This window comes from Ascidia mentula, chromosome 3 (assembly GCF_947561715.1).
Source record: "Ascidia mentula chromosome 3, kaAscMent1.1, whole genome shotgun sequence".
NCBI classification, from domain to species: Eukaryota; Metazoa; Chordata; class Ascidiacea; order Phlebobranchia; family Ascidiidae; genus Ascidia; species Ascidia mentula.
The window spans coordinates 4,589,557-4,798,785 of NC_138568.1; the positions used below are offsets into that span (position 1 = coordinate 4,589,557).

The following is a 209,229-nucleotide window of genomic DNA, read 5'->3' on the forward strand; positions in this document are numbered from 1 at the left end:
CAGTGGAGAATTTCAGTCTTGCGAAGCTGACCAAGAATAATGTCCATCTCGTGCGAGAGTTGGCTTATCGGATTAATATCGTACGAGTATTGTGACGAGGAGAATTCAGAGTGACGTGCGTTGATGAATAAAAGTTGGGTAAAACAAATAAAAGCGATAAAAAATACATTACAATTCACTACAAATCTCAGTCTCTTTATCCACGAATTGTGTGTCATTTGTGTGTCTTCTTCATAGGTGGTGGGGGTGACTTGTGAACATTTTAATACTTAAATAAACGACTCTGCACCTCATTTTTATTTAACGGTTGTTGTTAATTATTATTTTTATATCAAAATTGTAATGCCAGTATAACATAATTTTTGAATAGCTTTTGTGCCTATTTTTCAAGTTTGTAGCCTACTTGATCACGCGTATGTTTTGATTACACTCTTGTACTTACAACAAAATAGCTTAAAATTAGCCCAAGCAATATTGAATAAAGGGTTGGACTGGGTTACACAACACAAAAATGTGGGTCCGTTACATATGCAGTTCCCATGATCGCTGTGTTGACTTTACATAGAAATACATATCGTGATACGGTGTGCGATCGACAGCCTGCCAGGTGATCTAAATTCAAACCAATCCAAATCAGTTTACTATTCTGCAAACACATGTCGGTAAGATTTTATTTCTTCCCTTTTTTGCAGTTACAAGGTGTCTGTTCACCAAATATTATGAAGATAACGCCATATGTGTTTAGTCCACAGTCTGGAGGCAACAGCCCATAGACTGCGATGAAATTATGTTGGTCATTGTAACTTTCGCAACACATTCCGCTACGATATTCTCTCTCTGAACCCATTCGCGAATCTTAAATAGCGCAAATATATTCGTTTTCGTTTACTTGCACCCAGTTAAAATACGCTATAATCGTCGTTGCATCTTTATAAGACAATCTGCATTTAAATATGTCTGGTATTTTTAGTACAGTTCTTAATATGAAGCAAAACGTTGGTTCCAGTACCGAGAGCAACATTTTTTCTCTTTAAATCATTCCCTAATTCCGTGACGATTCCCATCTCTTATGCGTTATAAAACAGAACTGAAAGCGTTTATTTCCAGGTTACAATCCAATATAATCATATTTGAAAAAGCCGCTGACGATTTTTAAACGAAATATATTTGTTGTTAAGTATATGAAAATTGACGTTGCCTTTATTGTGGTATTTTTAAAAGGTCAAAATTTTTCATCATAATTGTGTATTTAAAAAAATCCTTTCCTTAAAACGGAATAAATAAAAACAAAAACAACAATTTGACGTATTTCCTAGAAATAAGTTACATGTTTTAAAGTCATTGCAGCAAGGATTCCAGTTTGAAAGTTTTTTTTGAATATTCCAAAACAAGGCAAAAAAGTGGATTAATCCTTGTCACCAAAACTTAACATGGACCTTTAGTGTTTAAACTTCGTCAATTTTAGAAACATTTCTGTGTTATTTTACGTTTCCGTTGAAAACCGAATAAGAAAACTTTCCTTAAACGGAAAGATTATTAACCAGGAGGTATGCAGTTATATTAAAATAAAGCGAACACAATTTTGCTTGCGATGAATAATAAAAAAATTGCCTATTGAAAAAGTCCCTTCTTTAAAGTTCAGACACTTCCGCATCCTTAGTTACGTCTTCACTGTAGTAATGTGGCATGAAAGGCAGATATCTGAACATTCTGAGAGAAAAACAAAACAAGATAAGAGGTGTTGGCTATTTCGTGAGGTGCATTTTCAATTTATCGAATTTGTCAGTTGGTTTTTCTCAATAAAACCAAACATATAGATCTACTAATTTTCACTGTGTCCTGGACAATGTGTCTGCACTGCAACTTATCACAGAATTACGCGAATCAAATGCTTTATCAACTTGTAAGCCCACCCGCAGTGCTTCGGTGAGTAGGGAAGATTATAACATAAACCATTGTCGGGACTTCTACCCTCAGGATCGTTTACTTGATCCAACTTCAGACCTCGTTCTTCTTCAGTACCTGCAAAGCATTCCGGTACGTAAGCAACAGTCAAGCCCAAAAATGTCGTTGTCGAACCACATATAGATTAGCTTCAATATGCGTTGTTACCAGGGAGTTTGGTTGTCATACAAATTCAGTTCCGTTCGGGTTTTTGAAGTTTTTGTTATCCGGTTCTACACCGGTTCAGTTTGTTAAAAGTTAAACGCATTTAACACGACAAGACGAGAACTAAATAAAATACAAATCGGGTCAACTGTTTGCTTGTGCAATTTTGAACTGCATTGTGATGCTTGAGTTCGAAAAAACGGTATAGTTTCGATTTAAATTATCCGGTTCAATACCGGTTCGGGTTTTTGCGGATTTCACTTTACTGATTTGAGTTTATTTCGATTCACCAAATTAAACCGGTTCTAGTGTTCGGATTCAGATCCGGTTCGACTCCCTAGTGGTTACGGCGGTTTGAGCACGCATTCGGCGCGAAAGACTGGCTTGAACACAAAGGCATATTTGGAATAGCGCACCACCTGGAATCGTGTTGTCCAGCACCATTGCCAGAATCGCACCAACCAGCATTGGTGTTTGCAACAGAACAATGATAATCTGATCCAGCTGCTCCACTCCGGTCAGTATCACATTTGGATTGCTCTTGACCCAACCTGGTATCGCAAGCCCCATGAATAGGGTGAAGCCGATGATAAAAAGGTTCCTGAAAAGTAAGGGTCCAAAATGAGCTGCAAATGAGGCAGACACATCGTGAATAACCACTACTGCAAAACTCCAATGTATTTTTAGTACTTACATATGACCTGTTTTAAAACATTCAAGGACGTGCTTGAAATTTAGAGATATGGCATGATGCCCGTACAGTCAGTTGCTTAAATTCTGATCAAATGGGGCTTATGAAGGATATGCAACATCCTGTAAAATATTTCTAAAGTGATAGTTTTTATGCCTATTTTGCAAGCTTGTAGCCTACTTGATCACGTGTATGTTAGCATTACACCCTTGTACTAACATCAAAATAGCTTTAAAATAACCCCAGCTATATCAGATGTAGGGTTGGTCTGCGTTACGCACATGCAACAATCTTGGCTTGAGTTGTTTTTTGCAGGTACTTACCGAGGGGAATTGAGATCCACAAACTGTAAGTTACTGAGCCCCGAGGCAACTATCATCCCAAACATAACACAAAACATTCCGCCGGCGATGGGATCAGGCATGATGGCGAAGACGCTGCCAAACTTGCAAAACGCACCCAAAATAATGAAGAGTACACCGGTCACTTGAAGGACCTGTAAAAAACTTGATGAATTCAAGTTGATTCAACTTGGTATGTCAAGTTCTTACCCTTCTGCTTCCAACACGTGTAATGCCAATGACTCCAATATTTTGGCTAAGAGATGTGGTACCTGTTCCAGTACCAATAAGACCGTCCAGTACGCAGGCAAATCCCTCAACCAAAACACCTCTAAACAAACTTTTAGTTAATTCGGCAAAATATGCACTTGGAATAGTTGGGTTTATAGACTTCGTAGTCCACCAGGCATCCTGCCAATCATGCAATAGCACTGCGCAACCTGGGATAATTTGTTTCTCTTAACTTGTACAACATTCTGTTTTACTGCTTTTAGATTTGCGACGATGTGTTGCGTGGAATATTAAATTTCGGACATTATTATTTGTATGAGCAATAGAGCCAATAAAGTTTTCATAGTGAGCTGCAGACAGGGCCACGGTTTTAACCTAATGTGTCTGATCATTGTAGTTATGATATGACTTACAACGATCTGGTCAGCTGAATAGCGGCATGACTTCCAGTTTGCGTTGACAATACAGCCGCCATTGCCCATTGGATACCAAACTAAGTGTAACTTTTGCCGTAAGCAGGCAAAAGCTCAAACCAATTGTAATGGTAACTTAACTAACTTGTACAATTGCTGCGTACAAAATGCATGTGTTCTGGTGCTGATTGGGAAGAAAATTAGCATTGAACAATAATTTCGTGTGTATGCTGAACGTGCTTCACGTACAAAGAAGAAAAACTTACAATGGATAAAAGAGGAGGAAACCGGTAGAGTGACGTCACTTCGATGCAGGCGCAATTTAAATAAAGAGTAATAAGTTACGAACCTATTGATGGCGTGGGTTGGGGGCGTTGGTGCACCAGACAGTCTCGCGCATGCGTAGTAGTCGCCCACCGACTCTACCATCCCAGCTACTACCCCAGCTATCATACCCACAGCACCCGTAAGGGTAACTTTGGGCATACCCCATTGACCTGGGTAGGGGAAGCGAAACCTAGTAAGCATATTTTTTTGGTTAGCACAAATGGTGTTTGTAGTTATAACATACGGTATATGCTAAAGAACCACCTCACAGCTAGGTTGGCATTTGTGATCCTCATATAAGTCTGTGTTTGTGTAACATAGAAATCTGTGCAAAGTTAACCTTCAGGTGCTAATAAAAGCAACCACCTGTTTTGTTAGTCATACGTTTAAATACTACAATAGATTGTACTTGTACCGTCAACATTCGCACAGATTTCTATGTTTCACAGATCTCTTATATGAGGATCACAACTGCCGACCTACATGTATAAGCTGGTTCTTAAGCATATACCAAAAAATACAACCTAACCATGGCGAGTTGGCAACCACGTCGGTTCGTATATCAGTTCTTGCTCTGTAACTGGTGGCGGTTGGATCCGACGAGAAGGCACCGGTTGCGGTGAGAACTATACTTAACGTCCAAGCTATTACAAGCGATAGCATCACCTAAAAGGCAAAAACTTTTTGCAACATACATTACCGAGATGACTTTTTGAGATATATTCTTTGGTGTCGAATGATTTTCATTCCATTCGAAATACTCACAGGGAAGGCTTTAAATACCGGCACTGAAATTGTCTCCAGGTTTCGATTGGTGAGCGATAACTTTGGCAGCAAAACATTTATGTTTTTCAGATATTGGGAAAACAAAATCATCAAAACAATCGTTCTGAAAAGGTAAATGTTTATTTATGCATATTGATACAGGAAGCAAACCTAATGATGTTTTTTAGCGATCGGCAGACAGCGCCACTGTTTCGACCTGACAGGTCTCATCAATGCAGCTGGTGTGACTTACTTCGGTTTTGTCAGTTAAATAACCAAACATTGCTTTAACTTCATAAAAGTCTTTTAAAATCTGACGAAGATTTACAAACTTAACCAATTTAACATCCAAGTGTCAAGCTGTACTTACAAGGACGCTATGCCCCATTGAACTGAGGCGTATTCGTATGCCACAACGAAGAGGTGCAAGCCTAGTAGGGTTACTGTTGGCATAACTGTTAATGGTCCGATATATCGTAGAAACAAACCGATAGTTCCGCTTGCACCCAAAAACACTTGCAGAAGCGAAGCCACTGTTATTGCACCTTGTACCTGAAATTACAGTAATTGAAAGTTAACTAACATATTTGAATAATCCTACATTTTGAAGAAAAGTGTATTTTAGGAATCTGATGCGTTATGTTTATATGGGTTAAGTTATAAAACTACCGAAGCAAACAGCAAGCAATGAAGGTAGGTTTCATGCATAGTCACCTCTCTCATGCGACTCATCCAAACCTCATCGGCATTTTTTATTACTCCATCCGTGTCATTGTAGAGGACAATGCTGTTGTTGGCATTCTCCGAAACCAACGCTACGGGACATTGGTTATGGGGTAGAGCCAACAACGCCAAAGTGGGCACCAAGTAGTTTACGGACGATCCTTGTAGAATAGGTAGTCTAAAAGCAATTACAAAAAACACGGTCTTTTCCTCAGGTTTCAAGTTTAATTTGGTTAATGTTGTGCGTGGTCAACGCTATTCAGTATACAGTGAAACTGTCGGTGGCAAATAAACACGTGTGACTTGCGGTACTGAAATTTTGTCTAAATTCGAAAAACAACAAGCTTAGTGAAAAACGAGATATTGCTCTGTTAGCGAAGTGTGCAACTTCAAATAAACTCCCGACTGTTACGTTTCTTGAGAGCTTGTTCATGACAACAATACGTAAGTTACTTGGATAGACATGTTTTTTTTTCCAATTTTACTATTACCTAACTCCAATTGTGGTTTGGAGCACAGTAAAAATTCCGGCTGTGAAAAAAACAGTGCTTATAATCATAGCGGTCGTTATGCCTCCCGCTTCGTCCTGTGTAATGCACAAACGTGGCGACAAGATCAGAGTCAGTCCAATCATTCCACAAGCGGCAAGGTAATGCTGGACAATATAAAGAAACACGTTGTGTAACAGTGGACGTTATTTATCTTCTCATGTGAAAAACGACCATCGCGCTCGGGTCTGTACAGACACTATTTCAAATAAACAGATAATTTCTGTGCTAATGAAATTAGAGGCGTAAAATTAATCATCGTAACCAAAGTTGCAGGAAAAATAATGTTGTTACGTAAGTAGAACCTTTTTTTGTGAGACCAAAAACGTAGAAAAATGCATCAGTCGTAAGAACGCGCGATGGCCAAATCGTATTTTATGTCTGAAGTGTGCATAGCTCTCACAGCCAAACGAATGTTTTGATAGCACAGAGTCATCAAGCTTGCCGTTATCAGCTTGCGGAACTAAGACCTTCTGTGGGTCAAAATTTTAGTATTGGAGTAGGGTTTACCTGAAAGCCCAGCGCTATACACGTGAGCCATGGTGGATTTTCTTCAATCGAGTACAAAAGATTCTTGTCGTCCGACTTACCAATAACGGAACTAAGGTTTTCTTCATCGTCTTCAGTTTCTTTAAGTGAAAGCGTCTTACCACAACAAAAGATATAATGGTTTTTAATCAGATTTCGGTAGTTATAAATCTGAACGGATACGCATATACATCACAGCATAAACTACCATTATTTCGTCCAACCTCCTTAACTACAAAGCTTAATAAACCAATGTAAAATAGTCTCAACTGGCAAATAATTGACTGGTGTTGCTATACAGCAGCAGCAGATATTGCATCACAATGTTAAAATGTCGTATAACCCATGAACTTACCTCTTGACTGTCCAGCTTTATAACCTCTTCTACTTTCTCAACAACCATTGTTTTTGCAAACTGTTTTGACGCTATACCCTAAATCTATATGTCATAGATGCACGTTTTGTATAAACTACGACAATAGTCTAAATTTCCAGATCAGAAGGGAGGTTCGGTATTTATCGCGGTAGGTTACTGTATCAGGTAACGGTAAGATATTCCGATAAGGATCTGCGTTGGACAGGGCGCCCTAAGCGTTGTGGCACGCAGTCCGGTATGACACGCAGTCCAGTATTTCACGCAGTCCAACAATTTCTCCTCTATGCCTGTGTTGCTTGTCAAATACCAATTAAATCGGCTACATACGTTTTGTGTATGTTAACTCTGCGTCTCTTTACCGGAAGGATGAGGCTAATGCAGTTTCCTGCTTTGCGCTGCCAAACAAATGCCCCCATGCGTTCAATTGTTTATAAACTTGTCTGTGTGAGCATTAAATTCCGAAAAATTCGCCGCCCAATATCCTGTCCACTCAGCGTTTCTTCACTTTTCGTTATCAAACGTGTTTTCTTACCTACCTCTGTGACCTACCTAAAATCTGAGCTACGGCCCGCCACTGTGCCATGAAAACTCTGATATAATATGTCAACATCGGGTCTAACGTGAAGATATTTAACTCAAATGACAACAGTTAATACCCAGATGGATTGATGCCAAAATCTTAGCTAAGTTACCATTGGAAATATCAGGAACATCTCCAAAAGGTATTCTTTTTTTTCGGTCTCCTGTCAACTTAGGTCAAATGCTTGTACAAGTGTGACAGACAGAAGTTAACAGTCTCCATGGCACAAGGCAAGAATGAGAAATTTTCAGTGCAGTCAACTCGCAACGCCGCTATCGGTTTCCTCTCGCACCGAGCAAATATATTACAATAAAATCGCGTTATGTTAACCCACCAGGCGCAGAAGTTTTGTCCATAAACGTCTAAACATTATACAAACATTATACATTCTCAAAAATGTTGATTAATTTTGAAATTTCTTTCTAATGCGCGTTGGCGAACCAACCATTCTGTGCATACGGCCTGATGCCCATTAAGCTCCACACAGGAAAGGAATTGTTTTGCCGAGCATAAACCTGATACAGGTTTTTCGTTGAATCGTGTGGGGATATCCACCGTCTGCTATGGTATGAGAGGCAAGCACTTACCGACGCAATTACGATTTGCTCGCGCACGCAACAAATTGAAACCCTAACGATGTGTACTTTTGATGAGCTCTACAGTCGCAGTTGTCACATAACTGTCCAGACCACGGACATGCAAGTACTCTTTGGTGCAACCCACAAAAATATAATAGAGCTCAACAAGCGGTTTTAATGTCATTACTTCTGCTGGTTGCAAAATCGACGTTATATATTTGTGACGTAAGAACAAGAACATTTGCATGTGTAATCGACGACAAGGTTTTTTTTGTCTCCATGCAAAAACACGCTACATTTGGTCGTTTTATCAACAGGATTGTTGAATTCCGATAAATGCGTGTGTTATGTTTTTATGTTTGATACATTTTTTTGAGCGAATTTCATAGTGGTTACTTAAAATGTTTGTCTTGGAGATTTATAAAAATCGTGAGTTACTTTCCTAAATTTTCGTGTTTGTTTAACGTTTTGTAAATCTTGATTTGTTTTTATCAAAATTCAATAAAGCCTGGACGTGCTCGTGTTTTTTGCGATGTCTGGCATACTTTTATCTTCATGGAATAAGCATGTGGCATGTCATGTCTGCAAATGTAGTGTTGACGTACGTATTCTAAGGTTTTCTTCTTGGTGTGTGGGACGGACACATGACCGATGTTGCTAATTTACAGCCCAACCTATTACCTTTTAACATTCGCTCTCACGCACCAGCAGCGGAAAATTCTGTATAAAATTTATTTTGCCTTGGTAGCGCACATTAGCTTTAGCACGCCACCAGCGGAAAATTTTCAACAAATATATTTTGCCTTGGTGGCGCGCAAGAGCGAATATGTATTAGCTGCTATGTGCGTGAACAGTTGTTTAGTATTGTATTAAAAACGATGTGGTCGCGCCTTTGCAATTATTTTTAGCCTACGTTTGCAATCATTGTATTGACTTCTGTGTGCCTCGTATCATCTTTTTTGGTGTTCATGAAAGAATTGTGCGATTTTAAAGCCTTTACAAGTATAAACCACAATTTTGTAGTCGAGTACCAAGTTTTGAAATAATGTATCAAAAATATCGGGATTTTTATTTTACATCTGAATAAGACATTTGATTATTGTTACTACGTTCACTTTTCTGCACGTACTTCGATTTGTCACCAAGCATTCACCACAACAGAAAGACTTAATTCAAGTTCTGTGTATATTTAAAGCAGAATATCAGAATGTCGGAACGTTGCAATGGTAAAGGCAAAAATAGGCGTAGATATACCGAAATGTAGTTTGCATTCAATAACAGCTCCGTAACAAAATTATACATCAATGCCTGCCATTTCATAACGATTACGTTGGAGTTTTTATCGAAAAGGTATGCGTTGTATCTTCGATGGATCACACTCTGATCCGTCGAACAATTGTAATTTAGTAAACGTTTATCATGCGCATTGCAACCCAGCCAAATATCATCGGTATAATGCCACTGAAGGCAACCAGGGACGTAGCATCACTGGTTGAGTTAGGGGGAATGGGGGTTGGTAATAATGATGGTGGTGGCATCGACGACACTGCTGTTGGTGGAACCGACGAATTTGCTGGTGGTGAAACCGACGACATTGCTGGTTCGGTAGCCATTCCAGCAGTGTAATTCATCCGTAGACTGGCAAATGTGTTGTTGTTGCAATTGTCTGTGTTGCAACAGGCAGCATCACATGCACTGAAAAAAGTGGTACATGGAATTTTTGTAAACTGTATTTTCTGACTGCACAGTTCTTACCATACTGCATAAAGTGTGTATATAATACGCGATGATATTTTAGTTACAACAAAATATAAGCGTTTCCAGTTTACTTTTCTTGGCGGGTAATATGTTGTTTACAAAGATTGACTATCTGTTAAAGTCAGTTTCATTAATTTAAGCAGTATAACCTTATATTACGTATGACATTTTGTCAATTTTTCTGAATACATACGTGATAGCGCTGATAAAACTGGAAAAGGATGGCGACATTTGAGCTACAATAGTTTTGGTTTCCATGATGCAATTTGTTGTATTGGACATAATGACGAAGCAGTTGGCTTTAGGGAGGCAGGCCAGGCCCGAAGCTGATGCAGTCTGAGATCCTTGGCCAGCGCCAACTTTAAGGAAAAAAAAACAGGAAAAAATATATGATTGGAACAAATTAAAAAAGGTTGCTCCTGTCTCATCGTAGTGTAGGTTATAGTAACAACATAAAGGTCAACATTTTTAGCTAGAAATTCGTTGTTTGCGACAATCGTAATGGAACAGGTTAAACAATACTGCACGCGCCATGCATTATAATATAATCGGATTTGGTGTATGGATGACATTAAGTTTAAATGCACGCATACCTACCGTCTACTCTCACACATTGAGGGTCAACCATACTCATGGGGCATGTCGACATGTTATACACGGTTTCGGACTTTCCCCCAAGAGTTAAATTCATGTAACCGGTGTAGCAGCTAATCGCGTCAGTAGAATACACTAGCGCCATAGCGGGCAGTAGTACGGTGAGACAGAAAGGTTTCATTGTATATTTCGTAGTTGTTGTTACTAGTTTGAAACAAACCTGTTGACAAGAAAATCATAAACACTTATTTTAAACGTTATTGGTATCAAGCTGCATTCAAATAGTACCATTCGAACATTTTTTGCATTTAAAATGATTTATTTGACAGCAGAAAGCAGGTCAAAGGCTAAGCCTGGCCATTCAACTGCCTTGAACAAGATTTAAATTAAAAACCAACAAAAAGTGTTTCAAGAATTAAAATCGATACATAGAAATATTTAAGTTCCCGAACAATCGTTGCATATCAAAAGACTAAAGATCTATTATCAACGCTTATAACTGTTAAACTATCGCCAAATCTCCAGCGCCTCTCTCAACTCTATTCTTACGTTCGGGCGCATCCGCCGCTGTAAAGTTTTTCGGTATGCGTCAGATCGGCCCCTATTGGCTGTAATTTACTTCCTTGTAGCTATAATCGACTCTTTCGGCAGTTTCCTTGAATTGTTGTTTGAAACGCTTTGTTGCCGACCCAAACTTTGTACGTATAATCACTGCACCCAATTATATAAACTTTTCGCAATTTTTAAACTTTGTATATTAGCGAGACCTTTTAGGTCGAAACAGTGGCCATCTGTCTGCAGCAAATTCATATTATTGGCTCCACATTGCTTATCATATGATTATTGTGACACGGGGCCTGACGGCACTATTGGTTGAGCTTGCTTGGCCGTAGTGTTTCCACCTTGTTTGCTCCGTAAGGTTGCACCTAGTTTGGTGCCCAACGGATGACGGTGACTGTATAGTCACCACAAAGTGGAAGTCTTTGCTTGGCCGTTTGGTCTGCAAAGTTCGTCTTATAGTCACACCAGCTGCACTGATGAGACCTTTTAGGTCGAAACAGTGGCCATCTGTCTGCAGCTTATACACAAATTTGTATATTAGCGTTTTGCAAATTAAAGCCGTAACAAACAATAAAGTACTCCCTGCAAGAACAGCGTGATTGGCTGTCTTACAGGAACAATACACGAAACTTCAAATTTTTTGGACAATGATGAAAGACTTTCCTATATGAAACCGAAACCATAGCGCTTTTTCAAAAACAATCACGCAGCAACGCTAAATATGCTCGCCACAATTGTTACATTTACTAGTTCAGAGAATAGGATTTATCCCAGCGTCACTCGATAACTTGATACTAGTTTCTATAACGTTGAGGCAGTGTTGTTGTTGCAATTATCTTTGTTGCAACAGGAAGCATCACATGCACAAAAAAAGTGGTACATGAGATTTTCGTAAACTGTGTTTTCTAACTGCATAGTTCGTAACGTATTGCTTTCGCAGTCCTTGGAAAGTGTTCTTGCAAAACCTAACAGAAGCAAAAAATCGTTCCGGTTGTTTATATTTTGCGAGTTGCTTTTCCACGTTCTTTAACCTCCAGCATGTTTGGTCGTTCTCTTGGATTTTGTTGCCAGCATTTTTCCATAACATCTTGCATAAGCTGAATACTTTCCTTATCCCTAACATCCATCCTCTTCCCCAGGATTTGTTTAATTTTGTCAGTGTTGGGTCGAGATCCGAACTTAACTGCTTCAACAAACACTTCAGGTGGTGTTGTAAATGGATGCTGTCTAACCAGCATTGTGTAGAGCATCATGCCAAAACCAAACGCGTCTTGCTCCTTGCTCAAGGGATGACTTGGATCCTTGAGAACCTCTGGAGCTGTATAAGCTAATGTAAATTGATCTCGTTGTGGATTCTCAGTGAAAGATAGTGCATTGGTGTAGTTGCACAATTTGGCACCTCCGAAGTCTGAGAGCTTGCAATAGAAATCTTTGGAAATGAGAATGTTTCCAGTTTTTACGTCACAATGAACCAAGCGTTTGCGTTTGTTGAAGTTGTGGACAATGCTGAGGCCCCTTGCCACCTCTGTACACATTTGCAGAATAAGTAAGACAGGAAGTTCCACATCTGAGTTCAGCAAAAGTTTTTGAAGATTTCCGTAGTTGCAATATTCCATTACAATGGCCATGGCATCTTTCCACTTTGTATAGCCGTACACACGGACCACGTGATCGTTGTCGGAACTATATTTGAGGGCAAGCTCATTTTCAATCCTTCATAAAACGCAAATCACATTTTTATTATTATCTGTTTTCACTACATCACTTCCTACGTTGTATGACATAATCTGAAATATACTCACATGTCTCGGATGTATTTTCCCTTTTTCATAGAATAACATTTGAGAACAACTGGACCAAGGTTTTGGTGCAAAGCAAGTCTAACTACAGAAAAACCTCCCGAACCCAAATCTCCTTTCTTTCCAGGAATGCAGAGAAATTCCTTCGGGTCGTATTCGTGTAACTGAGATTAACAAATATACGTCACCAAATGGTTAACATAATCATCGTGGCCGTGCTTAAAGCGCCCAAGCTTTGCCGAAAGCAAATTCAAATGTATTACGGAAGATTTTAAGTTATTTTCATTGCTTACCTTTGACGAACTATTCATTATTTAATTTCGGAATTATCAACAATTTTTTTACAAAGTTCTGATGAAAGACAAACGGCAATGATAATTATGATGATAACAGCAAAACTGTTTTCCAAATAATACAACCTTTCAACCGGTAACTTCAACAATTTGCCCTTCCTGCGGGTGTCAATCAATCAGACCAACGTCATCAAAACTTCTGCAAAGCGTGTCTTGCGATATTTCCAAACTTACCGGATGTGACGTGTCTTCGTGATTAATGGAGAATTCCTGCGCTGGTTTTCGAAAGTCAGAACTCTCGTTAAGTGATTAACTTCTTGAAACCTTCCAAAAAATGAAACACGAAGAGCCGCAAAACTATTTCTTGTTTTCCTATATTGACTTTATACAGATACCAAACACTTAACAAATGATTATGTCGGCTGTTAAGCTATTCCTATTACACAAGGAAACATATATAGCATAGACCAATTTAAAACAAAGCAGTAGACCGTGAGATTTTTCAAAGTAAAAGTGAAACTTAATTCTACATTGCTCAAGCCAGTATTGTGATACAGTATGTATTTGCCCATTTGTACTTAAAATATCGACTAAAAACCGCCAAGATCTTAATTAACAAAAGCAGTTGCTTTGCTACTAAAGACCTAACCACGAATCAAGATCAAATTGATATATGGGTCGGGCACTTGACCAATGCTGCCAAACGCCCGCCCGCCTTCAGAAGTTGTTCGCATCAGAATTGGTTTTACTTTAGCTTCTGCACGCCACCAGCGGAAACTATTAAAAAACAATTAATTCGGCTTGGTGGCGCACAAGAGTAGATATGTATTAGCTGCTATGTGCGTGAACAGTCGTTCAGTATTGCATTACAAACGATGTGGTTGCGCATTTTTTATTATTTTTAGCAATGAAATGTCATATTATTTTTAATCTTTTATCGTATTGTATTTTTTCAATGAAATGTCGTGGAGAGGAGTTGTAAGCAATTACAGGTGTTTTTCTGTTGAACATCATTATGCCTCGAAAGAAAGAAAGTGTGCGTCATGAAAGAAAGTGTGCGATTTTAAAGCCTTTACAAGTATAAATCACAATTTTGTAGTCGAATATCATTTGTCCAAGTTTTGAATTAATGTAACATAAATATCGGGATTTTTTATTTTACATCTAAATAAGGCATTTGATTATTGTTACTACGTTCAGTTTTTTGCACTTACTTCGATTTGTCACCAAGCTTTCGCCACAACAGAAAGACTTAATTCAAGTTCTGTGTATTTTTGAAGCAGAATATAAGAATGTCGGAACGTTGCAATGGTAAAGGCAAAAGTAGGCGTAAACATACCGAAATTTAGTATTTATTTAACAACAACTCCGTAACAAAGTTTTACATCAAAGCCTGTCAATTCATAACGATTGCATTGTAATTTTTATCGAAAAGTATGCGTTTTATCTTCGATGGGTCACACTCTGATCCGTCGAACAAGTGTAATTTAGTAAAAGTTTATCATGCGCATTGCAACCCAGCCAAATATCATCGGTATAATGCCACTGAAGGCAACCAGGGACGTAGCATCACTGGTTGAGGTCGGTGGAACGGGTGTTGGTGATACTGATGGTGATGGCATCGACGACATTGCTGGTTGGGTAGCCATTCCAGCAGTGTAATTCATCCGTAGACTGGCAACTGTGTTGTTGTTGCAATTGTCTGTGTTGCAACAGGCAGCATCACACGCACTGAAAAAAGTGGTATATATGGCATTTTTGTAAACTGTATTTTCTGACTGCACAGTTCTTAACATACTGCATAAAGTCTATGCATAATACGCGATGATATTTTAATTACAACAAAATATAGGCGTTTCCAGTTAACTTTTCTTGACGGGTAGTATGTTGTTTACAAAGATTGACTATCAGTTAAAGTCAGTTTCATTGATTTAAGCAGTATAACCTTATATTACGTGTGACATTTTGTTCATTTTTCTGAATACATACGCGATAGCGCTGGTAAAACTGGGAAAGGATGGCAACATTTGAGCTACAAGAGTTTTGGTTTCCATGATGCAATTTGTTGTATTGGACATAAGGACGAAGCAGTTGTCTTTAGGGAGGCAACCCAGGCCCGAAGCTGATGCAGGCTGAGGTCCTAGGCCAATGCCCACTGTAAGGGGGAAAAAACAGGAAAAAATATATGATTGGAACAAATTAAAAAAGGTTGCTCCTGTCTTATTGCAGTGTAGGTTATAGTAACAACACAAAGGTCAAGATTTTTTAACAAAAACTCGTTGTTTGCGACAATCGTAATGGAACAGGTTAAACAATACTGCACGCGCCATGGATTATAATATAATCGGATTTGGTGTAATGATGACATTAAGTTTAATGCACGCATACCTACCGTCTACTCTCACACATTGAGGGTCAACCATACTCATGGGGCATGTCGACATGTTATACACTGTTGTGGATCGTCCCAGTAAACTGAAATGTCCCTACGAAAAATATTTTGCTGCCACTAAAATGTCATCGTGTACTATATATACACTTTATGCAGTATAACCTCTTATTACTTGATACATTTTGTTCATTTTTCTGAATACATACTTGATAGCGCTGGTATAAAGGGAAAGTAATGGCACGAGTTGAGGTATAATGGTTTTGGTTTCCTTGATGCAATTTACTGTACTGGACGTAATGACGGAGCAGTTGGCTTTATGGAGACAACCCAGGCCCAAAGCAGTTGCAGTCTGAGGACTTTGGCCGGCGCCCACTGTAAGGAAAAAGAGAAAAATGTGTGATTGAAACCTTTCAAAAAAAATGTTGCTACTGTCTTATCGTATTGTGGGTTATATAGTAAGAACAGTAAAAGGACAAGAATTTTAGCTGGCAAAAACGCAAGATCAGATGGAAGAAACCAAGAACAATTTTCAACAACTACGAAAGACGCTCTACTTATCATTGCTATTGTTGTTCACGGGATGAAGGGGTAGAATTGCCTACCAAGTGTCAATTCACTGGGGGAATCAGCTTTGCGTTTTTGTCATTTTGTGATTTATGTTTAGTGATTTATATTTTGTGAATTACGTTTCGATTTACGCATTTATGTTCAACGAATCCAAAAACATTCTCTTGTACCTGTCATTTCCTCGGTTTGAAATCACTGTATTTTCGAGGTCCACCGTGTGTCTTGTTTCGGCCACACGATGGGAGAGAGCCGTTTTTCCTCCTGTTTCGCTACGTCCCGCTTGTGTTCTTTTAGCCTAGTTTTTACCACACGAAAATTTTCTCCAATGTACGCGCCGCCAACCCCCGCTGGAAATGCTGTAAACCAAAACCCTCGTGTCGAGCTTATCATCCACGCGGTATTTCGGATGTGACAGGAAGAAATATAGAGTCGAGGCCGACTGTTCAGAAACCTGAACGTTGACGTCAACCAGCAGACGCTTTAACGTCACTGAAAGTCCAGAAACATGTAACAGAATACATACATCCGTGGGTTGGCTCTCATCACCACATCTCTGTAACGAGTCACGATTACGTCGGATAAAGAAGTGGGGATAACTGTTATCGAGAAGATCTTATGAACGAAACCCAACTCTTGTTGTTGCTCACCACCAGTGTGAGCAGCGACTCAGTCTGAGTAAGCAATGAGCGTACTACCGCAAATTAATCTGTAACCACGGCTTGCTGTCTGTTATCCTCCACACAGGAATATAAATGATCAGATCTCTAAATAAGTGCTTAAATTTTACAATATTGCACTGTTTCAGTAACTAAAACGAACGAAAACAAAAATTAAAAACACTGAGTGTACTGTGTCCTTAGTAAGGGGTCAGAAATGCTCAGATACAGTTACATAACTTTCTTGACCTGATGGGGTTCTTAACCAGTCGAAGATGTTGAAAGAAAGAAAAATGTTGGCAGCGATAGACAGTCAATAGCACGAAATACTTCTGTGTTGTTTGATTTGGTCGTGGCAGAGATCCACGCAACCTGGAGATCACCTAGAATGTTTCGCGCTTGCGCTTTTTTTGAAGTTTATTTTGCGGTTCAAGTTTATTGCATAAATATTTGGCAAGGAAAAGATTTCGAGAAGCTTAAATTGCTATGTACAAAAAGACGAGACATTATCAGGAGATTGAGGGGATTCAACAATACAAATATTAATATGTGCAATCGGTTTCCTCGGAAAATAATTTTAAATTGGCAAATAGGCCAGCTGCCTGAATATAACCTCACATATACAATTTGCTCTTTTAACGAAATAGCAATGAACGAAAAGAGTAATCAAAAGTTTCATTGCCAAAATAAAACTTACAATACTTTTCACACGACATTCCGGCAAAAATATCGCACAAGATCAACATATACACCATATGCACCACAAGACAAATATAACGTATAAAACTTTGCAGTGTATTTTGCAATGAACAACAACCTATCCCATTATGTCAGGGAATAGAAGAGGGCTAAACGTAACTGGCCTCTTTCTATATCATCATTAATTGTAGACTCACTGGTTCCGTCGTCTACATTTCTGTAACATTGAACAGCTTGTTTGTATTCTTTGCACGCTTCATCGTATTTCTTCTGATATTTAAGTGCAGCACCAAGATAGGTGTAAAAATGTCCGCAAAACCTGTATTTCGACTTCCTTTCTCCCAATGCGTTTTCCGCTATTTTGATCGATTTTCTGCACGAGTCTTCCAGCAATTCCCATTCACTCAAATGAACATAAACATTTTGTATGTAATGCCTGCACCAGCCAACTTGTTGTCCACGTATTTGATCGTCAACGTCTGGTAATTCCTGAAGAAGTTCTGTTAGGTTCTGCATGAGTGGAATGTTGTGACACAATAAACTTTCCCTATGAGCTGAGCTACTTTTGATCATTTCAAGGCTTACAGTGCAAATTCCACCACAGCATCGATTAATTCCATCCAAAGCGTATGTTTTGTTCACTTCTTTCTGGTACAAGACACCAGCCAAGTAATAGAACAAAGTTGCCAACACACGATTGTTCAGCGTTGACTGCTTTGCAGCGTAAACTTTCAGTTCATTAGCAGAAGCAAACTTATTACTTATGATCAGGTTCAACAGGTGAATGGCAACATCAAATGCTGATTTAAATTGTCCCTTAGTCAAAAGATCAGTGTACTCAACGATCTTGGAAAATGCCCCATCAACTATAAATAGCACACTTATTTAATTATTGTTAAAAACAACAAAATGCATATTTTCTCCTACCGTTTTGTTCAACGAAATCTTCCATGTCGCTGTCCTTTGAAAATGTTCCTGCAGAACCTAATAGAAGCAAATGTAAAGTTTTGTTAAACAGCAACCTTTTCAAAAACATTCTCCTACCTCTAGAATCAAGAGATTGAGATTTCATTTCTGATTGCCAGTTGGCCACAAATGTGTTGCTCTCGGGTGAAAACTTGTCCAATGGAATATTCTCCTTACTCGCAACAACATTGTCTGAGATATCAAGATATTGCATCACGTTTGCCAAGGCCGCTACTCGTTCCGGTTGTTTGTATTTTGCGAGTTGTTTTTCCAAAGATTCTTCTACCTCCAGCAAGTTTGGTCGTTTTCTTGGATCTTGCTTCCAGCAATTTTCCATAACATCTTGCATAAGCTGAATACTTTCCTTATCCCGAACATCCATTCTTTTCCCCAGGATTTGTTTAATTTTGTCAGTGTTGGGTCGAGATCCGGACTTAACTGCTGCTACGAATACTTCAGGTGGTGTTGTAAATGGACGACGTCTAACCAGCATAGTGTAGAGCATCATCCCAAAACCATAGGCGTCTTGCTCCTTGTTCAAGGGATGACTTGGATCTTTGAGAACCTCTGGAGCTGTATAAGCTAATGTAAACTGATCTCGTTTTGGATTCTCAGTGGAAGTTAGAGCATTGGTGTAGTTGCACAATTCGGCACCTCTGAAATTTGAGAGCTTGCAATGGAAATCTTTGGAAACGAGAATGTTTCCAGTTTTTACGTCACAATGAACCAAGCGTTTGAGTTTGTTAAAGTTGTGGACAATGCTGAGGCCCCTTGCCACCTCTTTACACATTTGCAGAATAAGTGAGACAGGGAGTTCCACATCTGAGTTCAGCAAGATGTCTTCAAGATTTCCGTAGTTGCAATATTCCGTTACAATGGCCATGGCATCTTTCCACTTTGTATAGCCGTACACACGGACCACGTGATCGTTGTTGGAACTATATTGGAGGGCAACTTCGTTTTCAACCCTTCACAAATCACAAATCACATTTTTATTACTATCTGTTTTACTACATCACTTCCTAAATTGTGCGACATGATCCGAAATATACTCACATATCTTGGATGGAATTTCCTTTTTTCATAGAATAACATTTGAGAACAACTGGGCCAAGGATTTGGTGCAAAGCAAGTCTAACTACAGCAAAACCTCCCGAACCCAAATCTCCTTTCTCTCCAGGAATGCAGAGAAATTCCTTCGGGTCGTATTCGTGTAACTAAGATTAACAAATATATGTCACCAAATAGTTAACATAATCATCATGCCTCTTGCGGCACTATATATTGCCGAGAGCAAATTCAAATGTATTACTGAAGATTTAGTTATTTGAATTGCTTACCTTTGACGAAGTATCCATTATTTAATTTCGAAATTATCAACAAATTTTTTACAAAGTTCTGATGAAAGACAAACGGCAATGATAATTATGATGATAACTGTTTTATAAATATTATAATATTCCAATCGGTAACATCATCGATTTGCGCTTCCACCGATTAAAAATGTGTTATCAGGATTAAAATATGTCTGGTGAGTGAACGTAAGATTATCTGTAGCAATTTTTGTAGTGATTTCAAAAGATCTTGTTGTAAAAATGACGCAAATTTTCTGTTTGAAGCTCTGTGCAGCGAAATAAATTAAATGACTGTCGCACTATGTTTGGAAACAATTGGCGCACTATGGTACAGCATACGTCGATAACAGTAACGTGGTGGTTGAGATTTTCAATAGCTTAACATTACATGAGTGCGTTGTTCTCGGTGTGTACACACGTATAACTGTGTAATTACCGATAAAGCTCAACGAAATCAGCGAAAAAGCTCTGTAACTGCCAAAAGTATTTAACGTTCGTAAATTATTGCGAACTTGTTTCTTTCTTGTGTCAAACAATGTCCAACAATTGCCCTCTGCTTTATCCTCCATGCGCAACACTGACAGATCACTGGAACAACATAAATCAACTGTGTTCAATTCTGTCCTGCATGCGATTGCAAATGTGCGTAATACCGCAATTCAACTTGGAGATTCACTGGCAATGTTTCGTGCGGAAACGTAACAATTTGCACCAGGGATCTGAACCGGCTCAGCAAGTATGGTCACGTACAAACACTGCAATCGCAACAGCCGCATGACAAACATATGACTTCTGCACCGACCCATTATGTCAACGGACACATTTTGTGTATTAACTCCTCTCTATTTCTTACAGTAAGTAACCTCTCTGTGAAGGTCGCCGTGGGTTGGTAGCTTGCTAACTGTGAGAAACAAAAAGGCCGCGTTAACAAGCATTCCCATATTCCACTTATGGAACATAATATACAACTGATGGTTTTCGCCAGTTGGTCCGCTGACAGCAAGAATAGCAATTACCCGTTCCTTGCCAAATTAATGGGATAGTATGTATTGTTCCGAAATCATATACGTGTACGGGACCTCAATTAAACAAACATACTAATTTTTATTGTACACATCTACATTTTAGAATTAAGACATATTTGGCTTCTCTTTGTGACAGACTTTCCACACAGGAACTTGGGGGCCTGATACCTTCCTAAACTACCGTTTTCATAGGTAACTATTTCTGGGTTATATAACGACAGGAAACCGGCCATGAATGAAAAAGATCTGCAACGCACAGGAAAATAATTTAGCTTCAACCTTACAGCGTATGGTTAACATACTCTTTGTAAATAAAACCTAGGTGGAAAACACAACCCCAATAAAAGTGGAAGCAATTAGAAAACAGCACAGAGGTTACCCAGGATTGCACAGTACAGGACAAGGACCACTGGAGTTCATGATAATTCTTTGCTTGATCAGGTGTTGGGCTGCATCCAGATGGAAAAAGTTCGAAACGGCGTAAACCTCCGACAATTTCTTTTTATTAATCTACCAGTAACCTTCTGTATACAACATGAAATAATAACATGGTTTAAGGATGCAATTGCTAAACGATCGATTTTGTTTAGAGGATGGGGTTGATTTCTGTAAGATGGCGAAAATGGAGGCAGACCCTTGACCAAGATTGGGAAGACCCTTTAGGATTGCGTGAAAAATCATCCCAATAATGCTACTGAAGAAAAGTTCATGACATTTGGACGTTTCTAGAAAATTCCGTGACAAGCGGCTCCTTCGTTTTCTTACAATCATCCCTGCGATTTGTATTTTTGGCGCCATTCGTGCCAACACATCAGCGACTATGATAAGAAATCCCGGTTAGCCGAGGCTCAAACCATACCGTGCGTCGTCTTGCTTTTTTTGGACAGGCGAACATTAAACCATGTGTGCGCCAGGCAAAAGCGTTCGTCTTATGTCAACCGCTCGTAGTTCAGTGAGTTGTAACGAACAACCCAAACATGGCCTGACCACCTACGGGTATCAATCAATCAGACCAACGTCATCAAAACTTCAGCAAAGCGAGTCTTGTGATATTTCGAAACTTACCGGATGTGACGTGTCTTCGTGATTAATGGACAATTCTTACGCTGGTTTTGGACGAAAGTCAGAACTCTCGTTAAGTGATTAACCATTTGAAACCTTCCAAAAAATGAAACAGGAAGAGCCGCAAAACTATTTCTTGTTTTCCTATGTTGACTTTATACAGATACCGAACACTTGAACAAATGATTATGTCTGCTGTTAAGCTATTCCTATTACACAAGGAAACATATATAGCATGGTAAAATTAAAACAAAGCAGTAGACCGTGTGATTTTTCAAAGTAAAAGTGAAACTTAATTCTACATTGCTCAAGCCAGTATTTGCCCATTTGTACTTAAAATGTCGACTAAAAACCGCCAAGATCTTAATTAACAAAAGAAGTTGCTTTGCTACTAAATACCTAACCACGAATCAAGATCAAATTGATATATGGGTCGGGCACTTGACCAATGCTGCCAAACGCCCGCCCGCCTTCAGAAGTTGTTCGCATCAGAATTGGTTTTACTTTAGCTTCTGCACGCCACCAGCGGAAATTATTTAAAAAATTAATTCGGCTTGGTGGCGCACAAGAGTAGATATGTATTAGCTGCTATGTGCGTGAACAGTCGTTCAGTATTGCATTACAAACGATGTGGTTGCGCATTTATTATTATTTTTAGCAATGAAATGTCATATTATTTTTAGTCTTTTATCGTATTGTATTTTTTCAATGAAATGTCGTGGAGAGGAGTTGTAAGCAATTACAGGTGTTTTTCTGTTGAACATCAGTATGCCTCGAAAGATCTTTTTTAGTGTTCATGAAAGAAAGTGTGCGATTTTAAAGCCTTTACAAGTATAAATCACAATTTTGTAGTCGAATATCATTTGTCCAAGTTTTGAATTAATGTAACATAAATATCGGGATTTTTTATTTTACATCTGAATAAGGCATTTGATTTTTGTTACTAAGTTCAGTTTTCTGCACGTACTTCGATTTGTCACCAAGCTTTCTCCACAACAGAAAGACTTAATTCAAGTTCTGTGTATTTTTGAAGCAGAATATAAGAATGTCGGAACGTTGCAATGGTAAAGGCAAAAATAGGCGTAGATATACCGAAATGTAGTTTGCTCCGTAACAAAATTTTACATCAATGCCTGCCATTTCATAACGATTACATTGGAGTTTAACGAAAAGGTATGCATTGTATCTTCGATGGGTCACACTCTGATCCGTCGAACAAGTTTAATTTAGTAAAAGTTTATCATGCGCATTGCAACCCAGCCAAATATCATCGGTATAATGCCACTGAAGGCAACCAGGGACGTAGCATCACTGGTTGAGTTAGGGGGAATGGGGGTTGGTAATAATGATGGTGGTGGCATCGACGACACTGCTGTTGGTGGAACCAACGAATTTGCTGGTGGTGGAACCGACGACATTGCTGGTTCGGTAGCCATTCCAGCAGTGTAATTCATCCGTAGACTGGCAAATGTGTTGTTGTTGCAATTGTCTGTGTTGCAACAGGCAGCATCACATGCACTGAAAAAAGTGGTACATGGAATTTTTGTAAACTGTATTTTCTGACTGCACAGTTCTTACCATACTGCATAAAGTGTGTATATAATACGCGATGATATTTTAGTTACAACAAAATATAAGCGTTTCCAGTTTACTTTTCTTGGCGGGTAATATGTTGTTTACAAAGATTGACTATCAGTTAAAGTCAGTTTCATTAATTTAAGCAGTATAACCTTATATTACGTATGACATTTTGTCAATTTTTCTGAATACATACGTGATAGCGCTGATAAAACTGGAAAAGGATGGCGACATTTGAGCTACAATAGTTTTGGTTTCCATGATGCAATTTGTTGTATTGGACATAATGACGAAGCAGTTGGCTTTAGGGAGGCAGGCCAGGCCCGAAGCTGATGCAGTCTGAGATCCTTGGCCAGCGCCAACTTTAAGGAAAAAAAAAACAGGAAAAAATATATGATTGGAACAAATTAAAAAAGGTTGCTCCTGTCTCATCGTAGTGTAGGTTATAGTAACAACATAAAGGTCAACATTTTTAGCTAGAAATTCGTTGTTTGCGACAATCGTAATGGAACAGGTTAAACAATACTGCACGCGCCATGCATTATAATATAATCGGATTTGGTGTATGGATGACATTAAGTTTAAATGCACGCATACCTACCGTCTACTCTCACACATTGAGGGTCAACCATACTCATGGGGCATGTCGACATGTTATACACGGTTTCGGACTTTCCCCCAACAGTTAAATTCATGTAACCGGTGTAGCAGCTAATCGCGTCAGTAGAATACACTAGCGCCATAGCGGGCAGTAGTACGGTGAGACAGAAAGGTTTCATTGTATATTTCGTAGTTGTTGTTACTAGTTTGAAACAAACCTGTTGACAAGAAAATCATAAACACTTATTTTAAACGTTATTGGTATCAAGCTGCATTCAAATAGTACCATTCGAACATTTTTTGCATTTAAAATGATTTATTTGACAGCAGAAAGCAGGTCAAAGGCTAAGCCTGGCCATTCAACTGCCTTGAACAAGATTTAAATTAAAAACCAACAAAAAGTGTTTCAAGAATTAAAATCGATACATAGAAATATTTAAGTTCCCGAACAATCGTTGCATATCAAAAGACTAAAGATCTATTATCAACGCTTATAACTGTTAAACTATCGCCAAATCTCCAGCGCCTCTCTCAACTCTATTCTTACGTTCGGGCGCATCCGCCGCTGTAAAGTTTTTCGGTATGCGTCAGATCGGCCCCTATTGGCTGTAAATTACTTCCTTGTAGCTATAATCGACTCTTTCGGCAGTTTCCTTGAATTGTTGTTTGAAACGCTTTGTTGCCGACCCAAACTTTGTACGTATAATCACTGCACCCAATTATATAAACTTTTCGCAATTTTTAAACTTTGTATATTAGCGAGACCTTTTAGGTCGAAACAGTGGCCATCTGTCTGCAGCAAATTCATATTATTGGCTCCACATTGCTTATCATATGATTATTGTGACACGGGGCCTGACGGCACTATTGGTTGAGCTTGCTTGGCCGTAGTGTTTCCACCTTGTTTGCTCCGTAAGGTTGCACCTAGTTTGGTGCCCAACGGATGACGGTGACTGTATAGTCACCACAAAGTGGAAGTCTTTGCTTGGCCGTTTGGTCTGCAAAGTTCGTCTTATAGTCACACCAGCTGCACTGATGAGACCTTTTAGGTCGAAACAGTGGCCATCTGTCTGCAGCTTATACACAAATTTGTATATTAGCGTTTTGCAAATTAAAGCCGTAACAAACAATAAAGTACTCCCTGCAAGAACAGCGTGATTGGCTGTCTTACAGGAACAATACACGAAACTTCAAATTTTTTGGACAATGATGAAAGACTTTCCTATATGAAACCGAAACCATAGCGCTTTTTCAAAAACAATCACGCAGCAACGCTAAATATGCTCGCCACAATTGTTACATTTACTAGTTCAGAGAATAGGATTTATCCCAGCGTCACTCGATAACTTGATACTAGTTTCTATAACGTTGAGGCAGTGTTGTTGTTGCAATTATCTTTGTTGCAACAGGAAGCATCACATGCACAAAAAAAGTGGTACATGAGATTTTCGTAAACTGTGTTTTCTAACTGCATAGTTCGTAACGTATTGCTTTCGTAGTCCTTGGAAAGTGTTCTTGCAAAACCTAACAGAAGCAAAAAATCGTTCCGGTTGTTTATATTTTGCGAGTTGCTTTTCCACGTTCTTTAACCTCCAGCATGTTTGGTCGTTCTCTTGGATTTTGTTGCCAGCATTTTTCCATAACATCTTGCATAAGCTGAATACATTCCTTATCCCTAACATCCATCCTCTTCCCCAGGATTTGTTTAATTTTGTCAGTGTTGGGTCGAGATCCGAACTTAACTGCTTCAACGAACACTTCAGGTGGTGTTGTAAATGGATGCTGTCTAACCAGCATTGTGTAGAGCATCATCCCAAAACCAAACGCGTCTTGCTCCTTGCTCAAGGGATGACTTGGATCCTTGAGAACCTCTGGAGCTGTATAAGCTAATGTAAATTGATCTCGTTGTGGATTCTCAGTGAAAGATAGTGCATTGGTGTAGTTGCACAATTTGGCACCTCCGAAGTCTGAGAGCTTGCAATAGAAATCTTTGGAAATGAGAATGTTTCCAGTTTTTACGTCACAATGAACCAAGCGTTTGCGTTTGTTGAAGTTGTGGACAATGCTGAGGCCCCTTGCCACCTCTGTACACTTTTGCAGAATAAGTAAGACAGGAAGTTCCACATCTGAGTTCAGCAAAAGTTTTTGAAGATTTCCGTAGTTGCAATATTCCATTACAATGGCCATGGCATCTTTCCACTTTGTATAGCCGTACACACGGACCACGTGATCGTTGTCGGAACTATATTTGAGGGCAAGCTCATTTTCAATCCTTCATAAAACGCAAATCACATTTTTATTACTACCTGTTTTCACTACATCACTTCCTACGTTGTATGACATAATCAGAAATATACTCACATGTCTCGGATGTATTTTCCCTTTTTCATAGAATAACATTTGAGAACAACTGGACCAAGGATTTGGTGCAAAGCAAGTCTAACTACAGCAAAACCTCCCGAACCCAAATCTCCTTTCTTTCCAGGAATGCAGAGAAATTCCTTCGGGTCGTATTCGTGTAACTAAGATTAACAAATATACGTCACCAAATGGTTAACATAATCATCGTGGCCGTGCTTAAAGCGCCCACGCTTTGCCGAAAGCAAATTCAAATGTATTACGGAAGATTTTAAGTTATTTTCATTGCTTACCTTTGACGAAGTATTCATTATTTAATAGTTCTGATGAAAGACAAACGGCAATGAAAATTATGATGAAAACAGCAAAACTGTTTTCCAAATAATACAACCTTTCAACCGGTAACTTCAACAATTTGCCCTTCCTGCGGGTGTCAATCAATCAGACCAACGTCATAAAAACTTCTGCAAAGCGAGTCTTGCGATATTTCCAAGCTTACCGGATGTGACGTGTCTTCGTGATTAATGGAGAATTCCTGCTCTGGTTTTGGACGAAAGTCAGAACTCTCGTTAAGTGATTAACTTCTTAAATCCTTCCAAAAAATGAAACACGAAGAGCCGCAAAACTATTTCTTGTTTTCCTATGTTGACTTTATACAGATACCGAACACTTAACAAATGATTATGTCGGCTGTTAAGCTATTCCTACATGACACAAGGAAACATATATAGCATAGACCAATTTAAAACAAAGCAGTAGAAAGTGAGATTTTTCAAAGTAAAAGTGAAACTTAATTCTACATTGCTCAAGCCAGTATTTGTCCATTTGTACTTAAAATATCGACTAAGAACCGCCAAGATCTTAATTAACAAAAGCAGTTGCTTTGCTACTAAAGACCTAACCACGAATCAAGATCAAATTGATATATGGGTCGGGCACTTGACCAATGCTGCCAAACGCCCGCCCGCCTTCAGAAGTTGTTCGCATCAGAATTAGTTTTACTTTAGCTTCTGCACGCCACCAGCGGAAACTATTAAAAAAAAATTAATTCGGCTTGGTGGCGCACAAGAGTGGATATGTATTAGCTGCTATGTACGTGAACAGTCGTTCAGTATTGCATTACAAACGATGTGGTTGCGCATTTTTTATTATTTTTAGCAATGAAATGTCAAATTATTTTTAGTCTTTTATCGTATTGTATTTTTTCAATGAAATGTCGTGGAGAGGAGTTGTAAGCAATTACAGGTGTTTTTCTGTTGAACATCAGTATGCCTCGAAAGATCTTTTTTAGTGTTCATGAAAGAAAGTGTGCGATTTTAAAGCCTTTACAAGTATAAATCACAATTTTGTAGTCGAATATCATTTGTCCAAGTTTTGAATTAATGTAACATAAATATCAGGATTTTTTATTTTACATCTAAATGAGGCATTTGATTTTTGTTACTACGTTCAGTTTTTTGCACTTACTTCGATTTGTCACCAAGCTTTCGCCACAACAGAAAGACTTAATTCAAGTTCTGTGTATTTTTGAAGCAGAATATAAGAATGTCGGAACGTTGCAATGGTAAAGGCAAAAGTAGGCGTAAACATACCGAAATTTAGTATTTATTTAACAACAGCTCCGTAACAAACTTTTACATCAAAGCCTGTCATTTCATAACGATTGCATTATATGTTTTATCGAAAAGGTATGCGTTATATCTTCGATGGGTCACACTCTGATCCGTCGAACAAGTGTAATTTAGTAAAAGTTTATCATGCGCATTGCAACGCAGCCAAATATCATCGGTATAATGCCACTGAAGGCAACCAGGGACGTAGCATCACTGGTTGAGGTCGGTGGAACGGGTGTTGGTGATACTGATGGTGGTGGCATCGACGACATTGCTGGTTGGGTAGCCATTCCAGCAGTGTAATTCATCCGTAGACTGGCAACTGTGTTGTTGTTGCAATTGTCTGTGTTGCAACAGGCAGCATCACACGCACTGAAAAAAGTGGTACATGGAATTTTTGTAAACCGTATTTTCTGACTGCACAGTTCTTACCATACTGCATAAAGTGTATATATAATACGCGATGATATTTTAGTTACAACAAAGTATAAGCGTTTCCAGTTTACTTTTCTTGACGGGTAATATGTTGTTTCCAAAGATTGACTATCAGTTAAAGTTGGCTTTATTGATTGAAGCAGTATAACCTTATATTACGTATGACATTTTGTTCATTTTTCTGAATACATACTTGATAGCGCTGGTAAGAGTGGAAAAGGATGGCACAAGTTGAGCTATAATGGTTTTGGTTTCCATGATGCAAGTTGCTACACTGGACATAATGACGGTGCAGTTGGCTTTAGGAAGGCAGGCCAGGCCAGAAGCTGTTGCAGTCTGAGGACCAAGGGCAGCGCCAACTGTAAGGGTAAAAAACAGGAAAATTATGCAATGAAAACCTATTAAAAAAGGTTGCTCCTGTCTTATCGTAGTGTAGGTTATAGTAACAACATAAAGGTCATGATTTTTTAGCAAAAACTCGTTGTTTGCGACAATCGTAATGGAACAGGTTAAGCAATGCTGCACGCGCCATGCATTATAATATAACCGGATTTGGTGTATGGATGACATTAAGTTTAATGCACGCATACCTACCGTTTATTCTTACACATTGAGGATCAACCATACTCATGGGGCATGTCGTCATGTTATACACTGTTGTGGATTGTTGCCCCAGAGCAGTTAAATTCATGTAACCGTTGTAGCAGCTAATCGCATCAGTAGAACACACTAGCGCCATGACGGGCAGTAGTACGGTAAGACAGAAAAGTTTCATTGTATATTTCGTAGTTGTTGTTACTAGTTTGACACAAACCTGTTGACAAGAAAATCATAAACACATATGTTAAACGTTGTTGGCATAAAGCTGCAACTCAAGTAGTACCATTCGAACATTTTTGTGCATTTAAAATGATTTATTTGACAGCAGAAAGCAGGTCAAAGGCTAAGCTTGACCATTCAACTGCCCTGAACAAGATTTAAATCAAAAACCAACAAAAAGTGTTTCAAGAATTAAAATCGATACATAGAAATATTCAAGTTCCCGAACAATCGTTGCATATCAAAAGACTAGAGATCTGTTATCAACGCTTATAACTGTTAAACTATCGCCAAATCTCCAGCGCCTCTCTCAACTCTATTCTTACGTTCGGTCGCATCCGCCGCAGTGAAGTTTTTCAGTATGCGTCAGATCAGCCCCTATTGGCTGTAATTTACTTCCTTGTAGCAAAGTTGTCGAATGTTTTTGCAGTTTCCTTAAACTCTTATTTTCTACCGAATATTTGGGCAGGGTTAACGGCCAGGAGTAATCAAATCTTGGTGCGCCAAGATACTGAATTTTACTCGAACTTATTAGTGAAATGCTCTGTTGCCAACCCAAACTTTGTACGTATAATTTCTGCACCCAATTATATTAACTTTTCGCAATTTGTGAACTTTGTATATTAACGTTTTGTAAATTTAAACCTTAACAAACGAAATAGTACTCCCTGTAAGTACAGTGTGATTGGCTGTCCCTTCAGTACGCCAACATCTTAAAATTTTGTGGACAATTAAAGACTTTCCTATATAAAACCAAACCCATCCCTTTTTCAAAAGTCACGCAGCAACGCTAAATATGCTCACCACAATTGTTATATCTACTAGTTCATATAATAGGATTTATCCCAACGTCACTCGATAACTTGATAATAGTTTCTATAACGTTGTGGCATTCTGGTAGATAATCATCCAAGAATTATTGCCGGCCACACTTTTTCTAGTCAATCACACTCAGCGCACATTTTGAAACTAAGAGAAAAGCCGGCACGAGTCATCGCATTACGCGGACTGCGCGGGACCTTCTGTGCAATGTGCCCACTCCCTCCTGTGTTGTGAGTCTAAACCCGCTGGCCCTCAACAAGCTTGGCAGGTGGGAAGGAAACGCCTTCAAGCATCATGCTGCATCCGATGTTGTGATGTACGGTAACCTCTGGCTGATGTAACGCCGAAATGAAAACAACTTCAAGCTTCTTACGTCTTATTTAGGAATTTACAAAACTCACTAATACATACGGCGGCATGTTCGCGATGTAATGTTTTCTTGTAGCATTGGTTCCTGTAGCGTTCTTCTAGCGAAAACGTATTATTTTGATCGACGTTATCGTAGCTGATAGTCAAATACATTCGTTAGAATATCGTCGGAACCGTCGATTACAATAAATATGTTTCTGAGAGAATACATTACAAAAATGTGAAGAAACACAAGCAAAATTTCTCTATATGCAACAATCGCTTGCAGGTCATGCTGGCGATATTTAACCTCTGTGGATTAATCATCAATCCATATCCAGAATAGGGAAGTTTGGTGCAAAAGATTTTGTATATTTAGGCAGAAGTGCCCTTATCAAGCACAACGTTCGTAAATCCACTTTACTTCCTAGAATAACAATAACTTCGTTGGCCAAATGACAAAAGCCCCAACAGCCGCCTTCGAGACGGCAAGTTCCTGTTTAGTGTAAGCGCTTACAGTCGTGACCCTTGTCATTGCATAGGAGGATGTAGCTCCTCGTTTCTGGCCTGTAAAGTGCGCTACGGTTTTCTTGAAACGAACGACACAACAAAACGCCGGCAGTTATTTTTGAACTTTTTGCTGTTTAAGAAAAATGCACGTATTTGACGGTCAAATACGCAACAAAACACTATTGTGTGTCTGTCCACTTATGATAGGAAATAAACGTGTAAAGGTTCCACAATTCTTGTCGGTTCGGAAATATATAACAAGGCGACGAAAACATAATGGCCGCCACAGAAGTTCATGAAAACGTTCAACATATTTTATTTGGTGTTTTACTCGGGTGAACAAAGAACCAAGATAATCCCCATTCCTGGGTCGGTGCATGTTTTTCGTAAATAGGCATTGATCCCAGGTAGCAAGCTTATCGCGAAAGACGGAACGAGAACAAGATACCGCAACAGCTTCTAGTTTAACGCTCAAGACGGAAGTAATGTGCATACAGTTGAACTGAGTCATGACGCTACGTCACTCCTCCACTGAGCGGCGCACAAGTTCCAGTGTTAAACTGAACAAATCCGGGCAAAAACAACATCGGTTAAGCGACCGACACATACACCAAGAAGAAAACCTGAGCGGGTTGCTTGACAAGAATACCCTGGGTTCGAATCCAAAGAAAAATATTGTATAGATAACAGTCACATTTATAGCAAGAATTTAATGTGAATTGGTTTATCGTAGTCCCTGCTGGTTTGTGGCGTTTTTACTCAAAAGTGAAAAGAGTCATTGGAAAGTAGCTCAACACAAACAAATAAAGCATAAATGACATCAGTATATGTTTGCTTGCGGAGGATTGTAGAGAAATCAATAAAATCGTAGGTCATGAACGTAATACTCGCTTACCGTCCAATCTCAGACATCGACTATCAGAACAGGAGGTGCTCTTAAAACTTTCTCGAGGGAGAAGAAAATTCACATCCAAATCTTTGTATCCGTCATAGCAATTGAGTGCCTCGGTATCGTACATTAAGCCAGCCAAGGCAATGATGACAACCAGCAGTTTATTAATAACACAGTTCATACTGATTTTGATGTGACGCTAACATGCAGTAAACCCTGTACAAACGGAAAGTTGTAACCAACACAAAGTCGCTTCCGCTTTTCAAATGTCCATGCATCGAGTTCCTAAAACAGCTAAACTTTTGATTCTCACATCCAACATAAAAAGCACATCAGGAAGATACAAAAACGTTTTATACGTTTCGCCCTTTGTCTTTACTGCTAATACGACCCCTTTACCGATTCCCAAAACAATGGTTGTGCTTTCTCAGTCTGCTGGATTTGGTCGTAAATGTGCCACACATTTTTGAGCCCGTTACCACACAGCTATTGGCCCTAAAATACCTTAAAACCTCGGTGGTTTTACTAGCTGCAATAAAACACCGCTTTCTTAAACGATACCTCTTTTGGTTTTCATAACGCCACACGACATATGCCAGATAGCGAAACTCAAACATTTTGTTTCTATTGTTGGGTTAAGGTGAAAGCGATTGGGTATTTTTAGGGGGTGCATTGTTGTCTTAATTTCAGTGCGTCGGGAGTTTTGAGCCATTGTAGTTTAAAATGTATTCAGTTCCTCTTTCGATTCGCGTAAGGTATGTACATAAATTGACGACACGTCCTTGTTTGAGTAGCAAACAGATGATATCTTATAGAATCCCCTGATCACATTTATAGATTTTGAACCGAGATTTAAGCTGGTAGAATATTTGGTTTCTTAACGATATGCCACAGCTCCCTTGTGGTCAATACTTAACCTGTAACTGCATACTAAACATGGAACACGTCTTGCGATCAACGCACAGCATTCAGTCAAAAATTATCGTTGATCCTTTTGCCTGGTACACACTTAGCTCAAATATGAAATCCTCTTTGATTGTGGTTCAAATACTTAAAATTGCCACAAAGTTACTTACATACTACCAGTAAGTGGAACAACAAATCTAATTACAAGGGATGCCGCATACTGAAGTGAAAACTAACTTTTCCATTGGCACCCGTTAGTTCTCAACCGGGGCAAGACAGCGTACTATTTTTTTACCTTCTGGAATGCCTTGAGTTACATTTTATGTTGATCTGATAAACCGAAAAAACGATCACGTCACGAAATACAACTGGCTATACTGTAATTGCATGCGTGTTGAACGTGATCAATGCAAGCAAAGTCAAAATATACACAACAACAACAGAAATTCGCTTGTTGTGGAATGGTTTGAAAACGTCGATTTTGAGAAAACTCCATACATTTCTTCGTTGTTTGACAACGTTTATGTTGGTTTGAGTTTTTGCAATCATGCAATTGACTCTGCATTTGTAATAGCCTTCGGTGTCCTTACTTTAAAGTGAAACCGTAACTTAACACGAACTAAACTATATGTCATGAAGTATACCCTGACCTTCGTAGGTTAGCTGATATTCATGTACAGCTTTATGGAGTAATTATAATAACAACACTTAGCCAAAACAGTAACAATATTGCTAAATAACCTTAGCTCCAACCATCATCACGTGATGTAAAGTGACATCGTGATGTGAACTCTCAAATTAATAAAATGTGATTAACAATAAGATTGAAGCACAAAGCATCAGAAATACTCTTCCGTCCATTTGCAAGGTGTTTCCCGAAGATGTTAAAATGGATGATACAGATGTTGTTTTTGTTGGCATGGCACTAGTCGTCGAAGTTGTCGAACTCCTTGGAGCTTCGAGAATGCTCGCCACGCTTTGACTGTTGCAGCCGTCTGAGTCGCAACACGCCGCTTTGCATTTACTGCAATATTAAGGAATTGCACGTTTCGGTTTTGTTCTGACGACAAAACACTAAACTTATCTGGAAATCAATCACGCCATTGCAACAATTATAACTAGATAAAAATAAACCACACTATGTATAGCAAAGAATTCAACACCCTGTATTAGACCTCAGGGTATTCGTTCACCCTCTTGAAACATGCTTACAATCTTAATGAACAATTTTCATTAGGTGACCCACTATCTTTGAGGAATTGCCTGATTTGGGGTGATCGGCTTACCAGCGATGGAACAAAACGATTAAGTAGAGTTTGTGTAGACTGAATGCAAGCTGCCTGGCTCGATATCCCGATGAAAAGTAAAAAATCTTTTCTATCGTATTTTGTACATTAGGTTCACTGGCATCGCAACCACTTTTCCCCGACAAATCAGAGCGGGATATGAAAAATCTTGCTTCCTGAGAGGTTTGAAGTCACGACCCTGGGCATATCGGACCCAAATGGAATTCTACGGAACTCAGCGGTTAGTATGGGAAAATACAGTTTGTTTCTGCTGCCAGACATATTACTCAATAATTTAAAGCTCCTCTGGCACACAAACTAGTTGTTTGGATGACGTTTCGGTCGTTATACAAGAGACCTTCACAATAAAACACAGAAATGCTTCATGCGCATGGTCGTGACTTCAAACTTTAACAGGAGCTTCATTTTTTAAATCTCGTTCCAGCTTGTCAGCAAAAACTAACTTTGACCCGGTTTGGCTGAAATGATCTGGCTACAACACCATTGAATCACTTCCTACTTATATTGGCAACTTATTAACTTTTTTACCTGATTCGCGGTGAATAGTTTGCCGCATTTGGTACAGTTTGAACAAGCTGTTTGTTTGTTGCTTCAGTGCAAGCTGAGAACCCAGCCATTATAATGGTGCATTGAGCTTCAGTGTAACAATCCATGGCATAACCGGAAACGGTGTAAAAATTGCTGCGTGGGCAGTTGCTGCAAAAAAAATCGAGGTTGATGTTGAAAGTTGCACTGCCCGTTAATCGGACATGAGCGCGCACAAGGACATTTTTTATAATTTTGCATTTGCTGCAAAACAAAATTCAAAGAATTTTTAAACCGTTGCGTTGAAATTTGGCATATGGAGACAAATACAAAAATCAAGGTCGTACAAACCTTCCACACGCAAACACCTTTTCCCTTGACAGCATTGCTTGTCGTTTACAGCAGTGCTGTAGGATCCACCATTGTCCACAAACCCGTACTTGCAGGTCAAGGCGTTCGCACACAACGGGGACAAAAGAAGAAAATGGAAACACAAGCTGGAAATTACCCCCATAAGGTCGCGTGCACAGGTTTGAAGAACAGACAATTCGTTTCTATTAAATATTCTCTCTACCGCCCTCATACAAGCATCAATATCACTATAAATTTGGCATTTCTACTTTGTATAGAGACTATAACGCTTAATTGTAAGTAAAGTAAATATTTAAAAGTCTGTTTTTTAGCCTTTTATGTTTGTTTTTGAAACGGTAAAAAGAGGACGTTAAACTGCCCTGTGCTAGAGAGTGTGCCTTAGAGCCCGTGCCCATCTTCTTTTGAACATTTGGCCCGAGAATTATGCGGTTAACTCAGCCAACGGTTCCTTTTTTAAGTAACTGTGTCGTGGTGTCAAAAAGCACCCTTTCTGTTGATTCGCTGAAATGACGTAAGGCCTAACTTTGTTTAATGATCCAAGGATGAATATTTATTAGATAGGGAAATACATATCTGTACTTTAATACTTCTTAATATAAAAATTCATCATGGTTCGTCTCTGTTGTTTGGTACTCAGTATAGGGTACCCAACAGATCGACGTTGACCGGACAGGTACCACAAAGTGGAATCTAGTGTGCCTGCTAGTGTATAAGCTAGCACAGTGCCACTGCAACAGCTGCACTGATGAGACCTCACAGGTCGAAAAAGTGCGTGTACACACCCTGTCTCCAGCTTACCAAAATTCATGATCTTCTTCAAGTTTTACTTAAAACAGTTTGTAGCATTATCACAGTCAACAGCATGTACACTACCACAAGAGTTTCTAAAATCCATGCACATAAGTGTTAATCAATGTTCATTTGAATGCAACTTCAGCTTCAACACCTTATATTGCGCGACTGTTCCACTTCACCTTAACAAACGACTTGTTTTTGATGCCAAACTGAATCTATTGCATTTGTAATGACTGTGTTTAGTAAGGAGCAAATTGCACATTTATGCCTTCGAAAGGAACGTTGCATAAAAGCTGGCCCACGTGTTGTCACAACATTACAAGCCGGTGGGAGGCTTAATGCAAACCGCCACCAATTCAGAGTTCACGTAGTGTTGACAACGTTTGCACAAGGGTCATGAAAGGACAAAAAAAGAAAGACAGAAACGAATGATCCACCTCTCAATAGTTTGGATAAGTAAACATATGTTATCCTTAAATACTTAGCGGGGAGATAGACTTCGTTTGTCGAAACTTGGGTTCATTGGTTTTTGCCAGTGTATGACTTAGTTTTATAATATTCCCACTTTTTAACCTTTCTGCAGTCAAATTGACGACACTTTTGAAACATACGATGTGTATTGTTAATCCGACTGTGGTAATAGAAGTTGTAATATGTTTTCAAAGCAACATTTAAATCATAAAACAAGCAAGAACAAAACTTCCAACCTAATTTATCCATTTTTTTTTTTTATTAAAACGAGAAATCCAATACACGGAGCGTAATTAATCATTTCAACAGAACGAATATCAACATTCCAACAATGAACCACATGAGGTCACTGAAGGCACTTGAAGTTACACCAGCGCTGGTGGTTTCGGTTTGAACGGTGGAGGAAACCGTCTTCAGGTCTTCAAGAGTTCTGTTGTTACAGTTGTCAGTTTCACAGCAAGCCGCCTTACAACTGCACATAGAAATAACATGCTCTCACAACGTCATTAAAGCGTTCCTAACCGACGTAGCTCGTAAATTTTGAGCAGGGTCCACCAAATTTTTTTCACAAAGGGACGTAAAAAATGTGAATGTACTTTTGGAAACCCGGTAACCGTTTAAGACGATATAATTTTTATCACAATGTCATCTCCTTGCAAAGGGGATTTGAAGCAATAAATCCATTTTATGGCCATAAAAGCAGAATGTAAACAAAAAGACAACAGTGCAATTAAATTTAGTGAGAAAAATCAAAACGTCATCTGACAGTGCGGTGTCAATAAATTTTTGTTGGTTTTTGGTCCAAGCCAAAGAGCGGCACTCGACCCAATCGGTTGTAGCTTGGTGACATCTGATTTAGAACAAATTTTCGTTTTTTTTTGTTTAACTATCCTTGATTAGAGTAAATGAAACCCTTACGATTTTAACGACGCAACTAGGTCTGGAATGCCTAGTTTCTCAGAAAGGGTCGTATTTGCGATTTTCTTGCAGTTTTCTTCGCTTTTTGTAGCATACGAACAGCTGCTTTCGGAGAAACATAGAAATCCACTGGGTTTCCCCACATCCATACCGTTCCAACTCCCTTCGGCTTTTTTCGAGAAAAGACAAAGTTTAAACGGGTGAATTATTTTGAAAAACAAGCAAGGACGTAGATACACAGATTAATTAATTTTTATACCAAAAACAACCACTATGGTAAGCATTGTGGAGCCAATAATATGAATTGTGTATAAGCAGCACACCAGCTGCACTGATGAGATCTTTTAGGTCGGAGCAGTGGCCATCTGTCTGCATCTTATACACAACCACTATGCGTGGATAAAATCATTAAAATGGTACAACTCAACTTTCCTTTTTAAATTCAAAAGCACTACATTTGTTACTTTTGTTGAATATATTTTATCGTAGGTCACGAACGTGATACTTGCTTACCGTCCAATCTCAGACATCGACTATCAGAACAGGAGGTGCTCTTAAAACTTTCTCGAGGGAGAAAAATCACATCCAAATCTTTGTATCCGTCATAGCAATTGAGTGCCTCGGTATCGTACATTAAGCCAGCCAAGGCAATAATGACAACCAGCAGTTTATTAATAATACAGTTCATACTGATTTTGATGTGACGCTTACATGCAGTAAACCCTGTACAAACGCAAAGTTGTAACCAACACAACGTCGCTGCCGCTTTTGGTTGTGATCAAATGTCCATGCATCGAGTTCCTAAAACAGCTAAACTTTTGATTCTCACATCCAACATTAAAAGCAAATCAGGAAGATACAAAAACGTTTTATACGTTTCGCCCTTTGTCTTTACTGCTTGTACGACAACTTTACCGATTCCCAAAACAATGGTTGTGCTTTTCCAGTCTGCTGGATTTGGTCGTAAATGTGCCACACATTTTTGAGCTCGTTAGCACACACCTATTGGCCCTAAAATACCTTAAAACCTCGGTGGTTTTACTAGCTGCAATAAAACACCGCTTTCTTTAACGATGCCTCTGGTGAAAGCGAAAGCGATTGGTGGGCTGCTTTATTGTCTTAATTTCAGTGCTTCCGGAGTTTTGTGCCATTGTAGTTTAAAATGTATTCAGTTCGTCTTTCGATTCGCGTAACGTATGTACAATAAGTTACGCCACGTCCTTGTTTGAGTAGCAAACAGATGATATCTTTTTTTTGAATCCCTTGATCACATTTACAGATTTTGAACCGAGATTTAAGCTGGTAGAATATTTGGTTTCTTAATGATAGGCTCACAGTTGCCTTGTGGTCAATACTTAACCTGTAACTGCATACTAACATGGAACACGTCTTGCGATCAACGAACAGCATTCAGTCAAAAACTATCGTTGATCCTTTTGCCTGGTACACACTTAGCTCAAATATGAAATCGTCTTGCATTGTGGTTCAAATACTTAAAATTGCCACAAAGTTACTTACATACAATCTGAAAGCGGAACAACACATCTAATTACAAGGGATGCCGCATACTGAAGTAAAAACTAACTTTTCCATTAGCACCCGTTAGTTCTCAACCGGGGCAAGACAGCGTACAATTTTTTTACCTACTGGAATGCCTTGAGTTACATTTCTCGTTTTTCTGACAAACCGAAAAAACGATCACGTCACGAAATTCAACTGGCTATACTGTAATTGCATACGTGTTGAACGTGATCAATGCAAGCCAAGTCAAAATATACACAACAGCACAGAAATTCGCTTGTTATGGACTGGTTGAAAAACGTCGATTTTGAGAAAACTCCATACATTTCTTCGTTGATTTACAACGTTTATGTTGGTTTGAGTTTTTGCAATCATGCAATTGACTGCATTTGTAATAGCCTTCGGTGTCTTTACTTTAAAGTGAAACCGTAACTTAACACGAACTAAACTATATGTCATGAAGTATACCCTGACCTTCGTAGGTTAGCTGATATTCATGTACAGATTTATAGAGTAATTATAATAACAACACTTAGCCAAAACAGTAACAATATGGCTAAGAACCTTTGCTCCAACCATCATCACGTGATGTAAAGTGACATCGTGATGTGAACTCTCAAATTAATAAAATGTGATTAACAATAAGATTGAAGCACAAAGCATCAGAAATACCCTTCCGTCCATTTGCAAGGTGTTTCCCGAAGATGTCACAATGGAACTAGGCGCGGTGGCATTCAACAACACGACATGAGCTATGTTGGTCTCTTGGATCGTCACGGTATTGTTGTGCAACGCTGTAACGGTTTGAACGGTGGAGGAAACCGTCTTCAGGTCTTCAAGCGTTCTGTTGTTACAGTTGTCGGTTCCACAGCAAGCCGCCTTACAACTGAACATAGAAATAAGATGCTCTCACAACGTCATTAAAGTGTTCCTAACCGACGTAGCTCGTAAATTTTGTACAGGGTTCACCAAATTTATTTTACAAAGGGACGTAAAAAAATGTGAAGCTAATTTTGGAGACCTGGTAACCGTTTAAGACGATATAATTTTTATCACAATGTCATCTCCTTGCAAAGGGTATTTGAAGCATTAAACCCACTTTATGGGCATAAAAGCGGAATGTAAACAAAAAGACAACAGTGCAATAAAATTTAGTGAGAAAAATCAAAATTTTATCTGACAATGCGGTGTCAATAAATTTTTGTTGGTTTTCGGTCCAAGCCAAAGAGCGGCACTTGACCCAATCAGTAGAAGCTTGATGACATCTGATTTAGAACAAATTTTTGCGTAAAACAATGTTTGTTGATATCGCAGCTTAAACGCTGTTGTTTTTGTTTAACGTATCCTTGACTAGAGTAAATGAAACCCTCACGATTTTAACGACGCAACTAGGCCTGGAATGCCTAGTTTCTCAGAAAGGATCGTATTTGCGATTTTCTTGCAGTTTTCTTCGCTTTTTGTAGCATACGAACAGTTGCTTTCGGAGAAACATAGAAATCCACTGGGTTTCCCCACATCTATATCGTTCCAACTCCCTTCAGCTTTTAGCGAGAAAAGACAAAGTTTAAACGGGTGAATTATTTTGAATAACAAGCATGGACGTAGATACACAGATTAATTAATTTTTATACCAAAAACAACCACTATGGTAAGCATTGTGGAGCCAATAATATGAATTGTGTATAAGCAGCACACCAGCTGCACCGATGAGATCTTTTAGGTCGAAACAGTGACCATTTGTCTGCATCTTATACACAACCACTAGGCGTGGATAAAATCATTAAAATGGTACAAATTAATTTTCCCCGTTAAATTCAAAAGCACTACATTTGTTACTTTTGTTGAATATATTTTATCGTAGGTCCTGAACGTGATACTTGCTTACCGTCCAATCTCAGACATCGACTTTCAGAACAGGAGATGCTGTCAAAACTGTCTCGAGGGAGAAAAATCACATCCAGATCTTTGTATCCGTCATAGCAATTGAGTGCCTCGGTATCGTACATTAAGCCAGCCAGGGCAATAATGACAACCAGCAGTTTATTAATAACACAGTTCATATTGATATTTATGTGACGCTAACATGCAGTAACCCTGTACAAACGGAAAGTTTAACCAACACAAAGTCGCTTCCGCTTTTGGTTGTGATCAAATGTCCATGCATCGAGTTTCTAAAACAGCTAAAATTTTGACTCCCACATACAACATAAAAAGCACATCAGGGAGATACAAAAACGTTTTATATGATATCTCATAGAATCTCCTAATCACATTTACAGATTTTGAAACGAGATTTAAGCTGGTAGAATATTTGGTTTCTTAACGATATGCCACAGTTGCCTTGTGGTCAATACTTAACTAGTAACTGCATACTAAACATGGAACACGTCTTGCGATCAAAGTACAGCATTCAGTCAAAAACTATCGTTGATCCTTTTGCCTGGTACACACTTAGCTCAAATATGAAATCCTCTTTGATTGTGGTTCAAATACTTAAAATTGCCACAAAGTTACATACATACAATCAGAAAGCGGAACAACACATCTAATTACAAGGGATGCCGCATACTGAAGTAAAAACTAACTTTTCCATTAGCACCCGTTAGTTCTCAACCGGGGCAAGACAGCGTACAATTTTTTTACCTACTGGAATGCCTTGAGTTACATTTCTCGTTTTTCTGATAAACCGAAAAAACGATCACGTCACGAAATTCAACTGGCTATATATTGTAATTGCATGCGCGTTGAACGTGATCAATGCAAGCCAAGTCAAAATATACACAACAGCACAGAAATTCGCTTGATGTAGAATGGTTGAAAAACGTCGATTTTGAGAAAACTCCATACATTTCTTCGTTGTTTTACAACGTTTATGTTGGTTTGAGTTTTTGCAATCATGCAATTGACTGCATTTGTAATAGCCTTCGGTGTCTTTACTTTAAAGTGAAACCGTAACTTAACACGAACTAAACTATATGTCGTGAAGTATACCCTGACCTTCGTAGGTTAGCTGATATTCATGTACAGCTTTATGGAGTAATTATAATAACAACACTTAGCCAAAACAGTAACAATATTGCCAAGAACCTTTGCTCCAACCATCATCACGTGATGTAAAGTGACATCGTGATGTGAACTCTCAAATTAATAAAATGTGATTAACAATAAGATTGAAGCACAAAGCATCAGAAATACTCTTCCGTCCATTTGCAAGGTGTTTCCCGAAGATGTCAAAATGGATGATACAGATGTTGTTTTTTTTGGCATGGCACTAGTCGTCGAAGTTGTCGAACTCCTTGGAGCTTCGAGAATGCTCGCCACGCTTTGACTGTTGCAGCCGTCTGAGTCGCAACACGCTGCTTTGCATTTACTGCAATATTAAGGAATTGCACGTTTCGGTTTTGTTCTGACGACAAAACACTAAACTTATCTAGAAATCAATCACGCCATTCCAACAATTATAACTAGATAAAAATAAACCACACTATGTATAGCAAAGAGTTCAACACCCTGTATTAGACCTCAGGGTATTCGTTCACCCTCTTGAAACATGCTTACAATCTTAATGAACAATTTTCATTTGGTGACCCACTAACTTCGAGGAATTACCTGATTTGGGGTGATCGGCTTACCAGCGATGGAACAAAACTATTAAGTGGAGTTTGTGTAGACTGAATGCAAGCTGCCTGGCTCGATATCCCGATGAAAAGTAAAAAATCTTATCTATCGTATTTTATACATTAGGTTCACTGGCATCGCAGCCACTTTTTCCCGACAAATCGGAACGGGATATGGAAAATCTTGCTTCCTGAGAGGTTTGAAGTCACGACCCTGGGCATATCGGACCCAAATGGAATTCTATGGAAGTTATCGGTTAGTATGGGAAAATACAGTTTGTTGCTGATGCTGCCATGAATATTACTCAATAATTCAAAGTTCCTTTAGCACACAAACTAGTTGTTTGGATGACGTTTCGGTCGTTATACAAGAGACCTTCACAATAAAACACAGAAATGCTTCATGCGCATGGTCGTGACTTCAAACTTTAACAGGAGCTTCATTTTTTAAATCTCGTTCCAGCTTGTCAGCAAAAACTAACTTTGATCCAGTTTGGCTGAAATGATCTGGACACCATTGAATCACTTCCTACTTATATTGGCAACTTATTAACTTTTTTACCTGATTCGCGGTGAAACGCTTGCCGCATTTGGTACAGTTTGAACAAGCTGTTTGTTTGTTGCTTTAGTGCAAGCTGAGAACCCAGCCATTATAATGGTGCATTGAGCTTCAGTGTAACAATCCATGGCATAACCGGAAACGGTGTAAAAAAATGCTGCGTGGGCAGTTGCTGCAAAAAAAATCGAGGTTGATGTTGAAAGTTACACTGCCCGTTTATCGGACATGAGCGCGCACAAGGACATTTTTTTATAATTTTTCAGTTGCTGCAAAACAAAATTCAAAGAATTTTTAAACCGTTGCGTTGAAATTTGGTCGCATATGGAGACAAATACAAAAATCAAGGTCGTACAAACCTTCAACACGCAAACACCTTTTTCCTTGTCCGCATTGCTTGTCGTTTACAGCAGTGCTGTAGGATCCACCATTGTCCACAAACCCGTACTTGCAGGTCAAGGCGTTCGCACACAACGGGGACAAAAGAAGAAAATGGAAACACAAGCTGGAAATTACCCCCATAAGGTCGCGTGCACAGGTTTGAAGAACAGACAATTCGTTTCTATTGAATATTCTCTCTACCGCCCTCATACAAGCATCAATATCACTGTAAATTTGGCATTTCTGCTTTGTATAGAGACTATAACGCCTAACTGTAAGTAAAGTAAATATTTAAAAGTCTGTTTTTTAGCCTTTTATGTTTGTTTTTGAAACGATAAAAAGAGGACGTTAAACTGCCCTGTGCCAGAGAGTGTGCCTTAGAGCCCGTGCCCTTTGTCTTTACTGCTTGTACGACAACTTTACCGATTCCCAAAACAATGGTTGTGCTTTTCCAGTCTGCTGGATTTGGTCGTAAATGTGCCACACATTTTTGAGCTCGTTAGCACACACCTATTGGCCCTAAAATACCTTAAAACCTCGGTGGTTTCACTAGCTGCAATAAAACACCGCTTTCTTTAACGATACCTCTGGTGAAAGCGAAAGCGATTGGTGGGCTGCTTTATTGTCTTAATTTCAGTGCTTCCGGAGTTTTGTGCCATTGTAGTTTAAAATGTATTCAGTTCGTCTTTCGATTCGCGTAACGTATGTACAATAAGTTACGCCACGTCCTTGTTTGAGTAGCAAACAAATGATATCTTTTTTTTTGAATCCCTTGATCACATTTACAGATTTTGAACCGAGATTTAAGCTGGTAGAATATTTGGTTTCTTAATGATAGGCCCACAGTTGCCTTGTGGTCAATACTTAACCTGTAACTGCATACTAACATGGAACACGTCTTGCGATCAACGAACAGCATTCAGTCAAAAACTATCGTTGATCCTTTTGCCTGGTACACACTTAGCTCAAATATGAAATCGTCTTTCATTGTGGTTCAAATACTTAAAATTGCCACAAAGTTACTTACATACAATCTGAAAGCGGAACAACACATCTAATTACAAGGGATGCCGCATACTGAAGTAAAAACTAACTTTTCCATTGGCACCCGTTAGTTCTCAACCGGGTCAAGACAGCGTACTATTTTTTTTACCTACTGGAATGCCTTGAGTTACATTTCTCGTTTTTCTGATAAACCGAAAAAACGATCACGTCACGAAATTCAACTGGCTATACTGTAATTGCATGCGCGTTGAACGTGATCAATGCAAGCAAAGTCAAAATATACACAACAGCACAGAAATTCTCTTGTTATGGACTGGTTGAAAAACGTCGATTTTGAGAAAACTCCATACATTTCTTCGTTGTTTGACAACGTTTATGTTGGTTTGAGTTTTTGCAATCATGCCATTGACTGCATTTGTAATAGCCTTCGGTGTCTTTACTTTAAAGTGAAACCGTAACTTAACACGAACTAAACTATATGTCGTGAAGTATACCCTGACCTTCGTAGGTTAGCTGATATTCATGTACAGCTTTATGGAGTAATTATAATAACAACACTTAGCCAAAACAGTAACAATATTGCTAAGAACCTTTGCTCCAACCATCATCACGTGATGTAAAGTGACATCGTGATGCGAACTCTCAAATTAATAAAATGTGATTAACAATAAGATTGAAACACAAAGCATCAGAATACCCTTCCGTCCATTTGCAAGGTGTTTCCCGAAGATGTCACAATGGAACTAGGCGCGGTGGCATTCAACAACACGACATGAGCTATGTTGGTCTCTTGGATCGTCACGGTATTGTTGTGCAACGCTGTAACGGCGGATGACTTTTTGAAAGATGTTGTCGTATATCTTTGGTGGGCTGTGTCTGGATTTCGAGTGAAAATTTTCCGTTCTGGTGATACAGATGTTGTTTTTGTTGGCATGGCATTAGTCGTCGAAGTTGTCGAACTCCTTGGAGCTTCGAGAATGCTCGCCACGCTTTGACTGTTGCAGCCGTCTGGGGAGCAAATTAGAAAAGTGAGGCGCTGCAACTGCGGGAATAGCGGCCAGCAAACGCACGTAATCACTCTTGTCGGAGGTAAGAGCATCTATGCGTTGAACTGAAGTCCCGGCTTTTCGAATAGGAACACTAGCAAACGTTTGTGCGCTGACCAAACGCTGTCGTTGGAGATCAACTAACAAAGAATGTGGTCTTAAAAAGTCGGCGCCGAGCAGTGGAGATATCCGCCAAAACAAAATTCCATTCAAACTTTCCAGCGGGCAAATTTAGTGAGATCAGACGTGAGCCGTACGTCCGAATACTGCTGCCGTTCGCAGCCACACAAGGGTTTTGCCGGGCCTGTTTGTGTGGCGCTCAAAGCGAGTCGGTGGAAAAACGCTGATTTCTGCCCCGCGTCGACAAGAAAATTACGCCCAGACATGCGGTCCATTAAAAAAATAGGCTGCTCGTTCTGCCGGCCGTCGCAGCGGCTAAAGACGGTCGGCTTGCTCGTTTCCCCGAAATAAACATGGAGGACAACACTGACGTGCGTTTGCAATCATGCAATTGACTCTGCATTTGCAATAGCCTTCGGTGTCTTTACTTTAAAGTGAAACCGTAACTTAACACGAACTAAACTATATGTCGTGAAGTATACCCTGACCTTCGTAGATTAGCTGATATTCATGTACAGCTTTATGGAGTAATTATAATAACAACACTCAGCCAAAACAGTAACAATATTGCTAAGAACCTTTGCCCCAACTATCATCACGTGATGTCAGGTGACATCGTGATGTGAAGGATTTATACATTCTCAAATTAATAAAGTGTGATTAACAATAAGAACGAAGCACAAAGCATCAGAAATACTCTTCCGTCCATTTGCAAGGTGTTTCCCGAAGATGTGAAAATGGATGATACAGATGTTGATTTTGTTGGCATGGCACTAGTCGTCGAAGTTGTCGAACTCCTTGGAGCTTCGAGAATGCTCGCCACGCTTTGACTGTTGCAGCCGTCTGAGTCGCAACACGCCGCTTTGCATTTACTGCAATATTAAGGAATTGCATGTTTCGGTTTTGTTCTGACGACAAAACACTAAACTTATCTGGAAATCAATCACGCCATTGCAACAATTATAACTAGATAAAAATAAACCATACTATGCATAGCAAAGAATTCAACACCCTGTATTAGACCTCAGGGTATTCGTTCACCCTCTTGAAACATGCTTACAATCTTAATGAACAATTTTCATTAGGTGACCCACTATCTTTGAGGAATTGCCTGATTTGGGGTGATCGGCTTACCAGCGATGGAACAAAACGATTAAGTAGAGTTTGTGTAGACTGAATGCAAGCTGCCTGGCTCGATATCCCGATGAAAAGTAAAAAATCTTTTCTATCGTATTTTGTACATTAGGTTCACTGGCATCGCAGCCACTTTTCCCCGACAAATCAGAGCGGGATATGAAAAATCTTGCTTCCTGAGAGGTTTGAAGTCACGACCCTGGGCATATCGGACCCAAATGGAATTCTACGGAACTTAGCGGTTAGTATGGGAAAATACAGTTTGTTTCTGCTGCCAGACATATTACTCAATAATTTAAAGCTCCTCTGGCACACAAACTAGTTGTTTGGATGACGTTTCGGTCGTTATACAAGAGACCTTCACAATAAAACACAGAAATGCTTCATGCACAGGGTCGTGACTTCAAACTTTAACAGGAGCTTCATTTTTTAAATCTCGTTCCAGCTTGTCAGCAAAAACTAACTTTGACCCGGTTTGGCTGAAATGATCTGGCTACAACACCATTGAATCACTTCCTACTTATATTGGCAACTTATTAACTTTTTTACCTGATTCGCGGTGAATAGTTTGCCGCATTTGGTACAGTTTGAACAAGCTGTTTGTTTGTTGCTTCAGTGCAAGCTGAGAACCCAGCCATTATAATGGTGCATTGAGCTTCAGTGTAACAATCCATGGCATAACCGGAAACGGTGTAAAAAATTGCTGCGTGGGCAGTTGCTGCAAAAAAAATCGAGGTTGATGTTGAAAGTTGCACTGCCCGTTAATCGGACATGAGCGCGCACAAGGACATTTTTTATAATTTTGCATTTGCTGCAAAACAAAATTCAAAGAATTTTTAAACCGTTGCGTTGAAATTTGGTCGCATATGGAGACAAATACAAAAATCAAAGTCGTACAAACCTTCCACACGCAAACACCTTTTTCCTTGGCCGCATTGCTTGTCGGTTACAGCAGTGCTGTAGGATCCACCATTGTCCAAAAACCCATACTTGCAGGTCAAGGCGTTCGCAGACAACGGGGACAAAAGAAGAAAATGGAAACACAAGCTGGAAATTACCCCCATAAGGTCGCGTGCACAGGTTTGAAGAACAGACAATTCGTTTCTATTAAATACTCTCTCTACCGCCCTCATACAAGCATCAATATCACTATAAATTTGGAATTTCTACTTTGTCTAGAGACTATAACGTCTAATTGTGAGTAAAGTAAATATTTAAAAGTCTGTTTTTAGCCTTTTATGTTTGTTTTTGAAACGGTAAAAAGAGTACGTTAAACTGCTCTGTGCTAGAAAGTGTGCCTTGGAGCCCGTGCCCATCTTGTTTTGAACATTTGGCCCGAGAATTATGCGGTTAACTCAGCCAACGGTCCCTTGTTTTAGTAACAGTGTCGTGGTGTCAAAAAGCACCCTTTATGTTGATTCGCTGAAATGACGTAAGGCCTAACTTTGTTTAATGATCCAAGGATGCATAATTATTAGATAGGGAAATACATATCTGTACTTTAATATTTCTTATTATAAAAATTCAACATGGTTCGTCTCTGTTGTTTGGTACTCAGTATAGGGTACCCAACAGATCGACGTTGACCGGACAGGTACCACAAAGTGGAATCTAGTGTGCCTGCTAGTGTAAAAGCTAGCACAGTGTCACTGCAACAGCTGCACTGATGAGACCTCACAGATCGAAACAGTGCGTGTACACACCCTGTCTGCAGCTTACCAATATTATTATGGCTTTTTTTGCACATATATTGCATTGGTGTTTTGCCTTTAGCGCTATCGGTTACCAAGCAGATCCGTTTGGCCATAGTGCGCTCCACAGTGGTTCGTCTCTGTTGTTTGGTACTCAGTATAGGGTACCCAACAGATCGACGTTGACCGGACAGGTACCACAAAGTGGAATCTAGTGTGCCCGCTAGTGTAAAAGCTAGCACAGTGCCACACAACAGCTGCACTGATGAGACCTCACAGGTCGAAATAGTGCGTGTACACACCCTGTCTGCAGCTTACCAAAATTCATTATCTTCTTCAAGTTTTACTTAAAACGGTTTGTAGCATTATCACAGACAACAGCATGTACACTACCACAAGAGTTTCTAAAATCCATGCACATAAGTGTTAATCAATGTTCATTTGAATGCAACTTCAGCTTCAACACCTTATATTGCGCGACTGTTCCACTTCACCTTAACAAACGACTTGTTTTTGATGCCAAACTGAATCTATTGCATTTGTAATGACTGTGTTTAGTAAGGAGCAAATTGCACATTTATGCCTTCGAAAGGAACGTTGCATAAAAGCAGGCCCACGTGTTGTCACAACATTACAAGCCGGTGGGAGGCTTAATGCAAACCGCCACCAATTCAGAGTTCACGTAGTGTTGACAACGTTTGCACAAGGGTCATGAAAGGACAAAAAAAGAAAGACAGAAACGAATGATCCACCTCTCAATAGTTTGGATAAGTAAACATATGTAATCCTTAAATACTTAGCGGGGAGATAGACTTCGTTTGTCGAAACTTGGGTTCATTGGTTTTTGCCAGTGTATGACTTAGTTTTATAATATTCCCACTTTTTAAACTCTCCAGTCAAATTGACGACACTTTTGAAACATACGATGTGTATTGTTAATCCGACTGTGGTAATAGAAGTTGTAATATGTTTTCAAAGCAACATTTAAATCATAAAACAAGCAAGAACAAAACTTCCAACCTAATTTATCCATTTTTTTTTATTAAAACGAGAAATCCAATACACGGAGAGTAATTATTCATTTCAACAGAACGAAAATCAACATTCCAACAATGAACCACATGAGGCCACTGAAGGCAATTGAAGTTACACCAGCGCTGGTGGTTTCGGTTTGAACGGTGGAGGAAACCGTCTTCAGGTCTTCAAGAGTTCTGTTGTTACAGTTGTCGGTTCCACAGCAAGCCGCCTTACAACTGCACATAGAAATAAGATGCTCTCACAACGTCATTAAAGTGTTTCTAACCGACGTAGCTCGTAAATTTTGAGCAGGGTCCACCAAATTTATTTCACAAAGGGACGTAAACAATTGTGAATGTACTTTTGGAGACCCGGTAACCGTTTAAGACGATATAATTTTAATCGCAATGGTCTCCTTGTAAAGGGGATTTGAAGCAATAAATCCATTTTATCGGCATAAAAGGGGAATGTAAAAAAAAAGACAACAGTGCAATAAAATTTAGTGAGAAAAATCAAAACGTCATCTGACAGTGCGGTGTCAATAAATTTTTGTTGGCTTTCGGTCCAAGCCAAAGAGCGGCACTCGACCCAATCGGTTGTAGCTTGGTGACATCTGATTTAGAACAAATTTTCGTTTTTTTTTTGTTTAACTATCCTTGATTAGAGTAAATGAAACCCTTACGATTTTAACGAGGCCACAAGGTCTGGAATGCCTAGTTTCTCAGAAAGGATCATATTTGCGATTTTCATGCAGTTTTCTTCGCTTTTTGTGGCATACGAACAGTTGCTTTCGGAGAAACATAGAAATCCACTGGGTTTCCCCACATCAATATCGTTCCAACTTCCTTCAGCTTTTTGCGAGAAAAAACAAAGTTTAAACGGGTGAATTATTTTGAAAAACAAGCATGGACGTAGATACACAGATTAATTAATTTTTATACCAAAAACAACCACTATGGTAAGCATTGTGGAGCCAATAATATGAATTGTGTATAAGCAGCATACCAGCTGCACCGATGAGATCTTTTAGGTCGAAACAGTGACCAATTGTCTGCATCTTATACACAACTACTAGGCGTGGATAAAATCATTAAAATGGTACAAATTAATTTTCCCCGTTAAATTCAAAAGCACTACATTTGTTACTTTTGTTGAATATATTTTATCGTAGGTCCTGAATGTGATACTTGCTTACCGTCCAATCTCAGACATCGACTTTCAGAACAGGAGATGCTGTCAAAACTGTCTCGAGGGAGAAAAATCACATCCAGATCTTTGTATCCGTCATAGCAATTGAGTGCCTCGGTATCGTACATTAAGCCAGCCAGGGCAATAATGACAACCAGCAGTTTATTAATAACACAGTTCATATTGATATTTATGTGACGCTAACATGCAGTAACCCTGTACAAACGGAAAGTTTAACCAACACAAAGTCGCTTCCGCTTTTGGTTGTGATCAAATGTCCATGCATCGAGTTTCTAAAACAGCTAAAATTTTGACTCCCACATACAACATAAAAAGCACATCAGGGAGATACAAAAACGTTTTATATGATATCTCATAGAATCTCCTAATCACATTTACAGATTTTGAAACGAGATTTAAGCTGGTAGAATATTTGGTTTCTTAACGATATGCCACAGTTGCCTTGTGGTCAATACTTAACTAGTAACTGCATACTAAACATGGAACACGTCTTGCGATCAAAGTACAGCATTCAGTCAAAAACTATCGTTGATCCTTTTGCCTGGTACACACTTAGCTCAAATATGAAATCCTCTTTGATTGTGGTTCAAATACTTAAAATTGCCACAAAGTTACATACATACAATCAGAAAGCGGAACAACACATCTAATTACAAGGGATGCCGCATACTGAAGTAAAAACTAACTTTTCCATTAGCACCCGTTAGTTCTCAACCGGGGCAAGACAGCGTACAATTTTTTTACCTACTGGAATGCCTTGAGTTACATTTCTCGTTTTTCTGATAAACCGAAAAAACGATCACGTCACGAAATTCAACTGGCTATATATTGTAATTGCATGCGCGTTGAACGTGATCAATGCAAGCCAAGTCAAAATATACACAACAGCACAGAAATTCGCTTGATGTAGAATGGTTGAAAAACGTCGATTTTGAGAAAACTCCATACATTTCTTCGTTGTTTGACAACGTTTATGTTGGTTTGAGTTTTTGCAATCATGCAATTGACTGCATTTGTAATAGCCTTCGGTGTCTTTACTTTAAAGTGAAACCGTAACTTAACACGAACTAAACTATATGTCGTGAAGTATACCCTGACCTTCGTAGGTTAGCTGATATTCATGTACAGATTTATAGAGTAATTATAATAACAACACTCAGCCAAAACAGTAACAATATTGCTAAGAACCTTTGCTCCAACCATCATCACGTGATGTAAAGTGAGATCGTGATGTGAACTCTCAAATTAATAAAATGTGATTAACAATAAGATTGAAGCACAAAGCATCAGAAATACTCTTCCGTCCATTTGCAAGGTGTTTCCCGAAGATGTCAAAATGGAACTAGGCGCGGTGGCATTCAACAACACGACATGAGCTATGTTGGTCTCTTGGATCGTCACGGTATTGTTGAGCAACGCTGTAACGGTTTGAACGGTGGAGGAAACCGTCTTCAGGTCTTCAAGCGTTCTGTTGTTACAGTTGTCGGTTCCACAGCAAGCCGCCTTACAACTGAACATAGAAATAAGATGCTCTCACAACGTCATTAAAGTGTTCCTAACCGACGTAGCTCGTAAATTTTGTACAGGGTTCACCAAATTTATTTTACAAAGGGACGTAAAAAAATGTGAAGCTAATTTTGGAGACCTGGTAACCGTTTAAGACGATATAATTTTTATCACAATGTCATCTCCTTGCAAAGGGTATTTGAAGCATTAAACCCACTTTATGGGCATAAAAGCGGAATGTAAACAAAAAGACAACGGTGCAATAAAATTTAGTGGGAAAAATCCAAATTTTATCTGACAATGCGGTGTCAATAAATTTTTGTTGGTTTTCGGTCCAAGCCAAAGAGCGGCACTTGACCCAATCAGTAGAAGCTTGATGACATCTGATTTAGAACAAATTTTTGCGTAAAACAATGTTTGTTGATATCGCAGCTTAAACGCTGTTGTTTTTGTTTAACGTATCCTTGACTAGAGTAAATGAAACCCTCACGATTTTAACGACGCAACTAGGCCTGGAATGCCTAGTTTCTCAGAAAGGATCGTATTTGCGATTTTCTTGCAGTTTTCTTCGCTTTTTGTAGCATACGAACAGTTGCTTTCGGAGAAACATAGAAATCCACTGGGTTTCCCCACATCCATACCGTTCCAACTCCCTTCGGCTTTTCTCGAGAAAAGACAAAGTTTAAACGGGTGAATTATTTTGAAAAACAAGCAAGGACGTAGATACACAGATTAATTAATTTTTATACCAAAAACAACCACTATGGTAAGCATTGTGGAGCCAATAATATGAATTGTGTATAAGCAGCATACCAGCTGCACTGATGAGATCTTTTAGGTCGGAGCAGTGGCCATCTGTCTGCATCTTATACACAACCACTATGCGTGGATAAAATCATTAAAATGGTACAACTCAACTTTCCTTTTTAAATTCAAAAGCACTACATTTGTTACTTTTGTTGAATATATTTTATCGTAGGTCCTGAACGTGATACTTGCTTACCGTCCAATCTCAGACATCGACTATCAGAACAGGAGGTGTTCTTAAAACTTTCTCGAAGGAGAAAAATCACATCCAAATCTTTGTATCCGTCATAGCAAGTGAGTGCCTCGGTATCGTACATTAAGACAGCCAAGGCAATAATGACAACCAGCAGTTTATTAATAATACAGTTCATACTGATTTTGATGTGACGCTAACATGCAGTAAACCCTGTACAAACGGAAAGTTTATCCAACACAACGTCGCTGCCGCTTTCGGTTGTGATCAAATGTCCATGCATCGAGTTCCTAAAACAGCTAAAATTTTGACTCTCACATCCAACATAAAAAGCACATCAGAGAGATACAAAAACGTTTTATACTTTTCGCCCTTTGTCTTTACTGCTTATACGACCCCTTTGTCGATTCCCAAAACAATGGTTGTGCTTTCCCAGTCTGCTGGATTTGGTCGTAAGTGTGCCACACATTTTTGAGCTCGTTAGCACACAAATATTGGCCCTAAAATACCTTAAAACCTTGGTGGTTTTACTAGCTGCAATAAAACACCGCTTTCTTTAACGATACCTCTGTTGGTTTTCATAGCGCCACACGACATATGCCAGATAGCGAAACTCAAACATTTTGTTTCTATTGTTGGGTTAAGGTGAAAGCAAAAGCAAAAATTTTTAGGGGGTGCTTTATTGTCTGAATTGCTGTGCTTCCGGAGTTTTGTGCCATTGTAGTTTAAAATGTATTCAGTTCGTCTTTCGATTCGCGTAAGGTATGTACATAAATTGACGACACGTCCTTGTTTGAGTAGCAAACAGATGATATCTCATAGAATCCCTTGATCACATTTACAGATTTTGAACCGAGATTCAAGCTGGTAGAATATTTGGTTTCTTAACGATATGCCACAGTTGCCTTGTGGTCAATACTTAACTTGTAACTGCATACTAAACATGGAACACGTCTTGCGACGCACAGCATTCAGTCAAAAAACTATCGTTGATCCTTTTGCCCGGTACACACTTAGCTCAAATATGAAATCGTCTTTGATTGTGGTTCAAATACTTAAAATTGCCACAAAGTTACTTACATACAATCAGTAAATGGAACAACAAATCTAATTGCAAGGGATGCCGCATACTGAAGTAAAAACTAACTTTTCCATTAGCACCCGTTAGTTCTCAACCCGGGCAAGACAGCGTACTCTTTTTTTACCTACTGGAATGCCTTGAGTTACATTTCTCGTTTTTCTGACAAACCGAAAAAACGATCACGTCACGAAATTCAACTGGCTATATACTGTAATTGCATGCGCGTTGAACGTGATCAATGCAAGCCAAGTCAAAATATACACAACAGCACAGAAATTCGCTTGTTGTGGAATGATTGAAAAACGTCGATTTTGAGAAAACTCCATACATTTCTTCGTTGTTTGACAACGTTTATGTTGGTTTGAGTTTTTGCAATCATGCAATTGACTCTGCATTTGTAATAGCCTTCGGTGTCCTTACTTTAAAGTGAAACCGTAATTTAACACGAACTAAACTATATGTCGTGAAGTATACCCTGACCTTCGTGGGTTAGCTGATATTCATGTACAGCTTTATGGAGTAATTATAATAACAACACTTAGCCAAAACAGTAACAATATGGCTAAGAACCTTTGCTCCAACCATCATCACGTGATGTAAAGTGACATCGTGATGTGAAGGATTTATACACTCTCAAATTAATAAAGTGTGATTAACAATAAGAACGAAGCACAAAGCATCAGAAATACTCTTCCGTCCATTTGCAAGGTGTTTCCCGAAGATGTCAAAATGGATGATACAGATGTTGTTTTTGTTGGCATGGTACTAGTCCTCGAAGTTGTCGAACTCCTTGGAGCTTCGAGAATGCTTGTCACGCTTCGACTGTTGCAGCCGTCTGAGTCGCAACACGCTGCTTTGCATTTACTGCAATATTAAGGAATTGCACGTTTCGGTTTTGTTCTGACGACAAAACACTAAACTTATCTAGAAATCAATCACGCCATTGCAACAATTATAACTAGATAAAAATAAACCACACTATGTATAGCAAAGAATTCAACACCCTGTATTAGACCTCAGGGTATTCGTTCACCCTCTTGAAACATGCTTACAATCTTAATGAACAATTTTCATTTGGTGACCCACTAACTTCGAGGAATTACCTGATTTGGGGTGATCGGCTTACCAGCGATGGAACAAAACTATTAAGTGGAGTTTGTGTAGACTGAATGCAAGCTGCCTGGCTCGATATCCCGATGAAAAGTAAAAAATCTTATCTATCGTATTTTATACATTAGGTTCACTGGCATCGCAGCCACTTTTTCCAGACAAATCGGAACGAGATATGGAAAATCTTGCTTCCTGAGAGGTTTGAAGTCACGACCCTGGGCATATCGGACCCAAATGGAATTCTATGGAAGTTATCGGTTAGTATGGGAAAATACAGTTTGTTGCTGATGCTGCCATGAATATTACTCAATAATTCAAAGTTCCTCTAGCACACAAACTAGTTGTTTGGATGACGTTTCGGTCGTTATACAAGAGACCTTCACAATAAAACACAGAAATGCTTCATGCGCATGGTCGTGACTTCAAACTTTAACAGGAGCTTCATCTAACTTTGATCCAGTTTGGCTGAAATGATCTGGCTACAACACCATTGAATCACTTCCTACTTATATTGGCAACTTATTAACTTTTTTACCTGATTCGCGGTGAATAGCTTGCCGCATTTGGTACAGTTTGAACAAGCTGTTTGTTTGTTGCTTTAGTGCAAGCTGCGAACCCAGCCATTATAATGGTGCATTGAGCTTCAGTGTAACAATCCATGGCATAACCGGAAACGGTGTAAAAAAATGCTGCGTGGGCAGTTGCTGCAAAAAAAATCGAGGTTGATGTTGAAAGTTACACTGCCCGTTTATCGGACATGAGCGCGCACAAAGACATTTTTTTATAATTTTTCATTTGCTGCAAAACAAAATTCAAAGAATTTTTAAACCGTTGCGTTGAAATTTGGTCGCATATGGAGACAAATACAAAAATCAAGGTCGTACAAACCTTCAACACGCAAACACCTTTTTCCTTGTCCGCATTGCTTGTCGTTTACAGCAGTGCTGTAGGATCCACCATTGTCCACAAACCCGTACTTGCAGGTCAAGGCGTTCGCACACAACGGGGACAAAAGAAGAAAATGGAAACACAAGCTGGAAATTACCCCCATAAGGTCGCGTGCACAGGTTTGAAGAACAGACAATTCGTTTCTATTGAATATTCTCTCTACCGCCCTCATACAAGCATCAATATCACTGTAAATTTGGCATTTCTGCTTTGTATAGAGACTATAACGCCTAACTGTAAGTAAAGTAAATATTTAAAAGTCTGTTTTTTAGCCTTTTATGTTTGTTTTTGAAACGATAAAAAGAGGACGTTAAACTGCCCTGTGCCAGAGAGTGTGCCTTAGAGCCCGTGCCCTTTGTCTTTACTGCTTGTACGACAACATTACCGATTCCCAAAACAATGGTTGTGCTTTTCCAGTCTGCTGGATTTGGTCGTAAATGTGCCACACATTTTTGAGCTCGTTAGCACACACCTATTGGCCCTAAAATACCTTAAAACCTCGGTGGTTTTACTAGCTGCAATAAAACACCGCTTTCTTTAACGATACCTCTGGTGAAAGCGAAAGCGATTGGTGGGCTGCTTTATTGTCTTAATTTCAGTGCTTCCGGAGTTTTGTGCCATTGTAGTTTAAAATGTATTCAGTTCGTCTTTCGATTCGCGTAACGTATGTACAATAAGTTACGCCACGTCCTTGTTTCAGTAGCAAACAGATGATATCTTTTTTTTTGAATCCCTTGATCACATTTACAGATTTTGAACCGAGATTTAAGCTGGTAGAATATTTGGTTTCTTAATGATAGGCCCACAGTTGCCTTGTGGTCAATGCTTAACCTGTAACTGCATACTAACATGGAACACGTCTTGCGATCAACGAACAGCATTCAGTCAAAAACTATCGTTGATCCTTTTGCCTGGTACACACTTAGCTCAAATATGAAATCGTCTTTCATTGTGGTTCAAATACTTAAAATTGCCACAAAGTTACTTACATACAATCTGAAAGCGGAACAACACATCTAATTACAAGGGATGCCGCATACTGAAGTAAAAACTAACTTTTCCATTAGCACCCGTTAGTTCTCAACCGGGGCAAGACAGCGTACAATTTTTTTACCTACTGGAATGCCTTGAGTTACATTTCTCGTTTTTCTGACAAACCGAAAAAACGATCACGTCACGAAATTCAACTGGCTATACTGTAATTGCATACGTGTTGAACGTGATCAATGCAAGCCAAGTCAAAATATACACAACAGCACAGAAATTCTCTTGTTATGGACTGGTTGAAAAACGTCGATTTTGAGAAAACTCCATACATTTCTTCGTTGTTTGACAACGTTTATGTTGGTTTGAGTTTTTGCAATCACGCAATTGACTGCATTTGTAATAGACTCGGTGTCTTTACTTTAAAGTGAAACCGTAACTTAACACGAACTAAACTATATGTCGTGAAGTATACCCTGACCTTCGTAGGTTAGCTGATATTCATGTACAGCTTTATGGAGTAATTATAATAACAACACTTAGCCAAAACAGTAACAATATTGCTAAGAACCTTTGCTCCAACCATCATCACGTGATGTAAAGTGACATCGTGATGTGAAGGATTTATACACTCTCAAATTAATGAAATGTGATTAACAATAAGATTGAAGCACAAAGCATCAGAAATACTCTTCCGTCCATTTGCAAGGTGTTTCCCGAAGATGTCACAATGGAACTAGGCGCGGTGGCATTCAACAACACGACATGAGCTATGTTGGTCTCTTGGATCGTCACGGTATTGTTGTGCAACGCTGTAACGGCGGATGACTTTTTTAAAGATGTTGTCGTATATCTTTGGTGGGCTGTGACTGGGTTTCGAGTGGAAATTTTCCGTTCTGGTGATACAGATGTTGTTTTTGTTGGCATGGCATTAGTCGTCGAAGTTGTCGAACTCCTTGGAGCTTCGAGAATGCTCGCCACGCTTTGACTGTTGCAGCCGTCTGAGTCGCAACACGCTGCTTTGCATTTACTGCAATATTAAGGAATTGCACGTTTCGGTTTTGTTCTGACGACAAAACACTAAACTTATCTAGAAATCAATCACGCCATTACAACAATTATAACTAGATAAAAATAAACCACACTATGTATAGCAAAGAATTCAACACCCTGTATTAGACCTCAGGGTATTCGTTCACCCTCTTGAAACATGCTTACAATCTTATTGAACAATTTTCATTTGGTGACCCACTAACTTCGAGGAAATACCTGATTTGGGGTGATCGGCTTACCAGCGATGGAACAAAACTATTAAGTGGAGTTTGTGTAGACTGAATGCAAGCTGCCTGGCTCGATATCCCGATGAAAAGTAAAAAATCTTATCTATCGTATTTTATACATTAGGTTCACTGGCATCACAGCCACTTTTTCCCGACAAATCGGAGCGGGATATGAAAAATCTTGCTTCCTGAGAGGTTTGAAGTCACGACCCTGGGCATATCGGACACAAATGGAATTCTATGGAAGTTATCGGTTAGTATGGGAAAATACAGTTTGTTGCTGATGCTGCCATGAATATTACTCAATAATTCAAAGTTCCTCTAGCACACAAACTAGTTGTTTGGATGACGTTTCGGTCGTTATACAAGAGACCTTCACAATAAAACACAGAAATGCTTCATGCGCATGGTCGTGACTTCAAACTTTAACAGGAGCTTCATTTTTTAAATCTCGTTCCAGCTTGTCAGCAAAACTAACTTTGATCCAGTTTGGCTGAAATGATCTGGCTACAACACCATTGAATCACTTCCTACTTATATTGGCAACTTATTAACTTTTTTACCTGATTCGCGGTGAATAGCTTGCCGCATTTGGTACAGTTTGAACAAGCTGTTTGTTTGTTGCTTTAGTGCAAGCTGCGAACCCTGCCATTATAATGGTGCATTGAGCTTCAGTGTAACAATCCATGGCATAACCGGAAACGGTGTAAAAAAATGCAGCGTGGGCAGTTGCTGCAAAAAAAATCGAGGTTGATGTTGAAAGTTACACTGCCCGTTTATCGGACATGGGCGCGCTCAAGGACATTTTGTTATAATTTTTCATTTGCTGCAAAACAAAATTCAAAGAATTTTTAAACCGTTGCGTTGAAATTTGGTCGCATATGGAGACAAATACAAAAATCAAGGTCGTACAAACCTTCAACACGCAAACACCTTTTTCCTTGTCCGCATTGCTTGTCGTTTACAGCAGTGCTGTAGGATCCACCATTGTCCACAAACCCGTACTTGCAGGTCAAGGCGTTCGCACACAACGGGGACAAAAGAAGAAAATGGAAACACAAGCTGGAAATTACCCCCATAAGGTCGCGTGCACAGGTTTGAAGAACAGACAATTCGTTTCTATTGAATATTCTCTCTACCGCCCTCATACAAGCATCAATATCACTGTAAATTTGGCATTTCTGCTTTGTATAGAGACTATAACGCCTAACTGTAAGTAAAGTAAATATTTAAAAGTCTGTTTTTTAGCCTTTTATGTTTGTTTTTGAAACGATAAAAAGAGGACGTTAAACTGCCCTGTGCCAGAGAGTGTGCCTTAGAGCCCGTGCCCTTTGTCTTTACTGCTTGTACGACAACTTTACCGATTCCCAAAACAATGGTTGTGCTTTTCCAGTCTGCTGGATTTGGTCGTAAATGTGCCACACATTTTTGAGCTCGTTAGCACACACCTATTGGCCATAAAATACATTAAAACCTCGTTGGTTTTACTAGCTGCAATAAAACACCGCTTTCTTTAACGATACCTCTGGTGAAAGCGAAAGCGATTGGTGGGCTGCTTTATTGTCTTAATTTCAGTGCTTCCGGAGTTTTGTGCCATTGTAGTTTAAAATGTATTCAGTTCGTCTTTCGATTCGCGTAACGTATGTACAATAAGTTACGCCACGTCCTTGTTTCAGTAGCAAACAGATGATATCTTTTTTTTTGAATCCCTTGTTCACATTTACAGATTTTGAACCGAGATTTAAGCTGGTAGAATATTTGGTTTCTTAATGATAGGCCCACAGTTGCCTTGTGGTCAATACTTAACCTGTAACTGCATACTAACATGGAACACGTCTTGCGATCAACGAACAGCATTCAGTCAAAAACTATCGTTGATCCTTTTGCCTGGTACACACTTAGCTCAAATATGAAATCGTCTTTCATTGTGGTTCAAATACTTAAAATTGCCACAAAGTTACTTACATACAATCTGAAAGCGGAACAACACATCTAATTACAAGGGATGCCGCATACTGAAGTAAAAACTAACTTTTCCATTAGCACCCGTTAGTTCTCAACCGGGGCAAGACAGCGTACAATTTTTTTACCTACTGGAATGCCTTGAGTTACATTTCTCGTTTTTCTGACAAACCGAAAAAACGATCACGTCACGAAATTCAACTGGCTATACTGTAATTGCATGCGTGTTGAACGTGATCAATGCAAGCCAAGTCAAAATATACACAATAGCACAGAAATTCGCTTGTTGTGGAATGATTGAAACACGTCGATTTTGAGAAAACTCCTTACATTTCTTCGTTGTTTGACAACGTTTATGTTGGTTTGAGTTTTTGCAATCACGCAATTGACTGCATTTGTAATAGCCTTCGGTGTCTTTACTTTAAAGTGAAACCGTAACTTAACACGAACTAAACTATATGTCATGAAGTATACCCTGACCTTCGTAGGTTAGCTGATATTCATGTACAGATTTATAGAGTAATTATAATAACAACACTCAGCCAAAACAGTAACAATATGGCTAAGAACCTTTGCTCCAACCATCATCACGTGATGTAAAGTGACATCGTGATGTGAAGGATTTATACAGTCTCAAATTAATGAAATGTGATTAACAATAAGAACGAAGCACAAAGCATCAGAAATACTCTTCCGTCCATTTGCAAGGTGTTTCCCGAAGATGTCACAATGGAACTAGGCGCGGTGGCATTCAACAACACGACATGAGCTATGTTGGTCTCTTGGATCGTCACGGTATTGTTGTGCAACGCTGTAACGGCGGATGACTTTTTGAAAGATGTTGTCGTATATCTTTGGTGGGCTGTGTCTGGATTTCGAGTGAAAATTTTCCGTTCTGGTGATACAGATGTTGTTTTTGTTGGCATGGCATTAGTCGTCGAAGTTGTCGAACTCCTTGGAGCTTCGAGAATGCTCGCCACGCTTTGACTGTTGCAGCCGTCTGGGGAGCAAATTAGAAAAGTGAGGCGCTGCAACTGCGGGAATAGCGGCCAGCAAACGCACGTAATCACTCTTGTCGGAGGTAAGAGCATCTATGCGTTGAACTGAAGTCCCGGCTTTTCGAAAAGGAACACTAGCAAACGTTTGTGCGCTGACCAAACGCTGTCGTTGGAGATCAACTAACAAAGAATGTGGTCTTAAAAAGTCGGCGCCGAGCAGTGGAGATATCCGCCAAAACAAAATTCCATTCAAACTTTCCAGCGGGCAAATTTAGTGAGATCAGACGTGAGCCGTACGTCCGAATACTGCTGCCGTTCGCAGCCACACAAGGGTTTTGCCGGGCCTGTTTGTGTGGCGCTCAAAGCGAGTCGGTGGAAAAACGCTGATTTCTGCCCCCGCGTCGACAAGAAAATTACGCCCAGACATGCGGTCCATTAAAAAAATAGGCTGCTCGTTCTGCCGGCCGTCGCAGCGGCTAAAGACGGTCGGCTTGCTCGTTTCCCCGAAATGAACATGGAGGACAACACTGACGTGCGTTTTTACCACGACGGTGGTAAAAGCAGAATTTTTGAGCGTTTCTTACCTGTTGTGGTGTAGTAGGACTGAACCTCGAGCGTCTCACCGTTGATACCGCGTATTCCTCGTCTTTTCTACTAACCAACAGCAGAGCATCCGCCTGCTGCGCTAAACTGCGAGCACAAGGAAAATCCTTTCCAGCAAAACCCGTGCGTACGGCAGCGGGCATCTTCTCAAGGAATAATTCTTTGAACAAAAAACAAGGTTCCTCACTCCCAAGCAACGCCAGCATTTTGTCCATTAGGGCAGTTGGCAGCCGGTCACCCAAAGTTGGCATGTGGAGTAATTGTTGAGCTCTTTATGATGGTGTTAAAGCAAAAGTAGTCAGCAATCGCTCCTTAATTGCTGCATACTTGTCTTCATGCGGCGGTTGTTCAAGTAAATCAATAAAACGACTTGCTGTGTTCTGATCGAGAGCTGACACAACGTTAAAGTACTTGGTTTCCTCCTCTGTCTCTTTCTTCAAAGCAAGTTGAGCTTCCGCTTGCTGGAACCAAACACGTGGCTGCGACATCCAAAATGTGGGAAGCTTAATCGCCACAGCGTTCTGATCACTGCCATCCATCTTTATTTGAATTTTATGTCAAGAAATATACGTTTCTGACTCGTCGGGGTCACCACAGAGGCGTTGTACTGCTTTATTGCGTTGTAAAGTAAAGACTGACTCCACGAGTCTACGCAACAGCAAAGAGAAAACGCGGCGAAAAAAGATATTAATCCGCTTCGATTTGTGGCCTTTTTTCCTCAAAAGTGAAGGCCATTGGAATGTAACTGAACACAAACAAATAAAGCATAAATTAAATCAGTATATGTTTGCGTGCGGAGGATTGTACGCAATTGATGCACAAATGATCAAATCTTATAGCCATGGGTAGCAAATTTATATTAACACTTTCTACATTTTTATGCATTTACTGTTAGCATAACTGCCCTTCCGCCCATTTTTAGGGTGTTTCCCGATGACATGACAATGAAAGCGGGCGTTGAAGTTGTCGCGGTTCTTTGTGCATCAAGAATTCTTGCTACGCTTTGGTGGTTGCATGGGTCTGAGTCGCAACATATCGCTTCACATCTACTGAAATATTAAGGACTCGAATGTTACAGTTTGAATATAACGACGAAAATGGAAACTTGAGCACGTTATGGCATTAAATTGCAATGTATAAAAATTAGTCGCAAGCCGTAAAGCGTCGAACTGCGCATTTATGCCTTCGAAAGGAACGTTGCTTTAAAGCTGGCCCACGTGTTGTCACAACATTACAAGCCGGTGGGAGGCTTAATCCAAACCGCCACCAATTCAGAGTCCACGTAATATTGACAACTTTTGAACAAGGATCATGGAAGGACAAAAAAAGAAAGACAGAAACGAATGATTCACCTCTAAATAGTTTGGATAAGTAAACATATGTAATCCTTAAATACTTAGCGGGGAGATAGACTTCGTTTGTCGAAGCTTGGGTTCATTGGTTTTTGCCAGTGTATGACTTAGTTTTGCAATATTCCCTTTTTTTAACCTTTCTGCAGTCAAATCGACGACACTTTTAAAACATGCGATGTTTATTGTTAATCCGACTGTGGTAATAGAAGTTATTATGTTTTCAAAGCAACATTTAAATCACAAAACAAGTAAGAACAAAACTTCCAACCTAATTTTTCCAGTTTTTTTTTTTATTAAAACGAGAAATCCAATACACGGAGCGTAATAATTCATTTCAACAGAACGAATATCAACATTCCAACAATGAACCACATGAGGCCACTGAAGGCACTTGAAGTTACACCAGCGCTGGTAGTTTCGGTTTGAACGGTGGAGGAAACCGTCTTCAGGTCTTCAAGAGTTCTGTTGTTACAGTTGTCAGTTCCACAGCAAGCCGCCTTACAACTGCACATAGAAATAAGATGCTCTCACAACGTCATTAAAGTGTTTCTAAGCGACGTAGCTCGTAAATTTTGTACAGGGTTCACCAAATTTATTTCACAAAGGGACGTAAACAATTGTGAATGTACTTTTGGAAACCCGGTAACCGTTTAAGACGATATAATTTTAATCGCAATGGTCTCCTTGTAAAGGGGATTTGAAGCAATAAATCCATTTTATGGGCATAAAAGTGGAATGTAAACAAAAAGACAACAGTGCAACAAAATTTAGTGGGAAAAATCCAAATTTAATTTGACAGTGCGGTGTCAATAAATTTTTGTTGGTTTTCGGTCCAAGCCAAAGAACGGGCACTCGACCCAATTTGTTTAACGTATCTTTGATTAGTGTAGATGAAACCCTTACGATTTTAACGACACAACTAGGTCTGGAATGCCTAATTTCTCAGAAAGGATCATATTTGCGATTTTCATGCAGTTTTCTTCGCTTTTCGTAACATACGAACAGTTGCTTTCGGAGAAACATAGAAATCCACTGGGTTTCCCCACATCAATACCGTTCCAACTCCCTTCGGCTTTTTTCGAGAAAAGACAAAGTTTAAACGGGTGAATTATTTTGAAAAACAAGCAAGGACGTAGATACACAGATTAGTTAATTTTAATACCATAAACAACCACTTTGGGTGGAGAAAATCAACAAAATGGTGTAAATATCCTTCTAAATTCAAAACCACTACATTTGTTACTTTTGTTGAATATATTTTATCGTAGGTCACGAACGTGATACTTGCTTACCGTCCAATCTCAGACATCGACTTTCAGAACAGGAGATGCTGTTAAAACTGTCTCGAGGGAGAAAAATCACATCCAGATCTTTGTGTCCGTCATAGCAATTGAGTGCCTCGGTATCGTACATTAAGCCAGCCAGGGCAATAATTACAACCAGCAGTTTATTAATAACACAGTTCATATTGATATTGATGTGACGCTAACATGCAGTAACCCTGTACAAACGGAAAGTTTAACCAACACAAAGTCGCTTCCGCTTTTGGTTGTGATCAAATGTCCATGCATCGAGTTTCTAAAACAGCTAAAATTTTGACTCCCACATACAACATAAAAAGCACATCAGGGAGATACAAAAACGTTTTATATGATATCTCATAGAATCTCCTAATCACATTTACAGATTTTGAAACGAGATTTAAGCTGGTAGAATATTTGGTTTCTTAACGATATGCCACAGTTGCCTTGTGGTCAATACTTAACTTGTAACTGCATACTAAACATGGAACACGTCTTGCGATCAAAGTACAGCATTCAGTCAAAAACTATCGTTGATCCTTTTGCCTGGTACACACTTAGCTCAAATATGAAATCCTCTTTGATTGTGGTTCAAATACTTAAAATTGCCACAAAGTTACTTACATACAATCTGAAAGCGGAACAACACATCTAATTACAAGGGATGCCGCATACTGAAGTAAACACTAACTTTTCCATTAGCACCCGTTAGTTCTCAACCGGGGCAAGACAGCGTACAATTTTTTTACCTACTGGAATGCCTTGAGTTACATTTCTCGTTTTTCTGACAAACCGAAAAAACGATCACGTCACGAAATTCAACTGGCTATACTGTAATTGCATGCGCGTTGAACGTGATCAATGCAAGCCAAGTCAAAATATACACAACAGCACATAAATTCGCTTGTTATGGAATGGTTGAAAAACGTCGATTTTGAGAAAACTCCATACATTTCTTCGTTGTTTGACTACGTTTATGTTGGTTTGAGTTTTTGCAATCATGCAATTGACTCTGCATTTGTAATAGCCTTCGGTGTCTTTACTTTAAAGTGAAACCGTAACTTAACACGAACTAAACTATATGTCGTGAAGTATACCTGACCTTCGTAGGTTAGCTGATATTCATGTACAGCTTTATGGAGTAATTATAATAACAACACTCAGCCAAAACAGTAACAATATTGCTAAGAACCTTTGTTCCAACCATCATCACGTGATATAAAGTGACATCGTGATGTTAACTCTCAAATTAATAAAATGTGATTAACAATAAGAATAAAGCACAAAGCATCAGAAATACTCTTCCTAGGCGCGGTGGCATTCAACAACACATGATCTATGTTGGTCTCTTGGATCGTCACGGTATTGTTGTGCAACGCTGTAACGGCGGATGACTTTTTGAAAGATGTTGTCGCATACCTTTGGTGAGCTGTGACTGGATTTCGAGTGGAAATTTTCCGTTCTGGTAATACAGATGTTGTTTTTGTTGGCATGGCATTAGTCGTCGAAGCTGTCGAACTCCTTGGAGCTTCGAGAATGCTCGCCACGCTTTGACTGTTGCAGCCGTCTGAGTCGCAACACGCTGCTTTGCATTTACTGCAATATTAAGGAATTGCATGTTTCGGTTTTGTTCTAACGTCAAAACACTAAACTTAAATAGAAATCAACCACGCCATTCCAACAAGTTTAACTTGATAAAAATAGTGTATAAGCTGCAGACAGATGGCCACTGTTTCGACCTAAAAGGTCTCATCAGTGCAGCTGGTGTGACTACAAGACGACTTTGCTGACCAAACGGTCAAGCAAAGACCACTTTGTGGTGACTATACAATCACCGTCATCCGTTGATAAAAATAAACCACACTTTGTACAGCAAAGAATTCAACACCCCGTTTTAACCTCAGGGTATTCGTTCGCCCTCTTGTAACATGCTTGAATACAATCTTAAGGAACAATTTTCATTTGGTAACCCACTAACTTTACCTGATTTGGGGTGATAGGCTTGCCAGCGATGGAACCAAACGATTGAGTAGAGTTTGTGTATACTGAATGCAAGCTGCCTGACTCGATTCTATTTGTGAGCATTCAGAAGCAGTGTAGCATGACATGGCGTGGCCCGAGACGATGTAGGGGAAAATACTACCAGTTGCTGCAGACGAAGTTAAAAGTAGTGCACATATATAAAACGGTTTTAAGAAGTTATTGTCGCAAAAATTGGTCACGAAAAGTTTGACAAAGTTCAATGTCGTGCAAACCTTCAATACGAAGACACCTTTCCTCTGCTTCTCCGCACAGCATGTCATTTATAGCAGTGCTATAAATTCCTGTGTTGTCCACAAACCCATTTCTGCACCGTAGAGCGTTCACGGCCATTGGGTACAGAAGGAGACAAAGGAAATGCAAACGCAAACTAAAAACATCCATACAGTTGTGTGCACGTATTACTGTTTTCCTAATCAAACTAATCACGCAATTCGTGTCAAACAAATATTGCTTGCAGCACTCTCCCAAAAACCGCGCCCTCACACAATCATACATCAAACGACATGGAAATGCCTGTATGTCTTTGATATGGTTCCATTTTTTCTTCTATATTATCTACGTCAGGTTAGCCTTTGTCAGTCTCATATCAGCGGGCGTAAAAACGAAAATACAAACACCATTTATACCACGTCCTATATACCAGTTTGCGTGGGATCAGTTTAAATTAAGGATTTGTTTGTGCCCACGACAAATTGACGCATGGCCTTTAAATTAAAACTGCATAAAACACCATCGTATGCATCATGACGTTATGTTTTAGCATGTAGAACAATAAATACTCATTTAATTCATTGACTCTGCCCCGAAAACTGAGCAAAGTAGCGGTGTTGTTGATTTTGGATGTCACATTGGGATTAATTTTCAAGCAAATGTTGTGATCAAGCAAGTTTGGAAGGAACTGCATTGATGAAAACCAGAAGTTGTCAATATTGTTTAGGATTTGGCCAATTAATAAACGTGCGCAATTAACGTGCGCCAAGCGTTATCCAAGCATTCTATTTAGTTTTTGCGTCGGTAGCTCATAATGTTATTGATGTAGTGTGCTTGTATGGATGTAGTGGTATATATTATGCGAATAGCGGTCATTATTTCTTGACTGTCATACTGCCAACGTAGCAACTCGAATAAAATATACCAACAAACATTTGACACTTTCAGAAATGTGTTGCATGTTTTTGTATACAACGGAAACAAGTCGGCACCGGAGTGGAAGGCGACACTTTTAAAATGTACTCATTCATTTTTTAACCGCTGTCGCCTTTTTTGCATGCATTATACAAAATATTTGATATTTTTTTACTTTCATCTGTTTATCGCTGCAACTTAAATATATAAAAATACAAATGGTTCTAAGCATAACAAAACATAGAAAACAACACACATAGAGTAATGAAAAACAGCATGCCGCTTATGGCCACCACTGTTTTCGCTTTCACAGGAGTATGAAAATTCTGACCCGTTTGAGTGGCTTGCTTGTGCAAGCTAACCAAGGCGGTTACCAATGTTGATTTGGTTTGGTTGCTGGCTGTTGAAACAGGAGAAACATGGGTAGTGCCATGGTGACGGCGTTCGGCACTGCCGCTTGGTGTACTTGTGGAATTAACAGATGAACTTCCTCTCTGTTGCTTGTCTGCAGTTGAACTTCCTGAAGTTGTAAACTGCTCCAAGTCCCCCATTACTGTTGTGCCTCCATTATTAGGCCTGGCATCTAATGATTCTATTTGCGAAGACGCGTTGTACGGAGCACTGTTTGGGTACAGGAACAGACAAATAGATTTTATTCTTTCCGATTGCGCTTGGGTGGTCATGTTTGATTTGGAAACCGAAATAGAACACATGCTTTTGATTGTTTGTAACTGGGTCGAGTTGTCTGCATTCGATTCTAACGCGGAAGCAACAGCTTTCTCATAAATCGTTGCGGTATTTTCTGTCCCTCTTTCCGATTTTATTGTTGTTAATGGTATTGCCTCAGTTGGCGCACTTGTTTGTGTGATAGCATCATCGTTTACTGTTGTTTCGATTGTTGGTTTCACTTTAGTTGTGTCTTCAATTGCGTTTACTGTCGGTGATTCGAAATGTATATCACTGTTTGTTTGAAATTCGGCACCAAAACTAGCAGTTTTTGATTCGAGTTGCTTTCCATAGAGAACCATGTTTGTAATTGCGACTTTTCTGGTTTCAATCGATGGTTTGGTTTGGGCTTGTATTGTTGTTGCGACAGTTAATGCGCTTGTGATTGCACTTGCTGTTGTTGGATATTGATTTGAAGTTGTTGCACCGTTTCCTGTTGGATCTACTGGTGTTGTCGTTGTTCCTATTGTTGTTTGATTTTTAGCCTGTATATCTGTTTGTGTTCCTTTTTCAACTTTGGATGTCATCCATGCATGGGATAAGGCTGGAGTTGCAGGTGTTGCTTTTACTGTTGTTAGAGGTTTCTTTGCAGTCATTGCTGGTTCTTCAGGAGTAATTGCAGCTCTTGTTGTCATTGCAGCTTCAGTTGTAGTCATTGCTTTTGTTGTTTCGGGTACCCCCGGTGTAGTGGTTACTCTTGCTGTTGTTTGAGGTTCGACAGAGGTCGCTGCCTTTGTTGTAGTTGGAGATTCCGTTGTAGTAGTTATTCTTGTTGTTGTTAAAGCTTGAGTTGAGGTTGTTGGCCTTGCTGTTGTTGAAGATTCAGTTGTAGTCTTTATGTTTATTGTTGTTAAAGCTTTACTTGTGTTTGTTGGCCTTGCTGTTGTTGGAGATTCTCTTGTTGTTTCTAGAAACCCCGGTGTTGTGGTTACTCTTGCTGTTGTTGGAGATTCAGTTGTAGTCGTTATTCTTGTTGTTGTTAAAGTTTTAGTTGTAGTTGTTGGCCTTGCTGTTGTTGGAGATTCCTTTGTAGTCGTGGCTCTTGTTGTTTCTAGAAACCTCGGTGTTGTGGTTACTCTTGCTGTTGTTGGAGATTCAGTTGTAGTCGTTATTCTTGTTGTTGTTAAAGTTTTAGTTGTAGTTGTTGGCCTTGCTGTTGTTGGAGGTTCAGTTGTAGTCGTGGCTCTTGTTGTTTCGAGAAACCTCGGTGTTGTGGTTACTCTTGCTGTTGTTGGAGATTCAGTTGTAGTCGTTATTCTTGTTGTTGTTAAAGTTTTAGTTGTAGTTGTTGGCCTTGCTGTTGTTGGAGGTTCAGTTGTAGTCGTGGCTCTTGTTGTTTCTAGAAACCTCGGTGTTGTGGTTACTCTTGCTGTTGTTGGAGATTTAGTTGTAGTCGTTATTCTTGTTGTTGTTAAAGTTTTAGTTGTAGTTGTTGGCCTTGTTGTTGTTGGAGGTTCAGTTGTAGTCGTGGCTCTTGTTGTTTCGATAAACCTCGGTGTTGTGATTTTTATTGCTGTTGTAGGAGATTCTGTTGTAGTAGTTATTCTTGTTGTTGCTACAGCTTGAGTTGTGGTTGTTGGCCTTGCTGTTGTTGGATATTCAGTTGTAGTCGTGGCTCTTGTTGGTATTGGCTTTGTTGTGGTAGCTTGAGTTGTCGTAAATATCCCCGTAGTTGTCAAAGATGCTGTTGTGGGTTTGGGCCACTGGTCCATAGGCAGTTTGTTGCAATCGTTTGTGTAGCAACATCCAATATTGCAATCTCTGAAAAACAAGTTATGTATGACGAAATGAATGCAAAGTAATGTCCACTACATCGCTACCCCCAACAATAATATAGCTGTTTTATACAATTAAACAGATATTTACTTTCAACCGACGGCTTATTTTATTTATGGGCGCATATTTTGCAAAACGAATGCACCACTTTTTAGAATGTTTTTCCCATTAAAAGGGATTATACATTTAATTACTGTCAGCAAATAGTCGTAGATCTCGTGTTTTAGGATTGTTCAAGACCTGACGTTTTCGACGTATTCAAGAATTCCGCCAATCAGAAAGGTTGCCAACTTGGAGCATTCTGCTTGGAATGTGGCGCAAGTTTTCTGAGTCACGCATTCGAACCCTTCGCCAACAAAGTGACCTTCAAAAGTAAAAGTGTTGCAGGAATTGCGTTGCAAAAACAGCAAAACACAACTTTTTGTGGAGATTCACAGTGACCAATGCAGACACTGCGTAAGTGCAATGAATGTTTGAGGATATGTGTTCCTTTGGCATTTAAAATTTATTTTATATTTTCTGAAAACATTGACCTTTCGTAAGAGTTTACATTAGCGCAAAAATGGTACAGTTCCCCATGTAACAATTATATTTGTCCTTACTTCCATAGATCTGGCTTTCGGCATCAACCCGAACGCAGGCGAGTTCTTCTCCATCCATCTTAGGGCACACCTCCGATGCGCTGAAATTGCCGCTTCGAAAATTCTGTGGGAATGGGGTGACGATCACATTCTTCCCGACGTAACACGTAAGACCGGGTGGTTTAGATGTGGATGTGGGAACAGGAGTGGGAGTTGTGGTTGGAGCTGTGGAGGGCCTCTTGGTATATGACATTGTGGTAAGTGACATTGGGGTAGTTGGAGCGGCTGTGGTCAGCTGGGGCCATTGGTCCCAAGCAACGGCGTTGCAGTTATCATTGTAGCAGCAACCAATCTTACAGGACCTATATGTGAAAGAGAAGGCACTTAAAAAGGCAAAGCAAAAGTACGAAACAACCACCTTTGTAATTGGATTTTTAAAGAAACTAACAGCTTTAAATTTTATGAAATAATTTTTATGGTTTCAAAGGCGTTTTTAACTATTATGTTTAATTTGCAGTTTTCAACAACATTTCAATAATGATGAACAATGCTCCTGCGCAGGAACACACACTTACTTGACCCCGTAAAATTCCAAATATCTGGAGATAATAATCATTGCAATCTCCTCACACATAGATTGTATGTTTTCACACGTGCTGCGATGCACGCAGTCGAATCCGGATTCTGTTATGTCAACTGGAAAGGACGAAACAACAACAATACAAATGTTCACATTAGCCTAAACGTTCTGCTCATAGTATTTGAGTGATCACATGTTTGCCACATTTAAGCTACACTATGAGCAGTGAGGACAGATCGTATTTGCACTGTGGCAGGTATAGATTTGCTATAAGATTTACTACAAGTTTCAAAATCAAATTTTATTGCTGGACAATACGACACCTTCATTCGCAGTCGCTTCCACCGCCATGCAAGCCAGGTCTTCTCCGAAATTCTTGGGACAAACCTCAACCGAACTTTCCGCTTCAGTCTTGTCTAGAGGAAGAACTCCTGGGTAGGTGCCAGTGACACAGGACCGGATCGAACCCACAGCAAACACGCCAGACAAAAACAGAAGAAAAACGCCCAGCTCCCTAAGCCGAAACCTGGGCATCTTCACGCCTCGGTGGATACTTGTATTTATCAAAGATTCTGGAAATCATTTTATCATGGCTACAACTAAAGTATTGGTACCTGACGAAAAATGTATTGTGATAGAAATTGGTAGCCTTTATTATTCGCCTGCAGGCGTTGTTATCATGTTGCGTTTCTTTCCTTCTACGTGGTTTAATACTATTAATACGTTGCTTTAACTAACCTGTTCTGGTCAATTTGTTGTTTGCAGAATATTCGGAACAAAACATAACCTCTGTGTTTAATTAAATATTTAAACATTTTATCTTTCTCAGCCAGCATCTACCCTTGCTTTCTTTTGCGTTTGACATATTTCCCCACCCGAGTTCGGATAAAAAAAGACTGGAAGTCACGAATATGCACGTGTTTTTATAGATAATTAGACAATTGCACTCTTTTCCTTTTGCTGCACGACAACTTTCAGTTTTAGTTCACCGAAACCAGACTCGCCCGTTAAAGTTATAACAAAACCGCTCACTGGCTTGGTCGCATCCTTCGCACTGAGCGGAAGACTGTTCGCATGTTGACGACAAAAATGGATGTGACATCACTTCCAATAAACAGTTTGCCGCCTGATACCTGCACTAATGTAACCTTGTTTGACGTCAAACGTAACGGTGAGGGAATGACATTTTATCACCTAAGTTCATTCATTATTTCTGTGTTATGCGTGACGAGCAATAATACGGAATTCCTAGCTGTGTTTTGCCACTTTGTAAAACAGTAACATTATTAAGCCCGTTTACAGGATACTTTAATCAGGTAATTTGAGTAATTAAGGTTCCAATTAAGCTGGGGTGTATTTCAAAGAACTTTTAATAGTTTTTGGTGTCGTAAAATTGTTATTAATAGCTTGGGTCGTTAAAACAAAGTTACCAGAGGAAGTGGAAGGTCTATATAATCGTTTGCTGCGTTAAGTACTGCATTTCACGAACTTTTATCAAACAGAATACAGTTAACTAGTGCAACAAAATCAACCAAGTAAACACATGCAATAAAACTAAATCAAACACAAGCATAATTTTACGAAAAAATATAAATATTTATTTAGTAGAAGACAATGTAATAAACAAATTTTTGCATAATGTGCCAATAAACACATATTTTATAACGTCGAGAGAAAAAAACTTTGGGGGCAACCGTACTTGTTATATGTGTAATAAGGTGGCGTACATTCGTTCTCTGAATAATGTACGTTGATTGATGGCCAATTTCCGTCCAATTGCCTCCCGAACGGAAAATATCCTTTTACCAAACTGTGGAAATTGCATTGTGAAAACAACCGTATGTCGAAAATACAATCTCCATAGCGTTGTCTTTTTAGTATTTCAAATTCTCGGCTACTGCAGGTCGCGATAAGTCATGTTAATATGCATCAGCATGGCTGTTATTTTATTTCATGCTTTACTTGGTAATTTATGTAAAGTTAGGCGTATATTTTCGATGTACCCCTCTATGTATGGGTGGTAATTGATATCGCAACGAAGCATCTATTTGACAATTTTTATAATTTGGCTACAGCTATCGTTAACACGACAAAAAAAACAACTTTTGCACGGAATTTCAATGGAAGAAAAAACCTTACCTGTAGTATACGCCATCGCACAATTTATTTTCGATCTCGGTAAAACGCATGTTTTTTTTGCGTTGTCATTCTTTCAAACAGTGTGTCGAAAAAATAAACGTCGCAGGCACACAAATATGCTGGCACGACGGTAAACACAACAAAAATTTCCAAGCCAACGTATCACCATGGTCGCGCATTCGGGTGAGGAGAGGAGATGAAATGCTCTTGAGGTCGCGGAAAAGACACGTTTGAGAGCTCTTCATTCAATACGATTCCGCTTGTGTCTTGAGATGCTCTCTCCACTTGGGTGTGATTTACTAGCGTCGGCCGGTTGAAGTGACTCGGTCAGAATAGAACGTTGTGCTTTTGGTTAGTTTGGTAACAGTGAATGGAGTGGAGTTTGTTATATGTAACTGTGATATTCCAGTTGAAAAGGTTCGGTGAGTTATGATATCAAGAGTAAATTGTAGAGGTAGTTGGTGCTTCTTTTGTGTTTGACCGTTTGGAGGTCAAGATGACTTTAATTGAAATTCTTTGCATGTGGGGGCTTCTGAACTTATACAAATCAGGTAAAGTTTACACATTGTTCTGTCAAAGGTCTACAAAGACACTGGAGAACTCCGTGGAGTTTAATTATTTAAATTATTTAGCAAAAATTTGACTTTTGACACGATTATAAGCATGTAAACCCTATAACAAGCGAGTAATAACGAATTTTGCGGTAAACATAAACAGTGACGAAATTGGATGAAACAAACAGAAAAAAATAACGTGTTTTATTTTAGTCGCAACAAGTCAACAACCAACGTTCGAAAGTGATGAACCGCCTCTGTCCTGTTACACGTGCGAAGACGTTGACCCAAGGAAGTGCGCCACGAATCTGAATGTTATCAACAGGAAATTCTCTAAGTTGTGTCCAGCGGCTGTGAACCGTTGCATGGTTGCGTATTTTGACGTAAACCCTCGGCAATATTCGCAAAACTTTACCTCATCCAGTTACGTCATTCAGGAGTGTGACGCGGGCGAAAGTTACGTAAACGTGTCAGAAGTCTTTGGAATTGACACCGTGCCGAAAAGCGGAGATGACCTGGTGTTATTGAACTGTACTAACTACATGGGGTGGAAGTGGGCAGAGACGGGTTTTAGTGATAAACTGACCATCGTTTACCACTGCTGTAACAAGACCAACTGCAACGGGGTGTACATTGAACCCGAATTGTCAACAACCACTGTACATCAGAGAGAAACTACAGAACAAGGAAGTGGTAACAACGACGAAGGAAGTGTTCTCTTATACGAAAACTCAGGGACAACTTACAGGCCATCAACGCATACGTCATCCGGCCAGAGATCTGATACTGATCCTACAGTTGCGCGAGATAGTTCAGGGGACAATGATATCGGTAGCGGCCAACCGACCAAGCCCGTCGCGAATATGACGCACGCGATCCCCGGGAAGATACCTCTTGCTACAAGAAACACAATTTCAGATGATGGTTCAGGTAGCAGCGACAGTGGCGACTCAATAAACTTGCAAAATTTACCCAGTACTCGTGCGGAAGGTGGTGACGCAAACTCGTCTGAGTCCTACGAAATTCATGAGATCACACTGCCGTCAGCGAGTAATCAAACTTTCACAAACAAGCCACACTCTGTCCAGGATTCAAGTACAATCGATTCGCAAGTTTATGGTTCAACTGCTTCGTGGCTGGGAATTAACGATTTTGAAAGATTTGCCATGTTTCCTTTGGGCATTTTGCGCAAAGAAAACTCCTCAGTTTCGTCATCTAATGAGACTGAAGACAGGAGTTTGGGTACGGAAATTTACAATACAGTCTCGGACAATTTTTCCGGACCTTTTTCGTCTGGCTCAGGGTCAGGGGAAACGCACAGTACTGCAACTATTCAAACAAGCGACATTCAAGTACACACTCTAACAAATGCTTCGTCAACAGTGACGTCAACTACATTTACTCCCACAAAAAGCACAACTAAAACAACAAACATAGATTTGTCAATTGTCACCGAACTTGGAAGTGGCCATTCAGGGGACATCCCATTGCCACCTGTGACTGATTTTGCACCGATACCTACAGTTACGACCACGGCAAATTCAGCAGTTAACGCAACGAAAACAAATGATGTATCTATGCAAATTGGTAACGAGATAGGAAGCGGCCAATTAGATTCTACAACATGGCACGCAGTTACAGATTACTTATCAACTGGTGTAAGTACTTCCCCAGCTTCCCGTGATGTGACAGACACTTTGGATGAGATTTATAGTGGAAGTGGTCAATCTGGCGGCATTCCCCGGAAGATTGTTGCAGATTCAACACAACTCTTTACCACCACTTATCCCACTCCATTTCTTACACAAACCACTGTCTCTGAGAAAGATATTACGGAAAGTGTCAATGATCAACTGACTACAGCTACATGGCAAGACGGTTCAACTTCCAATATTGATTACTTCGTTTCGTCAGGCTTCACCGAAAATCCCATCGTTAATGAAGAGAGGCAACTCCAAACAACTTCCAACACTTTATCACCAAGTTTTCGGCCCTCAATTGAAATCACGACAGTGTTCGCTCCGTTTACTAAAGCCGTTACGAAAGGAAACGTTGACCGGCAGTCAGGTGATTTTCTAATTGACGAGATTACTGATGTCTCTCCCCATCACACGTCCCAAACTGTTGATTTCACGGTGCACTCGAATGCTCTTGCAGACAGAACAGAAACAACCAGAGCCGTTAAACAACAGAAAGCCACGACGTGGCATCCAATAACTGGTTCTCATGTTGATACTACTTTCCCAAGTTTGCAATCTACGACCTCGTGGTTGATAAGTTCAAACAGCGGTAGCGGTCAGTCGGAGCTAACCACTTTGAACGACGCAAGTACCGATCCTACAGATGCAACATTTCAATGGAAAAACGTCACCACAATGCACGAGTCGACGGAATGGATTGAGGGGAGCGTTGGAAGTGGTAGTAAATGGACCAATACTGCTCCCAACTTAGACACCACACAGTCATCTGCCACATATAACTTCCTAACGTGGTTCAAAACCACAGACAGGGGTATGACAACTGTCTACCAAACTTCACCACCAACATCTGAAGAAAACGGTTTGACCAACTCAGTTACGACAGAAGATACTTTTGCGACATCTACAACTTCCAGTAGTATTTCTACCATATATACTACCTTCCCTGAAGCTCCGTCCAACCAAACACTGTTTGTGACAAAGAAAATTGAAAAGCACGTCACACCTGACTATACACAAGGTATTACAGTATTTCCGACCACTGGTCTTGCCGACCAAAAAACAACCAGCAATATAAACAAGAGGACGATTGTAACACAAACAACTTCTACGACGTTTTCTTACTCTGAGGATACCAATATTGAAACTCACACGTCAACAAACATACCAAAAAGACGCCAATCCACTTTCGGCTCTTCTAGTGTCATAAACACCCCGAACGTCTTTACTTATACACGTGCTGTCACAGAACCTGATCCAAGCACATCTGCAACTAGTAGCAGCCAAACAATTATTTCAGTCGTTGATCCGACCAAAAAAATGACCAAATCTCCTAAAAGCACGACACCATTTACAAAACAAACGACTGAAACTGCCTTCTTAAGTTCTGTTGTAACGTCAAAACCGACAGAAAAGTCGACAGAAAGTTCCAGTGAAGCGCAGAGCACACCCGAATTCACCGCAACAACTGAACCAAGCTACACAAGCAAAGATCTTAATCACACCACGCCAGGAAGCACCACCAGCATGTTATCAACACTTTTATCAACATCCAAACCAACGACAATTCCGGTAACTACAACTCATTCGAATGCGGCCACCACAGCACGCAGTAACCTTACTACGACTCATTCTCACCGCAAAGAAACTGCGAATGATGCAGCTGAAAACTCAAAGAATACAAATGAAAATTTCTATAGTATAACAAAGCCAGTTCCCGGTACTTTAGTCTCCGTACTTCTCATGATCAACATCACAGTTAACATAAACAATGAAAGGCTCGTCGCCTCATTGGAACGCCGTCTTGAGGACGTCTGTGAAGTTGTATTTGGGGTAATAAGAAAAATTCGAAAGCATGAAAGTCATACGTTTATGTGATAAGAAGTTGTTTTGTAACTGCCTAATGGCGTGATGTTCGCGAAAATACTTACGATTCCGTCAACCATATTCAAAGATTTTTTAAAATAAATTAATTATTTTAATTTCAGACAGAAGAAAAAGTAATAACACCAAAGCAAAGTTATTTTGCAGATGCAAAACTCCACTATTAACTTTGTTTTACAGCTTTTTCATATTTGCACAATATTGTTTCAGGTGATAGATAAGAAAAATGTATCAGTCAAGAAGCGACGTTCGTTGCGACGCCTACTACAGAGCAACAAATACAAGGTAGTTAAGTAGTAGTAAATCCACAGTTACTCACTGTCCATACCAGTCTTGTCCGACGTACGCCTTGTACTGAAGGGTCACTTAAGGCACTTGGTTTTGTTTTCATCAGGTCGATGTGAACAGTTTAGAGAGAGAAAGCGATTGGGCCGTGGACGCTAAGTTTAGCGTGACAAGAAACAATGAACCAATCGCCAGTGATGTGGTTGTACAAAATTTAAGGTGATTCAGTTTAGAATAAAGATTCATTTAGTCTCCGTGTGCGCATTTCACTTTCACTCGAACAGTCAAAAGTCCCAGCAAAGCTTTAATTATGCCTAAAACTTTCTTTGTGTTTTCCCCTATAGAAAACTGTCAGCACGTCAGATTTCATCAGTTGTCGGGTACCCGGTTCTTTCCCACGCGACCAAAGTGGGTGTGCTTAAACTTCCATCAGGCAAAACTTACTATTTCACAGGTTTGATAATAGTGTTGAGTTTCTCTTACATTCTCATAATTCTGATTACATTTCTAATATTTCTCTGTTTCTTGTAGAGTTGGTCATAACGATTGCAGTCATGAGCGCCATAATTATTGGACTATCAACCACCTTTGTATTTTGTTTTAAGCACCCAAAGAGTTTGTCAAGAAAGGTATGCGTGTCACTAGCAGCTGCACCAAGTAAGGCATTTAGGAACTGTTTTTTATTCAAGCAGAACAACAGAGTATCCAATGTCGAAGCAATGCTGGAAAATGGATCCCTCAGTCCATCTACTGAAGACTCTACGAACGCGTTTTGCGGAACAGAAAACACAGCGTCGAATGCCTGTTTAAAGGACTTTCCAATGTAAGCTTGCACATAAATCAGTTTTATATAAATTCTTTGCAACATAATGATGAATGTTTTGCCGTGTGTGGAATTTGAAAAATATGGTTTCAGGTCGCACGAAAAACCTCAGCAGGCTCCAAAACATTATGAGACGCTAAAACCACCGGCTGCCATCATGTCCACAGCCACCGAAGCACTGCAAACTTTCGAGGATCTCAAGCAGTTAAAACTGCAGCCACAGACGATTTGTGCAAGCGCTGGTACACAGACTAACGTTAGTGCTGAAAAGGAAATTAAAGCCAAACAAGAGGTAGGAAAGTTAGAGGTATTTTAAGCTTTGAATTAGCAGGGAAGTTGACTCAAAATCATTTTGTTAAATAGTCTCCGAAACGGAAACTAGACGAAAATCTATGGAATCCAGTTAAATCAAGAACTGAGAAGTCGCAACCCAATCACCTTTCGTTTTTACCACTTTTGCCGGAAAAGGTAACTGCGTTACATTTCGTGAAGTACACGAGTTTGCATTACACAAAACACTTTCTTCATAGAACATTCCCCTGATACTACAACCCCTGCCACAAGCTCCGTCAATCAACGACCACGGTACAAAAAAATGTAACAAATTATAAGGCAAATATCCAATCAATTTCTCGACGCAAATTGGAATGTTTGTTACTTCTACATTTTGAGTTAAAAAGGCGCTGTCATGGAATTTTTAGATCAGGCCACTGTTTCGAACCTATTATGACTCATCAGTGCAGCTTGGTGACTTTTGATTATCTTGCTGGCAACACAACTGGGCGAAGACTTTAGATCGTTTAAAAACTGCACTGATGAGAGAACTAGTAGATCCTGTCTGCCACTCACTTAAAATTATTGCCTCTATGCTTATATTTCGAATTTTGGTTAAACAAGTAGAAATTCCATCGGGAGTTCACAACAATCCTGAATTGGAAAAGAGCATACGAAGGTCTATGACGGCAGAAAGGCGAAGAAATAAGCGACGGTTACGCGAAATGGCCAAGAAAGGAAGAACCAAGGAGCAGGTAATGTTTTGTGCCATGTATGTTTGGTGTTTTTTTGTTTAGAATTTTATCTAACATAATTTCCCGCGTTGAATAAGGATGGTCGTTGTACAAATAACGTCACACCGTAGAGAGTACATTTTTTTAATCCCAAACAGAAAAGGAATGCATTTGCAATTGTACGGTAAGTGAATGTCTAGGCTACGCAACATTCCAGTAGTGTTGCATGCTAGTTTAAGTTTTGCCAAAGGTGAAGAAATACAAGTGCGGTAATTTAGTGTCTCCAATTGGTTGTTAGTACAATCTTGAACACAGGGATCAGTATTTTGACGCATATATTCCAAAACACTTACGTAGGCCAGCCCTACTGTGGACCCGTTTCTTTGCCATTACATTTTATGATCTCTATGTAATCTAAAAAAGACGCCGGAAAGATCTGTGGAACCAGAACCACCAAAGCTCGAAGATCCGACGTCACGTGAATTTTACTCCGCTTGCCTCTCTCCGCCAATCACCTTGCAGTCACTGGCTTCCTCGGTCACACCTCAGGAGAGCGCATCTCCCCGGCATCCTGCAGGTTCCTCTCCCAAAGAAAGAAGATCGAGAAGGGAAAAGGGCCGGTTAGTTCACTTCTAATGATACACTTAAAAGTAAAGCAATCGGATAAGAACATTTTCTTTGCGACATCAACCTATTTCGGTAACACTTCTTTTGCGTGATTCGAGTTAATGCTTTGCAGAAAATTTCAAAACGTTATAAAAAAACTTGTAAAAACGCTTTTATGTTTAACATTCTCAGTTCTTGTTCAAATTGATCAAAACGAACATTTAGGCCAGTTTGCCACAAATTCCACTTAAAAGCCTTCAAAGGCTTTTATCGGTAGCCATGCCAAACAAGTGTTTTGGCGATCCTGTTTTAACCTTAGTTTGTAATGTGCAAATTATTTTTCAAGAGAGTCAAATCCTCGCCTATATATTATTTCCGCCAATTTCCTTTAAAATGTTCTTATTCGAAAAATCACGTGGGCAACGTCACTATTTCGCAGGAAACGAAACAAGAAAAAGCAAGGTGACAAAGACCAGTTGCAAGAAAGTCTACGTGAGGCTCAACACAAACTGGACGAGCTGATTGGCGTTCGAGAACCCCAAGTCTTTAGCCCTGCGTATTTGGATTATCAGGCAAATAAAATTTATGACCAATATCCGCGTTTTCTAATGCAAATTTTGGTCATGCAATATCAGTTTAAACGTTAAACCGTTTTCGGTGGTAAAAACAATACAGAAACAGTAGATGGATATGACTATTTATTGCCGGTCACGGATTTATGCAGTTCACTTTGATTACTTTTCTTTCTCCAGAAAGCAAAACGATTACGATGGAAATCTAAAATACAACCAGGAGATCATGATGTTATTGTCAGTGTTCAGTCAGACACCATGCAGGTACGACCATCGCTTCGAATAAAAATGTTGTTGATATAGGCTCTAACTCGTTTGCAACCTGTCTGCAGATGCCTCACCGAGAAAGCCATCGCATTTTTCTGGATGAGGCAGGGATTTCAGATGCAGTCGCGATTCCTGTTAATTGCCAAACTGACGTACGTGGAAGTGGGTCACTGCGTTATGCCCATTTTTACTAAACTGGATAAATTGTATTGATGCTTTAATTACAGGCCCAGCTAATAAGGGTTTCTTCCACGAATCCTGACCAACCCATTTCTCTACATGTTCCTTTTACGTAGGACCTGTTTATGTCGCAACAATTTCAATAAAATCTGAATAATTTTAGTTCGAATTTGGTTGATGTCTGTTTCGTGGATTTAAAAGTCGTGCTTTCAACAGACTCCATACTTTGTTAAAACAATTAAAAATTTGCACTTTTCGAAATGTACTGTATTACTGAAAATGTGCGTTTGGTCACAGAAGGTACAGTAACTCCACAGAAAGCACCATAAATTAACCACATCAAACCTCGTTGCACATCAAGCTACAAATTGCGAAACAACAACACAGGAATGTGGTACTTGGTTCTAAAGTCACAGAACAACATGCCCTAAGCTGTCACAACACCAAAAGTTGCAACATTTAAAACTGTCAAGACTTGTTCCACGGTATTCTATTGATAGATTTGTAGGATTGTAAATGCAGTTCTTTTACAATGGCAAATTGTCCTGAAAATGCCAGTCTGCTTGCATCGGCTTGCAGTAAATGTGAATTGATTTGAACAGGCCTTGTGCACAACAGCGGTGCTTCAGAAATTTCAGAGTCACTTTCATACTTTGGCAAAGGCCAGGCAAGCCCCAAGTGATGTCTGTGTACCTGAAAATAGAACAAAAAGTAGATGTCAATAAGGCATAAAATGAATAAATTAAATGGAATATTTGAAGCCATAGCAGACCTTGAACATGCAGTTGTTTTTACAATGCCACACAACTCCTTCCACGTTTCCCCAAACATTTTTGCCATCTTTGCCACTAAACCAATTCATAATCTGCTCATAGTTTAGAGGCACAGGAAGGTTTACAGCTTTTATATCTCCGTGAATCACCAAAAAATGCATTGGATTCAGTTTAGATCCCAGTCCTACAAGAAAAGTTCAAACAGCACATGTGAAATGTATGAAAGTTAATGTCACAATGCCACAAGAGTATTGGGTTATTTATCACACAACACAAACTTACCATAAGGGTTTCCATTAATGTTGGTTCCAATCAACTCAAGAGTCATTCCATCCAATTCATTTAAGGGCAAAACTACAATTTTAAGTTCGTCTGCATAATTCTCACCACTTTCCTTGTGGTTTCTGTTACCTCGAAGTAACAATGCAAGTTGATTTTCTTCATCCACCACTGTATGGTGCCAGCAGTATTGTCTTGGGTCATGGGAAATTGGCACCCAGCCTAACATAAAAATAAAAACATTTATCACTGCATTTTGCTCGAAGGTTTAGAAAAATGTCTAGCTATCGAAAAACCATGACATATTTACTTTGCTCATATTGATTTTGCAAAATTATGATAAATGGCATTATTTGTTTTACCAGGTATGTGGCCATTTTCATCAGCGATAGGGTGTCCATCTGCAGAATTGGTATTAACATTGAGTGCAGGAATCCAACTGTCTGGTACCTCTTTGAGATCCTCTGGATACTTCCAGTCAAATTGTGGTTCCTCTCCCTTTAGAAAAAAACCCAGTCACCCAAAAAGTTTTTTGCCAAAAGAAATAAAATCGAACCATTGAACCATTTTTCCTCCACTGCCTCTTTTCAGCTAGAAATTTCTTGAAGCGCTTGTCACACTTCTTGTTTGGTTTTCTATCAAGTCGAGCCCAAAGTGACAACCTACCTACATAGACCAGTAATATGGCAACAAACATTAAGTGTGATTATGCATGGCTGTTGTAGACTGCGTAAAAGTTGGCAAAGGACATAAAATACAATAGCAGGTTGAAGTCAAATCATTACTTTATTTTACAAACACTAATAGTGGACTTCGCAGGGGAATAAAAATCGAACCAATAAAAAAACACAAAGGTTATCAGGCCCACAATGTACAAGAAAATGCTTGCTATATGTCATAGTGAAGAAATCATATGTACACATGTACATCGCAAACTGCATGGATTAATACTAAAATAAATGATAAACTACATGGATACCTTTGTATTTCTGAACGAAGCAGCATGTTCCATCAAGCTTTTCTGTGGCGGTGGCCAATTGCAAGTCAGACAAAATTGCCTTTTCTGAAAGTTGTTTGGTGGCAACAACCCTGAAACTTTGCCCAGGCCGCTTTTTGGAAGGTAGTTCTTCAACAACAGTATCGAAAATGCATTGTATTTTACCTTGCACCCCTCGTTTCATCATGTAACGAAGGTATAGTCTCACCCATCAACCAATCCTTGTGTTTTGGCTACCGTGTTGTACAACGGGTTATTTGCTTGTTTGTTAAACTATTGCTTAAGGAAAGAAAGTTTTATTAACGTCGCTGCAACATTTCCTTAATTTTCCACAATTGAGCCAAAATAATACAAAATTAAACCAACAAACAACTTAATTGCAAGTTTAATTTCAAATCATCCATTCTTACGCTGGGAAAACACCTCGCGGTGCTTTTTCTAGTAATAGAGTAGTAGGCAAAAAACTATTTTTATTTCACCATTAGTCGGGAACCTTCTTCAAAATCGCACAACCAAAAATTTTATTCCCATCAACTTATTGTAAATGCTACATTACTTGACAATAACGTATCAATGCAAATTTCATAGGCCTTACTATAAATAACATCAGTTTGTCACTAAGCGTCATTTATCGTTGAAAGAAAATGGCAACAGTACAGTAGAACACACACACCGCACAAAAAGACACTCTATTTAATTTTCTTGTGCACACCATTAGATAATACTCTCGAATCCTCGACAAGACAAATTTCTATGTTGCGAATGTGTACCAACTCATCCGAAATAGTAAGAATGAAAATCATGAAGGAGTAAACCAAGATCCATTCCGCTGTGCTCGTAGGATGTGTTAAAACCTTAAAGAAACATTTGACATAATGCAAAGATTTTCACCAAAAGCCGAACTGAACGACTTATATAACTCTAAATACTTACATTATCGAAGATAACTCCCTTGGTAACTGCATAGTTGTATAGTTCAGTTGTTTAGAAAAAAAAGTCCAAATAAAATAGTTTTCAAAGTATAAGTATGTCAAGCGACTAAAATTTTTCATTTTCTAATACACAAATCTTTGACCAATTTTTTACAATTTAACAGCATATACAGTGCTATGGGAAAGGATACAAATATATGATGTAACAGCTTGTGTAATGAGAGAAGACCACCGAACAGCTGACAGAAAAGTTTTCGAACGTCTGTTGTGCGTTTTCGACAGTTCAATCAGTAAAGACATTGCGAGTACGCAGTAAGTGAACCCACCTACCAAGGTTAGAGTTGAACCTACTTGATGTAACCCGTACGACTGACGGACCTGAAGTAGGCAAAAATACAATATCAGTAACACTGTTTTCATACTAATTCTACTACTCAAAATGACCATTTCTTTGAAAAAAAAAGATCTTGTACACAGCGCAGGCAAACGAATGTTATTATGATTTTATTAATAATCGATTTTTCACACTCTCTTAATATTAAAGAGATTTGTTTGAAGGTTTGTTGCATTTTAAGTTACATGCAACATTTAGCAGAACTCTTTAATACCTCAAAGCAACCAGCTATCGATCCACCAACAGCCTGTACAATGGAGGCGAACAACGCTAACTTGTTGGTGTTCGACTGTCCCCGTATTGCAATGATATATCTAGGAAAGAAAGTTTAATTTAATTTTTTTTAAATTAAACTTCATACATTCGAATATTTTGTGCTTTTGTTTATCACCTAGCGCAAAAACGAAGGCAAAACGTTGTTTTTGCCGAATGAACAGCTTTGATGCAAGTCGTGTATATTTGAATTACATTACTTCCAATATAATAGCCTGCTAAAAAAAATGAGGAAAAGTGAATTCACGTTTCCAATATTTGCACAATTAAGGCTTTCTAACTTACCTGTAAAATATGTAGGCTTGAAGAAGAGTGCAAAAGCAAAACCAGTTTAAAACTATAGCTACCAAGCCACCTCCAGGTGGACGTGATGCTGTATCGCTTATCATAGGCAACGAATCTGGGTCATGGATTCCGTAAAATAACGACGTGAGGTAGCTGTCAAAAATATTATAATTTTTCTGCTTTTCGGCAGTCTCTATTAAGTGATATACTGCAGCTTACCAAGCAACAAGACCGCTTGCCATCCAAACGAATCCAAAATAGGTAATATGCGCTGGACGCATGGCTTGATATTGACCTATGATTCTTTTTCTACTATAAAAGTTTCAACTTTCTAAATCTAACAATCAATTGTGCTAATTTGGGTGTTATAATGAATTCCTTTATTTTGTGCTTGGTAGTAAGACGGAATGACATTTCAATTGCAAAAAACTGAAAAAGGGGAAACATCGCGCGAGAATGACTAAGAACGGCTAATAAAAATCCCTAAAATTTAAACACATCAGTCAAATATACTGCGTACTGGGCAACTGTCATTTTCACGCGATCTCCTTTTGAGGAAAGTTTTATACCAAAACAAGCGGCACGCGAGGGGCCATACACATCCGTTTTAACAATGACGCATCCATTGGTCAAAACAGATGGCTATGGCTTATCTGCTCGTCCGTGCCCTGAACATTTAAGACGTAAAATGTTGGCACGCCTGTCATGTCAGGCTGCCCAAACAAACCCAAAACAATTGCATTTAGGATAAAATGTTCGGTCAACGAGCACGAAGCACTTCGAGCCATTTGCATCTCGCAAAAATTACAAAAAAACTTTAACGCGTCAAAAAATGTGCTGTTGTGCAATTCAAATGGCTGCACAAAGTTCGGGACACAAATTTATAAATAACTTTTATTTGAAAATAAAATATTCAACAGACACGAAACCAAAAAAAACGTCTTCTTTAAAATCAATTTTAAATGCAAGTTATAACAATTTAGCAACATCATAATTGTAACACAGATATCATGCCAACCGGTGACAACGTTAATTTTAATCGTTTCTCTTGTGCACACCATTAGATACTCTCGAATCCTCGACAAGGCAAAGGTCGATGGTACGAATGTGTGTCAACTCATGCGACATTGTAAGAATGAAAATCACAAAGGAGTAAACCATGATCCACTCTGCTGTGCTTACAGGATGTGTTACAACCTTAAAGAAAAATTGAAAAAATGAGTTATTTTTATCCCAATACCGAACTGCCTTATTTTAACTCTAATTTTGTACATACTTACATTATCAAAGATAAATCCTTTGGTAACTGCAAGTTGTATTATTTCGTTGTTTAGAAAAAAGTTCGAATCGACTGCATTCAAAGTATAAATATGTTGCCATGCTAAACATTATCATGGTTTATTATACACTTTATATCCTCAAGCAATGTGTAAATATATTTTTGGCAGTGTTTCGAGAAAGGATACAAATTGAGGAAGCAACAACTTGCGCAACGAGGCAAGACCACCGAACAACTGAAAGGAAAGTTTTCGATCGTCCGTTGTGCGTTTTCGACAGTTCGATCAGAAGGGACATTGAAAGCACGCAGTAAGTAAACCCAGCCGAGAAAGTAAGAAACGCGCCTACATAATGTACCAAGTACGACTTGCGAACCTGAAAAGAACAAAAACAATACAATTTTAGCCTTGGTGTATGTGAATGACAGACAGTATAACACATAACGTTTGGAAATTCAACGAGACATCGAACGGAACCATTTCTACTATTTAATAAATGTTAAACCGTTCTTGTTTCAAACAAGTTATTCATATAGTGCTATTCTTGTTGATAGGCAATTTTAAATAACTGTTCTTCTGGCCTGAGGTTAGGGGATTTTTGTTACAACCGACGTTTCGTCCACTATCTGGCTCCAAATGTTATCTACTCCCCCTTTTTTTCTTGTGTTTTCTTACGGTTTTGTGTTTTGGAGAAGTCTCACCGGATGGTTGTGATCAAAATCTCGTAACCTTGTGCCAAAAGAACATTTCTTTAAAATGTTATTCATAGTTTATATTTCACATCAACGTTCATGATCGAAGACAAACAAAAAGATGGTTTTAGTTTGAAGCTATAAGGAAGGCTAATACCTCAAAGCAGCCAGCCATCGAGACCCCAATAACGTTTATAATACCCATGAACAACGCCGATGTGTTCGTAAAAGACTGTCCTCGAATTGCAATAAAATATCTAAAAAATATTAAAATTATTTAATTTGGGTTGTTTTGTTTTGACTTATCATAACTTGTTTCGTTTTATTCTCTAGAACAAAAAAGTTGAAAAATTTTCTATTTCATATATTTTTATCAAATAAACGTTTTAATTGTGTAAGTTGCAGACAGATGGTCACTGTTTCGACCTAAAAGTTCTCATCAGTGCAGCTGGTGTGACTTTCAGACAACTTTGCTGACCAAACGGCCAAGCAAAGACTTCCACTTTGTGGTGACTTTACAATCACCGTTATAAACATTTTAATATAAAGTTTACTGAGCTTTTTAACTTTTGTTGACAGAAATATGTTAATCACGAAATTATCCTATCGGTTTGCTCAAGACGATACTAAACCAAATGAGTGTTTTAATTCTACCGGTAAAATATGTAGACATGAAGGAGAGTGAAGAAGCTGTACCAGTTCATGACCATAGCTATCATGCCGCCTCCGGGTGGTTGCGACGCTATATCGCTTATCATCGGCACTAAGGATAGGTCCAGGTTTCCATTGAACAACGACGTCAGATAGCTGTATAAAATCATATGTATTTTTATTACTTACTAAGCTGCCTGATGCATGTATGATGATGCAACTCACCAAATAACGAGACCATTTGCTACCCACGTAAAGCCGATGTAGGTTATATACACAGGACGCATGGCTGGATTTCGGCCTTTCTTTCTTGTAAGACGTAATTCGAAGCTCCTAAATATGAAAAAGCGTCGTACTAATGTTATTATTGCATGACAACAACTGCATAAGGTGAAAAGGCGAGTCAAGCAGTCAAATTTTTCGTATTCCTGAATAAAACAAGCAGACGCACTAACTTCAGAATTGAATTATTGCAACTAAGTTACATGAAGTTAACAGAAATCATTATCACAGACGCCAATAAAATCTCATCCTGAAAAAATCGGTCAAATTCATACACAACAGGGCTAAAAGCAGCCTTTTTCGCAGGAAAAGTTTGTTAATCAAAGCACGTTATCTATACTAGCGCATTATACATCCGTTGTGGCAGTGACTCATCCAATAACCATAACAAAAGGTTGTATCCCATCTTCTCGCTCGTGTCTTGAATATCTAGGATTGGAAGCATTGGTACTAACAAGAAATGACGTCGCAACAAAAACGAATTTTTTTTCTTTGCCAACAAATTTAAGCTTTTTACTACCTCATCATCTTCGAAGTAAATGAAAAACATGTTGCCTGTTCGCAAGAATAACTTCTTTGATTCGACTCCTTCCAAAAACAACAAATTTAGATAATACATTTTCACTCCTCAAATAAAAACCAAAACTGCTAGGTGGCGATAAAGAGCTAAGAATTTTGATTTGTATTCGCACTAAAAAGGGTTGCCTGGTCTGCGATTTTTTGAACACTATAAGTAAAACACCAAACTTTGACTTGTTACTTGCGCAAAGAATGTTTAATACCGACAGAGTGGAAACGGTGAAGAGTAGAAGAAACGAACACGAAAAGTAGTTTATATGACAGCCAGTTTCGTGACAAAACGGGTCACCTCACAAGACAACACCAGTAATACTGATGATGACATAAGTTCTTGCCGAAACAAGTTACACATTTTTCACGTAATCACATGGACGCAGTTTTTCTACTAAACAGAGAAGCATGATTTATTTTTTTAATAGTTACCTTGACACATGCACATATTTCAACCACAGTACAAGTTTACTTAGCCTAAATTTTTATCACAATATAGGGTTTTCATAATGACTGAACATTATTAAAATTCACTTTTACTCAACACTTCAATCAACTTTTTGAATTTGTTTTTACTTTTTTAAGCGCACTTCTCGTTTGGCGTGAATGTTTAGCTGCGAGGGCGAATTTCACAAATCACAAAAAATGCCAAGGTTTTAGGTTTCACTGTCACATACGCCACCATTAGAGGTTTGGTGTCAAAAGTATTTTAAACAAAGGCACTGCCCCAGTGTAATGTACCGGAATCCGTTCAAACACAGCTTCTCCAGTAACCGGGTCACGGTAATCGGCATATTTTATTTCCTTGGAATAATCCAAAACCCAGCCTCGTCTTTGAACACCAGCACGCATTTCATTTGGCAAAGCGACAGAAAAAATAACGCTGTATCCCTTGCGTGCTACGAATTCAGTCAACCTGTATTAAAAATTGTCATCAAAGTTATGACTGCTATTAAAATAGATTTGCAAAACCCAGTCAGAACGCATTGAAATGGGAACGCTATTTTTTTCCAGTTTGGCTCAAACGCTTTCAAAAAACTGGTGAATATGATTACGAGAGTGTTTGAATGACTTACCAGTCCATAATTCGACGAGCCAATCCCTTTTGCATAACCTTTGGGTTGACAATGACCATCTCCGCAAATGCGTAGTTGTCATTGGGAAACTTGCTCTGCAAGTATTCCTCCATAATACTGTCAAACTGTGAACAAGCTGGACTTCAATTACTTCGCAATGTTAAATATACATAATTTCTTTGGTGGTATTTACGGTACAGTTTTATTGTAATTGAGGCAGCAGCTATAGGGCCTAGAAATTTCTAATTGTATGTTGAACCAAATATTCTTGAATGTCGAAGCAAACAAAGAAAATTATGATTGTATTATACTTCAATTATATTTACTCGAGCTAGTTTTTGGAGGTTTGGGCATTCGTCAAGGTTGTTGTAATCTTCTGGTCTTACGTGGTTGTATCTGTCGGTTGCAAGAACACATCCCAACAACTCCCCCGAAACTTCGTCGAAAATACCAACCGATAATCCATATGGAACGACGTGCTGCAAAACCATTAACGCTGACATATACACAGCACGTCCCATAGCCGTATTACTGCCATCATGAACTGTACTACCTTGACGTAAGCATCAGCACAAATAGATTTTTCCTTTGCAGACAAATTTAAGCATTTCGAAACTTCATCTTCCTGGAAAAATATTTCAATCATTCTTCGAACTTTGCTCTCATCTCCTCCATTTAACACCCTAATGCAGAGTTTTTCATCCATGACCTACAGAATGGGGTGTTAAGTAAATTTATTTCACTCACATACTTTCACATGTCTTTCGATCGATGTACATTACGCCACGATTTCAGATATGTTTTGTGATGTCACAATGGTGTGGAGTTGCGCGTCTTCAAACTTAACTAAAGTGTAGAGTAGAGGTATAGACCTATCTGAGGATACCACGACAGCAGTTGGTGGTGCTACGAGTACATGTTGTTTGACGTGTTTTCGCGTAGTAACTGCTGGCCACTTTGGCGTGTTTGCTAAAAGCGTTTAACAGAGAAGTAAAAGCGACACGGCGCAATGATTGCTAGTTGTTATATTAAAAAAACAGCGTTTCGACTTTGTAGGACTTGTACCTTACAGTGTATGCCTTTGAACCACGCTGACGAGAGGAGTTAGATAGATAGCAATATTTCAATCTCTTCTAAATGCAGTTACGACAAACCTGATCAGTTCATAGTTTGCATGTTACCTCGTTAGGCGTCATTTACAAGTTTCAGGTTTGTAATGTTAGGGATAGACGAGCATCTAACATATATGGTCAGGCTACAAATACAACACTTAATTCGAAGTAAACTGCACATACACTTCTCTGTCCTATTACAAACTGCAACGATTGTTCGTCTTGCACTGCAATCTTAAAGAAGGTAATCAGAAAGCACGAGGAAGGACATTACGTCACAATGCGACCATGCGAAACGGCCGTGGATGCCTCATGTAGTGGGGAGCGTTATTGTCAGTAACACACACACGGCCCTCTAAATAACCAACGTGGAAACGAGGTAATTCACACCAAGAACGAAATACAGGTTAGGGCACATTTTTATCAATAAAGTCATATCTTTCCAGAAGGTCTAGAATCCAACTGAAACAATTTTTAGGTTATTATAAGGCCATAAATTGGAAATAGTTTGTTCGACTGCGGGTTGCTTACATTGCTTCTATAACGCAAAAATTCTTGGTCGGATTAAAGTTTTGAATCGCAACAATCGAGTTAGTTTTACATTGTATTGTTAATTTTGCCTAAATATCTTATGCAAGGGTTTTGCAAATGCTATTTTAGAAATTATACGCGTTCTTATAATTGATTATAGCCGAAATAAGGCTTGCTTATTAATTCACTAAAGGATTGCTGACAGTTCCATCACCCTAAATAAAGACTTATTTTAGTAAAAATAAAGTCATATTTTGAAAATTGTATGCTAATAATATTCAAGCAGCCTCGCGCAGACACAGCTTGTGAACGTCACGCGTATGCAATTGGGTGATTGATCAAGGCGTGTGACCCTCATACACCAGGTAGAAAACTTGATTGGGGTTTTTCTTATGATTACCAGGGATCAAACCCCTGTGGTTGCCTGGGTATAAAAAATAAAAAAAAACTTTGATTGCAATTCAAGTCTACTTCGGAAATGACGAAAATATATTAGTTGTCCAAATCTACAACACTAGGCAGGCTCGACGTGTTTGAGGTTTGCAGTTTTTTGCGAGAGTCACTTTCAGCAAATGAGAAAAAGGCGGGTCCGCTCTCGAAGCTCTCCAAAAAAAGAAAACAACAGTTTGCACGCACCAGTAGTCACAGTCACGTGGTGTATGCCATATAAGGGAAACCAAAGTAACAGATGTCACGTGATCGCCAACAGGAAAAAGGCGTCCAGTCGCCACGCACGTAGTGTCTTTTTCCATTGAAAATAGTGCTCGTTTTACAAGGGCGCGAGTGCTAATAGCGATGTGACAGCATGTACTGCAGTTTTGTTTGTTTGTAAACAATAGCCATGCTTTTTTCAACAATCTGACTGTAACAGCGGTGACTTAGTTTAGGCTCATTGTATTTTTTGTCAGTACAGTAAACCAGTTGTATTAGTACAGGCTACCTTCTTAACTGCAGAAATTGTGGTAAACATTTGCATTTTGTTTATTTCAGGCCAGCAGAATTTGTGCAAGTGAATTTGGATCAGACAGTTCAACTTTGAATTTTTACGTATGTAAAGTTCAACTGAGTGGCGACTGGCAATGTGTGCTTACTGATAACGCAAGCTGCTGTGGATTAGTGAAAAGTTATAACACCCTCTGTGGGGTGACAGCATATAAGCAGCATGAGCCTACACACTTTGTTGGCTGCCGCAGAGTATCTGGAGGATAAAAACGCTGACTCCAAAGATGCTGCCGTACGTTGCGTGGCAATTTCTGCCACAGACGATGGAGTCAGAAACTTTGGAACAAGCCGGGTGGAACCAGCAATGGCGGAACCGCGTTCGTCTCCCACGACCGACGAAGAGAAACCGAGTTTTGGAAGTTTCGGTCAGGGGAATCTAGTTTCTGTCCAAGGTGAAATATTTTTTTGATTGGCAACTAGTTTAAGCAAGTATTTTGTCGTTTTTTTCTTGAATCAATTTGTTTTATTATCATCACCAGCAATTCAAAGACATTTTATTTGGATGTCTGATAAAATTGTCAGGCACATGGAGGAATTCGCATATTTTTGGTGGAAAAAAACTGTAAAGAATTATGTCGCTATGTTTTTTAATTAATTTAAACGTTCATAAACGATGATGTAACATGAACCAGCACATATAGATGAAAAGCAAGAGTTGCTGAGCAGTGAAACCCTCTCTTGTTTCGCAAAAACATGTGTGTTAAAGTTACACGCTTACTTCTAAAACCGCGCTCATATCTTTGGAGTGGCGCAATAAAGAGCAGACGTGACTTCGCAATCCCGCAGGCTGAAGAGAAGGCTGACAACAACTGACACACGTAACCTCGGGGCAAACACGGAGAGTTCACTCTTTGGCTGAGTGGGCAAAGCACGTGATCAAATCGGAGTGGAGCGCGGTGCGTCACGTGTTGGCTTATCCACGTGCGCGCCGATCGCGTGGTTCTGCTTGAACGCCCCAATTGCGCGTGCGTGTGCGAATTTGCCGTTGTATGTGCACGCGCGTGTGTAAATACCTAGTGCTTGCTGCGTACTTCAGGGTCGATGAGCCAACGCGCAGTTTTAAGTAATTGATCCTTTTCACTTCGGCGTGCGCGCTAACAACAAAAAAGCCACTTGTTGTACAGTAATCTATTTTTAAAACGTAAGCACACACGCAGGTTTTTATCAAACATATCGTGAAAGGCAATACCATCATGAACGAAGAGCAAGTTACCCTACTGTGAACGTATTGCGAAACTTCCGTTTTGTTTGCCCTGGCGGGAAAGGGGAATTGTGTGTTTTTCGGTTCCAATGAAAACGTGAATCACCACGGTTAAGCCCTTTACGGACAAACCGCGTTTATAAGGCTAAGATTAAACGCTACTGAACAATGCTCATTTGAAGATATTTTTCCTGCAATACGCAAAAATAAAAAAAAAAACTAGCCAAACTGGTTGCTGTGTCATTCTGCTTGTGGTTATTTTTACGATAGCCACGCAAATGTCGAGATTGTGTGTCATGTTCACCATTACAATTGTGGTCGCTCCACGTATTTCGCGGTTTAAACACCGGTGAAAATTAGCTAACCATCATATTACACCACTGCTCGGGGCGCTTAGCCCACATTTGTGACCAGAGAAACAAGTTTTACGGCATTTTAAGTAAATCAAGCGACACGAATGCATTGTTACGAGGTACTACATTGATATAAGGTACTTCTTAACTGTGTATTGGGTGTATTACACACTTAAAGACTCTGGAAGAAAATGTTTTCCTTCTGTGGTTTTCTTAACCCAAAGTTTTCTGAGAATAAAAAGACTGGCCCATACTGTTGTTAACATTGTCATGTTTTTGAAAAAACGTTTCTGCAAGAACTTATGCCATCTCCAGTTTAAATGACGCGATTGGGCCAGTCTTTTTATTCTCAGAATTATGAGCAAATCCGTAAGTGGTGTTCCAAAGTTTTCTGGGTTTTGTGCAATCGCTGTCGTTTTTAGTAGGGCATTAAGCCCACAGCGCAACAAGATTAGTCCCGAAGTGTGGTAGGGAAATGCCAAGGTCAAATGCGCACGTCCCAGCTTCCAGTTCAGACTGTGGCATATGACACGTCACTGACGGCCGTAAACAACATTGTATCTTAACTTGCTTGCGTAGGTCGACTCATCAACCAACTGTTGCATCTAGTGTCTTAAACAATTCCGATTATTTGTGTTATAGATCTATTGTTTGAAGTGTTGTTTTTAGTGGTTTCTGTATGTTTATCTTGCTGAAGGTCACTTCACATATATAAACACAAAACTTTCCACAAAAAATCATTTGTTAAAATATTATCTTTTCGTGATAATATTTCCTTGGTTGTGGTAGAGCAACTGATAACCTAAAATTCTCACAAAAACAATTTAGCATAAGGCATGTCTGTGCCTGTTTCCGTAAAAAAAACAATCAACATAAATATGCAAAAAATATTGTTGCACTTACCGATGATACTATTCCGTTCACAGCAGAATAATTTTTCTTTGTAGGTACAGTTACCAACACTAACCTTCACCAGCAACCAAATGAAGGAAGTCACCTTCAACAATCTGTCTCTGAAAGACAGGATTTACCCTCCATGATTAAATACAACCACCAGGTATATCAACATTATATTGTATCCAGATACTGTTTTTGCTTTAAAGTATCAATAATTGCTACTCATTAAACATGTACACTTTTGTGGTTGGTTAAATGTTGGCCAATATTGTAAAACAATTTAAAACTTAAGATGTATATTCTGGTTGTTGTGAACATAATTTCGAGTTCCAGTGTTCGTTTTAATGTTCTTGTCCGCAATTTTCCTTTTCTGACAACAGTTCTTGTTTTTGTAGAGCAAAGAAGCTGTTGATGAAACTGTCCGAGAAGCTGTCAATCACAATCCGGAAACAAGTCTCATGCAGGAAAAAGGAAATGTTCAAATACAATCAACATCAATGCCCAACATGGATGTTATACTTGCAAGGGCAAGGCTGGCAATAGCTTCATCAACAGTGGCATCAGGTTTGATACAATAGGTCAAGCAAATATATTATCACCAGTTTTCTTTTGAATTTGTCGCAGTGCATTTGGGTTTTATTGTAAATGCCTGTCTTTCAACACCATTGTAATAAGATTTTATACAAACGGTTACATGTAAAATATGCTTCCTGTAAAACGAATTCATCAGTTCACAATTTGGTCCAATTTATGTTTGATAAAGAAAGCTAAAACAAAATAATTTCCCTTCAATCAAAAAAACTGAAGTGTCCCTGTTCCGAAAAAATCGTTTTATTGCAGGTGGTCACACATCTGTCCCAACCAAGTTTACCAACCCAAACCAAGCAAGTGACTTGTCCACATTAACCATGCCAGTGAGCGGAGGTGTTTTGCATCCTTCAATTCAAGACTGTAGTGCCATGCAGCAAGCTGCCATGTGGCATGGCCAGGCTCCTCTTAAACCTGCCGATAGCCGCATTGTGCTCACGAGCAATATAACAGACCCGAATCTCAACACACTTCTTCCATCGCTAATTAAAACCAGTGAAGATGAGAAGGTGTATGCAGCGTTGCAATTCAAGTGGGTTTGTGTTTGTTTGTACAAGTTGGATTTCATAATATATGTGTTACCTATATTTTTTCACAATTAAAACCTAAAAAACAATTAAAAACATCTTTCAAAGAGCTGTCTAACAGATTGATTTAAAAAGGCTTTACTCAGCTATTAAAACCTAAAATTTACATTTTTAACAGTATGGAATCCTTGTTAGCCCAAAACCTTCATGCTGTTAATACAAGGGAAGTGATCTGTTACGCTCCTTTTGTTAGCGTAGCAACCCAACTCTTATGGTTGTTTCAATAAGGTCTGGGTATTCCTGGTAAAGGCCCAGTACCCAATAATATAAGCATTGTTTAGATTTTCTCAGACCTTCTTCATACCTGATGACAACGAATGTTAGAGCAATATGTTTGGTGGTAGTGTTGTAGCAGCAGTTTTTGTAACTTTTTTTGTTTATTATTACAAGCAGTAGTGCTGCTTTAAATTAACTTATGGTTGTAAGAACCTATGTAGGTGTAATGTTCTTTATTATTTGTGAGTAATTTATAAAATCAACCTTTTTTGCAGACCTGTGAAGAGATCAATGACCTTGACTCACAACCAGCTAGAGAAAAACAGGTAAGATGACCTTGCAGAATTCTTGTGTCCCATCCCAAAACAGTTCTGGGTTTTTTTTTTGAAGAGTGACAATGCAGAGCAGTGGCAGATTCCTTAAATTGCCTTCAGGCATTGGCTACATAGGCCATTGTATAACATTGGCCAATTATGTTCTTGTTGTGTAAGCCGGCATTTAATCTGTTCAATGATCTGGAGAAGCATTTACAGATCAGTCAGGAGGATTGCCGGCACCCAACCATAGTCTAAGTAGAAATGTCAGCGTAACAAGTGGTGTCAGGAAATTGTGTAATTAAGTTCTAACATAAGGCCCAAATGAAGTTGCACTTAAAGACCGACCCAAGCAGTCGAATCCAGCGCAGTACATGGTGACGCCGGCTTTGGGGCGAACAGCAAGTCAGGCGTACGTGTTGGTAAAGTCGTGACAGTCTGCACTCTGCAGGACGCCAATTCTGTTGGTTGTGCATTAGTATTTTGCGTATCGGTCTGCAGCATTATCTCTGGCACTAGAACAGTGTTTGTTGCAAAGGTTTCATATGTCGATGCTAATGTACCCTGTAAAAATTTATCGACCAGTGCCTAAGAATTTACTCTAAAATTACTGAAAAATAGAAGCTGGTTTTGAATTTGCCGCTGCCCTTTGCAGGCGAGCTCATTTAAAGGAGCGTTTCGAGTCGTTGAAGTCGTGCATACCACGCTTGGGAATGAGACGTTCTTCAAACTTGACTATTCTAAAGGCTGCGCTACGACATATACAGGTCAGTACTGTAACCTGGTACATTTTCGATGTATGCTTTTGCTAGTTTATCATACAGTGGTATTTCGCGGTGCTGGCATGTTTATTAACCTCTACATAGAAAACTAATGTCATCGTCATTGTGCTGCTATCAGCTTATGGATAAACTATACGTTTGTCATATCTGCATGATAATTAAATGTTGAACAGTTAATTGGTAATTAGGAGGTGATAAGGATATAAATACACCACTTTACGTTGACAAGCTCGCCTGTGTATGCAATTCATATCACACATATTGTTGTGGGTTCAATATTTTTTATTGTTTTAACGAAAATATGGAGGCACTGTAACTGTAAACATAACCATTCGGTTTTACCTTAGTGTGACAGCGGCGTTAGAAGAAATTGCGCCCAAGCAACCTTGTCTTCGTAACTAAACTGACAACAACATGGCCGACGAATACATTTGCGCGTTGTTGAAGATAATACAAGCTAAGAAGCGCGCCCAAATCGTTTTTACGCATCAATAATGCATTGAAAAAACGTCCACAAGTAACTGTTGCGAACAAATTTCGTGTCTGCAGTCGTTAACTTTGCAGAATTAATCCTGCCACTATCGAGCGCGAACGACCGATTTGCAACTGATTAATTGAGAAAAAGTTTTCATGCAATAATACCTGGTACAAGAACACGAAAGCTATTCGTTCACAAAGCAGAGATTGCAAGTTTAGAGGCGTTTTAGAACGGTAGGAATGGTAATCCGCATTTAGGGGCGCAAATGTGTTGGCTTTGTCAGACAGGCATTTACTGTCAATTCGCCTGCCAAGCAAAACAGACGAAGTCCGCATTACTTCTTGGGATCTGCATTTCTAGTCGGCCCCATTAAACGACAGAATCCAATACAGTTTTTGTTCGAAAATTATCCTGTCATGCAAGGTTCAGAACCAAATATGGACTAAAAAAATATATTTGTGGCGAGGTAAAGGTTTTCATCATACAATAAAAACAAGTAAGAAATAGCGGGCGGGAGTTGTCTTACTGTTTAAACAAGCATCTTTTGTTGAGGCAGCGAACTGGTGAAGTTTGCGGTCGTGAGGAGTCGTCTGCAATAGTTTGACTAACGTTGCGTATCGACGTGGAGGTTGGTCCGCAAACGCGTGGTTGGTTTCCGACAACCTTTCGCCTCTGTTTGAATGTTTTGTTCCGAAGTAAATATAGAACAAATCAACCTTTGAGATCTTGGTCACCAATCAGCTCTTTAGGACATCAGAGTGTCGAAGCAAAGGCGTTTTTTAAATTCTGGAGTCTGCCGAGAATTTAGGACGTCCAAATGTTTTCAGAAAATTAAACAATTTTTTTCTGCTGTCAGTTGCTTGTGCTCGGGCTTTATCTATTGCGAACGCTCTTGTAGTCTGCGCTGATAAACGTGTGAAAAACGTATTACGCAATTTTTCAGTGGCTGCATGCGTCGAAGAAAGTTTTTGAAAGAATCTGTACGTTTTTATAGGTTCAGTCTCTGTAAGTAGTTAAACGCAAATCGTAATATTTTCATTTAAAGTGCAAACCTCCATTCTGGCACCCCCTCACTCCAACACATTAAACTCGCATCCTGTCACGTGACGTCGACGTCACCGGAACCCTCCACATGTTTCATAACACAAAACCGCCTCGTTGTGAGTCCGTGGCCGTGGTGCATTAATCGACCTGTTATTGGCTACCCTCCGGTCGCCCATTGGCTACCTCGGAGGCGTGGCCAATTCACATACGCACTTACGTATGTTTTGTAACGGCGGTCGGCATGTTTTCGGGGTTATTCAAGTTCGTTGCATAATCGTGACTGCTTGGTCCATTTTATTGGTTTTTGTGGCGTTTTAAAAGCACGCGCAGAATTGATATTCGGCATAACTCCCGTCTTCTTGGTTGAGAAAAAATTATTGTACGGCGCATTTTGAAGGTCTGACATTTTCGAAACAGCAAAGCGACCATGCCATTTTGTTTCACACGACACCGTTCCCTCTGCATAATTTATATATATACAAAGCTATAATAATATCGCTGTAATTTGCCATTAGCTACAACAACACGTCATATTGTATGTTTGTCATCTGGCGTCGTACAATTTGTCACTTTTCTGGCTCTCCACTGGGTGCCGTACATATGTCATTGTACAATAGTAGGTTTTGCTATCGACGTGGCTTGAAACTGGAATAGCACCAAACACTCGTATTAATCCTCATATTGGAAAATATAATGTGCTACGCAAGTTGTGAAAACAAAAAGATGGATGGACTGTCGTAAATAACACTGCAAGCTCAACGTATTTTTTCACGTAAATCCCTCGAGAGCGCAACGCATGTGCGTGCAGTGTCGCAACGTCTGCAAATAGACTTTATGCGATTTCGAACGCCATCCTACCAGCTGGCCCCGGCCGGGTCGTTGGCATTTGGCCCAGGGAACTTAGTTTGCTTGTCTGGGCACGTTGACAGTTCTTTGTCGTGAGGTATTTGCAAATAGCCTTTAAATATGGTCGGACCAAAGGTCCCTATTTAAAATTCTCCTTTTGTGCGTCACATTAACCTCCACTTTGCGTGGGTAATTCTAACGTTATAACATTATAATTAAAGCCCAGTATTGGATAAATCTGTGTTCGACGACAAATTGCATTCCAAAGTTATAATGTGAGGATTTCTTAATGGCCACAGGGATTGTTCATTTTCAATAAATAAATGTTTTCTTTAAGCATAATGACGAACTTCTAACAGGAATGTGGTACCACCTTATTCAGTAACTATGCTCGGACGATGTGCGAGCAGCAAACAAACTTTTCACCACCGCCACAGTTGTCGCATGTGCTCACGTGCTTGTGTTGTCATGCAACTCTTCGTGCAGTGCCAGCGTCTTGTCCGTGGTTATATGCGTGATCATCGCATTGCGACAGCAATCGTCGAAAACGTGACTGAGCAAGCAAGGACTTGCAGAAAATTGCTTTACACGCCTCACTTTGCAACCCCCGAGCAAGCTTTGAGCCAGCAAAGCTGTCTGAAGGACATTCCGCCGCTTTATCACGTGTCTGGTCACGTGGTTTGAATGCCAGCGCGCCGCACACACGTGTAACTGCGCCCGTGCTCTTTTGCTCGTCCTTCTCTTCTGTTTTCTCGGTTTGTTTCCTTATTCTCTCGGGCGGTGCCGCGTGTCGGAGCGATTGCGTAATTGCTCGCCTGTTCTAGCTCGTATTCATCCGCGCCGTAGGTTTTTCACGGTCACTGCCCAATTATGTAAAATGGTTCGAGTGCACTTCTTCGCTTTGTAACGGCTGGCTTTGTTCCGCATAAGGTTTGTGAAAGACCTTGCTATCTCTACAATTAAATAGAACAACTTGCTCTTTTGTGCGTCAGTATTTCTTTGTCGTATGTTGCTTGATCGCTGACCTAACAACTCAACACATTACTCACAACGCAGAATTACGATATTTTTATAGTGTTCGAATCATTTTCGTTGCACCAGTGACCAATATTATGCGGCCTACGAAACGCAAAATCAGAGGTCAACATTGCCGAGTCATAAATCATATTGTAGTGGTTGATGTTTTTTTTGTTTTGAACTACACGACACTACAAATGTTGCGAAATCATTGGCAATTATTACAGCGACCCTGTTTAGCGTTTATTTTTGTGGCAACGCGAACAAACGAACTGGCCCTACGACATGGGTGGGTGTTATAACAAAACCAAACTCTGCAGTGTGCTGAAGGTCGAATCCAACACGACAGACGCAAACATAAACTGTCTGTATTTCCGCTCAGACCCAAAACTTCGTCGTGTTACGCGGGGTTCGTACGATAGACATCCGAAACCACATGTTGGTTTCGAACTCCGAACAATACACAATCACAACGTGACGTTGTTTAGTCGAGCTTATGTTGACAAGGCCTGGTTGTTTTGACTAACATGGGCATCGTTTAGGACGGAAACATGTTCTGAGGTTACAAGTTCAACTGTTTGACAGTTTCAGAAGCAAACACACTGAAATCTGTGAGTTGGGAAAGATTTGTATGCATTTCCATTTTCACGAGGAAATGGTCGCTTATTTTCTGCGTTTTGTTTGGACAAGTGCGTGGCCTGTGGCCTTTCACGGGCTTAGGCCCTCTGCATAATATGTAGGATGTTGTGGTGAGAAAAGCTTTTTGATTCACTGAATGCGTACGTACTATGTATTTTGTAAAGCCATTCTTTTGTAGCGACGCCCGTGACCTTTTCACGTCAAGTCCTATTATCGGAAAACGTTCTCTCAAATTCGAACACGTTTATAACCGGAATTTATACCTTTTTGCCACCCAGCATAACATTGTATGTAGATCAGTTATCTTACCCGTATATTTGTACGTTGTTTTGTGGGCTCGTGAAGTATTGAAGTGTATAATATAATTAATAGGTCTTGTGATTGCGCTGTAGAACTTTTTTGCGCTGTCGTATTAGCGCAGTATTTCCTTTGCTGCGCATGCGCAGTTCCATCTTTTACCGAGGATTTCCCGCAGACCTGGGCGTGTCTCTCCCCGGGTGTGCTTACCCCTCAACAATGTTGCGCGAAACCTGAATGAGGAAAATCGTCTCGTCCTAATGCGCTCTATAGTCTGCACTCAACTGTGCGCATCGAAGCTTCCCAATCCGTGACTATAGTACCCTGTCGTACACGGTTGAGAGCCAGTGGTGGTGAAATACCGGCTTGTCATCATTACTTCGTGGTTTTCGGCGACATTTCTGCCTTTCCGGGGATATATTTGGCAAAATGACGTATTTTTAAGCTGGCGGACAAAATTACTTGAATCGTGGCCTGGATTAAATGTACATTAAAAGGGCGGTTGCTGGAGATTGCTATGTGCAGTATTGTTTTCTTGGGCTTCGTCACTTGTGGTCTGGCTCCCAGTTTCTGAAAATGGCAGTTTTGTAACGCGATACACTTGCTAAATTTTGTTGCTAGGTATCGCGTAAATTTTACACGTCGTCTTGTTACGTTGCAGCAAATACCGTTTTGTTAGCGGCCAACACCCCCCTACCTCCACCAACCCACGCGTGAGATCGACCCTAAGTCGTCGGTAATTCGTGTACAATGTCAAACAGGTTTAAAACATGTCCTCGGTGTAGAGAAAAAATTGTTGTCAAGGCCGAGCGTTTGCGTCCCGTGAACCCAAATGAACTCAGTGTGCGTTGTAGGCAGCGACGTCACGCGAGTTATCGTGGGTTGTCCAATATTATAGTGACGTTTTTCCGACGTCGTTTGTCATATTAGCAAGTGAACGAGGAAGTGTGCGCATTCTGGAAATGGTATAGGAGGGTCACTAGAAAAAATAGTGTTCAGGAAGATTTCCATGCATACTTGGGCTATTAACAAGAGTTTTGTTAATTTCTCCCTGTTGTTGCATAATGTGTTTAATTACCTCGGAAGCGTTTTGACATTTTGCTCACAGGTACTACGTTTTTAAAAACGTGCCATATTTCATAGATGCCTCGAACCTGAAAGCATTACTTTGGTTATATTTGTATTGCATAAAATCTAGCTTAACCTGTCATTTGGTACAGTCGTATGTTCGTACACAACTTCCCTTGCGCCCGCACGCACTGTAGTAACCATTACGTAACTGTACAGGTTCTGAAGAAGAAATCCATCGAACACGAACAACTTATGAGCGCCCTCCAGCGGGAGAAATGCGAGAAGTTTGAACGTCTCGGGAAGTTAAAGAACGACCTCTCAGAGAAAGTGAACGGCAACGTTATCGATCAGTATTTGGACAATTGCGTCGAAAAGGGTAACGTATCGTGCGAAGTTGTTCGTTTCGTTTTCTGATTGCATGATTGTGTTTTTTTTTAAGACTGTCGCCCAAGACAAAGTTGAAGTTGTAACCAGTGGAATTTGGATGTATTTAGTTTTTGTTTAACGTTAGCAAATTTGTAATGAGTTCGTAGGACTTGACCTCCACTCCACTGCACCTGCAAAATGTTATTAGCATCAATCCTGTATTGCCTTCTTGCTGTACTCCTCCACCCCGTATGTAAATTGCACATATGCTTATACTGTTTATTTCGTGCACAGATTTCGCCCAAGAGGAAACCTCGTCAGTCGTGTCGGTCCAGACATCCGCGATGTTGGACGACGACGACCAACAATCCACTTCCACTGCATCTGGTGAGTTCGTATGGAAAACTGGGGAGCAAAAAAGTAGGGTTTTCTGGACGGGGTATGTAAATAATGCGCAAGTTAACGACATGTGTGATTCCCATTTCTCTACGAAAAAGGTTGTCGATTACTTCAGGGCAACGTCCAGCACAAACCACAAACCACAAATACGTATTTACGCAATTCAGCATAACTTTATACCAGCGTCAAATGTTTTTTTGCTAGATCACTGTAACACGAAATAAATTAAAACACCCTCAAAATTTAATGCTGCTTGCTTTAGTGGTCATACGTTTTAACCTACAAAGTGGTAGATCAACGTATCATGTTATGTCGACGAAAACTTTGGACCAACCAAACTTCTAAAACAAAAACTGCTAAAACTGTTTTTACTTTTTCATGTTTTAAATTGAAGCTGTAACCGAACCATATGTTTGTGCAATTCTTTCGGAAAAACTTTATTTAAAAAAGTCTGACATCGAACCGCAGCGTGTTGCTTTATTAAAATATGAATATAACACAGTAAATTGATGTCACAGATAAAAAGACAACAGTCTATCCTATAGCCAAATTTCTACTAACATTAATAAGGTAATCTTAAACTCATTAATCTCACCCCTAACCTATTAATACAGAGGCAGAAGAGGAAGAAATGAAGGCGTCCCTTTCCTTCCTTCCCCGCTCCCCCAACCTAAGCCGAGATATCGTGGTTTATCCCCCAGCCAGCACCGCCAACCGGCACCCCCGCCGTCGCATTGTACCCACCACCCCAACCGCGCAACCAACGACGCCCCCTCGGTCGGCCCCAACCAACACCCATGTTGATGTACGCCGGAGTGAGCCCAAACGGGGCCCTGAAAAATCGCCGTTGAAGCTCTACCACGCCCCGTCGGGTCGCTCAGCCACTCCGTCTCCTCCTTCCAATTGTGTCTCGTTTTTTCCACGTTTCGCAATCGGCAGCGGGGGCAGCCCCCCACTGTTACCCTCCAAAGACTCGATATTCGCCCAGAAACCCGTGGAATCCATGGTGTTCGCCGGGCAGAAGAACTTCGGGCAAAAACAGGAAAACGGCGCCGTGCTCAACCCTGTTTACAAGGGTCTCAGCAGATTCGCACTCCCCTCGACGACCGAACCTGCGAAGTCCATCTATGCTTCTTTGGGTGTTCCCCAATACGTAGCTTCAACCCAGCTGCCAGTTGCGTCATCCGGTGACGTAACGACTGGCTTGGAAAAGCAAGAGAAGACGTTGCCATCTGTGCCGGTTAGGGCTGGCGTTGTGTTGGAGCCGGACGGGCGCGTTTCATTGCCCTCGTTTTCAGGCTACCAGGTTAAGGTAATAAACCCTTTTTTTTACTTCAGTGTGATGGCCTTGCCTGTATATTTAAATGTAATGTTTTTTTGGCGATTTTATTAATATATTTTTTCTATTTTGTCGTTGATCACATGGCGCAGTTCGGCGCTACTTTACTGTGTAAGGATATATTGTTCGGATAATGCTGCAATAACCAGGGACTCAGCTTCAATAAGCAATTTAACTGTGCCAGTTGGTTTTGTATGCGTTGTAATTAAGGTTTATTTCTTCAATATATTTTCCTCCATCATAGTTGGATCTTATTTACTACAATATTCACGTTTCACAGGTCAAATACGTCAACCCGACAATAGCCGTAAACTCGAGCGCAGCTCCAAACCAAGCCCACATTCCTATGAAAAAACGCTACCATGACGCAAGCTCATTCACAGTTCAAGCTTCAGTTCCTGCAAAAAATCCACGCTCTTACATGTCGTCTATGTGCAACAGCGCCCCCAAGCTGACGTCGTTGTACGTCGGTGCTTCGGCGACAGTTCTCGGTCTCGAAAACTCGAATTCCGGCATCTCGACGTCTGATAACGAAAGCGACCGAGATTCGCCGATGTATCCCGAACAGTCCCGAATAAACCCGAAGATGATGCATTGGATGAAAAATGCCGTCGGGAAGGAATGGACGCAGTACAGGAGCAAAGAGGTTGGAAAAAAGAAGCCAGTCATTCAAGTGCATCCCTATGAGCCCGCGAAGACCTCCGGAACGGCGCCGTTGGCCAAGACAACCGACAACCGGCCGAAGGCTACGTTCAGCTTATGGGATCGAAAGCACCATGCCAGTAGGTGTCTTGTGTAACTTTTGCCCCTTGGATAGCATTTTCCGAACTTTTATAACCTTTCAGTTACCATGACAACAGCGACAAACTGGCGAGGAAAACAGAAGCAGCTTCTTGCATCGCAAGCGAAAACCAGCGGTGTTTCTTCCGTCCCCGCCCCGTCGCCTGTTTTGCCGGCGCCAACTTCCATGACTCAGGCAAGTTACTTTTTTGAGCAGCTCTTTGCTTTAAAAATAGCGGGGCCATAATTAATTTATCTGTTTTTTTTTTCCAGGTGTCTTATACTACGCTACAGAAGCCCGCTAAACCAGCTGTACCATCCGCTCTAGTGGTCGGGCGTAGTGTGGGGTCTTCGCCACAAGCTGTCGCGATTCACACTTCGGAGTCCAGGACGATCCCATCTGGTAAGGTTTTGATTTCTTAATTGAAGATTGGTGGACAATAATTTGGCGATACATGTATTGTTTACTATATGAGGTAGCTGTGGTAAAACACAGTTGTAATGATTGCAGTTGTAGTGTTTTACCACTGCATTAACAGCAGAAAGCTTTTTAGGGCTTATTATGGACAGTGAGCTGCTGTGATTTCTTGTGCTTTTTACAAAGAGTTTTAACTAAAAAAAAACTGACACACATTTTTTCTTCGTCAGTTATGATATTTTTATTTGCATTACCGGGCTTCCGTATTAACTCGCGTTTCTATGGCAGCGACCATCCCTCAACCATACCAAAAGAACCAACCGCCAATCAGCAGCTCCACAGCAGGCCATCAAACACTTGATTCGAACGGAATCCTCCACACTGCCGGCCACCCCATCCCAAGCGTCCAAGTCCTTCCAGTGACGGGCGCGGGGAATCAGATCGCCTACCACATTGTCCAGACACCGATGGTGGCGCAAGGCGGTTCCCAAGGGACCCCGATGGCCGCTCCTCAAGTCCAGGGCCACCCGCCAGTGGGTTACGTCGTTAACGCGCCCAGCGAGGCAAAAGACGCCGGAGTTCCGGTTGACCGCTCGACCGTTTTGACCCCCGCTAATATGCCCCTCATGATACCTGTAGGTTATGTTATGTACCCTACGGGTATGCCAGTCGGACAACCCGGTGTGCATTTAGCCAACATGCCCGCGCAGCCCAAACTAGTATCTCAACCAGCACCGAATCAAGTAAACCTGCAGATGCACGCTGGATCGACAAGGGGCACGCCCACCCCTGTTCCAACTGACAGAAGCCGAAAACGCGTAGGCTCTGCCGACAGCGCGAGCAGTTCGACTGTGTCCGTCGACTCCCAGGAAGGCGAGAAGCGTGACCAGCAGCCAAAACGAGCCAGAATGACCCCGTCACGTGAACCGGGCGTGTCCACTGCGCTGACCAATCACGTCTTGCCGGTAGATAAGTCGCCTGCAGAAAATGCCCAAACGCAGTTTGTAGTTCCGGGGAATCCCGGTTTTATGGTAGCCAACAGCGCTTCCGCTATTCCTATTAACTTGATGGGATATCCGCTACAAGCGTACTCCGCGGGAGCAGCCGGTGGAATTCACACCGTGCAGATGACTGGAATGCCAAGTAACCAACCTGGTGGATTCGGTCAGGTAATGGAACGATATAAAGCATGTACCTATTAACGTTTTCGCTTAATGCTGCCCCAAAAGCACGTTGAATCGCAAAATCAATTTAAAAAAAAAAATTTTTTTTGAAACGGTAAAAACGTTAGGGTTTTGATCACGAATACGAATGATTGCAACTGCGTATGTACAGGGATTAAAATGTGACAGTAAGATATATTCTACACCCGGTCGTTCCCAAGCGTTTGCATCAAACATGATATCAATTCTCAACCCCCAGCATTTTTACAACTTTAAATCCGTTATTTCCTCCCACAGATTCTTACCCTCCCGCACGGTATGGGTTTACAACTAGCCAACATGACAACGACTGTCGGCGCCCCCCAGCCAATGACGTCACCGGTCACCCTGCAGGTCATGCAGGCCCCCACCCAGCCAAAAGACAAACCACCGAGCTGACGTAAATCCGATACAGTTTCCCGTACATGTAAAAATAAAGGTTTTTAGACGGAGATATTATGTCTACGGCGAAGGCGTTTGATCCATTCTTACCAATTGTTGAAAATCTATGCTATGCTCTTCTATTGTTTTGCAGATTAGCATTAAATGCATAAGCGCATCCCGCTAATGCGATAACCTTGGTTTAATAATACTATCTGCACTGTGAGAGCATTTTACAATGGGTCAAGACGAAGGTCGATCCTCGCGTAAGTTTAACAAGTCAACAATGCAATGCGATGTAAGCATTTTAACCAAACTGTCTTTTCCACACTAGAAACTTGTATAAAACACAAGCCCTCAATCTATTGAAATCGCTTGAAGTCAGTTCAATGTGCTGAACGTTTATTCCGCAACCGCATCTCTTTTATATGAACGAGGGTGCTTGTTCTCTAGTCGCTATTGCCTCAATTCTGCCTAAAGTATTATTACGTCGGCCGTCCTCACAAATTTTATTTTTTGTATGTTGTACCTTTTTCGTATTCTCGTTGTGCCCCGATCACCTCGTAGTGGTAGTTTAACTTATTTACGACGCTTCAAGTATCGCCAACTGATTCAATGTGCTTCATTAAACGCAATTAACACTTTGTGGTCGTCATTGCTTCGGCTAAGTCAGTTAGTTTTGTGATAAAATGTTTTGGTTATGCAGTGTATATTGTTGGGAATAATTCCACTCCTAAAAATTTATTATATGTGTAAATGGATGTGGTATGGACTTCAATAGCTGAGTTGTGCAGTCACAAAAAATGTTTTTTAATCAACTTAAAGTGGTGCCCCATGTACAGCGTCGTGTATCTACATGTACGTACTGGCCTTGCCGATTTAAAGAAGCCATTAGGCAAAAAAGTACGTATTTCACTTTTCCAAACTTTTTTCTTCGCGGAACGCGGCAAGTTAACAAGAAACCCTCCAAAAACTTTAAGCCAAAAAAATTTAGTTCCAAGGTGAACAATAACCTATACAGTAAAACACACAGATGTAAGATTTGGTTTCGATTCTTATAAAAAATACAGGCTTGTAGAACGATAAAACAATGCAATTATTTAAACGAAAACAAAATCATTGCATAGCATTTTACAGCGTAGGCCTGTGTAATTTCGTAAGGCACTACAGTAGGTTGCACTGAAGTGAATTTCAGTTCATGAAAGTGTAATGCCCATCGCAATTATGGCTCCTCGTTAAAAACGCCGGTAGAGGTGTAGGTTGCTTGCACGCCACCTAACGGCATTGTCGGCGAATCCTGGTTGGGTATCTTTAGCTGCACGGTGGCGCCATGAATCCTTTTTAAGTCGTAAGCAAGTGTTCCAATATAAATGATAGCTGAATAAATGAGCGCCCACTCACCGCCCGAAGCAATGTTTGTGTACGATTCGTCAACCTGCAGTGAACAATATACATACGATGTAATTGCCCTCTTACATTCGGTTTAAGTTGGAAAACAAAAAAACTTGCCTGCATGAGAATCCCGCCGACAGTCACTGCAATTATTTATTGCTGAGGAAAGTATTTGTTAATGCTGATAAGACAGTAGGGCTACGCGTTCGCTGGTAAAACGAAAAAGTCATTAGGGAGCAGTTACAGTGTTCAAAGGGACCTTTATACGTAATAATAATAATAAAAGTAAAAGGATACTGACAATGAACGACAAAATTTCCATTATGACGAGTACAATCCTCACGTAGACCACGTTTCTAGAATGAACCTTGTCTGCCATTTGATTCCAGGAGACATAGATGATTATGATGCTGTAGATTACGGCACCAACAAAGGCCAAAGCGGCACCGATAATGTGTGGAACAAATACATTGGTCCACTGCAAAAAAAATTGTATTATCAGCGTAAATGGAATGATTTGGACTTTCTTAGGGCAGAAACAGACATTGCGTAATATTGTCTCAAAATTCTGAGGTAAACACTTAGCCTAGCGATCAGTATGATTACCTAGTAATGAAATTGGTAAACACAACATAATATCATTTACACCAAACAATAAAAATTTATGAGGGGAAATTTGCACCAAACAATAAAAATGCCGAAAATCGTTCGAGCATGACGTAAATAATCTGAGACACTGGATGGTAGTAGGCTAACTGCAGTAAGCTAGGATAGAAGTGCATAAAATATATTAAAAGACTCGCCTGCTAGCAGCAGAAGCGCATTGTCTGCTAATGTCTAAGAATTAGATTTAGAAAGCTCTTTGTTGTTAATCAAAATATCGGGTAAAAATTTGTTGCTTTTGGAAATTTGCATCATCTTGACTAAAAAGTGGATAAGGTTTTATCTAATCGTAACAAATAGCTTGAGCATATTTTGTACAATGCACAAAAATCATAAAAACATTGTTATGTATGGTTTTCGATCATATCAGCTTTGCATTTGAGTGAACATGACACAGCATTCTGTGGCATAGGATGTAAACAAAACTGAAAAAGTTTAAGAAGCAATGGGCAAAGAGTCTTCGTTGTATCCCACCTGAAAAGCACCGACCATCGTGATTCCAAAGCAAGCGATTGCTCCTATTATAACGGATGCGATGTTGCACTTTGACTGTCTGTCACAGTGGATAACATACCTACAAAGTGCAGAATTATTAGTTTGCAACAGAAAAACCAAAGTTATATGCTAGTCATTGAGGAGACGTTTGGAATACCACATTGTTTATTTTAGCACAGATGATGTACACAGTGGTGTTCGAAACGTCCGCTCAATGAACAGCATATTAGCGTTGGCTTTTTGTTCAAACTACTTATAGCTTCAAGTTTTTTGCACTTTAGAATCATTAGTTTAGTTCATTTTGACCGCTTTGGAAGCATATTGGTTGCAATGCTCAAAAATGTTTGAACCTAACTACATGTCGTGTTATTTTTGCAATGGGGCACAGAGAACGTACTTGTAGTAGGAATACATGGTCATCAAAACAGCGAATGCACCCCACGTTAGCAAAAGGGTGAAAATGCAGCTTTCCGGTGGATTTGCTCCAGTATCACTTACGAACGGCCACTTCGGCAGCAACACCACATGTTTGTTACTCACTGCAATTCCGTAACTAAAAAGACCAAATGTTGTCTGGAAGCCAGCAAGTACGTGTTTAGATTTTGTGAATTTGTGTTAGTTTGTTCTCCAGTTTGTAACTTTAGGTATTGGTATGATATTTTACTATGCAACTTTGTAGGTATAAATTGGGAATGATAAAGTATTGGCAATAATACCAGACTATGCAAAGTAATAAATTCAGGTGTATGGCAAATCATATTGGACTTATACATCAAGTAAAAAATACATGTGTCAGTCGGACCGAATCCAGCACTTGTTACACAGGTAACGCGGCTTACACACCTTGTACCTACATTATTCATTGGTATATGTGAGTTAATTATTAATCAGTGGCAACAAAGGTATCGGTGGGAGTAACCATCGATTGGTGTTCCAAACAAGGCTTGTGACACCTTTTATAACTTCGCTCTATTCATAAAAACTTAAATTACACAATGCTGACTCACCATATCCAGAAACCCCCACCCAGAAGTAACACAAACAGAAGTGGAAAGTGAATGAAAGATTTTGCGTTCGACATTTTGGCTTTGGTGCTGCAGATGCTTCAATCTTGCTGGTCAAACAGACATTGCCTGAGCACGCTTTAGCTGTTGGATTCTATATCTACTAAAGCAGTACTAACCCAAGAAACAGAACAAATAGCTTTTGAATGGCACAGTAAATTGATGTACAATGCATAGCATTGTCGGTAAAACGTTTGCTGGATGCTTGATATCACCACTATTGTATGTTATTACTCTGCTGCTACAGGTAGCACACCATCCCACGCCAAGCAACTGTCTCTTCCGCCCGTTTTGTATCACAATAGTTTAATAACTAGCGCTATATCCTCCAACATAAACAGGACGCCATAATATAATGCCTTATTTTAAGTTTACACACAAATATGCTATGCTTTCAAGCGTCTTTTTCAGTATGTACCTTCTCTGCAAAAGAAAGTTGATTATTACGTGTTAGCCTAGGTAAATGTCGGGAACACGGATGGCAGTATTGCTTGCTATTTGCTTAAGTCCTGGCACTGTACATAGGTGTGGACTGAATTTATCACCATGGCGTCGACGCAAAAGCAAACATGCACTTCGTCACTTTTCGAATCCAAAAACCGTGGTCAAGATGCGCTTGATGCTGTGGAAAGGGGCACGAAACCCACTCTGCAGGTGCGAGGACAAATTTCTATTTTCGCATAAATGTGTGCATATAGTTCACCATGTCAGTCACTCTTAAATTATGTCAGATTAAACCTCACGTGTTCTGTAAAACTCAGGACATGCTTCTAGGTGTACACGTGGTTTACAGCACATACATTAACACACATGAGGTCCGTTTACCATATAACTCACTTGGGTTTGTGTGAAGCTCACGAAATTCAGATGCGTTTAATTTGTTTAATTCTAACTTTAATACTAAAATGTCAATTTGATGAAGGGGTTTAATCAGAAATATATGGAACTAACGCAGACAGCATTGCGCATGTGCTTACATTCACAAGAAGACTATGAGATTGTAAGCAAAAACATATCATGGCAATTGGCAATTTCGTGACCAGGGTAACCTGGGTTCAAAGACCACTGCGATAAAAAAAACTAAAAGATTATAAGAAGAAGTTCGCACGAACCCTTCTGAGACCGTGAATGCCACCACTACATTGGAGGTGTGTTTGTAAGTCTGCACTTTGGAACATCAACATCAAGGCACAGTTTAGGTTCAAATATCCCCTTGGCTAAAACCCTGGTTGGTCTCCGCCGAGACGCTGACGTCATTCGGCTCCGTTTTGATTTCTATGACAGTTCGAAACGACTTGATTCGACTCATCTCAACAACCAGAGTCAAAACAAAGAAAAGTGAGCTGTATATAAACAACCATTGAGATATGGTGGCGTGGTAACGAGGTTCGGAACGAAACTGCAAAAAAGTGATTTTTGATCAAAATCAAACATGATAACAAGAAAATATTGTAATGCTGCTGACATGGTGAACTTGTCAGTGGTGAGCGTTAAGAAAGCATTATCAATATGATATACATTAATGTATCCACGGCCACATTTGATAAACTGTAAAAGAATTACTTACGTAGTATAAGCACACAAATGTAATAACTTGAAGACAACAAAGGAGGAAATAATAAAGCTGTAAAGGAAAAAATGAGGATACGAACATTTGATACAAGCGGTTTATCTGGCACAGCACTCATGGTCGAGTAATATTAAAGTGAATCAGCAACAGCTTGTAAGATTGTAAAAAAAAACATGAAAAACAGGGTGATGTAGGTTTAGTGTAGACTTAGCATATAAAATCAAACGACTCTTTAAACGAATTGTACCTATAGCTGCCTAATATCCGCTGTTAACTCCATTTGCTAATAATGTTCAACTTGTAAATTACACCGCTGGGTAAAAAGGATACAAATTACACAGAGGACGGTTGTGATGGAAGCCATGAGAAAACGAAGGACCACGAGCCAGTCTCTGATATTCGATCGTTCCTTCAAGGTTATGACGGTAACAAACCATCCGTATAGCACGATTCCAAAAAACACAGCGTACGCCGCAATAAGATGCGGTATCAACAGCACTGTCCACTGAAAATACAAAATAATTGCGACAAGAAATACTTGAGAATTTTCATAACAAATCCATGTCGCCTACAAGAGCATTATGACATTGCAAGCACCTATGTTAGAAGAATTTTCACTTTTTTGGCCATTTTTGTTTTCCTAAACCAAAGGTGCACAACACAAATTTGCCACGCCGTTGGTTAGAAGGTGACAGCATTAAGCTGTGTTCAGCGTGTAATCTGTTATTTCATGCATAATGGCCTCAAACCATTTCGTTTGTAAACTTTTCGAAGTGAAGCCTACAGTTGAACAGCAGGCGAAACGACGGCGAATAAAAGTATAATTTTGATTGGGCCAGAAGGACAGAATTGCAACATACTTGAAAGCAACAGAAGCAGAATGTTTTTTTTGTAATGCTTAAAGTATGTCATGCTACGTCAATATGTGCTTCCTTCGCAAGTACTGGTTATAAAGTGATTGTAATATTATCAGCACCTGAAATGCTCCAACACCCGTGATTCCAATCGTTATTGCCACACCGACGTACCAAGCTGCCTTATTAGTTTTCGGACAAAATCCCAGTTTTTCAACGTACCTGCAAGGGATTTTGATTAGTTTCTCGATCACCAATGAAAATTACCACCAACTTGTAGTAACAGTGTAGTGTTCCCATCAAAGGTACGCAGGCCCACGTAAGTACGAGGGTAAACACACAGCTCTGCGGTGTGTAAGTTCCCGTGTCACTGACGAACGGCCATTCCTGGTATCTTCCCTGACTTCGACCGATTCCATAACTGCGTAAAAACAAATGAAAGGAGTAAATATGTTACACTTACTTTCATTAGGGCTCGTATAGGGCCGACTTCAAACCAGTCGGGTGTATACGACTTTATTAAAAACCAGAAGTTTTTGCCTTGGTGTTTGGCGTACAAGATCGTCTATAGCCATGCCGCACTGATGAGACCTTATAGGTCAAAACAGTGGGTGACAAGCAACATCGCGAGGCGTTCCTCACGAAAAAAGAAACGATACAGTGGCCATTTGTCTGTAACTCTCATAATTAATATAATATGTCCTTGAAAAGTTAAAAAAAACTCGAGTTTTGAAAAAATAGAGGTGCAAACAGTACGTCGAGGCACAAGTTTTACAAACCAATGTTTTGTGTTCAGCGCTTTCACGCAAAATGTGCTTGCCAAAATTTGAAATACTGTTGCTGCCGGGCATATATTGTAATTTCAAAGAATCTGACCTTCTCTGGTACAATTTTACGTTGATTTTTATTAACCGACGTTTCGTCTGATATCCAATTAAGTTTTTAGCGTCAGATTCTTTAAAACAAAACTTTTTTATTGGTCTCATTTCTCGCAAAATAACAACACGATTCTGTGCAGCCAATCAGCCACAACGCGATACTAACCATATGAAAACTCCTCCGCCGAATAACAGAAAAAAGGCAACAGGCAGCGCTGCGTAAGGTCCAGGTCAAATCATTTCAAATGTTAACGGTTTGTAAGGTCTTACTTAAAACACATTAATCTGCAATTTATAAATGAACATCGAAACTTTGCTATGTGAATGCCTACCCAACATTTGCCAAATACGGCTGGGTTATTTTAAAGCATGTTTCAACTTATTACTGGTAACTAACAGTGGCAGATTAACCACTAGGCAAACATTGCAAGTGCCTTAAGACTGCATTCAGGTCTCTTCTTTGCATCTATAGTTAATTCTCAACGACTTTGACATCGTAAAATAGTTTGACAAATTTTTAGGGAGAGCTGTGCCTCAAGCCTACACTGGTTACCAAGACAACGGCCCATTAATTCTTTAAATTGTAAAATCCGATTGAATTAAACAAGAGATATAGATGAATATCGCGGCTAAAGATAAATTAATTAGAAATCAACATGAATCATACGTTCGCCTTACCCGTGGTTTCAATCTACGTTCTCTGTGCCCTTGCAGCAAAAAATACCTGCCTGCAACTACAAAGCCGACTTACAAATTGTCAAGATACAGTTTAGCGCAATGTGCCACAAATTGCCGCCGGGCGTTTTTTATCGATTGGCATTTCAAAGTTCTATCGCATTGCGATAACATTTTGTATGCAAAAAAGTCTGTACTTACAAAAGGAGCTCTTTTTTATCATACCATATGCCTTAAGTCGGCAAGGCTTTAAAGCGAATTATTAAACTGCCTCCATTGCACACTAGAAAACTCGGTATGATCGGACGTTTAAATGTCTTCAAACCATAGCGCCCTGCTTCAAACCCAGCCCTTTTCGGACATGACGTCACAATAATGACGTAAAAATCATCGTCGGCAGTATAATGACCCAGCAATTGTAACCTACATGTCACCGAACAAGGCCAATGTTCCACCGTTATCTACTGTTGTGATCTGTGGCCCTAAACAGTGTCCTCTTGTTGTTTTGGCCTGTTTGTTTCGACGGGAAAGTCGCGACTCAAATCATGCATTATTACGTCACAATGTTGTTTTATAAAATCCTTATTTGCTACAAATTGCAGTGGAATTAATACGTGTTATATTTCTATTTCAACGCATCCATTGTGTAACTCGTTTGCAGTTTTAATATTTCTGTTATGTAGATTAATTAAAGGCTACATCAAAACATATGACTGTTCCACGGTTTATCGACAAAACTTCAATACGTGCGTACGTGCATGTTGACTGAAACTGCAGTGGATAATGTCACGTACAGCAGTTCGTGCTTCTTAATCGGGCAAATGGTTCTTCAAAAGGTGAATGGAATTTTGCAGTGGGGAATGGAAAATTAATTTGTTGAAATATATTTTAAATCCATCCAATATTGGTCACTTCGGATTGGAAGTCATTTTGTTCTTATTTGTAAAATTTGTCCCTATTTTTTGACTGTTTGCTATCTTTAACATCACCTCCAAAAATTTCGCACAGGTTTAACCTCAAGAAATATTATATGGCAAAGTAATAAAACGTACAACATGGGGTGCAGTGAATAAAAAGCAATTACGTATAGACGAACGACGTTTATTGTTGAACCAGCAGTTTACTTAAAACAAATGACAACTTCAGTAGTGCATTATAAACTTAACAGAACTTGGACACCTTGTAGCAAAAAGCGTGCGCGTTATTGCCGGAAGGAAAATTCCCCTAAGCTGATATCTTCACGTTTCAATTTCGGTTGATCGTATGAAGCCATACTGAGTTCAACAACCAGTAGTGCTTATCATGTAGGCTAAAGTAGAATAACGCTAAATATGGAATAGCAGCTTTCGTTGACTTATGTGGTAAAATTGAACTTCTCAAACGGACCAACAGCTCTCATACAGATGTGACATTGCAGCAGGTATTTTCTCCCTGTTCAACCTGGTATAATTTCCTTTTCAAACATTAAGCTGCAGTAGTGTAACTTAACTGTAACTGTTCATATGGTGTCCAATAATCGCTTAATTGCTTTTCGAAACATATGCCGAGATTCTAACGCAGGGCATCTTGAATTGAATAAGAATACTTGTAATACCTTAAAGGCGAACTATATGTATTCTAACCATTAGGTGACGATTTTGGTTAATCCTAGTAATCACGAAAATTTTAGTGCAACGATGCCAAGACCGAGACCAAATGCATTTGTCAGTGGGAGATCCATACACTACGTTTATAAATATTTATAGTCAAGTTATCATGGTAACGCATCCAGATCAGTTTGTAAATTGTTTCAGAGGGCGAGCGGCTTTCCCAATTTTGCCATTGTCAGCTCTTCGTTACACACAGGTTTAGGGATTGGCTGCATTCAAACCGCCTGACGGTGGATCCTGGTTGGGTATCTTTAGCTGCACGGTGGCGCCATGAATCCTTCTTAAGTCATAGGCAAGCGTTCCAATATAAATGATAGCTGAATAGATGAGCGCCCACTCACCGCCCGAAGCAACGCTTATGTAGGATTTGTTACTCTGCGATGAACAATGTATAGTGTGAATAGGTTGCCCACTTACTTTGCCTCTTGATAAAACATAGCCTTACCTGCATAAGGATCACGCCGATCAGCACTGGAATTATTTACTGCATAGGAAAGCAATTGAAGTATGCAATTAGGGGATTAAAAAACTAAAACACCCCCATTGGATAGCAAATAGTGGTACTTTAACGTGAAAGTTGCTTTTGAACTTAATTATGAAAGTAAAAGGATACTGACAATGAACGACACAATTTCCATTATGACGATTACAATCCTCACGTACACGACGCTTCTAGAATGTACCTTGTCTGCCAGTTGATTCCAAGAGATGTATATGTTTATGATGCTGTAAACAACAGCGCCAGCAAAGCCCAAAAGAGCGCCGATAATGTGTGGGACGAACACAGTGACCCACTGCAAAACGAAGTGGTCAAAATTAGTAATGTGTGAAAATAGATAGGCGAGCTTAAAACACAGAAAGACAAAATCTAATTCTCTAAAGCAGTGTTTCCCAACCGGTGGTACTCGACGGCATTCCAGGTGGTACGCGAGCACCTTTCCGTAATTTGCGGATTAAGTTCGAATTGAAAAATCGTAAGTGATCTTAAAATGTTTGTTAATTCATCCCCTAGGTTGTAACACTCAACTAGGTGGTACGCGTCGAAATTGTTTTACCTCCCACTGGCACGCAACCACAAAAAAGGTTGAAAATCACTGGTTTGCTTTCAAAAAATGCATATTCGTTAGCTGTCAATGATTTGTCGTGGTGCGAATGCGACCGGACAATTGTTTTGAATCGAGATGACGTCATGGCGTTAACCACCCATTAGAAGTTCATGGTATGAGACACAGTAAACAATCTGCTGGGAAATCCCTTGATGATTGTCATGAGTTCGGAACTGAAGTTTTTAGCATTTTCATTCACCCATAAATGTTGTTCATTGCATGTTCTTAATTAACTAATTAATTAACCTAATTTACCCAAGAATACGTGACATAAAATAGGCACCTGGAAAGCACCGACCATCGTGATTCCAAAGCAAGCGATTGATCCTATTATAACGGATGCGATGTTGCACTTTGACTGTCTGTCACAGTAGATAACATACCTGCAAATGGCAGAATTATTACGTGGGAGAATGGTTGCCGATTCTCAAAAGATATCCACAGTTAACTATGGACTAGAAACAATGGCATCACAGCCAACTGTTTGCTTAAACTATGTCTGGCATGAGTTTTGCAATGGAGCACACAGAACGTACTTGTAGTAGGAATACATGGTCACCAAAACAGCGAATGCGCCCCACGTTAGTAATAGAGTGAAAATGCCGCTTTCCGGTGGATAAGCTCCAGTATCACTTACGAACGGCCACTTCGGCAGCAACACCACATGTTTTTTACTCACTGCGATTCCGTAACTAAAAAGACAAAAACCTTGATCTTTTGTGAATTCATGTATGTTTGTTAACAACAACAAGCATGTTTATAAGCAGGAAGTTGGCAATATCAACTCAATTTGTAAAGGTTATTAAACCAGGCACAACAAATTGAAAATCTGCTATACTTTTACTTGCGGTTGAAATATACACTGATAAAAACACATATGTACGCAAAACTCAGTACTTAGCCGTTATCCTGCGAGACCACGCCGTGTGTGAATCAAACCAAACAGGTTTTAAACACTTTCGGCAACTTTTGACGTCACCGCAATTTAAGGTTAATCCAAACTCTATGCCCATACATTTATATGACCATACACTTCCTCCATATAGTAATAACTGTAGATCGGATTCAGAGGTGCTGTGACGGCGAAAATAAGTTTGACTTCAGTAAAATGATTCTGTGGTGTGATTATAACAAACGACAAATAGTTGTAAAAAAAATCAATTGTAAACGGTGGTGGTTGGAGCCGCCCTTGGTTAGCTTTTTGTGAAACGTTTTTGACAGAACTTCGTATTTTCCGGTCATACAATGCTTACTCACCATATCCAAAAACCTCCACCCAGAAGTAACACAAACAGAAGAGGAAAGTGAATGAAAGATTTTGCAAAGTTTGGCATTTTGGCTTCGGTGCTGCAGATGCTTCTATCTTGCTGGTCAAACAGGCGCTGCCTGAACTGAACACGGTTCAATAGTTAGATTCTCTTAGCATATAGCAGTGATGAGTAAAGAAACCCAACCTGATACACAAAACTGATAATTAACAACATCTAGAAATGCCGATAAACAATATATTTACGCTTGTTTTCACCAGAATGTTGTTTATTTTTACTATCTGTTGCTGCTAGCTGCCACAACATTCAGCGTTACTCTTCCGTCCGCTTCACACCCCAACAGTTTATTGAATGACGTCATATCCCATTACTCAACGGCTCCTAACCTTAACTCTATCGCTTGTTTTAAGCGTAACCACAAGACTTTAAATTATAATGCAAACAAGCGTACAATTTCAAGAAAGTACCCTTCAGTATATATATATGTATATATTCAGTATATATATGTGTATATATATATATATATGTACGCTTTTAGCTGAGTAATTTCACAAAAGTAGTCACAGCTCATGGATTATCACGTCACAAACTGTTTACATTTGTATTTGCTGTAGATAATAAAAGACTGAGTATTATCTTACACCCAGGATTACCATTGTGTGCTCAAGGTTTATTAGTTAATGACAGACTATGCAATGTGTTGGTGCTGTAGTTCACGAAATTCTTTGGCGCTATTAATACTGTTTTGACGTCCACGTATGGGCCATAGTCATAGTACGGTTTCCAAGCAAAGTAATTGGTTTAAATTTAACTTTCGTTTTCTTTGAACATCCAGTTTTCTGTTGTCTGTGCCGCCTAAGCGACATCCGCCGAGAGCGTTTTGATTTCCATGACAACATGAAGCGATGTGATTTGGCTAAGCTTAGCACAGCGGCCGATGTAAATCACGGAAAATACTACTACACCGGGTCACAAAGTTTTTTCCAAACTCGACCCACACATAAGTCTGTGCAAAACAGAAATCTGTGCGAGTTTTTTTAATGATTAGGCATAAACAGGGCCACCGCCTGGTAATTTTGTTTATAAATTTGAGTTGAAATACTACACGAAATTGTAACGTTAACATTCGAACAGATTTCTATGTTACATAGGCTTATATGTGGATCAAGTTTGGAAAAAAACTTTGTAACCCGGTGTAAAAGTATCTTCCGTAAATCACAGTTGAGGGCAAACAGAAGAACACCAATTAGAGAATAGCAGCTCACCGTGACTCATGTGTTTAAACTGAACTTCTCGGCCAGGTCAAACGGCTTTACATGTGACGCACACTTGCGTCATTGCCTCAGGCATTGTTGTTCTGTTTCGTGACAAACATGATTATTTTTACGAACGAAATTGTTGTTGTACAAAACCACAGCCTAAAATTAACTATGTGTTGAAAAAAGTTAACTATTATACATTCCGCATTAACTTACAAGCTAAAAATTATTATCAGATTGGAGAAACTATGAGAATATATAGATAAACTCACCGACACAAAATTTTTGTTCATGATATTCACAGTGATAACTCTACACTACCACTTCCTATGCATGCAGCGAGACTGGACTTGGCAAAGTCTGCATATATGGAAGTTAACATGATTAACTTATTATATCCGATATTTATTCTGAAGAGACTTGATGGTTTATGTCGCGAATTTGGAACAATGATGCACTGGACGTATTTCAAACATAACAGATTTACATTTCGAAAGTATTTGTCTGTAGGCGGGTTTCTGGCAAGCTCGTGTGGCTACTTTGGCACACCTGTCGTATGCCGCAAGTGATTTGCAAATATTTCACAGAAAAAACATTTTTTTGTTTAATTTGGAAAAAACCATTGCAAGGTCCTAAAGAAAAAAACACAATGTAGGTCTGTAGGTTGGAGCAGCAATAGAAAGGTAAAAACAAAGAAAAGAGGCAGTGAGTGCGCTTGTTTTTGGAAAACAAAACATTGCACGATTTTGACTTTGCACGAACTCGACGCGAAACTGCGATCCAAAAGCTCTTGTGTCAAATGTTGTTTTTAATTTGCTATTTTAACCTGTATGAGGTTCGTGTGTTGCAAAGAAAACGCGGACATACTTAAGGCCCAAAACATCACATATCACAGTTCGCATTGACAAATTATCTAACGATACAAAATAAAAATAAAAAAACGTGTGCAGCTCACAAACTATACAGGCAAATATATCGAACATGTTTGCTACACACTGACATCAATTTGTGTTGAAACTTTGGCAATTGGGTGAGCTGGGCGTGTCAACGGGTGACTGATGACCACTTCGGTTTTGAATTCCACTACATTCCGCAGGTCATATGCTAACGTTGACAAAGTAATAACTATAAGGTAGATGGCTATCCATTCCACAATAGTGGCCCAAGCCCGATGGTTTCCCGGATCCACCTAAAATAGTCATGACAACTTGAAATTCAGCGAACTAGCAAAACCACTTCTTGTAACAAAATGTATGCCTTTGATAAGTGAACTTTATGTAACAATAGGGTTCTTACATCATAACAAATCATTAATCCTTGCATTTTATAGTTGCTTCCACAACAACTATGAAGCCAATAATTTCATTGTGTTACGGTATATTATCGCCCACTTCATACAGTGAATTTGAAAAAAAATAATTACCTGCGTGTCAACGAACAACCCAAACCCAACTGAAGATAGAAGTGGATTCAGTTAAGGAATGAAACTATAGCAGGAAACTAATGTAACACAATAAAGAAAGTGCGAGAGGTTTTAAGATATTTTAACATTTATTACAATGTCCACCTTTTCAAATTTCAGTCAATGTTATTTTCGTGCAACTGCTTTTGTATTGAATCCTAAGTAATTCGTTTCACAAGTTTAAATCTAAGATTTGATACAGAAGTCGTTGAAAAAATCTGAGTCTTTCTGCGCTGTAAAAGCTATCAGGAGAGCCAGATGAAAACAAACGCTCATCTGTACTTTCGTGCCGATACCGTTTTTGTCAAAAAAATGCATTTTTCCAAAGCGGTTTTTCTAGATTTTTTCAGCATACTTGTTTGACATAAAAGGATACAGCCTAAGACACACAAGGTTGTCATCAATGTCAGAATCCCTCTTAAGTAAACTATCATCTTTCCGTGCGCGTGTGGAACCAGTTGGCGCCATGCGATGACCACTATCAACCAGCAATACACAGCGGCACCCACGAACACAACCGAGGCTGCAGCGAGATGGACTTCGAGCCAGATGTTCCACTGTAAACAGTTGAAGTACAGTTGAAGTGAAAAAACACAGACCACACCAGGGTCAAAATTTTAAAATCAAGTTTTAGGATATTATTCGAGGAATGATTGGTAATCAATTTAAGCATACTTTAGATGGCAATGTAGCATTTGTTTCAAAAAGTAATTGCTGTGAGCCGAATAAGCCAATAAGTCCATATCAGTAGCCAGCCGCACTGGTGAGACCTGCGGATAGGTCCAAACAGTGTACATTGTCTGTAACTTAAGAAGTAACTTATCCCAGTGCTTGATATATTACCCGTATTGTGCCTGTAGGTATTATTCCCAGACAAGCGACCATTCCGACCCACCAGGCAGCTTGGTTGAGCTTTGTATCTTGGTCGCATGCAATCACGTACCTGCAGTAAAATGATCATATGAACATATATATATATTGATCATGGAAAATGATCATGTGAAGATCTGTTTCATTTAAGCACTTTTTCCTGATGAAGGTCGAATGCATAACGACCGAAACGTCGACCAATTAAATTAACTTTTGTCAGATAAAGAGGTTCCTTTACTTGTTATACTTACTTGTAATAAAGGTGCATGGTGGCGAAGCCAAAAATCGCACCAAAGGCCAAGAACAGTCCGAACAGACAACCCTCTGGTCCCTGGGAACCAGTGTCGCTTACATAAGGCCATTCAAAAAAACGACCTCGTGATTTTCCGACTCCATAACTAAAAACAGAAAACCTTGCTTAGATGGACACAAACAGGGGCTTTTCTGTGTCCTTGTGTGACCTATAAAGAACAGGCAACTTTTAACCTCGGATATTTGGGTCAAAAGTTTTTGTTTTCACCAGTAACGACACAAATCGCGTGTTTATTATGTTGTAATAGTTGTGATGCTATCCAAAGAGCTCAGGAAAGTGATCGGGCGGAAAGGCGTGTAGTGATTAGTCAGATTTTCAATCTGATGCTATTTCAGGAAATTCCCCTGTATCGTATACGTGCGTGACTGGTATAAGTGCAAATGTTCAATTTCTCCTCACTGTAACTGTCACGGTTTGATTCGCGTATGAAATTTGTAGCTGACAAAGTGACGTTGGAAAAGTATATTTTACGTGCATGGGACGAGACGTGCAGCATGTGACGTTTACCTGTCACGTGACAATATGTTACGTAAATAATTAGGTTTTCGTATACAAAGGTTTGACATACCAACACTTCCGTCGTTAAATCAGTAGTAATTTACGTTGTTGGAACAAAACAAGATGGTTGGATATCGACATGATTTGAAAGTAAGTTCAGGCGCCGAGTTAAAATTTATTTGGACAAACAATGGCATACACCAACGCAGCCAACCGTCTTTTACCGTTCAGTATCAGCCCAAATCCTAACACAACAAATAAGCGGAAAACTTGTGGTTTTTACTCAACATTCGAAACTTTTTGTATAATCTACCCACAAAATGCCAAAGTTGCGAAGGCATATAATTGTTAATGAATCACATATAGCAGACATGCTGTTTTAACAGAACTGACCTTCACATACATGAGCTATATAGCGCACTGCCAACAACAACAACGGCAGCATTTAAAACTGTTGATGCTGATGAAGTGCGTTTTTTCAAAACCTTCATGTTTAACTAGTGTTTGAATGTTCTAACATCCTAACATCCAATAATAGACCGACATCTCATCGGCATTTAATCCCGTTATAAAGTGATCCACCGCCCCCGTTCCACCAGATTCAAGGTTTACGTTTATTTTATAAACTCGTCACATTGCTTAACAAAACATCTCGCTTACCATATCAAAATTCCTCCTCCAATAAACAGTAGGAAGATTATAGGAAGAAAAATGCCTGTCTTTTGATATCCGTACATTTTATTTTTATCCCTAATACAATTCCTGGGTTAAAACATAACGCACCTTTAGGTTAATGCTGTATCTCGGCGTACTAATATTACCCGTAAATACGATATAACTGAACAAGCGAACTCAAGAATACTTCCTTAATTTGTATCAAAGACATCTGGCTTCCAATCGTGCCCCGAGGTTAGCGGGTGGACTCTAAACAGACAAAATCATTCATTTACAGCCGGCCATTACTTTGTGCATTCGTCTGGGGAAAAAAGAAAAAGTTTGTCGGTGACGTTTGCATTCGCACTGCGCGAACACACGGCACGTTAACTAAATGTGTTGTTAACTGACGCAATATGAACGGCGCTAAAATAATACGTCAGAAAAGTACCTTAATCAAACACTTTATGTTTGCTGGGCCAATATAGCACTGACCTAATTAGAGTAATGCCTCATATGGGCCTTCCAATTGGCAGTAATATTGTCAGTTCGCTGGATTGTTGAAACCAAAATCTCCGTTTTTAAATAAGTCTAATTTAATTATGTTAAGTTTGTGGGCTGCGTACATACGGCCATTGTTTTGACCTACAAGGTCTCTCATCAGTGCAACTTGGTGTGAAAAGCTACTTGGGATCAACGTGAGTTTTATTTCACGAAATTTTAGGTCGGTTATTATATGCTGTTAAGGTGAGAAACAAATCACAGGTAAAATTGTAAGCAACAACAGGCGGAGCTACCCAGGATTATCAGGTTGGCCTTTTTTTTGAAGAGGTTCAGTTGTGAAAAAATGCCTTTCGCCTCTCATTAAATTTGGCTTTTATTTGGCCCATTTTACTTTATTCTCCGTGAATGTTTATTCGTTAAAACTTATTAAATTTTTGTGTCTTTCCCTGTAGTGCTATCATTGGTTACGGGTAGGTAATTTGCTTTTTTTGTAACTTTTTGGCTTGATGCATTTATTATAGTCTGGTAACTATTGGGGCCTCCTTTTTCAGTGGAAGTAACTCTTTAATATAATACACGCATGAGCGCGTTTTAACAATTATATTATCATCAAGTGCAATCAACCATCATAAATTTACTCAGCCGTAAAAATATTACATAACAAGCCGGGAAAAGTAAACAAAGGGAAAATGTTGCTGAAGGTATAAATGATATCATGGAGGCTGAAGAACAAGCAACCGCGCAAAAACCACTGGTAATTTTGTTAACGTGGATTGGTGCCACAGAAGGAGCGGCAGCCAAGTATTGCGAAATATACGAGGCTTTAAACTGTGAATGCCTTGTCAAGTACTCAAGCATTGTAACTTGTCTTTGGCCAAGCTGGATGATTCAAACCACAGAGGCGTTGCTGCAACATGTAGACAATCAGTTGAAAATTGAAAAACGCCCCATCATTGTCCACTGTATGTCTATAGGAATGTACTTTTACTCTGCAATGCTCTATATTTTAAAGGAACAACCAAATGACTTTCAAACCATTCAGAGTTGCATTGTGGGTTTAGTGGTGGATAGTCCCACATTGGAAGACTTATCGATTCTGGAGTCATTGACTCTATCTTCTGTATCTAATTCAGCCACTGTACAGTATGTGTTAAAAACAGTTTATTGGTGCTTGACTGCAATCACCAATTCACAAAACAAAAGCTACCACAAACTGTTATTGGATATGTTTAATAGTCAACCATTGCATATCCCTTGCTTGCTAATGTTGCCGGAGGGAGATCCCTTTTGCAGTGAAAAACATTTCTGCAATGTTATAGATCGGTGGAAAGACAAATCTGTTCCAGTGCAACATATCATATGGAAGGGGTCACAACATTGCAAAAATCTAGTGTTTCATCCAAAGGCTTACAGAGAAAAAATAAAAAAGCTTGTGGAATGCAGTCGGCCACTATTTTTTGGGCACAATTCTGTTGATTTAAATCTCTCTTCTTCTCGGATGTAGTATTGTAGTGTTTTTCACTATGCAATTGTTTATAACTCTATGGGCCAGGTAACACCTATCAAATAACTGTGTCCCAAAGTGAACTATGAACATTAGAAAATACCTCAAAGATTTTTCCTCATTGTACAAAACTGCCTTAAATGCCTCGCATTTAGTTGTCCTATTTTTCTTTTATCTTTATTAGTCCTGTTTATTGCTTGTGTCTTAACAATTATTTTTTGATAAATTTTAGGTCTATGTATGAACAATTTCTTCCAAGTAAGAGAACCTGGGGCAGCAGTTGTACTACATAATTTTCTGAGACGTAATTGTGCTCATTGTTATGACCTATCACATCTTTACCTTTCTACGCACAAAACTTGATCAAAACAATCAGCCTATCTAAGTTGACATCTCTGCATTTCAGTACTATTGTTAGGTCTAATGCAAATCAAATTTTTATAAATGGGCAAGAACAAAGGCAAGCCAATTGTGGTGCTTTTTCCATGGCTTGGATCAACACCTGGTCTCATTGCAAAATATTCCGTACTGTATGAAGTGCTTGGTCTAAGTGTGAAAATTAAAGTTCTTCACATATTGGACTTTTTTTGGCCACAACGAGGTATTCAAAGTGCAGTGACCTTCCTGGACCACCTGGAAAAGGAATTGGAGAACCAACAATGCCCTATCATTATTCATGCCATGTCAATTGGGTGTTATTTTTACAACATTTTGTTGTACCTCTTCGCAACGCAGCCACAGAAATATGCAAAAATTAGAAATAATATTTGTTGCCAGATTGTAGATAGTCCAGTGGTCGGAACCTTGCGAGAAATGGCAAAAGGGTCTGTAAAGCCTTTGACAGACTCCACAAAACTCCAGTGCATTCTGGAAAAAATGCTAATGCTGTATTTTGCAACAAGTAGGCCCTACACTGTGTGGTATTATGATAAATTTGTTGACATCTTCAAGAATAAACCTGTCAATGTACCCTCTCTCTTATTGACAAGCATTGGGGACAAGTTTGCTCCAAAGGCACATTTTGAGTCACTAGTTGATGCCTGGACAAACAACAAACAAATATTTTCTGTTGTTGTTTGGGATGATTCAGAGCATTGTGCTCATCTAAAACACCACCCACAAGAGTACAAGGAAGCTATTTACAAACTACTGAACCAGGCATTGCCTGACTTGGTGCTTAGAAAATCTGTGCTCTGAACTGTTCGATAAATGTTACTTTAATTATTTTTGTAGTAAATTTAGGTTGTAAGTAAATATTTACGAATTTATACCTGCCAATGAGTATTCCAGTAAAACCTGGCCCACAATTTTGCATATCTAAACACCAATGGATGAATTTATATTTTAGATTTGCTACTATGTACCAACACACAAACCTCATGCTATTATGTGCTGAATTTCTTCAAGCACAAACAACACAATTACTTCTCACATTTTTATAGCACTTAATTATTTCCGTACGCATTTTGATTGTCACCTTTATTCATTCCGACACTAGGAAAATGCACTAATGTATGCATACATTTCAGATGTAACATTTCATACGTACTGCTTAATTGCTTAACATTTTTATCTCCTATTGTATTTATGTGCCTTGATTGCCCAGCTATTTTAACTGATTGATCTATTTGTGTTCCTCAACTAAATTGCATTGTTCTTCCGTTTTTACATTCTGAAATCTCATGTAATATTTACAAATTTATCACGTGAATTATTTCTGTTTAACTTCTTTCAAACAACTTGTGATTTCTGTGTTTGTTAACAGATAAAGAATGGCCTTTATTAGGTTAGGTGCCAACTTTGCAAGGTCCAAGCTATTTCTCTTGCAAAGCCAATCACAAAACTGCTTGCAAATCCAGAAAAGGTTGGTTAAAACAGTACAACAAGACAGTCTCCGTCCCCTAGTTGTGCTGCTTCCTTGGCTTGGTGCAACACATAGGGCAACAGAAAAATATGTGGAGCTCTACAAGAAACTGGACTTTGATGTCATATCATATCAGCCTGTGCCTATAGATATTTTATGGCCCCTAGCAGGCATGAAGAAGAGCAGAAACTTCCTGCTAAATATACAAAAGGAGATGAAGGTTTCAAACAGGCCAGTGATTGTTCATTGTATATCAGTTGGGGGTTACTTCTTTGCTCTAATGCTGCTATGTCTTGAGAAAGAACAAAAACTGTTTCAAAATATTTTATCAAACATACGGTGCCAAGTTATTGATAGTCCTGTCATTGGAACAATGAACGAGGTTGCCATTGGTGTTAGCCTTCTGTCAGCTAATTCCAAACCATCTCAAACCATTACACAGTTTATTATTAATGCATATTTTAAACTTCTGTCCCCCTTTACTGTTACCCACTATAATAAATCTATGGATGCAATAAAATTTCGCCCTTCAGTGGTACCAGCTTTGATGATGACATCAAATAATGATCCAATGATGCTTCCCAGGGCATTTGATGGCTATGTAGATGCATGGTCCAAAAGAGGCATAGAAGTAAAAGTAAAAATGTGGCAAAATTCTGAGCATGCACAACACTTCAAACACCACCCAGATGAATACACAAGTTTGGTTCAAAACTTTGTGAAGCAATTTGTTACCTGATGTCCTGAAAAAATAAATACTTTTCTCATACATATGCTCGATTGTGTAACAAAACATCAGAAAGATTAAAAAGGATTTTTTAAATTGGTGTTGCAAAATGCATATTTATAATATATACACATTTCATGTTGCCTTTTATGTTTACTAGACATGTTACCTCTTTTGCTTGTTGTAATCACCTAAACACAGTTGTATGTGGGCTGTAACTTTGCAATGCATTACAAGAACCAGGTTTTCCAACATAATACACATTTCACGGATTTCTATAAATTTAATGTGCCTTTTCCATTATGTTATATTGTTGAAAATTTATTAGACATTGTTCTTCGATACCTTTGTACATGTTTGTTATGTAGTAGAAAAAATTTTTTTTATTATGCTGCTACTGCACCTTCTTTGTTGGTATTTTAACATCAATTGCTATTTTTACTTTTACCTAAAGTAATTAACTTTTCTAAGAAACTTATGTATGTGAATTGCTAATCGATATTCAGTTTTTAACTTTTTTGTAGGTAAACAGATGTGGATTTGTACAACCTTAACTTTGTTGGATGCTTCTAAATGGCATGTCATATTTACAAAGCTGGGTATTCACAACAGAAACATTTTTCATCTTTATTGAAGTCAACTTCATACAAATTGCAGCAGGCATGCAATATGTCCACAACTGTTAACCCACAGTTTCAACGTCCTCTAGTTATTCTGCTGCCATGGCTAGGAGCAACTCAGAAAGCAACAGAAAAGTATATCAGCTTGTACAAGAATTTGGATTGTGATGTTGTTTCCAGACAATCTCAACTGAAAGACTTTTTGTGGCCCAAATTGGGCCTAAAAGAAAGTTCGAAATTTTTGTCCGACATCCAAAAAAATATGCCATCTGCAGGACGACCTATCTTGATTCATTCAATGTCCATTGGTAGTTACTTTTACGCACTAATGCTTATGTGCTTTGAAAGTGAACCTGATAATTTTTTCAACATCTCATCCAACATTCGATGTCAGGTAGTAGACAGTCCTGTGGTTGGAACACTCAATGAAATGTCATTTGGAGTTGCTCAAATGCTCACCAAAAGCAAAGCAGCACACAAAGCTTTGCAGTATTTTACAAATATTTATTTTGCAACAACTACAGCCCACACAGTCAAATACTACAAACAATCTATTGATGTATTTAAACATCGTCCTCCGAGAGTACCATCTCTTATTATGTCATCAGATAATGATCCAATGATGTTGTCGTATGCCATTAAAGAGTTAGAAACAGCATGGTTGAAACAGGGTGTTGGACTGACATTAAAAATGTGGGACAACTCTGGACATGCACAGCACCTCAAAAATCACCCTGAGGAATATGAAAGTTTGATTAGGTTGTTGGTAAAAAAAAATTTGTGATAAATTTTCATGCTTTGTCTTTTTGTGTATGCATTTGACATCACTTGTTACACATTTGCTAATTCAAATTTAACACAATGCTCAGGAAAAAGCTACGTACTGTATTATGTTATTATGCCATCACTTGTTACAGATTAGCTTTTTCAAATATAACACAATATTCATGCAAAAGCTTTGTACTGTATATTGTTATTATGCCGTACTGCTTGCCACATATATTTTTTCAGATTTAATTGACCATGTAAAATTGCTGTGTTGTGTGAAGGATTTTGACTGTGTGAAAATGTGTCTCATTGTGAAAAATTGTAGATCAGAGTAAATTATCGGTGGAATTCATTCACATTGATTAGGATTGATACTTAATCAGCTAATCTGTGATTAACAACAGGATCAAATTGGTTCAACTCAACCCGATGAGTTGCGACTGTATGCAAAATTTAATTTTTGAGTGGATAAATTACCTCAAGGGCAAAATTTGTAGTTCATGCATTTTGTTGTTTCTGGGTATCTCAGAATACAAAACTTTAGTGGTATAGTTGTCTGAAATTTTGGTGGGGACATAATTTTTGTGGGTTTTAAGTGAAATTTTTTTGGATGCTTGGCTTGAAAAAGCCTGACACAATTACCCTCGTAATTTTTCTGGGCCCATGGTATTTTATTTTGCATGTTTATTGTTTATACACATTCAATTTCAAGTTTGTAATCCAATAAATCCAGTGCCCATAGGTCCCCCCCCGGACTGCACCAATGTTTTGACCACAACCCAGCATATTTTGTAACTATAATTTGGGAACCTAATGTTGCAAGCTCTGTTACTAATGTTAAACCCATGTTGTTTTGTCAACGTTCTCGGCGGTTTGGTAAAAAAATTCGATTTACAAAAAAAACAATCAACGATTTGAAACAGTGTGAAAATGTTCTAAAACTGACTCACTGGACAATTCCCATTCTGTGATAGAACCTTTGGTGTTGCTATGTGTGCTCTTGTGTTCGACCTTCAAAGTTGCGTAGTGAAATAGGATTCGCAGTTGGTAAAAAACTTGATGTTGCAAGTAAATATCAATATCATAGTATCATTAATTAAACATAAAATTTAATGTCCTGTTTCCTTGTTTTCGTATTTTGTGATTATTAACACATTAATAGGATTTCAATGTGGGGGTAAGATATCTAATGTCCGGCAGTCAAAGCTCATCACTTTCCTGCAAGTCTTTATTTTCCTCTGGAAAATCGAGCAAAGCAAATACCAAAGAGACAATCACTGCAGGCATGTCAAGCAATTGTTTGCATTACTTGCATAACAGTAAACATGATGTAGCTTAATTGTTCATGCCAGTAAGCAAATGTTAATTAATCAATAATTTTTATTTTTTGTTTAGATCAAAAGAGTCAGATCCAACATACATTACACATTGAATGCAATTTGTCCAAGGTAAAAGAAGAAATAGTTAAAGGTAAGAATAGAATGCTTGATTCTTAGGTAGATAATCTACTCTCTTTATTCATGTTGTATATCCTGACATTCAGGCCTCAAGGCTTCTAAAGTAAAATTTCATTCCAGTTTATATTTATATTTTTTTTTGCAGAACAAGACGAACAACGCATAAAAGAGCTGAAGGAGTGGTTGCCAAAGTTACAGGAAGACAACTGGAAATATAAACCAATCGATGAACTATTAGGTCTAACATCATAGTCGTACCAAGTAAAGCTGTGCCATGTCAACGAATTCAAATGAAAATGCCCACAAACAGATGTCCAGGGAAGAAATCTTGAAGCAATTGCCTGATGACCTACACAAGCTAGGTACTTTAAAGGGCATGACTGGACCGCCTTCATTAGAAGATTATAAGCCTGTGTCCTTTCCAACGAAAAGTAACTCTTTTTTGGAGACTTTGTGGGCAAACTGCAAATCCAATCCATTTGTGCCACTTGGCATGGCTGCCACTGTGTTTTTTTTAAGCAACGGTCTCAGACAGATGGTTAAAAGGGACACTTGGAAGTCCCAGCAGATGATGAGGGGTCGTGTTCTTGCTCAGGGTTTTACCATTATTGCTATTGCAGGTGGATTGACATTGGAGGCCTATAAACATAACGTAAAAGAAGATGATAAAAAGTAATTTCAGCTTTTTATCTGCGAGTTTTCATGATGTCTTGCGACGTATTTGTTTGGTTTGTAATTGTGTTGCATGTGGGATGTAATTGTGTGGTTTAAATAAACACTTTTTTCTCGCCTTTTCTCTTACAAGCGTGTTTGCATCAAAATATTTATCACAGGATTATGGGCAGTAATTTTATTTACACGAAGTAATGGCAGGGTTGAAAAAATTAAAAACAATGAAAATACTTTTTGTTTCCTCGCTCTCATCGGATTTATTCGACAAGGATAATGTCGTTTTCCGCGCGTTGAAAGTCATCTGCTGGATGGAATGGTTTGCGTGAAGGATAGAAACCTGGAAGTCTTAGTTGCAAGCTGATACTTTCTAATGGATTCGGAAAATACATTGGTAAAACAGATTAGTGTTAATTACTTGTTAAAAGCCACGCATAAAACCTAAGTGCGATGCAAAAACTAAACAAATAACAGCAGTGTTGTTAAGTTTGTAATATTTAGTCTTTTGTAACAGCTTGAACAAACCTTGTTAAAAAAGAATGGATACAACCTTTTCATTGCATCCCAACATGCAGATGTGCCGCAATTTTGCAGTGCAAAATTTGAGCCTACTTTGCGAAGAGTGGCATTTCAGGTTTGGCAAACCTTCTGTCATAATTGCATATCTTGAGTTAAGGTTTTTATCCAAGCGTAATATTATGCTACCACAAAAGTAGTTGCAAATGAAGGTCAAGTGTTTATAATGCCTGTTTACATTGTAAAATTTGTTTCTACATGATGTAGCATTTTCATCATGAACATAACATCAATTGTACAATATTTACTTTGGGGACTTTCAGGCAATATCCAATGCAGACGTTGCATCAGTGTGCACAGTGCTCAGAATTACAAGACTGCTATGCGAACAAAATGAAAGCCGGGGCATACAAGTTTTATTGTCTGCTGGACTTCCCGACATTATAAGTATTTATAATTCTGCTCTCGCTATCTCTGGTGATGTTTTTTTCAATTTGACTTTTCCAATCACTTTGCACTGTGTCAATTGTATTCAGGTAAAATTTTCGCATTTATTTCCGACAACCTCACTTTAAATGACAAACCAACTGCAGCAATGCTTAACTCCCTTCGGTTATTTATGGAGGCATTTTCAGTAAGTTGCTGTGCTTTACATACCAACTTCAAAGCATTTAGTCATGTTTTTATTTTGGCAGTTGTTGGTTCCACTGATGAAGGACAAATGTGTTTGGTTTAAATCAACATTGTACGTTGTGCTGTCGTTGCTCTCGAAATGCTACATTTGCCAAGATATAAATTGGCTGGTGGGTTAATGCAGAACACTACTAAATCTGTTTTTACGTCAAACATAATTAAGCAATATTACACATTTATTACTGAGATTTGTAAATATTGGTGGCATTAAACTTGACTTTAAACTGTGGTGTTTAGGTGGTGGATTCAATTAACCAAATGTTGGCAGTTGTTGGAAAAGAAGTTACTTATATCATTAGAGATATGGTTTTCAACACAGTGGAACTAACTGATATGTGGTGAGTAGTATGACTGGTGGACTTTGGCAAAGTATCAGCAACCAAATATATTTAAAAATTAAATTTATAATATATTTCTGTGTCAACATACATGTGCCTGGTACAATGTGATAGTTTTGATTACATTAAAAAGTATTGAAATATGAACATGCACATCAGTTTTGTTTGTCCCTTTTGTAATTTAAATATGTTATTCATTTCAATAAAATAGGGAAACTAGCCTTATGTTACAAGTAGCACAAAAACTGTTTTAATGAAGTTTAAAATTTGCAGTAAACAGTTTATATCTGACATTGCTGAAGTTGGCGATTTCATAACACAGTCTGCTGTTATTGAAATGGTTGCACGCATCACTTCAAATGGATACAGACAGTCGCAAGCAGCAAACTGGAATCATGGTGATCAGGAACTTACCAACCTATTCTGCAGACTATCCTACACAGAAATGGATGCTGTGAGTGGGATTGGAAGTTTAGAACTTTAAAAGATACAATTCCTTCTGTGTTTCAGACTACTTTGTTGTACTTAAATGCTGTAAACAAGAAGTCAAAACGATGCCTGTAAGTTTAAAGTGTCAGTATATACCTGTTTAAGATTCCTGTTTTAGGCAGTGGATTGCATTGAAATGTAGATTAGCAATTGTATATTTTATATGTCCCTGCACCAAATCATTTGTTCATTTAATTTGTATAGTTTAATTTGTATAAAGATGAAAAATTGCTAATTTTGCTTATTGTGTGTCTGGTTGTTAGTATTTCAATTCCAAACGAGGCCTATAGCTGTCTAGTTCTTTCTCTGTTTGGTTGTTTAGTGTGAAAACAACCAGCTACAAGATGATTAAGATGGGGGAATGCATTTACAAAACTAGTCAACATTCTTGGGTTCATTTCTGTGACAAGACTAAGAGAATTTCTCTTTGTTTTCCACTAGAAGGGGAGGTAATTTAACTTTTTTGTGATTTTTGCTGTGTGTGCTTGGACAACAAAATATCTCTTTTTTTGTGATGATAGTGCCTATGCAGAAAATTGTTTTGAGTTCAATAAAAAAAAAATGTTAAATTTGTACTTTCTAAAATTCTCATCATTTCTTCGGTTGCTGCTGGACATTTTCATAGAGTTTGGTCATTTTTCAATAGAACTGCAAACTTCAATGTCTTTTCAGTATGAACAGACTTACGAAAACATAGAACGACAAATGTTGAAGTCGTACACTGTAGCAGGTAAGTGTTGATGTATAATATATCCTCATAATCTATTTTTTCATGTGGAATAGATAACCACGGTGACGTCGTTGTGACCATCACCACAAATACTCCTCTAAGTGAACATTTCGATGAAGATATTATCTGTGGACCTGTTGATGAGCTCACTTTAACATTTTGCCCAACTCAGTCTCTTACTGTGGCGTCCGTGGGAAAACTAATGCAAAAATACTTTGGCGAGGAACAAGAACCTTCAAAGGTACAAATATTTGGTTGCTGAAATTTACACTAATTTTCAGGCATGACTAGATTATTTTTTTTGTTTTTTTTTAATTTGGAGTACATTTGCCATATTTTTCCTTACAAGTTTCTTTTTTATGAAATCAATAGAATGTTTTCCTTTAGCTTGATTAAACACAATTTTTTTGTTAACAAGCTTACCATTTCCTCACAAGTGCCATGCTGGACAGGTAATTTTGGTATCGAACTAAAAATGCAAGCCCAGCATATACCCCTTAATGCTTTGCGCCTTTGCCACTCTTATTCTGTATCATTTGATTTAGTGCTTAAACCAATCTGTAAGCAAACCTGCGGTTGGATATATACCTGTGGACAACGGCAACAACAGCCACATACACGTGTTTAGCCAAAATGTTGTGGTAAGTCCTGTTTCAAAACTTTTTCTAACTTCACTACTCTTCTACTGTTAACTACAACCACAGACCACAAGCCAACCAATATCACATATTAAGGAGAGTAGAAGCAAGTTGGACACCCGATTTGTTGGTGAGTGAGTGGTTGTTATATTGACCTTGGTACATAGGTTGAAGCAAGTTTGTCTCTGACTTTTTTTTAGACTTTTGTATCTCTTTTATTTTTAGTGTGCTGCAAAAAATACTTGTTAATATTTTAAAACTTTTGTACGGTATATAGTAGTGACATTTCATTACAAAGTAGGGTTTTAGTTAATGCCAGTGACCTTTAATTTGTATGTAGTTTGTGTTGACACTTTTATGCCTCTCCTCTGTGTCTTGAAGCCTTACAAACAGGGACCTATTATTTCTTTTTATTTTCTTTTAAACACAAGATTAGGCCAGATCCTCTTGCTTCATCAGATGTAAATAAATGTAACACCATGCAATGTGAAAACAAGCCCAAAGTTAACAAGAGTATTTTTGTTCATTTGCAGTATCTGGTGGAAAACGGCTCCCAAAACAAAACCAACTGGGGTTAGAACAACCTGTTACACGGACAACTGCATCTGCTGTTGAGCAAATACCAAAACAAGCAAGTGTTTTGAAATTAAAATGACTTTGTTCTCAACACGATTTGTTGGCTGTAGTAATTGTGCAGTGTACCATGTTTGAATAATTTCAATAGAAAAGGTGTGCTTACAAATAAAAAATCTGTAATTGTAGACTCTGAACACTTCCAATGCATCAGTTTGTTCTTCTGTTCAAACGTTACCTAGCTCTTCTCAAAAGATTTCCATGCCTACAACATTTGTCCGTGTAGTTGGTAAGTTACTACTAATTAAAGCCAACATGTTATTTTGGGCCATTTAACATTTAATGATTCTGCAAGTGTTAGTATGGCTTGAATTTGCATTTACGGCCACAGTCTATATTTAATTTAATTAAACTGTCACCACAATACGCTGTACCATAGATCATTACACACAATGTTTTTGTTTTTGGTGACCAAGTCATTGGACATTAAAAAGTCTACCAGAGTTAATTAGTGGTTGTATTTGTAGATGGCAAAAACCAAGAAATTGTCCCAGAAACTCAAGGCTCTGGTGTTTCACAGGACGTTAATACCTCAAACAACCTTCATCTGTCACAACTTCACGCTAACAGCACCAAACTAATGCACAGGTTATCTTGCAAGCTATGAAGAGGTGCTTTTCTAAAAAAAAATTAATTCACAGCAAGGTTCAGAGCACCAATGAAGCCACAAGTGTTTCCACCCGAGTTAGCAAACCTGTGAACCACGCGAACTCATATCAACGAAAACCTCCACAAGCTGCTGGTATTTTGATAACTTAAACATTACAGCAAGTCAAATATTTTTATAGTACCCATTTGTTTAGCCAGTACATCTGCAGTGGATACACATGAACAAACAACAACCAAACAGGTAAATTCTGTTTGAATGTATTAAGTAAAATCCTCAAAATGATTAGTCCAATTTATCTGGAATTTGTATAGTGATTTTTTGTAAGAGTATAAAGTGTATAAAGCTTTCTTGTGAATTTTCTGAAATTGGATTGCTAAATAAAAAAGTTAATGAAGTCTTGTAACATTGTATACAGGCTGTGACTGAGCCATCATCTTCTGTTGATGTGTCATCAATAACTGCTGTGGCGTCATCAGAATCTACAAACATTCAGCCTTCTTCCCAGAATAGAAAAAATCATCCTAAGGTTACCAAGATATAAAAACAACTCAAAACAAAAAATATTTTTTTGTCCAAGTTGGCAGAAATTTGTGGAAATTTTATTTGCAAATCGATTGTGTTGAAGTGTTCCAATATGAAACAGGTTAGAAAAAGTGCTGCCAGGCAGAAGAAAAAAACACAGAAACCATCTGCAGCTGAACAAAGTTCTTCGGCAGAGAGTTGCAGCAACAAAACACCAAAACCCATCAAACGATATGCTGCTGGGGCTCTCGCATCAAAATCAAAACCGGTAATTTCCAACTCAAATTAGACTGACTCCAAATACAGCTATAATCATCAAAACAAAAAAATATTATTGACTAAAGGATAAAAAAATCTTGTTGACTAAATGATAATGATTCCTACATGTTGTATGTTGCAGGCCGTGTCTAGCCGACTAAGAAGCAGTAAATCTACGACTGTTGTAAACTATGAGCAAATATCGACAGATTCAACTGACACAAGTTCTAGCGTTGCAAAGAAAGTTAACAAACAGTTCAAGGTTTGTCAATTATTCACAAATCAGAAAATTACCTTTAAAACAAGCATTTTTGTTTTCCATATTACATAGGATTTGCAAGACACGCTCACTGACAAATCAAAGGTATATACTGTATTTAGGATTAAATTTTTTTGTGTGAACATGATAAAAACAATTTCCTCACGGAGAATCTTCACATGGTTACAGAAATTCACCAACATGAATCCAACTGTGATTTTATCAACACAAGAAGTGGAAAAGAATAGGAAAATTACAAAGAGGAAATCAAGTTCAGGTTGTATAAAGTGAAGCTGTATAGTAAAACACTTTTTCCTAATTATGTTACTCTTCTAAATCCTCCTGGCCAGTTAGAATCAGCTGTGACATAGGTTATATTGTTTAACACTGCTGCTGCTAATTTGAAGATTGTTGTAAAATTACCAATCTATAAGATTTACTATAACAGAAGCTATTTTACATACTTCTAAGAAGAAAAAGTTTTATTTCATGTAGAAAAGGAAGTTATAGCAGCGAATACTGAGGTTAGATCACAAGGAAAACAGTCATGCAAAGAAAACATGACACCAGTCAGAACGAGGAAAAGATATTCAGCTGAAGATGTTGCCAAAAAGTTATTTGATCCAGGTTTAATATTTTCTCCAGTTTGGCTTTCTGCAAGAGACTGGTTATATTTATACTCAGTGGTTGCGACTTTTGGCTGTCAGTCAAAGTGCAGTGTGTATATATTATGAGTGTTGTGAGACCAAAGCGGCAACCTTTGGTTATATTCAGACTTGCTATAACTAGGGGCTCATTAAAAGAATTTCCAATTGCTGCCTTTGAAGATTGGGCTGCTATTAGCAAAGGTATTGTCTAGGTTACAATATGTTGTTAACAGTTTTGGCATTTTTAGCCATATTCAATTCACCAGTTTAGTGTTGTCAATGAGCTGGTAAACTGGTACATTGTATCATGATCTATAACCACAACAATACTGGTATTTATTCAGACCTTGACAGGCTTTCTGAAGAGATGCCAGAAACATTACAATGTGAGCCCCCAAGCTCTAAAGTGAGTTATTTTTGTATATTCCTTACATTATTGGGATGTGTTGGCAGATCTGGTTTTATTTCGTGGGAGTACTGTGGTACAATGACTGATAAAAGTTCATTTATAGATTGTGAAAGACGTTTTGGCAACATCTTCCGACTCAATGGTTCCAGAAAGAAAATCAAGTGCAAATGTGTCTCCTCCTTCAAAAAAGTCTTCTAGGGTGAGTTTGTTGACGAAGATGTTTAAGGAGCAGTTGAATGATTTTGCAGATACAGAAATTTTTCAATGTATATCAAATTTTTTTTACAATTGAAACTAAATCAGTGTCCACTGAATAGTGTTGGTCCATGCCTAATAAGCTATGTACTGTAAAGCGACCCCAATAGTTTGGGTCGTGTGGCTTTTGTTTATTAGTGATCACAATGATTGAGAATTCCTGGTTTAAGTGCTGCTGCTATAGTGTAAATTTAGTATTATTTAATATATTTGAAATATAAGTAGTGCATTTAAACAGAAAAAATTTTTTAAGAAACTGTTTCAACAGAACAACGGAACATATTAATTCAAATCAGTTATAATCACTTAAAACTTGTTAATTAATCTTGATTTTGTCTGTGATTTTTTATGTAACCCATCTAGGCATATTCAAACCTTATGCCAACATAGTGTGTTTGTTAGGAAACTTCACACAAGCCTGACAGAAAACCTCTTCAAGAAAAAGTTCCCAAGAAACAAAAAACAAAAGTCAGTCCTATGTTTTTTAAGTTTTAACTGTTAATAGTTGCCATGCAATTGCAGGACAAGACTATGCATGTTTCGTTCGACCCATATGAGATGAACTTGTCGGACAAAAGTTCCACATTTGCAGGTTTGTTGATGGGTATAGTGAGAGTCTGTGGCATTTGGCGAACTCAATAATTGTTGTTATTAGACAGCACAGCAATGTTGTCTCATGTAATTGTGCGCTTGCACACCAGTGTATCTTGTCCTAGATACATCTCACAAAAGCGCTGAGCAGCTATAGCTCAGTTGGTAGAGCTTTGGTCCTGGTTAGCCCAGGGTCGTGAGTTGAAACCTCACCGGGAGCTTGATTTTTCAGATCTTGCTCCGATGTGTGGGGAAAGAGGCTGATACAGCTAGGCTGCAATGCCTGGGCTGCAAACCATGTAAACCTAATTGTTTTATAGTTTAAGTTAAACAAAACAATTTTTTTTTGGCAGCACGTAAAACTCCTCGCCATCGATCCAAGAAGGAAAAAATCTTTGACACAAGCGGGTTTTCTTCAGGTAAGTGAAGTGTTTATTTTTCATAGCATAGCATGTCATCTTGTGGCTACCCTTTTTTGCTACTCTCACTTGGTGTTGTATTCTAACATACAACAATAAGTGTGCTACTCAGAGACTAAGGAACATGTACCAGTACCTGGTACTTTAGCCGACATTGAATATTTTTCACCAGTTTGACATAAAAGGCGCCTTCGGTACGCCGCACGTGAAATATTGCGTAGCGTTGCGCTAGAGCAGTGTAGTCCAACTTTATTTTGTCGCGCGCCACACAAATCGTTAGTTTATCCAGCGGGCCAGATGTATTACTATAAAATCTTCATTACACGTTTTGTACGTGATTGCCAAAATGGACAACGAAAAAAACGAGCTGTAATAAAAAATAAGGCATTTTCACAAAGAGATATTTGCAAACTTTTGTGTCACCAACCGTGTTGGAATTCGAACGAAAGTTGGCCCGTCGGCCTGCAGTTGGCTCACGCTGCTTTAGATCATTCACTCCCACCTTCGAACGCAGCCACTTCAACGTGTTCAGATGTCAGCTGGGTGCAAGATTACAAAAAACGTGGAAACGGTAGAAAAGCGAGCAAGCCGTCATCGAAACCCCGCACTTACGAACCGAAAAACAAGAGGAAGGTTCCCTACCAGACTCCTTTCCCAATTTCTTCTGCTTCTGAACATTTGAAAGAAAAAACGACCACTGTGGAAGTGATGGTGAAGTCTTCGAATGAGGTAAGCACGGAAAGTTAAATGGTCCTTTTTCCAAGGAAAGTTAAATGGTCCCTTTTCCAAGGAAAGTTAAATGGTCCTTTTTCCAAGGAAAGTTAAATGGTCCTTTTTCCAAGGAAAGTTAAATGGTCCCTTTTCCAAGGAAAGTTAAATGGTCCTTTTTCCAAGGAAAGTTAAATGGTCCCTTTTCCAAGGAAAGTTAAATGGTCCTTTTTCCAAGGAAAGTTAAATGGTCCTTTTTCCAAGGAAAGTTAAATGGTCCTTTTTCCAAGGAAAGTTAAATGGTCCTTTTTCCAAGGAAAGTTAAATGGTCCTTTTTCCCTTATGTGAATGGTGAAAATGCGGTCAAAACTCCAAACGCCATACTGTAAAAAAAACTCTATTTGCCTTCCACAGTACCAAGTATTAAACGCCCAAGTGAATGTGGTCGTCGAATCCACGGTGTCGTAACCATTTCATCGACTGGCCTTAACCCCACAAAAAACTTAATTTCGCCCTTGCGTAAATTGTCAAATTATTGTTTTCGTTTCAAGCAGTAGTAATTTTACAAAGTAATTATTTTGATGACACAATAAACCGAATTATTTTTGTTGAAACCCCTCGTGTTGGCTATGTTGTCATGATTTTTATGCACGTGTTATAGTAGTGTCTGTGTTTTTTATTGCAAGTCATCAAAATGCGAATCCAGTCCAGAGAGAAACAGGGATGACGCTTCTGTCAACAATTCCTTCTTCCAAACTGTAAGTTTACTATTTTTATTAACCTGTTCGCAATTCAGCTATAGACTTCCTCAGGGTAATTAAAGTACTTCCTCAGGCAGAAATTTAAAATACAATATGCCTGGCAGCAATAGCAACGTAATATTTGTAAGTTTAGTTCTGCATAAAAATGAACGTCTTGAAGAGTATATTGCGCAAATTAATCGATTTAGTCGTATATTTGTGGTAAAAAATTAGCAACCACGCATTATTATGAGTTAAGATCGTGGAAAATTTTGCTTTGCTTAGCTTACGTTTTTTAATTATATAATGCCAATATCGTCGAAAATCGTGCAGTGACAGCAATTTTTTCATCGCACGTATTTACTGATTATACAATTACACGTAATGTTGAAACTTCTTCCAGGGGCCGCTACATTTTGAATTCCCTACCGATCTTTCCCGGTCCTTCCAAGACATCATAGAGGAAGAGGAGGAAAGACAGAGGAAGGAGGAGAAGTTGATCCTGGGAAGTGTACGTGTTCATCAATGTTACTCTTCTAATTGTATTTGTAACGTTTTATTTTTACGTGGTGTTTCAATGTTGTTTTGAGGTTGTCACATAGCTAGCAATTTGTGGCAGTTTCGGTCAAAATAGCTTCCATTGGCTTTGTGTTATGTTTGGCTTTTAGGTCTTGGCACTGTTAAGAAGACTGATTCTTTGTTTTTAAAGAACAAAAAGAAAATAAGAAATGAGTCTTTTTAACAGTGCTAAACCAGAAAAATACAGTTTAGTGTCACAAGACTGATACGGTTTAATAATTTGTTATTTACGTACAGTAGATCTTGTGCCACAAACAAATAGGATATACAGAAGTTATTTGTCGTCGTTTTTTTGACATTGCTTTTTTGCACAGCATCGTTCAGCTCCTCAGAAGACTACACCGGTGAAAATGACTCCCACCAAACAAATCAGCCCGCTGGTAGTTCACAAATATATACTAACACCAATTTCAAAGCAACCCGAGGTAAAATGTTTCCTCCAGTAAAACTCCCTTCCAATCCCTCATAATTGCCGCATGCTCCAAACACCTTTGCGTTGTGAATTGCGCCGTTGAAATGTCCAATCTTGTTGATCAAACGTGTTTAGGCTGATTCAAAATTAACGGTTTGTTTCAACTCTCGTAGACACCCGTGGATTTCCAAAGCAACGACGTCTCGTCTCCACTCAAGATTCCAGACACTCAGTACACCCACATATCGCCCGTTGTAACCCCGGAGTTTATGAAAACGGTGATTTTGCCCCTGTTGTTCAACCTCTTATTTTACCGAGTAAATAATTTCAAGGCGAGTTCTATTGCTTACAGCTAGGGTTGGTTACCATGCCAACGACCAAAAAATGCAGCTTCTGATTCCGTAGATAAAATTTTGATATTTCAGTCGCCGGTGTTTGAGGCTGTTATTAATTTCTAAAAACGATTTGTTATTTGGTCGCGTGACCGCCCGTATACAGTAGGTCTAAAAACGTCCGAAACACTGCGCCGTAAAAGTAACAATTCGTATTTGATTGAAATCTGCACTTTCGTTGGAAATAACCTACTAAGGCAACCATGCTCATTGGCGAGTCCCCTAAAGGCCCCTACCGGGGGGGGGGGTTCCCGACTATAACCACTACCGCGTGTTTGACTTCAGAATTAATCTTCTGGGCAATAGTGACATATATATTGTGTTGTGCCCTGCTAACTTGATATTTCGTTTAGTTTCAACGAACCGAATCGTCACGCCTGAACGCACGCATTGGGGAGGAAGAGAAAGTGGATGAACCATTGTTAGAATTCGACCCACAACAATCGGTTGGTTTCTACGACACGCTACACAAAAATCTCCAGTTTAGCTGTTTCTGTGCAATTCGATACTTGCTTAATTTCGTTGCTGTCATTTTTCCCGTCGGCAGTTTTTTCGTGAGGTAACTTTCATAACGGTGTACGTCGCCATGGAAGCTAAACTGAAGATCCCCACTTCCCGCATAGCTTATCTGCTTCTTAATGTAGTGTGTTTCGAAGTTTGCGTTTTTTTTCGTGTGGTAACGAGTAGATTGTGACGTCACTAAACGAAAAGACACAACTGTTTGGGGAAGAAGATGAGTAAAATAACAAAGTAGCAAATTTTTTTTTGCATTGTAAGGGCTCACCTGCTCCCGTTATGTTTGGAAACGAGGAAAACAGTCCGAGTCAAACGAAACCCGAGGAAATTTTAACTCTGGTGTAAAAAAATGTTGCTCTTTTTCCCGCAAGCGTTTTACTCTGTCCTATTGTAACAATTCGAGCTGGCTTCAAGCTTGATTGAGTTAGACCATATTTTTTCCTTTTTTGTATATACAAATTAAGATTTATATTTGTGGCTGCAGACAGTGTGTACACACTGTTTTCACCTGTTTTGTAAAAGCTAGCACAGTGCCACAGTCAACAGATGAACTGATGAGACCTTACAGGTCGAAACATTGTGTACACACCCTGTCTGCAGCTCTCAATGGTAATTACGGCTTTTTTTGCACATACAAGATTTATGTTCCCTTCCTATAAACTATCGCTGCTGTAACGTTTTTAACAGAAACGTGTTTTTGTAGGCTTTAACTTCCGACGTAAAATGGTATTGCATGTGTTTCTCTTTTTTAAAAGGAGTATTGTGACACAGGATGAAATTGGACCACTGCAGCCAATCCAATCGGCCCGAAAACGAAACATTCGAACTCCAAGTGAAGATAAGTTGAAACCGACTCGACCAACTCCGTCGCACAAACTCAAAAAACGGAGACGAAAAATATCCTTTTATACGCGCAGTCATTCAACCTTATCTCATGTCTCGCCCCTATAGACAAACACCAGAAAAATGACCGCTTTCTCATAAAAAATTAGCGACAATGACAGGAAGTTATTTATGCTGTTCTATACTTGAAGTTGCGGCACTTAAACAAATCCATATAAATAGTTGTTCAGAACAAGCAGACTGAATACCTCATAAAAGCTCACTTGTTGTACGCAGTAAGTATTAAACACGCCAATTTATTTCAAACTGCAAATATAAACTGTCGTCAGATTTTAACCTTTGGCGAAGCTGGCGTATAAATTCCCCATGTTTTTCTTGACCGCCGATTTCATCAAAACGCCCGACGTTCCCACACTACGTCATCGGATTCAACGTCATCAGAGGACGAAGAAACCTCCGGGTCGTCAGGACATCGGGGTTCAGGAAAGCGAGCAAAAAAACTCTCTTTTTCACATTTCCCGTTACTGTAAGAATTTTCACCGGGCGTGTTTTCGTTGTGAAATATGCGGCAACAAAACTTACGCTACCAGGCATAATATTAAGTCAATTTTAGAGCTCTTCTGGTGAAGGAAGTGTATTCACGCACTTTGCGCTGATGAAGGTTGATGTACGACTTAAACGTCTACCAAATAAATAGTTTCCTTTATCAGAGGAGCTTTAAAATTGCTCTAGCAACATGTTTGTGGATGCTACATATAGCGATGGGAATTTTTTTATGCAACCCACTGTTGTTATACAGATCTGAAATCTCTTCAGAAATCACCTCGACTTCCCGTGATTTCGACAGACCAACTTGTTCCTATGCGGTAAGACTGGTTGCCTAATTGTGGCAAAATCTAGTTTTTGAATAGGCATTGTCTTATTACCAGCGACATCAATGGAGAGAAATAGGAATTAAATTGTTTAAAATTTGTTTCCCCACCTCCAGGTTTCACGTTTGATCAAAATCCCCAAAATTATCGCTTGATTTTTACAAAAAAAACCTAATGTTGTGTCATTATCGCAAATGTAACCAATCTGCGGTAAAATAAAAGAATACGTGGTTAAAGAAGTTTGCTTTCTTGCAGGGAAACCTCGCCAACGATGGCAGCGACGTTGATGACGATGACGAAATCAAGTGAGAGAAAAGCCGCGTAATGTGATCATTTCACGCATTGTTACATTTACAAACATTTCAGCGCCGCCATCAACCAACTTGTGCGTGAGATTGGGATTGTTTACAAACAGAAGCGAGCGATAAGGGAAAGACCCATCAAAAACATCTGCAAAGCAATGTCCAGAAACCTTACAGAGGTCAAACACCTGTGGAAGAAGTTCAACATAAAAAGGTAAGTTCATATGTTAAAACATACTGTTCAATCCCTCTTGCTTTTGTCAGTATGAGATTTAGGCAATTAAAATGAGAATATCTGTGTGACAATTCAAATTATGTGTTTCCACTACAGTATTTTGACAAATGATTTTTACATATTTTAATTAATCTGTTCTTCTGGTCATATTTAAACGTATATTGTTATTTACCGGAGTTTCGCCTGCTATTCTGAGATAAGGCTCCCTCAGGGTACCTTTTCCATACTTTGTCACAGCTTTTGTCAGATTTTGTTAAATGTAAGAATCACTAAATTTTTTGCTCAGCATTTTTCACCAAGGAAATAACAGCACAAGGTTTTTAATCTGCCGAAGAAGCTTTTCAACGTTAGCATTACAACGCCATTTGGCCGTGTATGATAAAAACCCTATTCACAATGTACATGCCGCCAACGCAATCACACTGCATTTTATATTTGTTGTTTTAGGGAAGGAGATTTCGAAACTTTCAAGTACAGATTTGCCAAAGTGGCAAGACGCCATTCCTCGTGCGTTAAGAAAATATCGGCACTAGAGGGCGCCGCACAGCGCTGTATGACGTCACTCAATCACCAGTTCAAAACTTTGTTGAAGAACTCCGTCGACACGTAAGTGGATTTAACTTCCCAGTGCCTTGACCAGTGGTTCCAAGTTAGCGGTAGGGCGTAGAGCAGTGTTTCCCAACCGGTGGTACGCGATGGCATTTCAGGTGGCACGCGAGCACCTTTCCGTTATTTGCGGATGTAGCAAGTGATCTCCAAACCTTTGTTACTTCATCCCATAGGTTACTTTGTAACACTCAACTAGGTGGTACGTGACGAAATTGTTTTATCTTCAAGTAATACGCAGCCACAAAAAGGTTGGGAATCACTGGCGTAGAGGTTTCACGCATATTAAAACGAACTCTTGGCCTGCCTACCACATTATAGCATTTCATTTTGAATTGACTGGAAATGCAAATGATAGGTAGCAAGCATTTATTTCTAGTGGGTGTGAAGTACTTTTCGACACAAAACTGTGTTGGAATATGTGTTAGAATTTGCAGATCTAGACCGAACAATTGGTTATAGTTTTTGGTACTGTGTTGTGTCAGCACTGGTTCAATGAAATTGTCGCCAGCTTCGGTATTTCTCTAACTTGTTTAATACTTGCCAAATACTGAGGGTCGAGAGTTCGAACCTCACCGGAAGCAAGATCGTTTCGAGTCGCGAAATGATTTGTTAGGTGTCCGAAATTGACACGACTACGACGTTGTGCGAATGAGCGATTTTTCGCGGATACTATAAGACCGGGTAACTGACCCAACGTTCCTCACTTTCACTCTCCACCACAGGTTGTCCGACATCAAGGACGTACAATGTCAAATGGCAGAGGGCCAGCGTCGCTCGGATAAAGAGTTCCAGTTAGCTGTGAAGCAAGTTAACGAACGTGTGAGACGCGACTTGGAGAAGATTGCTCGCACTTTTAAATGGTAACTACGTCATCATAACCAGTCGAAGCCACGTTCGTAGCCTGTACAGTGTTTTTCCGCAATTGTTTTGGAAATAAATTTATTTTCTTGAATGAAATGCTGTCCACGTAGCATACTAGGCAAATAATTTGATGGAATCTAAACCTTCTGTTTATCGAATCTATATGCTGGATCCTTGTGCGTAGGGAATTTTTGTGTTTATGGGTTCATTTTGTTACTGTGACTTGCGTTGTTTTGCTTTCGCGTTGTTGGGTTGATGGTTGTGTGCAGTATTCCGTTGTCACTGTTTAAAATATTCTTGCTGTGTTATCTGTTGTTCCTTTGGTGCCTTGTGTTTTCGTTGGTTTAAATTTCGATCGGTTTACGTTGGTGTAAAAGTTTAATAAAAGTTGGCAAACTTATTCCTTCGCCGTTTCTTCGCTTCCGACAGGGGTTACTGTTAACGTGTGATGTTATAAGACACATGTATTCTGAAAGCAATACGTTAGCTACGAACGTTCATGACTAATCTGGAGTATGGCTCTTTTTACAATTACAACATTATTGCCCAGGCTTTTACATAGGGTTCGCGTACGTTAACATGGTGGTGACGTTGATGCCCTACCAAACCACTCGTTACAAATCACAAAGCGGTTACAGAAACATAGTGGGTTTTACCTGATCAAAAAAGTAAAATTTGGGAACCTGCATATACTGTAGAAATATAACCTCAGCCAGTCCTTGGGTGCCAACGTATGCAATCCGTTGTCCTAGAACCGGTTTTTCAAATTCTGTTTCGTTGTAGTGAAATTTGTTTACCTCCTCCGTCCCTCGCTAAAGATTTTATCTCTAAACACGATATTTTCGTATTTAACCCGGTTCCTCTATTTACCGATGCCACGCGCTGTACGATAACCATCACTTTGCAGGAGGCAGTATCTTGTCCCATACTGCTTGTCAATATGCATAGTGCGGTTAAGAAGACTTCACGTTGCCGTTAAACCAGTTTTCTGTGGTTCCTGCAGCCAATAAACGTGCAGTTCGGCGATAGTCACTGTGTTTTTCTATTCAACATCTTAAGTACAATATCATTTTAAGCTCTAAATTTGCAAACATGGTTAGTACAACCCAAAAACTGATTTTATAGAAATAACTATAGAAAATCATTGTTTTACTACGAAACAGCTAAACTAAATGTAAGCATAGTTAAAAGTACATGTCCACTTGCCGCAAACTCGTTTAGCCTAGTTTTAAGAAATACATGTTTCGCCTTCCAGTAGGCCTACCTTTAGTGTTCCTGCAAGTCACATGCTAAATAAATCTAAAACAATGCAAAAAGGTGACTGTCGTTACAGCACGAATCAGGAAGGGTGCCTTGACTTCTTTTCTCAAAACATTAACCCCCAGACGAGTTAACAGTTCCTATACAGACGCCTTAAATGTCATAGATGTCGCGATTCGTTGAATCAGGCCTCGACGTAAGGGTACACCTACGTATTAGTTGACGTATCTATTCTGCACATTCCCAATGTATTAATGTTGAACCACACAGCCACGAATTTGTAATAAAGGGTGGCACTGGTAGTAGCACTACTCCCATTGTTTCTAACCTACACTGAATTTCGGATACACAGACAGGGCGTAACACCCACGTAATACATACACAAAAAGTCATAAGCTGACCAATGCGTATTTCTCCCAGTTACATGCTATATAAACCTATCGACCTCAGCATAGCAGTCTTATATCCGGTAACGACAGTGAATGTAGGGGTTTTATTCTGTTGGACTTGGAGGCATATATTTCCCTAAACTGCAGACGCAGTAGCGGTTTTCGTTAACAACGTTGACTGCTGCTTCTGTTTTTATTTTCATTTTATTTCGTACAGGAATGCAGTCCAGATGTATGCGTTTGATTATAATCCTAATGTTTGCTCTTGTTTTGTGTTTATTGTTTTTGGAATACTGGCGATGCCTTTCTAGGCGAAAAATGTACATTTTCTAAACCAGTGTCTTCGATGATTGTGCAATAATCTAGGTCAGTTGTAGTAATCACTTTTTGCAAGATGTTTGTGCCACGATCCAAGACCAATCAAAGTTGTCAGTGGAAGATCTATGCTTTATATATAAACATTTCCCTATAGGCGTTACGATTAGTAAGTACGCATTGTACGTAATGCAAATTTTAGTCAGTGACAATAGTATATGTATTAGTCCTATTCCGTGTGAATACCATAAGAAACGCGATATAAAGGTCGGGCATGACCCTCTGTGATGGTATTAGCGGGGAATTGCCCACTTCTCGCCTACACATAAATTCAACTGTTAAATACCAGTAGCGACAAAGTGTCACTGGCAGCCCGGCGCGGCATTTAAATCCCGCTTCAATTAGGGCAAGAAACGTCAGTGGGCGACCTTTTGCCCACACAGGGATACGACCCGAAGAAATGCCTTTGCTCTGAACAACGACAGCTCGTCAAAAATATGTTGCCGGTGCCATTAACGAATTAAGACGGATATAATTAGAACCGATCATCGGACAATCATAAATAAACTGCACACAAAAAAGTAGCGTCCGAACGGCCATTGGCGAGTGTTTGAGCTGATCTTTGACCTTGGCCCGCAGCGGCAACGTTCTCAAGGTCGTATGTAGATGTGTCGGTCACTTAAAGTTGTTTTGGGTGTGTCACTTGTGATATTCGGGCAGATTTATGTTTGACAGGCAGATTTTTGTTTTATTGGCACCCCTGCTGTATATTAGAGCAGTGATATTTTGTTTTGGTCAAATATAAGGATATTTTTTAGCCAAATTTGCTCGCCTTACACCACAAAATGGCAAAAACGTCAATGGTGATTTCTTGGTATTTCGATACAACGAATTTATAAGTTGCGCAGGTCGTTAAAGTGACTCAGTGCCTGGTCTAAAATAAAATCATCTCTCAGGGCATTTTTTCGCGATAAACGTATAGCTCACAAGGCGATGAAACGTTTTCTGGCAAACAACGCTTCAATTTGGTAGAACACCAAACCGCAAAACCTGTATCAATAAATCGTAGTGCGATCGCCGGCTTCGATAAAAAAATTTATGCCGCCAAAATGAGCCCGAAGGTATTGCATCGAATACAGCAGCGAACAAACTGCAGAAAGTTCTTTCTAGATAAGGCTAAAGGTGCGTTTGTTCTGACCGCGAAAGCGGAGTATGGATGAAAAACCCTATGCTGTTGTGCAAATGACATTGATTTTGTAGGTCAAAACTTCATGCTTTTTCGATCAAAAATGTATGTTTTTTTCCCAACTGCATATTTTCAAAAGGAGTATTTTTTCTAAGACTGGAAAAGATCTAGTATGCAGTGTTCACATTATTCCGTCCTACATTAATTTAGTTGTAGTGAAGTTTTGCATTGCTTTTCCGCCTTGTTAGAAGCACCATGTGGCGCATCTATGTAAACCGCCGACAACACGATATTTAAATACGAAGCGGTATCTAATATACAGTCACAGATTACCGGGCTTGCATTGACCTGATCGAATTATGGTCACGTGTGACTTACAATTATTCAGTTACTTTCGAATTGAGCAGTATCAATTAACTATCGTGGCACTGTTGTTATTAGTTACGGTTTTCGGTAAGTCGAGTTATGTTGTGCGTGTTCCACGAATTATCATGATGTGACCATCAGTATATCAATTTTCAACCACGACTTGCACTTGAGCTTATGTATTGGAAGCAACTCCAATTAGATAGGTTGTTTATGCCGTGAGCAAGCGATGCTATTTGCGCTTGCCACGTTGAATTGCTGCAAATGTTGATAACAACAGAATAGGCTATGAGTTTTATTAGCGCAAGAAATTTGGCTGGTTTTGTCAAGCCAAATTAGGTGAAGCAGCAAACAAATATTTCGAAGAACAACTTTTGCGTGTATTTGATTATTACATTAACCACACAATGTTCCCAGAGTAGGCACCAGAATATTTTTTGAAAGGTGCGTTTACTAATAGCACTACTCTGTAAAGGTAACATTAATATTTATTGGAAAACTTTTGTGTAATTCGTGTGTCCAGCAAACGTTTATCACAAAAGTGTATGTCATCGGGCGTATTTTTGGTGTTATTGGTCTTTTGCAATCGAACAATGCTCTGCTTCCTTCGAGCCAACAGAGACCTCACGTTGTTAAGTTGAAATTCCGGTTTCGGGTTACGAGACTGTGGTTTGATTGTGACGTAACACAGCCAGGCTCACGTTTACCTTGCAACTAGTGTGCGTTGAGGGCAAGAAATATATGGTTCGAGGCATTTGACGATTTAAGGTCGCTAATCTTTGCATCGGCCTGGAATATCGACACGACGGCAAGTTTAAAAGGAAAAACAGCCACCTTACTACTATGTGTTCTATTGTAGACTACTGGTTTATTGAGAGTTTACGTCGTTTAAAAATATTCATGTGCTAACACACTGACAGAATTAGCAGCGGAATCAAAACCTTTTATTTTCTGAATTGGTCACACGTGACTTTTTTAAAGTAAATGTTAAACTAACCAGTTTGCAATCACTTCAACTTTTTTGATATTATCAACTTTTTATCGCATCTTGCAGTTTGTTTGGTTGTTGTCGATAACAACACGCTCGTATAAAGCTTCTCGTTTCTGCCTTTAAGTTTATCCGTTCTGATTATACGTGTCCCCTTTATCTCAACGCCTAGGGTAACTCTTTACATTTGACGATACAGTGATTGCGGTGTAAGCGATTTGGTGTGATAATATTTCGTTATCTTGCATTTAGCGCAAAAATGCAAATACACTTTGGTTGGATAATGAAATGCAGGTCCGTTCTTCTGCATTGAAAATCCTTGTGCTGTTTTCCGATATTGCAAGTTGGCCTATCATGGAAAACAAAGCCCATTAAGTTAGATTCGCACGTTTGGACTATTTTTTAGATTGTGATAAACTGAAAAAAACGTTACATTCCATGTTGGTCTACTTTTACTATTTTCTATATCTGTAGGTCGCCCTTTTCAAGTTGCTTAATTTGCTGATCACTCTATCTTCATGTTGTGTTGTTTTGGAACAAAAAGTTGATTAGTTATCTTTATTTGTGCCAGAAGGACAGATTAGTTGAAATGCAATATGCCTGCTATCAACAGCAACATAATATTTATTATCTTTAATGTTTATTTCTGAGTCCACCTTTAATTCTTTTTGCGCATTGTTGTCGTATATACTTACGTGGTCAGCAGTAACTGTGCTTTTGGTCACCTCTGTGACATCGTGACTGTGGCTTCCTGCGTTAAGGCGTGGTCGTGTGCTTGGAAGCGTGTAAGCTATCACATGCAACAGGTAGAAGGCAGCAATTACAAGCTCGTCGATGCCATATTTTGGAACAAGACAACAGAGATATTGTTTGTGGCCTCATGTTGTGCCTGTTTGTCGTACTTGGGAGGGTGGGAATTATTATGTGAGACTGGGTTTCCGAACAACCGGGGCTCATTGAGACGCACGGGAAAATCTTTTTGTGTTGATTGTTGACCACCGGAAGCTCGCTCTTGTTGGAATTTTTGAACGTGGGGTGTTAAAACAAAATTATTCCACTTTCAGCTAACTTAAATAGCGACATCGCCTATAGTTCAAAACAAAATCAACTGTCCATTCTTTTTATCGGCCGAAAACAATTTATTACTTTGAATCAAAAAGTTTAAGATTGAAGTCAACCAGTTATCGAAATTGTTGTAAAAATCGATTTCGCCTGCGTAGGCATCTAAAGTTTCTACAAATAAAAAAAAATGCATGCAAAAACAGGAAGTCAGTCTTCTTTGAAAGTGTTGATTGTCACGAGCATTTTAACTCAGCCGAACACTTAACCAAAAACGTGTTTGATGTTCACGAATAAAAGGGTCAGATCTTGTGGATTTGCAGCTTTGTGGGCGAAAAGTCGATTGCCACTTTGTCAGATTTACCGGAATTACCGCGGAATAATCATTGCCCGGCTTTGTGGCGGCGTTAAGCCAGTGTAAGACACTGGCAGGTTGTGACAAACTTAAGGACGCTAAAGTTTTCTCACAAACCTCTCGAGAAAAACAATAACCCTGCCAATAGTTGTTGTACATATATGGTTGCACTGTTTTAAAAAACAATGATGTGCGCTTTTCATTGCTTTGACGGCAAATACATGTAGAACTACTTCGTTACAATTGCTGAATACTGCTCTTCTGGCTAACTTTATTTTATCGACGTTTCTCAACGTTTCGGCTGTTATGCAGCAGCCTTCATCAGGAGGTAAGAAATGTAAATTAAGCAATGTGGACAATGTTGAGGTACATAAAAAAACGAAAAAAAAAACGCTACAATAGAAGAAGTGAAAAAACGATAAGAAAGGGCGAACACACCTGCACTATATAATTATCAGTAACCACACGGGTTATCATGGTTACTTCTTTACAACGCAATATCATATAATACACATATGTGTGCGTATTTCGCTTCGTCACACATTGTCGGTAAGCGGGTATTCTGATTGACAAAATCGACAGAGCAATGGATACGATGAATGAAAGGAATTTTGTTTTTATAAGTGTTGTGTCGGAGAGTGGGGTTTCCGGATGTTCGAGATTCCGATTTGCAATTCGTAGCCGCACTGTAATATGCATAAATATGCATTGACGATTGGTATTGTCTTTTTGCTAAATAGAAACGCGGCATTTGCCTTCAACTCCGCCTAAATGGTACTACGTAAGTGTATGTCTCTCCATCTCATTTTGCACGTTGAAAACAACAAACACCGACACTTTTTTCTCACTGCCTTGATTTTGGCTCTCACCCGCCGAGCAGAAAAAATGCGGGATTTCGCCTCCAGCCAGCTTAAATCGGTCGTTTTTTACCTGTGAAGCGACGTCGCCTCGTTTACTTTAACATGATGGAGGCCTACAGCAAATAGCTCTTCTGAAAGCTCACCTCACACTTACAGGTCTCGACATACCTGAGATCCAATGAGGATTAATGCTTTGTCTCAATGGTTTTAGCAGCATTTGGGCACTTTGTTGCGGCTAGAAATGTCACAGAGCTTGTTTCGGGCAACATTCGTAGGAAGCTAGTTGAGAGAATAAAAGCCCAGCAAAAAGTCAGGGTCAGCAATTTAAACTAAAACTGCCGGTATAACAGGTGCGTATTGGTAAAGTGATTCATGTCTTGCTGTTAGTTACAATTACCTCCAATTAACTCAAGCACAGAAATGGACCCAGTGGGTGTTTATAAATAATTTATCGCTTTGCGCTCATTTGTGGGGAAAGTGCGAAGTATTTCAACCATTTTGAAACATTACTTGATGTCAAGGGTGCAATTAGAGACTAGACTCGAACTTAGCGCTGGATGTTATACACTCGATGTGTTGCCTGTCATATGATTTTCAGGTGAATTTTCTAGTCATGGTGAAGGCCTGTGTTACATTTGGCTTCAGTGTTAGTCTCAACACTAATAATATATTGCGGAGAAATTTAGCGAGGCAACAACGATTACCAACATGTATATACGATTCAAAATACCTGAGGCATTTTCCAAAATGTCAGGACAAACCCACGCACATCTGTTCATACAAATCGCAAATAAATCAAAAATCGTATACAAAAATGCATTTTGTTTTCTCATTTCTTGGTTTTAAACAAGCAATAACATATCTTTCTCTCCATAAAGCGGTGTACAAGTTAACGTAGGTGAGGTGGCCAAAAAACAACTGAATGGATTTGTAAAGCACCGGCATAAGATGATTGCAAGAGGATTGAATAGACGCAAGAAGATTGTTTACAGTTGAAGATTTGACGTAAAGGGTGAGCAGATATTCGTCGAACTCGTGGAATCCAGAGACACCAGTTATGCTACTGAAAAGCTGTGGTTTTGTGTTGGTTATATTTTTGATGAATTTGGCGAAAGAGTTGGAAGCAAAGTTGGCTTGTCAGATACGAACAGGAAGCGCTGCAATTGGAAACGGTTAGTGTATAAGGCTCCCCTATATACGTTGATATTTATTGATATTTATTTATTTTGTTCTATTTTGTTATATATTTCAAACAGGTATACATTTTCGTAAGTAAGTGTCCATTAACTTTAATCAGCTGATGGCAACATTAAGATTCATTCGATTTACTAAATTTATCTGAGAAGTATTTTTTCAACATTCGCAGGTTAAAAAACCCTGATTAGGATGGCGTAGGTCGTTTATCGAGCAGAAACTTTCGTGTCGTATTTTGACTGATCGTTTTTTTTGTTATTTTCAACCACGCATCATACATATGAGCAAAACCATGCCATAGCAAATTTGACGTTTTTGTAGGCACGACGAAACTGACGCCTGGTCCAGGTACAAGTCCGGGTCCGAGGATCGCAAGAAGTGCGGCGCCCGCCACGCACTGTTGCGGAAGTCGACCGTTTAATGCAGATGCAAGTGTTTGTTGCTTGGGCCGCGTTTTGAGACAGAATCTCAGGAAATGTTGCTTAGATGGAACGAACGTTCCCGTGGCAAGCCGATGGTAAGAAGTAAAGTCGTTGTACGTATTCTTCGCTAAATTGCACCTAATCATGGAGGTTTAAAATTTGTATATTCATTTTGGCTCCACGAGCATTTCGCTTTTGAAAGTAAAAATACTAAATAACGTCTTTAGCAAACTTTATGTTATTCGTTCGATCGAACGCTTTATTTGGAGTCGCATCAGAATAGATACGTGGTGTGTAACATACTCCGCTAAACGAGCCCGGTTTAAGCTTGGTGAATACACGTATAAAGTTCACAAGGTTCTTTATCTTTAACAAATGGTAATAAGAACCACAGTCCTTATCCCTACGATCTGCTGTCCCAAGGTCGTAAGATTTTGACGGTTTGACAGGGTAGAAAGCTCGTGCTTTTTTCGATGTATAGTCCCGTCATATGAATATCAAAGCAAAAAGAAATAAACCATTACAAATTTGCCTGACAACATTATTTGCAATTGATTCCAAGTCTTGCATCTTGATATGAATACGTTTCAAAACAGTGATGCCTGAATATATCGCCTTGTGTCACACAGAGCCAAGTCTGTAGAACCTTGAACGGGTGCTCAGTAATACCACTTTGGCCATTGGTTGAATTACGTGCGAAAATCGTCCACCTTAAGTAACGGGTGCGATGTGAGGCAAATGGAAACGGAAACGCTTCTCAACTATTGTTGCGATAATACGAGGTTACCCTTTTTATGGCGCCTGCCTAGTGCTTGCCAACCAAACCACAACCTCCAATTTCGTCACCGCAAATTGCAGTCATTATATCAACAGGGTGTTGTTTGGTTGAAGTGCCTCTAAGTGTGCGTACAAATGTATATAGATGGTTGTTTCGGCGAACAATGCCTATATTTCAAGAAATTGACAATTGTTTTTTGCCAACATTATGAAGTTGCGAGCTTATCCTCACAAACAATACAAAATACTTACATGCTGTAGGTTGTTCATTCGCCATGTATTGACAACACAGCGTTTCCTAAAGCATATTACATTTCTGGCAGTAAATATCAACCAACTACAGGGATTAGAATCATTCGCATTGCTGACTTTTAAGTTTACCGCAAGAGCTAATCGAGATCGTATCGATTGGCTTTAGGCGATTCTTCTTTTGAGCAAGAACTTGACACCCGGTCATGGATCAATGCGATCAGTTTACCCCAAATCGCCCGTAATCGCAACCGTCAACCGCATTCCCTTACAAGTCACACCTGCAATTAGGTTTTCATTCAGTTTCTGACCTAATTCCAAACACTTCTGTTTAGATATAATTTCTGGATTGTTAATGGAGCTTGATATTTTTCGATATGATTTGTTGCATGTCTGTTAGCAATTGGTATTTTGCCAGTATATATTTTCCAAGTTTTGTTCCAAACAAAAGATGTTTTTTCCTCATTACCGCAATACATTCGCTCTGTTTGATTTTATACATAATGTTGATTACATGTTACACTTTATGCTATAGTTTGTGCTACCCTACGTCACATTGGATCATGGAGCAGATCGACCGTCTTTCGTTACTCGAAACAAACTTAGGGAGTTTAATTGAGGAACTCCACGACCGAGAATTCACAGCGAGAAGGTAAATACCAGGTTTTCCACCTAAGCTTTCATTTAACTAAAACCCACTGCTGTTAACAATAAGTGTTTCCCACGGTCATTTTAATTTAGGGAAGTTCTGGAGAAACAGAAAGTAATTGCCGCGTTGGATGCACGCGCAAATAAACTTTTTCAATCCTTTCTTCGCCTGTTGGGAATCGACAGAAATAAAGCGCCACGAGAAGTCGACGACATTATCGAAACAGTGAGTGACAATTATGTTCAAAATATTGGAATACGTTTCAAACCGAGTTGGTCACAGGACGTAGAAATGTCCCCGTATCTTCCACAACGATACACAACTTGCAGCTAATCTGCAAAGTGCTGTTGTTTAAAGTAGTGTTTTACACACTGAGGTACTGTCTACAATGAAAGCATTTTATTTTATCGAGTTTCCGGGAACACGCAACATACATATGCGTAATAAACGTTAATGCTGGGCTGCTGGTAGCGAGAGATACTTTTTAAAAGAGGTGGAGTCTGAGTCAAATTCCTTTATATTTACTGGAATTTGACCTGCAGGTTGCTATTAATTTACATATTTCCTGTTTTAATAGTCTGTTCTTCTGGCACATTAAAACGTGTTGTTTTTTTTCTTGGTGTTGGTGCTTGTACCATTACCCAAAAGGAAGCCTAGATAAATAGCAGGTGAAACGCTACGCTTTAATGTGCCAGAAGATCAGACTATTAAAATATAATATGCCTAGCAGCAACAGCAACATTATATTTATATATTTCCACACAAAATTTGACATTTCTTTAGGACTCGTTTTCAGTCCTGTGGTAATCGGTGATAATTTAATGTTCTTTTTGTTTTAAGATAAGGTTTCTCAACACAAATGAACAGAATACGGATGCGGCCAGAAAGAACGCCCGCAACTTAGAGGAGAGCGAGCAGAGAATCCTGGATGTAACCACTGACAACGTGCCAGGGAGGGAGGAAGAGTCGGAAGGAGGCATCCCTGACAGATTGAGGAGAATTAGGCGGGAAATCGAGAGGTTGCGAATGGCTGCCGCTAGAGCCGAAGAGGTTTCAAATCAGGTGAATAATTGATGATCAGGGTTTTACAGCAACTACATTTTAAAGGGATTTTATCTTTAAGAAACTATTGGCCATACCTTTAAAGTGAGTGGGTCGGCAACGTTGAAGGTGGAAGATGGCGCTTAACTTTATTGTTCGGCATAGAAATAGTGAACCTCACTGTGTAGCTTATTGTCCAGGTTAAAGGCAGCTTTTCCGTGGCAACCGATAGAAATAGAATCTAAAAGATAGAATGGCCAAGCACTAGAGTATTAGCCGGACTCAATATACGTGTTTAGCGAAACATTTGATCTGTCTTTCAATTATATTACTTTTATTGCTAAGGCATCGCTAATATCGTCCCTAAACGCATTACAATTTTAAGGCAAACGAAGGCATAGATGAGGCTGTTCCCGACTCGAGCAACCAACGCCTCCGGGAAATCATCTTGGAACGGGACCTCATTCTCAAGAACCTCACAAAAGAAAACAGACTTCTTCGCTACCTCCGAGATCGTCTCCTCATTGTCCAACGCTTGAAGATGATCGCGGAAGCGGATCGCGATCTTGCGATCAACCTCCGCGGTATGATGGACCTCCTCCTAGACGAGGTGATCCACATGGAGGTGGCACGTGAAGAGGAGTTTGGAGAAATAATGAAGCGAAAGAGAAGAGATGCTTCTTTCTCGGATAAAAGGACTCGGCGATCTTTAGTAAATGATCCAAATGCAGGTGCGGCTGATAGTAATTGCAACTTCACCCCATGGGATAGCTACGTGGAATCCCTGAATCGTAGGAGAAACCTAGTGCTTCAGGACTTGAACGATTTGCTCGCTGTCGTGGATGGAGATGAATCTCCTCCTGTGAGTCTTCCTCGTAGCACGAGAGCCGAGAGAAGCTTTTTTGCTCCTAGGTTGCTTCAATCACTGGGAGGTAATCCGGGTCCGAGGATCGAGTTTCGTGAGCGCAGGGATTTGGCGTTGGAAGCTTACGACAGAGTAAAGCACTTGAGTTTGGACAACATTCTCGAAGAAACGGGGCGCTTCCGCGAAAGCGCTTTTTCATGGTTGGAAAAGATGTCTTTCGACAACCGGGCTACTAGTGGGAATGCAATTGCGGAGAAATTTCTGTCACTCATTAAAAAAGCGAAGCCACATTGATTTGAATTTAGAATTTGAAATTAGGTGAAGTTTTGTTTGGTACAGGGTAGGAATTTTAAACGTGTTGAATCGAACCCGCGTTTGATTTTCGTTTACTTTGCAGAAGAATTCTATATCGAAGCAAATATGCCATGATGATCAGTTAGCTGCAGACAGTGCACACTGTCTAGACCTATGTTCCTAAATACTAGAGAATAATTTCGTTGGCACACTTCACAATTTGTGTTTTCGTCTTGTTTTTAACATAGCAACGCAACACGGTAATATAAGGTTAACTTTACAAACGAAATGTATCTGCGTTTCTCCTTTAAAGCTGACGCTGGTGATCGAAAAGTACATGGCATGTGTCAAGACGTAGCATCCAAGCATATGTCATCTTATAAGGAAGTGGTGTGGCACCAACGTTTTCCTGGGACGGTTTAATGCTCATACCAACGACATACTTTGGTGTTTCTTATTTCTATGCAAAATACAGGCTGGCTTAACGCCAAGAATGCAAATACTTGGTTGTTTTTTATGTACATTGTTGTGTAACTCAGGACGGAGCAGTAATAGGTGGTTCGGCACAAGTAGTACCTTAGTACATAGGCTACCAGCAGATAATAACTAAACATTAACTACTTGATAAAACGCATGTAACATGGCATTAATAGAACAGAAATCATCAATCAAACATCTTTCAGTGCAGCTCACGCCAGCCGCGTGCAAATGAATGTTCGTGCCGCGTATTTTTTTTTCAACTTATGCCAATTTGTGTGACGTAACAATCACAAGGTCTGCGTGACGGTCGAAACCTAATTAGCAACTAGACTTTATGGGTAGATAAAATCGGTTTACGTTTGAATAGAAAACTTCACTCTTTGTTTAAACTGGCGCTAACAGCTTCGCGTGCTATTGTTATTGGTTTGTTAGTAAACGTTTCATTGACCTCATTTCCTTTAGAGACGAAAGTTGGCGCCTTTGCACTTTTTTCCTTCTGCACTCAACCGTTCAGTAAGTGGTTATGCACTGCAGGCAGTTTTACTGCTGTGGCAACGCTGTCGCGGTAGTCTTAGTTGAGCAGGATTAAATGTATTGGTTCGGAGTTCAGTTTTAGTGATACAACTATTGGGCTGTAGCATTCTTGATGCAAGTTGTATGTGGGTTTATTTACACCTATTTATGTTCAGCTCAAATTGTACGACACACACACATCTACTTGAGTGCTGACAATAGTATTGTAGTTGACGTGATGCAGTGCTTGTCTTTGCCTGTGCGTTGAAATACGGTACTTGACCAAGGTTTCACAAGATGTTTTACCGGTATTAGGACGTGTAGCTCCAGGCGAAAAAAATGGATCAGCAGTTTGTGTATCGGACTTTAACCATAGCCGACATGGACGAGGCAAAAAAATTTGTCTACGAGAATTACTCGAAAGAACTTCCGCTGGGCAAGATATTTCGCGTCAAAGAGGAGGACATTGGGCGAAGGAATTTGGAGCAAACGGAGCGGATGATCAAGAGTGGAACATCTTTTGGGTGTTTCCTTAAAGCCACTGGGGAACTAGTGGCAATAACACAGTGCTGCGTGCTAACCGAAGGGGAGCCAGCGGCGAAACTCGAATGCGAAGGTAGCTATACGCCTGAACTAGCAGCCATGGTCCGTTTCTGTGATTGGATTATGGATGATTTGTTCACCGAGCTCAAAGCCGACAGGCTGTTCCTACACAGCTGCGGAGCTGTGGCTAAAGGATATAAACGTCACAAGCTTTTGGATGGGATGGCGCCATTAACATACGATACTGCTTTAAGACATGGCTGCGGATATGAAATATCCCTTTCAGGCAATGCGTATTCTATAAAAAGTGTACGTCACAAAACTAAGCATGTATCATTCACGCGAAAAATCGCTTACTCAGACTACGTGGACCCGAAAACCGGGAAAAAGCCGGATTTGGAACTAAATCCAGTGCACACACACGCTATCATTGCGTACAGAAGCGTGACAAACGGACAATGGTTGTCCAGTAAGCTCTAGTCATTGTTGATTCGAACTTGTTCACGTGTTGGCAATTACATCAAAATGTAAGTCAGTCAAATCCAAAGCAAATAGTATCCTAGTGATGCAAGGGTGTAGCGGTTTGTATGTGTCTTTTAACTGTCTCAGTTTCTCATTGTCAAATCCACTTGAATACACATAATCATTTTGTGGTCTTCAAATTTTCTGAAGAAAGTGGATTTAGATGTTGGTATAGATAGCGGTCTCTGTCTTTCTATAGGATATATGCCATTTCACCCTTTGTTACTCTATATTAACTTTATGGTGTTTTTAAAGTTGCATTGTCAAATAAACTTCATGTCAACTCTCTGCAACCGGAACAAAACACCACAAATGGTCTTTTTTCTCATTGGTGCAAAAATCTAACACTTCAGGTTCAGTGAACTAATAACAAAGAGCAGGTATACTTGTCACAAAATTTGAAAGGGATCGATCCGGTTTTCCCTTCAAGTCGCAAACGTGACCGAAAAAATGGCCACACAGTTGGTAGCGTAAGCAAAAGATCGCGAAATCAATTTTGAGATGCTAATGAATACAGTGTTTGGTCGAACTCTTGTGTAATTTTATAATCCGTGCATCCAGCACAGTTCAGACGTTTCGCTTTTGACGCCTTGCATTGACAAGTCCTGAAACTCCCACGGTATAACGTCCATTCACGTACGGTTCATGTTGTGTACGTCACGCTTTCGCACAGAGCTCGGATTGTGTGGAAGGATCGCCTTGTTAGCGCTTGCTGCTTCTACCCAGTCTCATATCTCTCTCCCGGTGAAACTGGCGCATGTCTGTGCGCTCGAGAAACTGCACCTTTTCCACATATCTGTTAAAAGAAAGGTGTTAGTAAAATCACTTTGAGGTGTAGCTTGTTTTAATCCTTAATTTTTGTAGTATGGACGGGTGTTATTGTCTCCATTGTTGTGCAATGCAACAGAAAACAAAACATATTAACCCCTCTTTTCCTTTCTTGTAACTTTCCAACTCGTCATCAATCCCCTCTTCGGTTTTGTAATTGTCCCAATCAAGTTTGGATTTCTCCTACAGAAAACCAACATACAATTTTAAATGACAAATATGGAATTTTTTGGGATCAGTAGCATGACCAATTGAACATGATACAAATAACCGTTCCAGTCAGTGATTTCACTCCCACCCCATTTTGTGGAAAAATGTTAATTCTTTTGAAGTGTGTTACAATTTATTGCAAATAACTCACCAGGGTACTCAACTTTGGTTTCTTTCCCAGTTTGCCTAGAACGCTTCCTATTCCACCGCCCGGTCTTTTCTTTAGAAACCCGACTGAATTTTGTCTGAAATAAAACCGTAACACTTTGCACTTCATTCAAATTCTTTAAAAACAGTTTTCCTACTGTTTGCACATCGAAGAAGCCTGCTGTTTTAAGTGTGTTTGTGCTTCTTTAGATTCCCTCTTTACTTCTTTTGTAACTCTGAACAAATTAGTAAATGAATTTAAAGTGTGTTGGTAAAAACAAATCATACAGCTGGAGGACACTCACGTGACATCTTCTCCAGCGAAATCATACACTTTTGTGATTGTGACAGTATCTTTAGTGGCTCCTTTACCAAGTGTTTCAACCTTCTTAGATTCAGGTTTAGACTTTTCTGAACAACCATTTGTAGTTTTCTGCAAACTTTTAGCATCTTCAGTCACTGAATTGGTCTTGTCGGATTCTGGTGTGTTTGGCACAGCCTTGTCTGCTTTGAAACTCTCCCATATTTTGTCAGCTTCTTTTACCTTTATTGGATCCTCCTCACTGTATATATAAAGAATATTTTTTGACGAATGAAATGAAACAATTTCTTAACAGACCAAGTGCTACGAGCTATTTTACAGGTATACTAGGTGGCAAAAAAAACAGAATTAACTTCCACTTACGCAACAATAGTATTGCTTGCATTGGCTTCAGTTTCACCATCACTGTTATCACCTTCACTAGCTTCCCCTGTAAGTCAAAAATGTGATGATTTTGATAAGGGTAGGCAATCAGGATCATATCACCAATATTCAGAGAATCAAATCCCACACAGTTTAAAAAATTAACTACAAATTATGTGAAATTTTGAACCTATAACAACACTATATTATTTATCTCCTAATGTTACACCGGAGAAGGCCATAAGAAGGCGGCAATTAAATGAAGACGTTATCAAAAATAAAACAAAAAGTCAGACTGAAGCACGCAGAGAGCACGAAATAAATTAAAAATAAGCATTTAACCTTCTGGAACATAATCTTCATCTTCTTCTGAAGAATAGTCTTCCTCGTTAGAAGACATTTTGGGGAAAACGCAATATGAGGTATTAACAAGAGAATAAGTCAACAAAACCAATTAAAGGTCTTACCTTAAAAAACACTGCTTTACTTTTCTACAATAAAATGCACTGCAGAGGCCATTGAATTCTTTCTGGAGTATATTAACATAACCAACCAGGGTACAACGATGGTGGGCAGCATCTGTAACTAAAGTGTAGTATGGATTTTCCGCATTGTTAAATATAACAATAATCTTTACATTTTATAATATTAATTTTAGTACAACTTTCTGAAAATCCATGTTCCGATCTGTGATGATGTTAGCATGTTGAAAAGTATGTGTTTGCTGCGTCATAATGACTATGCGAAATACTGTTTACCTTTTGTCGTGGGGGTCACGTTGTCTTCCAAAAGTTTGGAAAATTAACTTTGTCTTGCAGCCAACGTTCTTTACTTGCCAAATAGCACTTAAAGTTAAGATGTCGGAAACGAAAACAAAAGAAAAATGCAGTATGGAGGGGGTTCAATTCAAGAAGAAGCCAGTGGGACCCGACGGAAAACCTTTGAAACCCTGTTGCGTGTGTTTAGAAACCAAAGGCCAAAGAGATGAATGGTTAGTCAGTTTGCTGTTGCTGCTGAGTTTGTAAAGTTTAACTTCTTGTTTTGTTATTTTGTTTAGCATAATCAACAAGGGCCAAGAACACTGCGGGGATTTTATTGAAGCCCACAAACGGTGCTTGAGGGATTTGGGTTTCAACATTTGAAATTAGCTGCCTTTCAATTAACTTTTTTAAAGTTTATATGTGTTGGTGAGGTCACATCCAGTTTTTTTGATAACATTTTAGGTTCACTGTGCGTTATGATTTCTCCACTGGTGCCTAGGATAAGTGCAACTGTCCAAGTACTGATTAATATTCTTGCTAAATCTTATCCAATTTTAGCAGACGTTTGCAAACATGTACGTTTAAGTACATCTTGTTTGATGCACAAGTCGATCTAGTGTCCATTCTGAAATATTTTGCACCAACTTGAATGCCTAAAATGTATCTGAACTTCTGCTATCCTATGTGCCCACAACCATTGCAGCATTTTTGGGCAATTGCACATGTTGAGCGTTGTTCTGTATTGCACAATGGAACATAAAACAATACTTTTTAACAGCACCTCTTGTTTCCATTTTCATAAGATCCGAGCCCACAACAAAGGCAGTTGCAATAGTTACACATGCATAGCATCACCTGTAGACAAACACACACCCATGCATTTCACCAAACTTTGGTACCACAAATGCTGATTCACATGAACCCTTTACATACCGTAAGATCCTAAATACATTTTTGGAAGGCATTTGGATTTGTAAAAAATACCCAAAGGCAATAGAAAGAAAAAAAACAAGTGGGTCATTTTTGTTTTGGATTTTGGTGAAATAAAACCGTAATAGAGAGTTATAATATATTGACAGTGGAAATTCCATTACTTCTGTGTTTCTGAGACAAATTTGCAACTTGGTAGTATAAATTGCGAAAATATTATTCTTATTCTGTGATTTTAAGTATGAATAAAAAGGACTACACTTTGATAATCTTATAAAAAAAACGTCTCCGGATTCAGAGGTTGCTACAGAACACTATGCAGTCTTTTTCTTTGTAACTGCCAGTTTACGAATTGCTGGCAAACCAGCAGATAACTCTGACTGAATGGAACTTATTTCTTCGTTGTCTTTGCTAGCTTTATTTTCGGCCATGGTTAGTTTCATAACCAGTTCCATGTGTCGTTGAATGCCAGAATATGCTTCCTGTTAAAAGCAATGACAAAATGTAATTTCGGGATAAATTCTTACACATAAAAGTGCAAATACCTTGTCGATCAGTTGGCTAAAGTATTGAAGTATCGTGGGAACACACTTGCCAGGTGCGTTTATCATACACCCTGTCACGCTCTGCAAACACAAATTTGACAATGTTAAAAGTCAAAACAGGACTTTGGAGATTTAACTACTTTCAACTGTATACCTGAAAAATAATAGAACAGCAGAGGTGGAGTGCTGTAGCTGGATCTTCCTCAGCTTCAAGCTGGTTGAGCAATGATATTTTGTGTGAATGAACAGATTGCCTTAAAAATATTGTATGTTTGTTAATTTGTGAATACATTTAAAAAGGGTTATGGATATGAACCACCCAACAACACCCATTTTAATCCAGACACAAATTATTAACTATTTTGAATGGTCAAAACTGTCAAACGTCCACTAATGTTGAACACTGATGAATGTAACACTTATATGCTGAAAACAATCCTGATTATTGCATAATTAATAGTTCATACCTGTCTCTTTTCTTATCAGCTCCTCTTAGTTTAAAAGAACATGCATTCCTGTCAGCAACTTGATTTAGAGCCTCTTCAAATGCTTCCAGTGATTTGCTAGTGAGGGAAGTGTGAAGTTGGGTCAGAGGCGATTTTACATTTTCTGGCAATCTTGACAGAAGCTTTAGTCTTATCTGAAAAAATTAAAACCACACTGATATGACTTAACTCTCATTTCATCAAGATATTTTTATTCTACAAAAAAACACATACAATGCAATTCTATGTAATGGAATGCAAATAGTACAAATAAGTTACCTCCTGTGAGATATCTGACTCTATTTCAATGGCTGGCAAATACTCGTGGGCAGTCATCAAAAAGATTACATTTGTGAGATCAGAACAGACAGTTTTTAACAAGTGTTTGCATAAAGTAACAGTGGTTTCCGCATCATCTGAACAAAATTCATTAATTTTGGTGCATCGGTTACTTCAGCACTGTAGTACTTGGCACGTATGAAACACATATATTTAGTTTTAGTAAGTTTATACAAAGAAGTCCTCAAATAACATATTATTTTAATATTTGATGGTTGTCATCATTATTTTTCAATGTAAACAATAACATTATTGAACTACCATCCTTTAGGAGAAAAGTGTTTTACCTTCGAACAATTTAATTGACTCTGAAGATAGTCTAACACTTGTCCAGATTGTGTTTATTTCCTCTTCATATTGTTTCCTTGACTTCGCGCCATGTTTCGGTGGTGAATCTCGTTTGTCCGATGAATCTCCAGCAGAATCTTTGTTTTTTTCTTTATGTTGTTGCGTGGTAAGAAGAAATACTGACTTCAGCATCTCTTGGAATGACTTTTGAAGAGGCCTTTAAACATAATTAAGAAAGGTGTTGGCAAGGTTGCATATGGTCGATAACCGATGGAAATAACAACATTTTGGTTAAAAGCTAGGTTACAATACACAAACACCAATTTGTAACAGCTTTCATTCAAGAAATTGTGGCACCAAAAGAGACAGTATGTCAAACAGTTGATATATTGTTTACCTACTACTTACCTCTGCAACAGTGCAGCAACCTCCTGTAGCAAGTCCTCAGGACAGTCGGGAAGGTTTTTCTGCAAAACTTCTGTGATCTCATCAACATCCATAAATACAACTTCTTCCTGCCCAGAGCGGGGCTTTGATGATTTTTCCTCGGTTTCTTCTTGTTCTTTTTCTGCAACCAACGCTGGTTTAAGATCTTGCCTATAAATATTTTCTATTGAACACACAAGTATTACATCTGTTCTACCCCAGTATAGCTAACTATGAAGAAACACAACCTGTGCAGGGGTTTCTAACCATGGTTGGCAAGGTTCTGTTCCTAAGTTGCGGTTGAATCATTAGACTTGGTAAGAGTATTTAATTTTAATCTACATTAGAAGGAGGTGGCAGAAGTGTTTGTTTATTTCAAAGTGGGGCAACAAGCAAATAATTAGAAATCATGTGGGGTTAATAAATACTTTTTGACAAGACCCTCAAAAAACATTCTTAACACAACACCACCCTAATAAGAGCATAACATACAGTTTCACTGTCAATCATATCTGCTTGCGGCTAAACACAATACAACTTTGATATGTTAAGTGGAATGCCTCTAATGATGTGTGAAAATCTATGAATCTTAAGAAAGTGTGTCGTTATACTTATATATATACCGATGTTTTAGAGTAATGTATCAATGTTGAACTTACTCCATTTTAGTCTTTTCTTGTCTTTGCCTCTGGTTTTAACTTCCCTTGACCCGACCCCAGTTCCCCCAAAATCTCGCTTTGTGCTTCCCGAACCTTCTTGGGCCTTTTTCCTTCTTTCATCTACCAGAAGTTACAAACAAAATAACGATGACACCAATAATGTTCTGATAAATTAATTGGAACTTCAAATGCATGAATTCCAAAAACAATCATGTGTGTTATGTAATAACCCTACCTCTTTTATCAACCTTTTTCCCTGATTCTCCGGGATTGTAACTGGCAAACTCTTTTCTCTCTTCTTCAGTAAGAGCAAACACAGAAGCTTTTTTGGCTTCCTACAAAAAAATAAATACACGTAATACAAGATTTATGTTTGTAGAGACAGTAAGAGAAACGTCGGTGAAAAAATTAGATGTTAAATTGTGCCAGAAAAACAGAATAATTGAAATATAATATATATTCTGTGGGAATTTTGACCAAAAGACAAAAAACCACAAATGTTTCTATACCTGGTTTGCTCTTATTTTTATAACGCCGTCGAAAAACTTTATGCAAGATTCAGCAAACTTGGAGTCAACAACATAGATTTTAGCGACAATCTGGAAATCTTTGAGATTTTTGTCTTTTTTTCTGTGCTTCTGTATTTCTGTGAGAAGTTGACAGCAGTCTTCCTCAGTGAAAGATGTTGGCAGAAGGGTCTAAAAACAAGACATAACACTTGTGATTTACAAATATTCTCCAAAATCGCCTTCGAAAAATGCATTATATTTTGCTTTTGCAGGTAAGTGGTCAAGAATCAGCATTCACTTGAAAAAAATGCCATAAAATATGATGCTATACACCAATGTTTAAAACAAACGCTTTATTTGTACTAAGGATTTACAGCTCAACAACAAATGGAATATCACACATTGATGGTGTCTTCGTATTTGTATATACAGATTTTAATTGTCATATTTATATTATTTAGATTGTCACCGATTTCAATTATCATGCCAAAACATAGACTGACCATAGCATCAATCCATTCTCCATCTGCGAGGGTTTCATCCACAGAAGCAACAACTCTATCAACAAGCATTTCTCCGACACACAAAGTGTTAAGAAAGAGCATCCCTTTCTCACCAGAAAATCGTCGTTTCAAATATGTTCGTGAGTCATTGATGCCAAGTCTTGACACAGCATCATAGGCTAGAGGTAAAGGTTTGGTTGGACATTACACAAGACAGTAAATTAAATTTGCACAAATTCAACATCACAAGAATTCCACATATATTGCAAATTCTAGTTTCGCATTTCTGATAATCACAGCATTTACAATGGAACAGACAGATCAGGCAAATCTCACCAATGTGATAATTTTGGGCAAAAAAGCTGTCAATCCACTGGTTCTGGGTTTGTGTGTGGATGGCAGGCAAAAATGTTGACTTTTCAGAACGACCTCCAGCGATTTGACCCTTGACCCGACCTTCAGCAATGAGCTCCTCAACAATTGCTGAAAGGATAATATAGTATAAGTGCAATTCCCAAGCCATTTTACTGACAGTGAGGTGTATGGAGCTTACAGAAAAGCAGTTGAAGAGAAAGGTCATGACCAGATAGTAAGGATGAGAGCATGATGGGTCGAGTAACAGCACTAAGAATCCCCCGTATCCGTGCCTACATTTGTGGAGTAAAAAGCATTGTTGTGATATTTTAAAGTAAGTGAATGCACAGTTTGCCCAAAAATGTAATACCAGGGATTGTTGTAAATATAACAGATTAGTCATTGTTATGGTGTTTTTGAATAAAAGTGGGCACAGCATATGTTACAAATAACACAGTGCAAATATCTGAGTGCCCACCTTATGTTTTGCAATAAAGGCCTTTGTGAATATTGTGTCACGTCGTACTTCATCAATTTGCCCATCGATGATCTTCCCCATACGATCATGTAATTCCTGCAGAACACAAGGGTAAAAAATAATTTGTTTGGGATTCACTTAGCTTGTATTGGCAACATACAGGTATAATGAAGTCTCCAGGTAAATCGTAACTTTTACTAATTTCAGCTATAGTCATTTGTCCCAAGGATTGCAAGGTGTCATTGATGTCTTCGGCCAGTTGGTCCAAATATGAGCTGAAATGTATAGATTTGACAGCTCCTTAACAAACAAAGTTAGTGATGGATTTAAAACAAAAGAAGAATCCTCGTAAAGGCAATACAAAATGCTCTTGTTGTAACTAAAATGTGAAATTTAAGCTGGGAGGATGTGTTTTGCATTGCACAACTAAACACAATTCAATAAGTTTAATCAGAAAAACAAATCTTGCTGAAGGGTCCTGGTGCAAAATACCTTTGAATTATTTGACCACAGATTAACTGCAGGCTTCTGTCTGACTTCACAAGTTCATTAGCCTTGGCCTCCACATAGCTGAAATCTACATTCAGTGCTTGCTGGATTTCAACCAGGTTTACACGCCCTGCAAAGGTTAGTAATGATGAAGTTTCAGATTAAACTTGTGCATGGCTTTAGGCACAATATCTTTGAACAAATAAACCGCATAATTATTATGCCATGTTGGAATCTTGTTTGAAATTAAATGCCTAAACTAATTTTTACCCCCATGGACATAAATTTCATCTCGAATTTCTCTCGACAGTTGCTTTGGGGTCAAGTAATCTTTTCCATCCATGGAATGAAGAACATCCAGCAACTTCATTTCTTGAAGTTTTGACAAAATCTCAATGCAGTTTCTTTCTGAAAGCCTGTTGAAATTAAAGGAAAGTAACAACTTAAAAATTTACTACACATTTGAATTTAAGGGCCAAGTTGCTATATCTGTACAGATGTAAACATACGATACGGCGCATATTGCAAAGCATTTAAATTGCACCAATAATCTTTATGACGTACTTTTGACTTGATTTAGTTAACTGTGTTCTCTGGAAGTCAGCCTGCAGCTTCTCAATTTCACTCCAATCCGACATTTTACTCGTCTGTCAAAAATAGATTCGGTTATTCCGTACAGCACTGCACTGCACCATTCACTAAACAACTAGTGCATGAACTGGGTCTCCTGTCTCTGTCTGCCAAACAAACGCACATGACTTGGTTGTGTCTGGTCAGAGTTTGATGATTTTTTCACAAATTGCAGAGATTGGAAACGTCAAACAAAAATCAAACATTAAAATTTTTAACAAATACTAATCATAACTGTCATATGTAATATTTTTTCGGGAATAACTTTTTCACTGCTGGTCAGGAAAGACAATTCATCACCGAAATCAAAATAAAAAATTTTGGAAAACTTTTCCAGAGATACCCAGCTCATTTGACTTACTCGGTCTGTATCATTGGTCACGGAACTCGGAGCAAAGTTATGACCGATTTATTTAAGTGTTTAAATGTTTAAATGAAGAAGTTTTATATTTTAAGTTCGAGTCTGTCGCTGCAGTTTCGAATTTATCAAAATTTACAACGCGCTTAAAGTTTTGTCCACTGGACCACAACTGATATCGAAGGTCTTGATTTGTTTATTGATAAGAGTCATTATACGAGGGCAATATTTAAGTCGATGCAGAAACCTAGAGATATTCATTGCTGTGCTAATGCATCAAACAAGGCTGAGAGGAAGCAGGATAGATGTGAGGTTGATAAACACATAGCGAATTTCCGCTCGGCCGAATTATGTCTAAACATCTCAGTTGCAAAATTGGACATGTACAGACTGAAAAGTAAACGGAAACAAGAAAGTGAAAAGGTGTTCACAGGCCCAACACATCCCCAAAAAATGTACGTTGAAGGAGTCTATTTATTTATCCAGTGGTAATCCTGCATATTTTTAAATAGACTGGTAATATATAGGGCTATGATAAAGACGATGAAAAAACGTGGAAATTGCTGCGTTTACGCGATAAAGGAATGCGAAGAAATAGGTAGGTAATAAACGACCGAATTTACACCGATAATTTAGAATTTCGTTTCTGACTAGCCACATTCTCTGCATTCTCCATCACAGAATTTTACGCTTTTTATATATCGACAACACTTCACATATTAGTTGGATATTTATCAATAGACCTACAAATGCCTCTTATAGTTGCCTGAATATCTCTTCTAAATGACACCACAGCAGCTCAAACCGAACATACTTTTCAAATCAATCTGATGGTGTTAAATAGGGTATCCACAGATTTGTTGTCTTAAATCATAATTTAATAATGGAATAGAACATGAACCCATGGTTCGTAAAAGGCTTACGTACAGGCAGCAGACATTGACAACAGAGTTAAAACAGCAATTAAAACTTGTCTTTATTATACATTTCAAAGATACAACATCTCTTACACACATTTGCGTCACTTAGGAACAAGTCAAAGAAAAATTAGGACAGCTTTTATTGATTTGATTGCATAATAGTATCATGTGGCAATGTCATTGATGAGTTTACATTGTGAAATAGCTTGTTTACAGCATAAAATGCCAGTGATTCAGTTACTTAGAAACTTACATAGCAAATGTGGAAGCACAATGCCTTTCATGGTTTCGCTTTTGCACTTAAACGGTATGGCGTGGATTCCCGCAATAACAACGGTTGAACTAACACAAATACGCAGGTTAATTGTTACAGGCGTTAAATTTGGTACTTTCGTTGTGTTGGTTTTGAAGTTTTCTATGGAAACAAATAGTGTGATTAGGACTGTATGTATGTGGGTGTTGCATTTAATTCTTCTTGTATGAAGATCCGAAGTTCACAACAAAATTCAGGCATTCTAGAAAAAAGTAGTGTTCAAAACTTTGAAAACCAACAGCAATGGGTTTATTTTGCAGAAAACTAAATAAGACAAGTGCAGGTTATGCCTATATAACCATCGCGCTTATATATTCATATGTCATTATTAATTGTGTGGTGATATACCTGGTTTGATAATAATGATGCTAGTTCATTGGCTACATTTGGTTCCTCTTGGGGCTCTTGGTTTTGTTTACGCGTTTGGCAAAAGTTTGGCAAAAGGTTTAATATATACAGCGAAATGATGCCATTTCCAATCAAGTATACAACTGAAGCTCCTATTGAAAAAAACACTGGAGTATCGATTGACCAAGTATTGGAGTCCACCCCGGTTAGTATATCCCACATCAATGCGGCAGTTGCAGACGGGTAGAGAATTCCTAAACATTCAACGCACATTTTGACATTTTTAAATAAAAAAGTATGAATTTGCCTATATCAGGGCAAATGACGGTTATGTCACAATCTCTTACCTATCAGGACAAAAAATGGTTTTAATACCAATTTTTCACAGAAATCGCAAAAAAAGAAGAAGCTCAGTATGACACAGACAATGCAGATGATGAAGACCACCCACGACAAAATTTTATATCCTTGCAATGAATGACACGTTTCATCTGAGAAAAATATACACCTTTCAATAAAGTAGTGTCGTATATTTTTGATTGCATTTACCAATCAACAAACGAACTGGCCTATCGATTTTCCAACCGGGGACAAACATGGAACTAACCGCAACAACAGATCCAAACAAGTAAAGTCCCGCAATTCCGAACAGTCCATCGCATGGATACCCCCAGCAGCTGAGATATTCAGAACACTTCACACCTAAACTTTTACCTTCTTGGTGAAGATTTTTATCGTCGTCTGAGGACATGCAGTTTTTCAAACAATTCCATAAACCCTTCACAAAATTGTCATTGATGTGTGTGTTTATGTATCATTTCAACTCAAAACTCAATGCAAGCACAAACCTCTAACTTGGAAACGCAACAATTCTCATTGTCTTGCTCCTGCAAAAAAGTTAATATATAATAACAATAATAATAATAATAATAATAATAATAATAATAATAATAATAATAATAATAATAATAATAATAATAATAATAATAATAATAATAATAATAATAATAATAATAATAATAATAATAATAATAATAATAATAATAATAATAATAATAATAATAATAATAATAATAATAATAATAATAATAATAATAATAATAATAATAATAATAATAATAATAATAATAATAATAATAATAATAATAATAATAATAATAATAATAATAATAATAATAATAATAATAATAATAATAATAATAATAATAATAATAATAATAATAATAATAATAATAATAATAATAATAATAATAATAATAATAATAATAATAATAATAATAATAATAATAATAATAATAATAATAATAATAATACACCCACCAGTTTGGGAAAATGAATTTCCTGTAAATGAATGAACAATCCTACCTCCAAGAACAGGGGTACGATTGCCACGATTAATGCAACAAACCCAAGAGGAAAAAGAGCAATAGGGGGCATTTTCGAAGCAATCTTCTGAACAAACAAGCAATAAACATTTTAGTCATTTATGTTAATTCTCTTGATAATTTTACAGGGAATAAAATTTTATGACTACGTTTAAATGCAAAATTCTGCTACGTTTAGAAAGATCGATATATACATATATATAGGCCTACGTCGTCCTTAGCATTTACCAGAATGTTTGTGAACAATTTGTCACAACAACAATTGCTCTCAGAGTCATATTCCACCTTTAGTTCGAAAACCGACCCAACTATGGACATTACAGAAACTGCTAACAGACATATCAACACCATTGTCATGTCAGTATTCTCTAAATTGTAACGGCGCCAGAAAATAAGCATGAAAACCAAAAGAAACCCTCCTGAAAAAATGCAATTGTTTACAGTGGATTTTGTTGCAGTAATGTTTTATGCAACGGCATGATTGGCAGGATCGCCTCACTGAGCAGGTCCTTACTTGGCGATCAGTCTATCGTATCCAGATCATTAGGTTTACAGGCTTCGCCGCAAAGGCATTGCCAGAAAAAAATGACTGATCCAGCTAGGCTGCTTGGCTGCAAAGCCTGAAAGCCTAGTGGATTTTTTGTTTATAAATAAGAGTCAGCATAAATATGCACACAGTGTATTATATTTAGACATGCCTTCAAAAATAAATGATAACCCACCCGCAATAAACTTTACAAATAAGAAAGCCATCACAATTGTATGTCTGCACTTCTGAAAAGAGTCTACTTTTAAAAATTATAGCATCAAAATTAATGATTAGTGAACCTTACCTGGCTTACAAAGTATTGTAAAAAAATAAATGCAATTCGTACACCCATATATGACAGCAAGGTACGTCTCAGGAACAATTTCGCCGCTTGTTGGATATCTACAAAATTAAAAGAATGCTGTCGTTTGCAGTACTGTAAAAAAGCGGCAGCAAATTTTTAATTGAAGTTAAATCCGGAAGTTATAAATAGCAAATTGTATTTAAAAATATTAAATTGACATTAACTATGTTTTTTTTAGGCGAGATAGAAATTGCAGCAAAAAATAGTAAAACGAAGTTTACTTACATTGCGAATGAGTGCCTTCACAAGGCCTCCAGCCAAACACAGTGTAAAGCATGCTCACTGGTTCATCACTACGTTGAATGTAAACAAAAAATGCGCCAATTAAAAAGACAAATTCTGCCGTATAAGCTACATATCGGGCGAGATCAACCGTTTCTTCGTCCGAAAACTGTTCTTTTAACACTAACACAAATTGCACACAAAATGCAAAGATATACAACAGGGCCGTGACCCATCCAAACGAAAATGCCACGCCAGGTTCAAGAATATCGTCATCAACTCCTTTGTACATGTCAGAGGTAAAAGCCAACATAGCAAAAATATGACAGGAACCTAGAAGAGATGCATAGTATTGACTACTGATTGCAACGTGGGTGTGAATGTGGTGTTGTTAGTTCATGGAATTATTTTAGGGGAATAAATGAGAATGTAAATATGTGGATCTTCTAACCAATTAAAAAAGCGATTGACTCACCGGACAGAAAAAGGAATATTTTAAACACCCGGCAAATCGACTTGGTATGATTTTGTAGCTTTTCTTTTGTTTGTTTACAGCAACAACAGTCCATAAATGTATTTTGTGGGATGAGAGAAAACGGAATAGCTATGATCAGGAGCCCAAAAGAAACCAAAATCAACGATGAAAAAACCTTAGTAGTGTCTTTCTGTTGAGCTGGCAAAAAGGATAAAGATCGTCAGTTTTTGCATTAAAGACGTGTGTACTCACCTACAGACCACACTTTAGTTTCTATTACATTCCAACCATCTATAGAGCAAGTAATGATCGAAAAAATTACGATTAATATCATCAAACATGCTGTGAACAAATCGCCATAGGGGTCGTGCGTCTTGAGATAGGAAACAAAAACGTCTCTATTATTTTGTTCTTGAGTATCATCATAACTCTGTGATAAAATTGTGTGGATATATTAGTCAACATTATTTGTTAAAAAACATTTGCGTTAAATTACAGAACAAACAAATTGTATATATTACCGATGCCCACATGCATATAGCTCCAACTAACATACAAAGTCCGGAATAAAAGTTAACAGCCAAAGGAGCGTTAATATCTGTGTGGGAATTTTCCGCCAGTAATGCATACAAAAATGCTGTACTCGCCATCACAAGTCCTGTAAATAATATTGACTGTTGAAAAATCAAATTTTGTTGTTTTTCATTCAAGAAAATGTGTCTGCCTTAACATTTATTCCTTTAACTTACCTGCAAGTAACTTGACAGAGGCAGCAAAACCTTGCCAACCACATCCTTGTGCAATTATTGAGCAAATGTTTAATCCCAGATAAACAACACCAAAAATGGTAATGAGAACTTGGTTTTTGTAGGATATATCTGAAATAGAAACATTACTTTTTTCCGATGTTATAGGTTTTTTCCTGAAATAAAACGGACTTAATGTCTGGTAATGAAACTTTATGGTTAGATAGCAAAAGTTGTTTTTACCTATTTGAAGCACTGGAGCTCTTGTTTTAATTCGATTCATGTGTAAAGATTTATAGGATACTGCAAATGACCAATACTTACATGGATCGTGTTTGGCGGCACTTTCTTGAAATATACCAAACACCATGTAGAACATGCTGAGAGGTTTCTTTTTATGGCCTTGACCTTCCGTTGCTGAAACTAGGAAGCTGGCAACGGACAACAGAATTCCCAAAACAGTAAAGCATTTGTTGGCCAATGAAAACCTTCTGGCCAGCGTTTGGCCTCTGTTTTCATTCTGTACCATTGCTACGTGTGAAAACTTGAAATATTTTGTTTAAAGTTGCTTGTTGTTCTTAACATAAATGTTGGTAAGCGAGTTATTCATAAATTTAATCAACAAATAAACAGTATATTGCATATATAACCGTAGTTACGATAATTTTTTACAAATTTTGCCTTTGAAGAGGCAACTTTCAACCAATACCTAAATCCTGGATTTTTCTGTAATAAACTTTCATGACACCTGCATATCATGCTGTTTACACTTTGTTTTTCGCTTAAACACAAAAGTAAAACCTATTTTTTAGTGCGCACAGCATGGTCATAGGTAAACTGCGTGGTACATAATCACCAAATCCGATTACAAACCTAACATCAGTCCCGCCACGAATCGGCAGCTAGGCCAGATGGGTATAATAAAACTTGAATGCAAATCAACAACAGCAATAAAGTTTGTTACTTTGCAATGCAGCTTCAAAAAAACGAATAGTGGGTAAAAAACACAATTGCTTTTCTTTCCATAAATACTGCACAACATTGTGTTGTTTGCTGAGCGGTGAGAAAATAGTTTGCTGAGCGGTGAGTAATTGCTACAATCAACACGGAACGGGTGTTGTGTGATGGAGCTAAACTTATTTTATCTTTCACAAATTGAGAATTACTCCTGTAAATTAAAAAGCAACAATTTCAGCACACTTGCAGCATCCTTTACTTCCATTTTTAACGCCATAGCAATATTCTGTCGTTTAAATGCTACAGCAAGCAACAGGGAATGAATGCGATAAAACTTGAATGCAAATCAACGCCTGCCTTTATCATATGTGCTTGGCGTTTACAACTACACAAAACTGAATGCTTAGCAGGACCCTAACACCACTTTGATTTACGACCTGCACGATTGTTTGCTGCAAGCTTCGATAAAGCGACGGTGAACGGCGCACAACAACCCGTTTATTCTTTGTTAACATAAGCTTTGTTGGAATTAACAGTGCAGTTTATTGGGAACGAAGTCGTATAAACCAACGACAAAACACATTCGTGAACAAAGGTGGCAATGTGGACCAACTTTTAAATTCTCGATGCATTGCAACGACTGTTGACATGTTGTCTATAATTGGCTGGGGCCGTTCAGAGACTAATCTTACTATTTACGCAGCCTTTCGATGCACGCACTGAAATTTCTTTTTGACAACTTAAAGCACACGTAAAAGAAGACAAAAATGCACTACCGGTACCTCGTTTTTTGTGTGAAGATAATGTTTTATGTTATACACCAAACAGGGTAACAACAATTTATTCTTTATGGGGTTAGTCTAAATGTAAAACAAATAAATATTTTCCTTAACACTGATCCATCTGTCTAATAAAACTTGTTGGGGATAAAAGTTAATAAATTAATGCCCTTTTTAAATGGACAGAATAAACTTACGTTGTACAGTAATGTTTGTCGTGTTTATTAAAACCAAACCTGGTATGACCATTTAACGTTAGTTTCACATCCAAGGGTTGATTTTGGTAACTGAGTTTATTTTTTACTTTTCTAAAGTGACAGGAATGGAGGCCACTATGCAGAAAATCGCGACAATATAATAGAGACAAGTTATTTTGCTCTTCGCATTGTACAATATCGTACTTCGGAATTAATTGCGTTCGTTGAGAATGACCCAGGGTAGGTCGACGCTCGAACTAGGAATGATCAAACAAGCCACTAAGTTACCGACTCTTTGGCATTCGACACCGCTCGATTAATCCGTTTGCCCGGGTTTGGATCGGGAGTAAAATGATATTTAATAAACATCGGACTTGAAAACACTATTTAGACGTGAACTTGTGGTGATCTCTGTCGGTGAAAAACTTGTAGAATGTCAAGGATATAAATTTGTTACAGTGCGAGGTTTGTTTTTTGAAGTAACCTGAAATACTTCGAGGTTCATACGCCCCGCACATCTCCTGATAATGTACGTTGGAGGAATCTATTTATTTACCCGGCGTTAAGTCTGCTTATTTGTAGATAGACTCGCAATACATAGGGCTATGATAAAGACGACGAAAGTGAAAATTGCTGCGTTTACGCGATAAAGGAATACGAAGAAATTGGTGTTGGAAGTCAGGGTCTACCTAAATGCCTTAGTAAACGACCGAATTCGCACCAATAATTAGGAATTTCTTTCCCTGACTAGACACATTCCCTGCATTCTCCTTTAAACATTGTAGGCATTTTATGTACCGACAACACTTCACGTGTTAGTTTGATAGTTACCAACAAACCTACAAATGCCTCTAGTTGCCTGAATATCACTTCTAAATGACACAGCACCTCAAACCGAACATACTTTTAAAATTAGTCTAAAGGTGTTACAGGTTACCCAAGAAATATTTTTGTTGTCCTAAATGATAATTTATCAATAGAATAGAACATGAACCCATGGTTCGTAAAAGGCTTACGTACAGGCAGCAGATATCGCCAACAGAGTTAAAACTACAATTAAAACTAGTCTTTATTATACGCTTCAAAGATACAACATCACATATACACATTTGTGTCACTTATACACAAGTCAAAGAACAATTAGGACAGCTTTTATTGATTTGATTGCATAATAGTAGCATGTGGCAATGTCATTGATGAGTTTACATTGTGAAATAGCTTGTTTAAAGCATAAAATGCCAGTGATTCAGTTACTTGGAAACTTACATAGCAAATGTGGAAGCACAATGCCTAGTCAAAGTCACTGTTATGGTTGCGCTTTTGCTCTTAAACGGTATGGCGCGGATTCCCGCAATAACAACGGTTTAATTAACAGAGATACGCTGGTTAATTGTTACAAGCGTCAAATTTGGTATTTTCGTTGTGTTGGTTTTGAAGGATATTTTCCATTGAGACAAATAGTGGGATTACGACCGTATTTAAGTGGGCGTTGCATTTAATTATTCTTGTATAAAGATCCGAAGTTCACAACAAAATTCAGGCAATCTAGAAAAAAAATAGTGTACAAACGTTTGAAAACCAAATAAGACAAGTGCAAAATCATTCATGTCAGCAGGTTATCGCGCTTATATATTCATATGTTATTATTATTATTTGTGTGATGATTTGCCTCGTTTAAAAACAATGGTTCTCGTTCTTCGTTTTGTTCATGCGCGAAAAAATGCACCAAAAAGTTTGGCAAAAGGTTTAATATATACAGAGAAATGATGCCATTTCCAATCAAGTATGCAGTTGAAGCCACTAATGACAGAACCACAGGAGTATCGAATGACCAAGTATTGGAGTCCACCCCGGTTAGTATGTCCCACATCAATGCGGCAGTTGCAGACGGGTAAAGGATTCCTAAACAGTCAACGCACATTTTGACATTTTCAAATAAAAAAACAAGAAGTTGCCTATATGTCAGGGCGGTATGAACATTTTGTCACCACTTTTTAAAAACAAATCAATGCTTTCTCGTTTTTTGTCAAGCCCTGGTTGAGGTCACAAAATGATATGGTTTCAAAGTCATAACAACTGATGAAATTCACATATAGTACACTAAACAGCTATCTTGCGCAATCATGCACAGAGATATAACGTATAGTAGCAGAATATAATTATATTTGGCAAGATAGGTACTTCTACACACCCGTCTACAACACAAGGTTTATTTTACTTAAGGTTGCCATGATGTCAGTTTTCTAGGGTCTTCTTAATACTTACTTAATTGTATACACGTCAGTAATGTGTTATTGACATTAGTTTTCTGTTAAAATGACGGTTATGTTACAATCTCTTACCTATTAGGAGAAAAAATGGTTTTAATACGAATTTTTCACAGCAACAACAAAAACAGAAGAAGTTCAGTATGATACAGGAAATGCAGATAATGAAGACCCCCAACGACAAAATTTTATATCCTTGCAACGAATGACACGTTTCATCTGAGAAAAAAATGCACCTTTCAATAAAGCAGTATCGTCAATTTTTAATTGATTGTATTTACCAATCAACAAACGAACTGGCCTATCGATTTTCCATCCGGGGATAAACATGGAACTAACCGCAAAAACAGATCCCAACAAGTAAAGTCCTCCAATTCCAATCAGTCTATCGCATGGGTACCCCCAGCAGCTGAGATATTCAGAACACTTCACACCTAAACTTTTACCTTCTTGGTGAAGATTTTTTTTGTCGTCTGAGGACATACAGATTTTCAAACAAATCCATAAATCCTTGACAAAACTGTCATTGATGTGTGTGTTTTTGTATCACTTCAACTCAAAACTCAATGCAAGCACAAACCTTCAGTTTTTCCATTAGTTTTTTAAGCAAGCAGGAACAGCACCCTTTCAAACAGTAAAACAACGCAGCAAAAACACACTGAAATTGTGTTAGGGTTTTAGAACGATTGAAAAAATGACTTAACCGTAAATGAATGTACAATCCTACCTCGAACAAGAAGGGTACAATTGCCACGATGAATGTAACAATAACAAGAGGAAAAAAAAGACATGCTTTTACCCACTGTGGCATTTTGGAAGCAATCTTCTGCACAAACAAACAAGATAAACATCTTAATCATTTATGTTAATTCTCTTGAAAATTTTGCAGGGAATAAAATTTTATGACTACCTTTCAAATAGGAAATTCTGCTACGTTTAGAAATATCGATATATATATATAGGCCTACGTCGTCCTTAGTATTTACCAGAATGTTTCTGATCAGTTTGTCACCACAACAATTGCTCTCAGAGTCATATTCCACCTTTAGTTCGAAAACCGACCCAACTATGGACATTACAGAAACTGCTAACAGACACATCAACACCATTGTCATGTCAGTTTTCTCTAAATTGTAACGGCCCCAGAAAATTAACATTAAAACCAAAAGAAGGGCTCCTGAAAAAATATAATTGTTTACAGTGGATTTTGTTGCAGTAATGTTTCATGCACCGGCATGATTAGCAGGATCGCACCACTGCGCATGTCCTCACTTGGCGATCACAGATATCGTATCCAGATCATTAGGTTTACAGGCTTCGCCGCCAAGGCATTGTCAGCAAAAGTGGCTGATCCAGCTAAGCTGCTTGGCTACAAAGCCTGAAAACCTAGTGGATTTAATTGTTTATAAATAAGAGTCAGCATAAACTTGCACACAGTGTATCATATTCAGACATGCCTTAAAAAAAATATATTGACAACCCACCCGCAATAAACTTTACAAATGAGAAGAACATCACATTTTGAGGCCTGCAATTCTGAAAAGAGTCAACTCTAAATATTGCAGCATCAAATTTAATGATTAGTCAACCTTACCCGGCTTACAAAGTATTGTACAAAAATAAATGTAACTCGAATACCCATATATGACAGCAAGGTACGTCTCAGGAACAATTTCGCCGCTTGTTGAATATCTACAAAATTGAAAGAATGCTGTCGTTTGCAGTACTGTACAAAACGCGGCAGTAAATTTTAAATTGAAGTTAAATCCAGAAGTTATAAATAGCAAATTGTATTTAAAAATATTGACTTGACTGGTCGGGCGAGATAGAAATTGCAGCCAAAAACAATAAAAGGAAGTTTACTTACATTGCGAATGAGTGCCTTCGCAAGGCCTCCAGCCAAACACAGTGTAAAGCATGCTCACTGGTTCATCACTACGTTGAATGTAAACAAAAACGGCGCCAATTAAAAAGACAAATTCTGCCGTATAAGCTACATATCGGGCGAGATCAACCGTTTCTTCGTCCGAAAACTGTTCTTTTAAGACCAACACAAATTGCACACAAAATGCAAAGATATATAACAGGGCGGTGACCCATCCAAACGAAAATGCCACGCCAGGTTCAAGAATATCGTCATCAACTCCTTTGTACATGTCAGAGGTAAAAGCCAACATAGCAAAGATATGACAGGAACCTAGTAGGGATGCATAGGATCGACTACTGATTGTAACGTGGGTGTGAATGTGGTGTTGTTAGTTCATGGAATTATTTTCAGTGAATATGTGGATCTTCTAACCAATTAAAAAGCGATTGACTTACCGGACAGAAAAAGGAATATTTTAAACACCCGGCAAATTGACTCGCTATGATTATTTAGCTTTTCCTTGAAATCTTCACAGCACACACAGGTATCCACAAATGTTTCTTGTTGAATGACAGATAACGGAATATCTAAGATCAGGAGCCCAAAAGAAAACAAAATCAACGATGAAAAAACCTTAGTAGTGTCTTCCTGATGACCTGGCAAAAAGGATAAAGATCATCAGTTTTGGCATTAAAGACCTGTGTAACTACTCACCTATAGACCACACTTTAGTTTCTATTACATTCCAACCATCTATAGAGCAAGTAATGATCAAAAAAATTACGATTACTATCATCAAACACGCTGTGAACAAGTCGCCATAGGGGTCGTACGTCTTGAGATAGGAAACAAAAACGTCTTTAATATTTTGTTCTTGAGTATCATCATAACTCTGTGGTAAAATTGTGTGGATATATCAGTCAACATTATTTGGTAAAATAAGTTTGCTTAAAATTACAGAACAAACAAATTGTATATATTACCGATGCCCACATGCATATAGCTCCAACTAACATACAAAGTCCGGAACCAAAGTTAACAGCCAAAGGAAGGTTAATATCTGTGTGGGAATTTTCCGCCAGTAATGCATAGAAAAATGCTGTACTCGCCATTACAAGTCCTGTAAATAATATTGACTGTTGAAAACCAAATTTTTTGAGTTGTTTTTCATTCAAGAAAATATGTCTGCCTTAACATTTATTTCTTAAGCTTACCTGCAAGGAACTTAACGAAAGCAGCAAAACTTGGCCAACCACATCCTTGTGCAATTATTGACAAAATGTTTAATCCCAGATAAACAACACCAAAAATGGTAATGAGAAGTTGGTTTTTGTAGGATATATCTGAAATAGAAACATTCCTTTTTTCCGATGTCATGGGTTTTTCCTGAATTCAAACTGACTTAATGTCTGGTAACGAAACTTGGTTAGATAGAAAAAGTTTTTTTTTACTTATTTGAAGCACTGGAGCTCTTGTTTTAATCAAATTTTGCAATATATTTAAACATGGCGATTTATAGAGAGTGTTCCTTTTATGTGTATACATTTATATAGGATGCTGTAAATGACCAATACTTACATGGATCGTGTTTGGCGGCACTTTCTTGAAATATACCAAACACCATGTAGAACATACTGAGAGGTTTCTTTTTGTGGCCTTGGCCTTCTGTTGCTGGAACTAGGAAGCTGGCCACGGACAACAGAATTCCCAAAACAGTAAAGCATTTGTTGGCCAATGAAAACCTTCTGGCCAGCGTTTGGCCTCTGTTTTCATTCTGTTTCATTGCTACGTGTGAAAACTTGAAATATTTTGTTCTAAGTTGCTTGTTGTTCTTAACATAAATGTTGGTAAGAGAGTTATTTACAAATTTATTCAACAAATGAAAAGTATATTGCATATATAACCGTAGTTACGAAAATCTTTTACAAATCTTGCCTTTAAAGAAGCAACTTTTACGCATAAAATATTTTCCTGTCTCTGTGGTGGAGAATTCACTGTGTGTTGCAGGCTTGACAGAGAGTAGCGTTGTTTTAAAGTTAAGACAATTAATAAATGAATGAAGCTCTTGATATTCCAAAAAGTCGTCCTAATACCAAAATTCTGGATTAATTCCATAACAAACTTTCATGACAACTGCATATCATGCTGTTTACACTTTGTTTTTCGCTGAAACACAAAAGTAAAACCTATTTTTTAGTGCGCACAGCAGGGTCATACGTAAACTGCGTGGTACATAATCATCAAATCCGATTACAAACCTAACATCAGTCCCGCTACGAATCGGCAGCTAGAACGATGGATATAATAAAACTCGAATGCATATCGAAAACAGCAATAAAGTTTGTTACATTGCAATGCAGCTTCAAAAAAACGAATAGTGGGTAAAAAGACACAATTGCTTTTCTTGCCATAAATACTGCACAACATTTTGTTGTTTGCTGAACGGTGAGAAATAAACAAATTAAACCAAGAGCTTAGCAACACAGCACGTTGTTTGTCACCTCTTTAGTACTCTTTATCTGCGTGTTTAACTCAAAGCAAATCGACAGCGGCAATGTTCCTATTAACAAATTGCACAACAATTGGGATTGACCAAACTAGCCACCAAGATAGCAGCTCTTTGTTAGCATACCTTAGACTAATCCGTTTGCTCGGGATTAATATTAAACTAAAGTGATATTTGATACACGTCACACATGAGAAACGCTTTTAACGTCTATAGACGTGAACTGGTTTTGACCAGCGTCGGAGAAAAACTGTAAGTTAACTTGCGCGACTTTAGGCACTTGCTTTCAACTTGCTGCTAAAAAACACAAGACTTCAGTAGCAGAAGGACAATTTTTTTGTAAAGACACCTCCGATATAAATCATAATATTACAATGCAGTTAATCTGTGACAATATTTACTTTGATTACGTGGAACTCTAACGCAACATCCACTGTTTGCCCACACGTATGAGCCATCGCAACGGTTTCTGTTGAATACTTCATCTCGGTCAGTGGTTCAAACATTGGTATCGCTTTTGCGCTGAAATGAACTTGGATCAACAACAACGGCTCAGGTTGAAGCAAACAATAGGAAAGGTGGTACGCAACTGATAAAGCGAAACGCATACGCCAGATCGTAACGAAACGCATACATTATGATCACACAGTTTCCTGTTTATTTCTTCGTGCAAATCTATACCTGAATTTCACGCTGTTATGTTTCTTTGGCTTTAAGGTATACGTCACAAATTTTCCATCGAAAGATGGTTGTGGTGTCAAGTGTTTATGTACCTTTTCCGACTTGTGACTCATATACTTCTCACAAAGCATAGGGAAAGAAAACAAACTTAAGCCATTTGTTTTTGCAAAAGTTGACAGGCTTGAGTGAGATTGATTTTAAAGCTAATTTTAGTATATTCAAACATGTAGACCGCTTCAATTTAATCTCTTCCACGTACAGTTACAGAAAAGCAGTTATTTTGTCCATTCTTAACTTAGAGATAAATGACACCAGTTCAAATAAATGCAGAAATCACTGCTTATTTGGGAGAAAATGTTATGTGTAACGCATGCTATTCGTTTTGAACGGATTAACTTTCGTGATATGCCTTTAAAGCTCTGAGGATGTTCTTTTCAACATTTTACCAAAGCACTAAAGTTACATTTCTACAACTAAAAATTACAGGGAGCAGCCCGAAATCCATTAATTCAAATGCCCATGCTCTTGGGGGCAACCGAAGGTTCAAGATGTATATAAGGGTGTTCAAACTTGACGTTGCTGGCTTTGATTTTCGATTCGATTTCATCCAGATCTATTTTGTAGGCTGATTGAATATCTTTGATGTCTTTCTCGGTGAACAGGTTCCTCGTGTGATCACCCAGATTTACCTACAATGCCCCAAACACAAGTTTCTTACATGTTGTAAATCCAATACTGTATAAGCAATCGGTTGTATTAAATGCGATTTGATGCGAAAACAAACAGGCCAGTTACAATTGTTGATATGTAGTATACGTATATATAAAGACTACATTTATAGATAGATATATTCCCGAGGCCAAAGATGCAAATATTGCAACAAAGCGTGTGCAGAAATGTGCGGTAAAATCGTGCGGCACGAAATGGATGTAAGAAGCATTCACCTTATTTGGAGAGTAATCAGACAATGTAAATACGATCGGGATAACAGTCACACTCATGTAAGGGTCCGGTAAACTTACCAAGACTCGTTGCTGGTTTGCCTGCGCGATGTAAATTATTGACGTTCTTGCCATTCCGTATTAAACGCGTTTAGCCGTTTAGCCATCTCTACGCCCCTGATTAACTTCAAATTTAAAAGGTCAACGCTCCATTTTTAAGTCAATCTTACCTCTCCTCTCTTGTGAGGTGGGAGCCGCATAGCCAAAGGCGAGTTTGGGACATATTTATAGTTTTCGAATTGGCCGAAGTTTACCGCAGCGTGTCGTACCGAGCTCGTAAATATCAAGATCACACATAGCTCAACCTGGAAAAGGCGTCACTAAGTTATGTTTACCATCTGTTTGTGAAGGTCGTGCATTACCGATTGTTCAACACTCGTCATAGTCTCTGGCATTCCATGGGAGTTTCCATCTTGCTAACCAAGACCCTCTTTAGCGACATCTAGCGCCCTACCTTGCAGCTCGAAATCTTTGACCACTTCCTTTAAAAAATTTGTCTTATGTGCGAGCATTCAACAATATACTTCGTCAGATTTGTAGTAGTGATCAATTATGCCTCTAACCAACTTTTTTCTTGCTGTCCAGTAAGCCATTGCATCGTCCCGATAGTAGTAATGGATGATTTTGGTATAAGCATGTTTCTTGCATCGGTGTTTATCACAATCACCGTACGAAGAACAGCTTGTACACCGGTTGAGAGCGCGGTAGGCATTAAAAGAGCGATACACCGAACGGTTCCATGGCTGCATGTGTTTCCAAGTATTGGGCAATCCACTAACAACATAAAGAGTAAATGAGTTAAATGAAGTTTCAATGTGCAAAAGATCCATAATAATCACTGAATAGATATAGGCAGTTGCATGTGCGCACTGCTGGCAAATGTAGCAATGGACTAGCTTTTAAACTAGCAGGGACCTAGATTTCCTCTTTATAGTACTTTTCGGCCAACGCCCATGTGCACAACTATTTCCAGCTCTTTAAATGGAGTTTATTTTTGCAAGAATAAGGGACACTATAGTATATGGATATATGGATATATGGATATATGGAATATGGAATGAAATGCCCCTAAAACTGTTCTAAAACTGAAACACAAAAAGAAAACTTCATTGTCATTTTTTAGCACAATTGCTTTACATCCGTAAACCAGTGTTTCCCATTAAAACACCAAATAATATACTCTGTTGTCCGTAGTTATTCCCGAACAAACATTCTGCATCCCACAGCAACGCCGACGACGAAGGTGATTAGTAGGGAATACTGACCTACCTTTTATATTCATCAGTTGAATCAAGCATTCCAAACTCCGGGGCCAATTCCTACTACTGATTACAGTGGGTGTATGTTGGATCTCTTCTAAATTTATTGCGTTTTTCGTGGATAATTCCCAAGTCTAAATTACACAGTCTGGGCCATTTCTGTCTCTAGGTTACAGTGATGTTCCCGTGAATCGCGTTGTTATGTGAAATTGGCTGGCTCTGTGGATTTAGGGTGTTTTCCGATCAGCCTAGAATGGCTGCCAATAAAAAGTCACAAAGCGCGGTGTCACAGTCTGGTGCAATTTCTGGTTCCTGGTTGTAGTGTTGCGCTTGTACAGGTGTACTTTTTTTTAGTGGGCAGTGTGCGTTGTATTGTCTGTCGAACATACGTGGCAGGTCTTTTATTCCGTAAATATTATTAAAGCTTACAAAATAACTCGATGGCCTCCACTGTAAGAACTATGCTTTGTCACAATTATAAAATTTCACCAGAATAATGCCCAATAGGAATAAATCGCAGTTGAAATGGCGTGCCGTAAAATAGGCTGAGGTGTTTTGCGAAAGTCTTGTAAATTAACAATAATTTTAGTAAAGCGGGCCGCGAATTTGAGATTCCTGCTTTAAGCAGTGTTTCTCAACGGCTGGACCATAGCGCACTGATCGATTTGGTGACGGAGCTGACCGAAAAATATGTTTTAATTCCGTGGTAAAACTGATGAGATAATAGGCCATACACTTTTTGCTATAAGGAATGTAAAGAAAGCAGTTGATATTTCTGACCTGACCAACCCTCTAGTGCGTTAAAAGATTACTGTTGTGTATGTTGTTTATTTTATGGTCCGCAAGATGTCGCCCTGGTCAGGGCACTTACGAGTGCCGATCGACCTTCAAATAAAACTAACCTATGTCTGGGAGTTGCTGCGTACATAACATGACGTCAGAAGTAAACGACTAATTATGGAGAAATCGTTGTTTTTGCCGAATTAGATGGTGTGGGATGGCAATGTGGCCGAAAATTGGAGGAAGTTTGTTTTGGGGTTTCGTTCATATGTGGCGGCAATAAGAAAGTAAATCTGACAAAATCAAAATAGCAATGTTTTTGCACGTACTGGAAGAACAGGGTCAAGACGTATTTAGCACGTTGAATTTCGAGGATAAGCACGGTATGAAGCTGAAAACACCACTTTTGGCCAATGACTAAGAAGTAGTGAAATTAAAGAAAGCTTTCCGCAAGTTGTGAGTATGAAACTTTGCAAGATTCGTAAGTAATTAGAAAAAACTTAAACTAAATCTGTACAGATTTGTGTTCCAACCCAAATGGTGGCAACGTGGAGTTTCCACATGCAACCACGTGTCGAGGCTGGGCTGTACGTGGTGCGCCGGAGTGTGCGTTAATCGGAGCGGCGCACGCCTCAATCAATCGAGAGGCAAGTTCCAGAGTCTCGTGTTCATACTGTGCTCTACGTCACGTGGCAAGGCAGTGTCCGGCTTCGGGAACTTTGTGCTTTCGATGTGGTGGCAAAAACCACTTTGCTTGGTGCTGTCAAGAAACACCACAGCGACAGGTTTGAGGGATTTTAGCCGCACGTGAGGATTTTCATGTTAATTCAGTAAGTGACGCTGTTCCTAAAGATGACTGGCTAGTAAATGTTAAAATTACAAAACCATTGTTTACTCGGGAAATATGATACTGGAGCACAAGTTGATTTAGTTTGCTTGAAACACATTTCCACTCTTCCACAATGTAAATTACTAACAGGAAAAACACCTGACAAATTGTTCTCTTGTACTCGGCATGTTATGCCAACTTGTGGGGAATGCTGCTTATTAGTTATGAACATACTGGTGGGAAATTCACTTCACCGTTTGTAGTTGTGGTGCAAAACTTTGTCCCTGTTATTGGTTTGCGCAGAGGTGAGGTGAGGTTTCAGGTTTATTCAAAAGAATTAACAGTGTTGTCACATAATATAATAACATGTTGCTTAAATTCAAAGACAAATTTGATGGCTTGGTTGCGTTCCAGGATTTTCACACCTTAAGAGTTGATGAATGCATTCCTGCTGTAGTCCGTTCAAGTCACGTTTGCTTTGAAAGTGCAACAGGAACTGAATAGAGTGGAACGTCTTGGCGTAATTCCTAAAGTTGATGAATCGACGCATTGGTAAAGTACAACATACAATTTTGAAATACGCGACTGGAGAGATAGTTCACTGAAATTAAAAACTAAAAACAACAAATCGTATGTTCCTCGTTTCTTTTCATTGGCGACAACGCAAAAATTATTCAAGAGGTACTAAATATTTTATAAATTCTTTTGCGATATTTGAAATCACTGATACGTGTGTATATATTGCTCCAAGCTGAACGACCTTTGCATTACTTTGCAGGTGGGATACTGACGAAGGAATGGGACGCCAGTGCATGACTCGAATCAGTCCTGTCCACTTTGAGCGTTGCAATGAGATTCCGTGCCATTTTAAAGTTACGGACGAAGACGTTTATGCTTTTCTGAGCAATGGAAAGACCCTGCAGTGTGAAATGGAGGTGGGTATAGCAGAAGTTGTCCATAGGAATGCGATGCTAAGCCTTAATTGTCAATTATTTGTTAACAGAATTATATTTTGCTTGAAGTAAAATTTCCACTTGCATATGTTAGCATGGTAGTACGTTAATATATCACGAGTAGTTTCAATGTTGCCGTACATTTGTAGGCTGGCAAAATCTACATAAGCGACTACAGTGATGTGGTGGATGGAACCCAACGCAACGTTAATCCAACTATTAGGAAAAATCTTTAATGTGCCAACGCCATATGGCGCTTTTTTATGTTCGCGACGACAACAAATTCGTGCCCATTGCTGTCCAATTGGTGCCCGGAGACCGCGATTACCTTTTCACACCTGCCGACAGCAAAGACGACTGGCGTTAGCGAAGATGTATTTCAGTTCCGCCGAAACAGTGCACCGGTAATTACTACATTTTTTGCCATGTAAGAGTTTGGATGGTATATCAATACCGTTGGTTGCATGAATACATTACATTGCTTTGTTTTTCTTTACGTTAGATATTTACGTTTAAGCTTATGTTTAAGCTGGTTTGTCTGCCACAAGAAAGTGGTATAAAGCTTTTCGAATGGAAGATCTTCACATTCCGAACCTGCTGAAGATAAAAGGTTTCTTGCAAACATCTCAGCATTATCTGTAAAATTGAACACTCTCTTTGTTCTTGGGGTAATTGCAGGAACCCTTGATCGCAACCTACTTCCTGAATACTATTACCGGGACGACGCCTTGGCGTTGTGGGACATTATGGAGCGATACGCATCCGGCGTTATCAACTATTTCTACCTTTGCGACGAGGTTGGAACTTTTACCTCAATGTCATTCTTGGCTATTCTTTGCCAATATTATGTAATACTAACATAACTCGAAGTTCACACCAATTTTCGATTTTGTTTGTTGTTTGTGGATGTCCAAACCGTCTTTAATCATTTCAAACATAGCCCTCATTTAGTATAACCAATAACAATATTTGTATTTTTAACTAAAAGGCTTGCTTTATACATTACAATTGTACACAATGTCAGTTTGGGGCAAAAACGTATTTTGCGCGTGGAAATTTGATTATTTACAATGCTTTTTGGAGGATGTCAAAGATGCAGAACTTCAGGATTGGGCGCAGGATGTGGAGGTTCAGGGAATTGGTTGGATCGATGGCGACCTCAAGGGAATGGCAAAAACTGTGACTACCAGAGAACAACTGGTTAGTTTGGGAATGTCTCCTCTGGCAAAATTAACATGATTTTTGGGTTTATGTATGGAGTATTTTCCAATTGTTTCAAGTGGTATCCCTGCCCACATTTCTTTTGATTACGTAGTATTCACCAAGAGATGCAACTTGCAGGTCGAACTTTGCGTGATTATAATCTTCACCAGTTCGGTCCAACACGCGGCCGTCAACTTCGGCCAGTTCGCCAACTATCGTCTCATACCCAACGCTCCACTCGCAATGAGGGAGCCACCACACAAAAGGGGAGAGGTATGTCCTACAAGTGGTACATATGCTGTACCCTTGATATGTAGCACGCCTAACTAAAATTACTGCTGCAGAAATTGATTAAACACAAAAAATCTGTGCTTAAACGGTCATTTTTACCACACCGGGATTCGAATCCAGGTTATCCAGGGCTAGAATTCTGACCAGGTTTTCTACTTGGTATTTGGGTCGGGCACCTTTCCTTATGTTGTCAATTGTATTACAATCAAAATGTTTTTGATCAATTTGAGTTCATTTGCGCCTCTGGTGGCTGCGTCACCTTTGACACTGGTAGTGACCGCAGAGCATTTGCGAAACAATATGGAACTGTTGCGTCTTTTGACAAATTCACAACTCACCATTTTAATAATTGATGTGACTTGTAAAAAAGCATTTGACCTAGATTTATTTGAAGTATAAGCCACTACCACAAAAACATACAACACAAACGTGGAAAATCATTTAAGTTTGTATGCAGTAAATCCTCTTTCCTGTTTTTACCAAACTGTTTTAACAAAGGCATCACAAGCAAGAATTATGAGCTCATTACCTGACGTCACCATGGCAAGCAACACCATCGCCTTGGCTTTCACTCTTTCATCATTTACCCAGTGTGAGGTATGAACGGTATTTTCACCAGTAAAAGTTTATTTTTTTCTGCTTTATCGGTCGGTTACGCTTGCGGGGAGTTGTCATAAACAACGATAATTCGGCCATGTTGCGGGCTTCTATACATCAGTCCAGACATGTGCTATCCTTGGCATGTGACCGTGAAAACCCCTCGATTCCCTTCGAGCGTGTCCAAATAAGTGACCTTATAGGCGTTGGCAACCCCCTTACGATATTTGTTTAAGGTTGTTAAATGTAATTAAAACTGTGTAATTCATATTATTGGCTCCACTTTACTTATCGTAATTAAAAAATTTTCATTGATTTGCACAAAATGTTGGTGGCACGTGAATTTATTACCATTTAGCCGTCAGTTGTGGGCACTGTGGTTTGTGGCAGACATTTTTTGCTACTTATTTAGGGATGGACGGTTGTGTAAGATTTAAATTGTAAATTATGTTAGGTCTACCTGGGTGATTACAGAAAGAAGCTCTTCGTCGAGCCAGCAGTATTAGGGATGCAAAAGAATTACAAGCAGACGCTCCAAGCACTCGAAGAACAAATAGAGCAACGTAATATGTGTCTCGAGCACCCGTACACATTTTTGCTGCCTTCCAGAATCCCAATCTACATCGCTATTTAACAAATCACTTAAAGACTGTGAAAGCAAAACGGGAAACGGTAACTATTTGTATTATTATCGTTATTATGTGAAGAAAAATGGACATTTGGAGGTCCTTCTAAGTTTAATATTTCTGTTTGCCCACGTTTGCTCTTGGTAGGTCGTTCGGGTATTCTGACTTTAAACGAAAAGAAAGTTCAAAATTGCTGGTGTGGAACCGTTCATAGCGTGAATGCAAGAAATATTATATTCTAGGTTGAATGGTATTTATTAAAGTGTTAATTTCGTGCTGTATATTGTTGTACCTGTTTGATGCTGCATCCTTAATACCCATCCAAATAAACAGAAGGCTACAGATACAGATACCTGGAACAAAGGATACGCATGCCCTTTCGCCTTTAATTTTTCCTCGTTTTCAATGACGTCACTTTTGTGAAAGGTGACGTCACTTTTCCAGTTCATGTCAGCGTGTGAAACCGAAAATTGGGCGGCGTCAATGGGGTTTCCATGTCTTCCCGATTACTGATGTTTCGAAAAAGGAAATTGTGCCTTGTAATTGCTGCAGCAAATAGTTTCACATGCAGGAGGGAAAAAGGAATGTCGAAAATTATGCGGAATGAATAGGACAAAAAGACATAAAAATATGTGCACATCCAGCGTCATCAGTTTGCTGAAACAACACAACAGTAGGGAAAGCTTTCAAAATCCCACAGGACATAATTTTTTGACCAATAATGCTACAAAATTTGTTTGAACTCAATTCATATCTTACTGGACTATTTACTAAAGAATTCATTGAATGATTTTTTTCCTTGAATAGACGGAGCATCTTACCAACGGCTCTATCAACAAAAACCGATCACCATCATCATATAATTGTGCAGGTGAAGTAGTCCTATGGTTTTTCAGCAATACTATTTCATCACGAAAGTAAATTGTAGCAAGGTTATGACTTGAAAAAAAAACAAAATATATCCTTTATGTTGCTTGCAATATATTCCACGACCGTTTTTGGGAACCAAACCTAAAAAAGTTCTGTAACCCAGGTCGCCTACAACAATATGGTGAACCAACTTGGTGATGTGACTTGTTAACGTGAAGAGAAACTGACCGTTTCTGCGTTGACGTTAGGTATGCCAGTACAGTTCCGAGTAACTTCCCGTGTTCTTACGCGATTCTGGCAAAATAAGTCTCTCTGGTTACAAGCTCGCATTCCGCGCGTCACGACACAGGGAACGCGATCGAAAGTCTGATGAGTTTCACATCCTTAGCGCGAAAATTCGAGGAATTCCGTGCTTTCATATGCAGTTAAACGCGATTTAGCAATTGTAAAAATAACGATTTCCTCGAAAAGCATGAAATTATGACCGCTAATACTCTTGACCCAGCGCCAATACCATAGTATATATGACAAAAATATGCCATCGCCATAAAAACTACAGTCAAATATCGAATTGCCCAAACAAACAGCTTGAAAAAGTAAAGATTTTGCTCTGCCGATTTCACCGAAGGTCATCATAGCAATGTTACCTTTCTAAGCAACTTGTGCAATACTTGTTTTTAAAGCCATAATATTCTGTTGTTTCTTTTCGCAAAAGCAGAACACGGCAAGACGTCTCTCCCTGAGACAACCAACGGACGGAGGAGTGATAAAGCACATCCTCTGCTGACGTATCACTTGAGCTTAAAATTTCTTGAAATTGCCTGTGATGAAGAGCATTTGCCCGAATGAATAAAATAATACCATTTACGTCTTTCAGAACGTTACTTAAAGCAACGGATTTGGCACACAATGCTTCCTGGTGGATAATACAGTGAAGATTAACGAGCTCGTTATTTTCATGCTCCTTACATACGTAATCTGACAATCTTGTCACAAATCCTTGCTGCTTAACCGTCATGGCAGGTGCGCCATCCGTGCAAATGCCACGAAGACTTTTTAAATCTAATCCGGAGCGAATGCAGGCATTTTTTACTGCATCAAATATGTCTTCACCACGGGTGCGGGTAGCCAGTGTTTCCATTGAAAGATCCTCACACAACTCACAACTTGTAGATAGAGAACGAACGAAGACTAGCAGTTGCTCAGAGTCCGTAGATTCGTCAACAGCGAGCGCAAGTAAACTCCCTTCTCTATTAACTTTTGCTTTCAGAGAGATTTAACTGCTGAGCTATATCAGATTGCCGGCGTTGCACAGTAGCGCGCGAGAGAGGAATCGATGAGTAATCTATTTGCCGGGATGAATGCATTTCACAACGTCCATGATACATCGCTTAACAAGTTCCCCATCGGAATAAGGCTTTCCTGCAACACCAAGATGATATGCCACTCTGTAGGAAGCTTCGCAACGACGATTGTTGGAGTGAACGAAAGACGAGATGCAAGCGGTTTGCTGACGTACACGCTTTTTTAAATTTTCGACACAGACCTTCCTAGACTCTCCATCCAACTTTGCATAGGCGTGTGACAAATGCCGCTGAAAATGCTGCTTTGCATTATCCCCTTTTACAGTTTTAACGATTTGGCTGCAGATTAAACACTTCATGGTATGTGTTGCTGTCTGCATCATAAAATAATCCACCTCCCATTTGGGATTAAACGCCCCTTTCTCTTCTTTTAGCAACCTTTTGCGTTTCAGCGACGTGACTGATTGAGTCCACTGTTTAGCTTTTGACAACTGTACATGCGTGCATGACAATTGACAATTGACAGACATGCTTTCAATGTTTTGTGACGTCACCATCCGTATTGTTTCGCTTTGTCTCGCATGTGTTTCAAAAGTTGCGGTGGCTGCACCAGTTACTACTCGCTACAGGGTAACAGGGAACGAATGTGTACAACGCGGAAATGGAAATGGGCCTAATTAAAAGCTTAACTTTTGAGATCGCTTCAAAAACAAGTTTCAGAAGCAACGACGGCCGCCAATGCATGTATTTGGATATAAATGTGCACGGCCGCAAAAAATAGCGTCCGCGGCTGCAGGTTGTGCACCGCTGGTTTAGTGTTTACACTGATACATTATCGGCAGTCGTTAAATTTGTCTGGCGTATATATGACAAACTACCATTGAGACAAGGCTGGCTCGTACATGGATTGCACAAGCCCACCATTTCCGTTGGCTATATATGGTTTAGTGTTTACACTGTTTCATTATCGGCAGTCGTTAAGTTTGTCTGCCGTATATATGACAAACTACCATTGAGACAAGGCTGGCTCGTACATGGATTGCACAAGCCCACCATTTCCGTTGGCTATATATGGTTTAGTGTTTACACTGATTCATTATCGGCAGTCGTTAAGTTTGTCTGCCGTATATATGACAAACTACCTTTGAGACAAGGCTGGCTCGTACATGCATTGCACAAGCCCACCATTTCGGTTGGCTATAAAGGTTTTCGACTCGTTAGTGGTCTGAATACAATTTACAGATGGCTTTGGTGGGTGTAGGGTTGAGGTAATGAGACGTATTCCTTGGTCATAACTGAAGTTTGCATCGATCTCATGTTAATGATTCCCAGCATTGTTCATTGCTTCAACATAAACCTTATCCCTGCACTTAGCCATTTTGCTCTCTCAATTTATTCGGTCGATTTATCTCTTTTGAAATATTGTCGGCTGGAATCACGTAGGTTCCTAACGTAAATTTGTTCGATGAGAGTAAGTAGAGGGGGGCACACGTAAAGATGAAAAAAAAAACGTAAACTTTACTGAAAACGTGGTTGTAGTTCAGCAAGTTTAATAGCCAACCTCACAAATATGATGATGATATTTTGGCTACTGTACACTTCAAATGCCTTCATGTAGTTGGTAAACCGCCCACTGAGTTTGAAGTTTAGTCATAGGTCGCGGCGGTTCGAACATCCAGCGATTGCGGAAATGACGATTAAATGTTTAATTCCTTATTGTTACACAAAACAACACCTACACTGAATATACCTTGCAGGCGGGTTGTGCTTATCGCACTTATACAGCTCCACATATCAAATTAACTGCAGTTGAACTACTGTATACCAGCATAGGTCGCGTGCAGATAACTTGAAAACTTTTGCTTTAGAAAAACTTGAAAAGTTAATATGTGTATATATGAGATTCGGGGACAATGCAGGTGGCGATTTAATGAATATACGTTACAAATTTGATTCGAAGTTCCATTGTCCAATTGACGGTTTCACAGTTAAGAACTTACAGAGGATGTAAACGATCTGTTTTTATTGGTAAATGCTTTAAAATCGGTCAACCAGTGTGCAATAGTTTGTCAGTTATCTGTCTGGTGCAACTGTACACTGTTTTGATGTGATTTTATGCGGCTCCAACTTTGAATTGAGATCTGCATTACGCTTTTGGTCAACCGACGGACAAGACATTTGTCAAATCCGAAGTTCTGATGTAAAGTGTAATCTGTGCGGGTTGTGCGTGTGGCAATTACGTTGTTCGATCGTTTTTTGCACCTAAAGTTAATATTTTTATCATTTCTTTGTCACTGACTATAAAAGAAACAGTGTTGGTAGTGGTAGTAAATTGCGTGGAAATTGAAATGGAAAATTTCGTTCAGAAACCGGAAGATCCGGACAATAAGATAAATTATGGGATATTAATTAAGGTAATCTTTATGTTGACGAAAATGTTATGTGGATATCACAAGCAAATGCTTTTACTAAAATACAAAAAAGACAAAAAAATGACTAATCAATTTGTCTTTGAAATTTACTTGGAGATCTGACCCCAGCTTTGTTACGCTTTGGTTTATAAACGATTTAATAAGTTCCTTGTAACATATATCATCACACTACGTTTTTCTTAGACTTCAGATTCCTATGCAAATGCTGGGACTCGGTCTGTGGTTCACATAGACCTAATCAACGCATCGGGTGAATCCACAGGTCCCATAAAACTCGGTAACTTCTGGCACTGTGACTTCCAAAAGGGAAATGTCAACCAATTTCGGCCATATGTGAAAGACATTGGAATGCCGTTGATAGTAAGAATCAGTAAGTGATAGGATTTCTATCGACTCTCTTTTTTGAAAAACAAAGAATGAAAAGAAACTTGTTTCACAAAAGCTTGTAAATTGCAACACAAAACTATTCAAGTTGATTGCCAGTCTGAAGGAATGTGTCAATTTGTCCACTCTGCTTGCTTGTCTTGTTGCCGATCGTGTCGAAAGGGCGTAACAGTTTAAATTCACCCTGCTCGTTTAGGGGCCAATGAACAGCAAATGGGGGCCCACGAATTAAGGGATTTCTATCGTTAAAGACTGGATTTCACCGACAATGTCATGTGATCTGAATTACAAAATATCCTCGAAACGGCACATTTTTCGCTCGGGGCCCTGGTCACGCGGAGCTGGCGAAGGTATTTGCAAAAACATTTTAGTTCGATTTTGCGTCCAGCTCTTGAAAACCGACACCACGAGGACGAATGGTTGTGCGATTGGATCAAAGTGGTCGCGGGAGTTGATGAGAGGGAATTTCCAATTTATGCATGGATCGGAGAGGAATTGGAAGTCACCATAGGAAAAGGTTTCCAGTTTTGTGTAATACAATATAACGAGCAATATATTTTGAGTATATTACTTGCTGGTGAAAATTACCGTTGTCGGACTATTAGCTTTATGGCCTTCGAACGCATGGTAACAGATTTTTTATTAACAACTTTTGTTTCCAGTTTGATATTTATATTTTGCCCGCTATTAGTCATCACCAGAATGTGCTGGTTAGGATAACTATTGTAAGAATTGGATCCTTTGGTAGAAAGACTGTCAATCTGTTAAACTTACAGGACGTTTAAGGCAGTTCTATTTTCAAGAGGTAAATTGGCTTAACGCTTATGGATCGCAAATTATATAATGCCTCTGATGCAACCATATTGTTATAGTCACGTAGATTCTAAGTACAAAATTTACGGCACTGCACTGCGTACAAATACCTGCGCATAAATTATACGTCACAAAAATAATGCAAAACTTGTAGCTTGCTACTTTGATAGAGAAGTCCATTCCTATCAAAAAAAGTCAAATCTATTTTGCGTAATAGACTGCCTAACATTCAATTTGCCTGAATTTTAAGCAAAATGTTTTAATGTATATACGCGTATTTATCAAACTAATAAAAATCTTTACCTCAAAACTTTTCCTTCAGCCATGCTGCCACAAAAAGTCACCAATCTTTACGTGCAAGACCTGCGCAAGAAGGAAATCGAGCAGAACAAGGTTACGTTCAGTTGGGTGCCCCGACCCCCGGAGGATAGCGTGGGATGGGGGCTTCCCCGGTATGTGGATGCAGCTTCTTACGCCGAGCTACCCAATATGTTCAAGAGGGACGTGGTTAGAGCTCGCGACTTTTTGGACGACGGGCTAGGAGCTGGATTTCAGGCTATTTTCGACCTGATAAGCGGTACGTTGTAGCTCTAGTTATGGTATATTGTTTGTATAGACTTCGGCTCTTTTAATTAACTGTTATAATTATGGTCGGCGACTTAGGTGACGGCAAATTGGAAGAAATGTCTAAGAAAAAATTATTCCTATTCAAATCCGAATAAAACCATTCAATCCAAATAATATAATTCAATCTACGGTATTCGAACAAATCCGAATATTAGTGACGTCAAAACCGCCACCATTTCACTTACACTATCGACACTTTCTCACAAAAGGAGTCGGAGTGGCTGGATTCGGAATCGAACAAAAATATTTTTTGGCGGGGTTGAGGTAGAATAATCTTTTCGCGAACAGTACGGAAATGCGACAAAATCGCCTGAGTAAACCAAACGCTTGGAAAACAAAACCTTTTATGTGTGTAACATGTTCTGCTAGAACCTTCAGGAAAAATAACACCTGATTTTCTCACACTAAAGACAAACATGTTTTTGTCGTATATAAATGTGACGACATTTATCTCTTTCAGGAGTAGTCGAACCGCTAACTGATGTGGATTCGTTCCATCGTCTCTACGCTCACCACAAGCTTCAAAGAATAAAAGAAAACCCGAATTACCTGAAAGAGTCAGTCGCTTTTTATTTATAGTTGCATGTTGTGACTTAATTGCCATCTAAAGTTTAGTGGTTTCTACGAAGATTGATTAAGTTTTTGTATTTAACCAAAACAATCGTGAAAAGTAGTCAAAAAAACTTTGGTCGTACCGCCTCCACTACTTTTTCCGCTGATTTTCACATATGCGTGTTAATATCCACATTAGGCAAAACGCATTATAAAATGTCTTTACAAAACGATGGCATGTTGAGATTAAAAAATGCAGCAAGGCAAACAAATACGCAAAAGACAGTTAAAAATGCTGACAAAAACAACATTTTGCTTCTTTTTCACATGTTTTTGAGATTTCGGTAGTGGACAAGCCAGCGAACCACTTACCCAAATTACCATATGCTGTTTAGTTGGGATACTGACGAGGGAATGGGAAGACAGGTGATGACGGGAATCAGTCCACTTGCATTTAAAAGGTGCCGTGAAATTCCTGATTACTTCAACGTCAAAAACGAAGACGTGGAGAACTTTCTAGAGGGACGTACGTTGGAATGCCAAATGGAGGTAATACGATAAACACCGACTTTTTGCCAAAATATATTCACGTAATGCGAATAGCGTAAAATTTTATTCTAACGCTGGTAATTTTTATCCTTAATAAACGATTGGCGCATGATCCTGTTTAAATATTAAAACTACTGTTATTTCCTTTTCATCATTCATGCACATTCTGATTGTATGGAAAAATATGATTTGGTAAAGATCAAAAGCAATAGTTGACTGAAATCTTTGCTCAATGTAAAAAATATACAACTGCCATTGACTGAACCTTAAATGAATTATTTAAAAGGCTGGAAGAGTCTATATCAGCGACTACTCCAAGGTCTTCAAAAACATCGGTCGCAACCCCGCCCCTGGTACCAATCTACCGCTAATATGCCCAGAGGCTGTTGGGCTCTTTTTCGTCGACACCGAGGGCAATTTCAAGCCCATTGCCATTCAGTTAATTCCTGGTAACAGGGACCACCTCTTTAACCCTGGTGATAGCAAGGAGGATTGGCTCCTGGCAAAAATGTACTTCCGTGTCGCGCAGAGTAACATGCATGAGGTGGGTGCCAGGCTTTGAACTGTTTGTTGTTGCTGCTCACTACAGGGTTTTGGGCCTATAAGGTCATGAGTGAAACAATACCCTGCAAAACCCGCTGACTTGTTGGGAAAAATGGCTGACCCAGGTCAACTGGAATGCCTGGGCTGCGATGCCAGTGAACCTTTGCCTGAAGTAAAATTGTAACGCAGCGCTGGTCTAAATGTGTTTACAATTCACTAAGTTTGACCGGGTAAACAGTAGAACTAATAATGAGAATGGCATGCAGAATGCTCCCAAAAGAATTTGCCTTCTTTTCAGTTACGATTGTCATTTTGATGTTCTGGGTTTCCCAAGACTTGATAAATCAACCAATTTTATACCAATTTTAAGGTCATTGATAAAACTTCAATATAGAGTCACTGTATTGCTTTTCAGTGGATCTACCATTTCCTTTACACACACTCCATCATGGAACCGTTTGCTGTTTCTCTGTTTCGTTGCTTACCCCTTTCTCACCCGCTGTACAAACTGCTGCGACCTCATCTTCGTACCGTGTCCGCAATCAACGCGGACGCCAGAACTTCGTTGATTCCGCCCACTGCCCTTCCGAACAAAGCTCTTGCAACCTGTGAGTAAGACCGATATTGTTGCATTTACCAGAAGGGCATAAAAAACTGACTAGTTGTTATGCTTGGCAACGTCAGCAACAAGTTATTGTTGTATGTTGATATGTGCTGCTTGAATATGATGAAATTAAAAAGCAAAATAAGCAAAATCGGCTTATGCGGGCAAAGCCTTATCTATCGATGTTTTCAAGCCTAAGTTTGCGACCAACTTTCATTTTGCCGCAAGTTTAAGCTGGTTTGTCGTTTTTAAAGCTGCTCTGGACCTCATCCGAACTGTGTACAAGACCTTCCAGTTCGAAGATCTGGTAATTCCAAAAGTGCTAGCGAAAAACGGTAAGAATATTTTAAACTATCATTGGCGTATTGTACTTGCATAGCAACTCGAAATACAGTTACATTTCGAAGCCAAATAATGCGCAAGGACTAGCAAGCAAGCGAATTAACACTGTTAGTATGCAAAGTACTTTATAAATAAATCAATATATACAAGCTACACAATATAAATTTCTTTTCTCGGTGCTTTTTAAATTCTAAAAGGCAATATAAAAACACAAAAATAAGTCGTCCTATTTACACAATAACAACCAGTGTTAAATAACTTATGTGGATGTTTGCGGGAATAGTGGTGAAACGAAGAATCCCAGTAGCACTACGAATTCCTAGAAATGATAATGCGGAATATTAACGATATTTTTGCTGACGCAGAAACTGACAACAGGGATCTTCTCCCATATTATTACTACCGGGATGATGCTTTGGCGCTTTGGAACATTATGACTAAATATGTGAAAGAAGTTATTACATACTACTACAAGAGCGAAGAGGTAACAAAGATTGAAAAGTTGTTGTAAACAAATATAACCAGGGCCGGTCCTAGAAAATGCGAGGTCTCATTAAAAAAGCGGGGCCTCTATTTCACCCACAAAATATTATCTGTATTTGATTTTTTGCTTGGTAAATTGGGGGGCACCATTTCAAGCGCGGTCTACTGAATCGGCCCCAAATGCGACAAACATTTCAAGCCTAGCTTGAAAATGTTTCCAACAAAGTCTCGTATGAAAAAAGTTAAACATTGACTTCACTACAGAACGGGATGTGACAAATATTTATCTTTTCTTTAGGACATCAAAAACGATTACGAGCTCCAAGCTTGGGTGAAAGACGTTGCTACAGAGGGTGTTGGATGGATAGATGGTAACACCAAAGGAGTGCCACAAGAGATTAAAACATTCGACGAGCTGGTAGGAAAAATCATAGAACGACAGGGTTGAGTAACTGAGGCGCAGGGTCCTTGAAAGAAAAAAGATGTGACGGTGCGAGGACCTTTTTCTTTTGGAGATTACATAAATTCATTAATGGAATTCAGAATTTACGACATAAACCTCTTTTTGATGAAAACAATGGTGTTCGTGGGCCCCTTTTGTTATTCATGGGCCCCCTAGTTTTGCATAGCCCCGTGCGCCGCACCAGTTGCACCCCGGGCCCGCTGAGGTGGCTTATATTTCTTGTACTTTTTAAAATCAGATCCTTCGCGTCAAAATGGTTTTGCATAATCTGCCCATTTTGGGAATTTGTTTGCATTTTATTTGTTTAGTGTTTTGTTGTCTGGCTTTCTATTTGTTCATATAAGTGAGCATGGAGCCGTCCATACTTACACCAAGCAGCACTGTTGAAACCTCATAGGTCGAAACAGTGGCCATCTTTCTGCAGTTCACATAAAATTATATTTGTTGTTTGGTATTCTTATAACTTTTTTGCATTTCTTTTAATCTTGAAAACAATTTTCAGATCGAACTTTGTGTGACGATCATATACACTAGCTCGGTGCAACACGCGGCAGTTAATTTTGGTCAGTACGAGACGTACAAGTTCGCACCAAACGCACCCCTGGCCATGAGACTTGCACCTCACATGAAGGGAGAGGTATGTGTGGTACAGATTTGAGGTCTCATCACCGCATTTAGCCATGTATAGTTTTTTTTTATAAAAACGTTAGTAATACTCGGCAGTAGTAATACTTCATTACTGTTGCTGTCAGACGGCTCTTCTGGCAATGATGTTGATGAACACCAATGTTTCGGTTGCTATGCAGCAGCCTTCATCAGGATGCACCAATGTAACTGAGAAAAACGTTGGTGTTTATGAGTTTGTGTGTCTCGACATCTGACCATGTAGATTTTGTACATTTATAATGGTCCTGACGAAGGCTGATGTATAGCAACCAAACATTGATTTTTTCAACATCATTGCCGGAATACTTGTTAAATGTTTGTAACATATAAAGCACATTGGCCGTAACAGCGACGAGGTTTTACATATGTTTGTATACAAACAGGCAACGAATGAATTGATTATGGACAGCCTGCCCAACCTCGAAATGGCGATTATCATGGTTGCTGTCAGTTTTGCACTCTCCTCTTACTCAAGTGATGACGTGAGTAAACTATTTTTGACAATTCAGGAAATACCAATAGTTGACTCCATGTATGTATTTGTGGCACAGAATCAAACATTTACACGATAACATGTCGGAGAAATGAAGTATGTTAGTTATGTGGCGCGCCCATTGCTGAGCCATTATGAATCTTTTATTATGACCCAAAGTGCATCAAAAATTGACTTAACTTAACAACATCACGTGGCACCAGATCAGTTTTCCCATAAGACACTTACAATTTAACAACATTTATTATTTATTTTCCTGAAATCGACTATAATTTCAACGCCACTTGTTCTGCGTGACGTAGGTGGATATTTTGCACTTAAAATTACGATATAAATAACCTTTGTGTCATAACGCAGTGTTATTTTAAAGAAGACATGTTACTCTTTTACTCTTTTACTTTTTACCTTTCCGTTATCCGAACTGATGACGCTGACTGGCGAAACAAGTTTTCTTTGAAAGAAAACTTCTTTTCGACGCGATGTCATTTTATTATGTATTTATAAACTTCAAGTTAAATATGGGTAAAAAATCTATTGTTAATAATTTTCATTGGCAATTCAGGAATTTCTCGGGGAGTACAACAAGCGTCTATTTACCGAGGAGCCGATCATCAACATACAGAACTCGTACACCGAGGCTTTGAAGGAGTTGGAGAAGGAAATTGACAAACGAACCGACCCACAAGTCCATCCATATACCTTCTTGATTCCGTCGAGGGTCCCAAATTACATCGCCATATAATCACAAAAATTCACACCAACTTATTATCTGGACGTTGATAGGATTGTTTCCATTTATCCAGTGATTATTTTAGGTGTTCGATTCTATTAACCTGTTTCTGTCTCTCTTAACAAATGAGTTCCAATAGTCAGAACTTTTTGCCCGATATTTTTGTTGTGATAGAAGTTCGTTACTGTTTTTATTCAGTTCACGCCACGTTTTCTGGCTAAAAGTGTTGACAAAACTCGTATCTTTTTAATTCTTGGTAGTATTTCTATGTTTACCGAACAACTTTAATTACTCGAAAATGTCGCACTTACTAACTTGTATTATGGTCGTTGTAAATAATGTTATAATCCAGACAACAGAAAGGAAATAAAAAAGCAATGACATAGGCATGTTTGATATATTTGTCACAATAGATAAATCGATAAAAACGAACTCCCCTGAACCCGAAAAATAACCGTCTTTGTAAAGGTAGTGAAGTGAATGATGTCAGCACATTTGATGCTGAGTAACGCTTTGCTTCTTGTTGGACTTGTGGAAGTGACTTACGCACACTTTAGAAGCAGCTCCGTAAAGCTCACGCAGGCGCCTTTTTAAACATATTAGCAGGGCCGAAGTATTACAGAAACATCAAAGGCTTTACCTTTCAATCAGTGGATAATAGTTTATGCTCCTTAAAAAAATCACAAACCATCAGTAAAAAATCATTTGAGAAAATTTCTTGATTTAAATTTCGTCATCAAGAAATGTTAGAGGTGCAAAAAGCAGTTACATTCTTCAAAATTATATTTGTGAGCGAGTGTCTTGAGAGCTTTAATGAAGTCAACTTACGTTTTAAAGCAACATTATGAATACATGAAACATAGTAAAGTACATTAAAATTCAAACAATACATAATACAACAAACATGTGACGGTAATTATGACGTAAACGAAAAATATCGTTTGAATTGCTGTTTCATTCGGTTGGTTGAATTTAATCTGATTATCTCGGAGCGGGCAGGTGGTTTTAGTAAAAAAACATTACTTGTTGCTGCAAGCGTAAATAATGCCCTAAACCTTATTGTAACGGACAGAACTGAGTATGATTTCTGTGGGTGCACTCATGCGTGAAAACTTATTTCGTGGTTGGGTAGTGCGCGTGCTTGTAATGTTGTGTTAGTGTATCCATTGCAATCTAGTTATTTGTACGTTATTTTAATGCCTTCTTGGCTGTGATAAGTTGCATTCTATTTGAATAAGGTGGAGCCGTGTAGGCATTTAGTTTTAAATCGTGTCTGTTCTAGATTTATTTATCTGTTTGCTGTGAAACTGCAAATTGGAATAAAAGGTTTGAGAATTGCACGCATATAAAAAGTACACGGCAACACACACACACACACATATTTTGCTTTTTTTAATTTTTTGAATGGAGGTCCTTTTTTAGGTTGATAGTATCTTCCTTTGCTACAAATAAGCTAAGTTTAATATTTCTGTTTGCCCACGTTTGCTCTTGGTTGGTCGTTCGGGTATTCTGACTTTAAACGAAAAGAAAGTTCAAAGTTGCTGCTGTGGAAGCGTTCATAGCGTGAATGCAAGAAATATTATATTCGTGAGGTTGAATGGTATTTATTAAAGTGTTAATTTCGTGCTGTATTGTTGTACCTGTTTGATGCTGCATCCTTAATACCCATCCAAATAAACAGAAGGCTACCGATACAGATACCTGGAACAAAGGATACGCATGCCCTTTCGCCTTTAATTTTTCCTCGTTTTCAATGACGTCACTTTCGTGAAAGGTGACGTCACTTTTCCAGTTCATGTCAGCGTGTGAAACCGAAAATTGGGCGGCGTCAATGGGGTTTCCATGTCTTCCCGATTACTGATGTTTCGAAAAAGGAAATGTTGCCTTGTAATTGCTGCAGCAAATAGTTTCACATGCAGGAGGGAAAAAGGAATGTCGAAAATTATGCGGAAAGAATAGGACAAAAAGACATAAAAATATGTGCACATCCAGCGTCATCAGTTTGCTGAAACAACACAACAGTAGGGAAAGCTTTCAAAATCCCACAGGACATAATTTTTTGACCAATAATGCTACAAAATTTGTTTGAACTCAATTCATATCTTACTGGACTATTTACTAAAGAATTCAATGAATGATTTTTTTCCTTGAATAGACCGAGCATCTTACCAACGGTTCAATCAACAAAAACCGATCACCATCATTAAATAATTGTGCAGGTGAAGTAGTCCTATGGTTTTTCAGCAATACTAGTTCATCACAGAAGTAAATTGTAGCAAGGTTATGACTTATATATATCCTTTAAAATATATCCTTTACGTTTGCGACCGTTTTCGTGAACCAAACCTAAAAAAGTTCTGTAACCCAGGTCGCCTACAACAATATGGTGGACCAACTTGGTGATGTCACTTGTTAACGTGAAGCGAAACTGACTGTTTCTGCGTTGACGTAATGTATGCCAGTACAGACAACCCGTTCCGAGTAACTTACCGTGTTCTTAAGCGATTCTGGCAAAATAAGTCTCTCTGGTTACAAGCTCGCATTCCGCGCGTCACGACAAAGGGAACGCGATCGAAAGTCTGATGAGTTTCACATCCTTAGCGCGAAAATTCGAGGAATTCCGTGCTTTCATATGCAGTTAAACGTGATTTAGCAATTGTAAAAATAACGATTTCCTCGAAAAGCATGAAATTGTGACCGCTAATACTCTTGACCCAGCGCCAATACCATAGTGTATATGACAAAAATGTGCCATCGCCATGAAAACTACAGTCAAATATCGAATTGCCCAAACAAACAGCTTGAAAAAGTAAAGATTTTGCTCTGCCGATTTCACCGAAGGTCATCATACCCTAAAAGCAATGTTACCTTTCTAAGCAACTTGTGTTGGTGGTTTTACGATTCAGCAAACAATCCGAACATTTAACCCGTTTTCATTTGACAAAGAAAACGCCAGTAAAAAGTTTTTTTGAAAGCGGATATCTCGACCGTCTTATGAGGTAGCGGCATGATTTTTGTACAGAGTTTAGTTAATATGCCAAACTTTCCAACGACACTAACTTTATTAAAATTTGCATGATAATATTTGTATATGAGTTTGATATACCTACTCAAACCACACATCGCTGTTAGTGTCGTTGGAAAGTTTGGCACACATCGCTGCTTTCGAAATTATTTAATTGCAATGAATTTTCGAATTAAACTTTGACTTGCAAACAGGCTCCGTATCTAATTTACTGATTTTAACCATATTCCTTGGTATATATGTCCTGGGTCGTTCAAGCTCTACACACAAGGGCCTATGGGAGGTGTGGTTACCATGCGAAGAATTAGACAAGTAGCTTGTTTGTTTGTTGGACAAAGTTTGATTTTATTCGATAAAAGGGATATGAAAGAGTGGTAGCAAGGTAGTCCGTTCCCATTTGTTCGGACAAGGTTTTTCAGCCAAAATGCGTTTCAGGCATGTGGTAGAAGGGAGTGAGTAAGGGTGTACGTTTTGCCACTACAAAATGGCCATTCTGTATCCCAAACTACTTCGGTCGCGTTGAATTGTGTCGTTTTATAAGTCCTTGATTAAATCAACTAGCGTTTTCGCGTCACCGGCGTCTTTTTCTCAACCAATTCGTGCATAACGTTTATGTGCCCGCGCTCGGTC

The 209,229-nt window shown here is 38.9% G+C and overlaps 32 protein-coding genes across 38 annotated transcripts; 11 read left to right on the forward strand and 21 right to left on the reverse strand.

The window, feature by feature from the left end:
- Nucleotides 1-1,481: 1,481 nt before the first annotated feature.
- Nucleotides 1,482-6,789, reverse strand: LOC145894414 (solute carrier family 23 member 1-like). Of its 2 annotated transcripts, none has more exons than XM_082982998.1 (12): nt 6,659-6,789; nt 6,092-6,255; nt 5,592-5,778; nt 5,248-5,429; nt 4,878-5,001; nt 4,642-4,778; nt 4,135-4,302; nt 3,352-3,472; nt 3,124-3,296; nt 2,529-2,710; nt 1,914-2,022; nt 1,482-1,710 (listed from the first exon to the last, which is right to left on the reverse strand). In XM_082982998.1, exons 2-12 carry the CDS (start codon nt 6,232-6,234, stop codon nt 1,632-1,634), a joined length of 1,605 nt encoding a protein of 534 aa, XP_082839124.1. In that variant the 5' UTR covers nt 6,235-6,255; nt 6,659-6,789; the 3' UTR covers nt 1,482-1,631. The 2 variants fall into 2 exon arrangements, with proteins under 2 accessions (XP_082839124.1, XP_082839123.1); XM_082982997.1 differs by having other exon boundaries at nt 6,739-6,780.
- Nucleotides 6,790-9,377: 2,588 nt separating this feature from the next.
- On the reverse strand, nt 9,378-10,777 carry LOC145895234 (uncharacterized). Its single transcript, XM_082984005.1, has 3 exons — nt 10,566-10,777; nt 10,162-10,327; nt 9,378-9,905 (listed from the first exon to the last, which is right to left on the reverse strand). Exons 1-3 carry the CDS (start codon nt 10,741-10,743, stop codon nt 9,614-9,616), a joined length of 636 nt encoding a protein of 211 aa, XP_082840131.1. The 5' UTR covers nt 10,744-10,777; the 3' UTR covers nt 9,378-9,613.
- Nucleotides 10,778-12,118: 1,341 nt separating this feature from the next.
- LOC145895419 (receptor-interacting serine/threonine-protein kinase 1-like) lies at nt 12,119-13,233 on the reverse strand. Its single transcript, XM_082984226.1, has 3 exons — nt 13,216-13,233; nt 12,926-13,086; nt 12,119-12,836 (listed from the first exon to the last, which is right to left on the reverse strand). The coding sequence occupies exons 1-3, from the start codon at nt 13,231-13,233 to the stop codon at nt 12,119-12,121; spliced, it is 897 nt and encodes a 298-aa protein (XP_082840352.1).
- Nucleotides 13,234-18,022: 4,789 nt separating this feature from the next.
- LOC145895420 (receptor-interacting serine/threonine-protein kinase 1-like) lies at nt 18,023-19,853 on the reverse strand. Its single transcript, XM_082984227.1, has 5 exons — nt 19,836-19,853; nt 19,552-19,712; nt 18,574-19,463; nt 18,457-18,513; nt 18,023-18,375 (listed from the first exon to the last, which is right to left on the reverse strand). Exons 1-5 carry the CDS (start codon nt 19,851-19,853, stop codon nt 18,368-18,370), a joined length of 1,134 nt encoding a protein of 377 aa, XP_082840353.1. The 3' UTR covers nt 18,023-18,367.
- Nucleotides 19,854-22,960: 3,107 nt separating this feature from the next.
- On the reverse strand, nt 22,961-35,098 carry LOC145894911 (uncharacterized). Of its 3 annotated transcripts, none has more exons than XM_082983582.1 (6): nt 35,002-35,098; nt 34,654-34,821; nt 33,668-33,842; nt 24,117-24,333; nt 23,712-23,877; nt 22,961-23,455 (listed from the first exon to the last, which is right to left on the reverse strand). In XM_082983582.1, exons 1-6 carry the CDS (start codon nt 35,034-35,036, stop codon nt 23,164-23,166), a joined length of 1,053 nt encoding a protein of 350 aa, XP_082839708.1. In that variant the 5' UTR covers nt 35,037-35,098; the 3' UTR covers nt 22,961-23,163. The 3 variants fall into 3 exon arrangements, with proteins under 3 accessions (XP_082839708.1, XP_082839707.1, XP_082839709.1); XM_082983581.1 differs by lacking the exon at nt 24,117-24,333 and adding an exon at nt 29,116-29,335 and having other exon boundaries at nt 35,002-35,085; XM_082983583.1 differs by lacking the exons at nt 22,961-23,455; nt 23,712-23,877; nt 24,117-24,333 and adding exons at nt 27,985-28,458; nt 28,715-28,880; nt 29,116-29,335 and having other exon boundaries at nt 35,002-35,051.
- Nucleotides 35,099-41,657: 6,559 nt separating this feature from the next.
- LOC145895350 (uncharacterized) lies at nt 41,658-43,548 on the reverse strand. The gene is made up of 3 exons (XM_082984139.1): nt 43,260-43,548; nt 42,907-43,075; nt 41,658-42,097 (listed from the first exon to the last, which is right to left on the reverse strand). Exons 1-3 carry the CDS (start codon nt 43,489-43,491, stop codon nt 41,872-41,874), a joined length of 627 nt encoding a protein of 208 aa, XP_082840265.1. The 5' UTR covers nt 43,492-43,548; the 3' UTR covers nt 41,658-41,871.
- A 1,676-nt stretch (nt 43,549-45,224) lies between these two features.
- LOC145895422 (uncharacterized) lies at nt 45,225-47,704 on the reverse strand. The gene is made up of 4 exons (XM_082984228.1): nt 47,488-47,704; nt 47,136-47,304; nt 46,150-46,324; nt 45,225-45,455 (listed from the first exon to the last, which is right to left on the reverse strand). The coding sequence occupies exons 1-4, from the start codon at nt 47,648-47,650 to the stop codon at nt 45,225-45,227; spliced, it is 738 nt and encodes a 245-aa protein (XP_082840354.1). The 5' UTR covers nt 47,651-47,704.
- A 6,981-nt stretch (nt 47,705-54,685) lies between these two features.
- On the reverse strand, nt 54,686-56,377 carry LOC145895377 (uncharacterized). Its single transcript, XM_082984180.1, has 3 exons — nt 56,089-56,377; nt 55,736-55,904; nt 54,686-54,954 (listed from the first exon to the last, which is right to left on the reverse strand). Exons 1-3 carry the CDS (start codon nt 56,318-56,320, stop codon nt 54,729-54,731), a joined length of 627 nt encoding a protein of 208 aa, XP_082840306.1. The 5' UTR covers nt 56,321-56,377; the 3' UTR covers nt 54,686-54,728.
- Nucleotides 56,378-57,771: 1,394 nt separating this feature from the next.
- On the reverse strand, nt 57,772-62,514 carry LOC145895423 (uncharacterized). The gene is made up of 7 exons (XM_082984229.1): nt 62,303-62,514; nt 61,957-62,062; nt 61,064-61,408; nt 60,849-60,867; nt 59,329-59,622; nt 58,976-59,144; nt 57,772-58,162 (listed from the first exon to the last, which is right to left on the reverse strand). Exons 1-7 carry the CDS (start codon nt 62,512-62,514, stop codon nt 57,772-57,774), a joined length of 1,536 nt encoding a protein of 511 aa, XP_082840355.1.
- Nucleotides 62,515-63,646: 1,132 nt separating this feature from the next.
- LOC145895348 (uncharacterized) lies at nt 63,647-64,824 on the reverse strand. The gene is made up of 3 exons (XM_082984136.1): nt 64,620-64,824; nt 64,231-64,399; nt 63,647-63,831 (listed from the first exon to the last, which is right to left on the reverse strand). The coding sequence occupies exons 1-3, from the start codon at nt 64,792-64,794 to the stop codon at nt 63,657-63,659; spliced, it is 519 nt and encodes a 172-aa protein (XP_082840262.1). The 5' UTR covers nt 64,795-64,824; the 3' UTR covers nt 63,647-63,656.
- Nucleotides 64,825-65,872: 1,048 nt separating this feature from the next.
- On the reverse strand, nt 65,873-67,140 carry LOC145895424 (uncharacterized). Its single transcript, XM_082984230.1, has 3 exons — nt 66,884-67,140; nt 66,612-66,777; nt 65,873-66,224 (listed from the first exon to the last, which is right to left on the reverse strand). The coding sequence occupies exons 1-3, from the start codon at nt 67,050-67,052 to the stop codon at nt 65,873-65,875; spliced, it is 687 nt and encodes a 228-aa protein (XP_082840356.1). The 5' UTR covers nt 67,053-67,140.
- Nucleotides 67,141-67,981: 841 nt separating this feature from the next.
- On the reverse strand, nt 67,982-71,993 carry LOC145895425 (uncharacterized). Its single transcript, XM_082984232.1, has 6 exons — nt 71,783-71,993; nt 71,455-71,575; nt 70,901-71,241; nt 70,539-70,662; nt 68,171-70,283; nt 67,982-67,993 (listed from the first exon to the last, which is right to left on the reverse strand). The coding sequence occupies exons 1-6, from the start codon at nt 71,991-71,993 to the stop codon at nt 67,982-67,984; spliced, it is 2,922 nt and encodes a 973-aa protein (XP_082840358.1).
- Nucleotides 71,994-81,775: 9,782 nt separating this feature from the next.
- On the reverse strand, nt 81,776-83,844 carry LOC145895009 (RNA ligase 1-like). 2 transcript variants are annotated; one of them, XM_082983746.1, is made up of 7 exons: nt 83,688-83,844; nt 83,505-83,620; nt 83,082-83,191; nt 82,888-83,023; nt 82,529-82,747; nt 82,246-82,430; nt 81,776-82,166 (listed from the first exon to the last, which is right to left on the reverse strand). In XM_082983746.1, the coding sequence occupies exons 1-7, from the start codon at nt 83,732-83,734 to the stop codon at nt 81,942-81,944; spliced, it is 1,038 nt and encodes a 345-aa protein (XP_082839872.1). In that variant the 5' UTR covers nt 83,735-83,844; the 3' UTR covers nt 81,776-81,941. The 2 variants fall into 2 exon arrangements, with proteins under 2 accessions (XP_082839872.1, XP_082839871.1); XM_082983745.1 differs by having other exon boundaries at nt 83,505-83,795.
- A 74-nt stretch (nt 83,845-83,918) lies between these two features.
- On the reverse strand, nt 83,919-85,738 carry LOC145895426 (DNA damage-regulated autophagy modulator protein 1-like). Its single transcript, XM_082984233.1, has 7 exons — nt 85,626-85,738; nt 85,407-85,559; nt 85,063-85,162; nt 84,646-84,832; nt 84,456-84,481; nt 84,248-84,376; nt 83,919-83,960 (listed from the first exon to the last, which is right to left on the reverse strand). Exons 1-7 carry the CDS (start codon nt 85,685-85,687, stop codon nt 83,919-83,921), a joined length of 699 nt encoding a protein of 232 aa, XP_082840359.1. The 5' UTR covers nt 85,688-85,738.
- A 3,534-nt stretch (nt 85,739-89,272) lies between these two features.
- Nucleotides 89,273-90,655, reverse strand: LOC145895303 (uncharacterized). Its single transcript, XM_082984093.1, has 4 exons — nt 90,508-90,655; nt 90,281-90,433; nt 89,955-90,079; nt 89,273-89,794 (listed from the first exon to the last, which is right to left on the reverse strand). The coding sequence occupies exons 1-4, from the start codon at nt 90,598-90,600 to the stop codon at nt 89,563-89,565; spliced, it is 603 nt and encodes a 200-aa protein (XP_082840219.1). The 5' UTR covers nt 90,601-90,655; the 3' UTR covers nt 89,273-89,562.
- Nucleotides 90,656-92,593: 1,938 nt separating this feature from the next.
- On the forward strand, nt 92,594-108,442 carry LOC145894196 (uncharacterized). 2 transcript variants are annotated; one of them, XR_014401547.1, is made up of 15 exons: nt 92,594-92,991; nt 95,101-95,210; nt 95,446-95,614; nt 95,891-96,170; nt 96,717-96,767; nt 97,411-97,522; nt 103,146-103,305; nt 103,590-103,682; nt 104,309-105,006; nt 105,314-105,815; nt 105,879-106,009; nt 106,087-106,216; nt 106,520-107,400; nt 107,692-108,080; nt 108,149-108,442. XR_014401547.1 is itself a non-coding variant. In XM_082982691.1 (14 exons), exons 1-14 carry the CDS (start codon nt 92,760-92,762, stop codon nt 107,830-107,832), a joined length of 3,690 nt encoding a protein of 1,229 aa, XP_082838817.1. In that variant the 5' UTR covers nt 92,594-92,759; the 3' UTR covers nt 107,833-108,442. The 2 variants fall into 2 exon arrangements, 1 of the variants encoding a protein (XP_082838817.1); XM_082982691.1 differs by having other exon boundaries at nt 107,692-108,442.
- A 550-nt stretch (nt 108,443-108,992) lies between these two features.
- Nucleotides 108,993-111,520, reverse strand: LOC145895119 (DNA damage-regulated autophagy modulator protein 1-like). The gene is made up of 6 exons (XM_082983877.1): nt 111,372-111,520; nt 110,762-110,917; nt 110,344-110,443; nt 109,504-109,684; nt 109,324-109,349; nt 108,993-109,249 (listed from the first exon to the last, which is right to left on the reverse strand). The coding sequence occupies exons 1-6, from the start codon at nt 111,443-111,445 to the stop codon at nt 109,037-109,039; spliced, it is 750 nt and encodes a 249-aa protein (XP_082840003.1). The 5' UTR covers nt 111,446-111,520; the 3' UTR covers nt 108,993-109,036.
- Nucleotides 111,521-116,584: 5,064 nt separating this feature from the next.
- Nucleotides 116,585-119,690, reverse strand: LOC145894260 (DNA damage-regulated autophagy modulator protein 1-like). Of its 2 annotated transcripts, XM_082982790.1 has the most exons (7): nt 119,674-119,690; nt 119,418-119,551; nt 118,697-118,852; nt 118,444-118,543; nt 117,668-117,848; nt 117,500-117,525; nt 116,585-117,429 (listed from the first exon to the last, which is right to left on the reverse strand). In XM_082982790.1, exons 2-7 carry the CDS (start codon nt 119,492-119,494, stop codon nt 117,253-117,255), a joined length of 717 nt encoding a protein of 238 aa, XP_082838916.1. In that variant the 5' UTR covers nt 119,495-119,551; nt 119,674-119,690; the 3' UTR covers nt 116,585-117,252. The 2 variants fall into 2 exon arrangements, with proteins under 2 accessions (XP_082838916.1, XP_082838917.1); XM_082982791.1 differs by lacking the exon at nt 117,500-117,525 and having other exon boundaries at nt 117,672-117,848; nt 119,418-119,680.
- A 1,588-nt stretch (nt 119,691-121,278) lies between these two features.
- LOC145894259 (DNA damage-regulated autophagy modulator protein 2-like) lies at nt 121,279-124,588 on the reverse strand. The gene is made up of 6 exons (XM_082982789.1): nt 124,491-124,588; nt 123,271-123,417; nt 122,993-123,092; nt 122,526-122,706; nt 122,111-122,139; nt 121,279-121,876 (listed from the first exon to the last, which is right to left on the reverse strand). Exons 1-6 carry the CDS (start codon nt 124,565-124,567, stop codon nt 121,676-121,678), a joined length of 735 nt encoding a protein of 244 aa, XP_082838915.1. The 5' UTR covers nt 124,568-124,588; the 3' UTR covers nt 121,279-121,675.
- A 1,071-nt stretch (nt 124,589-125,659) lies between these two features.
- LOC145894656 (transmembrane protein 53-A-like) lies at nt 125,660-126,492 on the forward strand. Its single transcript, XM_082983288.1, has one exon. The coding sequence runs from the start codon at nt 125,704-125,706 to the stop codon at nt 126,490-126,492; it is 789 nt and encodes a 262-aa protein (XP_082839414.1). The 5' UTR covers nt 125,660-125,703.
- A 433-nt stretch (nt 126,493-126,925) lies between these two features.
- LOC145894658 (transmembrane protein 53-like) lies at nt 126,926-128,150 on the forward strand. Its single transcript, XM_082983289.1, has one exon. The coding sequence runs from the start codon at nt 126,937-126,939 to the stop codon at nt 127,687-127,689; it is 753 nt and encodes a 250-aa protein (XP_082839415.1). The 5' UTR covers nt 126,926-126,936; the 3' UTR covers nt 127,690-128,150.
- A 113-nt stretch (nt 128,151-128,263) lies between these two features.
- Nucleotides 128,264-129,105, forward strand: LOC145894445 (transmembrane protein 53-like). Its single transcript, XM_082983037.1, has one exon. The coding sequence runs from the start codon at nt 128,265-128,267 to the stop codon at nt 129,093-129,095; it is 831 nt and encodes a 276-aa protein (XP_082839163.1). The 5' UTR covers nt 128,264; the 3' UTR covers nt 129,096-129,105.
- A 539-nt stretch (nt 129,106-129,644) lies between these two features.
- Nucleotides 129,645-131,100, forward strand: LOC145894444 (transmembrane protein 53-A-like). The gene has a single exon (XM_082983036.1). The coding sequence runs from the start codon at nt 129,657-129,659 to the stop codon at nt 130,485-130,487; it is 831 nt and encodes a 276-aa protein (XP_082839162.1). The 5' UTR covers nt 129,645-129,656; the 3' UTR covers nt 130,488-131,100.
- A 249-nt stretch (nt 131,101-131,349) lies between these two features.
- LOC145895022 (uncharacterized) lies at nt 131,350-132,313 on the forward strand. Its single transcript, XM_082983763.1, has 3 exons — nt 131,350-131,754; nt 131,867-131,941; nt 132,074-132,313. The coding sequence occupies exons 1-3, from the start codon at nt 131,661-131,663 to the stop codon at nt 132,178-132,180; spliced, it is 276 nt and encodes a 91-aa protein (XP_082839889.1). The 5' UTR covers nt 131,350-131,660; the 3' UTR covers nt 132,181-132,313.
- Nucleotides 132,314-132,912: 599 nt separating this feature from the next.
- Nucleotides 132,913-147,948, forward strand: LOC145895427 (uncharacterized). Its single transcript, XM_082984234.1, has 42 exons — nt 132,913-132,991; nt 133,112-133,231; nt 133,437-133,560; nt 133,650-133,747; nt 133,809-133,916; nt 134,044-134,144; nt 134,418-134,598; nt 134,655-134,704; nt 134,956-135,082; nt 135,306-135,363; nt 135,417-135,604; nt 135,909-136,004; nt 136,068-136,131; nt 136,535-136,632; nt 136,764-136,863; nt 137,102-137,222; nt 137,276-137,376; nt 137,438-137,484; nt 137,660-137,770; nt 137,888-138,034; nt 138,167-138,286; nt 138,356-138,388; nt 138,473-138,560; nt 138,779-138,910; nt 139,275-139,336; nt 139,443-139,538; nt 139,997-140,062; nt 140,117-140,186; nt 140,539-140,604; nt 141,119-141,333; nt 141,999-142,070; nt 142,456-142,563; nt 142,946-143,056; nt 143,217-143,321; nt 143,789-143,881; nt 144,723-144,867; nt 145,200-145,320; nt 145,594-145,660; nt 145,922-145,971; nt 146,033-146,182; nt 146,651-146,809; nt 147,535-147,948. The coding sequence occupies exons 1-42, from the start codon at nt 132,971-132,973 to the stop codon at nt 147,674-147,676; spliced, it is 4,332 nt and encodes a 1,443-aa protein (XP_082840360.1). The 5' UTR covers nt 132,913-132,970; the 3' UTR covers nt 147,677-147,948.
- A 7,393-nt stretch (nt 147,949-155,341) lies between these two features.
- LOC145895126 (uncharacterized) lies at nt 155,342-160,186 on the forward strand. Its single transcript, XM_082983886.1, has 6 exons — nt 155,342-155,623; nt 155,967-156,162; nt 157,629-157,745; nt 157,835-157,967; nt 158,583-158,804; nt 159,169-160,186. The coding sequence occupies exons 1-6, from the start codon at nt 155,509-155,511 to the stop codon at nt 159,940-159,942; spliced, it is 1,557 nt and encodes a 518-aa protein (XP_082840012.1). The 5' UTR covers nt 155,342-155,508; the 3' UTR covers nt 159,943-160,186.
- Nucleotides 160,187-161,117: 931 nt separating this feature from the next.
- On the forward strand, nt 161,118-162,146 carry LOC145894433 (uncharacterized). The gene has a single exon (XM_082983025.1). The coding sequence runs from the start codon at nt 161,275-161,277 to the stop codon at nt 161,956-161,958; it is 684 nt and encodes a 227-aa protein (XP_082839151.1). The 5' UTR covers nt 161,118-161,274; the 3' UTR covers nt 161,959-162,146.
- Nucleotides 162,147-162,320: 174 nt separating this feature from the next.
- Nucleotides 162,321-164,372, reverse strand: LOC145894432 (heterochromatin-stabilizing protein CFDP1-like). Its single transcript, XM_082983024.1, has 7 exons — nt 164,213-164,372; nt 163,871-163,937; nt 163,491-163,748; nt 163,344-163,421; nt 163,190-163,283; nt 162,926-163,011; nt 162,321-162,796 (listed from the first exon to the last, which is right to left on the reverse strand). The coding sequence occupies exons 1-7, from the start codon at nt 164,268-164,270 to the stop codon at nt 162,703-162,705; spliced, it is 735 nt and encodes a 244-aa protein (XP_082839150.1). The 5' UTR covers nt 164,271-164,372; the 3' UTR covers nt 162,321-162,702.
- A 1,421-nt stretch (nt 164,373-165,793) lies between these two features.
- On the reverse strand, nt 165,794-171,360 carry LOC145894083 (E3 UFM1-protein ligase 1-like). The gene is made up of 18 exons (XM_082982536.1): nt 171,201-171,360; nt 170,907-171,052; nt 170,640-170,766; nt 170,308-170,422; nt 170,148-170,243; nt 169,869-169,962; nt 169,652-169,798; nt 169,316-169,494; nt 168,813-169,001; nt 168,539-168,638; nt 168,304-168,423; nt 167,627-167,786; nt 167,218-167,435; nt 166,871-167,007; nt 166,574-166,746; nt 166,261-166,360; nt 166,107-166,187; nt 165,794-166,043 (listed from the first exon to the last, which is right to left on the reverse strand). Exons 1-18 carry the CDS (start codon nt 171,272-171,274, stop codon nt 165,876-165,878), a joined length of 2,424 nt encoding a protein of 807 aa, XP_082838662.1. The 5' UTR covers nt 171,275-171,360; the 3' UTR covers nt 165,794-165,875.
- A 2,669-nt stretch (nt 171,361-174,029) lies between these two features.
- On the reverse strand, nt 174,030-175,997 carry LOC145895428 (uncharacterized). The gene is made up of 5 exons (XM_082984235.1): nt 175,709-175,997; nt 175,489-175,521; nt 174,819-175,009; nt 174,571-174,657; nt 174,030-174,092 (listed from the first exon to the last, which is right to left on the reverse strand). Exons 1-5 carry the CDS (start codon nt 175,995-175,997, stop codon nt 174,030-174,032), a joined length of 663 nt encoding a protein of 220 aa, XP_082840361.1.
- Nucleotides 175,998-189,533: 13,536 nt separating this feature from the next.
- On the forward strand, nt 189,534-193,727 carry LOC145895429 (allene oxide synthase-lipoxygenase protein-like). The gene is made up of 11 exons (XM_082984236.1): nt 189,534-189,603; nt 189,740-189,867; nt 190,507-190,601; nt 190,828-190,984; nt 191,152-191,208; nt 191,505-191,556; nt 191,681-191,799; nt 192,086-192,202; nt 192,344-192,478; nt 192,995-193,093; nt 193,548-193,727. Exons 1-11 carry the CDS (start codon nt 189,534-189,536, stop codon nt 193,725-193,727), a joined length of 1,209 nt encoding a protein of 402 aa, XP_082840362.1.
- Nucleotides 193,728-198,198: 4,471 nt separating this feature from the next.
- Nucleotides 198,199-205,957, forward strand: LOC145894145 (allene oxide synthase-lipoxygenase protein-like). The gene is made up of 14 exons (XM_082982617.1): nt 198,199-198,307; nt 198,509-198,695; nt 199,098-199,226; nt 199,845-200,099; nt 200,610-200,706; nt 201,097-201,250; nt 201,537-201,794; nt 202,209-202,401; nt 202,652-202,732; nt 203,105-203,223; nt 203,521-203,640; nt 204,188-204,322; nt 204,735-204,833; nt 205,407-205,957. Exons 1-14 carry the CDS (start codon nt 198,242-198,244, stop codon nt 205,584-205,586), a joined length of 2,073 nt encoding a protein of 690 aa, XP_082838743.1. The 5' UTR covers nt 198,199-198,241; the 3' UTR covers nt 205,587-205,957.
- The last annotated feature ends 3,272 nt before the right edge of the window (nt 205,958-209,229 follow it).

What these genes read in the sequence shown, in the direction of transcription:
- LOC145894414 (XM_082982997.1), bottom strand. Translation starts at nt 6,765, where the DNA reads ATGAAGAAAACCTTAGTTCCGTTATTG. An exon ending in CAAACCACAATTGGAGTTAG is followed by an intron (nt 5,779 to 6,091) that starts GTAATAGTAAAA and finishes AATTGCTTTTAG; the next exon opens with ACTACCTATTCTACAAGGAT. An exon ending in GCTGGACAACACGATTCCAG is followed by an intron (nt 2,023 to 2,528) that starts GTGGTGCGCTAT and finishes AATGCTTTGCAG; the next exon opens with GTACTGAAGAAGAACGAGGT.
- LOC145895234 (XM_082984005.1), bottom strand. Translation starts at nt 10,743, where the DNA reads ATGAAACCTTTCTGTCTCACCGTACTACTGCCCGCTATGGCGCTAGTG. An exon ending in TCAATGTGTGAGAGTAGACG is followed by an intron (nt 10,328 to 10,565) that starts GTAGGTATGCGT and finishes TTTTCCTTAAAG; the next exon opens with TTGGCGCTGGCCAAGGATCT. An exon ending in AGTTTTATCAGCGCTATCAC is followed by an intron (nt 9,906 to 10,161) that starts GTATGTATTCAG and finishes CACTTTTTTCAG; the next exon opens with TGCATGTGATGCTGCCTGTT.
- LOC145895419 (XM_082984226.1), bottom strand. An exon ending in GGAAAATACATCCGAGACAT is followed by an intron (nt 12,837 to 12,925) that starts GTGAGTATATTT and finishes CGTTTTATGAAG; the next exon opens with GATTGAAAATGAGCTTGCCC.
- LOC145895420 (XM_082984227.1), bottom strand. An exon ending in GGAAATTCCATCCAAGATAT is followed by an intron (nt 19,464 to 19,551) that starts GTGAGTATATTT and finishes TGATTTGTGAAG; the next exon opens with GGTTGAAAACGAAGTTGCCC. An exon ending in TCAATCTCTTGATTCTAGAG is followed by an intron (nt 18,514 to 18,573) that starts GTAGGAGAATGT and finishes TGCTTCTATTAG; the next exon opens with GTTCTGCAGGAACATTTTCA.
- LOC145894911 (XM_082983581.1), bottom strand. Translation starts at nt 35,036, where the DNA reads ATGCTGTCAAGGGAAAAGGTGTTTGCGTGTGGAAG. An exon ending in AAGGTGTTTGCGTGTGGAAG is followed by an intron (nt 34,822 to 35,001) that starts GTTTGTACGACC and finishes TTTTTTTTGCAG; the next exon opens with CAACTGCCCACGCAGCAATT. An exon ending in CCTTGCAAATGGACGGAAGA is followed by an intron (nt 29,336 to 33,667) that starts GTATTTCTGATG and finishes TCTTGTCAACAG; the next exon opens with GTTTGTGTCAAACTAGTAAC.
- LOC145895350 (XM_082984139.1), bottom strand. Translation starts at nt 43,491, where the DNA reads ATGAGGGCGGTAGAGAGAATATTCAATAGAAACGAATTGTCTGTTCTT. An exon ending in AAGGTGTTTGCGTGTTGAAG is followed by an intron (nt 43,076 to 43,259) that starts GTTTGTACGACC and finishes TTTTTTTTGCAG; the next exon opens with CAACTGCCCACGCAGCATTT. An exon ending in AGCGTTTCACCGCGAATCAG is followed by an intron (nt 42,098 to 42,906) that starts GTAAAAAAGTTA and finishes TTAATATTGCAG; the next exon opens with TAAATGCAAAGCAGCGTGTT.
- LOC145895422 (XM_082984228.1), bottom strand. Translation starts at nt 47,650, where the DNA reads ATGGGGGTAATTTCCAGCTTGTGTTTCCATTTTCTTCTTTTGTCCCCG. An exon ending in AAGGTGTTTGCGTGTGGAAG is followed by an intron (nt 47,305 to 47,487) that starts GTTTGTACGACT and finishes TTTTTTTTGCAG; the next exon opens with CAACTGCCCACGCAGCAATT. An exon ending in CCTTGCAAATGGACGGAAGA is followed by an intron (nt 45,456 to 46,149) that starts GTATTTCTGATG and finishes CTCCAACGACAG; the next exon opens with CGTTTGGTCAGCGCACAAAC.
- LOC145895377 (XM_082984180.1), bottom strand. Translation starts at nt 56,320, where the DNA reads ATGAGGGCGGTAGAGAGAATATTCAATAGAAACGAATTGTCTGTTCTT. An exon ending in AAGGTGTTTGCGTGTTGAAG is followed by an intron (nt 55,905 to 56,088) that starts GTTTGTACGACC and finishes TTTTTTTTGCAG; the next exon opens with CAACTGCCCACGCAGCATTT. An exon ending in AGCTATTCACCGCGAATCAG is followed by an intron (nt 54,955 to 55,735) that starts GTAAAAAAGTTA and finishes TTAATATTGCAG; the next exon opens with TAAATGCAAAGCAGCGTGTT.
- LOC145895423 (XM_082984229.1), bottom strand. Translation starts at nt 62,514, where the DNA reads ATGGATGGCAGTGATCAGAACGCTGTGGCGATTAAGCTTCCCACATTT. An exon ending in AAGGTGTTTGCGTGTTGAAG is followed by an intron (nt 59,145 to 59,328) that starts GTTTGTACGACC and finishes TTTTTTTTGCAG; the next exon opens with CAACTGCCCACGCTGCATTT. An exon ending in AGCTATTCACCGCGAATCAG is followed by an intron (nt 58,163 to 58,975) that starts GTAAAAAAGTTA and finishes TTAATATTGCAG; the next exon opens with TAAATGCAAAGCAGCGTGTT.
- LOC145895348 (XM_082984136.1), bottom strand. Translation starts at nt 64,794, where the DNA reads ATGAACTGTGTTATTAATAAACTGCTGGTTGTAATTATTGCCCTGGCT. An exon ending in TCGATGTCTGAGATTGGACG is followed by an intron (nt 64,400 to 64,619) that starts GTAAGCAAGTAT and finishes TCTCGAAAAAAG; the next exon opens with CCGAAGGGAGTTGGAACGGT. An exon ending in CTAGTTGTGTCGTTAAAATC is followed by an intron (nt 63,832 to 64,230) that starts GTAAGGGTTTCA and finishes TTCTATGTGCAG; the next exon opens with TTGTAAGGCGGCTTGCTGTG.
- LOC145895424 (XM_082984230.1), bottom strand. Translation starts at nt 67,052, where the DNA reads ATGGATGTTTTTAGTTTGCGTTTGCATTTCCTTTGTCTCCTTCTGTAC. An exon ending in AAGGTGTCTTCGTATTGAAG is followed by an intron (nt 66,778 to 66,883) that starts GTTTGCACGACA and finishes CTTCGTCTGCAG; the next exon opens with CAACTGGTAGTATTTTCCCC. An exon ending in AGCCTATCACCCCAAATCAG is followed by an intron (nt 66,225 to 66,611) that starts GTAAAGTTAGTG and finishes TTAATATTGCAG; the next exon opens with TAAATGCAAAGCAGCGTGTT.
- LOC145895425 (XM_082984232.1), bottom strand. Translation starts at nt 71,993, where the DNA reads ATGCCCAGGTTTCGGCTTAGGGAGCTGGGCGTTTTTCTTCTGTTTTTG. An exon ending in CGAAAGCCAGATCTATGGAA is followed by an intron (nt 70,663 to 70,900) that starts GTAAGGACAAAT and finishes TTACTTTTGAAG; the next exon opens with GTCACTTTGTTGGCGAAGGG. An exon ending in GAATACGTCGAAAACGTCAG is followed by an intron (nt 70,284 to 70,538) that starts GTCTTGAACAAT and finishes CTTGTTTTTCAG; the next exon opens with AGATTGCAATATTGGATGTT.
- LOC145895009 (XM_082983745.1), bottom strand. Translation starts at nt 83,709, where the DNA reads ATGATGAAACGAGGGGTGCAAGGTAAAATACAATGCATTTTCGATACT. An exon ending in CTTCGTTCAGAAATACAAAG is followed by an intron (nt 83,192 to 83,504) that starts GTATCCATGTAG and finishes TGGTCTATGTAG; the next exon opens with GTAGGTTGTCACTTTGGGCT. An exon ending in CATTAATGGAAACCCTTATG is followed by an intron (nt 82,431 to 82,528) that starts GTAAGTTTGTGT and finishes CTTTTCTTGTAG; the next exon opens with GACTGGGATCTAAACTGAAT.
- LOC145895426 (XM_082984233.1), bottom strand. Translation starts at nt 85,687, where the DNA reads ATGCGTCCAGCGCATATTACCTATTTTGGATTCGTTTGGATGGCAAGC. An exon ending in CAAGCCTACATATTTTACAG is followed by an intron (nt 85,163 to 85,406) that starts GTAAGTTAGAAA and finishes TTTCTTTCCTAG; the next exon opens with ATATATCATTGCAATACGGG. An exon ending in AGCTGTTACATCATATATTT is followed by an intron (nt 84,482 to 84,645) that starts GTATCCTTTCCC and finishes ACAACTATGCAG; the next exon opens with TTACCAAGGGAGTTATCTTC.
- LOC145895303 (XM_082984093.1), bottom strand. Translation starts at nt 90,600, where the DNA reads ATGATTGAAATATTTTTCCAGGAAGATGAAGTTTCGAAATGCTTAAAT. An exon ending in GTGCTGATGCTTACGTCAAG is followed by an intron (nt 90,434 to 90,507) that starts GTAGTACAGTTC and finishes ATGGTTTTGCAG; the next exon opens with CACGTCGTTCCATATGGATT. An exon ending in GCTCGTCGAATTATGGACTG is followed by an intron (nt 89,795 to 89,954) that starts GTAAGTCATTCA and finishes TTTTTAATACAG; the next exon opens with GTTGACTGAATTCGTAGCAC.
- LOC145894196 (XM_082982691.1), top strand. Translation starts at nt 92,760, where the DNA reads ATGAGCCTACACACTTTGTTGGCTGCCGCAGAGTATCTGGAGGATAAA. An exon ending in TATGCAGCGTTGCAATTCAA is followed by an intron (nt 96,171 to 96,716) that starts GTGGGTTTGTGT and finishes CCTTTTTTGCAG; the next exon opens with ACCTGTGAAGAGATCAATGA. An exon ending in TTTCAGGCTACCAGGTTAAG is followed by an intron (nt 105,007 to 105,313) that starts GTAATAAACCCT and finishes CACGTTTCACAG; the next exon opens with GTCAAATACGTCAACCCGAC.
- LOC145895119 (XM_082983877.1), bottom strand. Translation starts at nt 111,445, where the DNA reads ATGTCGAACGCAAAATCTTTCATTCACTTTCCACTTCTGTTTGTGTTA. An exon ending in ACCATGTATTCCTACTACAA is followed by an intron (nt 110,444 to 110,761) that starts GTACGTTCTCTG and finishes TGCACTTTGTAG; the next exon opens with GTATGTTATCCACTGTGACA. An exon ending in AATTTTGTCGTTCATTGTCA is followed by an intron (nt 109,350 to 109,503) that starts GTATCCTTTTAC and finishes AAATAATTGCAG; the next exon opens with TGACTGTCGGCGGGATTCTC.
- LOC145894260 (XM_082982790.1), bottom strand. Translation starts at nt 119,494, where the DNA reads ATGCCAAACTTTGCAAAATCTTTCATTCACTTTCCTCTTCTGTTTGTG. An exon ending in CGATGGTCGGTGCTTTCCAG is followed by an intron (nt 117,849 to 118,443) that starts GTGCCTATTTTA and finishes TTCGTTTTGCAG; the next exon opens with TGGGTCACTGTGTTCGTCCC. An exon ending in AATTGTGTCGTTCATTGTCA is followed by an intron (nt 117,526 to 117,667) that starts GTATCCTTTTAC and finishes AAATAATTCCAG; the next exon opens with TGCTGATCGGCGTGATCCTT.
- LOC145894259 (XM_082982789.1), bottom strand. Translation starts at nt 124,567, where the DNA reads ATGTACGGATATCAAAAGACAGGCATTTTTCTTCCTATAATCTTCCTA. An exon ending in ACCATGCACCTTTATTACAA is followed by an intron (nt 123,093 to 123,270) that starts GTAAGTATAACA and finishes ATTTTACTGCAG; the next exon opens with GTACGTGATTGCATGCGACC. An exon ending in TACCTACAGGCACAATACGG is followed by an intron (nt 122,707 to 122,992) that starts GTAATATATCAA and finishes AACTGTTTACAG; the next exon opens with TGGAACATCTGGCTCGAAGT.
- LOC145894656 (XM_082983288.1), top strand. Translation starts at nt 125,704, where the DNA reads ATGGAGGCTGAAGAACAAGCAACCGCGCAAAAACCACTGGTAATTTTG.
- LOC145894658 (XM_082983289.1), top strand. Translation starts at nt 126,937, where the DNA reads ATGGGCAAGAACAAAGGCAAGCCAATTGTGGTGCTTTTTCCATGGCTT.
- LOC145894445 (XM_082983037.1), top strand. Translation starts at nt 128,265, where the DNA reads ATGGCCTTTATTAGGTTAGGTGCCAACTTTGCAAGGTCCAAGCTATTT.
- LOC145894444 (XM_082983036.1), top strand. Translation starts at nt 129,657, where the DNA reads ATGGCATGTCATATTTACAAAGCTGGGTATTCACAACAGAAACATTTT.
- LOC145895022 (XM_082983763.1), top strand. Translation starts at nt 131,661, where the DNA reads ATGTCCGGCAGTCAAAGCTCATCACTTTCCTGCAAGTCTTTATTTTCC. An exon ending in CAAAGAGACAATCACTGCAG is followed by an intron (nt 131,755 to 131,866) that starts GCATGTCAAGCA and finishes TTTTTTGTTTAG; the next exon opens with ATCAAAAGAGTCAGATCCAA. An exon ending in AAAAGAAGAAATAGTTAAAG is followed by an intron (nt 131,942 to 132,073) that starts GTAAGAATAGAA and finishes TTTTTTTTGCAG; the next exon opens with AACAAGACGAACAACGCATA.
- LOC145895427 (XM_082984234.1), top strand. Translation starts at nt 132,971, where the DNA reads ATGGATTCGGAAAATACATTG. An exon ending in CGCTCACTGACAAATCAAAG is followed by an intron (nt 138,389 to 138,472) that starts GTATATACTGTA and finishes ACATGGTTACAG; the next exon opens with AAATTCACCAACATGAATCC. An exon ending in AAAGAGGAAATCAAGTTCAG is followed by an intron (nt 138,561 to 138,778) that starts GTTGTATAAAGT and finishes TATTTCATGTAG; the next exon opens with AAAAGGAAGTTATAGCAGCG.
- LOC145895126 (XM_082983886.1), top strand. Translation starts at nt 155,509, where the DNA reads ATGCTACTGAAAAGCTGTGGTTTTGTGTTGGTTATATTTTTGATGAAT. An exon ending in GTTCCCGTGGCAAGCCGATG is followed by an intron (nt 156,163 to 157,628) that starts GTAAGAAGTAAA and finishes TTTATGCTATAG; the next exon opens with TTTGTGCTACCCTACGTCAC. An exon ending in CGAGAATTCACAGCGAGAAG is followed by an intron (nt 157,746 to 157,834) that starts GTAAATACCAGG and finishes ATTTTAATTTAG; the next exon opens with GGAAGTTCTGGAGAAACAGA.
- LOC145894433 (XM_082983025.1), top strand. Translation starts at nt 161,275, where the DNA reads ATGGATCAGCAGTTTGTGTATCGGACTTTAACCATAGCCGACATGGAC.
- LOC145894432 (XM_082983024.1), bottom strand. Translation starts at nt 164,270, where the DNA reads ATGTCTTCTAACGAGGAAGACTATTCTTCAGAAGAAGATGAAGATTAT. An exon ending in GCTTCTTCGATGTGCAAACA is followed by an intron (nt 163,284 to 163,343) that starts GTAGGAAAACTG and finishes GTTTTATTTCAG; the next exon opens with ACAAAATTCAGTCGGGTTTC. An exon ending in AACCAAAGTTGAGTACCCTG is followed by an intron (nt 163,012 to 163,189) that starts GTGAGTTATTTG and finishes GGTTTTCTGTAG; the next exon opens with GAGAAATCCAAACTTGATTG.
- LOC145894083 (XM_082982536.1), bottom strand. Translation starts at nt 171,274, where the DNA reads ATGTCGGATTGGAGTGAAATTGAGAAGCTGCAGGCTGACTTCCAGAGA. An exon ending in TGAAATTTATGTCCATGGGG is followed by an intron (nt 170,767 to 170,906) that starts GTAAAAATTAGT and finishes TAACCTTTGCAG; the next exon opens with GGCGTGTAAACCTGGTTGAA. An exon ending in AGTCAGATATCTCACAGGAG is followed by an intron (nt 166,747 to 166,870) that starts GTAACTTATTTG and finishes TAATTTTTTCAG; the next exon opens with ATAAGACTAAAGCTTCTGTC.
- LOC145895428 (XM_082984235.1), bottom strand. Translation starts at nt 175,997, where the DNA reads ATGTACAAAGGAGTTGATGACGATATTCTTGAACCTGGCGTGGCATTT. An exon ending in GGCGAAATTGTTCCTGAGAC is followed by an intron (nt 175,010 to 175,488) that starts GTACCTTGCTGT and finishes GCATTTTTTCAG; the next exon opens with GAGGGTTTCTTTTGGTTTTC. An exon ending in TCGTACCCCTGTTCTTGGAG is followed by an intron (nt 174,093 to 174,570) that starts GTAGGATTGTTC and finishes ACTTTTTTGCAG; the next exon opens with GAGCAAGACAATGAGAATTG.
- LOC145895429 (XM_082984236.1), top strand. Translation starts at nt 189,534, where the DNA reads ATGTTTTTGCACGTACTGGAAGAACAGGGTCAAGACGTATTTAGCACG. An exon ending in CCCTGCAGTGTGAAATGGAG is followed by an intron (nt 190,985 to 191,151) that starts GTGGGTATAGCA and finishes GTACATTTGTAG; the next exon opens with GCTGGCAAAATCTACATAAG. An exon ending in CACCACACAAAAGGGGAGAG is followed by an intron (nt 192,479 to 192,994) that starts GTATGTCCTACA and finishes GTTTTAACAAAG; the next exon opens with GCATCACAAGCAAGAATTAT.
- LOC145894145 (XM_082982617.1), top strand. Translation starts at nt 198,242, where the DNA reads ATGGAAAATTTCGTTCAGAAACCGGAAGATCCGGACAATAAGATAAAT. An exon ending in CGCAGAGTAACATGCATGAG is followed by an intron (nt 201,795 to 202,208) that starts GTGGGTGCCAGG and finishes ATTGCTTTTCAG; the next exon opens with TGGATCTACCATTTCCTTTA. An exon ending in TTAAAACATTCGACGAGCTG is followed by an intron (nt 203,641 to 204,187) that starts GTAGGAAAAATC and finishes AACAATTTTCAG; the next exon opens with ATCGAACTTTGTGTGACGAT.